Source organism: Durio zibethinus, chromosome 20, assembly GCF_047325235.1.
Source record: "Durio zibethinus cultivar Kanyao isolate XHJ-2024 chromosome 20, ASM4732523v1, whole genome shotgun sequence".
Classification (NCBI taxonomy): Eukaryota; Viridiplantae; Streptophyta; class Magnoliopsida; order Malvales; family Malvaceae; genus Durio; species Durio zibethinus.
The window spans coordinates 4,194,072-4,463,031 of record NC_143181.1 but is presented as its reverse complement, the minus strand read 5'-3'; the positions used below and the strand labels follow the sequence as shown (position 1 = coordinate 4,463,031).

The window sequence follows — 268,960 nt, the reverse complement described above, 5'->3', positions numbered from 1 at the left end:
GGTGACCATGTTTGCAAGATTGGGAACAGAGCAAGCTCATCAGCCTTCAGACAGGCTGGATGCTCTGCTCGAGCTCATCGGATGCTGCTGTTTGGAGGCATCCAAGGTGTCTAAGTGAGCTGCTAAACGGAATATAATACTACTCACTCACAGGTTTCTGCAAGGATTATAAATAAAAAAAAAAAATTGTCTTAGCGACAAAACCATAGACTGCTAATGAATATGCAATGCTGCGCTGGTGACCTTAAAATATCCATGAATTGCCACAGTTAGAGAATGCAAAGAGTATCAACTTACCAACACTGAATTAATTCCAAAATGTCGAGACGTGTTTACCCAAGTGCTCGCTCATTGTGCAGTCAGCCTATTGATCAATCTGGAAAAAAGAATCAGACTTGACATTATCATTTATCAGTGCAGGCTCTACTGCCGTACCCTTCCGAGAAGGTGTGACTATTGACTTTGGAACGTGTAAAAAAATGCTGGTCTCCAAAGTCTTAATTCTACAGCTAAATTCAGCTCATAAATATATGAAGGTGGCTGGGAAGAACGGGAGCATATATATGACACTCAGACCAACATTAATATTCTGTATCATCATCCTGAATGCTTAATTTGCATTACATGTATAGTATAATCTTAATTGTCGGCATTTTTTAATCTTCCATATACATAAACACCTAAGCAGCTGGATCATAATCATGATCTCTTACTCATCACGGACTCCTAATTAACAAATGCTTGAAATTATTAATTAACTACTATTTCTATTCATGATCTTGTTGAATTGCAGAAGACTTAGATTCTCAAAGGACCCGCGAGTACTCTTGCAAGTTGCAGCTAGAAACTTGAACAATATATTTGCAATATAAAAACGTAAATTATATTACTTTAAGTGTAAATATAAAAATGACATGTCTGCGAGTATGTAACAAGGCAGGCAATATATGAAAATCCCCATCAGACACGCTGCTGTACTGCTTTTATGTTTTGAGTATTTCGGGACTTTAGGGCATTGTAAGTAGACTCAAAGGCAACAAATTCAACACTATTAATTTAAAGATAATAGTTTTATATTATAACAATCATGTGATCTAAGTAATATACTTAACAAATTAGCAAGCCTCGTGATTGCCTCGCTAGGTTTTGGATAACGTTTGGTTAAGCTCGTGAATTTAGGCTTAGATAGGATGACTTTAATTACATTTGTTTAAAAATTTTAACTGTCCAATAGACATTATATTTTGAATTTGTTCTTGTTAGCTGCAAGTAATAGTAATTTTATAATATATATATATATATATCTGTGATCTTCAATTTTTGATTGAATAATATTTTATTCTTATACTTTTAAAAATTATGAGTTAGTCTCCATACTTGCAATATTATAACAAAATAGTCATTTTATCAATATTTTTCCTCATGTATGCTACTGATATTAGCTAGTGACATGTGATATATATATATATATATCTGAAAGCTAATATGTATATTATTTTTCTTGTTGATTTTTTTATTTAATTTAATGTTTAAAATCTATTATATATTTTTAAAAATTTATTACAAATAGAAAATATTAAACTTTATTTATTTTAATTTATATATACTTTGATATTAATTTTTTTTTAAATTGAGTATTTAGAAGTTTTTCTTTTTTATCTTCTTTTTCCTCTCTTTTTTTATCCCACCAAGGCTATAGTGATGTTGCTGATTAGGGATAAGAAAAACAATAAAAAAAAATTGAAAACTTATTCAAAACCATAACATTTGATTTAATTCATATCGATTTTTTTTATTTGGTTTGAATTAAATTTAAATATTAAATATATATATTAAGTTTAGATTTGATTTCGTATTTGAAAGTCAAAAATTAAAAAAAATTAAATTAAATCAAATTATATATTTTTATTATTTTTTATAAATTTTTAAAGTTTTATAAAGTAAAAATAATTATTTTATACTTAAATATATTAAAAATTATATTAAAATAATATATATAAAAAATTAAATTAGTTTGATTTAGATCATAGAAAAATTTTAAAAATTTAAAATTTTATATATTATTTAAAAATATTAAATCAAATTCAAATCATTATCATTTTATTAGTGACAACAAAAATTTCATTCATAATGTCGATTGAAGTTTGATCCACTCTTACCACCGATCACGCATTGGTCGATAGGGAGAGAGAGAAAAAGAAAAAAAAAATAAGGAGAAAAGGAAGAGAAAAAAAAAAACTGAAAAGCCAATGGGGTTGCCGCTCTCTCCATTTAATTTAAAGAAAAAATATTACTACAAAAGTTAAAATTTGCCTTTACTTGTGTGAAAATTATATTTTGTTTTTAATTAGAGAAAAGAGTCCAAAAAATTGGACAATGTTATTCTTAGCCGTTGGTCAATACCCTTGAATCTTGATCTGTTTATTGGATAGAAAATTATAAACAATTTAACCTTGAATTGCCACACTTAAAAATAAAATAAAATTTTCCATCGTAATCTACAATTTATTAAATTTCATTAAAAAAATTTATAAATGCTATCAAAGCTGTACTTACTATTTGAAAATTAATTAAAATTTATCCTATTAAATTAAGTTTATATGTCTGATTTAAATATTTTGAAAGGTTATAAAAAATAATTTTTTATGAATTTATTAGATATGATTTAAATAAATTTTATTATTAAAAATAATTAAATTCAGAATTCAACTAACATGCAATGTAAAAAAAATTCTTTATTTCTAGTTATATCCCATCAATTTCATGCGACTTCAATTTTAAGTGCCCTTTGAATTTTAGATGTTTTAAAACCAAAACCAACGTTCACCTGCACTTTGGCTTGCGAACAAAGTACACGGAGTAAGAAGTCTATTATTTTTTTAATTTTTGGAAAAGGGCGGAGAAGGGCTGGGACTGGCTGGCAATGGCAGGCCCTGGCGTACACTGTCAAGTCCATAGCTGTACCTTGGCTCCTGTTAGTTTGATCCAGCTAAGCCTATTAACTAGCCGCTTTTTCTTACTTCACCAGCCTTCACCTCCCAACTTTTCAGAGCCGCAAGCGCGTAATCTCACGTGCCCTTCATCTAGAATGCTCGTGGTTAACCTCTTTGCCCACTCACTGTCTGCCAGCTGGATCAATTCTCCCTTCGCAATAAAATTAACTCCAGCCTGTCTTTCATAACGTTTATCTGCTTCCGTTTTCCCGCATTTATCCTCCTCCCGTATTAAAAAGCTCGGTTATTTTGGTCAATAAAGAGTTAGGCTAACTGTTACCAAGTTGTAATGCCTTCTATTTTCAAGCGACGAAGAGAGCTGGCCCACTTCGTCAAGAAACTTCCATCCACGCGCTCTTTTGGCATTGATTTCCACGGCCATGTTTGATTGGTACGTGAAGTCAAATGACCCCGTTAGCAGACGAGGGAAAAGGTTTTAGGAGTGAACCGTGGGTCTCTTTTATACGTTACTGGCGAAGTCGCAACTCGTAAATGGGAAAAGCCCATCCCTCTACAATAAACTTTATTTGTCTGTTTCTGTGCAGATTCCCTTACTTCACATAACCCCAAAGACCCTTTTTTCAATTCAAAATATTATTTAAAGTTCAACAAAGAAACTCTTTTTTCAGGCCCGTATAAACCTTTTCCACTCTCTCAATCCCACGACTTAAACTCAAAACTCAAAAATGGCTTCTTTTGTTACTCAAAATGCCTTGAAAATTTTCCTTATATTGTCTTTGTTCCAAATCTCTTTGGCTGGACGGAAGCTGAGTGAAGTGGTGCAAGAACAGCCTCAGCTCTTGATATACCACAACGGTCCTCTCCTTTCGGGCAGAATTACAATCAATCTGATTTGGTATGGCAAGTTCAAGCCTACCGAGAGGGCTATTATCACTGATTTTATTACCTCCCTTTCATCTAGTACTACACCGTCTCAAAGCAACCAACCCTCCGTTGCCCAGTGGTGGAGGATCACCGAGAAATACTATCACCTCAGCTCTAAGAAATCCTCTACTTCCCTGTCTTTGGGAAAACATATTTTTTATCAGAATTATTCTCTTGGGAAGTCACTCGAGAACGAGCAAATTGTTGAATTGGCCTCAAAGGGTAAGCACAAGAATGCTATTAACGTTGTCTTAACAGCATCTGATGTTGCTGTTGAAGGGTTTTGCATGAGCCGGTGTGGAACTCATGGGTCTGCCTTGAGCTCCAGCAATATTGGTCACATCAACGCCGAGACGTACTCCAAATTCGCTTATATTTGGGTAGGTAACTCCCAGACCCAGTGCCCTGGTCAATGTGCTTGGCCATTCCACCAACCAATCTACGGACCGCAAAATCCACCTTTGATTGCACCAAACAACAATGTGGGCCTTGACGGCATGGTGATCAACTTGGCTAGCCTCATTGCCGGGACTGTCACGAACCCTTTTGGAAATGGTTACTTTCAGGGTCCAGCTGAGGCACCATTGGAAGCTTCATCAGCTTGTCCTGGAATTTATGGTAAAGGAGCTTATCCAGGCTATGCAGGAAACCTACTTGTAGACCCAACTACTGGTGCTAGCTACAATGCTCGTGGTGACAATGGAAGGAAGTACTTACTTCCTGCTTTGTATGATCCTGCTACATCATCCTGCTCAACTTTGGTCTAACAATTTGAAGCAGTGATTAGCAAATTAGTGTTCGCAGATGTACATGTTTATGGAAGGATGTAATTCTTTTATTTGTTAATGTATTTTGCTTATGCAGATAACTAATAATAGATCAGCAAACTACTTTGGTTTGCTATTTTCATAATTTGCAGTTCTTATTTACTGTCAAGTGTTAGATGGGAGTGTTGATTTTACACTGTTAATCTCTCCATCAGCTAATCAGCATTCCCAAAGTTTTTCTTATTAACTCTAATGCTTTATTTTCATATAATTGGTTCAAGATTTGGTCAAGAATCTAGGCATTACTTGGGAAACTTCCGTTTATGCTTTCCAGCTATCTTGGTCCAGCTTAGGAAGAGAGCAGGGATGCATGTTGGGAATGTTTAAGTGAAAAAAGTTAAAAAAAAAAAAAAAAAAAAACCCCAGTTGCCATTACATCAAGAATGGGAACCCTACCGGGAACAAAGATCATTTTCTAGCAATTATAGACATTTTTTGGGGCAAAATTATAGCAGACAATTATTCACACAAGTGTCTTTTTTTTTTTTTTTTTTCTTTTTTTGGCCTAGCACATGTCTTGTCCTAAGATTTTCAACTTTGTGCCTATCCTGGGAAAAGGAAAATGAAACCTTTGCTGCTTTATTCGTGATAAACTCCATTATTTGCTAAAAGAGTCTAAAGTTTAAACCTTAAAAAAGCTGAATAAAAAGGGAAATTTCCAGGAACATTGCAATTTGATCTGGCATTAAATTCAAAGTAGAAAGGATTAATTAGCCAAAACCTTTAGTAGAAGATGAAAGGATCTTAATTACGACTTAATTTCTTTGCCTACAAACATGTTTGTAGTAGTTCAATTGAATTTTATCAAACGCAAGAAAGCGTGCATGTTTTGTACCGAACAGAACCACCTCTTCAAATGGGAGGAATTCGTCTGCCATTTAGATTCAGATGAATATAGGAGAGTTACTTATGCTTAAGCTGCAATGACCCCAAATTTTCAACTCAGATCATGACAGAAAAACTGGTAAATTTCTAGCATCCAAGCCAGCAATTTCGCACAGGTCTATCCAGAAAGTTGCGACAAATACAACATCTAATTATCAATCAAGTTAAACATCACCAAAATTAATTAACATGTAATCACCAAATTAATATTTTAAAAAACAAACCAAGATGTGGAAAATTACAACCAAACAATAACCAGTACCTTATGTAGACCCAAAAAAAAAACAATAGTAGAAAGAAAACACCAAAACATTAAACATCATAAATTCTTCAAGGTGCTTATATTATGCGCAACATAAACATGACATGTTTTCTCTACTTTCGTTATTTTTGTTTGCAACTTGCACATTTGAATATGTAAAGCCATCCCCTCTTTGGCTGCACAGTTCGAAAGACACAAAAATGTCACGACATAAATCGATAACAATAAACATTTGAGCATTACTTTAGACTATTACGCGGTTTCCCCCTGCCTCAAATGTGCCCTGACCTGACTCAATAGCACTCAATTTTGTCCTTTTTTTCCTTCGGCACGTCTCCCTCTGTCTTAATCCACCCTTAGCTGGCTTTAAACTGTATTTTTAACACATTGATTCGGTTGAGAGCGAGACTACAGCTTAAAATCCAACTTGTCATTTGGCTGGCATGGCATCTCACTCCCCACTTGTTTACGTTTCTCTTTAATTTTCGGCTCTTTCCAAGCACTCTCAACCCTCAAAGAATCAACACTATAAATACATCCCCTCATTTCAGTTCTCTTCATCCCAAATCTCACAAAACATTTCATCTCAGCATCTTCTCTCTTTGTTCAGTTCTCTGATCAGTTTAATAGTTTCAACAATCAATTCATCATGTCTTCTTTTGCTACTTCTAATGTTGTTCTGTTTCTTGTTTTCTCGGTCTCTTTTATTCATTTCAATGCTGAAGCAAGGAGGCTTGCTGACCAAACCGAGCAGCCTTTGCTGTTTCAATACCATAACGGCCCTCTTCTAACTGGGAAAATCTCTGTTAATCTCATTTGGTATGGCAAGTTCAAGCCTTCTCAACGTGCAATTGTGTCCGATTTCATCAATTCCGTTACATCTTCCAAGCCTGCTGTAGCTCAACCCTCTGTTGCTACGTGGTGGAAAGCCACGGAAAAATACTATCAGCTCAGCAAGAACCCTTCTTCTCTTGTCCTCTCATTGGATTCACAAATCCTTGATGAGAACTACTCTTTGGGAAAGTCACTAACAAATCAACAAATCGTACAATTAGCATCAAAGGGTGCTCAGAAGAATGCCATTAATGTTGTCTTGACATCAGCCGATGTAGTTGTTGAAGGGTTCTGCTCGAGCAGGTGTGGAACCCATAGTTCAGCTTTGGGCTCAAGCAATGGTCACATTAAGGGTAAGAGCTCCAAGTTTGCTTACATTTGGGTTGGTAACTCTGAGACACAGTGCCCAGGTCAATGCGCTTGGCCATTCCACCAGCCCATCTACGGACCACAGAACCAACCTTTGGTTGCACCCAACAATGACGTTGGTCTTGATGGGATGGTGATTAATCTAGCTAGCCTCTTGGCCGGGACTGTGACGAACCCATTTGGAAATGGCTACTATCAGGGTCCAAAAGAAGCACCCCTGGAGGCTGCATCGGCTTGCCCTGGGATTTATGGTACAGGGGCTTATCCAGGCTATGCTGGGGACCTTCCAGTGGACGCTACAACTGGAGCTAGCTACAACGCACATGGTGTCAATGGGAGGAAGTACCTTCTTCCTGCTTTGTTTGACCCGTCAACCTCAACTTGTTCTACTCTGGCTTAAAACAATTTTTTTTACAAGACATGCTAACATGTCAGTGTATAATTTTGTGAAAGATTCTTTTATTGTATCATTCAATCATTCTTTTTCTATCACGATCGAATAAGAGATTCGCAGTTAAATTTCTCCTTCTCTTATATTCTAAGTGGTGCATTTCCTCTGATGCTCATTGTTTATTTTAATTAATAACTTTAAAGATGTTCTCGTTAGCAAAATCTTTAATATACTAATTAAAATTAGGAAAAGTTTGTAGACGAATTCATTTTTTGTTTATTTATTAAATTTAATAAATAATTATAAACAATATTTTAAATTTATTAATTAAATAAATATATTATAAATATAATAAAATTTTTTCTTATTCACTTTATTTACCCATAAGAACAATGTTGGATTTAAGAATTATATGGTATTAGGGCCAATTAAAGGGATGACTCAGGTAAAGATGCCATCTGCAGAGTCGGAAAAATTGCGTTTGCACTTGGCAGTCACCGCTTAATTAAGAAAAATTTATTGACTTTTGTGGTACCATTTTTCTCCATTCTCTTTGCAAGCTATTATTGACTTCAGCAGATATGTTTTGTCAGAGAAACTGAGAAAGAAGTCTCTTTCAAGGCCTATTCATTTCCGTCAGTTCCTTTTTTCTTTTCCATTTCCAAAACAAAAACAATCCTCTACCAGTGCAACATGTTTTATTTGTTTAGATTTAAGTTGAATTTCAGTAAAATATTTTGAATATTGACCAAAATGTCTTTATATGTGCTACCTGTTCAAGGAGTTCAATTTTGAATATTGTGGTAAAAAAAAATTAAAGGGGATGTGTTCATTGAAAACGAAAAAAAAAAAATAGCAACAAACCTAATTCAAGAATTACACTTAACTTCCTTTCTTCCTAATTTTAAAGGTTGAAGGAGTTGTATCCCTGTCAACATACTCAACGCTGTCGACGGACCATTGTACGCTGAAAATACACGCACCAATATCTTTACGCTATACGTTTAGCCACAACCCACATAGCAGCAGCATGCCGACCATCCCACTTCATAACTTTCACGACAAGTCCGCCGATGATCCGCCCTCTCTCACACCGTCAGATTTTGTCCAAATAATTAGTTATATTGTCTCAAAGAAAAAAAAAAACAATAGTGTATTTATATGCACCGACGGCCCCTTTAGCTTACCGACCTTTTCTTTGGCGTTTAGTTCCTTTGCTATCCACGGATACTTGCAATTTCAACTGTCGACTTGCTATAGTTTTGATTGGGGCAATGATTTACCTAATCTCATGTTGGTCCAAAGTCAAGAATTGATGTTTCATATTTTCATCAGTTTCGTTGTCAAATTCAACAACAAAATTATTGATCCGCTGAATTTGAAAAAAAAGAAGAAGATTTTTTACCCTTTTTTTTTTCCCAAAAAAATGATTGAACCACTTACAATCTTAAGGCTCTAAAAGCCTAACTACCCGTGTTTTTTTCTCAAAGTAAAAGTTATTTTTTAATTTTATTTCTTTAATAAGAATATTTTTAAATTTTATTTCAAAATTAAAGTATTTTGAGTCAATTAATATACGTGTCATCATTTTATTTCACCTCATTTTCTTTTTTATTTTTTTTTGTACGTCTGTAACTCAAATATTCATCTCTTTATTTTTTTTCAAAATCATTCTCTAAAGTTAATACGTTTGTTTTAGATCTCAATTATGGGACAAAAATATATTATTTTGAAAACAAAAAAAAAGGAGTAAGCTTTGATTTATATTCATTAGAGAATTTTTTTTATGGCAATTGTTCATCAGAAAATTTTCAAAAAAATCTATTGCAATTTAGAATCAAACCAAAACATAACAATAAGTTCATTGCTTAAGGGGAAGACATGCGTATCCATATGTTTTAATTTTTATGTTGAAGATAAGTTTGGCTGCAATAAGAATCTACTATGATGTTGTCCACTTTGTACGTTTCTTGTCTAAAGGAGAATCTATGCATCAAGAGAAGATGATTTCAAAATGATAATTCTTTTTTTTTTTGTAGGAATTTTAAATCCACAACTTCAAATTAGGGAGAGATGGAAGATTAAATAATTGAAACAAGAAATTGGGGATAAAAGAGGTTATATCATCAAAATTAATGAATTTTTTTTTTTTAGAGAGGCAAAAAGAATCAAAGTATGGTGATTTCATTTTTATTGCTATTTCGAGTTTGATGGTTTCTTATATTACTGTCATTTAAGCTATGCTTTTTCATGTAGATATACAATCATTTATATATATTTTGAGATTGATTTGGAGTAGGAAAAATAGAACGAGAAATAAAGATTATTATGACAAAGATTATGCTTCTTTATGTGAGTACGTAATCATTGAATTTAATTTTAGAATAAAAAAAATAAAATAAGATAGAGAGATATAGATTTTGAGATTGATTTTAAAGTAAAAAAATCGAATGAGATAAAGATTATTTTGACAAAGATAAGAATATGATTATAGTAAGTAAATAGACAAATATTATTTTTATTTAATTAATATGAGATATTGACATGAAAAAAGTATGTTGATGTGGATTCCAGGTAAGTTAGAGTACCTTGGTTTAGGAATTAAGTTTAAAAGTACTCTGGTCAGATAAATAAAGTTTCAAAGTGTAGTAATTTAGGAACAAACTCCTTAATACCTCTAATAAGTTTTCATGTATTAAACAAACCAAATTTATGGTAGATCATTTAACAAATAATGATTATCACTTTGATTAAAAACTCAATTAACCAAATAAAATCAATATAAAAATTTACCTTTATGAGGATATGTTGCATTTTACATTTTTAACAACACTAATAAATAACATAATAAAAAATATATAAATATTGCAAAAATAGTCTCAATAGCGATAGAGGATCGAGAAAATTACAAGCTTAATCAACAAAATAATCATTTAAAATTAGTCCATTACCCTTGTTTTAAGGGTATTTGGGTTTTAATAGTTAAAATTTTTATTTAAAATATTATTAATATATAAATATTATATGTTATTTTTAAAATAAAATATTATACAATTAATTAATCATATAATAGTATTTCATAAAAATAAAATTTGAAATTAATTATATTTACTTTTTAAAAACTTAATTTTTATAAAATATTTTTATTTAATTAACTGAAAATATATAATATTTATACATTATCAATTCATCAAATTAAAATTTTCTTTGGGACCGTCACATAGGCCACTCGTGGGCCATACTAGCTAATGAGTACAGCAAAATAATGTCAGACACATGGGCTTAGAAAGACGAATTAATAGATGGTGCTATAATCAGGCCGAGGTTTGCAGTTTGCAGTTCGCACAACACTCCCCACTGGCGCAATTCTCTGCCCAAAGAGGTCTGATTTCCACTGCTCTGGAACACTCGCAACGATAACTTTATCATTTGAAAATCACCGCTATGAAGGCCATCATCAATTGTCAATGCATTTAAAGAAGAGTTTTAAATCTTATATTTAATATAATAAGATGATCATTAAAATATATAAGAGTTCACACTATTTTTATCTTGTGAGATACTTTTTATAAGATAAAATCTTGAGATCAGAGAGTCAAAGCGAACAATACCTCACAAGAGTGTGAATCATGATAAGAAGGTTGATCTGAGATACCGAAAAAGTGAATGCTTGGATCCCAGAGTCACGCGGGTTCGAAGCTTAAGTCTCGACTCGTGACAAGTGGTATCAGAATCAGCCCTAAATCGTTCGATCCACGTCAAGCACCTCGAAAGAGATATAGGGTGGCCGTTGTGGTATCAGAATCAACCATAAACCATTCGATCCACGTCAAGCACCTCGAAAGAAGTACAGGGTGACCAGCCTCCGTAACGAGGGCGTCACGAGATTGGGTGTGGGAGAATGTCACGAACCTAAGGAAGAATCCTGAATCTCACATCGAACATAATTGGAGGGTCACTGGGATATATAAGGGTTCACACCACCTCCGTTTTGTGAGGCACTTTTTGTAGGACAAAACCGTGATGTCAGGGGACCAAAGCAGATAATACCTCACAAGGATGTGAACCATAACAGGAAGACTTGGGTGTGAGAGAATATCACGGACTTAAAGAAAAGTCCTGAATCCCACATATAACATAATAGGAAGGTTACTGGGATATATAAGGGTTTACACCACCTCTGAGGTACCTTTTGTAAGACAAAATCCTGAAATCAAAGTCAGGGAGGTCAAAGCGGATAATACCTCACAAGCATGTGAATCATGACAGAAAGACTGATCTGAGATGACAGGACCATGACAAGAAGACTGATATGAGATGACAGGAAGACTGATCTGAGATGTCGAAAAAGTGAATGCCCCAGTCCCGGAGCAGCGCGGGTTCGGAGGTACCTTTTGTAGGACAAAACCCTGATGTCAAGGTCAGGGTCGTCAAAGCGGATAATACCTTACAAGGGTGTGAATCATGACAGGAAGACTGATCTGAAATGTCGAAAAGATGAATGTCTCAGTCCCAGAATAACGCGGGTTCGGAGTTTAAGTCTCGATCCGCATAACACAATCACTTCCATTCACGGAAATGGAACACCACCACTGCGACCTCCACGAGAACAAGCCCCACATACCCATCCTCAACTCTCCACCGCCATCACTTCCACAGGAACTTGTTGCAAATGCGACGGCTCAACGACCTTCGAGCCACCACCCCAATCCGCAACTTCCTGGCCCGACAGCTCCTCTCCCCCTACATACCGACCCATTCGTGGCCCCGCCATAAACCTTCCCCCAAACAACAACTCCCAAGCCATAATCCTCGCTCCCGTCCCTCAATCCCAAAAAGTCCCCACCATCACTCCTCCTTTCCATTTCCAAACCCCGTCCAAAAAAATCACATCCCCCGACGACATCCACAAATTTCACGACTCACCAATTTCCAAAAACTTCCTCGGCTTCATCTTCGCCTTGTCTGAGTCCATCCGTGGCCATAAAATCTCTTATCCATGCCACGAATCCCCCACTGTCTCCAACATCGTCTCCGTCATCGAAACCCTAACTCTCTGGATCGATCAAATCCCACCCGTTCAACAATCCTGTCGTTTCCGCAACATCTCTTATCGAACCTGGCACGAACGCTTAACCGAAAACGTTGAAGCCCTTATGCTCTAGTTCCTCCCCGACGATCTCAAGCCCTCCACGATCGCAATCATCCGTTATTTCACTGAAAGCTTCGGCAACTCAAGCCGAATCGATTACGTAACCGGCCACGAAACCAATTTCGCAGCCTGGTTAGCCAGAATGGGAATCATTAAAGAAGAAGATTATCAAGCAGTGGTGGCTAGAGTTTTTGTCAAAAATTTAGACTTAATGAGGAATCTTCAGCTTGTTTATTGCTTGGAACCCGCGGGGTCCCACGGGGTTTGGGGTTTAGATGATTACCATTTCTTGCCCTTTATATTTGGGAGTTCGCAGTTGATTGATCATAAGTATATGAAGCCAAAATCGATTCATAATGAGGATATTTTGGATAACTTTTCGAGTGAGTATATGTATCTTTCTCGTATTGTGTTTATAAAGAAGGTGAAAAAGGGTCTGTTTGCAGAGCATTCTCCACTGTTGGATGATATAAGTGGAGTGCCTAATTGGAATAAGGTAAATAGTGGGTTGCTTAAGATGTATAAAGCTGAGGTGCTAGAAAAGGTTCCTCTCATGCAACATTTTCTCTTTGGATGGCTCATTGAATCTCATTGTTAATGGTCCTTTATAATCTATGTGAACAAATCATTTGGACCAAACTGATCATGTAGAACCCTGCAATTTTTCCGCTTGTGTTGTTTTCATTGGGGCACTGAAGGCCTGCTTGCTTAATTGTAGTAGTATTTTTATGTATATTTTCATGGGTTCAAAATACGTAATAGTGCCACTCACATTGCTTATAGTATGGTCAATGTTGCTCAGTTTCTGAGAACTTTCTGATGTTAAATTAAGCTAGTTTGCATGAATCTGTCGAGAAAAAGTGCGCCCTTATTTACAAATACTATGTAATTGAATTATTATTGCCGTTTGATCGTGAGGATGGTGCCATTACTCAGAAATGGCACCTCAGAATTACAATTCTTGCCCCCCCCCCCCCCCCCCCCTCTCTCCCAATTGTTTGAGATAACTTTTTTAATACCTAAGTTACTGTAATGAGGTCCATGCAGGACATGAAACGAGCATCTGTATAGCATTAGAGATTTTTTCTCTATCTTTTGGATAGATGGTTGTTTGGCCTCCTTAGAAGCAGACTTTGGTGACTATGAAAGATGGCAATACTGCTAGGTGCATGGTTACCAAATTCACGCCTTGCGATGGATCTGTACTATGTTGAATATTTCCACCACATGACAATCTGTACTAAACCTCATCACAGAATTCTCCACTGGTTAATGCCATTACTAACACGTATCGAACTATTTACCCGACAAATTGGTATTTTATCTTTAGTTGTCCTGGAGTAAGATGATGGAACCAAATTTTGAAACTGGCATGAGTCATTTGGATAATGATTACCAGTTACTTGTAACTGAATTATTTCCCTTGCCTTTGCTTGTTGTGAGTGATCATCCTTTACTGTATGTTTTACACTTTTAGTAAATATTTCTTGCTCCTTATCTAGGAATGTGAATTTATTTATCCATCCTTACTTTTGATTTCTGTATATACTGTATGTTTTACACTTTTACATATTGGGCCATATGGTTGAATTTGGTAATGTCATAATATTGTTACGCTATGTAGAAATCATATCTATTTATAGGTCCTGAAGGTCAATAATTTTACTGTATTCAGGAACACTAGCAATGGTTACCTGTAGTGAGAATCAGTGTTAGTCACCTAACATTCCTAGTAGAACTTTTTTGAGAGGCAAGAAAGCAATGTGCCATTTGTCGTGATTGTGATACAGCCAATTCACATTTTCACTCTTATAAAATTGTTCTATATCAGCATAATTTCTCATTATAATATGGAAACAACTTCTGAGCCATTGAGATGGGTGATGCAGATTTGGTCCTGGCCAATCTTTTTGCCAATTGAGATGCTTTCTTTTAAAGCCACTTAAGGTGATGAACTCATCTTAAGATTTCCATAGTAATATACAAAACAACCTTTTGAGCCAAATGAGATGGGTGATGGAGATTGGCTGAGGCCAATCTTTTGTCCAATTGTGTTGTCTTTTAAAGCCATTCAAGGTGGAGAACCCACCTTTCCTGGGCACTTTTCTGATGCTCTCTAGATTACGTTGAAGCACATGTGCATCAACTTCCAGTAGATGATTTGTATTCAAGATTAGGCTTAATTGGTGGACTTTGTTAAACTGATTCATCAAAGCTTTGGACCTTCATGTATGGTTGTGGTGTTTGCACTTTGCACCTTTTTCCATTGACCCTCGGGTAAAATTCTTGTTCACTAGTTCTATGACATAAATTCTGGCATGTTGTAGGCTATGAATCAGAAATTACAGGGTGCTTGCTTGTCTTTAAGCTAGGTTCTATTAGATTGGTTTTATCACGTCATTATGATGGTATTACAATATGGTTGGAATTAATAAATGCCTATATTTCATTAAGATTTCTTAAACTTTTAACTAATTCCTTTCCTTGAAATTTCACAGGGAATAATCTTGGTATTATCTTTGTGGATACACATACTGTGGAACCAAGAGAATTCCATTTCCTCTGAATTTCGTGGAGAGTTTTTGAAAATTATCCCATTCTTAATATAATATCTATGTTACAATGAATTCATTGAGTTGGTTCCCCCCCCCCCCCCCCCTCTTTTTTTTTTTTGTTTATGATATTTTTTCTTGATGAAAGGCCACAGGTTCCGTTAAAATGCTTAATGCATGGAACTTAATTATTTTGAATACCATAGCAGATACTGTAATTTTAGGAAGTCGCAATTTGTGACTATTGTGTGTACAAATTACAATCTATGAAACGTACTCGCGTATTTAGTGAAAAATTTGTGGTTAACATTGTTCATCAATTTTTTATTGGATGGCTTACTGTTTTCCATCAACGTTTATGTTTCCCATATTCCCTTCGAAGTCGTGCATTTTCCGATCTTCCAAGGCCAAACCCATTGTGAGTAATTCAATATTCCAATTTAGTACCTTTCGGGCTGTCAGGTTCCAAGATGGGACACTAAATTATGCAAGTGTAAACTGCTAGGATGAGGACTTATCAGATTGAACGTTCTGTTCTGTATAAAGACAAGCACCAAATTACCAGCTATCACATCTATCTCCGTAGGTTCCGTCTTTTGCTTCCATGCTTCCTATCTTTTATCTTTTCTAAATATGAAACCATGTGTTTCTATTCAAATAATATTTTATGTTTCAAGTTGAACTTAGAAGTTGTCTGGTTTGTATCTTAGATTTTCCTGATTATCTAAAGAATGCATTTGTATAGTGTAATATGCTTATAAAATCAATAACGGGAGAGTTCATGATCTGATCTAACTGCTACTGTTTGTTATTTAACTCTGGAAACAGAATGATAGGGTGAGACTTTCATGTAATAATCTTCCTCTTCTTTGTATGCTAAGGTGAAACAGGAGCCATGGCCAGATAGCCCACTTCGATTTTTATGTCTGATGAGCCAGTCTCCCTCCCCCTCTCTCCCAAAGATGCTACCTCTGCAAAAAGGCCAAAGGGCTTTAAACTTTTCATCTTCATGCTTTACTCCCTTCCTTTTTAGCCTCATTTCTGCAATCTGTACTCGAATTCCCCTTCTATGTTTTGCCTGATTGCATCCTCTTTACCTAATTCAGAATCATTACCTTTTTGAAGATTATGGCCTTTGCCTCGAGAGCCCACATTCAAGTACTACTAGTACTTGTATTATACAATATATAATTTGAAATATACGCAGGAGAACCAAGAATGTCCAAGCTAACATATTGGCAAGTGGCTAGGGATAAAGAAGCTTTTTACATTTTCATGGGCAGCTAACGTCCTGGCATTGGAAGTTGCAAAGAAACGTGAAATGAAGTCCTGCAAACAAGAAAAAGAAGAAGAAAAAAAAAAGACTAATACATAGCTAGTTAGGAAAAAAGCTGGTTTTTTTCGACATTGTTTCAACATAATTATTCATAGGATTTATTAAGACCTAAATTAGTGAAGCTCTGTGTTTAGCCACGATTATGCTATTCTTAGTTGCTTAATCAAATTATTAATCTATTTTGTTTTTTTAATGAAAATGATTAACATTTGTTTTGTATTTTGATGTTGTAATTAGAGGTATTTTTAAATCGGATTAGATTCAAATTTGATCTGTACATGATATTTATATTTTATATACTTGAGCTTAATTTAATCCAATAATTTGGGTTTCAAATTTTATTTAAATTAATTAAGATAATTAAAAAAAAATAAAACATAGTTTTTTATTTAATTTTTAATTTTTATTAAATTTCAAAACATAAAAAAATTTAATATATTTTTAATATTTATATAATAATTATATATATTTATCTTTTCTACAGTATAAATATAGTGTTAGATTTCCTGCAGCTTTAGGGAGCCAAAAATACCTGCCGATATTCCAAACATAGTGTTAGTTCCTGTGATGTTTGGATGGAATTAAATTTTAAAACGATTTTATCTTTTGGTTGGTTGGGACTTAGCAAAGAGAAATTATAATACATTGATAGTAAAATTTTTAATTTCACAAATAAAATTAATCAAGTAATACATGTTCTTTATATATTTTAAAAAATTAATTAAAAATATAGTATATATATTTTCATCTAAACCCTGTAGTCATGCGTCTAAAGCCTTCGATTAGCCGTCGTGACACCATTACTATTCATAACTTTCAGCGGCCCACTTATTTTTTTGGCCACTGCCCCTACTTTCATTCCTTTATTGTTTGTTCTTCGCTTGTTCCCCTTTGTAATTCGGCAATTGTAAAACGCAAAGCATGAATTAGTTCAAAATTTGGTCTGCCCATTGCAATTCAGCACATTGCGATGCTATCCACATTCAAAATTCATTAGACATACGCTGAAATATTTGGTTAAATTGATTAATACAGATACCTTATGTTCTAAAATCATTCCATCTACACCAAAATATTTGATTATACAGATATCTTTAGACATGCACTTGAATATTTTATAAAAATGATTGTTACAAATATTGTATGTTTAAAGAGTCGAATTTGATTTAAAAAAAAAAAAAAACTAACTTAAATGCCTTGAATTGGGCATCAAAATTAATCTACACATATGTTAAAAAAACCATAATTTAACTGCGAATCAGGGGTTTATTGACAAAAGCTTTCTTGTCGTGTCATTTAACTTGCTGCTGCTTTTTCTAACTTTGATAAGTGTAGAAGCTTATTATAGTTTTTCAGTGATAACCAACATCGGTTCCATTTTTTTCCCAATAGGAAGCTCCAAAGGATGTCATATCACTAGGTTAAAAAAAATATATATCATATTTCTCCTTGTTAGCTTGCGTGGACAATTTTACTTTATCAGCAACTCACTGAACCTTCGTTTCTTTCTTTCAGTACTCACATTTTGATTGAGTTTTTTTTTTTTACTGATTATAATCAAGTTAGCCGATACGATGCAAGTATTTAACATTTGAATGTAAAGCATTTAGATTTATTATATATATATATATATTCAAAATTTTAATAACTTTTTATTGATAAATGATTTATAAATTTGAGTTTTTTTTAATTAAAAAAATTCATAAATTTTCTTATAAATTGAAGATTTATTTTAATTTTAAAAATAAAATAATTTCTCTTATTTTAAAAATTTTTGACCAAAAAAAAAAAAGTGAAAACATTGTAACATGCAGAGAATCTAAGAACACACAATGTCTCCAAAAAAAATTTGATATCTTTAACTCGGTTTTCTTCTCAATTAATTCATTATTTCAATTTTTCACTCATGATTTTGTTAATTTTGTTATTTGATAATATAATTATCATCAATATTTTTGAAGTTGATCATGGGATGCAGTGATAGTTGACATCATGGAATCACAAACACCACCACGTGTCTTTGGGGGGTAGGAATCAGGAGAAGGGAAGGGTAGGTGAGGTTTCCCTTTGCTCTCCTCACCTTACTCTGAAAAAAGTGTAAATTTCTAAACCGCCAAATAAAAGGGAGGCAGTTCTATTTTTTTGAATTGGTGAGGGGTCTTTTTGTAATTGTACGAATTTATCATTCTCTCACTTTTATTTCAATTTTGAGAAAAGTATTCCTTCTTACTCCAGTTAGGTCATCCTTTCAAGTTTCAAGCTTTGGCTTGGCTGAGCGTTTGGGTAAATTTATTTTTTCTTTTAATTTGTTTGGTGTGGGGGTAATTTGGATTTTTCAAATATGTATAATACTTATACTTATTAATTATTGAAACATAAATTTTACATTAAAAATGAGATATTTTGAGTTGAAAATTAATAGCTATACTCTCAATCTCTCACTATATTTTTATTATAAATTTAAAATCTCAACTTATCAAAAGATGATTATATAATATATCTGAAATAAAATTTTAAAAAACACATAATTTTGTGCCCATCAGATAAAATATTAAATATTAAAAAAATGTTATATATACATTTAAAAGTGGTAATCAGGTAATTTTTTTAAAGTAAGGGGCGTCTTATTTATTTTCTTTCAATTCAAACCAGACTTATGTCTGTTTTTGTAACCACCATGTGTCCAATTTCGATGAATAAAGGATCTAACTCAATTTAATCAAATAAAGTTGTTTTCATGTAAACAATGTTTTAGGTTTACCTGAAAATAATGTAGATGTGGTGATTTGAAACATAGATATGGTAACACAATACAGAAATAATATAATTAAAAAATACGAATAATACGATTTAAAATTTTAAAAGAACTACAAATAGATTTAATGAAATAAAAAATTATATTTTATATTTTTATATTAATACGAATTGTGATAAGCGATTTTCATATAAAACACGATATAAATACAATATTTTTATATGACACGATGACACGAATTGTCAGATCAAAAAATGAATACAAAGAGTATTCAAATGTGAGGTAAGAAATATAATTTATAAATTTTAAGTATTTAATATTATTGTGCAAAATATTTTAACAAATTAAATATTAAAAATATTCATAAAGTAAAAAAAAAAATAGAGATATAACAATAACAAAATCATTTTACATACAAAAATTACGTTTGAACTCAAAAACACTTTTTAGAGCTTTTTTATTTAAGTTTGTAAACCAAAATTTTAAATAAAAAAATCATATTTTTATTATTTAATATTAGATTGGATCAAAAGTAATTTTTGAAAAAAAAATTAATTTCAATCTTAATGATAAACTAACCCTTAATCTAACATTTTAGACAGGATGGTGGATGAGTCCAATGTTCATAGATAATTTTTTACACCATTAAGATTCTCCGTGCAGCTTACATTAAGATTCCAATGAAAATTAAAGAAAATTATATGATTATTTTATTTTACACTTTTGCCAACACAAGCTTTTGTACCCAAGAATGAAACCCAAATTACATTTTTTTTTTCACATGCTCACTACTCATATATCTTTAACACAAATATTTTGTGCATTGCAGTTTTTTTTTCTTTTGGGTGAAAATCTACAAAATCAATTTTTTTTTAGGAAATCATTAATCTTTTTTGCTAAAAAATAGAAAAAAAAATAGATCTTAAATTCTTTTAGGAAAAAAATTTATGCAGAAAAAACCTTACCCGATCAATGTGCATTTACATGTCAAATGTAGCAAAAAGGCAAGGCTGACTTATTCAGCTCGGCTCGACTTCTACAGCCGCCTATAATTTTCATTACAACCCACGGTGTAAGTGGCGATTGGTCAGTGAGGAAAGGAAGGGATCCCGATCTTCCGTTTAGCAGTTTGTTTGGCGCCGTAACTGAACAATGACAGCAAAACTATTTATTTCACAAAATACCCCAACATGGAACAAATTCCCAAAACACCCCTAGTTCCCAACTACCACCAAAAGCCACGTCCCTACCAGACACCAGTCTCATGCCACCTTATTTTTTTCATCTTCGTCGTCCCTCGCGCGAAAAATGAACCCCAAAGAAATCACAACCAAAGTTCCTCCCCCCCTTTACTTATAAAAACCTTCCTTGATCATCGTCTTTATCTCCAGGTGCCTACCTGTCTCAAAAAAAAAAAAATTCGTTAACCAAAATGGCTCTTACCAACTCCTCTATTCTCCCTACAAAATCCCTCCTTCAATCTCAACCATCAACGCCTTTCTCTAAGACCAAACCATTGTCTGTTGTTCGAATCTCCGCCGTCCATTCAACTGACTCACCTAAGAACCCCATCGTCTCCGATAAGTCCGTCAAACAGCCAGCAAGTATTCCACTTGCCGCTACGCCCAAATCTGCTACTGTTGCTGCACCTGTCACTGCTTCACCGCAGAATGCGGTTCCCGGGAAATGGACTGTTGATAGCTGGAAGTCAAAGAAAGTTTTGCAGTTGCCGGAATATCCGGATCAAGTGGAGCTTGTGTCGGTGCTACGGACTCTCGATGCTTTCCCTCCAATTGTCTTTGCTGGTGAGGCTCGGAGTCTCGAGGAGAAGCTCGGGGAAGCCGCTACGGGAAACGCTTTCCTGTTGCAAGGCGGAGATTGTGCTGAGAGTTTCAAGGAGTTTAACGCTAATAACATTCGTGATACTTTCAGGATCATTCTTCAGATGGGTGCCGTTTTGATGTTCGGTGGTCAGATGCCCGTTATCAAGGTCAAAACTCAAAACTTTACCTAACGATTTAACATTTTTTTTAATTTTGTTTTTCTTACGGGTTTGCTTATGTTTCTGTTTTTCTTCTTCTTTTTTGTTTTTTAGGTGGGAAGGATGGCAGGGCAGTTTGCGAAGCCAAGGTCGGAGCCTTTCGAGGAAAAGAATGGAGTGAAGCTACCCAGTTACAGAGGAGATAATGTCAACGGGGATGCTTTTGATGAGAAGTCTAGGATTCCTGATCCTCAAAGAATGATTAGAGCTTACACTCAATCTGCAGCTACTTTGAATCTGTTGAGAGCTTTTGCTACGGGAGGTTATGCTGCTATGCAAAGGGTTACTCAATGGAATTTGGATTTCACCGAACACAACGAGCAGGGAGATAGGTAAAAAATTTCGATTTCTGCTTATTTGGTTTTACTTTTAAATTTTTGGTATGGTTTGATTCAATCTTAAATTTCTTGTTTGTTAATATTTTCGTGGAATTTTCTGATTGATAATAAGTTGGTTTAATAGGGAAGTGATGTTTGGTCGTTTTCGCTTGTTTTGTCACGTTTTTGTGCTTTAACTGTAGTTTGAATGCCAGCTTTGATGAGTAGATAATTGAAGTTTGTATTTTACATGTGCCGTTTTTGTCGAGGTGACAGTAAGTTTTATTGTTGTCAGAAGCTTTTTTTTTGGAAGTTGAAAATTTTATTTCAATGTTTTTTTGATTTGTTTATTTAAGAATCAAGAAGTTTTGAACTTGGATTTTTATTAGTTGTTTTATATTTGATCTATTTTTAGCATGTGCATAACTAATAGATTCTAAACTCTTAGTAACTCCGACATCGACACGTGGGTTTTCCTCTCGAAATTATGTTTTGCTTCATTTGTTTCTCTTTTTAGAGCCGGGTTGTTTTTGTCTACTGTTGTTCTATACTTTTTTTATGGTATGAAAAACAAATCATAACTTTCGAAGAGGTTAGGATTTTCAAATTTATTTACCCTTTCCGGTTTGTGGCAGGTACCGAGAACTAGCTCATCGTGTTGATGAGGCCCTTGGGTTCATGGCTTCAGCAGGACTTACAGCTGGCCATCCTATCATGACAACAACTGAGTTCTGGACATCCCATGAGTGCTTACTCTTGCCATACGAACAGTCACTCACCAGGCTAGATTCTACTTCAGGTCGCTATTATGATTGTTCTGCCCATTTCCTATGGGTTGGGGAACGTACTAGACAGTTGGATGGTGCTCATGTCGAGTTTCTGAGAGGAGTTGCTAATCCTCTTGGAATTAAGGTAATTACATCTAAGCCTACTCTTTTAAACACAAGGCGCATGAAAGTTTCGATCTAAATGGTCCGAATGTTGGAGCAGGTGTTATGTTGTCAAATTACATTTCTTATGTTTTCTTGTTAATTATGTTTCTTTAAATATCTAGTTACATAACTACATAATTCTTGTCTAAGAATGAATCGGGTATTGAAATATGGATCTTATACAACTAAATTTGGTAATAAGCTGAAATATTTGTAAGGCGAGCCCTATTTTGACAACCGTCCAGTTTTTTGGACTAATTATGAGTTTTGATCATAAACCGGTGAGAGCAAGATGACTAACAAAGAGGCTCATCTGCTGCAGGTGAGTGATAAGATGGATCCAAATGAGCTAGTTAAGCTGATCAAAATTCTGAATCCTCAGAACAAACCAGGAAGGATAACAGTGATCACAAGAATGGGTGCTGAGAACATGAGAGTGAAGCTTCCCCATCTAATTAGGGCAGTCCGCCGGGCTGGGCAAATTGTTACTTGGGTTAGTGATCCTATGCATGGAAACACCATAAAGGCTCCTTGTGGTCTCAAAACTCGTCCCTTCGATTCCATAAGGGTATGTTACTCATTACTTAACCTCTTACTGTGAAGGATTAGTTGCTGATAATTCATTGATGAGCATCAATTGTCATTTGGCGTATGACTCACTTACCATTTGGAATTAGGGAAACCCTGGAAATTGCAAAGTTCAAGTAAATAGTTTCTCATCATGTGAAATGGCAGACATCTTTGTGGAAAAAATGTTTCCTTGTTCTCAAAAAGAAGAGTCATAGTAATTGAGGACTTTAATTTGTATAAATGATGTTTCCTATTATGAACATGACAAGACAGACTAACTTGTGATGGTAGAAAAAAAATGGACTGCATTTTGTTTGTCTCTTGAATCTATGCATAGTTGAAGTTTTAGCTTAAGGACCAGTTTTCTTTTCATCTTACTATAGAATCCTGTTTTAAATGAGGTTCGGCTATTAATAAGTGCTTTATGTTTAATGCAATTACTAAAACTATGGCAATAAGCATGATTATAATATTGACGGTCCACTCTATACTCTTTAGAGCCTTTGTAGTACAAGGAAACCAAAACAACCCTTTTGGGTGGTTGCATTTTGTAGTTTCAAAGTAAAATTATTGCATTTTTCTAGGAAGAGAGTTTTAAGTCAAATATATTATGGTGGGTAATGCAATTGCCATAACTATGGCGGTTAGCATCATTTTAACATTGATGGTTCACTCTTTACAGCATTCATAATGTAAAGGAACCAAATCAATCCTTTTGGGTGGTCGCATTTTGTATCTCCAAAGTTAAATGGTTACATTTTCTAGGAGGAGAGTTTCGAAGTGAAATATATTATGGTGGGGTAGGTGGAAAGGGGCTATTTCTTAAAGTTGTTTTACCAAACTGTCAGATGAACTTACTTAAATATGATCATAATAATTTAGGTAAGAATTTGTCTTCGGTAGGTAGGTGTTCATATTTCCCTATCCTATGATTGATTCAAACACATGTTGTAATATAAAATCTCTTTAAAGGTTAGTCTACTTTTGCTTTGCCTTTATCGACTTTGGATAGCTTTTGGAAAGATTCTGTTGTTTTGTTCCTTCTTTTATATGGCTGCCAAATATTTTGATGGAAATTTAATAGTTTCACATAAAATGTAATGATGTTATAGTTATATGTTAATATCAATGTCAACATATTTATTTGTTTATTTTTCAATGTCTGATCAATTTACATTATTTTTGGCAGGCTGAAGTGAGAGCTTTCTTTGACGTGCACGAGCAAGAGGGAAGTCATCCTGGAGGAGTTCATCTGGAGATGACTGGCCAGAACGTGACAGAGTGCATTGGTGGATCCCGGACTGTTACATTTGATGACTTGAGTTCACGCTACCATACCCACTGTGACCCTCGGCTCAACGCTTCTCAATCTCTTGAGCTTGCCTTCATCATCGCAGAGCGCCTTAGAAAGAGGAGGATCAACTCACAGCAACCTCTGGTCACAAGGCTGTAGAGTGGCCCTCAAGGAATCCAGCCACCAGCCCACCAATATATTTGTTCTTTTTTTTTATTTATTTTTTCTCTTATGTTGTTAGTGGCACCTTATTAATGTTTTACTTTTGGGATTCTTGAACTAAATTATGTCGTTTGTATGTGAATACTTGGAGAAAAAGTGACGCTTTTGAGATGAATAAAAAATTAAGCTATGAATGAATTCTAAAATTGCTTGGAACACTCCATTTTAAGATTGTTGTGGTCATACAGATATAGATGACAAGAATTGAAGCTTTCAAGTGAAAGAAGAAAGGGTATATAGTAACATGCCTAGCCAAGCCTGATTCAAACACCATCTCTTGCTTTGGTGAAACCCAAATACCAACTTAGCACGTACAAACTTTCCAGAGAAAATACGCGGTTTGTGGGATGCCATTTTTAAGTAGTGAATTTTATATTTTCCTATTGCTTGTTTTCTTTATAATATTAATTTATTAATTTTAAAATATTTTTGAATTAAATACGAGCAACCCTCCTCTATAATAGACATTTTGAACTCCACGGACGAATATTAAATAATTTTCTAACTAAGATTATGTGTTTAGTGAGCAGATTTGAGCCTCTTTAAAAAGGACATTTGCTCCACTTATGCTCCAGGAAAGGACAAAACATGGGCGTGGCTTAGCATAAAGGTGAGTCTTAAATTATAAAAAATTTTAATGTTTGAATTAAATAATCCAGTAAATTCATCAGCAATGTTAAAGATTGGGGTTTTTTTTTTTTTTTTTTTTTTTTTTTTTTTTCTTTCAACTTGCTATCATCATCTGATTGTTAGTAAGGTGAGCTGACTTGAGCAGGAACCGAAGCTTAGAAGCAGCAGAAAGCCTGGATCTTTTCTTTGCTAAACTTTCACTACGTGGTTCTCTCTGTTCCTTCAATCTCTGTGCAAGGTGCTTCTGATGCTCAGCAAGCAGCATCTGCCTTTTGCCTTTGCAATTCTCTTCTTTTTCTCAGTAATTCTTGCTGTCTTCCTCTGCAAAGTTTATGGAGTAACCAATCTCTGAATCTTGGGAGCTTTACTGGCTTTCTTTCCTGCAATACAGAAAAACCGGTATTATAAAATATGTTATGTTGCATAAGTAATAAGGAGACTGCATCAATTCAAAAACCAAATTACAGTTTAGACTGTAATTTGATTAAAGTGGTATGTCTTGTTGAATGAAGAAAATAATAATAAAAGGCTTCAATTTTAATTTCAATTGATGGAGAGATAGCTGGCTTCATCAAACTAAAATCTACAGGGAACAAATAATACTGCATTTCAGTTCAGAACATAAGGTCCCTACCAAAAAGAATAGACTACGAAGTTGTATCAAAAGGTTCGCACTGAAAATAATAATGATTATGTTTTTTTCCTGATCAGTCAAAGAGGACACCAATGAACAGACATTTTTCAATTTAAAGGACAGCAAGAAATTAATTACCCTGAACTTCAAATGATTTTTGTTTTTATCAATCACAGAACGATCAAAGAGCATAACGATGGAACGAAAGGCCTAGGCAACCATCCTTAAGAGATAGTATCCAGTAAATCTTAAATAATCTCAGTATATGTCATCCTTTCTCTTATCTTTAATTACGGATTCTTTTGCTAAAACAAAAATGCATAAGGATGATCGGAAGAAAAAAAACAAGAGAGATCAATCATGGTGCTGCACTTTAATTAAAGATCAAGAAAGCTTGTTAACAGAAAAAACAAAAACTACATTTATTTTGTGAAGTATCTAGGCCGACTAAATCATGCTCTGAATGTCAACAATTGTAAGCTCTATACAATTATTGTGCTGATTCTAACCTCCACAGCTGTACAAATCCATGATAATATTGTAATAAGTTAATAATAAAGTAATTGAAAACGGTCTCCCATCCAATGAACCAAATGGCATGACAAAGATTGAACAGAAAATTCTTCAATCATTCATTAACAAAATTCTGAGGTTGATGATTGTATAAACAATAGGTCGTGACAATGAGGTCTATTTGTACAATTTTTGTTCACAGTGGGCACACAAAATCACCACTTGTCTCTACATCTTCAAGATCTACATCGTTATCTATATCATCAAGATCCATGCTTCCTCCCATGAAAAGCCCCCCTACCTTGGGGACCTCAGCTGTTTTCATGGCCTGCTGTATTATAGACTGTACTTCTTCCATGGTTTGGGAAGGGTTATTTACATCATGGCTCTGCCAGCTTCCCCCTTCCATCAGTTCGATAGGCAAGTTCTTTAAGAACCAAGGGTGGCTTCTAATTTCTGCCATAGTCATTCTCTGCACCACCAACAAGAGATAAGGATGAATATAAACATGATATAAACAATTCAAACAAAGATGGATGATTGCCAGCAATTAACTTTCAATGCATCCGATTAACCAAAGAAGCAAATTATACCTTTTCGGGATTTGCCACAAAAATCCAAGATAAAAGATGTTTGCACTCCACTGAAACTCGGACATAATCAGGAATTGAGTAGTGGACACCGAGTATTCTCTGTCATGACCAATAATCACAGTGAGTTAGGGAAACCTCAAATAATTGCACTAATTTCAAATTATTTCTACTTTTGTCGAGAAAGTGAAGCTGTAAGATTGTACAAGTACACACCCCAATTGTCTTTCTAAAGTTTTTTGGGTCATCAGGATCTTCAAAGGGATATGCCCCAACTAGCATGACATATAAGGTGACCCCACATGACCAAACATCTGCAATCTATAGTTTGGGAGGATTAGAAGTAGATAATTGGGGAATTTTAGTTGAAGCATAAATGAAAGTAATAGAAGGGGGAATAGAAAAGGGAAGGATATTACTTTCCCATCATATTCTTTCTTAGATAGAACCTCAGGGGCAATGTAAGCTGGTGTTCCTACAGTAGATTTTGGTTGAGAATGGAACACAGATGACTACAAAATTAGGGGAAAAAATATGGTTAGTAAATAAAAATGCAGTCAAAATCAATGGTGTTTGCAAACTTGTGGATTAGTTAATGTTATTACCTTTGAATATCCAAAATCGCAAATTTTGACGCGTGGTGCTGTGCTGCCATCCAGGAGAGTATTTTCAAGCTTAAGATCTCTGTGACATATTTGCTGCAAACCAGAATTTTCAATGAACAAAAGCAGCACTTCAAGCTTATTCGAGAAGAAATAAAATTTTCTTAGAGAGGAAACTAGAAGCCGAAGTTTCATACCATGGAATGACAGTAACTGACTCCCGATATCAATTGCTGAAAGAAAAACCTAGCCTGTTGAAAATCAACATCCAAAAGGAATGTTAATATTCCAATGGAAGATTTAGAAATGAGATACTGTGAGTAAAGCATACAATTTCACGTCCAACTGTTCTCCTTTTTACCTCATCCTCACTAAATCTACCAGCATTGCATATGCGCTCAAAGAGTTCTCCCCCTGCAGCATACTCCATGACTATGGCTAGATGAGTAGGTGTAAGAAGAACCTGCAAGGGCAATGCCTCAAAGTGAACATTTTTCCCTTCGTTTATTTTTCATTATGGAAAGTTAAGCCCAATAGACTAGTGCATGCTAAGTTGTTCACTGAAAAGGAACATGATAATAAAATCATTCGCAAAGTTGCATCATCCATCCTCTTGGTACCCTGCTTCAGGGGAAAAATAATTTGCTTTACTAATACTGAAAATGAAGTTTCATTTTCATTTTGCCAGTTGAACCAAACATTAGGATTTAGGCTGGGCAATTAATGACATAATTCTAAACTCTACACCTGGTTATCAAGAAATAAAGACAAGAAAAATGTTAAAACGAAATTACACTGACATTATTGTCTCTTGACAATTATCATTGGTTCTCCATAAATGGGAAAAGAAGGAAAAACATCAGAGCCCAAACCTATCTTTAACTAACATAACGGAGCATTGACCATTGACCATTGACCATAGCTTAGCCAGACAGGAAGAAGACAATCACATGACAATAAAGGAAGATGGAATATAGAGTACCCACCTCTTTGAATCTAACAATATTGGGATGCTTCAATGATCTATGGTTCATGATTTCCCTTTGCACATGTTCATCAATCTGCAACAAAACAAAAAGAACAAAAAAGGTAATAACCCCTTTAATCAACACACCCGTGTACTAAATGATAACGGGGAAATGACAGAGAATCCAATTAGAAACAAGAAAAAGAAGAAGAAGAAAGAACAGAAGTTTGAAAGATTTAAGAGGTTAAAGGTTATGAAGATGACCTTCTGCCCTCTCTCAATGAACTTAACAGCTAAGAGCTCGTTTGTAAATTTATCTCTGACCAGCTTGGCCACACCAAAATTCCCTGACCCGATATCTTTCACGATCTCATAACGCTCCATAGTTTCAATCTCTATCACAAGAAATAGTATCCAACTTCAATCTTTGATCTCTTCTCTCTGTCTGTCTCTGAAAAAAACAGTTTGTTTCAAGAGGTTTATTAGGCCAAAGTTAGTTGTGGCTTAAAAGTGACAACCATCATCGTCATCATCATCATAAAAAGTCACTGTAATTGACTGCAGTTGTAGTCAAAGATAGACAGACAGAGTGAACACGTGTATTTTGTATAGTTGGAACAGAAAAATTAGAAATGAAGTTCCCCAGTGTCGTCTGACGTATGGAAGGCACCGAATTCTTCTTCCAATAAAGGAAAAACGACTTTACTAGCGGCTACACGCCAAATATTAGGTTTTAAAATTGGCTACGCGCAAAGGTTGTTTGGTTAGACTTCATTTGGAGAGACTCGTTGCAGTGAGATTAAAAATAATAATAATTATTATTATAATTATAATTAAAAAAGTTATTACAATTATAATTAAAAAAAATTTAATGAAAATTTTATATTGAATGAGAAATTTCAATGGACACTTAAGTGGTATGAAAAAAAATATATATAATATTTGATTTAGTTTGAATTAATTGTTTTTATTCATTTAAATTAAGTTTAAATATTAAATATATATAAAATTTATATAAAATTTTAAATAAAAAATAAAAAATTAAATCAAATTAAATTATATATTTTTATTAGCTTTATGTATATTTTATTTTAATAAAATAAAAATAATTATTTTAAACCTTAATTTATTTAAATATATTAAAAATCATATTAAATAATATATAAAAAATTTAAATTTAAATTTAAAAAACTGAAAAAATAAATCAAACCAGTAAAATTTGATTCAAATAAAATCTAACCAAATAAAAATTTAAATTAAATTCGGATCAATTTTAAAAATTTATAATTTTATATATTATCTAAAAAAATTAAATCAAATCTAATCCGATTCAAACTGTTATCACTTACAAATCTTGGTACTTTGTTCCTTAAGGCCATTATGTTAACTGAATTCATTATCTATGCTAGTAAGTTTGTAATAATTTCATTATTTTACTGAATTCAGTAAAGACAGCTCTGAGTTTTACATTTCTGATAAAAACATCGAGATAATTAAAGGTGTGCTGTGGGCTGAAACTTGCTTTGTGGATTTTGAGTGCCATCAAGGAGCAATTGCGACGTGCAAAGCAATGCAGTGGTTTCAGCACACATTTTAGGTTAAGGCAGGTCAAAGCAAGGGAAACCAGCACATGATATTTAAGAAGTTCGCATTGTTACGGACAACTCACGACATCAGTTTGGCGTTTGGTGGATCAATAATCAGCCTTGTTTTGTTTCGTTGAGGTTAAGTCTCGCAGGTATTTTAAATGGCTTTTCTGATATGAGAAGAGTGAAGGAACCTCAATTAGATATGATAATGGATCGGTTCAAGATAAATTTTTATTTTTTTTTGAAATTTTTATATTTGATTTAATTCAACTTATATATAATAATAATTGAGTTGATTTGAAGTAAAATTAATAAAATATTTTTTTTAAAATATAAATATAAAATTAAGTAAATATAAAAAATATAATATTTATAAATATAAAATTAAATAAATAATTATATATATACATATCGAAACAAAACGAAAGAAAATTTATTTAAAACTTATCTCAGACTTTTTTCAAAAAAAAAAAATTGATATAACTTAAAACTTTATTTTTAAAAAATAAAAAATAATCTTATAAAATTAAATCGAATTAAAACTTTGGGTTGGATTAGCAATCCTAACTCCGATGTAAAGATTATCTTCAATATCACAGATATGTGTATTTGTGCGAGGAGTTTTTTCTTTAAAAAAAAAAATGAGGTTGTAGGATGGAGTGCAATCAATACGACGTCAATCACGACTGCAGACTTGGAAATTTGGGATATGTAGTTGGCAACTTGGCATGGATCAAGTCCAGCCAATGAGGCTATTGCCATTTCCCTATTGGCACCGGCACCGTCCAAATCCTATTCAAATTCGAGGGAATAAAACCCATGTTTGCTTGTACCGTTGCACGTTTTTTCCAACACTTTATTTCATAATCATTCAACTCTTTTCTGGTATTTCATAATTCATATACGGATAGAATAAAGTCATTTGGAATCCTAGGCATTGCCCTTTTAACTTGCCACATATTAACAGCATTAAAGGCAGATTTTAGTTTTCCTAACAACTATGGTCCTATCTATTTTATCTCTACTTTCGAAAGGAAAAAGTTAAAAAAATACACAAGAATTCATCATGTTGAAATTGAAATTTAAATCAATTGATTTATATAATTATTTTTAAAAAATAATATTTAATAAATTTAAAATTTTTATTCCTCTTATCCTTCTTTTTTGCTAATTTTTTTCCTTTTCTTTTTTTTTTTGTGGGGGGGGGGGGGGGTGCTTTGATGGAGTAGGATTTCGTTCTTAGACACTTTAGAGAAGAAGGTAACTACATTCATTTTCATTGATGGGATGGTGGGGTATAGATGTGGAAATTTTCATGTACATTTTCTAACCAGACCGCTGTACCAACGACCAAGTGTCTACCTTCTTTACAATACCAAATAAAAAGGCAGGAAAGTAAAAAGGCCTTCATTCTTTTGATAGGGATGTCTTCTAGCTCAAATTAGCAAAGATCTTCTGCAACATCAAGTGGAGGACCAAGGTAGGGTGCCCCATTAACAACTAAGTCATATGGTAGTTTTAGTTCTCTTTCCTCAAGCAGAGCATAACCTGGGCCAAGAAAAAAAAATACATCAACTGAAATGTGAAGCATGAATTTGGATTGATTTATACATAAAATTTTAAATCCGAAAGGGAAATATAGTAATTGAATTTATCATCAATTACCAGGAAGAGAAGGGATAAGGAAATCGAAGAAGTAAGTGCAAGGCCTTCCAAAGTCATCATTGTATGGCGGGGATAACACATCCAAGATAGCACAAGGAGTCAAGGCAGTGAAAGAATGGATGTTTCCACCACTCCTTGGGAAGAGGACGAATGGTTCACAAGGTGCATTGAAGATGCCATCTATTACAGTGCCTGCTAGTCCATCTGCATCTCTCACCATTTGCAGATTGTTTAGTGATCCAAATGATCAATACATCTTTTTAACTTATTTAAATCAATTAATTTCTCAGAGAAAGGTACAAACAGGATGAGAGTATGATCCAAAGAGATTCGAGTATTGATAAGTTATAAACAGATTAAGAAATTTACTGATAGTTTTGATATCATTAATTCATAGCATGTTATGATACAGTTAACTTCAATCTCAACACCGACAAATGTTAAAGATAAAAGCCTCACTTGTTCTGGGGCTAGAGTTCTCCTCCCACACCCAATCGTAGGCCTTGACATAAACTGAGCCATAAAGAAGTTTGCTTAGAACCGTCATCCCAGTGTGATCATGAAGAGGAAATGTCCTGCCAGCCGGGAAGCAAAAAATTCCTATCTGCACAAAAAATAGACTAACTAGTATAGTCATGGTGAAAACAAATTCATTTGATGATAAATCATGGCAGATATTAATCTATAACTGCATAAATATATGCTCGAATAAGCAAAATAAGACTTGCACGTACCGAGAAATTGTCACATTCATAAATGTGAATGTAAGTTATCTCAGAAACTCCTTGCCCAGGAATCAATCCATTGGTGATCTTCGGGCTTGAACTTGGAGATCCATCCACGTTAAATTCATCTATACCAACATCAACAGCTTCAAATATATCTGCATTTTGGAATGTTCCCTTTAGTCCTCTAATAAGAACAAGAACATAAAAACTGGCAGATTAAGAAAGTCTAGTACTTAAGATGTTTCTCAGCCGTTGAATTTGTTGGAAAGTTGGAAGCTCCTTCTGGGAAAAAATATAATTGCAGGCATCATGTAGCATTTGTATTTTGCTTTTCTCCATTGTATAGTCCATAAGGAAGTTTGTCATTCACAGTTATCATGACTATAAAGACGACCTAAACAAATAACTAACACTAATTAATTAAACCTGGGGGCTGATTTTGACTTTTTAACTCATACAGTGGGCTTCCTTTATTCTCATTGGAAGTTTTCAAGAAGCAAACAATTTGTACACACAACATTTTGCCCTATGGTTATGAATAAAAAATGGGCTGATAAGGACAACATAGAGAAAAAAGGAGCTTTGTGGCATAAGCAAATCATCACAAATTTTCTAGAATGGAGAAAACAAGGAAGTAAAGCCTTAACAATCGGCCCCCATAACCTTCCATTTTCATATGCTTTTGCATGGCAAAAATCATGATAGGCTGCCTGGTAATAATAAAACCATCAACCTGTCTCCGAACGCAGGAAGTTAAAATTAGGCTAGGGATAGGAAGGTTTGGTTGTAGCCCCATTGCAGTATGTTGCACCAGTGGTTTTGTATATACTCCTTGAACAGATTTTACAGCCTCTACCAGATAGCTCAAATATTGTCCCTCGGGTTTTAAGTTTGAAACCATGGCTTTTTTTCCTGTTTAGTGCAATGGCAACTTCATTTATAAAAGTTAATTTGGAGATAACTTTTGCCTTTCAACCTTAAAATCAATAAAGCTATCCGTTTCCACAATCCCGGTAGCTGATTAGTAAGAGCTTGAAAGTTATAAAAGAAAAAAGAAGAGAAAGAAAAAAAAACATCGCCCTGATTTCTGGATAAACCTTCGGAAAAAGTTCCCTCTGTTTAGACAGTTACACCATCCCTTGTGCCCAAAACTGCAGACCAAAAAAGAGACAAGCTTTTGTCTTAATTTGATAGTCGCTTAGTTTAAGTGAGATTACAAATAACGATAATGATAAAATTAATTATTATAATAGTAAAATTGAGTGTTAAGCGATAAAATTAAAATTAGTGATGAAATATATATTTGAATATAAATATAATAGTGATGGTAAAATTAAGTATAATAATAAAAAATAATTATTAAAGATATTAAATTTAAAATTATATATAATTAAATATAACCCTTTTTATATTTATAAATTTAAAAAATAATTAAATTATTTTTGTATAAATTAATAATTATGTCAAAAATTAATAATATATATGTATTAAATTTAAAAAAATATTTTTATTTAATTATTTAATATTTATTAAATAATTATATAAATGATAAGTTAAATAATTATAATAAATTAATTTAAAAATTATAAATTGATAAAAAAAGCAAAATTAAAATAAAGGAAAAGGTAGGTGGCAGATAGGGTTGGCATCAGGTCAGGTTCGGGGTAGGTTTTGCTCGCCTCGAACCCGATCTGATTTTATGCTTTATTAAACTCGAATCCGATTTTATTCGAAATTTTTTTTGTATTTTCATACCCGAACCTAACCTGATCATGATATTATATAAATCATACTTGATCTGATCCAACTCGAAATTAATAAAATATTATTTTTTTAAATATAAAATATTATTTTTTAAATATAAAAATTTAAAAATATTATTATATAAATATATATAAATAAAAAATAAAAAATAATTTTTTATATAATATCAAATCAAATCTGATCGAATTTTAAGTAAATTTAATCTTGATTATTTCTTAATTTTATTAGATTTAATTTGATTTAAAATTTAAAATTAAAAAAAATAATCTTATTGGATCGAGTCGAAATCGTCCGGCGACGAATTAGATTGCCGTCGCTAGTGGCAGAATACATCTGCTCATAAGCGCATGCATTCTAATAATAGGGACACAAAGAAGAGAAAAAAAAATGAGAGCAGGGATATTAATGAGAAAAATAGGTGCCATGGTAATTAAAATTTTTACTGGAGGAATGAAGTTCCAGTTAGAGTTGGCATCGGGGCGGGGCGGGGCGGCTTTTTGCTTTCCCCGCCTCCGACCCGATGCTTCAATATTTTACCCGATACCCGATCCGTACCCGCTCGGAGGTTGTTATTGAAAAACCCGACCCCGACCCGCTAGAATATTTTTTACCCGAATTTAACCCGACCCGACCCGAATTCAATATACTACCTATTTAAATTTACCAAAAATGTAATAAATTATAATCTAAATATATTACAAGCATTAACAAATTTAACATAATCACTCATAAATTCAAACTTAATACATACTATTTTTTTATCTAGTAAAAATCTCATAAATTCTCATCATAAATAATATAATTATAAAATACATAAAATATAGTAAATTTAAACTCACAAATTCTTACCATAGATGATGGAATTATGAAATATATAAAACTTAGTAAACTAAAATTCAAATATTAAACAAGCATAAGTTAATAACTAAATTTAAACATAATACATGATACAAGATGAACATCAAAAGCTTAAATCACCACAATAAAAAGCTAAATTGTTTGAACATCCTTTCATCCAACATGATAAAAATCTTTCAAGACCACAATAAATCATTCCATCATCACTAAGCTCCATATCATCATTCTCCTGTAACCACACTAGTCCTATAAAATAAAACAATAAGATGAATAAATAAATCTCATAAAATAATATATTTAAAAATAATAATATAAAAATGAATTAATTAAAAAAATAATATTATTTACCAAACTAGTTATATTTTCCTCAATCTCACTCTCATCAACATCTTCGTAAAAATACTTTTCTTCTAATAAAATTGACCCTACAAATAAAAAAATAAACTATTAACAAATAATATATAACAACAAAATATAATAACTAACAATATGCTAAAATAAAAAATAAAATTGCATAATATATATTATTGTACCTTCTTCTTCAGCCCATAACCAATTTTGACAACATGTTAAAGCTTCTATAGTTGATGGATGAAGTCTATTACGTTGCGCACTCACTAATCTCCCTCCGGTACTAAAAGTAGACTCTGAAGCAACAGTAGAAACTGGTATGGCATAAATATCTCTAACAATAAGTTGTAAGGTCGAAAATTGAGGTCTAGTTAGTTTCCACCAATTCAATATATCAAAATCTCCTTTTCTTGGTATGACTTCTTCATCCAAATAGCGATCTAACTCTGACTTTACTTTTGATTTTTTCTTTTTTTTCCTTGAAACAAAATCATCATAGTCTCCCAAATTTCCCAATTCAGTAGCATCAACACCATCTAAGAATGAAAAGCTTGAACTAGAAGGTCCTTCTTCCTTTTTCAAAGCCAATTTCTCCTCATACTCCTTAACCAAATCCCGACATATTTGTACAATCCTTTCAATTTCAAATTCAGCATTTTCTCTATAAATCTTTTCAAAGTAATACTCCAACAACTCTGTTTTGTATCTTGGATCTAAAATTGTGGCAACACCCATTATACCATGCACATCATTCCAATACTTTTCAAATTTGCCTAACATGCTCACAGCCATACATGAAATAATTCTATTGGTATGCATAATCCATTCATTCAATGCCAATCTGATTTTGCAAACATTAGGAAAATAAAGATTTGCAGTAGCATATTTTGTGCCAGAAAAACCTTCAGTGATATCATAAAACAATTTCAACTTCTCACAAATCTCAGTTGCAATGATCCAATCATTTTCAGTTGGCAAATATTTGTACAAAGGATCACCATGTAATTGCACACAACGAGGAAAGACATCTTTATAAAACAAAGCTGTTCGAAGCATTAAGTAAGTAGAGTTCCATCGTGTTTTGACATCAACACACAACTTTTTTAAAGTTGGAATGCGCAATTGACGCGCTGCCTCTTCAAATTTTTCCCATCTCTTTGGTGTAGCACTCCAAAAGAGGACACTATCACGAATTCTATCAATTCCATCTCCAATCACACTTAATCCATCTTTCACAATCAAATGCAAGATGTGTGCACAACAACGCATATGAAAAAAAGTCCCACTAAGCAAAAGTGCATCACAACCAATTCTATCAATTAACAACTCAATAACACCATCATTCACACTACAATTATCCACTGTAATAGATGAAAGTTTTCTATCAATATTCCAATCTAAGAAACATTTCATCAAACTTGAAGTAATGACCTCTTTCGTATGTGGAGTTGGCACATATTCAAACCTAATTAAACAATCAATTATTTACACTAATTTAATAATTAATTCAATAATAATAATTACTTAATAAAAAATGAACAATATCAAAATAAGACAATTTAATAAAATATACCTGATGATGCATTTTTGTAAGTTCCATTGATTATCAATGTAATGAGCAGTGACAGCCATGTATCCTCTTTTTTGGTGATCAGCAGTCCACATATCAGTTGTGATAGCAATTCTCCCTTCATTAACTTCCAACTTAGATATTGTCTTTGCCTTTTCCTCTCTGAAAATCTTTAAAATATCACTCTTTATAGTATTTCGAGAAGGCATAGCAAACAAAGGTTGGAGACTGTAAGAATACTTTCTGAATTGCACATGATCAACCATTGATAAGGGGTATTCATGCATGATTATCATCTTGGCAAGCTCCCTCCTTGTGACATTTTGATCAAAGGAAAAGTTTTTTAATGTTACTTTTCCATCTGCCTTCCTTTGATTTGCTAGCAACACTTGTTGACGAATATCCATTTGAAATCGTTTACTGCACCTCTCTGAATGATCACGCAAATGACTTGTCCCATTCTTAGAAGCACCACCAAGTTTTTTCTTACAATAATTGCATATTGCCTTCCATTCATTATTGATCTTCTCTTTTCTAAAATGTTTCCATACTTCTGATTTTAACTTACTTGAGTTATACCCACTATTATCAACTTCAGCACCCTCGTTAGTCACACTTAATGATAGAGTTGTATTTTCGTCAGATGTTGGAATAGGAGTTTGCTGAATTGGTGACTGATGTGAGGTAGAAGTAGGAGGTGTTGGGGAACACGAATTATCTCCCAAATTAGACATTTCACCTTCATTCATAAAAAAAAAAAAATTAGAGTTATTATTTTTGATATTAACAAATAAAGCAACTAAATAAATTAACTGTTACTAAAAGCATAAGGACAACTATTCTTTTTCACGTTTCTCAGCATCCATTTCTCAAGACTTTAATATTGTACTTAAGTTTCCTTAAATTTCTTTAAAACAAAACTGGAATTCCAACTTGCCATTGGAGATTTTAGGCCTATCATATATTAGAGAGCATGATTATTTTTACTCATTTTTTCTTGCAAAAAGAAAATAACAGTAAAAGTCTAGTGTAATAATTTTTTCCTTTGATAGTTCATATCATCCAATTCAAACAGTTACTCTAGCATTGACTCCAAGCAACAAAAGCATTTAATCACAAACTTGAAAATTATGATTTTATACAGACTTTTCTAGGTTGAGACCACAAGTAAAATAATATTACATATTCTCCTATTGTCACAACTACAAGCCTCAAAAGTAATACTACAAACCTAAAACAATGACACTGGTAACATTCAATTCAAGCATATTATATTGGGGTCTAGACATAGATTCACAAAGACATCATTCAAAAAATTTGAAACAAAATTTATCATTCACAAACACACAGTCGCCCACATGCCTGAGGTCGATCAGTCGGAAGGGACTATCCTCAGAATTGGATGCGCCCGAATCTGGTTCTAACCAGTCGCCCACCTGCTTGAAGTCGATTCGTCAGAAGGGACTACGTCCAGAACTGGATGCGCCCAAATCTGGTTCCAACAAGACCCCCAGTCTGGATGCGCCCGAATCTGGTTCCAACCAGTCGCCCACCTGCCTGAGGTCGATCCGTCGGAAGGGATTACGCCCAGAACTGGATGCGCCAAAATCTGGTTCCAACAAGACCCCCAGTCTGGATGCGCCCGAATCTGGTTCCAACCAGTCGCCCACCACTGCTTGAAGTTGACCCGTCAGAAGGGACTACGCCCAGAACTGGATGCGCCCAAATCTGGTTCCAACCAGTCGCCCACCACTGCCTGAAGTTGATCCGTCAGAAGGGACTACGCCCAGAACTGGATGCGCCCAAATCTGGTTCCAACCAGTCGCCCACCACTGCCTGAGGTCGATCCGTCGGAAGGGACTATGCCAGAACTGGATGCGCCCAAATCTGGTTCCAACAAGACCCTCAGTCTGGATGCGCCCGAATCTGGTTCCAACCAGTCGCCCACCACTGCCTGAGGTCGATCCGTCGGAAGGGACTACGCCCAGAACTGGATGCGCCTAAATCTGTTCCAACCAGTCGCCCACCACTGCTTGAGGTCGATCTGTCGGAAGGGACTACGCCCAGAACTGGATACGCCCAAATCTATTCCAACCAGTCGCCCACCACTGCCTGAGGTCCAGTCGCCCACCACTGCCTGAGGTCGATCCGTCGGAAGGGACTACGCCCAGTCGCCCACCTGCCTGAGGTCGATCCGCCGAAACGAAAGGGACTACGCCAGAATCGGATGCTCCCAAATCAATTAGTAAACAAACAAGATTTTCGGTAAAAGAAACAAAATTCAGAACCCTAAAAGAAATTACTTATATATATAGTAAGGATATTTTGGTAAATATCTCGGGTCGGGTCGGGTCGGGTTTCACATAAAATCGACCTCGACCCGAATCCGACATTTTTAAAAATCAAACCGACCCGAACCGACCCGAAACCCATTTTTTCAAAAAAAAAATTCGCCCCTAAATAATCGGGTCGGGTCGAAACCCGACGGTTTCGGGTTAATTTGCCGACCCTAGTTCCAGTTGTCAACATGGGTTCTGTTCACTTAAAAAGCATTTAATTAACACGGGATTGTGTGCCAAAAGAATCCACGATGAGATGAAGGCGCAATAGACGGTAAGGTTGAAAGTAATAATAAAAATTATTATATTTATGATTAAAAAATTTTTAATAAAAATTTTATATTAATTTAATTTTATTAAAATTAATATTTAAATTTAATTGTATCACGTTAAATATACGGTTAAATCCAAACGAGGACTAAAGCCTCTTTTGGAATGTATCAGACCAGCAGTGGTGGTGCAGTTGTTATAGAAAATTGTGCCAACGCCAGTTTTAATATCCAAACATTGTTGTTGTGGTACGTTGAAGTTTTCGTCGGTTGTTTACTGAAGTTGAAGATTACAATTACTTAAAACGCAGTTTTTTTTTTCTCATTTTTCTTTTTAAGTTAACAGTTTTTTACCTTCTAAAAAATATTTTTTATTTTTTACTTTTTCCTCAAATTTTAAGTTTTTTATTTAAAATTTATAAAGTAATTTTGTTACTTTAATATAAAAGTAAAATTTATTATTATATAATAAATTAATTAAAAAATTATTTAAATTTATTTATTAATAAAACTATTATTTTATCCTTTTGAAAACTCTAAAGCTAGGGTGTCGAGGCCTAACTTGGTAAGAATAACCATAGGATTACATTTCTAACCACGACATTGGTAAAAGGTTATGCAAAGTCGTAGCTTTTTCTTTTGGAAAGTATTTTTTGACCTCAGTTCAATTTATTATTATTATTATTTTTTTTTTTTTTTTAAGTTTAAAATCTTTTCATATAGTCTAAAAGAAGTTCTCACCTCAACCTGTGGATAATAGCAGTTATGCCCTCCACCATGCTTTTCTTGCCATGGGACATATTGAAAGTTGAAAAATATATGATTGCCCTTGTCGAAAAGCACAAAAAGAGTTCAGAGGCACTGGGTAATGTCATTTCAAGCCTCAGCACATCCCACAAGAAGGAGGCTAAGCTAAAAAAATGGTGGACAATCTGATAACGAAGTTAGAGGCTATCTCGGTTGACAAAGCCTCAGTTGAATCTATGAAAAGAATAGGCCAACCAAAAGCTTAATGATACTCAAGTCAAAATCGCAAGGCTGAGGTCTGAGCCAGAAACTTGGGATAAGAAGGAGGAAGAGCTAAAATTGAAAGATGTGAAAGAGTACAAGACCTTCGATGAATGTCTCTGGGTGAAGGTGAAATTTTTCAGAAAGAATGTACTTGGTGCTTTCTAGTTGGCCAAGATAAGGTACAATTAAAATTCTCCTATTTCAACCTCCACCTCTCCGATATTAACATCAACAATATTAAATCCAGGTCTTATTCAAATCAGCCAAATGAGGATTATGAAAAAGAAGAGAATGATGAAAATAAGGCCTTGGAGGACAAGCTGGAATCTACTTTGGGGACTGAGGATGGGTTGATGATAGGAGTAAGCTCGATTGAGGAGAAATGTTGTACATAGGCAAATCTCTTAAATTTGTTGCACCTTTTCATCAATTCGATCGTATCCCTCTTGATGGTGGGCTAGTACTAGTCTTGCCTTAGCATTTTATAAGCTAAAGGTTGAGGTCCGAGGTGACTTCTACATATTCCTTCATGAATTTCTCACAGGATGTACTTTACCTCTTTTTTATCAATACATCTTAAGTAGGGTCGGCTAAATGATCTTTTGTATAATTTTTCGTTGATCATTGTGTACCAAAAGGTTTTTCTTATCAATGCCTTAGCTCAGACTCTTTCGTCAGGTATGCTGTAATTAGTGTCAACCAAGTTTTTTTCTTTGTGACCTGTCCTACAAACTTGTCCTTGGTGCTTTTATATGCTAGATTGTTGTTCTTGAAGCCAACTTGGACAAGGAGTTTGCTATTGAATTTTTTAACTTTAGTATATTTTTCATCTCGGCTTTTTTAAAGCCAGCTACTAAGGTTAACGCTTTATTGAGATACTTTCAAATTTCATCTTTTAAAGCTTCAAATTCTTTATTTATCTAACTAACCATCAATTGAAAGTTGCTATAAATGGTTATGTGTTAAACATTCAGTTCAGTCACCAACCTTAGGCTGACTATCAACGCCTTATATTTCACTTTATTGTTAGATGCCCTGAACTTGAATTTCAAAATGAATAGGTACTATGGCCCTTCTGGGTTGATCAGGATAAGGCCAACTCCTTTGCCTAACTTGTAGTTAATCTGTCGACATAGAGCTTCCAATCATTCTTATCCAAGATTTTTTTTTCTTAAACAATTTTTTTTTATAGTATCAAGGTGCGCTCTACAATGAAATCTGTTAGCACCTATGATTTTAATATCGATTTAGATGAAATGTGTAAGTCAAATTCGTTTAGCTCAACTGCCTATTTTGTTAGCCTTCTTAACATTTCAAGCTTCTGTAAAACTTACCTTAATGGTTGATCGATCAAGATATGGATTGTGTGGGCTTAAAAGTATAGCTTGTGTTTTTTAGTCGAAGTGACAATGGTATAACCCAATTTTTCTATATCGTTGTAGTTAACCTTATGCCCTATCAATACTTTACTTACAAAATAGATCAATCATTGTTTCTCTTCTTTTTCTTAGACTAGGACTTAGCTAATAGCTTGATCTGTGCTGACTAAGTATAAGTACAATGTTTGACAAGTTTTCAGTTTATAAAGGATAGATGAAAAGGATAAGAACTTTTTGAGTTCATCAAAAGCTTTTTGACATTAAGGAGTCCACCTAAAGTCAGAGATATTTTTGAGAATTTTGAAGAATGATAGACATCATTTTGTCTATCTGAACATGAATTCGCTGAGCATGGCTATTTTGTTGATTAACCTCTGTATTTTTTTTACCAAGGTCAGCACTTTCATTTTTAGGATCGCTTGAACTTTTTTGGGGTTTACTTTTATGCTCTTTTGGCTGATCATATAATTGAAAAACTTGCTTGATATAATCTTAAAAGCACATTTGCTCAGGTTAAGTCTCATATTATACTTTCTTAAAGTGTTGAAAGTTTCTATGAGGTCCTCTAGATGCTTGGTCAAACTCTTACTTTTAACTATCATGTCATATATATATACCTTGATATTACAGTCGATCTGGTCTTTAAACACTTTGTTTCACTAATCTTTGATAGTTCAGCCCTCTATTCTTCAATTTGAAGGGCTTATCTTGTAACAGTAAAAGCTTTTTTTAGTAATAAAAGGTCATTTTATCCTTGTTATCTTTTAACATTTTGATCTAATTGTAGTCAAAATAGGCATCTTTGAAGTTAAAAAGGTCATGATTAGCACTATCATCTATTAGTTGATCTATGCTAGGAAGAAAAAAATTATCTTTTGAGTAAGCTTTATTCAGATCGATAAAATCTACACATATTGTCCATTTTTCATTGTGCTTTTTGATCATAACTACATTGACTATCCACTTAAGGTAGCAGACCTTTTTAATAAAGTTAGCTCACAATAATTTGTCAACTTATTCCTTAATAGCCTATTGTCTTTAAGGGGTATAAGTTCTTTTCTTTTACCAAACTGATTTTACCTTAAAATTAGTGTGTAGTTTGTGGACCATTACTTCAGTATCAATTTTGTACATATCAAACGGTGTCTAGGTAAACAGGCTGGCATTATCTTTTATGAATTGATCAGTTGGTCTTTATGTTTGAGCTTGGCTCCAATCTGTATGTATTTTTTAGGAATATTGTTTCAAAATAGGGATTGTCATGAGATCATCAGTCAGCTCAGGTCAATTTACGTCTGAGTCTGGTCTTTAATCAATTATCTCTTTTTGTTTTATTAGGTTGAGATCATTCCTGCAAAAATAGATCCCGACGTGATGATTAGTATATTGAAGAACTTGTTGAACATATTAGTAAAAGTGAAGTATATTCTTTATTTCATGTTGTGTTTTCACTAGTATATTAGCTCGATCCAAGTAACATCAAATTGTTTGCACCAGTTTAGGAGCTCAATTGTTTCTAATGTTATCTAAAAAAATTCAAGAAATGAAACAAAATTAAACATTTTTAGAGTTTAGAAGCTTAAAATGACTTAAGAGTGCACTTTTCCTAGGTCGATCTTATGTTCTATGATTTTATTAGTGATTTTTTTCTTTTTATCAGTTCTTTGTGTTGGCTCTTCAATGGTTTCAACCTCGATATCAATCGAGTTACCTATCTACTTTCTAGTCCTACCTTTCATTGTTGTAATGTAATATTATCATGCCATAGATTGGTCTTTTCAAACTTCTCCAACTCTTTTATGTGTTCATTTTCAAATAGGGAGCTAAACTTATAAGTTGCATAACAGATTGGCTAGGTTAGCTTAATATCATGTTATAGGCAGAAGGGACATCCACTACAATAAATTCTATGATCGAGGTAACTATCTTTGGTTTAGTCCCTAAAGAGATCGAGAGGTTAATAATTTTTTTATGGGCACTTACTTATTCTCAAACCCTACTAACATGGTAGTGATCAACTTCAACTGATATTCACCAATCTCTATTTTCTTCAAACAATCATTGTACATGACGTTGGTTAAACTCCTATTATCAAATAAGATTTTTTTTGACCACATAGTTATACACCAAGGTTGTGATCACTATGGTACCATTGTGTGGGTGTTGGATTCCCTCAAGATCTTTCAAGCTAAATGAGATCGACTCATCTCTTTAGTCTTTTTTTTAGTAAGGTGCCTATAGCCATTATCATGCCTGGGTTAAATTTTCTTTTTATCGAGGTGGAGCTACTTCTTATGATCATGTTAATCACTCCAACAATTAGCCTACTATTGTCAGCTCCTCTTTTTTCTTGATTCGATTATTTTTCTTTCATATCCTTTCTTTTCTGCTATACTCTTTCTTCTCTGCCTCGGATGGGTGTTTTACGATCTTATCTATAGTCTATGTTGGTCTTATTGTATTTATCCCATAAATGTCTTCAATTGATCTCGTCTTATCAGAGTTTTAATCTTGTTTTTTAGGCTGACATAATTTTTAGTATTATGGTCGATGTCCCTGTGAAAATTACTTTTTTATTATTAGATTCTTAATTGTGTTCTATCTTAGTGGCTTAAGCCATTTGAAGTAGAGATTTCTTTTAATTTACATAAGAATCCTCTCACAAAAAATATTTAGTGCATTGTAGCTTCTTTCTTCATTGGAGCTTCTAGCCCTATGTTGTCTCTCTTTTGAGGAAAGATCATAGAATTTTTTACTTTTTTTACGACCAAGGAGGAGGATGAGCCTTTCTCACCTTGGTCGCCAGTGAGAGAGGATGAACCTCTCTCACCTCGATTTATTTTTATTGTAGCTTCAGTATTAATGTATTTTTATGCTATTAGCAGGATGTCGGCTAGAGTTTTAGGCAATTCTAACAATAACGTCAGCCTTAGATGGTACTCCTTATCATGGAGTCCATTAATCAATGCGATAACAATGATCGTCTGTTTTAAGTCTTTAACTTGTAGAGCTTTCATGTTAAAACACGTGACACAGATTTTCAGAGTTTCATTCTGCCCTTTATGAATTGACATCAAGCTTATAGTCATTTTTTTTGCTCTTTGATTACTCATACATATGGATAGAAATGAGTGACTGAGCTCCTTAAATGTAGTGATTCACCTTGGCTCTAGTTTGTTGTACTAGGATCAAGTTGTGCCATTGAACGTAGTGGCTAGACCTTTGTATATTAAAGCGTCGTTTGCCCCTTGCATCATTATGTTAGTTTTATAAAGTTTCAAGTGATCAAAGAGGTCAAAAGTATCATCATATGTCTCAAATGTTGGCATTTTAAATCTTTTAGGAGGCATGGCTCTATCAATTTCCTTAGTAAAATGTGAGGTTTTTAGGAACTTGAGCTCATCCTTAAATGCCATTATTTTTATTTTCAGCTTTTTTTTTCCATAGCTTGCATCCGAGCATCCAACTCATTGTTCTGTTGAAATTGGCTAAATGCTCAAATTAGGATCAAACTTTTGGATAGTTACTCAATTTAGGATCAAACATTTTAATTAGTACAAATAAGGATAAAACATTATCTATTTGTATCAATGTAAAATTTATTTCAACAATAAAAAAGATGTGCATATTACATACTGTTATAACACGTAAAAAAATAGGAAACAATTGATTAGGCAAATTAATGTTGATTTGGATTTTTTTTTATTACTATTTTGAAAAAAAAAATGAAAAGTTTTTTAGCAAAAAAAAATTACGTTTAACCCAAATAAAAAAAAACTAAAAAGTTTTAAACCTAGAGCAGATCACCTTTAACCCTAATAACACAAACAAGTTATTTTAATCACTAATTCAATTTCATTTGTTAATTTCTATGGGGTAAGTGTTTTTTAAACCTTATTTTAGGCTAACTAATATTCGGTTTAGTCGATTACGTTTCAAGAATTGATTTTTTTTAGGGTTCAATCGTTTGAGCTCTAAAATTTGGATGGTTAGTTATTTTTTTGTTGAATTTGTCTAAGGTCAATAATATGGTGAATAATATGCACGTATATTTTGAGTTTTGTTGTTTTTCATAATTAGCCATTTTGTGATTGAGGGTTTTTTGTTGTTCTTCAAAGTTAGGCATATTCTGGTTTAAGGTTTTCTATAGTTTTTCATTCTTAGGCATATTATGATTTATGGTTTTCTGTTGTTGTTTTTAATTGCTCAAATTTAAAGTTAAGATTTTCTGCTATTATTCTTAGTCAATCAAATTTATATTTGAGGTTTTTTACTGTTGTTCTTAATTGTTTCAAATAATAGTTAGGGTCTTCTACTGTTGTTCTTAATTACTTGAATTTGTAATTAGAGTTTTTTACTGTTTAGATATATTCTATTTAGACATAATTATTTATATAGCCTTTTGATTCTTGCCCATCACTTAGGCCTCTATTAGTGCTAGTATAAGTAATCACCCATCACTGTTATCTTAATTTATAGCATAAGTGAAGAAATTAATCAGTATAAAAAGATAAATGTTATTTCATACAAAAAAAAAAACTAATAATTCATGGCAATTAGGATTATAAAGAAGGATAATATGAAAGGTAACCAATCTTAAGTATAAGTATGATCATAACTTCACCAGAACCAACAATAAAACCAGCCATAAAATCACCAGAAAGATAACTAAGTTTAATTATAAGTATGATCATAACCTCAAGTCCACTTTATAAATTATTTTGCTAAAAATATTACCAAATAATAGCATCAAGTTAATCATGTGAATTCTAATTCTAAGAACAAAATAACACAGAAAAAATATGCTAAACTTTGGAGCCAAAATGTGCACATAAAAGACCTACTATTAAAGAAAATTGTATTTAAAAAAAAAACCCCTTGGTTATAACAAAGTAAAAACTTATAACAAAAATTTTATAAAAAAGTAAAAGATTATAAAAGAAATTAAATAACAATGTAAGGGACATGTACACTTAAGCTAATTGCAATTTTCATTGTCAAGAATTTAAGGTTTCTTATAACATTTATAACATAATTTTTTACTAAAAATAATTCTTATAACACATATCAACTATTGTTGCTAGAATTTAGGGTTTATTGTGACAAAATTTAATTTTTTTAGTTTTACAGTATGAGTTTTGATTATTGTTAGATTTCACTATGTTAAAGCTTTTGTTGGTAATAGTTAAAATCTAATGTATACAAATGTGATAGTAGAGGAATTGATAGTTGACCCTGATAAGATATCTTACTTTGAGTAGTTAAACAATTGTAATGAAGCTGGGTATATGAATATTAGTAAGATATTATATTTAAAACCTAAAAAAATACTAGCTAATGGCCTGGTGGTAGTAAAAGATAAAAAAAGCAGTCTTGATATGATTGGTTTGTGGTAGATCTAGGTGTTGTTGATGTGTATATAGTACATGGTATAGAGGAAACTATTTTAGTTTCTTAGTTGTTAACAGAACTTGAAGTAGAAGATGTAGCTACGGTAGTAAGGAATGAAATGGTAAAAAATCAACATGTAATTGATGTAGTAGGGAATGAAAGGGTAGAAAATCAACATGTAAGTGAGGCAGTAGAGAATGAAAGGATAGGAACTGAAGAAATGGTTGAGGAAGAAAAGGTAGAGAATGAATATGTAGTTAAGGTAGTAAGGGTACAAATTGAAGACGATGTTGAGGCAGAGGTAGGAAATGAAGATGTGGTCATGGCAGGAAGGGCAGCAAGGGTAGAAAATGAAAATGTAGTTAGGTAGAAGTTGAAAATGCTATTGATAGAAATAGCAGTAAAGAGGATGACCCTAAGATGGAATCAAATTCAACCTTACCAATCAATGAAAATATTGATGACGGATATTAGAGTGAGTCTTATGACTCTGATAAGTATGGTGAGCCTATCAGTGATAAGGATGAAATGGTTGATGATGTTACTAGGATGAGAAGTAAGTTCCCAGTGTATGGTCCCAATGCAAAAATCCCTTATATTGAGTTAGGTATGTTGTTTGAAACTTCAAAACAATTTAAATATGTTGTGTCTTTACTATCTATTATGACAAATAAAGGTATCATTTGGGCAAAGAATCATAAGAATTTTGTTCGAGGTAAGTGTGTTGCAAAATAATATCCTTGGGTAATTTATGCTGCATATGATAAAAAATTACAATCATTTCAAGTGAAGATTTACAATAACAATCATGAATGCAACAAGGTTTTCAAAAACCTGAGAATAAGTCAAGTTGTTTTGGCTAAGTTGTACATAAACAGATTTATGAATGATCTTTTTATTAAGAGAAGTGCAGGAATTAGCTAGGAAAGAGTTTGATATAAAGATGAATATTAGCATGATAAGAAGGGCTAAAAATGATGTGGTTGAAAAAGTCATTACTAATTATAAGGATGAGTTTGAACTTTTATGGGATTATGTTAATGTGATAAAAGAAACCAATAAAGGTAGCACAGTGAAAATGTAAGTTCATAGGCCTTTTTTTGGAGTGGTTTAGAGAATGGTTGTAGGTTTTTTTTGGGACTAAATGGTTGTTGGCTTAAAAGTTTGACAAAGGTTTAATTGCTATATGCTATTGGTAAAGATGAAAACAATCAAATGTTTCTAGTAACTTGGGCGTGGGTGAAAATGGAATACATAACTTTATAGAAATGGTTTATTAATTTATTAAAATAAAACTCGATATCTTTGGAAAATGGTATAAGGTGAATAATCATGACAGATTAATAAAAGATATATATTTATATGCTGATTTAAATTAAATTATGTGTTGAATACTTTAACTCATTATTAATTATTTTTAGATGTATTGAATTGTTGAAATCAAGTTAAATTATGTACTGAATATTTTAACTAATTAAATGGTGTAGGGACTTGATAATGCAATTGTAGAATTACTTTTAAATGCTAAACATAGATTTTATGCTAGGCATGTATATATTAATTGGGCTAAGAGGGGACATAGGGGTGAAGAGATGAAAAGAGATTTTTGGACAATTGCCAAGTCTTCAATAGTCAAACAATTTGAAAAAAAATATGAGAAAATTATAAGAAAAAAATGAGACCCATATGGGTGTAGATAAGTTAATTGTCTAGCATGATGGGCCAAACTAATGACAGAAGATAATGTGTTGCCCTTAGAGTTCAAAAAGATGCCAGGTAGGCCTAAAACTAGTAAAAAAAAATGATCATGATTAGCCCACGAAAAAGAAACCTAACAATTTAATAAATCTATCCAGGAAAGGCATAATAATGACATGTAAACTACGTCATCAACCAGACCATAACAAAAGATGCTGTCCTGTTGTAGGCAATTAGGTAATTTCATTCTATTTTATTTGTATTTATTATTATAAACAGTGTACTATCATGAAACCTCTTTTGTTAAAATGCCCTAACTCATCAATTCAACTTTATTATTTTGTCCATGACAGTAAGATTATCATGTGTTTAGATTTAAATATTAGAACATGGACCAAAGTGCATTAAATATTGTAGATTATATTGAAGTTGCATACGATCCAAGCAAATATGCTACTACTTCAGCTACTGTTTCTGGTGCTTTCACATCAACTTTTGCTTTTGTATCCAGATTTAGCTGCATATCTGCATCTACTCTAGCTAATATCAATGGTTTTCATCTATATAGACCCTAAATCCTATTTCAAATCTAGCTTCAACAAATCCACTTTCAATTTTGGTTTCAATAGAAGTTTCAAATCCAGTCAATGTCGTTGCTTTTGTTGCCATTGAAAATACAAAACTGAAGTCTAAAATGCCAACAAGATCTACTATAATATATTTTACAGATGAAGATGAGAGATTTTATAGGATAATTGGTGAAAAAATAAACCCCTTATCAAAGTCTAATTCTTCTATAACCACTGAGAATAAAGCAATTTCAGCAAATTGCATTAAAAGTTACAATGATAAACATACTGTTAGAGTTGCCACCAGAAGCAAAACAAAATCTTACAAGGTTACAGATTATATACAAACTTAAAAACAAAAAGAAAAATCTTAAATGTGAGTGATTCTTTACCAAATGTGTATATTTTTTATTTTATTTCTTAAAATATTACTTATTATAATTTGATAAATACTATTCAATAGCTTGGATTGAGAAGTGAAAGAGTGATAGTAGTTGGGACCAGCATAGGTAAGAGAAAGGTTGTTAAGGATGTAATTGGTACTTAAGAAAGTCAAATTCTTTCTTCTAAAAGAAATAAAGAAAAACAAAAAATCTGAGAAGTTGATATTTTGTTCTATTGATTGTTGCTGCTAGCTGTTGTTGTTAAGTATTTTGTTTCTTGTTAATGTTGTAAGAACACTTTCTATTTAGTCTTCTGTTGGCTAAATGTTTTTTGTACTAAATGTTGTGTAAAAACACTTTTTGTTGATATTCATCATATTGCTTTGTTATTAGATTACCTCTATTATTTTCTTTAGATTACTTTCTAGTTGCATATTGTAAGTTTAATATATTACACTAAACCATATTTTCACAGCCAATAACATAAAACAATAGAATTCATAGCTAAAAATATTAATCAATTGCCATTAATATAATAAGAGATTTAACAAACATTTACAGACCATCATAACAATCTTAACCCACTGTTAAGTATATAAGTTAAGTTTTCAGAATTTTTTTGGACATTGAAAAAGATTACACAAAATACAAGTATAAAAAAGAATGAGATAAGCCAAATTATTTTTCAATTGCTTTCTTTACCATGTCCACCACTAGTAATTTTATTGCTTTTTTTAAATTTTAACTTCAAAAAAGTAACTTCTCTCCTCAATTGCATATTCTCTGTGATAATATCAACTTCACCAACATTTTTCTTCTACTTTAAAACTTCATATTTCAAACTTTGAACATGACTGTATAAAAATTTTTCTCTTTTTTTTAGCTCCAAAATAATCTTTTTTGTTCTTTCAAAAATTTTAAAATCATGTCATAAATGAAATCCATAAACAGTGCCCTACAATTACACTAAAAAAAATCAGCAAATAAATTTTAGTAAAAACATCAAAGAAATACCAGTAAATTTATCAACCCACAATCACACCAAAAAATATCAAGAAATAAATATTAGCAAAAACACTAACGAAATACCTACAAAAGTATCAAAAAAATACCAATAAATTTATCAGATAATGTGAGCATCCATAAAATCTTATACCAAAATTGCTATTTGTTCATGAAGTCCACCTAGCTACCTTCATATTGTAGTAATAGAAAATGAGTTCTCCTTCAAAGTCCCATTCTATTGGGTAACTAGTTGAAATTAACTTATGCGTGTTTATATCATAAGACATTTTTTTAAAAATCCTACAATTTTAATATTTTAAAAAATAATTTTAAAGAAAATTAGAGCATGAGAAAAACCTTAAATTTATATCAATATTGAATTTACACTGCTAGATAAACTGATATTTGAAAAAGACATTGTGTTTAGATGTTATTTCAACAAAAAAATTTTCTCACTTTATAGTGAAAAATGAGAAAAAACGAAGAGAAAACCCTAAGCTGAAGCTAGCTTACATTATTACAAATAGAAAAGATAAAGAAAAGCACTAAAAAAAAAATAGAATAAGCTTATAAAAAATCAAAATCTTAGCTAGGCTGTCATTACACATGGATAAGTTAATTCCACATCATATTCCATGTTATGTTTATTTGTGATGGCTTTTACACATGGGCAATTTAACGAGTGTATCATGCACATCACTTTTACCATTGAAATAAATCTTACATTATTATAAATTGATAACGTTTTATCCTTATTTATATGAATTAAAACATTTGGTCCTAAATTGAGCAACCATCCAAACATTTGATCATGATTTAAGCATTTAGCCATTGAAATTCATAGTCTGTTTGTTTGAATTTTTAGGTTGTGGCATGTGTGAAATTATGGCTAAGGTAGTGATGAGTTAGGTTTGTGTGTTCTTCTTCTCTGGAGGTAGAAGAAGCCTTTGCCTTTTTATAGTTCAATTACTTGACAATGGTTTCCTAACCAAGTGTGATTAAGTCAGGCTCTTTTGAAACTTGTGGTGGGGTTATAGTTTATGGCATCTGCTTGAGAGCTTGTATTTGTTCTGTCAGGGCTTGAAATTATTTCATAGTCAGTCTTGCTTAGAGTTGAGCTAGGCAAACAGAATGCTGGCTAAAATGAGTTTCTGTTCCAGCCAGACGGTTGCCTTTCATTTTTTTAAGGTTTTTTTTTCTTGGTGGCATTATTTTATGGTCTGCTAATATGATATGTCCCTTGCTTACGAGCCAAACATTGGTGTCAAGCTCTGACTTGAGGGTATTCTTGTAAATGCAGAAGAAAATGATGATTAGAGGCAAAGGCAGAGGATTTTTTTATGTTTGTACTTTGATGCACAAGTCAATAAAGATCATATCAGCAAAAAAGTAAGAACGAGAAAAGAAATGAATGGGATAAACTAGCTCTATGATGCCTAAGTCTTCATATTTATAGGTAGCTGAGGGGGAATATAAGGGTATAATTAGGATGAGGCCGAGTTGAAATGGCACTGATCATGTTAGGTCGACCTGACATATTAGGTCTGTACAAATGATAAAGATCTCCTAATTGTTTACTAAAGGTTTTGAGAGAGAAAAAGATTATTGTATCCTTTTAACCGTCAAATGCCCCTATACAAATAGTGTAGATTATTTTAACTATGGTTATTTTGAGTTAGGTTTGAAGTAGAAATGTTGGGGTCTCAAATGCTTGACATACACTTCTCTGATAAATCGTAGAAAGGATATAGCCTCAGCATGGATTATGTGCGACTGTCTTTGTGCTTGGACAAGTTAGCTTTTGCATTTACCTAACTCTATTTGTTAGATATTGAACGTAAATCTTAAATTGATTGTTAGTTTCGTCAAAGTTCTTTGGATTGTGAAATAGTTATGATATGTATCATACAATAACTGACAATACTATGAAGTATTTGACTTTAGTTCATTGGATAGGACTAGGGGTTTAATCGATCGAGTTCGAGCCAGTACAGTATTGAGCTCGAGCTTGAGCTCGATTCGAAATTTGAGGCTCGAACTCGATCAAGTTTTATTTTTTTAGCTCGAGCTTAATTAAAGATAGAAATCAAGCTACTCAAACTTGAGCATGAGTTCGAGATATTTTATAAATTAAAATAATAAGAATGTATTTAAATATAAAAACGTGATTAGACTCGCAAGCTACTCGAGCTGGATATAAAAATGCTCAAACTCGGCTTAATCAATAAGTCAAGTTATTCGAGCTCAAGCTCGACTCGATAATAATCAAGTCGAATTCGAGTTTTATTCGAATCGAACCTGAATAACTTGCAGGTACTAATATATCATTTACACTCATAGATGGGACAACAAACATGTTTAAAGTATAGGCTTGGTGGTCAGAGTGGGGGAGATGAGCGGTTTATGCGATGGTCTTGGTCACCGGTAGGTTTGGTTAGGTTTTTGAAAGCCTAAGTTCATCCCATCATGCTTCAGGTTGGGATAAATGGGTCTTATTTTAAGATAAAAGTTACGCAGCGATATTAATTTTATTCAAATTTAAGATAAATTTGATTTTTTATTTTAATGGGATGAAGATTATTGGTAGTAAATTTTAAAGATAAAGATAAAAATAGATATATAGGTAGTATCTCTTGCTTTGTTGCCATTCAATAATAAAAGCAATTATAAACATTAAAGCATATTTGTACATATCTATTTTATTAATTTGAAAGAATTAAAATGAGTTGAGAATTTTGTAGCACAAATCAACAAATTCATAATCAAATTCTTTCAATACCTTTCAAATTTATAAGCTAGGTCTTTTAACTAATGGGTTGTGACAAAAGAAATTGTAAATTAAGGAGTATATTTATCAATAAATCATAAGAATTTAAATAAAATGATAAAAAAAATACTTACAAATCGATGAATTTTTTTTAGAAAAGCAAATCTAGATGAAAACTGAAGAACAAAAAAATGGGTAATTTTTTTTTTTAAGGTTTTCTTATGAAAACTTTGAAAGATCAACAACATTAAATAGATTGATAGAAAAATGATTAGATAAAGAAGAGGAAGAGATTTCATCATTTTTGGATTTAATGAATTAAACTTTTTAATTCCTTTTCATTCAATGAATGGATTAATTATGATAATGGGGTGAAGAAACCGATTATTACTAGAATTAAATATTTGCTGTTTTGAATATTCTCTTGGATAATTGTAGAGTTTTAATTTGCAAGTTGAAAGGTCAAACTGGTTTGTAGAGTTATACGGTTAAATAAATAGTAAGATTTGTATATATATTTAATAATATATATACCATATATATATTTATCTCGTACTCATATCATATATATTTTTATATATTTAATAAATTATTTTTTATGTAATAATATAAATTTTATTTTAGATTAATTATAACTAATATATTTGTATTTAAAATTATATATTTATAAAAAAAATTACATAAATATATAAGATAAAAATAAAAAATAAAAAAAAATAATTTTATTTTTTTAATTTTTAAAAAATTTATAAACATAAAAATTATTTATACTTATTAAATATTTACGAGAATAAAGATAAAAATAAATTTAAAATATCCATTAAATAAATATACATGTATATATATATATATACAATATAAAAAAAAACAAAAATAAAAATATAAAATACTCTACCATTCTATATCCTAGCCATTTACATTCCTATTTAGTCTCGGCAGCCCAAACTTATAGCAATCGTTGCTTAAACCTTTAATAAATTTTTTAAATAGGATCCTGAACTGGTAGTGCACATAATTATCTAGGGTTTCGTTAATCATTTTTTTGGATAAATGTTATTTTCAATCTATAATTTATGTGAAAACAAAATGCGCTAGCTTATAACACCTCCAAAAGTTCCGATGATAATTTTTTATATTTTGAATATTTAGAATTGAAAAATATTAAGCGGCACCAAATTTATAACCACTCAATGATTTAAATAAATGAAGAGCAATCAACTTAAAAAAAAAAATTAATCATCGATTTTAATATATTTAAGAGACGAGATTAAATCTTTTTTTTTTTTCATTTGTCTCTTTTATATTTGAGATTTATTGAAATAAATTATTTTAAAAATATAAATTTTTTTAATTTTATACTAATTAATATAATTTCATCATCTCTTAAATTTAAAATATAATTAAATTAAATTAATTCATTCAGCATTTCCTTACAAATCTCTAAACAACATTATTCTTTATATTAAAAAATAGCATGTTGAAATGGATTTAGTAAAATCTATTTATAGGTCGAGTTAGGTTGGATGCAGTCGTGATTGATCATCCCAAAGTTTTATTCAAAACTTAATTTGGAATATTGAGATCATAGGACTCGCAATATTTTAAAAATATACTAAGATTTTTAAAATATAAATTTTTATTATTTTTAAATATATTTTAAAATTAAAATTGAACAAAAAAAATAAATTTTATTAATAAAATAAATTTTGGGCAGCCTCCAAACTCCAATACTCAAGTTTAGGATTCAACTTGAGTCAAATTAAATTCATGAGTAGACGGATAACTTGATTCCTGAATAGGTCTATATTTATTTATTTTATCTATTTAATGTTATCGGTAGTTGTATTAAAAAATATTTTCAACATAAATTAATATTAAAATTAAAAGTTTTACTTTTCAAATAAAAAATGAAAATATTTATTTTTTATAATTTTCCAAACATATAAAAATATTACTAGTCTTCTATTTTGAGATTAAATATAGCCTTTTAATTTCTCCCAATAATATATATACTTTTTTTATAAAAAATAGAACTCCTAATTGGAGACCATTGGCTACTAATTACACCATAATTCTTCTCCCAAGCGGCCTTTGGCATGTTTTCCTGGTCCGTCTTTTATGAGTACTACAAGTACGATTAGGAGAGAGAGTTTTCGCTTTTTATATAAATATCACTTGCATGAGGCTGTTCCTTCCAGCTTATTCGTTTCTCTTTTCAGAAATTTGAATGGCTACCTCGCTTCCTTCCCAACTTCCCGTCCTCATTACCTTCCTCTTTCTTCTTCTTCTTTCACCTTCATGCTTTGCCGGTATTCTCCGGACTTGCCAGTTTGATGCCATCTATCAGCTCGGGGATTCCATTTCGGACACTGGAAATTTGATCCGAGAGGACCCTTTATCTCCGTTTGCTAGACCTCCCTACAGTGAAACCTTCTTCGGGAATGCAACAGGGAGATGCTCCAATGGCTTACTAATGATCGATTATCTAGGTAATTTCTTTTTTTTTTTTCCTTCTTCTTTTCGGCTCTGATTTGATATAAAACACTACATCCATCGTAATTGGTTTCTACATATGACATAAAAATTATAAACGTTTTGAAATAAGGTAAAGAATCAACAACGTGATCAACTGACAATGTTATTTAGAAAAGTAGATTTCCAGCTCAATGTGATTCTTCCCTTTTTTTAACTTTATTTGATTCTTCACTATGTTACTTTGTGAGGGGCACTGTCACATACAAACGTTACTTTCATGAAATTCAATTGCTCTTTACGTAGTTCCAGTTTTGCCAGTCTTTAGTTAGTGGAATGTGAAAAGAACATACTTCTATTTCTTGGTTGATCAGCTACTTGAGTAGCATAATTAAAAGCGTTTAACTTTCAAAAAAGTGACCCAAAAGGTTATGATATTTGCTTAATTTCCAGGACAATCACCTTAATAATTATGGTTGTCTATATGTCTCTAGCTATCTTTTTGCTAAAGATTGGAGCTCGAATGGAGGGCTCCCACCATACCGAAAAATGCGTTTTATGGTTGGACCCTAATCGACTCTCAAATTGACTGTAAAACTAGGATTTGTTGTTTATGTAATAAACGTAATTGCCTAGTATTTTGACAGCTCTATCTTCTGGAATCCGCTTCCTTGAGCCCTACCTAAACACGGATGCACTATTTACTCGTGGTCGTGGGGTGAATTTCGCGGTTGCTGGCTCTACTGCTTTGCCTGTGGAAATTCTAGCTGAGAATAAAGTTCTAGCTCCTGTTACTAACACTTCTCTTAGTAGGCAGCTTGACTGGATGTTTACCTATTTCAATGGTATATGCCACGATGATGAAGGTTAGCACCACTTTCACAATAATATGCAAATAATTGTCCTGATAAAAATATACATGTTTGGAACTAGTTGATTATTAATACTAACAATGATGCATTATACTTTTGTTCGATAGATTGTTTCAAGAAACTTAAAACAGCTCTTTTCATGGTTGGGGAGATCGGAGGGAATGATTATAATTATGCCTTGTTTCAAGGCAAATCTTTCGGGGAAGTTAGATCCATGACACCTATGGTTATTCAAGCCATAAAAGATGCTGTGACAGTAATTTTTTTTTTTTTGGAAAAGACAATGATCATCTATATATCTTTTCTCTCATCAACTTGTCTAATTATTTCAATACCAATCACACTTTCTTTTTGTCATAGAGAGTGGTTGGTTATGGCGCTACACGAGTGGTTGTCCCCGGAAATTTTCCTGTAGGTTGTTTGCCAATCTACCTCACAGGATTCCAATCCAATGATTCCAATGCTTATGACAAATATCATTGTCTCAAGGGCTTGAACAATCTGGCAATCCATCATAATAACCTTCTCAAACAAGCCATTGAAGAGTTGAGAAAAGAACTCAATGTGATCATTGTTTATGGTGACTACTACAATGCTTACCTGAAGCTTTTGAGCAGAGTTAAATTACTTGGTAGGTTTTTTTCAACCATTAATTAAATACATGAGAATTGATTCTACTAGAATTATCCTGATTTAGTAACGTATACTTCTGTTCTAATTGAGAACAGGTTTTGACACCAAATCAACACAAAAAGCATGCTGTGGGATTGGAGGTGATTACATCTTCAAACTTGACACAATGTGTGGAGCCCCTGGTGTGCAAGTATGTCCAAATCCTGATCAATATATAAGCTGGGATGGAGTTAATTTGACACAGAGAGCTTACAAGTTTATGACAGGATGGCTCATTCGTCACATCTATTCGAAACTTCAATGTGGAGCTTGAGTTAGCTTCTTTTGTTTTAGTATTAGTTAATATGTATGGTACATATTCAACCCAATTTCCAAATTTCTCAAGTGAGCTAAGATACCCAGAAGTCATATTGTCATTGCTTTTCCTTTCCTTTTTTTATTTAAAACATTTATAGAATTCAATATAATTAATAGTAATAGGACAAATCGTGTTGGATTGAACCATAAAAGTGATCATCAATTTTCTTTTTATTCTCAGACACTTAATTGATATAAAAAAAAAAAAAGGAAACCCAAATTAGTTACAAATCTTAAAATTTAGTACGTAAAAAAAATGAATAAAATAAATTTAACTTAACAAAGTAATAAATGGATAAAAATAATTAGTTACAAAAATTTTTAGTTGAAAATGATTATTAGAGTTTTATTTATTATAATACTTATTTTATTAAAATAAGTTATAATTATAAAATATATATTTATAAAAATAATTTTTAAGACAGAATATTATATGGTTCACATGTAAATTACACACTAAATAATTAAAATCATGTATAAGGCCTAAGTTTAGTCCATCAACCTTCAGGTTTTAGATTTATGCGCCTCACTCGAGCGCACACATGCAAAAAATGAGACTATAAGTCCCAACTTCACATTGTTCTGGGTTCAAACCCAGCTCATAAATGAAACAAAATCTTCTGCTACCATTGAATTTCTTGTATAATTTTTTTTAATAATATGGACATAACTATCTCTAAGTTTTGTTTAGATCTAATTTTCACCTTTACATTCCTATAAGTGCATTCTCACATATCTACGTGATGTGTTAGGGGTATTTTTTTTATCTAAAAGATAAACTTATGGTATTTTTTATATTTAAATTAATCTGATATATATAATATCACGTTAATTAGATTATTTCACTGTCTTATCTCTCAAATTCTTCACTTTTTGTTTATAAATAGAACCACCTAGATATTATCTATCTCATTTAATTTTTTTTATATTTTTTTATTTTATTCTCTTTTCGACTTCTGACTTGAACGTCGGATTACAAGGCAGTAAATACTCATTTCTTTTACTAATAACTACTCTCTTTTTTTTTTTTGTAATTTTACGATTTTAGCTCGAAACTAGATACAAACATGATGCATTCAAAATTTTATTCTTTGAGTGATTTTTTATATAGTTTAGCTTATCTATTTATATACACTAAGTGTTAAAACAAAACAAAATAAATTCTGTAACCTTGATAAACTCTAATGCAAATTTTTTTAATGATGAATTTTTTTAATTGATCAGCAAATTTTCCAAAATTTTCAACTGAGATGAATGCCCTGAAAAGTTAGGTGAATTGAGCAGGGCTTGATTTGCCTATATTTCATTTTGTTAAACTTTTTCCTTTTGATTTGTTTTTACAATTACTAGTCGTAATGAAAAGAAGAGCGCCAACTTTACTAGTGAACTGTAATATCCATGTCGTTATTCATTTATAACTGATAAAACAGTATAGGAAACCGAAATTATTAATCCATCCATATAATACAACGGAGGCTTTTTCCTTCAAGCAGTAATTCAAAAGCTTTGTTAATATCCTTGAAACTCACTTCATGCGATATGAATCCATCTAGATTAAGCTCCTGTGAAATAGAAAGAAAATTAACAGCAATTTGTCAACTTATTTATAAACACAGCAAGAAATTTAGAGGCTAAAGCATGAATTTTAACCTTGTGTAGATATTTTTCAGCGAGGAGGGGAACGTCAGATTTGGGTTTAAATCCTCCAAAGAAAGAGCCAGTAACACTTCTGCCTCTTAAAAGAAAATATGTGTTCAGAGCTAATGGTGTGCCATGCATCTCCACTCCCAATATCACTGTCTTGCCCCAGCCCTTATTTTCACCAAACCAACCAAGAAAATTAGCTCTTTGAAGAGAAAAGAATATTTAACAGGGTTGACTTTAACGTTAAGATTTACCAGTACCTGTCTGTTACTATTGAAAGCATCTTCCATCACTGAAGCCAATCCAATGCACTCAAAGCAATAGTCAGCTCCCCCATCCGTTATTTCCTTGATCACCTGGACATTTATAACAATTCAGGTTTTCTTGTAAACAACTTTTTTTAATTGAATTTAAGTGTTTGGTAATTGGAAACCATCAGGATTTGGTTGTTGAATAAAAGGAATTCTTGTTCAAGTGTTTGGTATGACACATAGTACTAATAGTTTGGCCACTAACCTCGCTGACATTTTTCTCTCCACAGGTTGAGGGGTTGATAAAATCAGTGACTCCAAATTTTTTCCCTGTGACAGAAAAAAGACACTTTCAACAGAAAATGTTGATGCATTTATACTACTTTTGGAACATCATTAAGAAGAATTGTATGATCGATAGATAGCTCTGCTTACCTATTTCAAATTTTTCCGGATTCAAATCTACACCTATGATCTTCGAAGCTCCGCGTAATCTTGCTCCCTCTGCAACCTGATTTGAAAAAAATTTCTGAGTGATTTAGTGTTGCACATTGACATAAATCAAAGAAATACATTGTCCTGGAGGCATTTTCTCGAGGAAATTTGCTAGCATAGAAATAAGCAGATCATGGTTTGGGCAAGGATTGAACAGGAAGAGTGGCACGCAGCCTATAGTCTAATTGGATTTGTACGAGTACCGCAAGTCCAACAGTTCCTAGCCCAAAAATGGCGACTGTGGAGCCCTCTTCAATATCTGCCACCTTCCATGCTGCTCCTATCCCTGCAAACCACAGTATTAAACGAGAAAAAGAAATCAGACGTTTGCGCCAATGTCAGTCAGTATTAATTACTGTTCTTGAAGATGAAGAGACCCAAACAACGATTATAAGTCTTTTTTGGCAGATATTTGTCCTTTTTCATTCTACTTGTGAAGGGATTGGACTATCATTGGCCACTGGCCACTGGCCACCTATATCAACCTGGTGGATCTCTTTGTCGAAAAGAAAAGAAAAAATAGGGGCTAGCTCTTTAGGCTTTTCCTTCTTCACTCTAGAGAGAGAAAAAAAATTTCATATTTGAGTTTGGTATATTGAAAATTGACAGGTTGCGTCTAATATAGGGCAGGCACTAAGAGGAAAAGGGCCAGAAAATTCAGTATTGAAGTAGCATTCAGAATTCTAATGATCAAGGTCGTTGAAATTTTTATTTTTCAATGAAAACAGAAACTTTTACTGAATGTTAAATTGATAGATATACGGGCATACCAATATACAAATAATACAATACAATCCTGACGCCCTTAATTAAACAAAGAAGCCTTATTATTGTTTGTTTTCATATCATTGACTTTTTTTGCCCGTGTTAACTTACCAGTTGATACTCCACAGCTAAGCAGGCAGGCTTTATCAACTGCAATTTTCGATGAGATCTTGACAACATGAGCCACATCCACCACTGTATACTCAGAGAAGCTGGACACAGACAAGAAATGGTGCAAAACCTCCCCATTCATCCCCTTGAATCTACTTGTCGCATCCCTTGGCATGTCAGGGTTCAATCTATTACCAAATACTGAGCAACCATTGCCCTTTTGGGACTTGCAGTCCCTGCATTCTCTGCAATTTGGATGAAACACTGGCAGCACCAAATCTCCTTCCTGCACTTCTTCCACATGCTCCCCTACACTCTCAACAACACTTGAACGCCACCAAAAAAAAGGAGAATTACAATCACATCCTTAATATTAAAAAAAATGGCAATGATTTAACTCAGACAAGAGCAGGTAGGATGTGGTTGAATTACCCGACAGCTTCATGCCCAAAAATTGTGGGAAAAATCGCAAATGGTCCCTAGAGGAAAACATTGTATTAATCTTTTTTTGTCTAACATACAGAGAAAAGTGAAAGATTTAGAATGAAAAATAGAGTGGAATTACATTGGACTTTTTCCAGAAGGTGATATCGGAATGGCAAAGAGAAGTGCAGAGAATCTTGATCCGGACCTCCCAAGCTTTAGGTGGCTCAACTTGAATTTCCTCTATAGCGAGTGGTTCTCCTGGATTTCTGCTGACAGCAGCTGTTCATATCATGAAAGCATGAAAAATATGAGACAAGGCAAAGAAAAAACAGAGAATCCAGTGATAAAAGACCAATAAACGAAAGAATCTAAAATGATGACCATTATTTAAAGAAGAATAGCAAAAGAACCTTTGCATCTTATAGCTTTCCCAGCAGTCACCAACCTGTTTTGGTTTTGTTGCATATCTTCTTTTTTGAACTATGATCAAGAGAGAGGGGGGAGTTTTCTTGGCTTATTTATCTGCTCTTCTGATCCTTTGCTTCAATTTTTTGGGGTTAGTGCTCAAATATTAATAGTAATAGTACATGAGAAACTAGCCATTTTTGGTGGTTAAAATTTTGTTCCATTTCTTCTGCAAATTCCACTGAGAAATGAGAAAACTTTTGACAAATAATAATAATTGATAGGTTCTCTGTTGGTCCATCCTTGTCTGATTCCTACTTTTAACATCCACCAACTATCCACTTGAAGGGTCAAACAACAATAAATGTACTAAAATTATTGCTCCAGATTTTTTCCTTGTTCTCATATAGCTGATAGCGGTGATGCTTATACATATTTCTATAATAGGCATGATTTCAATGGCACATGACTCAACTGTTCACGAGAGCTGGTGCTAGGCGTGGAAAAAGTCTTGCCTTGTCGTCAGCTACATCTGAAACATTGCAAGTGGAGCACCAAATCTCTTACATGGAAAGAGAAGCTCATGATGCACTGACTCTCGGCATTTTGAGCAAATCACAGGCTTTAATTACCAATAACTTGTCGAATATAAATTATAAACAAGACTTTACAACTCCCCTTCTAAAACGTCTTCTTTGATGTAAACTTTCCCAAAGAAAAATATAATTGGAAGAAGCTGACCGGGGTGAAGATGTTATATTTCCTATGAATTTGGTTGGGAAGCCAAGCTGCACCAATCATCTTCCGAAGAATCTGAAAATATACAAATCAGTCTAACTATATCAACAATTTCTTACTTTCTTCATGTACAAATAAAACTAATATCTTCAAATTTGAAAGATGATGTCCTTAAATCACATTCATTGACATTTGTTAGTAAAAGCAGGTTGTCTATCTTTTTCATACCTTAGGAGCAGTGGCAAAGCTCTTGATTGATTAACTGATACAAGTGAACTAAGAAGCATATTATTTATAATTTTTTTATTATAATATTATAATTATTAAATTATAACAAAAATTATGTTCAAATTTATCATTTATAAATATAAATTATATATAAAATTTTGATAAATCTCACAAATTTTAAATTATAATTAATTAATCATGTTACAATTGTTTCAAGTAGAATATTCCCAATGAACTATGCTCAGATGCTTCATAAAACCGCACTGACAAACCCAAGTGAACCAAAAAAGGGCGGAAATTGCGTTGGGTGGAAGAGGATCCAAAAAGGGAGGGCTTGCTCAATTATTAAAATTATATACATTGGTCGACTGAACTTGGGATTTATTGATATGATATTAAAGATGACATTTGAAGATTGTAGATTCAATAAAATTTATTGGTATAATATTTTTTTAATTAAATAAATATAAGATAAATATAAGGATAAAATATTTAAAGGGAGATTAAAAATTAAAATAAATTATTGCTAATTAATATAGAATTACATATCCAAAATAACTAATATTATTTATTTTATATGAATACGAAATGCATATGCGGATTTACATGCATACACATTTACTCAAGTGAGATCCACACGTAAAAGTTTTGTATAAATATATTTTTTTTTCTAATTTCATTTTTGTTTAGAAAGAAAGAAAGAAAGTAGTAAAAGAACAAAAAATTAACGATTAAGTACAAAATAACAGAGAATGATACATAACATCATATCTTTACGTTAGCAGCAAAGCAGTGGGATTTTTCTTAATCTTGAGTCTTAATCATATTGTAAAAAATATATCCATTAAATATTTTAATAAATCATCATTTTGGACTAATTCAACATCTTCCAACCAACAAAAAAAATGCAAAAATCATGTATATAAGATATAAAAAAGAAAAACAAATATGTCAAAACATGTGAAGAAATGGTCTTAAATTAGGATAATCATATGATATGTTGTCATTTGAACAGTTCATCAATCTGTTTTGTTGCTTTGTTTTTCAAACATTGATATAAATTTCGTTAACATGGGATTTTCGTATATTATTTTTATCATAAATGGTTTTTGGAGATCTCAACTCAATTCTCACCCTACATAAAATAATAATTATTGTAACTTGTAAGATTTAAGAAGCGTGACGAGTAGGGGTGTAATCGAGTCAAATCGAGTCAATACAGTGAGAAGTTCGAACTCGAAGTCGACTCCCAACTCGTGACTTGATACTTGATTCGAACTCGATCGAGTTTTATTTTCTTAGCTCGAGTTCGATTCGTGATCGAATTCGAGTTATTTGAACTCGTTCGATTAAGCTCGAAAATATGTAAAAATAAGTTCGATTCTTATACTTCGACAAGAACTTAATTATTTGTACTCGAGTTCGAGCTCGAGTTTGAATTCAATATATTTTATTAATTAAAATAATAAAAAAATTTAAATATAAAAGTTCGATTAGACTTACGAATTATTCGAGCTAAGTCTAAGAATATTCGAACTCGATTCGATCGATGAGTTCAGCTATTTGAGCTCGAGTTCGACTCGATAATAATCGAACCGAATTTGAGTTTTATTCAAATCGAACCTGAATAACTTATAAATACTAATGTATCATTTACAAATCTAATGATGGGTGGCTTGAGTGCTTACACTTTTCTTTTCACACTTCCTCTGTCGTTTAGGAGCCCACATGGCCCAACAGTGGCCGGTGAAGAGATTAGTCTAGCTTCATCCCTTCTAAGTAAGTAGAAAAAATACATCATCCGGTGTCCATGAAAATTTTAAATATATATTATTAATATTTTTAAATTTTAGTTATAAAATATAAATAAATAAAATTTTCATTAATAAATAATTTATTAATAGAATTGTATATCCTTTAATACTATGAAAAATAAGTAAGTTATTATAAAATATAAATAAGTTAAAGAGTTGACATATTGCTCTTTAAAGCATAATTAAAAAATAAAAATTAATATGATAAAACACACATAATAAACTTTAAATATTTGTAAAATTTATAAAATTTATTATATATCAATAATAATACAAATACATATATCTATAGATAAAATAGAAAACGACTGTTCAACGTTGAAGAGAAATGGACTAACGAGTGACAAGTTAAAAAATTGGTTAGAAATGATAATGCAGCATATATTTATTATTTTTTAGATATTTGTATACAAATTTATTTAATTTTTTTATTATTCAAATTCATTCAATTATTCATTTAAATTTAATATTATTATCAAAATTAGTATCCAATTAAATAAATATTATCCGTTAAATATTTAAATTTGTTAAATATTTATTTGCTTAAATTTTTAGTCAAAATATAAATAAATTAGCTTTTTTAACTCGTGCAACGCATGAGATTTTTTTTATAATTTTAAATTTATTTTTTAATTATTGATCTACTTTATAATTATATATTTATAAATGTTAAGTTACAATTAAATAATAATTTATATATAATATATTATAAATGATACTATTCATCTAAAATAAGTCTAAATTTTTATCAATTTTCAAGAATTATAAAAATCCTTTATTTTTCATAAAAAATATATTTTTTAATTTATTTGCTAAATACTAAAAATTTTGCTACAGCTTTTTTCTTGTTTGATAAAAAATCAAAAATCAATATTTAAATAGTTAAAATTAATAATTATTTTTATCATAATGTTGATTAGGTGTATATATATATATATTTGATTGAACAATAAATCACAATTATTAATTTGATCATAACCATTTTTTTTATTAGTTTTTATTTTTTACACGTAGTTATTACACAAATATATTAGGCTAATAATTATTTTATATATGTCAACAAAATAAAGTTATTTTTTAGATAAAATGAAAACAATGATTCTTTATGTTATATTTAAAAACTTTTTTTCAATATTTTTTTTATTTTTAATCATTTTTAATATAATTGATAGTATTTTTTGTGGGTTAGATATGATAGGGATCATCATTCTTCTCATACCATCCATTCTAGACAAATAAATTCAATAATAAAAGGTATAGCAAAAGGAAATAGAGAATATAAATTTACATATTAATTTGTCAAGATTAAAGATATACAATAATAAGAGCAAATATGTTAATAAATTAATAGAGAATAAAAACATTGAAGGAATGTATAAAACAAAAATATATATAATACAAAAAGTTAATTATAATCAATCTAAGCAAAATTTTTAAAAAAAAGTTATAGACTGAGGAAAAACAAATAAATTAACCAAATATATAATATAAAAATATTTGAATTAAAATATTAATAAAACATTATATTTGTTTTCAAAGTAAAAAAATATTTTTATCTAACTTTTTTTTCAACACTCAAATATTTCATATTTTTATATAAAAATGTCAGCTCGTATTACTTTAAAAGTACATGCTTTATAGTCAATAATTTATTAACTTATCTAAAATTATTAAATTTAAATAATCTATTAAATAATTTTCAATCTTTTATAGATTTTGATTTTAATTTAAATAATTATCTAAAAATATTAAATTTAAATAATTTATTAAATAAAATTATTTGACAAAAAATAATATTTTATTAAGTATATATATTTTGAATTGTCATTAAATTAAAAATAGATAAATTATGATTCAATATATTTGAATTCAAATTTTATGTAAAAATTTAAATCTCAAATAGATTTTGATTTCAATTTAAAAAATTATCCAAAATATTCAATTTAAATAATTTGTTAAAAAAATTTATTTGATAAATAAAATAATATAAGTATTATCATGTGTCATTAAAAGAGATTATTCACCTAGGCATTCACATAAGTAATTTTTATCATATAATATTGTATATTGTAATATAATATATATTAGATAATAATTAAATTTAAAATTTAAGTTTTATTTTTAATTAATAACAAATAAAAATTATTTGTTAAATTTTGAACCTTCACATAAGTATAAAAATTTTATATATTTTGTACATATAAACAGATAATTGATTCTGATATCTAATATTATCCAATATAAAGTTTCAATGATCAAATATCGGATAAATAAAAAATACTATCAATAATCTATTTGAATTCATCACAAAAAATAAATTTACTATCTAATAAATCTAATATAATCAAATCCGATAATACCAAATATTTATTTATTTCCTATATATTGACATCCTTACAACTAGTCAAAGACTTCAAGCAAGGATAAGAGTACATGACATGTAAATTTTATACTACTGATTTTATTAAAAGAATTTTAGGTTTAATTTTCTCAGTCTTTATGGTGGTAGGCCCACATCACTTGTCCAACAACCGCCCACATCACTTGTCCAACAATCAGATAGAACGTTTTGTTGCTATCTGGCTGAGAAGTCAAGGCATTCAATTTGATAATAACATGATTAAGCCATTAATTATTATTCTAATAGTAGGCATTAACTCGGTTTAATAGTTTTAGTTTTTTTTTTTTTTTACTTTTTTTTTTCAAAAGCTACTCGTATTAGAAAACGATAAAAAAAATAAATTCCAATAAGTTTAATTACCAATCTTTCTAAGTGGAAACTCTAGGGAATTTTCTTACTAATCAGTCTTTTTTTTTTTCTTTTAAGTAACAGAATCATGGAGGGAATTTTCCTCCCTCACTGGTAAAATATTTTTGACAATTTGTAGACTATTCTTATTCTTACATTATTAACATTTTTTTTTAGTTTGGAGGTGAAAAAGCTTTTTATTGCATTTTTATTAGTTCATCATTAAAATATTATTAAAATAGTATTATTTTATATATGTTAATTTTTTAATATATTATAATTTTATATTCTAATTGAATTTATTCATTTATAATCAATTAATTTTAGATTAGATGTTTAACGTAATATTAAAATCCAAATTCTGTTATCTGATTTTTGATTTAATATCTCTCGTGAGTTTATCATATGATGTGGTGCTATCCATATTTGTTAAATTTGAGATTTATTGTGATATTATATTTAAGTTGAGTCATTTCATTTATAATCAATTAGATTTAAATAGCACCATAGTATTCAACAATATATTTTGATTAATATTTAAACATTTGATTTAATAATTAATACTGAAATTTTAATTTAAAAGAGTAAAGTATGATTTTTTTTTTTGGAATAAAAAACAAAAGTTTGCGGTATTGTAAAATTCAGTTTGCATCCGAATTTGAAAAGTAAATCGGGTAGCATTTCTTACGAAAGAAGCTTAGTGAAAAATGCCCTTGAAGCTTTTGAAGAAAGGCTGCTTAGTGCTTTGCTTACTCCCCCGGGACTTGAAACAGCAGCCTGCATCCTTTAATAATCAACACAAATTAATGTAAAACAGAGAAAATGTTACCTGAGTATGGACTTATGCCCTGCCTTTGCATCTCAAAAGTGTCCCGCATGATAATTGTTTCACAGATACTTGTCTCCCTTTTTTGTCAGGTTGCTAGCCATATGAAATAAGCGATGCTAACGGGCAAAGGGACTTCTGGTTGAGATTTTAGTGGCTTCCCTTTTTTTTTTTTTGACTGAAATAGTTACTTCCCCTCTTTGAACTTACAGGATTCTTCCAAGTACCATCCATGCAAAAGTTCAATCAAATTCATTGATTCAAATTTACCAATACCATTCAAGTTTGGTCATTTTCTCCTTGAACTGTTCCAAAACTAGCTAGGTTTTTTAGGACGAGTTCTGAGTTCAGCACAACCATTCAAAAATTTTCTCATCTCTTCAAAGAGGAGCTCCCAAACACAAATTTTAAGGCTGGCCTGGTTACTTTGAATCAGGGAAAAGAGGTAAAGAAAATATCACAGAATAATGAGAAAGATTGAGCTGGTGTGGAGTGCGGGGCCGAGAAAAAAATGGGAGAATGGGAGGGTGAGGACAGAGGACGTAAAAAAAAAAAAAAACCTTTTTGCAGCCTTGTTTTTGTGTCTGAAGAAGAATAGGTACGACAGGGAACAAGGGCCACCTTGGATTGAAAATTTGCTGTCCGTTTCACATTCTCTCAACGGAACTTTGACCAGATTCCAAAGTTCCAACAGCAAAAAAGAGGAGCAATTACTTTCCTGGTGGAAAAAACCATAACCCATTAATCACACAATTAAAGAGCTTTCCAAAACCCAATAAAATTCAATTACTGCTTTCTTTTATGCCTCCAAGTTAAGTAAGCATATTTTTTCGTTAGTGTAGTAAATTAGTTGTCAAAAAACAAACGTTTGCGTTAATCAGGTCACATCAGAACCGTTACCAAAGCGCAACAGAGGCGCTGATGGGAGAACTTCCGCAAAGATTTACAAGGAAATGACACTGAAAGTAGTTTATACTGCCATTTTGACTGCGTGCATGGGTTTAAAAATTCAGCCTCCAGGAACACGACGATGAACAGTATTGTCGACGCCTGCCATCACAATCTACTCAAACAGTAACCCAGCTAAGAAGCTAAGTATAGATAGGGGTATGTGTGGCTTCTTTTACGGTTCATGCCCTTTTTTTTTTTCTCCTCTCTTTTTAAAGCCTCGAAAAAACTGGAAGGGAAGAGAGATTAGACAGCTCCACAAAGGCAAAGACCAAGGAGACACAGACAGATTCGTTCTTTTGCAACCTTATTTTAGTCATCTTTTGGTCTGAAAAATAATGTTCAACTACCATTAAAGAAAACCCATCTCCATCTCTTTCACTTTCTGTGGCTTTGTCCTACTCGCCTAATCCCCTTAAGTCTGCCAGTAAGAGGAAGATTTGCCCACCATAAAAACCCAAAGCAATAGCTGCTGTACCACTAAGATTTAGTTTTTGGCTTACATAAACGAATAGATTATTTACATATCTAGAGATAGCTAGAGAAAAGGATTAGTAGTGGGAGGAGGTTCGGGTCCTTTTTTTTGGTTAAAAATGGATAAAAGCTGTCACTCTTCTGGTGACTCTAGCACCAACACGACCAGTAGCTCCAACGCCAACAGCATTAACAATCGAGATCATTACCTTAAACACCTCAACAAGCTTTCGCACAGGATTTCCAAACCCTCCTCCACCCCTAACACCAACGCCCTTCCTTTCATAAAAAAACCTTCCTTTGATCATACCCAGAACCTTACCCAGGCGCTGCCACCTCAGCCATCTAAACCCTCCCAGCCTTGGCCTCAGCATCAGCCTCAGAATTCTAACCAAAGCAATCTACAGGCTCAACAACACCAGCCACCCGTTTACAACATCAACAGAAACGACTTCAGGGATGTCGTACAGAAGCTAACCGGTTCACCCGCACACGAACGGTTCTCTACTCCTCCACCAATCCACCAACCCCGACCACAAAGCTCTCGACTTCAGAGGATCAGACCTCCTCCATTGGCGCACGTTAGCAACCGACCTCCCATGATTAATTGTGCCGTCCCTAATATGAACCCTCCCGGTCGCACTCAACCTAACCCTCCTATCGGTGGTGCCACTGGTAATAGCTTCATTCAAAGGGCACCTGCTGCGGCACCTCTTTCGCCACTCCCGCCATTTCCAGTTGTAGACGCTGCTGCAGAATCGCCGATCTCCGCCTATATGCGATACATCCAAAACTCCATGTCCACCACTGTTGACTCCAATCCAAAGCAATTCTCAGGATTTTCACCATTGGCCCCACTCGTTTCATCCCGTTGGAACAACTTAGCCGCCCCACAACAGCAACCACTGCCGCTACCGCCTTCGCAACAACAGCCACAGCAACAACAACAACAACATCAACTGCCACAGGTATCATCAACGGGGATGATCCAGTCGCACTTACCGTCATCACCACTATCATTCGGGTGCCTGAATTCTCCACAGTCACCGTACGCTTTACTGTCCCCAAGTTTTCTATTTTCTCCAAATTCGGGTCAATTAGGATTCCCGCTTTCACCAACGGTGCCCGTTCCGAGCCCAAAATGGCGAGGTCTTTGATAAGTTTTAATTTCGGGGAAGCCTTCAAAATGGGAAAATATCTGGTGTTAGGGTTTTTATAAATGGTTACGGTTGGTGGAGAATTTTATTCAATTACCAGTGGTTGGATAAAGAAAAAAGTGTCTCACCCTGGTCTGTTAGAATTTAGAAGCTTGTTTCTTTTTTCATTTTTCCTTTTTGTTATGTAAAAACAGAAACTTTAAATTATGTTCTTTTGTTTTTGTTGAAAATTGGGTTGAGAAAAATTTTAAATAGCCAGTTATTTATTAGACATTAGTAGTATTATTAGTATCTTGTGTTTATGACTTTATGTTTTATCTGCTAATCTTAGTTTAACCATTTATGGGTATGAAATATTCAGTTTTCTGGACAATAATTGGATAAGCTGTTGTTTCTGTTGCTGATTATCAGACATGAATTTATCATAGATTTTAAGTAGGTTGATCAGTTTTTCTTATGAATTGTAAGGGCTCATGATCCCAGTATTTCAAATCCTGAGTGGTTTATTGGATCACTAGGATTTATAACATCTACCTTGTGTTGGTACTGCTTTCTAAGAAAAGAAACATGTTTCCTAACTAATTAGATCTGTAGCAGGAGTTTGATGTTGTAACCAAAGTTTGCAATGTCTGCCAGCCTCCTTAGAATTCTGCTGAATAGATGTCTAATAGCTAAAGAAATTATACCGTGTAGGAGCTAGCTTTAGATTTAAAGCATTTCCTGCTTTTTTGACCAGATTGTCCAACTACTCCTGTAGTGGGGGACAGTTGACTTGACCTCTTCTACAATAGATAGGGGTCAAAATCATCCATGGGAGAGGAATTAATACAAGTTTTGTTGGTTTAATCTGCTTGCCTCGAGTCGTAAGAATCTTCAAAAGAAGTTTGAGCATTTTTCCTATTCAAAGTTGCTAGTGACTTTTTGGCATGGTAACCAGGAAGTAATTATCAGTCGTTGTACTTGTAGTTTTCTCTGCCCTAAAGTTTGACTAAATAATTTGCTCACTTGGCTTTTGCATGGGTTTACATATATAATGCTTCACATCTATCCATCCATCCACAGGTTAGTGATGCAGGTTTTCTACCCCAACTTCGGTATCACGCATTTAATTTGGACTGATTTATCAAAGTGGAAGGAAACAGAACCTGCTGAACTTTGACTATGTCTGTCAATATATATATATATATATATATATATTGACTTTGTTTGTGAACGAGAGTGGATTTGGACCAATTGGTGCTTCTTACCGTAGAGTTGATAACAATATCCGAATTTGGTCGGATTTTAATTCGACTCAATTCTATAGAATTAGTTTTTTTTTTTTTTTTTAAATTAAATTTTGAATCAAGTTGGATTAAAATTTTTTGAAATAAAATTTGGATCAAGTTTTAGATAAACTTATTTTGATTTGATTTGGTATATATATATATATAATATTTTAATTTTTTATTTAATTATATATATTATATTAATAAAATTATTATATAATATTTTAATTTAAAATATTAATTTAATAAAATATTATATTTATATATAATTAAGATATAATTAATATTATAAATAATATATTATAAATATTATATTAAATTAAAATTATTAAATTAATTTTAAATGAATTCGATTATGATTTTATACAGATTGGATTGAATTGAATATCAAAAAATAATATTTATTTTATAAAATGGAATCGACTCTGGCTATCACTATTCCTACCAGGCTGAGGACTTTTCTTGGAGTTGAGGCTGCTCTGAGGCTAAGCCTTCTTTACTGTGGGTTCTGTGCTGACCTTCAAAAAGTGGTTTTGGTCTTGGATATGGTTTTTAACAATTCTCTTTCAGGGAGTGGTGAATTTTGAGGCCAGCAAGAACTTAGTATTAACTAATTCTTGCTTGCATTCATTTCTTTGACAAGCTTAGTGGTTCTTTAGCATATGAACAGTGACTTCATTTACTGCTATAATTCATAAAGTAATACATTTGAATAGTTTCAAAGGGTAGAACCCTAGAAGGAAGTTCGTGCTGCAACGATTTCAAAGGGTAAAAAGAATGATGCTTTTCATGTGCCAGCCAAAACATTTTTACGAAGGAAATGAAAAACAGTCGTTCGTGGAGTTTTGGTTCGGATGGCCGAAGTAGATCCTTCGGATGTAGAGAATTTTTAAAGGTTTGTTTGAAGGTAGCTGAACTTTCTAGCCTATAAATAAAAAAAAAAGTCAGCCCAAAATAGAGGCCCATATCTAGCCACCTTATAGCCCAGTAGCCCACTTAGTCCCCCCCCCCCCCGCCCACAATAAAAGCGGGCCGAGCAGCTTCTGAATTTTTTTATCCCCGACAGCTCTCATAAACCTGGCTTAGCCCGCGTGGGGTCAATATCTTTGCTCCTTTTTACCGCAGCAGTAAAACAGTTAAAACCGCGCAAATTCTAACCTTACTAATATCTCCCTGTCCGTCTCGCCATATTATGAAGTATCCCTGGTTTGGCCGCCCCTATAGAACTCGCCGCCAGCAGCTCTTGGAAAAAAAACAAGGAAAGAAAGAAACTGCCGATCGCCTTCTCTTCCGGTAATGGCGGAAGTTCAAACCGAAAAACCCCCTTCCCTATCTGAGGTGCCTTTTTTACTCTCTCTGATTTATAATTTATTTTCAAATATCGGAAAACAATAATTGTAGTTTATTTTAATCCTTGTAGAAATGGCGAAGTTCGATCTACGTTGCTTTTTTTTTTTTTTTTTACAATTTCTGGACTTTTTTGGATCTTCAATTTTGATATTTAGAAGTTTAATTGGATTGAAATTAAACGATCTGACCCCGTAATGCTGGATATTACTGCTGAAATTAGACATTTCTGAAGAGTTTATTTAATGGCTTCAGCATATCAGCTTTTTGAAATGGTGCTTTTGATTAAAATTTTTTATTTTCTATGCTCGTTACCAAATATAATTAACGTCCAATTTCCTTGAGTTTCATCATGAACATGATTAACGTAATCTGTTGCAGCTTTTTTTTTTTTTTTTTCTAAATTAACTCAATGAAGTTTCTCTATGATTTGCCTTAAGATTCTACCAATCTGAGTTTGCTATATGCAATGTTGACATGTGGAGGGTCTTCATTTTTTACGGTTAACAAAATGTAACATTTTGAGCAGAAGTTTTTTGTGTTTTTCTCTACTTGTGTTACTTAATCGAACAACTAATCCTAAAATATGGATCAAATGAAATTTCGGAGCAAACTTTTCGGTTGCTTAAGCACCTGAGCTTTTCACTTAAGAGCAGTTTTTTATTGTCACTGGTCTTGCGGTCATGTCAATTCATACAGTAGTGTATGTGTGAAAATTGCCGTTTAGGAACAAAAAGCAAATTTATTTATAAGTATATTGTATGAACAATAATGCTAATCAATATTTCAGATTGATGAATTGGGCTTTCTATCATCGTCTTTCAATGCTTGTTGTTCCTTATTGAACATACCGTTCATGCTTAAATTTATCTAAGATGCCACCTTGTTTGAAAAGTTTTGTTATTGATAACTTTCAATGAAATTCCTAAATCTCATGCTTGTAAAACCTTTTGTGTAGCTGAGCTGGTACTAAGTTCTCTGACACTGTATCTGTGTGGACTGTAGGGGTAGTTATTTGACCTGATTATGCTGGAAACTTATTTATTATTTTCTTGAATATTTGGACATGTAGCAATATGCTCTGAAGGAGAAAGAGGAGAAATCAGATGTGGCTACAAAACCAGCGGAAGCAAAAGTGGTTGAAAATCCAGTCAATGCTGCTTCTGGGCAAGTTGTCACTGAGAAAGTGGAGGAGACTCCTGCTGCTCCAGTTGAGGAAATCACTGAGGCCCCTCCTGCTGCTGCTGAAGAAAGCAATGAAGCCAAGCCTGCCGCTGAGAACAGTGGTGAAGATGCTCCAGCTGCTACTGAGGAAGGTAGTGAAACTACTACAGAGGAGAACTCGGGTGATGCAGAAGAAACACCAGAGATAAAGGTTGCCCTGCTGAACATGTTTATCAAGAACTTCATCTCTGCAACCCCCAGATTTCTTTCTGTGTATATGAAACTCATCTTTTTGTGTTAGATTGCTTTACTAACATGCTGTGGTGCATGTTTGATTTGATATTCAGCTGGAGACTGCACCAGCAGATTTTCGCTTTCCAACTACAAACCAAACAAGGCATTGCTTCACACGATACATTGAGTACCATCGGTGAGTTAAACTTTGTTTATGGATTATTTTGTATCTTACAAAGGCATTAAGGATTTTTTCTACTAGCAATGTTTCTTGACATGTCCTTGTCCTTTTGTCTTATATAGTTGTGTAGCTGCAAAAGGAGAAGATGCTCCAGAGTGCGATAAGTTTGCCAAGTATTATCGTGCCCTATGTCCTGGAGAATGGGTGTGTATTTTCTCCTAAGAACCATAATATGCTTCACTTCATCTTAATCACTTGCATAAGGGTCTTAACTGTTACTAGATAGTTGCTGTTTGTTGCTCTTATTACATTTGTAAATCAGGTAGTGACTTATGACCCCGTATTTTTTTGAGGTGTTGCTAAGTTAAATCTAAAATCTTAATACTAGTTACAGATGATCTGACATTGAAGGGCTGTCAAATTGGAGTTTGAGTGAATTAGTTTAATTTTTTTTTGTATGTTTTGATGGATTCAAGTGCCAGAAAGTCCATATGGATGGCGTAAAGAGATACCACTGCTGTTAAAACCAATATGAAATCTGCCCACTTGTCTTCTGGTAGTGGGCTTAGGCTCGAGAAAGATTTCTTTTAGGGTTTGTATTTGGAGGAAAGAGAATAGCTTAGGCTTTTTCACTTGGATACAAGAATGAAAGCATGAAAGGTGCAGGCATAGACCCATTTGGGCTGCCAGCAGTGAAGAACATGTTGAAGGGCATTACTTTTATCAAGAATTTTAGGGTTTATTGGGCAAAATAAGCTAACAATTACTCTTTTGTTTTTCAGATAGACAGATGGAATGAACAAAGGGAGAATGGTACTTTTCCGGGTCCTCTGTAGATGGTACCTATCGGAAAACCTTGTGGTTTTCATTTGCTATATCACCAGTTTGACTACTGGTAAATTCTTGAATGAAAAAGGAGAATTTTCAGGATAAGATAATAAGAAATTTTGGCATGTATGGTAGACTAGATCAAGGATGATACAATGTGTTGCTCATAAGGGGGAGCTATTGCTCATCAGTTCCATGATGAAGCCCATTTTTTTTTCCTTTTTAATTTTTTTCGCTGCAACTCTCAATTAGTTGCAGGATATTGCGGTAAACCATACTTTAATAAAAAGAACATGCAACTTTGTGATAATCTCTTAACTCAGTAACTCAGCCTTACAGTGCGTGCGTGCGTGTTTGTTAGTTGTATGTCATCGTCGCAACTATAACGATGATACAGAAACCAAAAGTTTCCAGTGATGCGTCACTATAACCATGCGACTGACAAGGGATTTGACCGTCAAAGTTTTTATTTTTAAAGTTTCCTCTAGCGATATCAAGGACAGATGAAACCGATGTGACCACGAGAAGGCAGAATTTATCAAACAAAAACTATATTTAGCTTGAACGTTTTACAGCATCCAGCTACGACTAAAGCCTAAATGAATACGAATCAAAGTCTAATTATGAGAGTATTACAGCATCTGATTTCGATGAATCCATACTTGAAAGAAGGAAAATCATAAAAATGCAAATACCCTAAGAACAACAAATCAGCCGACTACTACATTCAAAAGCAACAATCAGGGTTTCGAGAAAGTGAATTTAAGCCCTTTCACCACGAATCCTCCTGGCAAGTTGAATGTCTTTGGGCATGATTGTAACACGTTTAGCATGGATGGCGCAGAGGTTGGTATCTTCAAATAATCCAACGAGGTATGCCTCTGCTGCCTCCTGCAACGCCAGCACTGCATGACTCTGGAACCGAAGATCAGTCTGCAAACCACAAAAGACCAAAGTCAAAAAACACCCATAAATCAAAAAAATATATATAATTTCCAATTTTGATTCAAAAATTAGTAGTGGTAGCATTACCTTAAAGTCCTGGGCAATTTCACGCACAAGCCTTTGGAAAGGCAGTTTCCTGATGAGAAGTTCGGTACTTTTCTGGTACTTGCGGATTTCACTACATCCAGTGGGGGATCTCAAATCAAATTCGTGTAAAAGAAATAGAAAATTTACAAAAAAGAAAGGAACGTGATTGGATGACTAACCGAAGAGCAACAGTTCCAGGCCGATATCTGTGAGGCTTCTTCACACCTCCAGTTGTAGGTGCCGACTTGCGAGCAGCCTGAGAAAACAAAATAGAAAAAGATAAAAAAAAAAAAAGAAAGGATTTTTAAACCAAAAGAACAGACGAATTACAAAACCGGATAATTGAAGACAAAAGAAAACCTTAGTGGCAAGCTGTTTCCTTGGAGCCTTGCCGCCGGTAGACTTACGGGCAGTTTGCTTCGTACGGGCCATCTATACTGACCACATCAAATCAAATACAATTAAATTCCCAAACGAAAAAGAAAAGAACAGAAATTCTCCAAATTTTACAAAATTTCTTCACAAAACTTAAAAAATCGACTGAGAACTAGAAAGAACTCTTAAAACCTGGAAACTTAAAGGCTTACCTCAAATTTCTATTCTTTAGAAAATGAAAGGGAAAGACTAAAAGGAGCTTTGGAGAAGCGAGAAAGGTCTTTGATACAACTCGCAAACTTCAAGGCAAGAATCTGTTACAAAGGGTAACGAATGAAAAGTCCTACACTTATTGATAGGCGACGAACGCGGACAAGAAAACGTGACTGATACACTTTTGGTTTGTTATATCGTTCGTAATCGGACGGTTAAAAGTTCCGTCTGCTGTGTTTCTTTGAGCCTCGGTGAACGGCCTAGATGCCCATTTTAAGGATTTCTCCTGGATTAACGCGGAGATATACTCGCTTCCTATTGGTCCACAAAGATGACCCTGACGGCTTTTGCCCAACAACTTCGCCTCGCCGCGCCGACATCCTCCTACGACGCCGTTCTACACCTCTAACTGGAATAGCAAAAATGGCGGCCGAAACGACGCCGTTGATCCCTTTCTTATAGAATAGAATCCATTTCCGCTGGAAAGTTTAACACGTGTTTGGACATTATTGGTCAAATTAACTTAAATGTTAAAATTACATCCGTTTTTTTTTCTTAAAAACAAAAAAGCTAACTTTAGTCACACTAAGGCGAATGGCATGGCGTTACAGTTTTGTTTAAGCGGGACGACAATCCAATCCGTAACGACGGCGAATATTTCAATCTAATCTTCTTCGTCACTCCTCATTTTTCGACCGCTTCCCAAAACCCTAAACCTCGCTTTATTTTCCCGACGCAGCCCTCCAAAAGCCCCTCCCTTTACTCTTTTCATTAGAGACCTTTCAGCCCCGGCTTTGACTGCCGCTCTAGCCACAGAAATCTTCGATAATAAAGGTAATTACATTAAATTATTGATCTTTTTTTTTTTTTAAATTGCTATTGCTGATAGTTTAAATTTTCTTTATAGTTGTAAACCCGCAATGGAAGGCGGCGATAGATTTCAAGTGGATAAGGGATAATAAAGAAGCGGTTGCTGTTAATATTAAGAATAGGAATTCGAATGCAAATTTGGAGCTTGTTCTTGAACTTTACGACAAAATGTTGAATTTTCGAAAGGTTAATTTTTTTCGTTTTCTGCTTTTTTGATCTTTAAAATAAATGCAATAATCTGAAATTTTTCTTAAAAAATACAATACTTAGCTAATTGTTGCTGGCAGATTGCAGGAAGTTGAGCGGCTTCGAGGGGAAAGGAATACAGTTGCAAACAAGATGAACGGCAAATTGGAAACTTCTGAGCGTCAAAGGCTCATAGAAGAAGGTATTGCTCGAGTGTTTTGCTGTCGTTTTTGGGGTCTAATCGTTTTGGTTTTGAGAATGTGTATTTTCGCCCTTTTTTGATTCAGGAAAGAAGCACGTATGCTTTTGGAAGAAGAACTTATCAAATTAAGAGATGAACTTCAGCTTGACGCACAATGTATCCCAAATATGACTCATCCGGATGTTCCAATTGGAGGGGAAGAGAGTTCAAAGTTAAGGAATACGGTATCATCATATATTGCTTTGATTAGTTTCTTGTGTTCTTAATCATTATATGTCATTCTTCTGGTGTTTTCATAGAGGTTTGATGTTCAATTTGTATTATTGTATAGGTTGTTAGTCGCCGTAAATTTGACTTCCTTGTGAAAGATCAACTTCAAATTGGAAAGGAGCTAGATCTCTTTGATTTTGATGCTGCTGCAGAAGTATTCCTTCTGTTTGCTCTAGGGAATTAAAGAATCTCTAATTTGTTGATGTGTTGCATTAAATTTTGTTGTTGTTTAACCATGATTTTAGTTGTTTAGTTGCTTTCATTACCCAAGACCAATTTAGTCAGCTTGATCTTCTGTAGTTTATGACTGCACTATATTCAATTAGATAATCAAAATACTGAACTGAGATGCCCCTTGAAACTCACGTCTCGCATTGTAATATGAAATTTGTAGGTGTATAATGTTGCACTGGAGTTTCTAAACTCTGCAACTTTTACAGAACCTTGTTATATTAAGAAAAAAATTCTTTACTTCTTATCAATGTTAGATTGTATACCAAATTTCAGCCTTGAAGCATATATTGACTTTCAAATGACAAGGTTGCTAAGGTTTATTTATACCGGTTTTTGTTCAGGTAAGTGGTTCAAATTTTACTTCCTGGAGAATGAAGCAGTGATGCTGGAAATTAGCCTCATCAACTGGACAATGACAGAAGTTATGAAAAGGGGCTTTACACGATTGACAACACCAGAAATTGTGAGGTCATCTGTTGTTGAAAAATGTGGCTTCCAACCTCATGGAAAAAATACGCAGGTTTGCATATATTTTGGTTGTAGTCCCCTTTCTGCAAAATAAGCGGTACTTGGTGTATCAAATATCAAGTTCCTCTAACACCTTCAGATAAGAAGAAGGGTGTTATTTTGGCACAAATCACCATTCAAAGCTGATGACAAACTCAGTGAACCACTTTGATTATGAACTGAATCACTAGCTTGGTCATTGCAACCATTTGCTCAAATTGAGTGCTTCTCGCTTTTTCATTCTTTTTGAATCTTCACATGCTTAATGTTTCTGATATCAGAATACTTAGGTAGTGTTTGGTTTCAGAAAACAAAGCCATTTTCTATTTTCATTTTCTTGAAAAATGAAAAACATAAGTAAAAACATATTTGATAATTGAAAATGAAAACAAAAATAAAAATGGGTTGAAATATGAAAACGAAAAAAAAAAAAAGATGTTTTCAATTGTGAAAACAAGGGATGCACATTACTTTTTCCTTATGTTTTGCAAGTTACCATATTTGAACACTTTTTAATATCATTGGTTAATAAATATATATTATATTTATAATTAGATGCCATTAATGGTAATATCATTGAATATTTTTTTTCTTTCCTTATTTTTGCATTTTTAGAAAATAATTTTTATTTTCATTTACCAAATACATTTTTTAAAAAAATAAATAAAAACTTTTTTTTAAAAATGAAAATAAAAAATATTTTTTCAATCCAAACAGAGTCTTAATTTCTCCAAAGAGACTCTTTCAAAGTTAGGAATGTCATGTTAATTTAATTAGGATTTCTGTGGTTTCTTGATATTATTTTAAATGCTAAACAGGTTTATTCCATTGAGAACAGTGACCAGTGTCTCATTGGCACTGCAGAAATTCCTGTCGGGGGAATCCATATGGATTCTATTGTTGCTGAGTCGTCTTTACCCCTAAAATGTGTGGCATTTTCCCATTGTTTTCATATTGAGGCTGGTGCTGCTGGCACAGCAACAAGGTGATTAGCTACCTTATGTTTCATTTTTATTTTACCCATGTCCCCCTATATTTCCTGTATTTGGGGTAATTATGAAGAATGTTCTTAAGACACTGAAAAATCTAATGTTCGTAATGAACTTTACTGGTGTCAATTTTTCCCAGGGGTCTTTATAGAGCACATCAATTCAGCAAAGTGGAAATGTTTATTTTATGCAGACCAGAGAAGAGTGATTTGTACCATTAGAAGCTTATTAAAATTGACGAAGACCTCTTTCAATCTCTAGGATTGCATTTTAAGTATGGACTCTCTTTATCCTTTAATAACCTACTGGTTTTGTTCTGTTATTTGTTAAAATCTTTGCTTTCTTGGCAGAACTTTAGATATGGCTACAGGGGACCTGGGTGCACCTGCTTATCATAAATTCGATGTGGAGGCTTGGATGCCCGGTTTAGAACGCTATGGTGAGGTATTGAAATAACCATTTCTGCTTCCATATGGCAAGTTCACTTTCTATCAATTTTACAGGCTAGTATTTTTTTGCTTTTGCCTTATATTATGAAATAGCATTGAACCTTAGGTATAGCACATTTTTGTGACCAGATATCAAGTGCATCAAACTGCACTGACTATCAAAGCTGCCGACTGGGAATTCGGTATCGTCCATCAGAACCATCCTTAACAACTTTCAATAAGGGTAAAGCCAGCCTTGCTACAACCAAATTTGTTCATACATTAAATGCAACAGCATGTGCAGTTCTAAGGATGCTTGTATGTTTGCTGGAGAATTTTCAACAAGAAGATGGCTCTGTAATTATTCCATACCCATTAAGGCCATTCATGGGTGGCATTGAACTTATATCTCCAAAATGTAGATAAAAAGGGGTTCGTGGTAAACTCGTACTCTCATCAGGATATTTTCCAAGAGTCTAGACATGTAGTCTCTGAAAATAGAGCGACTTGACACTTTAGAAGAAGTTTTGTTCAAAGAAAAGATATGGAAAGTAAATCTAGGTGGAAAAACAGAAGAGTTTATTTTTCCAAGAATTTGAGATGGATTGATACTTCAGAGGTTTTGTTCATTTTGATTAGTTATTGATGGTTGAGGTTTGAACGTTAGCACCGTGAGACATGAGTTGCTCTAATCAAATTGTTGAAACAGCTTGTTGAGGTTGCACAGTCAACAAGCTGGCTGACGTGTGAGCTAATTTTGAGTTTGATTTAGCAATTGTATCTTTTAAATTTCCATGGTTTAGTGTGTAATCTTGAGTAAGATACAGTTTTCTTCATTTACTGCTAATATTTAATAAAATGAGAAAAAGTATACATAAAGGTCAAAGATAAATGGTAATGATATAAAGAACAGAAGAATAATGGAATTCGTGAAATCTCACTCTCTTGGTTGAATCGCTTTGGATTAGGCCTTCCTTGATCTTGATGAGTTAAAAACCATGTGTGAGATATGGCAAACTGCTGTTCCAGCAAGTGAAAGCCAAAAGGTTATTGAACTGACAAATTACAACAAACATGTTTCGGCTATTCTACCTGTTACCTGATGGATAAGGGTTGAAAAGGATATTACAAGTTGGAAAATTTGTGGTCGGAGTGACAACCAGGCAGGTCCATACACTTCTCCTGATAACTTCTTGTTGCTTCAGCCTATAATTTGAGTTTGCTCAATTCAATCTTTTGGACTGGATATGTGTATACCCCATAATTAATTTGCTGGCCCAAGCAACCTATCTTTGTGAGTGTAGTTATCGGATCAACCTGGAATAGAATCAATTTTTAACCAAGATCCGGAATTAATTTATAATAATATAAAGGAAAAATGTTATTGTATTCTCATAAACTTAACCTCGGTGAACCCCCTGCTTAATGTTAACAGGAAGTAATCCTAATTTTCCATTTCAAGGATTTCTTCCAACTTTGCAATAGAAAAGGAGAAATAATGAACTAACCTAATAATCTGTCTGAGACACTGTTTCTCGGCTATGTTGGTATTTTTTAACCCAGGGAGAAACATCAGGATCAGTGACCAATAAGGCCTCTGTTGCATTCTGATCAGGACCCATGAATGCAGACATCATGACTAGCTAACCAACCAAGAGGAGAATAAATGACTGAGATTAGGGTGCACGCATGATTGTGGAAAAAAAAAAAAAAGAATGTCTATGCATATAGTTCAATTTATTTCTCTACTTCTTTATTTATATTCTCATCTGAAAAGTTTGAATTGCATGGAATCACAAGCTTATTGGGGAAAGATTAAAGCACTCTAGAAGGACCCGTCTAGCATGGACAATTGGACATAGCCACATAGGTAATGTAGAATAATGAGTCTAGTCGAAGATGAAATGTGAAAAAACCAGCAAAAAAAATAACCTATGACTTGGTGCTAAAACTTAAAAGACAAAGGCTGTTGCACTCTCAAGTGAGGCAGTATAGTCAGGAAAACAATGCATACGAAAACGTAAAAAATGTCAAAATCACCATTCCTCTTTCACATTCACTTGTGTTACTCATATGACTACAATCATGCCTTTCTGGGTGCTTTGTTCAGTTTTTAAGCTAGAACCTGGGTGCACCAACATAGGGTGTTCCGAAGATTAAAAACTTGAGAAAGTGACTGATGAAAACATAATTGAGGAACTACCTGACGGAGGCCAAAGCCGCTTGCTTTGAACTCATCTTTCATTTCCCGCACGCTTGCTTGTTCCCACAGAGGCACTCTTCCCCCTGGATCTGGCTCTTCAGTATCACTTCGTCCAAACTGCCTATCAAACAAACCCCATTGGTGCACAATATAACAGTATCAGAATCATAGTGAAGCGCCAACTTGAATCACATTCAGTTTTTAAAACTACAAACTCGAGGAGGAAACAACAGTAAGGATTAAGATGCTAAACACCATGGTACCGCTTTAGAGCACGCTTCTTTTTTTTTTTTGTGCATTGAAAGGTCTTCAACAAAATTTTGGCTTAAAGAAATAAAATAACTGTACAACATAACATAGTAAGAAAAAAAACCTGCCCATTTGAACCATATCCTGAGTATAATATACTTCCTTTATCTTCTTTCCCATCACATTGGCGAATAGTAGCTGCTAGAAAAGTAGCCTTGACGGCCTTGACGGCACCTTGGGCTATACATATTAAATAAATGCTGTGTCAGGTGAATTAGCATTATCTGTTTCACACAATCGAAAACTCATGCTAGCTAGCCATTACACAGGGCATAAGTTTAACTTGTAATATCAAACATTTATGACATATAACCTGCATATTGGATGAGATCTGCGTATGAGATAGGTCCACCCTTGGAATATGAATCAATTTCCATTTTGGCTTCATCTAATAAACTCATAGCAGCAGAGAGCCCCTTATTTTCGGGTCTGCTTAACTCTGAGCTTTAGGCTAGAAAAACGAAAAGAACAAACCAAGTTAATTCTTGAATAAAAAGCCAAAGCAATGATTCTTCTGAGTTGCATTAAAGGGAAGATTTAACTGCTAGTAACTGAAAACAAAACATGTTCATTGGCAGTAAATTCGATAACTCGGCAACAATAATCTCTAAATTTCTTTCTGTCCAAATTTTACATCTTAAAGTAAAGCAATCCTTTTTTTATCTACTTATCATGTTAGAAGCTAGAAACAGGTCAAGAGTAAACATTATAAATCAAAGTGTCAGTATACTAAAAGGCTGCCTTAAGAAAAGCACTCATCAGTTGCCTTTCAGTGGGATATTCTTCAACCCTCATCTGTAGGCTGTTTGTGTAATTAACCCCTCATATTTCACTTTATATATTTATAAAGCAGAAAAAATTACATAGTTTACATATTTGAGACAATGCTGCATGTAGATACATATTTGAGACAATGCTGCATGTAGAAATACATAGTTCCTAAGCACAAACTTATATTTGAGACAATGCTGCATGTAGAAACATGATACCTAAAACGTATAGATCCATTTGGGCCACCAGATTTTGTAGCCTGCAAACTTAAGCAGCAGAAAGTTAGTATATATGTTTCCATTTTTTTTTTCCATCTTATATAACGAGGTAAAGAAGACACATCATAACATTTAAACATGTATTGTTTATCTGACCTTGTAATAAATTTGAGCATCATTCAGTGCCAGAGTTAGCATGGAGGGAATAAGATCTGGATTTCCTTGGAATTCATAATTGAAAGATAACATTAAGACGAATACACTCAATAGTAATCAATTTCTTAAGTTGGCAAACACAAGTCTCAGACTTTACTTTTGAGGGCTGAGGCTTTACATTTTGCAGAAATGTGGACAGGGAGAGGGATAGAGAAATATACCATTACAGCTTTAGACAGGATTTCCTTAATATTTGCTGCAGGAGGAAAGTGTTAAATACAATTTAGAATATTGTACTTGGTTTAAAGTTGAAACAGTACTAGTTTATAGAGAACATAGAGAGAAATTCAGAAAGCTGTCTTCGCTGTATCAAATCAGCAACAATTGCCATTTGCACCCATGATCCCGAGCTCGCTAGTAATTCCTAGAAGATAAATCAAAACTCGCAGAAACTTATCCCCGCGTCATTCTAATTCATGAAAGTACACATTCATTTGATGGCAAGGTTGATGGAGAATTTATCGTTATATATCCCACTTACGTGGCTTTAATGGTTTAAAGCCAAAGATTTACAGTATGAACTAGTCAACAATTTCCAATTAGCAAAAGGTAGTTCTCGTATATTAATTGGATGAATAATAGTTACAGAAGTCTCAATGGCCAAAAAAGGGCATTTAAAAAAAAAAAAAAAAAAAAAAAACCACTATAAATTGTAAACTACATTGATTTTACAATCTATTGTGTTCTTTGAAAACTTCATGGTCTGAGTATCAATTTCTTCCTGCTTTTTAGTTTCTTAATGAATAATAATTAAAGAAAATTCGTGATAGGATTACATATATAGAAAGAATTTGCTCTTACCATGCCAACGATTGCCCCAATGCTTTGAGAACATCTCTACGATGGAAACCATATTCACCATAAACATGATTAGTTTGTGTTTTACTACAACGAATAGCACCCTGATAATTAAAGCACATAAAAACAAGAAGGAAAAAGAAAACATGAAACGATGAGTAGCAGCAGCCATTGGCTCAGACAATCAAATTCGAATAACCTAGTCCATGAGTAAGCATTTGCAAAGAAAATGTAAAAATAGTTACAGCCCGAGTGAAGTATCTATTAGCACGGAGAGAGTTAGAGTTGGGAGAAGGGACATAGACTGGGACAAGAGAAACCAAAGAAGGTGTAGTTGAAAGGAAAGAGACCCTCATTGCCTCCATCTTCCCAAATTTTCAACCAATAACAGATTTCCATTTTTTTTTTCGTTTCTTTTTTGGGATTGAGTTTGACAAATGAAAAGAGAGAGAGGTACGTGTTTGAGTATGCATGACTGTCGTCCCAAGCACCGCGCTTCAACACACGAAATTTGATGAAACCACATGATGCAAATTTTATAGCTCTAAACCGGTTACTTGATAATGCAAGTTGCATATCTTCACGTGAGAACAAGATAAAAAATTGAGAAGAAAAATAATTTCACATTAGAAAAAAAAAATTGATAAAACAATCATTTAAGTTAAAAAGAATAAAAGTTCATTATAGTTGGATTTAAATGACTAATGCACCATGGCCTTGGTTTTTTTGTATTAATTAAATAATTAATATATATTAATATTTAATTAATGACACTTGGCACTTGATACTTGATACTTGATTGATTCAAGTTTGGCCAAAACAGATAGAAAAGTAAGAATAAAAATAAGTTTGTTCAAAATAAATGTTTTAATTATTCAAAAACAAACTTTTTTTATTCAAAATAAACATTTATTTGTTTATAAAAAATTATTCTTATTTTTTGAAAAAAAATATAAAAATAATTTTTGAAACTCTTCTTTTTTTTTTTTTAAACTCCAAATCTCTTTTATAAGAATTTTGCTGCATAAACTTTTATAAAATTTCAATAATCTTATGATATACTAATAATTTTGACAATTTAAACCGTAATTAATCATTACATTTTATTTTATCCTCAAAATTTATCACTTACAATTCTTTTACACACTTATTAAGTAAATAAAATTTTTAAAAAATAATATTATTACATATCTTGGAACCTTTCCTCAAAATTTTAGATTTATCAAAAAGAGGAATTCTAAATTTTTAATATTTACACTAATAAAAAGTGTTAAATTTAAAACATTCCAAACAAAATTTATGATGTTATACTTTAAAAAAACTAATATAGATATTGAGTATTTTAATCTTCACAAGCTCCAAGTATCAGAACAAAAAATAATTGATTACCTCAAAAAGCAAGTGACGAGTTTTAAATTATAAAAGTTACATGACGTGTCTTCATCCAATGTCTAATGTTGGAACGTATTAATAAATGAATAGTTATTAAAAATTATTAGATTTAAATTTTATTGATAATTATTTATTAAGATCATTTTAAATATATAATTTATAATTATTTATTTTAAATTTTTAAATATAATATATTTTATTTTAATTTAAAAAATTAAATAATCTAACTATCTAAAATTTTACTTTAAAAAAAAAAAAAAAAAAAGGTTGAAGGCGGTGTTTGAGACGACTGTCTGTAGCATTTCTTTTTAATTTTAGTACTTAAATCATAAGTAACTAAAACTCAACCAGCTCGAAAAATTATGCAATGATTTTCAACCTCAAAAGCAAATATAGAGGTTGACTCTTTGGAAAGGAAAGGGTTAGGGATGGAACGTATTTTTGTGGGGCATACAATTTTACGTTAGTGGACACTTTTGTGTATTTATATAATATAAAATATTAAAATTTATATATTTATATTATATTTTATATAAAAATTATGCATTATAATTTATATTAATATGAAAATATAAAATATAAAATATAATTTTTTTATTTTATTAAATTTATATATAATTATTTTATAATTTTAAATTATATCATTTCATATTTTATTTTTATATTATATTTATATTTTATTATGTTAAATTATGGAATCCACTCGAAATGAAAAGTAAGAGTGTGTGTTAATATCATTTTCAGGGAAACTTCAACTGCTGCAATTGCTTGTTTGATTTGAAGCAATTTAGTTATAGGTATAGCCAACTGTAAGCAGTCCACTCAATGGCGGATCATAATGGAAACCAGAGGGGCCTTTCCCCACTAAATGTTTGAAATCTCCTTTAATATGCATATATATACTTCTATTAAATATATTTAAATTGTCCTAATTTTTAAATTATTCTTCTAATAAAAAATGTTAATTTTATTATTTTATGTTTTATAAATTAAATTTATAAATTATAATTTAAGAGATATTCAAATAATATTTATATTTATTTATTTATTATATTCAATAATTATTACTTGTAAATTCTTATAATTGTTAATAACTTTTTTTTGAATATTTTTTATAGTTATTTTCACTTTAGATCTCACATGTTATAATTTTTTTCAACAAAAATATCATATTTGAATTACTTTATAAAAGGAAAAAAAATATTAAATATCTAATCTCAATTTTTCATTTTTATTCTTTTAGAAATATATTTAATTTTTTTATTTTGATAAAATATTTAATGATTGATTTATTTATATTTTTTATTTCACTTTTAAATTGTCAAAAAAATAAAAAATTCTATATAATTACTAATTCAATAATTAATTATAAATCATGTTATTATTAAAAGTACAATGTTATCATAATAACATTTTTGTCTTATAATTTTATATTCTTATTATGTTTTCATTAGTATATTATTTATCTATATATATTAATAAATATGATAAAATATGCTTTAAAAAATAAAATATATTATATAATATTAATTGACTCCCATGTTAAGAGCCTTACTGAATCCATCGGTATTTGTGTTTTCATTTGTTGGTGGCAAAAGTTTTTTAGGCTTTAAGATCATATTGTAGCTAGCTAGACTGTAGTAATGGATTGTTGTGCGAATTGGCTTGCCTCTTCATGGAGTTCAGCCAAGGAAAGCAAAATTGGGTAGAGAAGTGAAGGTCCACTCGGCTGAGATCCTGCCCAAGGAGTCCTACTTAGCTTGGGCAGTGGTCTCGGGGCTAGCAGGGCTCAGAATTTTCAACCCAAATTTACTTTCTCTTCTTGGTTTACGACGGCCCATTCTAAATTCGGAATTGTATGCGCGATGGTCAGATAAATTACGCAACTTAATTCATTTCATTCATATAATTATTCTTTAAAAAATATTTAATAAATTTAAAATTCAATTTTTAAAATCTATAATTTATTAATCTCACGCTACAATCTCCTTTAGACTAAAAAAAGCCTGCAACGACATTACCACAAGATCTAAATTCGTGCTTAAAAAATTGGCTTATGTCGTCATTAGCTAGAATAAAAACTTAAACCATTCGCTTCCTATATGACATTCATTTTTATTCCCACCAAATCCATGTCTGATTCGGAGTATATGAACTAGTTCGGACTACAGAAAGAAAACAAGAAAAAACAACTAAACAAAAACCAGACAGAACCAAGGAAGACGGTGATTGGCGATGACCAAGTATTGAGTCAAATCTAATGTTGTGTCACCTCTGATGACCACATGAAATGAATAATATCTTAGCAGATATTACCAACGTAGTATACTAGCAGTCTGCCAGCATTTTGCAAGTTTATAAATTGATGATGTAGAATTTGGTACGTTGAAAGAATATAAGTTTGATTCCAACCTCTTATTTTAAGCTTTTAAAATTAATGATTAGTTATGATGGAATTAGCTAATCTATCAACATATAAAATTTGGACTATCTTATCATATTAATCTTTTGAGCCTAATGATTGGCAACAACTATTGATCAAATGCTCATATACATATTCAAGTAATAATCTGTAAGATGATTGAGTTAGAATTTAGTTTTAAAAGATTATTATCATGAATAAAAAAAACTACTAGTGAGAAAAAAATCAATTAGTTTTAAAAGATTATTATCATGAATAAAAAAAACTACTAGTGAGAAAAAAATCAATTAGATTTAGTCATGAATGAAACCTGCAATAATTTTGAATTAAAGCAAAATAATTACTAGTCAAGTAGATTAGTAAAATGACATTTTTTAAGGGTATATAAAAATTTTATTTTAATTCCTTTAATAAAATTAAAAACCTTCACTAACAATATAATTTTCATATATTAGGAGTGTAATTTTTAACTTCACATATGAAGTTAAATTACAACATATCTCACTTTTATTTTTTATTTTTTATTTTTTTACTATACTTTAAGTATGTGTCACATTGTTAATTCTATTTGTAAAATCTAAAAACTTTATTGTATTAATTTATTTTTAATTAATCAGCATATGGAAACATTGACTTATGACTTATGAGTTCTGATCTCTTAGTCGGTCGTTAACGGAAATTTCAAGTTTCATTAAAATGGAACCAAACCCGTCCCTTTCTTGGTAGTTGAGATCTGTCCACTTCTGTGCCAAAGAAATAAGGTAAAGATGTTTATGTATAGCGTATGTTTAGGCCCAAAGACCAGGAGGCAAAGTATATTCTTAATTCCTGTAACTGAAGAAGACTGAGTCAAAATGTTTGAACTTAAGCGGTCCCCTGATCAAAATTGTTAACTTAAATGTCATCATAAACGAGTTTGAACATAGAATTTACGGAAATTGCCAAGAATTTGATCTGGGTTTGTCTTGCCAGCTGTCCATACTTTCTTGCAAAAGTTTTGTGCCAGCTTAAATAGGTTGAACTGGCTCATATAGGAGGAAGTTGCTGAGAACTTGAGACCTGTTGTATTTGACCAGCTGTCAAATCAATCTTTCCTCTTTTTTATTTGATTATTAGCCGTAGGTCCTAAAACATACGGCCACATCTATATATAGTTGAATCAGCTTGAATCTTTGAATTCTCAACGCAACCGAAGAAATTTCTTGGATGGAGAGATCGCGCACGACAGAGCCATGAGCCCACAGCTTGTGCCAGAATGTTTTTGCTGTAATATACGGAACTTCTGTCCTTTATTTTTTACACTAGACAAAATTAAACAACTTTTTTTTTCTTCATAAGCTGCAATCGCATGACAACAAAGCTTTGATTCTCCGATCTTTTCCTTCATATTCCACCGGAAGGAACAAAAGAATAAAATAATTTCGTACAATAGCAGTGTCTGAAAGTACAATACCTTATATTTTATCAGCAAGTACAGACAGAAACAAGGAACTGATCAATCAAAATACAAAGATGTATGCACAATACGTTTATCAACATGTAATTCTGCTTAATGTTTTCTTCTTCTGTATTTTTACAAATTTGAAAGTGTTGATGCCTGGAACAACCATGATGGGATTCTCGGACTGGATTTGCTTAAGATCAACAAAAAAGCTAGCCAGTTGAACTCTAATCTATCAAGGAAACTGATGCATGAAAAATAATGAAACAAATAAAAATCCAACAAACACCACCATTAATGAACCCTGGTGGAACTCAAAATCTCTCTCACAGTCCTTGAGTGTTCTAACCCCGTAGCTTCCTCCTTCCTCATAGTGTTTTTTGGATGAAGCAACTTTGACAAGAACCCACATTTCTTGTTTTTATCTTCACCTTCTTTGCTTCTCATTCTCGAAAAAAAAGCTACTGATCTGCTCTTAGTGAGTATATTCTTGCGACTAAACAATAACAGAGAAAAAGAAGTACCCTTTCCTTCTGTAGTAAAACGGTAACAATGCATGGGAGAGGAATAAGAAGAAGATGAAGATGAAGAATAATAAGATGACAAAGAAGATGAAGAAGAACAAGAATAGGCAACTTTAGTCGCAGTCGTACAACGTGAGCTGGAATTGGCTGATAACTGAGAAAGTTTCTCCGTTAAACAAAGTGAACAAACCCCTGGTGATTGCCTGTGCTTTGGGTGTCTTTTGCATCCTTCATTTGGCTTAGATCGTCCACCTGCAACATCCTTTGATGATCTTCTCAAGTAATTTGCCATTAGATATTTGCTTCTCATCTCTGGGAGTCTTGGTCTTGGCTGCAGCGCCTTCGGGCTCTAAAACCTACATATAAAAGCAAAGTGGGTGCGTTTCCAAGAGAGTTCATGGGAGGTTTCCCTCGTGTTTTCAGTCAACTTTCGCTTTTGACTGTTACATGTTGTGTAGTGTTGGAAAAGTTGGATATGGAATAAGTAACGGCTCTCATTGATAGGAATTTGGATGGGGTCCACTTGATTGTAGAGTCGGTGGTTGAGATGGTTTGTGTAAAAACAGTGAAGTGTGGAAAGGGTCAAGGGCGTAGAAAATCAGGGAAGTCTTGGTAATATAATAATAGTGATATTGGCCCGGTCATTGGTGGAGGCAGAAGGGAGTGGACGTGATCAAAACAGTAGAAAATTTGAACCAAATTTAGGTGAAGAATGCTCAAAATTGTAAACTAAATATAAGTAAACGTCCACGTTAACATTCCAAGATAGTCCATTATTCCCCACCCCATCAATTTATTTACTACACATATTTTTTATCCAAAAAGTTATTTATTCACTGTTTATTTTTTAATTTGATAGATTAAATTTTTTTGGGTGACAAATACTAAAAGGAATTTGACCTTGTATGATTTATTAGTTAAAATTTTTTAATTGGTTACAATTTTAGGTAAAAATTTTAATTATAATAAGTATACATAAAAAATTACATGTCTAAAAAAATTAATAAACAAATAAATTAAAATTAAAACCTGGAGACTTAAATTTAAAATTTGAAGACTTAAAACATCTTTTTTGATGTTTTCTTTGATGTAGAATAGTTTTCATATATTTTATGAAAACCTGTTTATTATGAAGAGCCGAGAAAGAAGAATAAAAGTCAATAGTACTTGAGAGCAATGACTGAGAATTGAGCCACCCCCCCCCCACCCCCCCCCCCAAAAAAAAAGGCATTTTAGTCTAAAAACATGTGTTGACTTAATTTGAGGTAGGGGAGGTCCATCAGAAAATTTGCTCCGGGGTCCGTACATAAATATTATAATGGTTTAGTGACATGTAAAAGTCATGCTTAAATGGTTGTTAAATTGTTAAAAGAGTCATTGCCATCAGGTCTTTTCAGTTCTCTTCATCAATTTCACATTTAACTCCAGTTTAAAACAGACTTTAACCAGATTGAAGGAAATTATGATTTCACCATTTTTCTTGCAGCTTCCGAACAGGTTCATAATTCCAGGTGGAACTGTGGGCCAGAAAGAAGCTTTTCTTTGTGTAGCGGAAACAAAGTAACTAACAAGGTGAAAGGAGTCGGTTGAGATTATATCATATCGAGGAACTAATAAGGACAGTAGTAATAACATGTCGAAAGCAGAATCCTCAAGCGATGTTGGTCTGCTGATATGGGACAAAGATTTTATTAGGACGCGGAAAGCCTGGTAGGAAGGTGATTCAAAGCGGGAGTCGGATGCTTTCCAGCCATTAAAGGTCCATACTACACCTGTAATGTTGTAATAAAGGCTTTACACTCTTCTTTACCTAAATTTCCATCTCTTTCAAAGTTTCCTGCAGTTGGGCCCGAAGAACATGCTTTCCCATTTCCTTCGCCAACCTGTTTAGTTTGATTTTAACATGACACATTGACTCTGTAATTAGAATAGTAAACCTACATATGTCGACCGTGTGTTCTAAAAGCGTAAACAACCCCTATGGCGTGTCATGTGTACCAAAGATTTTGTATGTCGGCCGCGTATACATAAAGTACATTCAGGAAGAACATACCTAAAACGAAAGGCATAAAAGCTCAAGTAGAACGAAATAAGAACTCTGATTATCTTGACTTTCTCTAAGCTTGACGCTAGCTGCATGCTAATTGCTAAACTATGAAATCATTGGATAGCCACCATAAACTAGAGAATCTGATGTAAGGCCACCTTGCAACTAATTCAGAAGAAACATATCTTTCGTCTTGTCGATCAAGGAAAAGAATCAAATTCACAACATGCCATCTCAAAAGGAGGAATTGAGAATTTTAGACTTTGGTGAGATCAAATGTTCAAGACAGTTATCTTATTGCTTATATGTCGAGATTTCCCTATCAGTAGGTATCAGCAATAACATGTTATATATTCATCTAAATGCTCTCCGATAGATTATGTTGAAATGTTGTACATTTATCTTAATAAAACAGATCTCCATATTACAGGCAGCGATTAACAGTTTCGAAACTATGCAGTTAGATGATGAAACGCAAGATTAAACAACTCGATCTTCTCACTTCATCTGATTATTTAGCTAATTCAGCGGCCTCGGATGTTTAGATTTCTCTCGGGCATTGAGATGTTAGGCAAAAAGCCTCAAATCAATTAAGCCAGCGAAAGTAAAATCAAACAATCAATCAATCACATAAGATACAGTAATTTAACTTTGTTCGATTCAATCGACCTACATTCATAGATGATAAAAAAGATACATTAGTTGTAGATAATTACAAACATACATCAAATCAAATTAACCACTCAACAATCAATATGCATTTATCCTCTTAACCTCCCTAGTCATATGAAGTATTCTTAACTTAAACAAACATATACTTATGTATAACAATGCACCATATCTATGTAGACCTTCTCACTTTCTTTTAGTCCACTAATAAATATTTAAACATATACATTCATAAGATATAAATCTCCAGTACTCCTATGGGGTGTCTATCTCATAAAATCTTATATCTTTCTTACATCTTTTTCTCACACTTAACTCTATAAAGACTCTATCTATTTATAAGCATACTAACTTGCTTATTAATAATTCATTTCCTCTTAAAATTCTTCTTTTGTAAGTTTTCTTGTATATCAAGCAGTATCTAATTAATCTCAAACAAATCATATATGGGATTTGAGTCACTATTCTTAACAATCTTCATCTTGACTCAAATTCTATCAAATATCTATTTTTATGCTAGACATGCTTAGCTTCATCTGCAATGGAAGTCTTACAATCTTTTTTTGTGTCTTCACACTTTATGCAAATCAATCTTCAAAACACGAACTTGAACTTCTTTCTTGAGTCGAGCTCTTCTAGATTTGCTTCTTTTTATGCCTCAATCTTTCAACTATTTCCACATCTTGAACCTTCAGCCATGATATCACTTGTTAGGCTAAAAGCCCTAATTTAATCATACCAATGGAAGCATAATCAAATAATCAATCAATTACACAAAAAATAATAATTTAATATGGTTCGATCCAATCAACCTACATTCATGGATAATAAAAAAAATCCATTAGTTGTATAGAATTATAAATATACATCAAATCAAATCAATCACTCAACAATCAATACCCTTAGACCCTCTCAATTTTTTGTAATCCTATAAAGTATTCTCAACCTAAATAAACATATATCTATATGTATCCATGTACCATATCTATTTGGACCATTTCACTCTCTTTTAGTCCACTTACAAATATTTAAATATATACCTATAAGATGTAAATCTCTATTTTCATGCTAGACATGCTTGGCTCCATCTGTAATGAAAGTCTCACAATCTTTTTTTGTGTGTCTTCACGCTTTATGCAAATCAATCTTCAAAACACGAACTTAAACTTCTTTCTTGATTCGAGCTCTTCTAGATTTGCCTCTTTTCATGCCTCAAACCTTCAACTATTCCCACGTCTTGAACCTTCAACTCTGATATCATTTGTTAGGCTAAAAGCCCTAATTTAATCATACCAATGGAAGCATAATCAAATAATCAATCAATTACACAAAAAACATCAATTTAATATGGTTCGATCTAATCAACCTATATTCATGGATAATAAAAAAGATCCATTAGTTGTATACAATTACAAATATATATCAAATTAAATCAATCACTTAACAATCAATACCCATAGACCTTATCAATTTTTTGTAGTCCTACAAAGTATTTTCAACCTAAGCAAACATATATCTATCTGTATCCATGTACCATATCTATTTGGATCATCTTGCACTCTTTTAGTCCACTTATAAATATTTAAATATATACCTATAATATGTAAATCTCTAGTACTCCTATGGGATATCTATCCATAAAATCCTACAACTGTCTTACATCTTTTTTGCATACCTAATTCTATAGAGACTTTATTTATTTATAAGTATACAAACTTGCCTATTAAAATTTTTTTTTCTTACAATTTTTTTCTGTAAGTTTTCTTGTCCATCAAGTAATATCTGATCAATCTTAAATAAATCACATATGATATTTGAGTCACTATTCTCAACATGAGATACATACAGTTTGAGCTGCAAAAACAAAAAGAACAACCTAGATCAACAATAAATGAAAAACGTTTTATCACATATGAGATTTGAGTCACTATTTTCCACATAAGATACATACGGTTTAAGCTACAAGAACAAAAATGACAACCTAGATCAACAATAAATGTAGAGCTCCAACTATTTGTAAACAAAATAAGGACATCAAGCCTAAGGTCTGATGTATGCAACTCTTCTTTCGGGACCTAAGAGTATGTCGTATCAATGGAGAATCCTAAGAATCCATTTTTTTTTTTTTCGGATTAGTCAAAAAATGACTCATTGGGATAGATGTAGTTAAATAATACTCCCTAGAATCGTATAAAAAGTTTTCTCATCATATGACTTTAGAAAAAAAATGATTAAAAGTTATGTCTATGAATGAAATTATAATATATGTTGTTAGAATGTAGTCATTTGTGGATCATTTTAATAAATGCAAGAATTCGTGGAATGGGGGTATTTTATTCAAATTCTAGATTTTTGACACCGATTAAACTAATCACACAATATTCACAATTTTTTTTTTATCTTTTTTTGTTCAATTCAAGATATAGTAACTGATTCCATAGATCTAGGTAGTTTCAGTTTATGACTCAAGTGTAGAGATCACCAAAAAATGCCTACTCAATGATTAAAAAAAACATGATTATTCAAAATAAGGCTCGTCTATGTAGTTATAGTTTATCACTCAAGTGTAGAGATCACCAAAAAAATGTCTATTCAGTGGTTAAAAAAAAACATGATTATTCAAAATAAGGCTCAGTATTGGACAAAATACATCCCTCTTTTAGGCACAATTAATGTGATACATAGGCTTCATTAAAAACCAAGATCCGAACTCCAAAATAATCAAATCAAAACCCCTAAAAGTGTAATTCTTTTATTGATATATATATATATATTACATCTGATAATTTTTATATTTATGTAGTATAAAATATTAAAATTTATTTATTGATTGCATATTACAATTCACGTCAATATGAAAATTTAAAATACATTTTTTTATTTTATTAAATTTATATATAATTATTGTTAAAATTTTAAATTGTGTTATTTTCGTATTTTATTTATGTTGTGCCACGTGTTTTAAATTATTAGATCTAATATATATATATATATATATATATGTGTGTGTGTGTATAAGGTTTGGTTCGGCAATTCATAACTATATTTATGCTTTTTAAAAGTGAATCCAAACTTACAATTCAAGAATCTACAGTTTTAAATTAAAACCACTATAGTAGAAAAGGAAAATAAGCAATTTCATTGGGCTGGCAATCTATCCACAATTATAGCAGTGACTTGCACATCGTATAGAATGCTCTATCCACAAATGGATACTGGATATAAAAAAAATGTAAGAAAGGAATAAAATTACCTTGAAGTCAGTCAAATCAGAAACTACATAGTCTGCCAACTTCTCGTGCATCAGAACAAATCCACCCGCAGTATACATTTCAGCTATACTCCAAACAGAAAGTAGAAGGAAGTTCACTGGTTCAAGGGTTTAGCAGATCAAAGAAGCAGAAACGAGCAGGGAAGGTTTTTCAGAGACTGATCCAGTAGGCCCAGGAAAATTTGGGCTGAAAGTTTTTGAGCTTAAAGAAAGCTAGGCTTTGAACCTAAGAAGCCCAAATTCTCTAGACTCATTATTAATTTCTAATTTTCAAAATAAAAGAAATGGTAGGATTCTATTTCTACCCCATTTTTTAGTACCCAAAACCACTTCCTTTTATATTTCAAACATTTACTAATTTAGTATTTATTATAAATTAAATTTTCATTTATTTTTAAAATTTTTTTAAATTAAAAATTATTAAAATATTACTATTTTAAAAAAATTTAAATTTTAATATATAATAAACTATTTTTCATTTTTTGTCAATGTAAATATATAAAACTAAAAAAAAGAAAGTTTTAACCAGTATGAGTACAATATTGATTAAGATGATAATTAAAAAATTGTACTTAATATATTATTTTTTAATTTTAAAAAATATACAGTAAATACAAAAAATTTTGTTAAAATAATTTTTTTACAAATAAAATTAATAAAAAATAATTTTAAAATTTAAATTTTATATCTAAATAATTTTTTAATAATAATTATATAAATCTACCGAAGTCAAACTAAAAATACCATCACGCTTAAAAACAAAAAGAAAACAGTGGTAGCACGCTATGCCGACAACGTCAACCATGCTACAGCCTGGTCTATCAAGGCTTTAATAATTTTTTTTTGATCAAATGATGTGGTAATCAACAAAGCAAGAGTCACATCATTTAATTGTTAAAAGAAAAGCATGCTTTTAAAGTACAAAAAATATCTATTTAAAATCCTACCACTACAAATTTTTTAAAGTGATGGGACACACGTGTACTCAAGATCAATTCGAAGCAGAAACCAACTATAAAATAACACTGCATATTTAACATACATTTTGCACCAAAAGCTTGAAGGAATTATATGAGTTTGTTTTGATTTGTCTAATATTAATTTTTAATTATAATTAAATTGTATTTAATTAGTTAGTAAATACTCGCATGTATGGTTGATTAATTTATGGTTAACTGTATTTAATTAGGGTTGTACTTTTTTGTATTCAAATCAAAATAAATAGTAAATAACTTTTTTTTATGTAGTAAATTTAATTTTATCATCTTAAATTTAGAATTTCGAATTAATTGCTAAGAAAGTGTTTACGTGAGACCATTTTGTAAATATTACAATAAACAAGAAAAATATTGCAGATTTGGACAATAATGCACTAGTACTAGTATTTAACTCTGTCGCTATCTCTCTTCTGTTCATCTCGTGTCAAATCGATTCTATCTGTCCTCCAACTCAAAGCATGAGGTATGAACAACAGTAGAACAAAACACAATCTGGTCAACAATGTACCAATGGTAGTTTGCTCAGATTAAAAGCGGACAGAACAGACAACACATTTCCTATCAAACTTTTCATTATCAATTTTACTTTTTTGGTATTTAAAAAATATAAAATTTTAATTTTGATCCTTCAAATTAAAATTTCAATACTATACTAATAAATCACACTGTTATTAATTTTATAATCATTTTTACCTATCAAAGAGAAAAAGCTCAAAGAATCTCACTAGACAGAAGATTTTTAGTTGTGGGGATGGCCAAAATGATGGCGAAGGAACCCTCAAATAAAAATTAAGCTACAGGCATTGCATATAGATAATTGATATTCCTCATAAACCGTACAGGCATTTGTTTGCCCATATCTTCTTCTACGATTTTCTTACTCCTAGAAAGAATATACTGAATGTATGTTATTTGTAGAGTAGAAGTAAAGTTTTTGATTTGAAATACTGTCATTGTACTCTTAACAAAAAGGCGTTTCATGCCATTTAACAAATATAAATGTAAAAAATGGAGTAATAATTAAGCTACAAGGTATATATAGGCTTATAATCAGGAACACTAAGTGCCGATCATAGTACCATTGGCTTGGGATTTGGGGGGGGGGGGGGGGTGAAGGAGTTGGTTGGTTCGAGGGATTGGCGCAAACGTCATGGAGCTAGATTCCATAGGGCATTTACAGTCATGACATTTGGGACCCATTTCTGACATGAGAGAGACCTGGAGGAGCCAAGAGTCACAGCAGCTTTTTGGTCTGTGTCTTTACCACCCTGAACTAGAAAAGAGGAAAGGGACGAGCGTTATCTCCTCCTCCACATGTTATAGTCTCCAGGGCTAAGCATGCCAGAGAGGTTCCACTCAACTGCAGCGTGAAAACTGCTTAGGCTTTTTAATAAGTTGATAATCATCAATTGCAGTGATGACTGCTTTCATATTTTGGTATTTTGTAGTTGAAACTCGAGAGAATTGCCATTCAATTTTGTTAGCTACAGGTCAGGATCTACCTTTTTTTTGCCAACCACATGGGCTAATGGGCGGTCATCAGAAAGAGGAAAAAGAAAAGTGAAAGGAAAGAGAAAAAAGATTGGACCAAAGACAAAGAGGTTTTTTGGTTGGCAGGGCATGCTTTCTTAAATGGAAAACTGCTTTGGCCAGTCATTTTGCATTTTACATTCAATCGCCTCCGGTTTTGAATTCAAACCGGTGATTGTCCAAATAGGATTGACAAGGGAGTGGATTAGCCATTAATTTTTTTAGATATTCGAAATTCGTTTAATATTTATAATATTTAAATTTATTTTAATATTTATTTAAATTTGATATCATTATTCAAATTTTAATTCATTTAAATAAATACTATTCCTTTGAATATCTAAATGCGTTAAAATATATATTTATTTTAATTTTTTATCAAAATATAAAATAAATAAAATTTAAATTTACTCTTAATTAATAATAAATAAATAAATAATTTTTAAGGTCCAAAATCTTCTATAAGCTTAAAATTATATATATTTTATATATAAAAACAGATAACAGATTTAAATATTTATTACTATTTATTAAATTTTAAATAAATTTAGATATCAAATATTTAAAATATGCTATCCTTGTTTGTTTTGAACTCATGGATAATAAATTTTTTATCTAAATCTATTAATTATTCATTTATAATTATCCAAATTTAACATAAACAAATCAAATAATGATGGATAACTACTTATTAATTATCCATTATCATCTTTAGTCAAAAAATGAAAAGAAAGGAACTGTGTGGTAGGACTCGGAGGGATGTATCCAGCATCCAATATGGACATTGGGCAAGCCAGCCTTGTGCTGCTGCTCTTTGAATTTTCTAACAGGGTCGTGCTGCTGCTCTTTGAATTTTCTAACAGGGTCCTCACTTCTCACCACAACCAATTCCCTGGATTAAACAGGCACTCTAAAGCACATGCATTTGAGAAAAGACTTCTGCTTGATATGAAATCCTCCACTTACATTCTAGTAGATTAACCACTTGGAACAATAATTTTTTCTATATATAAATAAATTTTACAGCAGTCATTTGCTGATTGCCACTGTTGAAGCATATACTGATTACCATTTTTTTTTCTTCTAAAACAGTAGAAGAACAAAAGTTTTAACGCTGTTTTATTCATTCTCCAAGAATTTTGAAAGCTTTATGGTTTTAGGGACTTCATTGTTTTTACTGTCCAGTAAAGTACCATTGAAGAGTTGGAGCTTGATCAACTGAGAAGAAATTGCAAGATTCCTCTGCAGTAAACATACATTGCTCTTCCACTTTCACTGACTGGGGGTGATACATATTACCCAGAATCATTCTTGAGTCAAATGGTTGAAACCATTGATGATTTGATGAATCTGAAGATGAAGAAGATCCATTAAACTGAAAAGAAGAAGAAGAAGAGGGTGATATCAATAACTGAGCATTGACATTGATTTCTTCTTTAACGATTCCATTGGAATTATCAGCATCGTCACAGAAATCATGGCCTTTGGTCTGCTGTGAAAATTTTGGAGAATCTTCTTTAACAGAGTGGCTGCTTTCTGAATTCTCTTCCTTGAGCTTAGCTTTTAGCTCTCTCAACTGCAATTCAGCATCCAAAATCACATTAACCTTCAAGAATTTTAACTTTTAATTACTGCAATCAAATGGGATTTTAACCGATAAACCATACCTCTGCTGTTAAAGTTTCGTTTTCTTGTTCAAGATTATTATAGTCGAGCTTAAGAGCATCATAACTGGCTTTAAGGATTGCATAGTCTTTTTCCAACTGCTTAGTTTTCCAACGGGCACGGCGATTTTGGTACCAAACAGCAACTTGCCTTGGCTGCAGGCCTAATTCTCCTGCTAATTTCACCTTTCTCTCAGGTTCTAGCTTGTTTTCCACCTCGAAATACTTTTCCAAGGCCTTAACCTGTTCTATAGACAATCGCCTTTTCTTCTCTGTAGCTTGACCAGCTTCTTCTAAGCTGTCTTCCTTCTCTAAACCATCCAACATAGCCTGGAATTCCCTGCTGTAAAATTGCTTGTTCTTTGAATTCTTCTCCTCTATATAATCAACAAATTTAACTCATTAACATGATCAGCTGCAGAAATATATACTGCAGAATTTTCTTTACTAAATTATTTGGTTACTGGGAAAATCAAGGTATACTAAGAAAAGGAAAATAAATATAGAATTTTTAAGTCTAACCCAACAAAAATGGGTTCTGAAGTAAAAAGAAGAAACGGATGTTTCTAAATTATGATGTAGACTGTAGAGTAATAATTGAATTTCCTGTACCTTTGGGTGGAGAGATGGAAATCAAAGCATCCTGATCCAGGGAACCTGAGGAACTGAGCCGCTTCATGATTTAACCAAAAGCAAGAACCTCAGCCGATCCTTTTTTCATATACTGTTTTCTGCTGCTGAAGGAGGGTTCAAACTTTCAAGCAGGTTTGCTGTTTTGCTCTCTCAGTTTGGAAAGGCCATCAATCCAAAGAATACTATATATCGTGCCATTAAAAGATGATAAGAATTGAAAAAGTGTTAATTTGTACAAAAGAAAGAGAGGTTTCTTTCTTTTAATGCTCCTCACTCCTTAGCTTCAAGTACTTGGAAGAAATTAAGAATGAAGCAAAGTCATTGGTCTGCCAAGAATTAGAGAATTAAAGGCAACAAGTTTCAAAATAAAAAGAAAACCCCTTTCTTATGAAAGTTCACTACAGCATTAAAAGACGGGGAAAGATCTCTGAAAGGATCCTGCTTCACTGGGAGCTGTTATATAAAGACTTTAAGCCTTTAACTGATGTGAACTGGTGAAGTTATTTGAAATTTGACATCTAGCTGTAATTTTTCAACTTTTTTTTCTAATAAAAATTGTCAAATTCACTTTTGTTATGGTCCGTTTTATCTATAATTGGCTATAAACTTATTTGATGAGCAATTATAATAAGATAATATAATAATTAATGAACTGAACTTGGTGAGTTTATTCATTTTCATATAGTTTTTCTTTTTGCTTTTTTTAACTATTTCTTGGCAAAAATAAGTTCAAGCACACTAATGAGATTAATCTTGTGCTCTTATTAGGGTTGTTGATATTTGCTATAAACAAAGGAAAATCTAAATTCAGTTGTTTGGTCTGATTTATTTTATTTAAATTAAAAAAAAATCGTTTTGGTTTGAAAATCAAGCCGAATTATTAAGTTTGGCTTCAATTTGATCTTCATTTTTGTAAAACAACAGCAAGTCAAACTAAAACCTTGAGCTCTCCTTGTCTTTACAATTTTTAAGAGCTTACCATTGTGACCAAGCCATATATCTATAGAAAATGTTGTCATTTGGCCACATCCAAAAAATGAATTAAATCATTGTGAGTATTTCTATTTTATCATATGATCCTTCTCGAGAAAAAAAAAATACAGTTTGATACAAAACTGCCTAACCCAAAATATGGAGGCAACACAGCTTTTTCCATCATTTCTATTTTGGATAATGATCTCAATATTGGTTTCAATATGCACTTGTCTCGTGTTAATCTTATAATAATCTCATTTTTTTTAAGCATGTGACATAATAATCATATAAACATCAACAATAAGGGATGGACCAATGGTGATAGGATCTATAGAAACACATCTACTTCAAGAAAAGAAGAGGATAAGGAAAATATATACTTTTAAGCTCTGTTTATTTTGCAGAAAATAATTTTTAAAAACTAATTTTTGAAAAATATTTATATTTTTTTAATTGAAAGAGATTTTTTATTGTTTGAATGAGTTAATGAAAAATATTTTCCTTTATTTGCTTTTTTTTGGAAAATATGTTTTTTAAATAATATTAATATAACTATTAAAATATTAAAAATTATTTATTATTAAAATATATTAAATGAATAATTATATTTTAATAATAATATTTAATATTAAAATATTATGTTAATATAAAAAATACTTAAAATAAAATTATTTATTATTCTTTATATTATTTGTTAACATATTATAATATTGTTTATTAATAACATTTATTAATATATTATATTAATAGTATATTATTTATGAATAATATATTATTTTATAAATATATTATTATAATATTTATTAATTAAATTAATAATATTTATTATATTATTTATTAATAATATATTATTTATTAATATATTGCAATATTATTTATTAATGCTAATATATTATTATAATATTTATTTATAAAAATATTTATGAATATAATATTATTTATTAATATATTATATTAATAGTATATTATTTATTCATATAATATTATTTATAAGTAAAATTATGTTAAAAATATTGATAAATAATTATATTCATAAATATTTTCTTTTTTTAAATTAGTATGATAATTTCTAAAAAGATAACCTCATTTTTTATTTATCAATAAATCATTTTTCATTGATTAATTAATTTTTTACGAAATAAATAATTAAAAATACAAAAATTATTTTTCACGCGAACGTTATTTATTAGTAATAATTTGGCTGATGACTTCTAATCTGAATTAATTTCCTTATTAATTGATTCTAAAGAGATTAGAGTCCTTAAGTTGGGCTCCCACCCTGAAACGTGTCAATGTCCCATTAGATATAGTTTCGGGAGTTTCCGCTGATATGCTGTACGGATGATACACCAATTTGCATGGCTTCTTTTTCTTTCTTTCCATAAAAAGAGTCCTGACCTTGGTGGCTTGTTCAAACATTGCGGCCTCATTTCATTGCTTTTGCTTGAACGTGTATTTGCACCTCCCTGGCCTACACCATGTTTGCACGATTGTTGTCTTTCTTGATTTGAGAAAACTGTTCTTCTTTTAATTTGTGAAAGATTTACTTTAATTGGAAGGTCATGATTTTTCATTTAGCTTGTAAGAAAAAACTTTCCATTGGGAAACTGTCGTGTTCTAACACAACTCCTCATAATTCCTAACAACTGCGTCGGATACTGTACTATTTTCCAACTTTTTTTCTATAAGTTAAAGGGTGTTAATCTTCTTTATTGATGAATGATGATCCATATCTCTTTAATTATGTGAGTCGATTTCAACATAAAAAACAAATTTCTGGAAATGCAGAACAGTGACATGGCACCAATGCAAGTTCTTTAGTCTTTATCCCTGCAACACTGATATTAGCCAATAACACCTAGCCAAAGCTCCCAAAAAATAAAAAGATGCATTATCACTTTATCAGTTGCTTGACCTGATCAAATTCAGTTCAAAAAAACACATAACAAAGCACTTTAGAATGGGAAAAGAAGATAACAAAAAAAGCTAATATAGTACTAAGATGCTATAGAAACTAATTTAAAGATGAGCAAAAGAAAATGATAATGGCAAAGCAATGCACTTTTAGCATCGGCTTCTCGACACTAGTCAATAACAGCTAATTGAGATTTTGATATCTGACAACTCTAAAAGACAAACACATTGATAATCCAACCTACAATTCATCTCACCGGTGCATCTCCACCACTCTTATCGGTCTTTTTACGCCTGATCATCAAGTCAATAAAAGTTGATCATTATACTCGTTAAGTCAGTACATACTTGATTATCATGTCAATCACTTAAAGAGATCGACACCCAGACCCCTTATTGCCACAAGTATGTCTCTATTCGAGTTGCTCGCCTGTTTGGAGCTCATTCCTTACATGAGTCGCTCGCCCTATTATCTCCATTAACGTCTCATTAGTTAATTATTTTACGATAAGTCAACTAGTTCGGGATCGTTGAAAGCCACTAACTCATAATTTAAGTGGATTTTCTCCAATTTCAAATGAACTTTCTATCAAATGTCAATTGTTGACATTTATTCACCAATTATGTCTCATATGTAAAATAAATGAGATCTAAGTACACTATTATGAACTTTCTTCCCTAAGCTTCCTCCATTGTTCTATGCAACTCTCCTTCCTTTTCTTAATCCTAACCTCCTACATCTTGGTGACTTCAACGTCGAAACGCACTCCAAAAATAAAATTTCCACTCCCTTTAACCGTACTTTTTTTTAAAATTACAAATTCACTTCACTTTCATCTCATCATCCAAGTGAGCTCCAGTTCACAATCCAAAATACCATCAACAAATCTATAAAGATTAAAGCTGAACAATTTAGTTAAAGACAGGACGTGGTGAATATATTTCTTAGGATCTAATTGATTCTTGGGATATCCAATTATAAGCCAAAAAAATAACTATAGGATAAAAAACTTTTTGTGAGTACATGTCACTTTATTTTAGCTTCAAGGGGATCATTGCAATGCCAAGATCTACGCAGTTGCAGTCCAAATCTCAATTGAAGATCACTCCACACCAATGTAGGAAGTATTTTCACATGGCTTTTGTAGGAACTTGTGATATCAGTACGTTTTGAAAGGGAGCTTGTTGAGTATTGGGTGGGATGTCAAGTCAAAAATGATGGCTAACAAACATCCTTGCATGTAACATCTATGATTTCTAATTCTAGAAGGAAAGTGATGAATGTTTCAGTTTCGTGTAGGTCACAAACCCCTTTAAAAAAAGGGCATTTTTGAGTCTAATGTAAAAAAGGGTAAGAAAGGATAAGCATAAGAATGAAGTAGAAATAAAAGAGTTAATAGGGATAAGGATTTGAAAAAAAGGGTTCTGGTCGGTAGGGTTACTGGCTTACTGCATTAGTTGGGTAGTGCAATTGTACGTAGGCAAGTAGAAAAAGAGAGAAGTAGGTTTAGGACGAGATTTCGGAACCCTCGAGTAGGGTTGATAATCTACCATGTATTTAATGGGTTTCCACTTGACTTGATAAAGTTTTTTTTAATCAAATTTTAAGTCAAATCAAATTAAATATTTTTAAAAAAAAATTATGGTTGGAATTTATACAAACGCATCTCAATCTTATATATATATATATTATTTATTTAATTTTATATTTATATATTTTTTATATTTATAAAATAATATTTTATATTAAATATAATATAAATAATATTTTAAATTAAAAACATTTATATCAAAAATTAATATTAAAATTTTTTAATATTTTATATTAAAAATTAATATTTTTATTATATATTAAATTAAAATTATTAATATTAAATAATATTTTAAATTTAAAAATTATTTTAAATATATATAAATCAAATCAAATTTAAATATAAAAAATAATATTTTTATATCAAATGGAGTCAAAATTTGAAACGAGCAAAAGCCCATCTCATTGCCGTCTATTCCCCGGAGGAAGAGGGAGAGCAACTTGACTTCGTGCTCTCCAAACTAATCATATGATATAATAATAGTATAGGGAGGTGTTTTTGGGGATTGAGACCTAAATTTGCTTTTGAAGTATTTTCAAAAACATGTGTATAATTACGTGGGAAAGTGTTGTGGACATCGCAGAGTTCACGCCTTTCCAAATGCAGATTTTACAAAGGTCTGAATAAAATGACATTTTCTTCTTTTCTCAAGTACTCTGCGTTACAACTGGAAAAGTTTCCTTATGGTATTTTTCTGTTGTATCTAAACTCTGAAATGCCATATTCTAGATCCCTTTTTTCACCCTGCTGTCTTATCATCAATGTGCATTTCAAAAAAGGATGGTGAAAGCTCACCTCAGCAGATCTTGCTCAATTTGTCCCAGTGAAACGTCAGAGAGCAACACAGGGTTACAGTTTTTGTAAAATCCTACAATTTCATTGTATATATAACTAAAACAATATTAGATTCGTTTTATATTTTTATATTTCACGACATCTTTTTCTGGTAGAAACAACTGCTACATTTTTTGAAGAAAGCTAACATTAAGATATAAATGATATATTAATACTTATAAATTATTTAAATTTTATTAAAATAAAATTTAAATTTCATTCGATTATTATCAAGTTAAATTTAAATTCGAACTTAAGTAATTCAATCATCGATTGAATCGAATTTAAATATTCTTATACTTAATTCAAATTATTCATTGAGCCTAATCAAATTTTTATATTTAAATATATTTTTATTATTTTAATAATAAATTTTTTTAAACTTGAATTCAAATTCGAATACAAATAATCAAACTTATTTTTATATGTTAATTAAACCTAATCAAGCAAACTTAAATAACTTGATTTTTATTTTGAGTCGATCTAAGTTAAAAAAATAAAATTCGATGAACTCAAACTTAAACTATATTGATTCAAATTCGATCGATTATACTCTTAACTGACACAAGTGATAAGAGATAAATATTTTGATGCATAAACATCGGATTTAAATCCTTTCATAATTTATCGTAGTAAATAATTTATAAATTCAAAAAATTTATAGACAAATACTTAATAAATTCATAAATTTTAATTTAATTAACTGTTTATTTTGATCATGAAAATAGAATAACCACTCTTGCTCCTAAATTATTATTTATTCAAAAAACAAAAAACCACAACTGCTACATTTTGGCAAGCAAACCATCCGTTGGATAGGTGAGGGTGAGAAAAGTGGAAAGAGTAAATTGAGCTCCACCATTTCATGGGTTTAATTGATAACTCTTGGTAACCTTATCTAACTTCAGATTAACATATGATTGTCTACCACATCAAGACAACCGAGCTGCATTATTGGGCAAAAATATAGTTAACATCAACTGCAAATGCCTAACAGGATAATCGGCCAAATCACCGCAATTTTCAACTCTAATTCGTTCGGTTATTGCAAAAATGTGAGATGAGAAACTCACTCACGCCACTCCATCTAGAGGTCGTATGGCTAAAGTAGTAGGCATGGTGCAAGGACGCAACCATGCGGAGTTATGAGCCCTGAAAAGAAACAGCGTAAGTTTCGGTCCCAGAAAAAGGAAAAGAGAGTATAAAAGCGACAACCACCAATCAGGGTAGGGGGCCACTAGCCAATGAACATTTTCGTCGGCTTTGTTTCTCCTCTAATAGGCCTGCACATCAATTCTTTTCATGCTTGACAATTAACTCGGGACACATTGCAGGGGAGGGAACATATTACCTCAATTTCCTCTCTGGATTCACCCTTTTCTCCCTCTCTTCTCACCTTTTTCTATCAATCAACAAACAAATCACTTTCCAGTTTCCACCGCTCTTTCCTTTTAATTCTAATAAAGAATAATTTCATTAATAAAAATAGTATAGATCATATTCAGTAGCCAGTTAACAAAATTTACTTTGAATGGTATAGCAAGTCGATTGACAAAAAGAAGGAAAGAGTAGAAAGGTACATAAAAAGGTGAAAATCCCCAGAGGGGTGAAATTCCTTGTGAGGCAGCATTTCGATCAGCTACAAAATTTATACTGCTCTACGTGTTACCTGTAAATTAGATTTCTTTGATCTCAATCTCAGAAGCCGATGCAAGTAAAAGGACACCTCATTAAAATACAATCTTCTATATTTAATTGTAACACTAATCTTGTGCTGAAGGAAAAGGAGCACAGCAGGAGGAGATATCAATTCCAGCAACCTCCATGGCATTGCAGACCCATTCAGGGATGTCTCCTTTAGGAAACTACAGGATGACAAATTATCATAAGGTCCAAGAGCCATTTAGTACTTCGTAAATATTTGTATAAATGACCACCTAATAGAATATCAAATTAATCTAATAAATAACCATTTAATGGAATATCAAATTAATCTAGTCTTCCTGCTTTTCTCTGTAAATATATGTTGGAAAGCTTCACATAGCAAGGGTGCTAGCAGTTTATAACGGAGAACCATAAAATTCTTGTCAATCAAGCAGCTAGGAGAAATCGAGACAACAAATGAATGATAAAAATTGCACAATCACCATCGAAGTGTCAAAACATGAACACAAGTACCTGCCTGGATACCAGCTATTTCCCTTGGAAACTGAAGTCCCAAGGCTTGAAACTACAATTTTTAAACTAGCAAAGCATACCATGTTAAAGAGAAATAAAATGACACCATGATAAAGGGGAAAAAGTTAATAAATATGATACTAAGCATTGAAATTTGAATAGTATAATGGTAAAAAAGATTGAAAACAAATTCGTTTTTCCTGCTGCTGTGTTATAGTGGACTAGCAAGATGGTAATTGCTATCAAGTCAAAAGAAGTTGGTGACATGCCAATTTATGTCTTGTACACTGGGTTATAATTTATAGATGCCATCATACTCAGATCAGCAATGAAGACAAGATATTATTTCATCACTTATAACTTTCAGAGGAACAAAAACCTCAAAATAATTTTAAATTTGATCCAACAGCTAACAAAAGAAGTAAGCACTAATGTTTTGGAAGAATGAAAGATTGAAGTAGATTAAACAACTAGACAAAATTAAAAGATGGAGGATGTGAAGCATAACTGGAAAACTCTTAACATTTTAGTAAAATCAATGGCAGGAGGAGAGAGAGAGAGAGATGCAAACCATTTTCTGCAAAAAGTTGCAGACAAACCTGCAAAAGAACATTAAGAACATTATATTAGCTTCTACCACATGAGAAATAAAATATGAAAGCCGGACAAAGCAAGAGGCAAACATACTCAGGAAACCTCCCCTGGACTATGGATGAGTGTAGATTTCTGCTAAGCTGCAATTGTAAAAGATTTACTCTCAATTACTTAAAAAAAAGAGTAAAAATGAAAGCAGAAAAGCTTAGAACATAGAAGCTTTAGTTGTACCTGCATCATGTAATATAAATTATGATATGACAAAAGCTGAGAACCCATAGCATCCTTCGTAACAAGAGAATGGATGTAGGCCCTCGTATAGTTCTTGCATACCTATACTTCGGTAAATAGAGTAATGCCAAGATATACCAAAAATGAAATTTATATATTAACAATGTTAAGCAAATGCGTCATTAAATGCATACCATACAAGCACATGCAGGATCAATAGGGCGAGTATCGTCAGACATTGCCCTGTTCTTGAGTTTCAGCAATCCCTGCAAAAAGTAATTGAATAATATCAGAACGCTAAATTTACAATTTAAATAAAAAAAATGGAGTGTAATTAACACCCTTTAGGATCACAATTCCTTTAGAACATGTGCCAGTAACTTGTTAACATTCATAATAGAAAGATCAATTCATAGGCAGGTAAACTTATAAGACCAAACTTTTAGCATGGCTATAGATGCAAATACAATGATGAATAGAACACATCAAGCACAATTCATATTAACACCTTCAACGAGAACAAACAAGTTATGCTAGAAGGCAAAGAGAAAGGATAGCCAACTTCTAGCTTAGTGCATGAACATCATTCATGTGTAAACCAAAGTACATGATACTACATGGTGAACAAGATTGAAAACATTAACTCTCAAAAACTTTCTAAACATATCACCTCTGGAACAAGGGCGGTGCCAAAACGAGCAGTTCGAGTAGGATAAACACAGTCATACATGTCAGCACCTAAGGCACTACAAACTACAATATCCAGTGGATACCCAACACCCTGAAATGTAGCAAGTACAAATATAATGATTTAGAGTAATCTAAATGGAGAAAAAAGGATATGTTCATCAGCATCTAAAGATGTAGATTACAATAATAAAACTCATTTGTACCATGACATATCGCGGTTTATCTTCAGGCAGTGCTGCAGTACACTGAGCAACAACACGCCAAAATGAATCTTTATCTTCGCCGCCTGCAAGACCACCAATAGCATAGCTGTCACACAAGTAAACTTAGTTAATTCAGCTTGTTGTTTACTGAATCTTTACACTGTTTAGCAAAAGGCTGGTTGTAAAGAAGATCTAATATTTATGAATGTTAACAACGGAAAGAGAGTTCAAAAAGAAACTGGCAGGTAAGTTGAGTGATTATAGGTGACTAAAAGCAATTAACCAGCAAAAATAAATCACAAAGAAACAACAAAGTACTGGCAGTCAAAATGGCAAGCAACTATTCTTTTATTACTTGCTTTGCAAATATACCATACAGGCTATCACAATAACAGGCAACTAGGTTATCCTATCTTTAACAGCATCTCTCTCAAGAATAATAATGCTAAGAACCAGAAAGATTTGGATATTGGAATTATAGGTCATGTTTAGTGCATAGGATGATGGATAGGATGGTATGATAATCATTCTATATTATGTTTGGTTTGTATCTAATTGAAAGGGATAAGATTATAAGAAGGATTATCATCCTTTTGGTATAAGACGATTCAATTCTTCCAAAGCGGAGAAGATTATTTTTAATCCATTCGATTAAACTTACATGTCTTATTATACCCTTAAAAATTACATCAATAATTTAAATTGTATAAACTTTGAGGAAGGATAATTTGACCAATAAATAAATTACCTTATCTTAATCCTTGCAACCATCAAACATAAGATATGATGACATTATTTAATTTAATCATATTCATAATACATCTTATCCTATCCTATCATAATCTTATGTAACAAGCATGACCATATTTTCTTAAATAATCAGTCATTTTAAGTGCTAATAGTAAAATCAACCTTTTATTTTCTAGTCCCAGAAATTGACTTAGATATTGAAATGCAATGAGGAAAATTCTATGGCAACTTGCTAAAGTCTGAAATGTCAAGATCTAATCATCTACCATTAAAGATCTTCATAGGAAACATAACATGATTAGGACACTATTCATTGATATAGAATGCACGTACCCAGGTAAATTTCGATCCACCAACCCTCTAACACATATATCCCTGATAAAAACAAGTATCAGAAAAGGGAAAAAAGTTATTAGAAGTACTATTAGTAATTGAAAGGGGAGTTAAACACCATAAAATAGCAAGGTTGCAAGATGAAGATCAGAAATTCACCTTAGTACTGGATCTAAACCACCTTGTACAATACCAAACAAGTTCTGTTCATGTGGTCTTTTGTGAGCTGTCCATAAGATCAAGGCAGCAAAAAAAGACCTAACTCAATCAGAAATGCCAAAATCAGGAGAATGACAATATGACTTAATAAAAAACCACTACTGAAGGACAGAATCTAATTAAGAAAAAGGGAACACCAGAAAAAGAGCTATAGTTAGGCTCCATTTGTTTGACAGAAAATAATTTCTGGAAAATGATTTCTGAAAAATATTTACATTTTTTTAATTGAAATAGATTTTCTGTTGTTTGGAAGAATTAATGAAAAATATTTTCCATTGTTGGTTATTTTCTAAAAAAATTGTTATTTTTTAAAATAATATTAATAATAACTATTAAATTATTGAAAATTATTAATATTAAAAAATAATTATATTTTAATAATAATATTTAATATTAAAATATTATATTAATATAAAAATACTTAAAATAAAACTATTTATTATTTTTATATTATTTATTAATAATATATTATTTATTAATAATATTTATTATATTATTTATTAAAATAATATTATTTATTAATATATTATAATATTATTTATTAATATATTATAATATAATATTATTTATAAGAAAAATTATGCTCAAAAGTATTGATAAATAATTTTACTCATAGACAGCTCTTTTCTGAAAAATGTCTTATATTTTTCAAATTTGTAAGAGAATTTCCAAAAAAAAGACCTCATTTTCCATTGACCAATAAGTTATTTTTCGTTTATTAGCTAGTTTTCTACCAAACAAACACTTGAAAATGTGAAAATCATTTTCTGCGAAACAAACGGAACCTAAATGAGTGATGGAAAACTGAGGGATCTCAAGTGCATAAGGTAAAAGCCGATATTTAATAAATTAAAGGACATTCAACAATAACACTATGTTACCATCGTATGATTATAATATGTTGTCCAAGCACCTTCAAAAAAGCTTTTAAAGTGCAAGTACCCAAGCCTGACATAAGATAATTGACTCCAAGAAGCTTGGGGACAATCATACAAGGCAAAATGCATTTTAAAACTTAAAACATGGATCAATTGAACGTTTTTCTACCAAATGGTCAATCTATCCATGCAAGAACCATGAGTGACATTCAGTCTTAAGCACATTTACCAGCTATGCATCTGTCTATCCAACGAAGGGTACGATACATGGCCTCCTCAATTCGTGGACCAGTAATAATAGTTCTTACCACATCATCAAGAGCCATTATGATATCTGCTCCAATTCTATTCTGTATAATTGTTGAGAGAATATAAAGTTAAAATGGAATATTCAAAATATATGAAGACAATAAGCAAGAAAATTTCAGAAATTTATCCTACGTCTCCTGGTAAAAAGAGCAGGAGATCAGGATAAAAAAGTTAAATAGGTTTTGCTAGATCTTTATGCTGCTGACCATCACAAACTAGTAAACATAGAAGTAAAACTGTCATAGACATCATTGACTAACAGTAAGAAATCTGAGTAAATTACACTATCAAGCATTTAGGGGGAAGAGAAAAATTTTTACCACAATAAATAATGTTACAAATATAACACAAGTAAGCTAAAGAAAAGCACCTACTTGGATTTGAATAGATTCCTCTGGTGTTAGGAGCATTGGCTTCCCATCGACTGGAGACTGAGTTAGAAACATGAGACTTGGTTACAAGTAAAACAGCACAAAAGCAAGAAAAGGATTAACAAGAACGAAGTATGCTTGCAGTTAATAGTTGAGCAGATTATTATACAACAACTCTTTCATTACACAGACTTCAGAAATTTCATGAACACCAAAGAAAAAATAAGAATAACGATAACATTTACCTGAAATGTTACACCCTTTTCAGTGATGTCAGCTAAATGCAGCAGTGATACCTATAAAGTGATCAGCAAGAAAGATTGTCAAATTCAATAGCATATATATATATATATATATTATATCACTAAAACCTAAGATTATTGCGGATGAAAATCTTTAAAGAATGTGATGAGCCAAAATGATACACAGTTGAGATCATGACTTAATAGCGCGTAGTAACAATATTATCATGACTTAGAGAAACGAAAACTAGCAAACATCATAGTTTCTAAGCTTCTTATTCATTTTTTAAGATGCAAGTGCACAGAAGCCACAGAAACTGTACATATGCATGCACATAACGACAAGTACATGAAAATTTTAACAAAGGATAAACAATACAATGAACCAAAAATTTACAGAAAGACAGCACTGTGTTAAATCATAAGAAGACCATTTGAAAGCCTCCGGAATCAGTCAGCATTGCTCTAGGCCAGTTCATAAATTTGTGAAGACCACCCAATTCATCAATAAGCTCAGATGTAGGGCGAAGTGCCAGGTGATATGTATTCCCAAGAATTATTTGACAACCAATCTCCTCAAGCTGGTTAGTTGTCAAACCTTTTATTGTACCTGCAACAAAGAGGACCAACTATGTCTTCCAGTCATAAAATTTAATACATCAAAGGCACACAATTCAGTGAGTTGATGCATGCTTGAAAGTGTGTGAACATACACTTGCAACTACTGTAACGCCAAATTATTTGTAGCAAACACATGAATGCCAGTCAAAGTTGTTTTAGACTTTTAAGAAAGCAGTAAATGCAATAGAGAGGTAAAGAATAGAGTGCAGAGCAATCGTATTCAAGGAATACTTTTCTCATCTATACTGAAAGGTAAAAACACAACCTTGTAATTGAACTATCCATGCTCAATGTACCTTATATGGAAAGCAATACTGGATACTAATAATCACAACTAATCATCAGTAGATTCAAGTAGTAACAGATTCATTGACATCTTACTGTTTAAGAGTAAGACATATGAATCTTCTTGGTTTTAAAGATTATAAGAATTTATAAGCTGACAACAATAACAAAGAATTATTAAGGACATTGACCTGAGAACTCCCAATTAATATGTTCTGAATATCCTAAATATGCTAAGGATGTGTATAATATTAAAACCTCCGACCTTGCGTTCCCACAGGCATAAACAGAGGGGTCTCGCATACAAAGTGAGGGAGTGTTAGATGAGCCGCCCGAGCACGATTAAACCTCCCTAGAACCTATCAAACCGAAAACCAAATTTCCACATTAACAAACATCCAAAGCTTGCATTGACGAAATCAGCAAACAAGTTTAAAATTAGAACCATCAAGATTTAGCATAATAAAATTATCACGTCCACTAATTAAAATATCCACATAATCCAAGAACACAAGCAATAACCAGTAAGAACAATCCATTACCGAAAAAAGAAACATAACATAGTCAGAAAATTACAACCTCGTACAGTGGAAAAAACTTCCATTAAAAGTAAAAACAGTTACTATAAATCAGCATTTTCGACCAGTACTCTTCCTTTAATCTTTTACCATTATTTGACGAACGGAAGACAAAATAATATAAAATCTAACACTGAGAGGAGCCAGCGTAAACTCCATTTGTTAATTTAAGATAATTTTGGCTAAAAAAAATTATATATAAAAAAGAAATAAAAAATGCAACACACAAATTTAAAGTCCAACCTCAAAACGAAGCGCCATCCAATAATTTTCTCCTCTATTCCTTTAGCTGTATATGGATGAGCCTGAAACTTGCATATTAATAAAAAAATATTAAAAAAGTTAATTCCAAATATAAAGGGAATATGTATTTGTACGTATGTATGTATGTATGTACGTGTATATATATTCACCGTGGCTATTAACTGTTACTCTTCAGTTTTGCGATCTCAAAAGAGAAAGATTAAAAAAAGATTACCGTGCTATGCCGCGTAAGAATACTGTAAAAAGAAAGAATTAAAACTTACGAGATGGAGGACGAAAAGAAGGACGCTAATCGAACATAGGCGAGAAAAATGCGATTGGCGGCGGATAAAATGCCCTAGTATGGGAAGAAATGAATTTCTCTTAAGTGGCGGTGGCAAGCGGTCTTTTCCTTTGTTTTTCTTTTTATTGACTTTGACTCCTGACTCCGATTTACACGGCACATCATGCGGAAGAATGAACTTACAACTCCAAGTTACAAGGGCCCTTTTTTGATGGACACGTGACACGTCAATAGATTGGTCATTTTCAATTGGGCTCAATATTTGTCATTTGGGCCTTGTAAGGTCCACAGAAGTAAACAGGCCGGTCAGAACTCAATGTTGTGAACTTGGCAGCTTGAGAATGCCGATTGGGTTTGTAGTTCAAAAAGTCCTTCAAATTATGTTTCCGCCCTTCATTCAAGTAAGGTACTATAGCAAAAAGAAAAGGCGGATAATATTTTATTTTGGACATTATAATATATTTTTTTTATTTGAGATTGTTAGTATTCTATAGTTATTTAAATTTTGATTCATTCAAAATTTAATCGGACTGAATCTTATAAAAAAATCAAACTCTTTCAAACTCATTTTTTTATTTATAAAATTTAAAATTAAAACTTTACTTAAAAAAAGTCAAATTTTTTGTCACTCAAATTAATATGCATTGATGAATATTATAATAATTGAATTTGAATTTATGACTATTCAAATTAAAATAAAAAAAATTTGAAGAAAATTTTGGTATAATATATGGAGGAATATTATCTCCTCAAATTTCTTTAAGTTGTTTATTACCCTTTTTAATAAAATTTAATTGTTTTTGATATAATATAAAAATATAATTTTTTTGGTATTTAAATTTATTAAATTCTAATTATTAAAATAAAAAATATAATATTTTATTAACAAATCATACATTAAATCAATTTTGCATATAAAATTATCAACAATTATTTAAATTCACTTTAAAATAAAATTATTTAATTTCCTATAAACATATTTAATTTGTTCCAACAACATGTTTGTTTTCACTTAGTTCAACATTATTTTCGCTTCACAAATTAATCATTAACTATACACACTTTGCTTTACATATCAATTATCATAAATCACAGTTACATTTTTTGTGAGTTAAGGTCCAAATTTTTATTTTCACCTAAAAATATATCGAGTCATTGGAAAGTGACATGTGGCAAAAGGTAACTTGGCAGGAGGAAGTGACATGGAATTCGATAAATCGATGCATCTTATTAAACGACAGAATAGTGATATATCAGCCACTAAATTTTCGTTTATAAATAAATTCATTTAAGTGACGTGGCATTTTCACGAAGAGATAAATGATGCGGTAATCATGTCAGCCGAGAAAAGAGAATAAATCTAATTAATCGAAGTAGGCAACATAGTTTTTTTTTTTAATATTTAAAACTAGCTTTTTTAATCCGCACAATATATGAAATTTTTATTAAAATTTTCATAATTTTAAATTTATTATAAATTATTTATTTGACATATAATTATATAGTTATAAATGTTAAGTTATAATTAAATAATAATTTATACATAATATATTATAAATGATATTATTCATCTAAAAAAAAGTATAAATTTTATAAATTTTCAATAATTATAAAATTTTTTTCTTTAATTAAAAAAATATTTTCTTCAATTTATTTGTTAAATACTAAAAATTTTGCTACCATTTTTTTCTTGTTTGATAAAAAGTCAAAAATTAATATTTAAATAATTAAAATTAATAATTATTTTTATCATAATGTCGATTTGGTGGTATATATATATATATATATATTTGATTGAATAATAAATCACAATTATTAATTTTGTTATAATCATTTACTTTTTATTAATTCTTATTTTTGACATACTTCAAATAATTATTACACAAATATATTAGGCTAATAATTATTTTTATATATATCAATAAAATAAAGTTATTTTTTAGATAAAAGGAAAACAATAATTCTTTATGTTATGCTTAAAATTTTATTTTAAATATTTTAAATTATTTTTAACATAATTAATAGTATTTTTTGTGAGTTAGATATACAGTGATCATCGTTCTTCTTATATCATCCATTGTAAATAAAAAAATTCAATAATAAAAAATATAATAAAATAAAATAAAGAATATAAATTTATATATTAATTTGTCAATATTAAATATATACAATAATAAAAGTAAACATGTTAATAACTTAGTAGAGAATAAAAACATTGAAGAAATTAATAAAACAAAAAAATATATAATATAAAAAAATTAATTATAATTAATCTAAGTAAAATTAAAAAATTTTATGGACTAAAGAAAAACAATTAAATTAACCAAATATATAATATAAAAATATTTGAATTAAAACATAAATAAACATTATATTTGTTTTCAAAGCAAAAATATATTTTTATTTAATTTTTTTATTAACATTCAAATGTCTTATATTTTCATGTAAAGATGTAAATTTTTATTACTTTAAAAATACGTGCTTTCTTGTCAATAATTTATTAATTTATCTAAAAATATTAAATTTAAATAATCTACTAATTTTCAATTTTTGATATATTATGATTTGAATTTAAATAATTTTCTAAAAATTATTAAATTTAAATAATTTATTAAATATAATTATTTGACGAAAAATAAATTTTATTAATTATATATATTTGAAACTGTTGTTAAAATAAAAAATTATATTTTAATATATTTAAATTTAAATTTTATATAAAAATTTAAATATTATATAAATTTTGATTTCAATTTAAATAATTATTTAAAAATTCAACTTAAATGATTCATTAAAAATTTTTATTTGATAAATAAAATAATATAAATATTATCTAATATGTTATTAAAAGGGATTATTTATCTAAATATTTATATAAATAATTTTAATCATGTAATTTTGTGTGTTGTATATATTAGATGTATCAAATAAAATCATGTCAAAATCATTAGCAAAATAGAAAGATGAGATCACGGTCAGAAAATTTTTACTGCTTACCATTTCCATTTCAACTCTCAGTTATTTTGGACATTTACCGTGGCTTCGGTAAATTCAAGTCCATGCAAAGGGGCCACCCTCACCCTCTCATGATACAGGCATGCAAGTAAAAAGTTATGATTTCTGAATGAAAGTTTCGTTCTTTAGATTCGATAGATATCCCTTCAGAGCGATTTATTAAACCCTAGCTTGATTCGCAATCGCCACCGCCACCGCCACCGCAATCAAAGCTCCCTTTTTATCCTCTCTGTTTCAGGTTCGATCCACCTAATGCCTTTTTATCGACGGATAGTTCTTCTGTCAACGATTTATTACTTTGGCTGATTGATTGATTTATGTACAGAGGGGGAAGAGATTGAGTGATCTATAAAAATGCAGCACATTCCGACGACGGTCGAGGAACAGTTGTTTTTGAAAGCGATTAGGCAGGAATGCCCGTGGGAGAGTTTGCCCAAACGGCTTCAAGCCACTCTTAATTCTAAAGAAGAATGGCACAGAAGGTTAGTTTGGATTCTCTTCTGCTTACCTTTGTTTTACTTTTTAACTTAAGTTTGAAGGATCATTTAGCTTATAGCTTTGAAAAACTTAATTATTTAGGATCGGTTTGCCAAATGGAGCACATTGTAGATGTTAATTTTCTTCTTTGAATATAAATACTTACTTCATGCTTAATATATGATGGACGGATTAATTAATGTTATCACAAGGGAGTTCTGTGAAACAGTTTGATGAAATTAATTGGAAATTTGAACTGGCATTGCTCTTTTATAGCCATTGCAAGAAAGAACTTTGTGACTGATTGGACATCTATAGATGCTTCTATTAGGTATCGAGGTTTGTCTTTGTCAAATAAGAATTTGGGCACGTATGATTTGGTTAAATGATTTGATAGATCATCCAGCATTCAGGTGTTACAGAATTTTTTTCCTAATGGTCATCTGTAATTGAGCATACTTCTTTTGTTTAGCCCTCTATTGTGAACGATATATGCTTCTTAGGTTTTGGGAAATGTTTCTGTCTGGTATTTCTTAGAATAAAGATAAATTGGTTTGGGATGCTAACATTTTTGAAACTATTTCATGATGTTAGCTTTGCAGACTATTGAATACAATGTTGTTTTCTGTATTCACTTGCTACTGCAAATTACATTTGATTTTCTCTGTTAAGCATGTTTATAATGGTTTTAAATTGTTTCTAAAAACATTCTTAGTTTTGGACCCAGGTTGAAACTGAAGTGCATTCTTATTTCTCTGGATTAGTCATTAGAATTAAATGCTCATCTCTTTGTTAGCTCCTGTGATTAGTTTTCTATTGCTTGATCTTACCCCTTCTTTTCTTTTTCTTTTTCTTTTTCTTGTTATAACTTCATTTAGGATTATTGACCATTGTATCAAGAAAAGGCTCCAATGGAACACTTGTTTCGCTCACAAAGTATGCAAAGAAAGTGAATACTATGAGGAGATGATGCGTTATTTGCGAAAGAATCTAGCGGTGTGTGTTAAAGAAAGTTTTGGAGCTCTCCTTGTATTACCTTAGTATGATTTGTTCTATAATATGTTTTTAGACAAAAATTTGTTCTTATATGATCAAAGCTCTTGTTTCACAATGATAAACGAATATCTTTTCAACTCTATGTTTGGAACTTGAATAAAAATATATATATTTTTTTCCTTTTGAAGTAGAAGCAGAACTATCATGGTAAGAAACTGCATTTAAGTGCATTGGTGGAATACCATCTACATGTAGAATGGCTTTCATAGCTTGACTGCTTGAATACATTCTCCGGTAAAAAGTATTTCCATCAGTTGCAGTTTGCGTACAAGATGTTGAGTGATTCTTCCCTTCCCTTGTCCCCCCCTGATACATTTCTAGTGGTTCTTTGCAGTTCACTTTTTGAATTTCTTAATTGCAGTTGTTCCCTTATCACCTTGCGGAGTATGTTTGCCGTGTGATGAGGGTGTCTCCTTTCCGATATTACTGTGATATGATATTTGAGGTTATGAAAAATGGTAATTGCTTCCTCCTTTTTGGTTTTAACATGTAACATTCTTTTTATGTAATGATATGATTGATGATGGAAAAAAGTTTTGGCCGATAAATCTGGCTGATTGATCTGCTGAGAAATCTCATATATTGCATTTGACATCTTGCTAGAGCTATACATATATGTATTTTACTTAAAAGATTTGCATTCATATTAAGTATATCATTGAATTATTGATTGAATTATTGAATCCCATTACGGAATTGCTAATTCTTAAATTATTCGAGATTGTTCTCGTTTAAAGTTGAATAAATATCTTTTTATCCTAAATAAATATATATACTACTACTGATTGGCAGGGGCTGGTATGTGATTAAGTGTTTCTGGGTGTATATAAGGGCTTAAATGCATCTATTTTTTCAGAATAGAAGTGTGAATTATGTGCACAAAGATTAATTGCCTGGGTGCTAAGGGGGCAAGATACAAGAAGATGTAACAATAAAACCATTATATATGAAGTAGATGAAAATTAAGAGATAGCGTGAACTGTTTGGTACAGATTTCTTGGTTGGTTGAAACTTAAAACTGTATGCTGATTGAAACAGTAGTGACCGAAATCTAGACATGAATCAGTTGCTAAACAAAAAATGGACACATCATGGAATTTAGCAAATGTAGTTTTCTCTTTCCTGCCCTTTTTTGCCTCTAATTCTTTTCCTGGTAGTAGTGGCTTTACGTTTGAGCGCATGGTTTGAGGGCTCTTTAAAGATTCCTGGTAGTCTCAGAGAAGGTTCTTCAACATTGTTGTTGGGTTCGACCGAGAATTTCACGTATCCAGTAAACATGCCTTCTTATTCTCATATCCCTTGTTCAACCAGTAATCCAGTTCCTTTCTGACTTAAGATGTTTCTTCTGTTGCTTCTAGTACCATATGTTCATTGCCTTATCAACATTTTAATATATGACAGTTCACATGTACACTTTTGCAATCTTTCTATAGTTTCTTTTTAAATTATATTCTATGTTATATTATTTGTCTCTAACTTCTCAATCTTGATTTCTCTAGTGTTTGGATTTACAATTACAATATACATTCAACTTGCTCTTATTGAGGTTTTATTGGATTAGTTGATCCATCTTATAGTATTGAATATTTACATTTAGTTTTGTACACAAATAAGCTTGTATTTATGCAGTTTAATGCAGCAGTGACCTTTCACCAATCGTTACTGCTTTATGAATCAGTGTTGGTTTCATATGTTGATAGGTACTGACCATTCCCAGGCATTTCTTGTTGTTGACAGAGCAACCTTATGACAGCATCCCAAATTTCAGTGCTGCTGATGCCTTGAGACTTACGGGAATTGGAAGAAATGAATTTATTGATATCATGAATAAGTGCAGGTCTAAGGTACTCGATCAGAATTTTGCTTACAGATTAATGTGTCCAACTATGTGCTGGTGAGCAACATAGTGGTTGCTTGTGCTTGTCCTTGCTCCTTTATCATATGCCTGCACAAGTGATCCAAGCCATATGCATGCACTCATACACTGATTAGCACTCATCATCATGCTTGGTAACACGGCAGTTGTAACTTGAATTGTTCTTTTATCCTTCTGTTTGTTGCCCAATTGGCAAATTTGCAAAATAAATGTTTTTTTGTGCTGCATTGTTTCATTACCTTGATGGTAAAAGCAATACTAGACTGGAGGACAGAATTTGAACTTCTTACTTGGACAATTATATGTTCATTACTCTTTATTTGAGAACTACAGAGGCAATAATAATATTATTTTAAGCATTGACTTTCTGCCTGATGTAGTACAGATTAGGGTTATTTTGCAAACTGGCTAAGCTCTAATAGTTCACCTTAGAACCATTGGGTGCAGATATGTTTGCTAAAGTTTTCATTATATTGGTCATGTTCAGTGAAACGAGTCTAATTGGGTAAATAATTTAAGTTGCTTGTGTTTACCCTGTAAACTTCTGATGGCATCATTTGTCCTGCATCATGCAAACTTGATTATATTTATAAATCCAATATAACACTGTTGTTATCATCTTACCTATTGTTTACTTATCTGGAGCTATCCAGAAAATTATGTGGAAGCTGAACAAGTCGATTGCAAAAGAGTTGTTACCTACCCAACCTGTGGACTTTCCCATTGAACCTTGGTGGGGAGTCTGCCTTGTTAACTTTACCCTAGAAGAGTTTAAGGTGAGGTTTATGATGGTCCTTTGTCTTATTATCTAAAGAGTGTCATCAGATTATCTTGATATCATGCCCTGTTCAGATACCTGTACTTGTCTTTGTTGGTCGAATCTGCATCTTCACATTTCTTTGTTGCTTTTATAGAAACTTTCAGAAGAAGAAATGGCAACAATAGATAAAATCTGCAAGGAAGAAGCTAATGCATTTATCCTGTTTGATCCTGACGTTATAAAAGGTCTTTATCAACGAGGATTGGTCTATTTTGAAGTCCCTGTCTATCCAGTTGACAGGTTTAAAGGTTAGCTGTTTGCTTTCAGAATTTCTGCCAAAGTAGAATCTCTGCATTTATCCATCTTCACCTCTTCATTAAAATAATTAATTTTCAAGTGCTTTAGGTTGCAAGGGCAAAAAGTAGACTTACTCTTTTGCTAATTACCTTTTGCAATTCGAAGAATTTTCTTCCTCTGTCCCAAAAAAGCATCTTCTCTTCTTTGAAACTGCACTTGGTTTTGGAAGATGGGCTTAATGCTGTTGCTTCTTGCCTTTATAGTTTATGATTAATGCTTTGACTACTCCATTTTCCAATTTTGTTCCACAAATTTACCTTTGACATTAAAATCCTCTGGTATCTTTGCGAGTGTTAGCTGATGGCAATTTAAAAACTAAAATATACTCAGCACTCTGACTTTTGTTGATTGATTAACCTTATTGAAAAGTAAAATCCTAGTTAGCTTTCATATGAAAAAATTCTGCAGTTGTCCCTTCTGTTTGTGTTTTTTAGCGTTACTTCACCAGAGACCTTGCTTGTGAAGTAAATAATTGCAACGACAGTCCAACCATTTGGGAGAGGAATAGTGAATCAACAGATTCCTATCCGGGAGTGAGTAATCTCTCCTGAATGCAGCATATAACTCTCAATTGTGCTTGGCTTTCCAAGTGTGCTTGTCCCCATTCCTCCATAATTCTGTCCATGGCAAGTCTTTGTGAAAAAAGAAATAACTCCTATTGGAATAAAAAGAAGGAAGAAAATGGTGTTAAGAGACCCTTTTGGCCAACCCTAAACACTCGAAAATCCTTTCGAAATCTGCTTCCATTTTGAGTCAAGAGATAGATAAAAAGACATATCCCATTGCATTGATCAGGGGTATTTGTAGGGACTGATGGGTTTGAAGGCCTATAAGTGGATTGTTTATCAGCCAAGCATTCGTCTTAGGGACCTACATGTTTTTTTCCCAAAAATTTTATGACATTGAAAAGATACTAATTAGTGATTACCCATGCTTTTTTTAATCTCTTTTTTCTTTAGGATGCTCTTTTTTAACTGTTTACTTGACTGCATGTTCTCTATTGTTCACTCTTATGGATTTCATGGTTGAATTATATTAGAATTTTGATTCTGCTTCCTTCTGCCTAAATTTGTTTTGAATTTGGTGATGGAACGGCAAGATACCTGACCGCCTCTGCTTGAGTCTTCTTTGGATTTCTGAATGGAGTTATTAATACTATTGTAGTTCAGTTTCTAGGCTTGAAGGGTTCATTTCTAACAAGGAGCAGTCTTATGAGGATCCTATTGAGGAGTAAGTTATTCTTTAATCTTTTGGTCATTTCAACATTGTGTAGTAGCAAAGTGTAACTTGGAATTGTAATGCTAGTAACTGCACTATTCAGGTTGTTATATGCAGTTTTTGTTGTTTCAAGTGAGAATGCAACTGTTGCTGAGCTGGCATCAACCTTACAAGCAGATCTTAATCAACTGCAGGCTGCTGCATCTTTTGTTTGTCGCTTGGGATGGGCAGTAAAAGTAATTGACCCTGCATCTGTGCTTCAAGAAAACAGAAGCATACCTCCTCATGGTGTCAGTCTTACAGATGAAGAAGATGCCTCTCACCGTAGTTCAACCTCAGCAAATATGTCCACTGATGGTGAGCCTGCTCAACAAGGAGATTTTTGGGTGACAGAAAACTATGGGCCTCGTTCTAGTGATGCTCGGGTTGCTTTTGTTGTTGATGCTAATATAACATCTTATCTCATGATGGGCTCTGTTTCACCAGGTTAGTTACCTTTTCTCCTTATCCTTTTGAATGTCTATTTTATGTGTCCTAGATATTGTTTTTCTGTTGGGCATCATAACCATTAATGCAAAATAAGAATGCACAAAATAAATTCATTTTAAACTTTTATTGAAAGTCAAAAGGTGTTTTTTACAAAAATTGTTCAGCCCAACTTCAGCTTTCTAGAGTAGAGAAGTTGCTCCAAGCTAGGCCAAGAGGATCTAACTTGTTATTCTATGGTGTTGGTATTATAAGGGAGGAACATAGACATATTCCAGTCATTGTAGTTTGCATGTGATGATGATTAGACAGGTTCCAGTATTGTGGATAATAATTTGTTATGGTTTTTTATTCATATCATCTGCATGTAGATGTACTTACTGTTTCCTCTTCTCTGACATAGTTTGTCTGTCCTCTTACTCGGTTTTTTGCAGGATTGAAATCTCATGCTGTGACATTATATGAAGCAGGGAAATTAGGTCATGCTAGCATTTCAGACCTTTGCAAAGACCTGAGCACATTAGAGGGAACAAAATTTGAGGGAGAGTTGCAGGAATTTGCAAATCATGCATTTAGTCTTCGCTGTGTCTTGGAGTGTCTTCTATCAGGTGGAGTTGCCACTGATACCAGAGCTGTGGAAATTGCTGATAGAATGGGAGGTTCAGCTTTAGGGTATGATGAGTCTATTCTGATAGCTGAGACCTCATTAACTGATGTATCCGAACAATCTGCTACTAATGAAACTGAAGAAAACATTAATGACACCAATAATTTAGAAATATTACAGGAAGATTCTATTGTGGATGGTGATAACAGATCTGCTGCCTTGTCAAAAGATGGTAATCTCTTAAGTGAGGTTTCCAAGTCAGATCTGAATGTCCAGAATGATGAGAAACTGATACAGATGGTAGGGCTTGACGTAGGAAAAGGAACTTCAAGGAGGAAAAAGAAATATCGAGTGGATATCCTCCGCTGTGAAAGCTTGGCTGCTCTGCCAAAGGCAACCTTAGATCGGTTGTTTCTTCGTGACTATGATATTATTGTGTCTATGGTTCCTCTTCCACATTCATCCGTTCTTCCTGGACCAACAGGTCCCATTCATTTTGGTCCTCCATCTCACTCATCAATGACACCTTGGATGAAATTGGTGCTATATTCAACAGTTGCTAGTGGCCCTTTATCGGTTGTTCTGATGAAAGGACAAAGTCTACGCATTTTGCCTGCACCATTAGCTGGTTGTGAGAAAGCCCTTATATGGTCTTGGGATGGTTCAACAGTTGGAGGCTTAGGTGGAAAGTTTGAGGGAAACTTAGTTAAGGGAAGTGTACTTTTACACTGTTTAAATTCGCTTCTTAAGTACTCTGCTGTTATAGTGCAGCCATTAAGCAGATATGACCTAGATGGTTCTGGAAAAGTTGTTACACTGGACATACCCTTACCCCTTAAGAACTCTGATGGCTCAGTTGCTCATGTAGGGAATGAGCTAGGACTATGTGCAGAGGAATGTTCGAAATTGAATGATCTATTAACTGATTTGGCTCACAAGATAGAGTTATGGACTGTTGGTTACATTCGCTTGTTGAAACTTTTTAAAGAAAGAGAATCAGATCATTTTGGCCCTGATGAGGAAAAGTATGAATGGGTTCCACTGAGTGTTGAATTTGGGATGCCACTTTTCCACCCTAAATTATGTGATAATATATGTGAAAGGATTGTCTCTTCGCAGTTACTTCAAGCAGATTCACTCACTGAGCATCATGATTCAATGCAAAGCATACGTAAAAGGTTGCGTGATGTTTGTGCAGAGTATCAAGCAACAGGTCCTGCAGCAAAACTTCTTTACCAAAAGGAGCAGCAAAAGGATCATTCAAAGGAGTCAAAGCAATCAAAGCTACTCATGAACTTTGCTAGTGGAAAGTGGAATCCACTGCTAGACCCTTCTTCTCCCATTTCTGGAGTATCTAGTGAGCATCAAAGATTAAAACTTGCCTGTCGACAGCGTTGTCGGACTGAAGTTTTGAGCTTTGATGGTAGCATTCTTAGGTCTGTAAATCAGTCTACTTAAAACATTTTTCTGCCTCTTAACATTGTCTTCTCATTGCAGTGTTTGGTTGTGTATTATTCATTCGAAGTGTTGAATGATATTTGCAGATCATATGCCCTTACTCCTGTATATGAAGCTGCCACAAGGCCTGTTGAAGATTCCACCCCAGTAACCACAACAAAAGTTGATCCTGATGAAACTGACAGCAAAGAAATAATCCTTCCTGGTGTTAACCTTCTTTTTGATGGTGCTGAGTTGCATCCCTTCGATATAGCTGCTTGTCTGCAGGCACGCCAACCAGTTTCCTTAATAGCAGAGGCAGCATCAGCCTCTACAGCTTTTGCAATTAATTAGGTCTTATAAATATGAGAAGTGCAGATAGAATATTTGTCCGGATACTGACAAAAGGAAGCTATTGTGTCCTGCATACTAAATTATTCTGCTACCTGGTTCATCTGCTTCATCTTTGAAGTCGTTCTATGGATGTGAGCTAGCAGTTACATCAAAGGTAAAATACCAAGTGTTTTTCTGATAATATTACACTTATTTGTTTCATGGGTTTCATAAATTTAGGAATCTTTCCAATTATTTTGTATCATCAGTTACCATGAGAAGCCACTTACCTCCCTTGGGACTACCATTTGTGCCAAATGCAAAGAAGCTAATCAAGGGGTTAACTGTTACCTTGTTTTATCAATTGGATCCGGTGCTTATCATCTTTACTGGCATAAGTGCAGATGCTCTATATCTGTTGAAGGCTGGTTCTTCATTGCTGCGGGTTAGTACGTGTTCCGAAAGAAAAGGGAATACTTTTTGTGATTAGTAGGTTGAATACTGAAATGTTACCCTTTTCTTGTTGCTTATTAGTTGCGAGAAAATGTAGAAAGTCAATTTTGCACATGATACATATATAGGAAAGGGAAAGTTTTTTTTTTTTTTTGGCAAAATATAAACAGTTGTATCTTTCTGCTTAAGTTGCATAGAATTTCTATTCAAAAATTTTTGTGCTAAATTCTTGCATATGGAAGAGATGAATTTCACATCCAACATATTCAGAGGAAGTTGGTATGCATTTTTATGCTAGTCTCTCTCTCTGGTCATTTCATATTGATATGAAATTATGAATGCTTTCATGAGCTCTTAGGACTGCGGGTGAAAATGAAAGTTGGGTTATAGGGGATAAGCCATTTATGTATATATAAACTGTAATCAAGAGATGCTATGGGGTAAAACCATTACTTCAAATGTAAGCCACTTTTATCTTCAAAAATTAAAATTTCTGAATCTTTCCTTCTATATATATATAATATGAGAAATTATATAAAGATAGCTTTTATATGAGCATACCGATATTACAATTGATTAATCACAATTTACAAATCAGAATAGTGTAATTCATCAAAATTTTATATAAAGTTTACATTTATAAATATTAGGTTTTTTTTATTGTGATTGTACAATCATAACATTGTAATAAAAAGAATCATAGATAAAATGTAAAAAAAAAAAAAGCACAGTTTTCCATAAGTATATATTAATGAACCATTAAGATCCAAATTCTTTGTTTTTGGTCTTTCTTTATCGTCTCAAAATGAAAGTAAAATTTAAAGCAAAAAAAGTTAAAACGCTTGGGACTTGGGGTATGCGTACAGGGTCCAAATCCCATGCGCATGGTTCAGTCACTATGATTAGAAAGATACTTTGAAGTCTCAACCAAGAATATAGCTCCAATCCACATGAATAGTGAATTCAATGAATGATATTTTAAGAAGCTTGCGAAAAAAGAAAGATACAGTCGCATGAATAATTCCCTACCTCTACCTCCGTAGCCTCGCTCTTCCTTTGACGTGCCTTTGACGTGGGAGACCAGAAAGGGAGCAGTCCGCTTCCCCACAGCCTGACTCTTCGTTCACGTGGCAGACTAGAAAGAGGAGCATTCCCGCTTCCATGCCGTTCCCGAAACGGTAATCACTAATCACTAATCACTAATCGCTCCCAAAGATTTTCTTATTATTATTAGGTAAAAACTAAATGAATAGTCATCTGATTTTCATCGACTTTTTATTTTGATCGTTCAACTTCAGTTGCTTGAGTAAGTGTTTTTTTATCCAACTGTTACTCTGGATTGCTGAAGGAACCTCTAACATCTATTTTGCTTTGCTCTTTCTCTGTTTTTGATATGTGAATATTCATTCGAATCTTTTTTTTTTCCTCCTATTTTGGAGTTTGGGTCAACATTCCCTGCTTTATCTTTTCGTTACCAAAAAAATAAAAAGAATAGAATAGAATATGGGAGGCAAACATGCTACAATCATCGTTTTTATCCAAATCAAATTGTTCCAAGTTTCCTTTGTTCGCTTCTGCGTTTCCCACAAATGCAAGCCCTATCGGATGTTCTTCTCTTCTTCAAATGGGGTATGCTCTTTTTTTTTTTCCCCTTTTTTAAATATATGCATTGGTGTATTATTATTATTATTATTTTAAATTTTGGGTTAAACAGGAAAAACTTAAATCCACGTTTTTGAAAAGGTGGGTTGAATATTATATATTGTTAAGCTCTTGTAAGATCAATGATAAAAAAAAAAAAAAAGACACGTTGATGGGTCAGGTCTCAATTGGGAGAAATTCATTTATGTTTTGGTAACTTATCAAGGGTGCCCGGTGAAAATGGTATATGTTGAAACGGGATGTCTTATTTATGCCTTTTGTAGCCTTTAACTTTTGGGTAATTTATTGACCTCCGATGGTAACACTTTAGTTTGAAGTGGAGTAGAAAAGCATTGAGTAGCAGCAGCAGGCAACGACTTTCAAGTAAGGCATGTCTACGCTTATAATGATGTGATAATCATGGACTTTCCAATCTAACTTTTTGCATTAAAAAGAAAAACAAATATTACTGAGTTTTTGGCCATGTTGCAAGGCAAGGAGCCATGTCAAGCATAGGACAACTAATGTCTACGGGCGTCAAACACAAGAATGTGTACTTGAGGTATAATCTACTAAAGTTGTTAGTCTTCATTATGCTTGTCTGCAATAACAATATGTATGAGTTATTTGAGAGGTGCATGAATTGTCCTTACTCTTTTGTTTCTCTTGTTCATGCATAAGAAGTAAACTTTTATGAATGGTACATGGTATTTGTCCAAATGCCATCTTTTATTAAATTGCAAAAATCTTTTCTATCTCTATGCAATTGTATTAGTACTGCATCTTTTGTTATGCTCACTTCACACATATGCTACTAGTTTTGACTAAGATGCAGTATATCTATCCTAATGATATGTGATTGATCCATGCCATTGTATTCATTCTTTGCAATTTCAGGAAGAAGCCCCTTTAATGGCAGAAATCACCCCATAATTAAAAATTTTCCCTGGTCAGGCATTGCCATTAGGCCTATCAGAAGTTGATAACAGGATCAATTTCACCATATTTTCACAGCATGCAACTGCAGTTCCACTTTGCTTATCACTTCCCCAGAGGTGACAATGCATGCTCTTTCACTTTATAAGTTATATTCTTTGTGTACTTAATTCTTTTGGGATAAGTTAACTAATTCATTGTTTTCATTTTGTCTCTTCTTAATTAATTTACATTGTGAAATTATGTAAATTCGTTATCCTCTAATGTGTATTTCTTTACGGGGTTTATTCTTCATTATACAGGTGCTTTTGATTTGTTATGACTGGCCTTTCTTGTTTATCAAAATAGTAAAAAATAGAAAAAAATGTTCGGATTAGTCAAACAACTTCTTTCTGGCCTATAGCAGGCAATGATATAAAAAATCCTATTCCTATATATTTATAGCATTTATCAAAGTAGAGAAACAAAGTTTTAGATTATTGTTAATATTTTTGCTGATGATTGTTGGTATAATGTGTCTTAGGGGAGAACTTGACACGCTGGCTGGTGGAATGATTGAATATTCCTTGGACCCTCATATTAACAAAACTGGAGACATTTGGCATTGATGGTCCTGAAGTAGTGTCCTCTATGTCTATGGTTATTGCATTGATGGTCCCAAAGATTGGAATAAAGGGCACCGATTTGACAGTAACAATGTGCTTATAGATCCTTATGCAAAGCTAGTAGAAGGTCACCGAAATTTTGGAGATCCAAAGCATGAACCATCCAAATTTCTTGGAACTTATGATTTTGACAGCTTGCCTTTTGACGGGGGAGACAACTACACTCTCCTAAACATACCTGAGGTATGGGCAAGATAGCTTGTTTTTATGCCAAATGCCGATTCTTCTATTGGGTTGATCAGTCACTCATTTATTCTTTCTTCTCACGTTTGGAAACTTTTGTTTGATGCATATCTGAATTAAATTTATCTCTTATTTCTTATACATGCATCCCATGCACTAATGCCCGATTTTAACTAATCCTCAAATCCTATGACTTTGTTTACAATCAAAGTCATTTTGTATTTCATCTTTCATTGAATATTTCTGCAGCTCAACGTTTGTGATACTTGCCACTTTGCTTGCAGAGTGATCTTGTTATTTATGAAATGAATGTTCGTGCCTTTACAGCTGATCAATCTAGTTGCTTGGATACAAAGGTCTGTGGCTCCTATGCTGGTCTGATTCAGAAGGTAATGATTTATTACATTATGCTCAATCACATTCTAAGAAATTGCCTTCTGAATAATGTATCAATTACTAAACTTGAGAATGCTTTTAGTTTGAATTTTATCACATCTAGGGCATGCAAATGTAGGTGATTCAATCTTAATCTCTTGTGAGTTATAACCAACATTTGAACGACATTGACATAGATACTTAACATTGACACAAACATAGGTTTTGGTATAAGACATGGGCATTAGGGTCAGTCCATCCTTAAAGGATGGATTTGCAATGCCTGTTACATCTTATGCTTTCTTTCTCAAATGAAGTGCAACTTTTCGTGCAAAGAAATTAAGTTGTCCCAGCAATCTTAACAAAGATGATCTATGCACAAAGATGCATAGGAATGATTGAGGAGAATGAACCTCAGTGGCTAAATTTGTTGTTGACAATCTTGTGTGAACAAGATTTTCTCCATTTTCCTTTCATTTCAATTTTTTCGTGGCTTGAGTCTCCATTTTAAGAGAATATGTTCAAAGATGTATCATTTTATTAAAATTTTGTTCCATTTCTAAACTTTCGTGGCTGATATTGAAGCCATCTGCATTAGGCAAACGAAAAACTTTCATTTGGCACTGATGATATCACGGGTAAAGATATTAGAAAGCCATTTTGTGCATCATATAACTGGTGGAATCTTTTTTTTTTTTTTTTCTTTTTTTGGCTTGTTAAGAGCTCAATGAGCTTCAACCTTTTTTCTGTTTTCTATGAAAGTAGGTCAAATTCTTCTAAACCTATGACATTACAGATTTTGCAGAAGTTTCAGTTTCCTTTTCTAGTTCTTTTGTTTATTCTAGCTAATTATGGTATGTGTCTTCCTGAAGGCTGATAGTCAATAAGAGGTCTGGAGATGTCCCTGACCTGCCCCCTTCAACTCCACCACTCTCTGTTTTATCACTGTATGTTGATTTTTTTTATTAGATTTCAGTTTTTTGCTTTATACTGCCATTGTAAGCAGGGAACTCAAATGATGCTAATGAGAGATGAATACAGGCATCCAAGATATGGGAATAACAACAGTTATGGGCATGATACTGCTATTAATAGTTTCCAGTGGCAGCAGGTAAATTTTTATCAGTTTTCTAACAACTTTAATCCATATAGAAAAGCTTGTCTATTGAATTATACAAACACCATAGGTTTAAATGCAGCTAACTAAAGGGTAAATTAGGAAACTAAATATTCCTAAATCTGATCCCTATAATTAAGGGATTGTCTATCCTGATATTCTATCCTTAATTCTAGAAATACAAATTCTCAATTTTAGGGATACAAATGTATACAGATTACAACCAGCTGTAACTAAATGTTTTCCCACACTCCCTCTCAAGCTGGTGAATAGGTGTTTTCCATTCCCAGCTTGGAAATAATTTCTTGAAATGTTGCACTGCTGAGACGTTTAGTCAATACATCTGCAAGTTGACCCTTGGTTGATACATATGGTGTGCCAATCAACCCATTATCTAGTTTCTCCTTTATGAAGTGCCGGTCTACTTCAATGTGTTTTGTTCTATCATGTTGTATAGGATTGTGTGCAATGTTTATTGCAGACTTGTTATCACAGTAAAGTCTCATATGTCCATCCCATTTGATCTTCAAGTCTTCTGGGATAATCTTTAACTATAATACTTCACAAATTTCTTGAGTCATTGCTCTAAACTCTGCTTTAGCACTTGATCTTGCCACCACATTTTGTTTTTTACTTTTCCAAGTTACAAGATTACCACCTAGAAAAGTGTAGTAGCCTGAGGTAGACCTTCTATCAGTTACTGAAACTGCATAATCAACATCTGTATATGCCTCTAATGCTAGCCCTGAATTTTTTTTGAATAAAATACTTCTCCCAAGATTAGCATTCAAATAGTGTAGTACATGGTAGACAGCCTGTAGGTGCACTTCTTTAGGACTATGTATAAATTGACTTATCACACTCACAGCATATGCTATATCAGGTCTAATATGTGAGAGATCAATAAGTCTTTCAACTAATCTCCAATACATTTCCCTATTTGCAGTAGCATCTTCATTAGCTTCTCCAAGTTTATGATTAGAATCTATAAGGGTACTTGTAGGTTTACATGCGAGCTTCCCACTTTCCTTCAAAAGATCCATCACATATATTTGTTGTGAGATAAAAATACCATGCCATGAGTTAGCTACTTCAATTCCTAGGAAGTACTTCAATCTTCCTAGCTCTTTTATCTCAATTCTCTGGCCAAACATTGTTTTAGAGATTCTCTCTCTTTTTCATCATCTTTGGTTAAATTATATCATCATCATATACTAACAGAATTGTAACTTTCCCTAAATCCGAGTGCTTGATAAACAGTGTGTGATCCCTTTGACTCTGCTTATATCCCATTGCTAGCATTACTTTGGCAAATCTCCTGAACCAAGCCCTAAGAGACTGTTTAAGGCCATATAATGCCTTTTTTAGCTTGCATATTATGTTTGGTTTTAGATGACCTCTAAATCTCGGTGGAACTTTCATATATATTTCTTATTCCAAATCACCATGTAAAAAGGCATTCTTTACATCAAATTGTTAAAGCTGCCAATTGTAATTTGCAGCCAAGGATAATAAAATCTTAACTGTATTCATCTTGATAACTGGAACAAAAGTTTCCTGATAATCCACTCCATAAGTTTGAGTGTAGCCCTTAGTCATCAACTTGGCCTTATATCTTTCAACAGTACCATCTGCCTTGTATTTTATAGTAAAAACCCACTTACACCCAACTGGATTTTTTCTTATAGACAACTCTACCAGTTCCGTGTCTTATTTTTCTGTAAAGCCTCCATTTCTCATTAAATAATGCCTCAGATAATGTAGTTAGAATAAAAATAGTGTTTAGGCTCACAAGAAAATTTGTGGGATGGTGAGAATTTTTCAAATGACACAAAATTAGAGATTGGGTATAGTGGATGTTTAGTACATTCTTTGGTTCCTTTCTTAATGGCAATAGGTAGATCATAATCACTAGCTTTAGGAGATTCATGCTCATTTTGAGAAATAAAATTAGATACTGTAATTACCTCATTTCCAAAGTTAGGATCAAGTTCTTTGACCTGCACCAGTGCAGGAGCTGGAACTTTCTTTCTTGAGTAAACTTGTAATTCCTTCATAGAATCAAGAATAGTATTATCCTTAGTCACAGCTTCTATGTTTGGAATGAGTTCAGACTTAGAATTAGTGTTTGACTTGGACTCAGAAGAAATGGGTTTAGACTTAGAAGAATTAATGGGTGAAACTGTTTTGGAAGAGGAGGACAAGTCAAGCAAAAAAAAGTCTTTATTCTTATCTTCCATAAATGATGTCTCTCCCTGAAGATAAAGTTAAGTAAAAAAATAGTTTACTTTCTTCAAAAGTGACATCTGCAGACACATAGAATTTTTTGGTAGGAAGATGATAGTACTTATAATCTTTCTGAGTTGATGAATACCCCACAAAGATGCACTTAATTGCTCTTGGATCCAACTTTCCTCTATTATGACTATGAACATGAACAAATGATATACAACCAAATATTCTAGGTGTGAGGTTGTTTGTGGTATTAAAGTTGGGATAGAATTATGAGAGTAGTTCCATAAGAGTTTTAAATCCCAAAACCCTTGAAGGTAACCTATTTATAATGTCTGTGGTAGCGAGAACAGCTTCCTCCCAATAGGATTTGGGCATGTTTGTTGAAAAAGGAAGGCTCGGGTTGTGACTAGTAAATGGTTGTTTTTTCTCTTTACTGCTCTATTCTGCTATGGAGTATTAACACAAGATGACTCATGGATAATCTTCTCTTTTTGAAAATTGGTAGATAGACTCTGATTGAAATAGTCTATTGCATTATCAGACCTAAATCTCTTGATTCTCACTCCAAATTGATTTTAGATCATTTTTTGGAAGCTTAAAAACACACTATTCACATTTGATTTGGATTTAAGTAAAAAAACTAAGAGATCCTGGTACAATCATCTATGAATGAAACAAACCATCTTGCACTAAAAATATTAAGAATTGTAAAGGGACCCCAAATGTCACTATGAATCGAGTAAAAAGGAGTAGAATTTCTTTTATTACTAATTGGAAAAGACACACGTCTATGCTTTGCAAGTTCGCAAACATCACAATGAAAATTTTCGACATTTAATCCTTTAAACAAAGAAAGAAACATGTTTCTCAAAGCTCCAAAAGAAGGATGCCCAAGACGAAAATGATAAAGTTAGATTTTGTCTTTATTGAGAGATTTTTCAAAAAAAAATGACAAAGGTAAACTATTTTTGATATTACTTGCGTTGTTGGATGTCTCAAAATAGTATAGTCCATCCTTCTCTTTAGCCAGTCCAATCCTTTTCCCCAACCTTGGTCCTGAAATTCATAAATAAAAAGTCACATTGCAATTTATGTCTTTAGTAAGTCTTTGTATAAATATCAAATTAGTAGACAATCTAAAAACATGAACATTTTTAAGAACAAATGATGGATTAATTTGAACATCTCCTAATCCTACCACTGTAGTAAGTGAATCATCTGCAACAAATTTCTTATTACTAAAACGTAAGGTATTTGTATTAAACATCGGTGAAGAATGTGTTATGCGATCTGTGGCTCTTAAATCAATGACCCAAGAACTCTTAATAGACTTATGTGAGATTTAATTCATAAGAATTAGAGACTTTACTTGAACTAGAGACCTTACCTGAGTGTGCCAAAGAACATATACCAATAGTTTTTTCAAGAGTTTCCAATAGGCTTCATAGTTTCTTAATCTTTTTTATGTCTAACTCTCATTGTTCCTGAGACTTCTCTTGATTTAACTCCATTGCAGTCATGTGAGCTTGTCCTTGATTTCTTGGCTGTCTTTTGTAACCTCATTCTTTGCTTGAAGTTTAAGGTTTTTCATTTAGTTTCCAACAGCGATCTCTGATGTGCCTTGGCTTCTTGCTATAGGTGCATCAAAGATTGTCACGATTTGAGGTTTTAGGCAAATCACCTTTCCCGTTCTCACTGACCGGTAATTGTTCTAAGTTTTGGTTCTTCCTACCATTAGAGACCATAGCATATCCTTCTACATGCAGACTGTCAAGCATCACTCCTCTTTTGCTCTTTTTTGTTCTAACCATGGAGATCACCTCATTTAAAGAAGGCAAATCCTCTTTTCCCAAAATTTGGACTCTGACTTGATCAAACTCAACATTAAGTCTAGCAAGAAAATATAAACTCGATCTTTTTCAATAAATTTCTTCAAAGTTGCTGCATCTTCACAGCACTTCATTTCTATGCATCGGTAGTGGTCCATCTCTTGCCAAAGATTTTTTAGAAGAATAGTATACTCTGTGACTGACTTATTCCCTTGTTTGAGAGCTGTAATCTTGATCTTTATCTCATAGACTTGAGCAGCATCCTTAACTTTGGAGTAGGTTTGCCGAATTGATTCCCAAATGTCTTTGGTCGTGGACAAAAACATGCAAGTGTCACTAATATCTGGTGTCATAGAATTCCACAGCCATGACATAACCATGGAGTCCTCTTCATCCCAAGCTTTAAATTTTGGATCTCCTCTCTCAAGAGTAGTACCAAGAATATGGCTAAAATTTCCTTTTCCTTTTAGAAAGGTTTGAACCAATTGGACCACTTTAAGTAGTTCTTTCCATTCAATCTGTATGTAGCTTGGATATTTTGTAGTTCTCCTGTGATTTGACCAGTTGTCACTTTCTTAAATCGGGTAATAGTGGCAGATTGTACTATTTTTGACATAGTTATCTTTCTCAAGACTGAAATGAGTCTAGGCAATGAAGGCCAAAAAGGAAAAATAAGAGTATGAAAGACTTAACAAAATTTGGCTATGAAGGCCTGAAATAGAATTTAGCAATGAAGGCTAAAAAAAAGTTTTCTTCCCAATAATAGCCTAAAGCTCTAATACCATATGGAAAAACTGAGAGTATATAGAAAAGCTTGTCAATTGAATTATACAAACACCATAGGTTTAAATACAGCTAATTAGAAGGTAAATTAAGAAACTAAATATTGCTATATCTGATCCCTATAATTAAGGGATTGTCTAATCTAATATTCTGTCCTTAATTCTAAAGATACAAATTCTCAATTTTAGGGATACAAATATATACAGATTACAATCAGCTGTAACTAAATGTCTTCCCACATGATGATATTCTTTATGTTAGAACAATTAGATGCAAGGAAAAGTGGTCACTTCAGGTTTTTGTCAGAGGTGATAAAATATAGGCGAACACATCAAGTATTTTGTCGTGAAATTTTTCTTAGTGTGGAAATCTAATCTTCATTATTACTTGTTTAGTTAACTTTAGCTATTTTAGTTAAGTCTTTTATTTTTAGAATAAGAAATGATTTGGGTAATTACACCAAATTCAGTAGATATTTTCCTATTATGTGTAGGGAGTAAATTCCTCTTTTGATTAGCTGTTTTAATGCATGAAAATCTTAGGTTTTTAAGGCTAAGAATATTCAGTCTTTAGCCTATATATTTTCATGCAATTCTAGCATTGTAATAAGAAAAATATGGAAGAATAAAATAGTTTTATTCTAAAGATGTTTTCATGGTATTAGAGCACGATTTGAACCTTTAAAAATTGTCACTCAAAGTCCAACATAGCCAGCGAAAAGGAGAACCTGGCGTCAGAGGTTACTTTTAACCTTGAAGCTAGTTTTTCTCAATCACTGTAGAACATTACCACTCCCATTCAAATAGGTTTTTTAGTACAAAAAGATAATTTTCTAAGTGCTTTGAGTGTAAACTAGAGAAATCAAATTCATCGAATGTGAATTCAAGAGCTTCAGACCATATGACTATGGATGCATCTATATTTAATAAATACATTCTATGTCATGAAAACTTCACAGTTCAAATTGCTGATGGTTCACTTTCAAAAGTAACAAGTATAGGTTCTGTTATTATTTCCAAAAAGATAACACTTGATTCTATTATGTTTGTCTCAAATCTAAGTTGCAATCTGCTGTCTATAATCTAACATACAAAAGACCTTAAGTATGTTACTAAATTTCTTCCAAACATGTGTGAATTTCATGATTTGGATTCGGGAAAGATGATTGGTAATGCTAAGATGTGTGCAAGACTCTATATCTTAAGAGCTAATGATTTTGAAAGGCAATATTAAAAGACCTCTTGTGTGGCTTCATCCTCCTATAATAATAATGATGGTACTATCATGTTGTGGCACTATCAGTTAGGTCATCCAAATTTTTTTGTACCTCAAAAGGTTGTTTCCCTCATTATTTAATCAAAATCCTAACAACTTTCAATGTGAAGTCTGCCAACTACCAAACGTACTCGTACCACATATCCTAATTAGTCTTACAAACTATCCCATCCTTTTTCAATGATACACAGTGACATTTGGGGTCCTTCCAGAATAAATAACATTACTGGCTTTAGATGGTTTGTCACATTTATTGATGATCACACCAAGGTTACTTCGATATTCTTTATGAAGGAAAAATTAGACGTGGGCTATCTATTCCAAAACTTCAACAATATGATCCAAACTCAATTTAAAACCAAAATCCAAGTGTTGAGAACCGACGATGTGAGAGAATACTACAATTCAATTCTTGGATCATATCTAATGAAGCATGGTATAATTCATCAAAGCTCATGTGTCGACTCTCCTCAACAGAATGGCATTGTTGCAAGAAAGAATCGACATTTGTTTAAAGTTGCAAGATCCTTTATGATGGTTGCCCATGTACCTAAGCATTTTCGGGCTATTCTTATTGCTACATAACTTATAAACATAATGCCTTCTCAAGTCCTAAAATTTCAAAGCCCTTGCCAATCCCTTTTCAGTTCTTATTCTCACCTTCGAATCATCTTGTTTATTCCCGTTACAGTGTTTGGATGCACTGCATTTGTTCTTACTAGCAAATAAAACCAAAGCAAATTAGATCTTAAATCCATCAAATGCATATTTCTCAGATATTCCCTAAATGAAAAAGGATACAAGTGTTACTTACTAGTAACAATGAAATTTTACCATTCCATGAATGTTACCTTTTTTGAAAATCAACCTTACTTTTCCAAAACTGCCATTTAGGGGGAGACTCCAATCACACGAGAATATCAACTTTGGGAAGATCCTATTATCAAACCACCAAACACTTCTCAAACTCTCTTTCACATCCAAAACATCAAACTAGATCCTTCAACTCTCTTTCAAGTTCAAAACATCTAACTAGATCCTCTAACATGAAGTCCACATAAGGGAAAACAAATAAAGAATTGATTATCTATTCAAGAAGACAAAGAACTTAGAAGGATATAGGAGAATGTACACCTTCAAAGTAAAACCAAGAATCTAAACTGATTCTAGGGATATTTAAAACCAACACAGGTAACACTCTTACTAAATTTGATTCAATTGAATCTTTTGATGATCTTGATCAACCAATTGCTCTAAGAAAAGGTGTGAGATCATGTGCTCAACACCCAATCTATAATGTGGTTTCTTATGAAAGTTTATCACCTAGTTATCGGGCTTTTGTTACCACGGTAAACAATGTGCAAATTTCCAATAATATTCATGAAGTGTTTATGCAACCAAAATGGAATATGGCTGTTTTGGAAGAAATCAAGGCCCTAGATAAGAACAAAACATGGGAGATTTCAGAACTACCCAAAGGGAAAAATGCAGTTGGGTGCAAATGGATTTTTACTATCCAACACAATGCAGATGGAAGTATTAACAGATTCAAAGCTTGCCTTGTTGCAAAAAGATTTACTCAATCTTATGTTGTTGAATATGAGGAGACATTTGTTCCGGTTGCTAAACTTAATTCATTCCGGGTGTTATTATTATTGATAGCAAATCTAGATTGGCCACTCTACCAACTAGATGTCAAAAATGCATTTCTTAATGGGGACCTAGAAGAAAAAATTTACATGGAAATCCCTCCAGGATTCAAAAATCAAGACAATTCTGGTAAGGCATGTAAGCTTCAAAAGTCTTTATATGGTCTTAAACAATCCTCATGTGCATGGTTTGATAAACTAACAGAAGTGGTAAAGAAGTATGGTTTTTCACAATGCCAGACCGATCACACCATGTTTGTTAAACATTCACCTGAAGGAAAAATAGCCATTCTTATTGTCTATGTGGATGACATTATTTTTACTAGAGACAATGTGGAAGAAATTAACAACTTAAAAAACCTTCTAGCTAAAGAATTTGAAATCAAAGATTTGGGACACTTCAAATATTTTCTTGGCATGGAGGTAGCTTGCTCAAGGAATGAGATCTCTGTTTCACAGCGTAAGTATGTCCTAGACTTACTAAAGGAAACTGGAATGCTTGGATGCAAACCTATTGACACCCATATGGACACAATGAATAAGGTAGTAATGGAAGAAGGAAGTCCACCAACAGATAAGGGCAGATATCAAAGACTTGTTAGGAAACTCATCTACCTCTCTCATGCAATATCAGATATCGGTTTTTCAGTTAGCATGGTAAACAGATTCATGAACAAGCCAACCGAGGAACATTTGAGGGTTGTGTATCAAATCTTACGGTACCTAAAGAAGAGTCATGGCAAAGGGTTATTTTTTAGAAGACATCATGCCGAAATATTGAAATTTACACTGATGCTGATTGGGCTAGATCCATTATTAATCGAAGATCAATTACTGATTATTGTACCTATGTGTGGGGAAATTTGGTTACTTGGCGAGGCAAGAAGCAATTTGTGGTTGCTAGAAGTAGGGTGGAAGCTGGGTTTAGAGCTATGTCTCATGGCATATGTGAGGGAATTTGGTTGAAAAGGTTGCTAAGGGAGTTAAAGGTCTTTGCAGAAGAATCCATGAAGATATTCTGCGACAACAAAGCTGCCATAAGTATAGCAAAGAATCCTGTTCATCATGAGAGGAGTAAACATGTGGAGATTCATCATCACTTCATCAAAGAAAAGATTGAGGAAGGAATTATTAGATTAGTTTATACTCCCACATGCCTCAAAACTGTAGACATATTCACTAAGGCTCTCTCTCGAAACAACTTCGAGAATCTGAAGTCCAACTTGGGCATGATTGACATCTACCACCTAGCTTAAGGGGGAGTATGAAAATCTAATCTTCATTATTACTTGATTAGTTGACTATCTATTTTAGTTAAGTCTTTTATTTTTAGAATAAGAAGTGAGTTGGGTAATTACACCAAATCTATAGATATTTTCCTATTATGTGTAGAAAATAAATTACTCTTTTGATTAGTTGTTTTAATGCATGAAAATCTTGAGTTTTAAAGCTGAGAATATTCAGTCTTTAGCTTATATATTTTCATGCAATTCAGGCATTGTAATAAGAAAAATATAGAAGAATAAAATAGTTTTATCTGGAGATTTCTTCACTCAGCAAAGTACATCTCTTTACACCTGTCTTGATGAAACTACCTTTTGCTTTCACATTCTTTGGAACTCAATAGGTGCTTTGGGTGCAGGGTGATGTGACTTGGCATGAGGATAACTGGGAAAATCCTGACAGCAAATTCCTTGCATTTACGTAAGAAATTTCATGCCTCTTAATAGGTTGTTGATATTCCATTTTGCTTAGTGTGATTGCGTTGCTATATGCCATTTTCCTTGTTATATCCACATTTGGCTTTTTTTAATTGGTTATAGTGTTGGGAAAGAACAATTTTGGTTGCTTTATCATGTGCATCATGAGTCCCATATTTGAAAACTCTTGGAGGCTGACTGATGTTGTTTTAAGTTACATAAGGGCTTGCCCAATGTGCCTGTTTTGTTTTTATGTGTGTGCATATATTTATTTTTAGTTTTTAAACATCATAGCAGTGCATTTCCCATTCACTTCTGCAAAATTAGTTTTTGCAGGCTTCATGACAACAGTTGTGGAGATATCTATCTGGCATTCAATGCTCATGACTATTTTGTTAAAGTTTCTATACCTCCACCACCATCGAAGAGGCGTTGGTCCCATGTGGTTAGTTTTATGTTTTACTTTTTCTAACCCTGTTTGGTGTTCAACTGCTGATGTTTCTGCTATTTCGGTTCACTAACGATAACTCATACTTGGGAGTTTGGGAGTGAATGTCGGATACCAGTATGTGTCCAAGTATGTTTAATTTTTTCTAAATTTGTTTCATATATTTAAAAGGCCAGATTTCATACTCATCTCCGTCGGCTACAGTTGCTTCATAGAAAATGAAAAGTCACATTAACATATAGCTATTCACCTTGGCACTCTTTAGATATTTCATTGGAAATGAAGATTTTATTAGAATTATTATCGCAATAATGGACTTTATTATGAACTGCAATTTTACTCTATAAAGCTACACATTGCTTGGATTAATGGTTTGGTTGGTGTTAATGTTGATTTTGCATCTGTCTTTCTGTTACTCATAGTTGATAACTTAAATCTGAATCTGAGGTTACGAATCCTTGTTGAAATTGCAGGTTGACACGAATCTTCCATCTCCTGATGATTTTGTCCGTGAAGGAGTCCCTGGAATTGGGAGCGCCTAGAATGTGGCTCCCTACTCTTCCATTCTTCTTGAAGCTAAATTATGAGCTAATCATCCTAGTTTGAACCAGAGATGGATTTATAATGGAAAGGGACGCTCCGGTTTGTTGATATTTGCAGCAAAGCTTGCTAATCTTTTAGTTCTCAGAAAATGTGAAACGAAATAATTATGCAATGCTCAAGAAATAAAATATAGTTAATTTTCTGCTATCTAAACTCTATTTTTTTGAGTAAGAAATGCATACCTTTACCATTTGAGTTGAATTAAAAGCTTGGATGCATGAAATATATATATATATATATTTATATATATATATATATATATATATATATATATATTGATTTTGTGAGTAAAAGCAGTTTGGAATTTGATTTGATAAATGAGATACAAACTTTTCCTTATCCCATTTATCAAATTAGATGCATAAACACGTTGAAATTAAAAACCAAGATTGAAAAAACTATTCTCCTTCCAATTGAAAATTTTAAGCAATAATAAAGTTGTTAATTTATTAACGTACAGCTGTATTTTTGTGGCAGCGGTTCAATTAAGTAGCTGAGCAGTGGGGTAATATTCTTATTCCCCGGCCCCATCGCCATGATTGATGCTAATTTCTTCTCTTGCTTATCAGTTTATCTTATAATCTTACCTTAACTGAAGGGTGGACCGCTGGCATTGGCAAAATCCTTCTCTTTTGCAACTTACTACTACTAAAGTATGTTTTTCGTATTTGCTTTTACACTAACAAACTGTCATCATTTTCCCCCAAAAATACCAATATTTGCTAGCATCCCATTTAATACTAAAAAGAATCCTCGTCATGTGCTTAAGCTGTCATAAGTTACAACAACCTCAGTTTTTAAGAATGTTGTTGTTTTCTAGTTTAAAGTACCTTAATCAGTTACAAATTATTGATTGATTGGATATATATTTGAAATGAAAAGAAAAAAAAAAGGAATATGATTTATATTTGAGTAAAATTAACCAATAAATAAGCTGGATTTTAGTAGAAAAAGTTTAAAAGAAACCAATAGAAAGGGTTGGTGGGTTTACGGTTGAGTGTTTCAGGGACCTTATCATGTGTTGGTGGAGAACTTTTGATCAATGACAGATAGATGGAGACCCGCGTTTGGAACGAATATTCAGCAGCTGGTTATGATTGTGCCTCCTTGAAAGCTATTTCACGTACATTTATGTTGACCACACTGTTATCGTCTTCATCTCCAATTTGGATCTCCAGGTTTTCATCTTCTCATCAACAAAAAATAATGGAAAAGAAAACCTTGACAAATTTAATTTTACATTTTTTCCTTTAATGAATTTGGATAAATACATTGTTCGATTTTTAAAATGACCTTATTAATAAATTCAAATAGATAAATTATTCAATTTTTAAATTAATGATAAATCATGATGAGATGTAATGTATTGTGTTAAAATTAATGTTATTATGAAATTATTAGTCAATTTTCAATTTAATATAACTTAAATTGAAATCAAAGAATTTATTAAATTGAATTAATCCAAATTGTAAAATAAAAAATCATAATATGAAGATAAAAAAATTATAAATGTTAAAATTTGAACATTAAAATTATAAAATGTTATTTTTTAAAAATAATTGTATAAAATTTAATTAAAAACAACTTAAATAAAAAGCATTTAACTGTTTGTAATTAATATAAAATGAATCTATATAATTGCTTAATGCTTGGTGACAACAAAGTGTACATTGGCGTGGACCACTTGGTTAGTTGTCTACATGTTACCACAAAGAACCCAATTTGTTTTTTTTTTTTTAATTAAATGCTCAATATTATAAATATAAAAAACTAAATATTTTAATTTACACATGTTCTTTGTTTTTTTTTTTTTTTTTCTCTTAATTACGTTTGCATTGCTTCGAAAATTTAACCATTAATGATGACATGCAATTTTTTGAACCATATAATAAAATTCAGTTACAAATGATTTAGCATTTAAATCACTAATTTGTTAGATTCCAAATTCAATAATTATAGCTTTCAAATGCATTATTAATTAAAAGATATATTGTAAAGTTAATTTTTCTTATGCTTTATCCATAAAAATGGATAAAAATCTATAATTTCATTTTTTTTAACAGAAATAATTTATATATGCATATAAATCTCCAAGTGAAAATTGTTACATATTGGTATCTAAGTTAGTAAAATAGTACAATAAATTTTGTTTTATTAGAAAAAAAAAACTCCAAAGCTTTTTTTTTTTTTTAAATCTTAACATATTACAAACTAAAAGGAGACAACATTAATTAATAAAATAATAATCAAAGAAAATAATTTATTTCCTTTTTAAAAATTTTTATACACATTAAGGTATGATTTGCGTACTATTTCTTTTGCCTACATTTTGAAAACGATAGTCCCCGTCAATGAAAAATTGGACCAACAACGTGCCAATCATAACGGTTAGCAGAATTTTTGCTCATAATTAAATTACGAATTGCTTTGATCTAGGAGACTTTTTTTTTTTTTTCTTAATTTCAGAAATCAAGAAATTTTGAGGGAAAGTTTTCACCAACGATCAGTGGCCGTTCATCTAGAATGCTTAAAATAAACGCGTTTTTGAGTTGTCAAAAGGAATACTTACACGTGTAAGTCAATTATGCGTTGGGCTTGGACCTTTTATAAAGAACAAACACGTCTCTGTTCCTGGAGATCGATTCACTTGTTTCCCCTACACTTTCTATAAATTGTGAAATGCCCCTTGTAATTTTTTTTGGTGTTAAATTTCTTTAATAATATTTTTTTTTGTTGCAATGTCAACTATAGGGAGTTTTTAGATTTAGTTCAAATTTTCAAATTGGTTAAAAATTTTAATTAAAGCAAGATGTTATTAATAAAAAATTATCTTCTTATAGTTTTTCAATAAATTTAAACTTGAATTAATCAAAAAATAAATAATTTTGTTATCACTTTAAGTCCATATCTGTTGATAATTAAGAACACTATGCAATGGCTTTTGAGACACAATGATGCCAATATTTATTTCAAAGAAAAATACTAGTTTGTAGGCATATAATTAATGTACAATTAATAGAGTAGCTTAACTTTTCTATTAAATTTTTAAGAGAATAACTTAAGTTCTTAAACTTTTTGTCCATATTAATTTTCTTCTAAATCATGTATGAGGAGTTTGAACTCTCATAAGTGAAATGAGGAAACATAGATTTAACATTGTTCATCTACTAAATTCCAACTTATAGAAATAGTAAACAAGAACCTAACTAACAACTAATTATTCTATTCCTTCACAATGCTATACCCTACAATATATGTTTTTCATTTTTTAAAAAAAAGAAAAAAGAAAATTTTAAACATATTTTTATCCTTTTATGATCTTACTTTCTGAGTAATGTAAATAATTCAAAACTTTGAAGTTTGAATGTCTAGAGTATGGACTAAATTGAACTAAGCATGAACTATTGGGCCTTTAAAAGGAAATCAGAAAACTCCAAAGTTTAAGAAGGCATACAAGGAATGAAAAAATATGTCGGTCAAAATCTCCCAAGGGCCAAGGGCCAAGGCCCAATGCCCAAGGCCTAAACCTTCTCTATATATTTCCCTTCCTCCCTCCTCTTGCTTTGCTCTAGTGCTGCTTCTTTTGCTGTTAATATATTCGCTCTTCTTTTTTACAAAATTACAATGGCCAAATCTATCGCTTGCTTTGTTCTCTTAGCTCTCATAGCCAGCTGCGCTCTCGGTCAAGCGCCCAGCTCTGCCCCAACTAAGTCACCGCCGTCCTCTCCAACTACAGCTCCCAAGGCCTCTCCAACCAAGGCTCCCGCCGCTTCTCCACCGTCAACCACCACACAATCCCCGTCTTCAACTCCTAAATCTTCTCCAACTTCCTCTCCTACCAGTTCTCCTCCCGCTCCTCCCATGTCTCCTGCTGGTGCTCCCACGGGCGCTGTTCCTCCTACGTCCTCCATCAGCCAGCCACCAGGCCCGTCACCCACTTCTCCTCCAAGCGCCGCCGCTTTAAACAGAGTCACTGTCGCTGGATCTGCTGTTACAGTGGTTTTGGCGGCTGCTGCTTTGTTGATGTAGATCTGACTTCGTGGAGGACTTCGATTGTTGATTTGCATTGTAGGCCATTGCTAAATTCTTATTTTTAGTAGGACTTTTAGTAGAGCATTTGTTTTCTTTTATTTTTTGTTAATTTTTAGTTATATTTGACGGTTGAGATTTGATTCCTCTCGGTTGCTATTATTTATATTATTATATTTATATTTACATTTATGTGTTATCTCAGTTGATTTTAATTAATGTTAAAAGAAATTTAAAAGATGATCAGTGGGAGCGAGAAAGACGGAAAGTAAGTGTAGGTAACGTGGAGACTGGAGAGGGTGTCCTGTCTTTACGTGATTGGTCATGTCGAGGGACAGCTGGAAAGACTGAGATTAGTGTTTGTAGTTCTTTTTCTTCTTTCTTTTTGTTTGGTGGGGGGCGGGGGATGCTGGGGGATAAACAAGTGTTACGTGGTCACAGCTTTTATTAATGGACAACATGTTACAAATACACGTGCATTTGTCACCTTTAAATACATCGTACACTCGCCAGCTAGACCACACGAATCATGTTCCATGTTTTGTCCTAAAACGTAGCTTAAAAAAAACTTACATTTGCATTAATCATTCGGAATTGGACTGCCAAAATCATGATGTACACAACTCAAAATATAGAAAATAAGAAGTTGAGGTGTAGAAGTTTAATCTAGCTAGTGATCAGTTGAAATTAATTGGAGAATTGTGTTATGTAAACTGGTGACCATAATTGAGGGCATAGTTGAAATTAATTTGTACGAATCACAATTAGGGAATATGAGCTCAATATTTGCGCTGCTTCCTACAAACGCTGCTTCCTTTTGCTCTAATTTGCTGGTATTCCCAAGAGGATTATCAACGGGGTTATTTGGATTTTCAATGATGTATGGGAGACAACCTTCTCTTATTCATAAAGATGAGCGATATTCCCCAAAACAAACTGAAAACGAGGTAACTTGTGTCTCCATTGGTCTGTCTATCCCTTGACCAGGGTGGGGACTAGGCACCTTTGCCAAAGCTTGTGAAATAGCCAACACAAATAAACAAATTAGGCAACATATCGAAATCAGAGATCCCCTCAAGAGGAGAATTCAGGTACGTTATATGCTTCCCTCAATTACTAGCAGGCGGGGAGGAAGCAGTGATGGAGCCAGGAGATGGTGTCCGGCCAGATAGCATTGGGGTTGATTCAGCCATGTCTTGATAATATAGGTATTCAACATTGACAGCAAGCTTCATGCCTTGATAATAGAAAAATTACAAAATTACAAAATTACTTCAAGTTCTATCCTAATCTACATCTTAATTCTTATCCAATTGCTTTATCTCTTTAATTTCTCCTCATTAATTTTTTTTTTTTTTGTATTTTTTATCACAATTCCTTCTATTTGATAAATTAGATATTTTTTAGAAAAGTTTAAATTTAATAGTTTAAAAAGTATCTATGAAAAGTTAAAATTTAATATTTTAAAAAACATTTATTTTAGTATAATTTTTATAAGAAACAAATAATAACTTTTATTTGTGTGGCACATCATATATATATTTTTACATGTTGAATATCATATCATATGTTTATTTTATTCAAAATTAATTTTAAGTAATATTTACATTTCATTAATTACGGTCCAAAAATCATAAAAATAAAAATAGCATTGGCAAAATTTCCATCATTCCCATAGTATGAAGATAGATTTGTCCTTTAAACTTCCAAAAAAAAAAAACTAAAATAAATTGGGCCAAGAAGGAAATTAAGAATGGCCTTATTAGACTAACAGTTCAAACGAAGCCCAAAGTTTCTTAAACAGTAAAACTTTTAGAGCTAGATTGTTCAAAAGGATCATTTCAAAACAAAGCCCAGAGAATGACCATATCAATCCGAAGAGTCCGTATATACAAACACTGTAACCTGCAATGCAAGTGTTGACGCTACATCATTCCCCTAAATCTTTTCATGGACAAAATCAAAGATAACACTCCTATGCAAAGTAACATGGTACGAACTCTCGCTCCCATGCATTCGTCAGGCCGAAAGCTCAAAGCGAATGTTCTTATTTGCACTCCCTTCCCTTTCTTTCACTGTTTCAGCTTCTTGTTAGTTGGAAGTCCTCCGAGGACGTATCCAGTCTTCCTTTCGCACGCAATTTAAAAATACCCCTTTTGGGGTTGTTGGATGTGAGATTTGTGTTTCAAAGAGGGTTAGTCTCCTTGATATCGATCACATTTTTCTTTGAGTAGGCTTCAAGCATGTTATTACCTGTTCCATCCTGTTACATAACATCTCTCCTTATCCATTATGATGATTATGACCTTCTTCATCCGTTTGACAAGAGCCTCTCACAAAACTCAATGATGGCAACACCACACGATGACAACAGACTAACCTGTTTACTAAGATTCAGAAGAAAACAAGATTTTTTTTCTTCATGTTTTTCTTCATTCACAATCCATCATTACAAGAGGTAAAAAGATCACTTAAAATAAATTAAATATATATCAATTGAGTTCCTTTATATTGAATGCATAATTGATGTCCTTTGAACTGGCTTTGTAGCAACAATATCATAACCACTATGAGGGTAACCTTACTTAACAGCCATTATTTATGTGAAGGGCAAAAGAGAGAAAGACAGGATTAGGGACCCACGTTCCTTTGCATTAGGTATAGGATCTGCCCCCCAAGTCATCCTTTTGGAATGAATTCCTTTTTCACAAATATTGGTTTGTATGGAAGTAAGTGGACTGGACCAAACTTTACTCCTTCCATCGCACCTTTCATGGCTTATATAAGGAACTCCATTTCAGAAAATTGTTATCACAAAAGCTCCTCCCTTTCTTTTGTCTGTCTGTTTTACAGTGTTACTCCGTCCAGTTTTCCACAAAAAAAATGGCAAGCTCAAGTATGGGGATGGCCTGTCTTTCGCTAGTCTTGTGCATGGCGGTGCCAAGCTTGGCCACAGTTTACACTGTTGGTGACACCTCTGGCTGGACAATTGGTGTTGATTATAGCACATGGACTAAAGGCAAGACCTTCCAAGTTGGCGATAGCCTGGGTGTGTTCTTAAACCCCGCTCTCACAGAAAAAAAAAAATGCCGATCCTCACACAATCATCAATTTAAATAATTATATTTCATTTTTGATCAACATATTTGTACACATAAACCTACTCATCTATCTAGATCTTTCATATTCATGTACTTAATTATTAGTCAAATACTGTTTGATCCATCCACTAACATTTCGAATTTTGGTGCCTTAGTCTTCAACTACCCAACTAGCCATACAGTGGATGAAGTAAGTTCCAGTGACTACAGTACATGCACTGTGGGCAATGCAATCACAACAGATAACAGTGGAGCTACCACGGTTGCTCTCAAGACTGCTGGAACTCATTACTTCATTTGTGGTGTAATTAGCCATTGTGGGAATGGCATGAAGCTTGCTGTCAAAGTGGAGTCAGGCTCATCCATAGCACCATCCATATCACCGTCCAAATCACCATCCAAATCACCATCTTCTTCTTCTTCTTCCTTGCCGCCATCCAGTGATAAACCATCAACTACCACTCCATCTACTACAACTACAACAACCAACGTCCCGGATTCCTCATCTTCATGGAGTCTCTCTCCATTTGTGGCTTTTGTCACAACTTGGGTTGCGTTATTTGTGATGTTTATTTCATAAGCATGCCGCAGTGTCCGCCTTGGTCAGAATAGAGGCAGTGCTTATCTCCTTTTTGTCTAGTTTGTATCGAGGATTATTGCTTATCTTTATGAATAAGCAGGTTACTTTTCATGGCGATAGGTAGGTACATCGTATATTATAAGTTATTTTTCATTGTTGTAACTTGCATCATGTTCTATGTGGACATGGATTGAAAATTTTCAATAATCCCGTTACCCTTTGACAACACCAGCAAATCGGAGCAAAAGAATTTATGATTAATGGAAATTTTTTTGCTTTTCCTGGAATGAAAGATTAATGGTAACTTAAAAGTCGCCAAAGGAAAACAGAGAATAACACAGGACAATGTCATGGCATTATTCTCGATTTCAAATTAAATTGGTACGTACTTGAACATTTGATTCAGTCGATTAATGCATGATCTCCTACTGAGTAAAATTCAAATCCCTTTATCACACCCACCCCCCACTCCCAAAAAAAAAAAAAAAATGGTATCCCTTGTATAATTTTGCCAATGGCATGTATAACCCTTCCACCAAACCCGAGACTAAGTCTTCGGGGGCATGATTTAACTCAAGTGACGAGGAAAGATCGTTTTCCTGTACATCCAAAGTAAAAAGCTAAAATCACCCAAAAACAAATAATTTGTTGGTCGAATTGTATGAATAGTTCCTGTATTCATGTGAAAATACGGAATTAATTGATGTTGGATGGCGGATTTCCAATGCCAAAATCTTAGTCAAATGATGGATTTTTTGCATCAGAAATCAATTCATTTGGCCACTCCTTCAATGGCCCGATTGGTTTTCCATTGAATGACAAGAACTCTAAAATGGTGTTGCGGAGATTACAAACGCAAAAAGTGAAGGCCAAAGCGCATGGAGAAATTCTACGATCAGCAACACATTAACTAAAAACACCTTCCTTGAAGCTAATTAAGTCTGGCCATTATGGGCCATTTACAGCGGCTTGGGTTCCCTCGACTCGATTTGTTGCTAATCAAGTTGGTTTTTCAACCCCAATAAGATGGTGGGTTCGGTTAATGGGTTTGGTTAATTGAGTCTTTGGGGTCCAGTTGGTTTAAGGCCAACTGCCTTTAGGATCCGACATTAGCTAGCCTGGTCATGGTTCTGTGAATTATCACACCCTACAACACCAACCGAACCCTGTTTGTGGATCCCCCGTTACCAACTTTTTTCACCAGATAACATTCCTTTGCTCTTCACCTGGATGCAATCTTCTTGTCTTCCTCCTTTTAGCCTATTGGGACCTCTGCCTCACCAAGGCGGCCAGCCACTGCCAGAAAAGAAGAAAAAACCTAGTAATAAATTTTCAGGAGAAATGGAAAAAAAAAAAAAAGTGAGGTTCTACCTTATAATTTGGTGGACTTTCAAAACCAATTGGATCTCTTTTTCTATATTTCTCTTGTTCACAGTTTTGAGATCTCAGTGCTTTCAGCTCTCATTCTCGACTGATGTGATAAAGCTAATCTAGTTCATATCATGTAAATTCATAAATCATGAAACAACCGAATAGGCAATAGCTAGCTGCCTCAGCTGATATTTCCATCTTCCCATCCGTTGCAGTAAACATTTTCTCTACACAAATAAACAATGCTGTAATTGTTTGGAATCGAAAATTTTCATCTCCCCAAATAGTTTTGCTTACTCTCAATTTACCAAACTCCAAAATTTTACTGGCTTGTAAACTATTGTGCTACAGCAACTTAAGGGATTAATTTAAAGCTCTTTTGTTCGGAATATTGGGATTGGCTTCACGGTGGGAAAAAAAAAAAAGATCCCAAATGCAAAATTGAAATTTGCATTTGCATAAGAGATGTGTGATAATTCATGGCAAGAACTATTTCAATTTTTAATTGCAAATGCAAAGCAGAGGAACATATTTGTTTTCCTCTTCTTTAAGCGATGCGTAACAGAGGGCAGAGAGGAATGGACAAATGAAAAAAACTAGAAAGCCCGAAGACAGAGACATTCCATGGCACATGCATCACATATTAATCAAACCTGAGCGTGGATATCTGAAAGACCAAGCATATTTTCTTTCCTTCCCCTACCATCTTTTCATACTCAAGCATGCACGATACACGCCAGAGCTGAATTCCATCTCCCACTCCCACTGCCACTCCCCAAGATTTTTACATTCTCTTCTCGGTTGAGGAAACAAAAAGGCAGACAAAGACCTCAGCAATACTTTGCTGGCTGCCCGGTTCTTGGGAGATAGGAATGATTTCCAACTTAAACATCTATAGAGTTTGCAGATACCTTTGAATCAATGTTGCTGATAATGCAGAACAAATGATATACCTTTGAAATTTGTTAGGGCTGATACAAGCCTTGACAGGCTGTGATTCCTTTGCAATAAGAACACAACAGTGGAGCAGCTTCCAGCACTCGATTCACCCAAAGGCATGCTAATGGAAAGGTCTATTAAAAGGCTAGGACAGTCCTTGCACTTTCACTGCATTTTTGGGGTCCATTGTTAAATCAAAGAGCAGTCATTGTGAATCTAAGTAACAACAGTTGTTATATATGGGTATAGAAAGGATTAGAATTAAGCCTATAAAAGAGCTAATCACCCAACTAGTACTTGTTTCGATAGAACAACAGCATTTATAAATTCCAAAGAATACTCAATTTAGTGATAGGAACACCAAAATAACACAGAGCTTAAATGACTGAAACATTCATGTACTAATGCACAGTTATATACTTTTGTCATCACTGAATTTAAGAACCTTACTTATGATTCGAGATTTTTGAGAGCCGCAAGAGCCTTCGCTGGCGAAGCCATAGAAACAAAAGCCAATCCCCTATTTATGGTATTTTGTGCATAGAAAGCTAAACCAAACCAAACAAAATAAAACAAAAAACACATTCACATCAATCTATCAGCCATAAACCAAAACCCAAATTTAACCTAAAAAAAAAATAAATTCTTAAAACAAAGAGAATCCCAAGAGAAAATTGTTGACAAAAATCTCAACATCTAAGACTGTGCCGTGTTTCACGAACAAAGAACGAATGTCTTCAGTGGTTCAAGTCCAAGGCACGTTCTGGGCAATCAATCTAGTTTTTGAAAAAATTCTCCTTCTTGTTCTTCAACTTTTAGAACTGGGTCTTGTGTAGTGGCAGAAAAATGGAGGACGAAATTGCTAAATCTTGTAGCTTTCAAGGGAAAGGTATTAGTCAGAGGAGAGAATGGAGGGAGAAAACAAGTTGAAGAGACGTTTTTGATGGAGTTCAAAGTTAGACTGAATTTGAGGTTTATGTTGGAGGGAGAAGACAGAAGATTGGTGGGGAAGGCGAAGCAGAGCCATTAGAAGAAAGAATAGTACATCAGTTTAAGAGTTTGGAGGTTTGAAAGAGTTTCTTTGAGGTTTTCTGAGAGTGAGAGGTGGATAAGGAGACAAGACAAATCGATATTTTGGGAAGCAAAACAATCTGAGTAACTATCACAAACGAAACTATCTACGACTACGCATAGGAACAGAACGAGGTGGTCGAAGGGTGGAATATAGACAACCAAACCGCGCACTTCAAATTCAATGAGTGACAGTCTCCAATTGAGAGTCCGACCGAAAGATCCCACTCCATACATTTTATGGCTGGACCTGGACCTTTATAAATTTAGATGTTTAACCCTTTACAAATTTAGTAGTCTCCAGTTAGGACCATGCTAAGAAAAGCAAAATATGAAAATTACTTTTTAAAAAATGATTTTCCTTCTGGTGCTTGAAAGTAAGTTATTAGTGACAAAACTACACACACCGTAGCTTCAGGAAAGCTATCTGTAAATCCACTTCTAACACCATCATTGATACAAAGAATAACCAATGGACTAGAAGTTAGATCCTATCATGTATGAGATCATATCTTCACTTGTGCATTCTTAAGACAGGGCAGTTACATAGCAAGGGTGACAGAGGCTTCCTTGCTGAATCTGGATCAGTAAAGTCAATCTTCTTCTCAATTGGGCTGCATATCTTGGGACTTGATTTTCGCTTGTTTGTCTGTGAGAGAGACAAACAAATAATAGCATTAGATCAATGAAGTTGTAACTGCAGACCAGACACAAGCAGGAAGTGCAATTGTTTTTACATGTGAAAACAAGCACTCATGTGTAGACCAAAAAAAACAGAGAACCCGACATGTTCCTTCCTCACCTTTGCAGATGCATTACCAGTATGCTTTCCGCCAGAACCATGGAGGTTCTTTTCTTTGTGGTATTGCCTCAACAGTCTTTTGTTCTCCTCATCCAATATGTTGTTTTCTTCAAAGATAACTTTGACCTACATAGATAAAATATCTTGTTAAATACTGACAAGGGAAGTAAAAATTTAAACAAAGCACCCAGTGTTCCAATTCCTTGGTTCTCACCTCTTCTTCAGCTTTACTAAGGTTCATCCTGAGATGTTCCTTGTCTTTCTCATGGGTCTTTAGTTCAGCAGCCAGTGACAAAACTTTTTGAGTTGAAGGCCTCAACCTGCAAAGCACAACAAACCATAAGAATTGATTCAGAAATACGAGAGTAGACCTTAGCAGTGAAGAAATGTTAATGCCTCTTTAATTGCATGCACCAAATATAGAGACCAACAAAGATGCAGATTCGACATAGAAATAAGAGAAGAAAACCCTCACGTATTCCAAAATTTAAGCAACCTTTGACACGATTCAAGTGAATTATATGCCTCCAAGAATGCACGTCAAGGCATAACTTCATCTTTACAAATCAATGTTACTAGAACAGACTCAAGCAAATTCTCTTTCAAAGTTGTGCCCTCATAAGATGAATCAATCTTCAAGAAAGGTATATGAGTATTAGTCAGTAGATATAATACTACAAGACAAAACTATGTATCATGGCAGGTTTTCTGATCAATCATAGACAATTAAAAATAGAAATTAATCTCCTTCAAGTAGTTTCATGGTGTTCAACTCATATCATCACTAGCAGCAACAAAGAAGAATAGTTTAGATGTTTAACCCGTCCCTTTCAAAGCTAAGTTTCCACAAGTCAGCAATTAAATCCAACAAAATCGCATTATTTACTACAAGATACGAAAATATAATTAAAGCTGCCCTAAAAAAGTCAACAATTCAAAACAAAGTAACAAAAAATTGAAGAAAAAAATTTAATTTACCCCTTGGCTCTCGTAACCATGTTTGTAGAACTTTAATTCTTCACTTAACTTCCCCAGCTCCTCTTCCAACTCATGAACCCTAATCTCAGCTTCCTTTGCCCTCTCATCAGCCTCATTCCCATAATCCATCAACGCCTCCCATTTGTTACATCATAAAGCGAACTCTCTCTTTCCCATATGTTACAGTGAGTCAATAAATTCACACACTCCGCTGCAAGCTTCTGATTCTCCTCCACGAATCTCTTCAATGCCACCGCATTCATATTCGCTCCCGCCTTCAAAAAATCAATAAAAATGTCAATACCTTCACATTCTGAATATAAAAACATTCAAATATTACTTTTTTTTTTTTTTAATTTTCGAGTTGCCCGACCTTTGATCGCTCAATAATTTGATCTTTCTCTTTCAGTTTTCAGAGAAGAAACAGGCACTGGTCACGGAGACGACGCTGGGCTTCTACGGAGGAACGGAGTTTCAATTGCAAAGACTGGGTGGAGATTTGAAGACCTAAGGAATCTTCTATTGTTTCTTTTATGTAATCGTCGATTTCTCGAGTAATATCCATGTTTTCGATCCCTCAAAAATTTGATTCTTGAAGAATCCTACATCTTTACTTAATTTTAAAAACAAAAGATTTTTTTAAGAAAACGGTAGAGTGAAAAGGGAAAAAAAAAGTGGGAAATTAGAAATAATTAGGAATTGGAGTTAGGGTTTTTGGAAGGGAAGACAAAAGGAGAGGAATTTTGGGGTTTGGATTGGAAGAAAAGAGACTAGCCGTTAGAGAAGAATTTAAAAGCTTCACATAAATATGGTCTCCACTGCTGACCTGGCAATATATTTTTCATTTGTCTCTTTTTAATTTTGTCATGAGTTTTATTAGCCCAAATAAAAACCGGCCTAATTAAATTAATAACAACATATTTCGAAGTTCGAATATTTACTTTTGGCTTTTTAATTTTGGGGTGTTTGGGCCGGTTTTATGGTCTTTGGGTTTTTTTTTTTTTTCACATGCAGTTTTATTTTTTTATTCCACAATTTCGTTTTTTTTTAAATTATATTTATAATAAATATTATATTCATATAATTAATTCATTACTAAATAATTAATTAATAAATTATAACCTAACTAAACAACTAAATTCACATACGATGAAATTTGATCCTAAGACTTTAAAATTCTAAAACTTCTTTCTTACAATTAAGTTAAAGTTTTATTCAATTGAGCATTTAGTCGGTTCAGATTATTCAATTATACAAAATTAAAAATTAACTAAATTGATTTAATTTATAAAAAAAAGGAACCGATTGCTTAATGAAATGAAAATGAAAATTAACCAAACCAATTTAAGTAGATTGGTTTAGTCGTTATTTTAGATTTTTTTATTTTTTTTTATTCTTAGCAAACTATACTAAAGAATACTTTCAATTTAAGAACTATATGATAGCCATAACTTGACTTCTGCTATATAATTAACTCACGTGACTACACATAGACCACTCATTATAAAATAATTCTAAAAAAAAAATTATAATAATAATAAGAAAGTTCCAATAAAACAAATAGAATACTACACTTTTCTCATGTTTTTTGGACTTACTTTTGTGATTGGTCCACCGTTCATGTACAGAGGAGCTAAACATTGAATTCAACTTGTTAGGACCACAAATTCTTTGGCTTAAATATCACCATCATCATCAAATACACAAAGGAAACAAAAACTTATTTTTTGTTGTAGACACTTAATTTTGTCTAGAATAATTCGAGTGTATTTGCTTTTATACTTGATTCGAATGTTTCGATTTAGGCCGATTAAGATGTTTAATTAAATTGAACTGGATTGGGTTTTATTTCAAATTAATCATTTTGTTATTTTTTTTCATATGCCTAAGTCGAATTTAATTTTATTATTGAGTCAATTTTGAAATAAGATTTGAAAGTCCAATTTGAAATAATTTTATAGCCCATGTCCATTTGATTAGATTTTAAATTAATTAAACAAATAAAAAGACAAAGCAAAAAATCAAAAACACAAAAAATGCAAAGTGAGAATGGAGGGGTGAATTTTGATTGCTAGAGTTTTCCCTTTTGCTTTATCTTTATCCTAAAATTAGCTATGCTAAATTCCATCTTTAGCTATCCCCTATCTTTCCCCATATTTTACCCATATTCATTTTCAACATGAATTCATAAAAGACACTTAGCCCCAAATGCAACAAGCATTACCCCTAAAATGCAGCAATAGTTGTTGCAACAACACCCAAAAAAATGCTAGACCTTTTATCCCACATTATTACCCCCATCATTCCAACAAAAAAGGGAATAAAAATGGGCAACAACAACCATCACTAAAACTCTAAATCCCTAATAGCCAAAGCCTTTCCATTATCCAAAAAAATAAAAAAAAAAATACATGGAACAAGATAGCTTCAAACCCTCAATTTGACCTTTCTCATCGTCACCAATTCAACACACAGCCCTTATTCGGCCAACCTCATTGACCCTAACCATCCCACCACTGAACCATTCCCCATCAGCCACCTTACTAGCCTTAGAGCCATTATAGTCGAAACCACCATTTTGGCAGTACTTGAAATTACAAGGAGACCTGTTGAAAAAAAAAAAAAAACCTATCTCTCACTATATAGCCCTTCACGACCTCTCTGAAAAGCAAAGCAAAATCAACCCATCACAACCCTTTAGCCTCTCATAGTGACCTAAAACCACCCTCTAACTCAATCAAACCATCATTTCTTTTATTAGAATCGTGCATCATTGATCTAAAAACACCTTTTTTAACCCTAGCTAAAACCCATTTATCATAAAAAACCCACCACTCCTCAAAGGGCTATTTTTGTTCTTCAAAACTAAAAATCATACAAAAAAAATACAACAATCAGATAAATCACAATCCTCACTAAATTGGTGAGGAACCCAGTAGAAATGAATTAAAAATAATCAAAGAGAGTTTAGGTTAAAAATGTTTTTTTTAGACAAGGTTTTGGATTTTTGTTAGAGAGAGAGAATCGAGAAGAGAAGAACCCAAGAGGAAGGAGAGGCAATCGCTCTGGCTGGAATAAAAACTCATCAAAGCCAGCATTTTGTACGTCCAGTTCAACCACAGACGAGATTGACTATGGAACAATTTTAGGCTTTGAAAAAATAAGTACAAGCTTTCAAGTAGATGCCATAAACAGACAATGATAAACAATTTAAAAATTTGAGGTTCAAGGAATGGTGCTTGAATTTTCACATCGATCTCAGGTTCACATTAGTTGCCTACCCTCAGTATAACAAACAGGCCAAAATTACAAATAATACAATATTAAAAAAATTTAAAAAAAGAGACTAGATGCAGCAAAAGAGAAGTGGGTCGATAAACTACCAAGAGTTTTGTAAGCCTTGAGGATAATCACGAAGGTACCTATTAGTGAAACCCCCTTTCACTTGGCATTTGGAATAGAAGTCGTAGTGTTGGTTGAGATCAGACTATCAAGCTTAAAAGTTGAATTAGCATCAAAAGAAAAAAATGAAGAGGCACTTAAGGTCAACTTTAACCTCATCGAAGAATAAAGAAATATAGACTTAACACAGATCATAACCTATCAGCAAAAGATAGCCAACTATTATAATAAGAAGGTCTGATGTAAGCATATAAGGAAGGGTGATCTAGTACTTAAAAAAGTTAAAGTTTCAAGGTTAGATGATTGAGGTGACAAATTAGCCCCAACGTGGGAAGGATCATATATTGTTAAGAAGATCGTTCACAATACAACCTATAAATTATAGAATCTAAATGGCAACGTCATTTCAAAAATGTCAAACGTAGACAACTTAAAGGTTTATTATTAGTAACTCAGTATAAATCGAGCTCGCACTTGTACTATTTTATAAATGGCACTGCCATCCTAAGTATATAAAATACAAATAAAGTCTATTACCAGTAGATCGATACAAATCGAGCTTAGATTTACATTTTGTACGTGAACACATGAATTAAAACTATCTTTGATAAGCTTGGGTTTAAGTGATTTGAAAAAAATTTAACCTATATGTTCATTGATCTAAACAATTATGTAAGTTTTCAATTTAATTATATGCCTTTAGATTGGATAACCGTTCTCAAACTTATGCAAGTAAGAAAAAAATGATGGTACAACCAAGCTGAAACTTGAAAAAAAATTTCTTTCTATTTCATTTAACCAAATACATCGACTGAAGTGTGAGAGGTATTTACCAAAAGCTGACCTCAAAGTCAAAAAATTTACAAAGTTAAAAATAAAAAATTACAAAATTTATTCATCAGTAGCAGCAATGACGAAAGGAGAACTTTCATTAATAAGAATAGGAGGGATAACGTCAACTTCGATGATCTTCACATCTTTCTCTTCTGTCTTCATGGTAGCTTTTAGCTTATCCTCTAAGGCTTCATCTTTATCCTCGTCTTTTTTTTTTCTCATCTTTCTCGGGTTGATTCTGCTAAGAACTTGATTTGATATTGATGATGTCAATATCAGATAGTGAGGTTAAGAGAAAAAAATTTAAATTGTACCTTATATTTAGCCAGCTAAAAGGCATCAAATACATTTTTCTTTAAAAATTTTACCTTTACTTGGAGACACTTCTCAAAGGTCTTATACTCTTTCACAGCCTTCATTTGTAGTTCTTTCTCTTTTTTATCTCGAACCTCTAACCCGAACTTTAATCTCGTAATTTTGACTTGAGCATCATTAAGTTTCAATTTGACCTATTCTTTTATCAATTTTGTTGAGGCTTTATCCACTGAGATGACCTTCAGCTTCGCTGTCAACTTGTTTACCTTTCTTCTCAGCTCATCCTTCTTCTTATGAAATACGATGAGATTTGATCTAACATTATCTAATGCTTTTGAGCTTTTCTTATGCTTATTGAAAAGGGTAGCCATATCTTTCTTAGCCTATAGCATATATCTCATAATAAGATAAGTATGATGGAGGGTTTGACTGTTGTTCTCCATAAACTAAGAATGAAACTTTTTTTGGATTGCATGAAAAGATCTTAGACTTAGAAAAATAAAAACAAAAACAATCACATGAAATCAAGTTAAGGTCAGGAAAAACTCATCAAGAGGAAGAATCACGACCTTACAAAAGCTCTTGGCAACGTCGATGTTGGAGACGAGGTCATCCATTGAAGCAAACTCCAATCTCACATATATTCTCTTCAAGCTAAACCTTAGCATTATAGCTTTAGGGTTCTTAGAAACAAAGGACAAGATCTCTGCTCATGGTTTTTTAGTTAGAGGGGGTGGTGTTGGCATCAATATGGAGGACAGGTTTTGACCTGCCTTAGTTATTGACTTTCGATCTGAAAGAGTACAGGGTATAACTATACTAATAACCTTGTCTCCCACACATGACAAGGCTTCGAGCTAAATTTTTTTCCTTTTTGGGCCTTGAAACTTGTTGGTACAATGAGATGTTGAAGTTCTACTCGACTTTAATTATATCTATGAAATTTAGCTAACAGTTAGATGGAAAATTAATTTAAAATAAAACCATATGAGGTTACCTCAAACCTACCCCAATACTTTATTCTATTCATTACTTTCGAGGAGGTCAGTTCATGAGCATCGATAACGAGTTCCCCCTATGTGTAAAATCTAAAATTTTATCTCAATTTGATAGATGAAACATAGAGAGGGCCATCGATGTGTCCACAAAAAAGCCATGTGTACTATTTATTTTTCAAGCCTTAATATCAGGCCCACCATCTTTATTAGCCTTCTATTTCTCAAGGTATAGGAAAAGTAACTTTCAATTCTTTATTAAACTCGGACAATCAGTGAGAATTTTTTTATTTAGTCGAGCTATTATATAAAATCACCTATGACCACTAAAAAGTTTTTTAAGAAAGAAGAACTCCCTGAGTAGAGGGAAAGATAGAAGAATGTTTAGTCATCATAAAGAATAATAAAAATAACTATGTACCAAATAGAATTTAGGTGAGTTGAGTAATAGTTAAATTGTAATAATTAAAAATTGAAATGAATAAAGAATGAAGTAGAAATCTCAAGTCGGTTATGAAAAATCCCAATATACGTAGAGCAGATGTGGCCCTAGTCTATCAGTGACCTAGTCTGAAGAGTTTGGTATTATTATATCATACTCTTTTTTGAAAAAAAGGAAAGTGGTAGCTAAAGCTCAAACGTGATGAGTTAAGCATATGTTAGGACAATTTTTTGGATTTGCTCTATCTTTTAACTCATTCATCATGTCTTTAGGGATCGTATTGAGGTCACATAGAGTATATATAGGGACCTCGACAAGTTCATCCTACTTTATAATACTTTTCCCCTCATTGTCATTTTTTTTTATTAAGGTGCTCATTTTCTCTTGTTTCTCATTGGAACTCCCTTCATTATAAGAATCTGACTCTTAGGTGAGAGATAGATCTCATGAAAGAATAGTGGATGAAAGCAGCTCGATCCAAAAAAAAAAAGGATAAAATGAAAACCCTTCAAAAGAAAATAAGATGTTAAAAAAAACTAATTGAGAAGGAAGAGTAGAAGTGGCAAGAGGTGAAAGAGATTGAACCCAAAAAAAAAAAAATAACCAAAGAAAAAAAAATTGACCATAGAAGACGGACCAACCTGAAAGATAGGGAAAGTAAGTGGATTTTGAAGTTTGAAGTTGATCTGAGCACATAACTCTTTAGTGCTAAAAAATCGTTCATTTTTTGTTTAAGCATTCTTTTTATTACGTTATTGTCCTTCTTCAAACATTGGATTAAACCAGTAGATTATCTTTGTATAGTTATGGCCTTCAATAATAAGAGGGATCGGGTTGTCATCCTGCTGCTCTTACTGACCCCTTTCAGCTCTACCTTATAGCTCTCAGCCCCTTTAAAACTCATACTAGAAGATGTGGTTAGAAATACATACCGAAGTAGGTGTAGAAAAAACTTTAAAGGCAAAAAAGTTATTGAGATAAAAAATTTTAGGTCAGATTGAAAGTAAAAGAAAGTAAAAGTTAGAAAGTTGAAGCCTTATCAGCCTCTTTATATAGACATGCTACAGGCTAAAGAGATGGCATGATCTGCACTACACGTTGATCCATAAATACGTAGACATCTTATCGTCTTTTAACTTTAAATTTTCCTACTAAAACTGTTTCTTTTTTTATTTAATGCTATCAGATCGACCTAATTGGACGAACTCCAGATTAGACCAATCGAACCAAACAATTATCAGGGATAAACTAAGAGCCTAATTCATTTTTAGGGTTCAAAAGAAAGGCTTAAGTCTAAATTTTCAAAAGAAAATACAAGTGTCACCATGGTTAAATGAATTCTAGCAATAATCTTGAATCACCCAAGACAATTATCACCTCAATAACCTTTAAATTGATTATACTTTTATTCTAAAACATAAGCATGAGATCGGATAACCACCAAATCAGATCATAGCTCAAAGCTAGTCATCATTCAAAACTGACCTCCTCTTACAACGTTAACCTTTGACAAATTATGTAACCAATTTGCCCCACACCGGGATGTCGATAATAAATTTGACGATCTGATAATCAGACCACTTGATGAGGGATATAATATTAAGGGCACATAATGGTCAAAAGGGTATAATAATTTTTTTTTACCTTCAGCAGATAACCAGGGGTATTTTGGTCATTTATGCCGACGTGACATGTCATATCGATCTACTATGGTCAATGCTACCTTAACTCAACCCTATTTTAATTGTCTTTTTTTTTGTCTCCTTCAGCTTACCTATAAATATGAAGATTCAGGCACTATAAAGACTCAGGTCCCTTTTTTTTTTCTCTTTCAGCTTACTTATAAATATAAAGACTTAGGCACCATGAAGTCAGGTTTATCTTATTTATCTCTTTCTTTCTCCTTTTTACTTTTTTACTTTCTTCCTGACTTGATCTTTATTAACTTGTACGTTAAAGTACAAACCCAAGGAACACCCCTTACTTTTGTCTCTAACCGTCCTTCTATTATGTATTTATAGAAATACTCTCAAGTTAGAGCTTGGCACTAATAAAAAATTACGAAAATCAAACTTGCTTTGAAAATTTACCTAAATGTTAGAGATAATTAAAAAAATTCAGGTTATTAATAATTCCCATTTTTCTTATAAGAAAAAAATTTCAAAACCTTAAAAACTCAAAATGATAAATCTCAAAACCTTGAAACTTCAAAACCATAAACATTCAAAACCTTAAAATCTTGAAACCCTAAAACCTAAAACCTCAAAATCCTAAAACTCCAAACCCCTAAACCCCAAAATGAGATTTAAAAAAATCATGACCTAAGCTCATACTCCAAAACCATCCTAAAATTTAAAAGATTTGAATAAAAGTCTCTCATAAAGTAAGCTATTCCTGAATGCTGCCTCAAGAATGGGATATTTAGGAAAATTTATTTGATAAATTTTTTTTTTTCGTATAATCCCTTAACCTAAAAATAATAATAAGATTAAACGAAAGAGTTAAGAAATATCACTAAAAATGGGATCTTAAATATAAATAGTCGCACTTAAACTCTATCTAGATGTTGGAGAGTTCGGGTGATCTCTTTATATTTAAGGATCCAATCATAAAATGGCATTTCATTATCTTGCATGACATTTATTTGCATATATTTATTTTTTTATTATAATTTGCATTTATCCCATATGTTCCTTTTTAATTGTTACTATTATTTTTAGGTTAATTGTAGCATTATCGATTTTTTTGCATAAAATGCTATGAAAAATTTTACTCGAAAGTATGATTTTGAAATAAAACTAAAATAGCATTATAAGAGAAATAATTTTTGATACTTTACCTAGATAATACAGAGAAACCAACCGTTATCATCTGCAAATAATGTTATTTTCATTTTTAAGGAATGTCGTGGAGAATCTTAGGTAAAAAAAATTATCTTTAAAGTTTTTATCTTTAAAGTTTTGCCTAGATGTTGGAGAATTTTTTTGTAAATCTTTAAATTAAAGATTTTCAAAATATTCTTAAACAAATTCTTATAATAAAATTGATTTTTTTTTAAAAAAGAATTATTATTAAATTTTAAATTAAAACAATTTTATCCAACCCCAAAGATAAGGCATGATTAATTGGTATCAATTTTCATAGGCATCGTGGGGATGCTAATTCTTTCTCATGCATAATTGACTCCCAAACCTAATTTTTTTTCATAGACCAAAATTATCTTTTTGATAAACTTTAAACTCGTTTTACTGCTTTATTAAAAGATAAACTTTTAGGTGGCTACTCCTCTTGTTTTACTTGATTAAAAATTTTTTTATCCAATGGTCCCAAAACCGTTATAACACTTATTCTGTCGTTCACAAGAAACATAAAGGCAAAAGCAATAGACCTTTGATAAATTTTTAAGTCTTTAAGGTTTGGTGGAACAGTGGAGCTGTCGATCATCATGCCAGACTTAAGGAGATGGGGTGCACCAAGGGCAAGTGAAGTATGGGATGAAGCATTGGAGAGACTAAGAGATAGAGTGTGAGGAAAGCTTGAGCTTGAAAGGTCGAGAGCCAACTGATGAGAGGCACATTGGTATTTGGCAAAAAACCAAAGAGGGGCTGAATGAGGGGGTCAACAACCAAGGGTGTGAGGACTGAAGAAATGTCTTGAATTGTTGAAGACTTACAGAGAATGGCTAGGGTTGTTTCATTTTAGTTTTATTAATTTGATAAAATAAGATAAAAAGTAAAAATGTTAAAGGTAAAAAAGATCGATTTTTTCAGACAATTCAGGTCTTTAAAACTAATATCGAGAACTGACCATATAAATCGTCTAAACCGAAGCCCTAATCGAAATACCCATTAAAACTGATGAATCCTTCCCAATTAAACAAATAACATTGGTTTTGATTAGTTTTGTTGGTTGAAACCGACAATTGCTCAGCCCTAGCCTTATTGACTTTTTTCTTTTTAATTATCAAGAGTTAGTAAATTCCAATTAAATTTTTTTGCCATTTTGTTTTGATAGTTACGTTGGTTTAATTTTTTTGTTGGTTGGATTTTCATATTTTGGGAATTTTGAGTCAATTTCAACTAAATATCAACATAGAAATATATTTTTAATTTTTTAATAATATTTTAAATTATAACAGAATTCAAATAAATTTTTATGGATAAGCCTTAAACAAGTTTTTAAACATGCTAATGGAGCTTGATCCAATTTGATTTGACCCATAAACATCATCTCTATCCTAAGTTTTATTGGGTTTCTCATTGCTTTTAGCGTCGACTGATTCCATGAACGACTCCAGCTTGTCTTCCATTTCTTGCACCTGCATTTAGATGAAAATATATGTAAACATCAATCCTCTGGTACTGTAATAAACCATTTAAGACAAAAAATTAAAATATATGTACACATCCTTCATCTCAAGATATATATATTTTTTATGATCTAAGGAATGATGTCATGCCAAAATATTATATGCTAACCTAATTAATTTTTAAAATTGCAAGTTGAATTTGTGAACATGGATCAAGTTAAATTAATTTATTAATTGGCTAGGAATGATCATCTGATCTACTTGGATTTCATTCTTATCTTTTGCATGTTACTATACTAGTAAGTTAGTTTTGTTGCTTAATAGAAGATCTATTTTCACTATCCTACAGCTTAGCCAGGTTAATTTTTGTATGGAAAGGAAAGATTTTTAATTTGGTAAAAAACTGACCTTGTCAATGAGATCGCCGGCAAGTCGTGCGTTCTTAGCTGTTTCTTCGGCTAAATCTTCAACCACTTCAAGAGTAGCTTGGAGTTTTCCACCATCCGGCAGCTGATCACCAACCTCATCTGCTATCTTCTCCACTTTCTCTGCCACTTCTTCTACTACATCCGAAATTTGTTCAGCTACCTCTAGAATGTTGTCAGCCTGATCTACATATATAGAATATTTGCACCCAAAAAAGATATATATATTAATCAAATGCCTAATTACTTTAAGAAGAAGAAGCAGCTGAAGAAGAAGAAGATTATGATGATGATCCTCACTTTTCAGTTTTAATAAAGGCCCCCATTTGCTCGTCGTAAAGGGTAGGATTACTGATAGTACCGTTCCCAGAACCCAGGGTTGCCTACAGATAATATAATTGTGAACACCTTGATTATTGCAACTTTGCAATACTAATGTAATAACAGAAACATATAGTGTTACTGATCCAATAGATTTCTATATTTGACTAACCAGTTGTTGGAACCAGGAAAAAAATTAAACGGAAATGGTGGAGGTCTTGATTCCAACCTGCAGCAGACGACCATATTGTTCCTGCAGCATTCATTCATTATCTATTAGGAAAAAACAGCAAAATATATAGCTAACATATATCTATGGAGATTCAGAGTTCAAAAAGAAGAAGAAAAATTTTTGGGAAGTAAACATAAGATTACAGCTTCCTATTTCTATTAGTCTGCAACCCAAGGCCGCCAGCGCTGATCAGTGATGGCAAACAGGTTTGATTTCTCTGAAAAAGCTGCTCATTCTTTTTCTTTGAGATATTGGCCAAAAAAAGGCCAGTTTTGAGTATGGCAGCCGGTTGAAATCTGCACAAGGACTCCTCATGAAGGCACTTAACTTTACAAGGAAGAACCGTTGCTCCGGTCGTTAACATTTTCCTGTTATGAAATCTTGATTCAACTAATTTATGCGAATGTAAAAGCTAGCATAAACTTGAATCCAAGAAGAAGCTTTTTTGATGGGTTGATTGAATGCTTTCCTTTAATATATATTTAACAGCTGCCCCGAACAATTGTTTTCAAGGTTGCAGATATGGATGAAATGGATTACGTATATCTTATTTCATAGCCATTCAATCAGTAAAATTCGTGCTTGTAATTGAAAATCGATGGATTTGTGCATATCTAAAATATAAACTTGAAAGAAATAATGGGAAATTTTCTATCTTTGGGGTTAATACAAAGTTTCATTTTCTAAAGGAAAATTAGAAAGTTGAAAAAGGAAAAAAAGTTTGGATATATATGATCAAATTTGGATGTAAAAATTAAAATGAAACAATTTATAAATTGGAAGAAAGAAAGTCAGTTTATTTGGTGGAAAATAAAGCACCGACGATTGGAAATTAACTTGGAAAAGGGAAAGTGCATATTTGTACAGTGAGTTGAAAATGATTGGTTTTACTTTTAGTTTACCAAGTTAAAACAGTTGAAAAGAGGGGGGGTGGGGGAGGGGTTAGGTTTATGGCTTTATCACCTGTATGTATCATTTCCGCTGGCCCACTGCTGCCATGAAAATCACTACACAGCGTTATAAACATACATTACATGTGCATGCTTGTATTTTTCCTCTTTTTTTTTTTGGAAATATTCTAACTGACAAGGCAAGACAAGGCAATTTTGTTGCATGTCAGTGTTTCTTTAGTATACGTTTCTATTTTTCTCCTTTTTCTTTTAGAAATATTGTAAACTGACAAGCACACAATTAATATAATTTGGCCTAAAAGACTTTTCTTTTTAGAATAAAAAGGTTATGTTTCACGTGCATGTTTCCAAGTTGAAGACTGTTTTGTTTTGTTTTTTTTAGTAACCAAGTTGAAGACTTTTATTATTGAGAGTTTCGAAAATAAATAATGGAGTCAAGCTTATAAAACATTAATTATTATCTTGGGCGGCTCGCTGATTTGTCTTTGTATATATATAAATATATAAATATATATATATAAATCACTTATATTACTGTAAGAGTTATATTTTTTATTATTGAATTAAAATTAAATTCAAAATACTTACATTTAATAATTTTGATTTAAAAATAAAAAATATAGTTTTTATATTAATATAAGTAAATATTTCTCTCTCTCTCTCTCTCTCTCTATATATATATATATATGTATATTTATTAGTGCTGCAAGTTTTTCATATCATTTATTAGTCCTATTAAACATGCATAAAAAATACTATTTATAATTTATAAATTTATATTATAAATATTATGTTCAAATAAGTATTATAACCAAAAAAATTTATGTAATTATATAGTTCAATAAAAAATGGTAGTATAAATAGTACTGCCTTCAATAATTAAACTGAAGTTTGTTATAAAAAAATCCTTTTAGTTAGTTTGATATCCAAGCCTGCTATTGTAAGATAGATTATGGTTACACATATTTAATCTTTCATATTTGTCAAACTGCAATTCAAAGAAGAAAAATTAGTATTCGTAAAGTTAGGTTACATCTAAAAAAGTTTGTATTATATTTTTCGTTTGTAGATTGTGTGTTCAAGAACAAAATGTGGATTATAGTACCTTTCATTCCAAGCTAAATTGATCGTAAGTTCTTTCCTTGCTCTGTATGTGATAAAAAAATTAATGCGATGATTATGTGTATTTATATTATTTAATAAATATGTTAAACTTAAATTATATTAAACAATAAATACATTTATTTACAATTAATTGGATTTATAAATATCATAGATTCATAAATGATTAAATTCATTTGAATTTGATTAGTAACTAATAAATAGTAAATATGAATTTAGACTCATAATTTAAATGACACAAAACACGAAATACATTTATTCATAATTAATTAAGTTTATGAATATTATAAATTCTTGAACGTCTAAGTTCATGAATACAAAATATATTTATTCATAATTAATTAGGCTTATTGATATTATAAATTTATGAATGATAAAATTCATGAATATTGAAATGTAATAAATATGAATTTAGACTTGAATTTTAAATGATATGAACTATATACATTCACAATTAATTAAATTCATAAATATTATAGATTAATGAATGTCTAATGAAACTGACATGACAAATGACTTGTGCTTAAATAGCAATGTTCAAATGGCACAAAATAAAAAACGGAGAATGAAAATATTCCTAAGTAAAAAATATATATATCCTTATTATCCTTTTACATTTATTTTTTATTGATATTTTTGAATCAAAAAAACAAAATATTGATCATTATTTTTAATAAAGTTATAAAATTAAAAATAAAATTTGTAAAATTTGAATTTCAAAATTTTAAAAATATATTTTATAAAATTTTAATTTAATATAATTTTAAAAATAATGATTCAATTAGTTGAATTTTTTTGATAAAATCAAATATATATAAAGATACAAAATGGGAGGGAGTAGTATAAAATAGAGATGCAGCATCAATTTTCAAGATAAGAAAAAAAATAGGATTAATTACATTTGGTTTTAGGGATCTATATAAATAAGCTAATTGCATTGAAGAAAGACAAATATTATAAATTATAAATTTTCCTGAAGTGAATTAACCCTAATCCTTGTTTTTTCATATGTTGAATTTAATTATATACTAGATTGGATGCCCACCCTATATTGCGGGCTTGATTAAAATTAACAAAATGCTAATAGTATAATTTATAGTTTAATTATAAAGAAGATATTGTTTAAGTTCTGAACATAAGATAAGAACTAAATTAAAGTTTATAGTCTAATGCATAGTAATGAAAAAGATTGTTCACATACAATACAATAATAAAAAAGATTATTCATAATTAGGATAGATGATGACTTTAAAAGTGTTGGTTCTAATCATGCTAAAGAGGCATAATCACCAACTTTCAAGTAATTATCAGTGACGAATTTGCTTCATCATTCTGTAAATGATTTATTTTAAGCATTGAATGGATACTCTAGGACTTGTTCTCTTCATAAATCAGTAGGGTAATTAAAGTATGTTGATCTATAAAGTACTTATGGAAAGAAGCAGTAATATTGTGCATATATAACATGATAAAAAATTGTTAATAGGTAATTTGAATGCATTGTTTATTCAATTTTATTTATTAGCAAAATGATATAGTAATTCATGGTAGTAGTGTGTAAGTAATTCTTTACCATAGTAGGATTTATTCTAATGTGTATGTTGGTTATCAAATAGTGAAATACAGGATCATCACAATAAGCATCATCTTCATTTTTTGTATCACAATCAAAAGTAAAATTTGTTTAGGCTTTTTTATTTTCTTTAATTGAAACAGTAGAAAAAATAATAAACATAATTTAAGTATATAAGAAATAAATGTAATAAGTGTTAAATGAAGATATCACCTTATACTTCTTGCAAGTCAGTTGATTCAACAGGTGGAAAAGCTTTAAAATTCATATTGTAATTGTATTTGAAAGTTAAAATGTTACTGTTTTTAAAATTATGTGCTTTAACAAATTTCTTCCACCCATTTTGTAAGCATAGTCTACTGTTAGTTTTTTTCAATTCCATTTTTAATGAATTTAGGAGAAAATTGTTAGTTTGCATAGGTGTTGGAGTTGAAATAGCTGCTATTGAGCAAAACTTTCTGAAAGTACTTGTAATAATAAAGCATAATATAGATAGTTAGTTTATGATTGTGTTAAAGATGTGTTTATTATAATAAAGTAAAAATAGATAAAACAAAATTGAATCAAATGATTAAAACTATTTACAATGATAATTCTAAATACTTTTATTACATTTACAATTTAGACAAAGTGAAATACATGAAAATATAGAAATATATGGGAAATAATTCTGTGTAGATGTGATAAATTATGAATATTCATCTAGTGGTGGCAGTAAAAGCAATAGCAAGAAGTAAACAACAGTGAAAATCAAGACAGATAACATTAGAAGATATTGAATTTTTTTTTTTTATGCCAAACATCTCATTACATAAACAAAATGAAAAAAATTATTAATTCAATTGGAAAATCATAGAAACATTTGTAATAAAGACAACCAAACCATTAGCAAGTTAAAATAGTAATAAGAAAACAACAAAAAATGAATTTGAATTTAGGGTTTATAAGTTTTTTGTTAAAATACAAAAACCATTTATCACAAAAACTTGCTATTTTTATTCTAATAGTTATTCATTTAAATTATATTTTGTCAATAATTAATATCATTTAGAATTATTTAGGGTTAGCATTCTTTATGAGATATAGTTTACCTAAGCAGTCAATTTTTTTTATCTTTATTTTGATTGTTTAATAACATAATTGAAAATAGTATATAATTTATATAATATGATTGAATTCTATACAAAGAAGAGATAGAATAACCTTAATAAAAGTTAATTTTTTTGAGCTTAAATGCAATCTAGATAGTAAAGTTAGAAAAATCATAGTTTTAGATGAATGAAAACATAGTAAGAAGAGATAAAACAAATTAAATAAATGTTAAATTGCACATATTTTAAAGATAGAAAATAAAGTTTTATAGGTTAAAACTTGAACCGTGCTGTAAAAATTTTAAACAAATATGAGTAGATCTGAACAGATCCAAGTAACATTGTATATGAGAATTTTTTTTTAGATACAAAAATAAGAAAAAACCCTAACTTTAGTTGATTAAAGTTTTAGTTATATGGAATATGAAAGAGGAAAAACAAAAAAACCATACATAAATTACTGCTATGTTTATCATGTAGAAATTGTGCATATATTTTGAAGGAATTAGATGAATAAAAAAGAAATCAAGTTGGGTTTGAAAGATTTTCATCATAAGATCTTCAATGATATCTTGATGTTTTAAAACGATGGTGAATCAGGGAGCTTTATCCAGGATTGCGCTGTTTTGACTCTCAGAATAGTTGTTGTCAGCCATTTTTTCTTCTGTGTATAATGGGTGTTTGATAGAAATTAGGTTTGGCGTTTTGATTTTGAAAGAGTTTTAATAGGGTGTTGGGAAAGTTTAAAATAGGACTTTGAAATTATTGTTCTTTTTGGGTTAAAAGTGATGATATTTTGTGTTTGCTGAATAATCAAATGATGGTAATTTTTAGTAGAGGTTTGGGTTTGCATTTATTATAATTTGATTTTGGGTTTGTAGGTATAAGTTTGGGTTTGTAGGTATACTGGTGTTTAGAATTATAGTTTTGGATTTGTAAGTATAGTTTTTATTTTGCAAGTCTAATTTTAGGTTTGAAAGATTGATTGGATATGGGTTTTAAGAAGTTTGTAAAAATTTTTGTTAAGTTTTCTTATATAGAATTTAAATGATGATTAAAATGTGTATTCTTGGTATTTTGAAATTTTATTATTTTAAACTTTTTTAATATTATATTTTATATTTAGAATTATGGATATATGGAATGATGTATGCAGTTAGATTTATGGGAAATTTTGTTGATTTAGATTTTTTTTAATTTTATAGTTTTAAAGTTAAGTGAAAGATATTAGTTAGGACTTAAGAGTGTGCAGAGTTAAAAATGTTAACAATTTTTTGTACATAAGATCAAAATAAAATTTATACATTTAGAATTTCTAAGATTAAAAATGTGTTGAAAAGATACAGAAAGTTGATGTGAAATGTTTCATAAATTTGAACAAAAATTATCAAAAAGTATATGCTAAAACAAAATTATTTTTTAAGTCAAAGATATGGTTATTTTAAGGATAAAGCAAGGATTGTTATATTGAAAAAGAGCAATGAACTAAAAAACGTTAGTTTATGTGGAATGATGTTGTATCTTGATAACTTTAACAAAGTGAATTGAAGTTGAAAACAATAGTTAGAATGAGTGTTTTAGAAAAGTTTTAGTTTTGTGTCTAATAATGTAACAATTTGAAGAGTTTAGTAGAGGGAATTCAAGGTATGAAACAATGTTTAACATGGGTGTTTTGCAAAAATTTTATGTTGGTGTCAACCATGATTGATGTTGAAGGTGAAAACAATAATAACAGGTAATATTTCAAGTTTCAATTAGTATATGCCTAAAAGATAAAGTACTGGATAAATAATCTTTATACAATATGATCAATCTGCTATGTTTTCAATAGTATTATTGGTTTTCTTATTTTGGAAGAAGTAAATGAATATTGGTTTAGTCGAAAGTTAAAAAATTATAACAATAATTAATAACATAGTTAAAGCTCTAAAAGTAATCTATATATAGAGAAATGATAAGTACAATGTCTTTTAACAAAATAAGGACAACAACAGCTATTTGACAAAAGGAAGACAAAAGATGTTATGCATACAGGGATTAACATTAAAATATATTTTAGCAAAATACATATATTAGTAGTTTGACAAAATGGCATTGATAACATTGATATAGTTGTCTACTTATACAGTACGATAGATGAAAACATCAAATTTGTTTGGTGTAGTTATGTGAAAAAACACATAATCATAACGTATAAATCTGTAGACCTATAGCTAGATACAACAAGAGAAGTCATCACCAATCTTTTTATTAAGGTATGATTGGTCACCTAAATGAATCAATCCATTTAAAAAGCTCTTAAACTTGACTAAAGGTCCCTAAATAACAGGTTCTAACATTCTGAACAGAACTAAATTCGAGAGTTTAGTTACATGTAGGGAAGGGTATAGTACCCCTATAATGCTTATCTAAAGGACGGTATCATTTAATTTTAAATTATTCTAAAGATTTATAGTTCTAATAGTCTTAAATTTAATATTAAAAATAACTTTTAAGATTCTCCATCAATCTAACAGAATTCTGAAAATTGCTTCCTTATTTCAAGAATATTCAAGAATATCATTTGTTTTCTTAAATAAGTTTTGTTGTCGAAAAAACTTAATCATTTCTTTTTTGTTAAATTTTTCTTTGTAAAAAATATAACTAATTCTTCCATTATTTTGATCAAAATTAGAAATATTTTTTCACCTAAAAATCTCGTAAATTATTATTCATTTGCGATTACTAAGAATTTCATCCTTGGAATTTACTTTTTAATTTACAAGTTTCATTTTTAAATTTTTCACCAGTTGGGTCTAATTTAAAAATATTTTTTATAAAATTTGATCTCTATTTATTCATCACTTTTTAAAAAAAATATTAAGTTAAACTTTTAATTTTTTAATTTATAATTTTTGTATTTAGGAAATAATATAATTACTTTTATTAAAATTTTCATCTAAATTAATCCATCGTTTGTGTCAAATTTAGAAAAAAAAAATTCTCTCATAGAGATTTCTTAAAAAATTTATCATTTGAAATTTATAAGAATTTCATCATTGTGTAATTTTTAATTAATTCTCAAATTTTTATTAAACTTGTTTGTGTACTTTTTTATTATTATTTTATAATTATTTTATAAAATTTTTAAATTTTCCTAAAAATTTAAACATGTCAAACATTTTAAAAATAAATAGATGATAAAAATAATTAAATAAAAAAATAAACTAAACTAAAAAAATTTAGTCTCTTTTATTCATCCCTTTTAAAAAAGAAAATATATTAAGTTATATTTTTAATTTTTTTTTTAATTTTTAGGTTTTTTTAATTTTCAATTTTTAATTTGGGAAAAATAAAGTTTCTTTTATTAGTTTTAAAAAATTAAAAAAATTAATTATTATTATTGAAAGTTTATCTAAAATTTTTTTCTACTTAGGTCAAATTTTAAAAAAAAAATTTCTTAGCTTGAAATTTCTTAGAAATGAACTAATTATAATTTTTTAAAATTTTATTATTAGATAATTATTATTCATTCTCAAAATTTTATTAGAGTTTTTATTTTATACTTTTTTTTTTAACTTGTTTCTTCTAAATAGGTTCCTCTAAATTTTTTTAAAATTTAATTATGCAAAAATATTTCAAAATAAACTAAAAATAAGTAAATAAAATAAATAAATAAATAAGAAAAGAAAATACCAAAAACAAATGGCGACTCAGCTTGATTGGTACTACGACTCAGCTGCAGACACAAAATTAGCTGGACCTGGAGAGGTTCTTGGCTCGGCTCAACTACAGTACAAAAACGACGAGTCGTAGGTCCCAGTTGCGTTGCGGGTTAGGTCAGGTCAATGCAAAAACGCGCAGATTCTTCTTGAGTTAAATTTTGTAAAACAACGCCGTTTAATGCAATCTATATAGTGCCTAAATCTGTTTCTTTTTTTCTTTTTCAAAATGTTTCTTTACATTCTCTCTCTAATTTTTCCTCTGCTTCTCTCTTTTTTCTAGAATTTTCAGATTTTGATCACCGATCGTCACTGCAGATCTTTACTCCGCTGTCAACCGTGGAGCTCTGCTGCCAGTCGACCATCGTTAAAGCCCAAAATTTCATCGTCACTTCCTCTTAGCCTCCTAGTCTTAAATCTGAAGTTGCTTTCTTGAAAATCGTCCTTAATCACTCCAGATCTGAAGCGAAAAACTACGATCTTCCTCTACTGTTTCCGTTCTTTTACATCATCTGATCACTCTGGCTTTTCAGTATATTATTTTCCTCACTAATCTCCACACTTCCACCATTCCAGATCTTCTAAAACTCAATAGCTGCCGTGAACCGCTTACATTACTGTGGTTGAAGGTGCTCCAATTTTTTTCTCTTTTCTTGCTCTTTGATTGATTCCTTGTTTCTGATTTTGTTTCATTTTTTCCTTGGATTTGTGTTAGCTGTATATAGGTTTTTCGTGGAGTAAGGATTTGGTTGCAGCGCAGTTTCGGCAACAGCGTAGACAGCGATTTAGAGATGATGAGATTGTTATTTGTTTCTTAGGGACTAAATTTATTTTTTATTTGTAGGGTTCATGGCTTCAGGCAATGGCTATTTGGTTGAATTTATGATAGGTGTGAGTTGTACTAGGTGAATATGAGTTTCGAATTTTAGATTATGTTGCCACTTTCGATTGCCAAATTGTGATGGTTCTATTATGAGATTTGGTTAAAGCTGGGTTCTTTTGGTTTTGCTACTTCTAGGTTTTTTATATTGATGAATGTATATACTCTGTAAGTGCCGGAGATGTTGGGTTAGCAATGGGAATGAAGGCAAACTCGTGCTAGTTTAAGGATGTTGGCAAACTTAGGACTTGGTCTCTAGTTGTTGAATCTTGCTCGCTTCTGCTCTGTTTCTTGCTACTGTGTTTCTACTCCTCTGAATTGAAGTGTGTATCTGTGTGATTCTCTATTTTGCTCTCAATACTGCCGTATCATTCTTTGTGTGTACTGCCTATCTTTTTATAATATAGTTCCCACACTTGAATAAAGTTTCACCTGTGATTAAAATCTTCAAATCATGTTTATCTTTTCACCAGATTGAAACTAAAAAAAAAAAAAATCTTTTCCATTCAAATTGAATTATCATTTGAAGATAGTAGTTCAACTCAACCTCATCACTGGTTAATCTTCTAGCCAATTGGGTTTTTTTTATTTTTTTTATTTTACTAAACAGATAAATACAATGAATTTTAAACTTCGGACAAAATAGGATGTCTACACACATTAATACACACATTAATCTCTAAGGTTGAGCCCATTGTCGGTTACAAAACGTCACCAACCACTTGAGAAACATTTTTTTTTTCATTGCAAATATAATGAATAGGCCATTTTTTTCCTCAATGATTCATATTTGAGCTAGTATTTTAAATAGAGAAATGTGTTTGTTATTTTTGGATTAAAAGGGTTACATTTGTTAAGTGAGCTGAAAAAAACTGTTTAGTAAATGTTGCATGAACATGCTACATAAATAATACAAATTATATTAATCATGAGAACAATTAATGTCATTCAAATTATAAACTAAGGTGAAAATAAGGTAGTAATGTTACTTTGTTTAAACATGAATATTAATACAGTAATAATGAAGTTGATGTGAGTTTTGGTGTAATATGAATATGAATATAGTGATAATAAAGTTAGTGTAATATGAATATCAATATAGTAATATTGTCAAGTTTAAGACAACAAATTGATTGTTTAATTAATTGTATTAAACATCATTTTATTTATAAAACAAGTATATTCGATTAGTATATCCATGACAACTAATGTGTATAAACAAATTAAACAAAATGATAAAATCAATGCTAACAACATAGCTATGTTGTTTTAAGTAAGTGGACAAAAGTCTGTTATATAATTAAAGTGGCATAAAATATAGTTCTTTTGTACTAGATGTATGGTGTTTGAACATTTGTTGTGCTTATAATGCATTGAAAGAGAGAGAACTCATTTTCTGAATCTGTATCTGAACTAGAATCTTTTATTTCAATAACATTAGAAGGATGTTGCTACTGACTTTTTGCTTGTTCGTTCGTTGAAAAAACCTATATCAAGTTAATTTATTGTTTTTAACATAGTTTAGCATTTGAAAATAATTTGTTACTTTTTCTTTTTTGGAGAACAGTATTTATTGTTAAAGTAGTGTTTTTGGCATAAGGGTAAACATCAAATGTGACATTATGGTTATATTTGAACATTAAAAAATCCCGGAATTTTATGTTATGAGTAACCATGAAATTTCTCTAGTCATTTCAAAGATAGAATTGTTGTTCACTCGTACCAAATCCATTTTGAAGATCTTTGGCAGTAAACCTCAACGATATATAACTCTTGGTATTTGAACATCTGTCATATAACTGTAAACAAATGCTTTTAGTATGCATTGAAAATTTTGTTCAATTTTATCATATTAGTAATGAAAGTATAGTAAAAGTTTACAACTTATTTTTTGATGGTCATAATAGTATGTTATACTAAAAACAGATAGCCATTAATAAATTTATGAATTTTATTAAAAGTAGTTTCTTGCTTTCATATAATAGACAATATAATTAATTGTTATTTTCTCAGTAAATAAATGAAAAGCATCAATTAGAAAGTTTTGCGTAAATATTTCTTTTGTTGTTAAACAAAGTGGAAGATTGGTATTCAAGGTTGTTTTACACAGTTAATATTCTATTATATGTTAATTGAGAAAAGTACAACAATCCTTAAAAAAAAGAAAGAGTGTATGTGAACATATGTATATATAAGTTAAAATTGAACATGCATGTATTAAATGATAGGTAAAACAATGAAATTAATTTTTATTATTGGCAGAGAATTTTCAAAACAAATAATTATAGATTTTTGCTGATTTATGAATTTTTCACACCGTTTGTGATACCTAATTCTAAAAAATTTTGTATCCAAAAGAAAATATGTTAAAATTATTGAAATTCTCTTATTTTTCTATGTAATTACATATTTTTATTCATATCATAACTGTGTTTATGCGTAGATTCTCTATATATTTTTCAATCATTAAACATGTTTTGAAGATAAAGTTTAGCAATTAATAGTTTTTGTATTTGCATGTTTGATTTTTATTGTGTAAATTTTTTTAAAGAATAAATTGTGAGAAATCTTTAAAATGTTCTGGAAATTACATTTTTAGATTTTGAATAACATCTAAATATAAGAATTTATACATGCATTAACTTTTTTTGAAAGAATTTTTAAATTCACTAAAAGCTTACTAAATGATCTTTAGAGGTAGAGCCTTGAATGATGACTTTGAAGAACTCTTGCTTGTCCGTTCGTTTGGGGAAAGCTGAAAAATCTTATTCTTGTTTGTCAGCAATTCCATGTTTCAAGAGTTTCAGAGAGATTTTTGTTTTTATTTTTTTTTAAGAGAAATTGAAAAGTTCAAAGGATTCTTTCATAGTTTTTAATGTATTAAAAGTTTGTAGGCTTTTTCTTAATTGGTTAACCAAAGCTGAGTCAATGAATGGGCTTAGTTTGTGTGTGAGTTTAGGCATGGGTTTGCTAGAAATGGTTTTAAATTGTTAAAGGGTGGGTTGGTGATGTATAGAATTTTAGTTTGTTTATTTTGTTTTGTAAAGGTTAAAATTACTTTAAATGCTTTTTGTTTTGAATGTGGAATGCAATTTTCTTTTTTAGACTAAACATCTGTTTTGTTTTGTAAAGGTTAAAACAAATTTAAATACTTATATTTTTTACAAATGAAAATTTAATTATCGTAAACAATTTACATATAATATGGTATTCAAATGTTTAAATGAGTAATTGTATTTTATACAAAGTTGATAAATATATACATATTAGTATTAGGATTGTCAGAATGCTTGTCATTGTAGCTATAATTAAATAATGCAATATGTACTTTGTCATATCAATGTTTTACAATATATATCTAAATTGAATTATGTTGTTGTAGATATTTGTTAATACATTTTATTTGTTGGTATTTTCATTTGTTTAATAATGATTTAATAGAATAATTCAATACTATAATTGAATTTTATGTATTGATGATGTCATGATAAGTACATATATATTAAATATGTGATAAAGTAGAGTCATTTGTTTGTACAATCATAACTTTAATGAAAGACAATAATATATGTTTTTTTTGTGTTGCCATATATATGCAAAAAAAGAGTTTTTCTATTTTGTATAATAGGGATATAATTGCAAACTAAATTTCAAAAGTTAGTTTATTTTCCATCACTGTTAAATATCTATAAAAGAAATAAAATTTTTTAATGTTTACAAAAAAATGAATTGCTTCAGAATATATATAAGTTCACTTTATAGTAACTTCCTTTTGTATAGCAATATTGTCTTTGAATTTAAAAAAGTTATATCCACCCGTTCAAAAAAGTGGCAACTAATGATATAATTTGAAGTAAATAAAATGACTAATAAATTCAACATCTATACGTAAAAGAAAAAAATTCAATAATATAATTAAATCAATGATTTAATATAGAGAAGATGAGTAAAAATAGTTATTTACTATTTTGTAGGAAGTGTAGCAAAAACAAAGCAAGTTGCAAAAAAAATTTTGATACTATGTATCAGACTTTTTTTCAAGCTTTCTCATTTTGTATAAAGCAATTAAAAATAGTAGTATTTTTTTTTATTAAAAAGTTTATATATATAGAAATTTAATAAGACATACCTTGATTTTTTTGCAAGTAAGACTTTAGAAAGGGTACAGTGTTGTACTTTTTTTTGTAGAAGATTTTTTAGGGAAAAAATTTTGTGGGATTTGAATTCCCAATAGTGAGCTTGGATATTCTAATTCTATTGCAATGGTTGGTTGGTCTACCCTTGGAATTAGTGGAAGAGATATGGAAATTGATTGTTTTTATTCTTGAATTGATTGAATTGATGATGTAGCTTCTTCATTTCTTCCAGTTATGGGAGTAGCTACATTATCTCTTGTGTTGGTAGAGTCAAATAATTTATAATCTAGTTTATCTTGTGTAATACCTCTTTGAGTCAATCCAATTTCAAGTGTCTTTTTCTTTATCAAGCAATTCAATGATAAGTGTTGAACGATTAAACTTGTCAACTTTCTCCTTTGAAGTTATTTTCTGAATTGTTGAATCAATGAGCTTTTCAACTAGTTTCCCAAATGGCAAAAGATTCATTTGCCTAGTGAAATATTTTATAACCATGTTAAGTTTAATTCTGCAAGAAAAAACTTAAAATAAGCAAAATTCTCAATATGAACATTATGTAATAAATATAAATATGAAAAAACTTACGTAAGCATTGAAATTTTTTCTCCATGTTCATTATAATATAGTGAACCATGATCTGATCTCAAAGTTTTTAAGTACTAATTGCATGCATAATAAAACCATCTATTAGATGGATCAACATCTATACTTTTTTCTATGCATAAGAATGTTTCATTCTATAAAAAAAGTAAGAAAACAAATATAAGAATGAAATAAGTGTCGCAACGGTTTTGTGTCTGCCTGACAAATTTAGAAGTGAAATAAAAACATAACGGAGTTGCCACAAATATTTTTTGGCTAAGTGCGATTAACCACCTATTAAAACATATTCTTTTAATGAAATCTTAAGATTAATTAAAATTTATTAAAAGAACAATTTTAAGGTCTGCATAACAGTCTGGATTCAGGAGTCGATTATGTGTGGGGAAAGATTAGCACCCCCACAATGCCTGTTTAAAACGGTAACAATTAACTACATGTTATCCTTTGATTTTGATAAAAAACAGTCTCATTTTCGGTGTTTGAAAAATAATTCTCTTGATTTTTTATTTTTTATTTATTGTTTCATTTTTATTCAAGAAAAATAAATTAGAACATTTTTGTTGAAATAATTCTTAAAATATTATAGTATGTTGGTAACATTATAATAACTTTTTCTCACATAGAGATTTCTTACGCATCGCTTCTCGGAATACCTTAGAATTTTATCCTCGGAGATTCGAATTTATTTTCGTAAAAAAAAAAAATCACGTAGTGCATGTAATGCAAAAAAAAAATGCTAATTTGTTAATGCACACATTTTATTATTGATTTTTATTATTTTATTTTATTTAAAACTTTGAATAAAAGAAAAATTTTTATTATATTGAAGATTTTCTATAAATATTTTAATATACTGGTAATATTTTTTAAAAATCTTCTCATCTAAGAATTTTCTTAAAGCATCTCTACTCAGAATACTTTTAAAATCCCATCATTCGATAAAATTTCTTTTTTTTTATCACTTTATTTCTTTACTAATTTTTTTTATAAATTAGTTAATTTTATTTTTATTAATAAAAAAGAAAATCTTTATTATATTGAAAACTTTTTATAAATACTCTAATACACATGTAGTATTAAAAAAATCTTCTCACATAGAGATTTCGTAAGTATCACTATTCGAAATACCTTTGAATCTCATCATTGGATAAAATTTTTTTTTTTTTACATTTTTATTAATTTTGTGTTATTTTATAAGATTTATTTAAAAATAATAAAATTATCCCAAATTTTTACTATATATTTCATTATTTATTTTTAAAAAATTATTCTAGCAAATTTAAACATTTTAACAAGCATAAATATTAATAATAAAATTTAAAATAACAAAAATAATATTTTTAAAAAATAAAAAAAAAACCACCTAAATTGGACCGGTCAACGCAGGTCCGACTGGTTGGACGGTCTGATCGGGTCCAACGGTTTGGATCGGTCTGGTTCGGTCTGAAGGCTGGTATGGTTCAGTTTGGGGGCAGGTCAGGTTTAGTTAAATTAGTCAGGTTGGGCACGCAGACCCTGGGTTGGGTTGTGGCTGACGCACGAATCCTCTGGGTCAAAACAACGTCGTTTGGTCCTTTAATAAAACGACATCGTTTTGGCTTTCAGACTTCTATAAAATCTAAAATTTTTTTTCTCTTTTTATTTTTCCTTCTTCTTTCTCTCTCTACCCTTCTCCCTCTCAGAGAGCTTCTTTCTCTAGATCGATCGATCGATCGTCGGTTGCCTGTTATCGATCGTCGGCTACCGTCGTCGGTGCCAAAAAATCCTAAAATATACCAGAATGTTTTCCTCGATGCGTTTTATTTGGATTCGATCTCTTTTTTACTGGGAACAGCCTCGATCGACGTAGATCGTGGCTTAAAGTTTTGATTTTTTCTCTTTTTTAAAAAAAAAAAAAACTGACTTTTTTGGTTTTTTTTGTTGCAAGAGCTTAACGCTGATGGTTCCTCCTTACGGGGAGGGCTGTGTGTGTTTTTGTTTTGATTTTTTTTTTCTTTGGCAAAATTTTTTTTTTTTAATTTTGAAAACATTTTTTTAGGGTCTCCTCTTTTTTTTTTATTTTTGCAAGGTTTCTGGGCTTTTCTTTTCCCTTCATTTTTATCACCAGTTTCATTGCTCTATTTATAGAGCAAAAAGAAAACCAAAATCTCAGATTTTTAAGATTTTGGTGGCCTAGGATTAGGGTAGCCATCGGTTGTCAGAACGGTTGTAGGTAGTTATTAGGGTTGCTGGTAGCACAACTGTAGGCAACTGTTAGAGCCGTTGTTAGAAAAAAAAAGAGAAAAATAATAATAATAAAAACAAATAAAATAGTGTCTACAATATGTATAGACAATAAAATTTAAATATGAAAAAATAGTTGATAAAAAAATTAAAAAAAAAATAGTATAGCTTGCCTATACCAACATGTTTAAAATAAAGTAATTATATATATATATAGCTTCTTCACATATGAATCAGTGTTCGGGTAATCTTGTACAACATATTAAATATGAAGTAATATAAACATTAGTTTTTTTATTAATCAGCAAATGGTCATATGTTAGGGTAATGTATATTATTATGCTTAGAATAACTTTTTTAGAAACAGCCATTGGTTGAGTAACGACTAAATTATTAGGGTTTAACTAATGGTTTTTTTTTTTTAATCATTTTTTATGAGATGTTAAACAAACTTCAAATTCATATAGTTCATTTTATTGAATTTTATGTATGTGAAAACAGATTAAAACATAGTTTATACACTGAACAAATAAACATTGAGTTTTAGGTACGTGAAAACAGATTAAAATAGACTTTGTACACTAAGTATTCTAATCAATGTTCATATATTATATTATTCTACAAACAATGGAAAAAGAATACAGATCAAAACCTAGTTAAATCTTATCTTTTATATTGATATTAAAATTTTGAAGCTATTATTTAGTTGGCGAGCTAAAAATACAAATATAAATCTAGTTAAAGTTGTTGTCTGGTAGGCTAATTAAGACTATAATTGATATTATTATTAACAAATCCAGAAGTAGCTAAACTTAGTAATGGTTTTGTGAATATATTAACTATGCATGACTTTGTCTATGTCTTTTTAAAACACTTTAGAGTCATTCTCATTTACAATTTATTTCTTTTATCTTGTCTTCTAGTTTATAAAATCTTTAACTTTTTTTTTTTGCTTTTTTATATAATGTAATTATAATGTGCAATTAATTAAATTTTTTGCATTAAATCATTTAAAACTATATGAATCCTTCTTTTTCAATCTTTCTCTCAAAATAAATGTCATATATATCATTGTCATTCATCATCTTGTACCAAATTAGTCTAATGCTTATATTACTAATTTGTCAAGCTAGAAAAAAAATTGAAAAGGTTCTAATCTTCTAAAGTTTATCACATATTGAAAACCATTGTAACAAAGTTTTTAACTTATTCTTAGTATCTTTCATATACTTGATGTAGGTCATTTGTTTCACTTATGAAAATTTTGACCATTTTTTTTCTTTGCAACTACAAATATATATATATATATATATAGAAATAAAGATCTTTCTTTGTTGTTATAATATTAATGCAAGTACTGTTATCTTTTTTTTTGTTTTGTATGACTTATTGTCACAATAGATGAAAAAAAAAGGTATAATTGAAAAGTGCAAACCATGGCAGGATAAATTAAAGTCAAATTGTAAAATAAATTTCACTCAACTGTTATTATAAGTAAACAAAAGAACAATTATTATTATTATTTTTAGTTCAAACTTAAGTAATAAAAAAACATACGAGTAAGAAACAAACAATCATATGTTTAAAGAAAAGTTGGAAGCTATATTTACACAATGTTACCTTAATTTTAGTTGGATTAAAATTGAGAATATTTGCGACAAAAACTTGTTTCATTTCTATTTTACGTATGATTTAATGCTCAATAGGATTTTCTTATGTGAACAAATCAACTTTTTGCTTTTTGATTTTGAAACCTTTATTTATTGAGGTAGTAAACATTAGAAAGAAGTTATGATCAAATTGTATTAAAATTATATATAAATCATTGAAAAAAGTAAACAACATATTTTTCTTTAAGTTCTTTAGTTTTTAGAATATCAATATCCACATAAAGTTTTGTTGTAGAACATGAAGATATGTATCATTCACTTGTTATAACAATTTTGTTCGTTGTTATAATAATATGAGTATAATAGAATTATTCAAGTTAAACTACATCTGTAAGTTTGAAGGAAAATTTTTTTTTTACAACTTACCTTTATAACGTCTTACAGTTGCTCTGCAACTATGATGATAGAGTTTTCAATATCTTTATAAAGTTAGTTTTCATCAATCAATGAGAGTTTATCTTCCCAAATTGTTACTCTTAAAGTTTTTCCATTGTATGATGAAAATCAAATCAATGTTTGTAACACAAAATGAAACATAAGAGAAAAAATATTGATTTAAATTCATTAATATAAAACTTTTCTTAACTTGAGCTCTTGAATGATTAAATCTCGTTTGTCAATAACTCATTTATGTGACTTTATCTCAATACATTGAATAGGACCTATTGATCTCAATAGTCCAATGACATTTGTGTTTGGTTGGTTTAAGAGGTATTCAAATTAGTAAAAACAAAATATAGATAGTGATGTAATAAGTATTGTTATCTTTTTAGGTGAGAGTGATCCAAGAGGGGGGTGAATTAGATTTCTCCAAGTTCTTCCCAAACAATGATTTCAAAATAATTAAATGAAAAATTAAAATCAATATCAAAATATGATGCAAATGACAACATTGATAATATCTAGAAGTAAATATAATCAATAATGAAAAAAAAAGATAGGGATAGAGAAATCAAACACAAAGATTTATAGAGGTTCAGTCCTTCTCTACAAGACACCTGCGTTCTCTCTTCTAGGTTGTTCACACCAAGACTTCAATATATTAATCTTGAATTGAAAATGTAACCCTATCTTTTTCTCTTTAAGACTTAAGATAGAAACATCTATCATTTGTAGTATTTTACCTAATCTCACTATAAAACTCTCAAAATGATACCTCACCTTTTGTTCTCTTTCACCTTTGTATATCAAAGGTAATTTTACAAACAATAAAACAACCCTTCTAAGGCTAGGTGTTTGCTTAGTTTAAGTACAAAAAAATGATAAATGAATAACAAATATGATTTGGATACAATAAATACAAAAATATAGACCTTAAGAGAATAAATATATGGCTTGTTTGATCTTACTATCTTAATTCATCAACCTTCTTAATGTGTTGAAATTCTCAATATATAGAGAAAATGAGGAACTAGCTGTTTGGGGATGATTTGGAGTTGAAAATACCCTTGAAGCTTGAAAAACTAGTCGTTGGAGCTTTTTTGGGCATAGAGGATTAATCCCCTCATATGGGGGGATCGATTAGGTTAGTTAAAATTTGAACAAATTCATGCGTGAAAAGCCACAACCAATTGATCCATACATGCTACCAATTGATCCATTTTTTAGGTGATCGATCTTCTAGTTTGGGTTATTAATCACTTTTTAAAGTATAGAACTAAATTTTCATTTCGTGTAAAAAACCAATCAATCTCTCCATGGAGGGATTGATCCTATTTTTAAAAACCTTGAACTAATCAATCCATACAATTGGGATCGATTGGTTTAGCCAGGGAATCAATCCGGTGAACCTGAGTGGTTGTCTCTTATTTTGTATGTCACTCACTAATTTGATCATACATTGAGTTATATAACTCCAAATTAAGAACTGTTTGAAGATTTATAAACTATACTGAAAGGGCTTTCTATCCATATAAAATTTATTATTTAATTCAATGTATAAAAATTATAGTGAATTTTTAAAACTATCCTTTATGTAGTTTTTAGACAATTGCATAGTATCTAGCAAAAATTCAAAATCTTTTCTTAAAAACTTTGGATTTTGATTTTGTTTCATCCATTAGAAAGTAGACTTAAATAGCTTTCCAACCATATAAAATTCAAATATTAAAACTTTGTGAATTAATATAGAAAAATAAAACAAATTCAATGTTGGAAAACTTTGTTCTTGTAAAACAACTTTCTCAAAATCAATATTAGCAAAATTTTATAAGTCCAAAATGAATAAGTTCACTTTAAAAACAAAAATTGGACTTTCATTTAAGCTCAAATAAATAATGTTTAAAAATAATTTTGATTTGAGAAATAAGAAAACATAAAGAAAAATTTGTTTAAACTTTGAAAATCGTATTATTTATTTAATACAAAATAATAAAACTTAAAAACATGTACTAAATAAATCTTTTTTAAAATCTTGTTAAGCTTATTTAGCTTAATATTTTGTCATTTCAAAATAAAGATTAATTCAAAGCTAACAATACTTTCAGGACCTCAAGTGCTACTAACTCTTTCAAAAATAATTGATGTTAGGAAGGCACATATCTTAACCTTATAGTGCATTCAACACAAATAAACACACACGACTTTCGAGCATATGGAGTTGATAGACATAGCCAACCTTTGATCTGCCAACAATCTCTCCCCAGTAATACCACTGGGATTCAAACCCATGACCTTGGCTCTAAAACCACTTTTAGGACCTTAAATGTTACCAACTCTCCCAAAAATAATTGATGTTGGAAGGTACATACTCTAGCCTTATAGTGCATTTAGGATACACAAGTGCTTACAGTATTCGAGCACATGAAATTGATGGACGCGACCAACGTCTGATCCGTCAACAAGTATAATACATAAATATTGAAACTAAGCAGAGATTAAACAATTGTGATAAATGTAATAGTTCAATGTTAAAAAAAGTGAATATCAAATAACTTATCATATATCTATCTTCATTTATTCTTGCATCAAGTGTATCATATGCTTGAAATGAGAAAAAATATTGAGGATACACACTTGAATTAACTTTTATTTGTTCAATCTGTGAATTTTTTATTAGCATGATGGTATTCTGTGCACGAATAAAATTAAAAGAGGTTTTCGGCTTGCTTATCATGAATCTTGAAAGTTCATACACACCTCTTTCTTTTAGCATGGATTTAAATTTTTTGGCTTTTGAACTTTTAATAATACCATACATGGCATTATTTTGAAAAAAAAAAAAGCATATTAAAATATTATATAAAAAAAATTATGTAAAACTATTTAGTTATTTAAATTTTATTCATACCTTAATATTTACAGCAATAAAATCCAAAGTCATAAACTGATTTATTTTAGGACTTATAGAATCCCAAATACGTGTTATCCTCACTTTCATAATTGGGTTATCACTAATTTATGATAGTTGAGACAAAAGGCAATAACTCATAACTCATCAACTACAACAAAAGTAACATTTTGTGAATACAAAATAGTAATATATAGTGTAATACATGATATAAGCAATCAAACAAACATGAGTATAAAAAAGGCCTTATAAACATAAAAAGTTAACAACAGATTATAATCAATTTAAACACATGAAAAAAATAGAAGAAATAGAACTGTCCATTATTACAAACATACTGAAACTTAGGTTATAGATATGTTACTACAGATAAATATTTTTAAATGCAGATATAACAAAGATCAAAAAATAAATAATATAATTATAATCATTATAACAATCATGGTTCCAATTGTAAAAACATTTCTAACAAAGAACCAAAAAGAAAAAATTATGTACAAAACATAAAATAATAATGAAATTTAGTGTGTAACAACTTGGATCCAAGTTGTCAAATATTTCTCTATATATTATGTTTTTTGTTTTAGAATTATTTATGCCATGTTCATTTTGAATCAAAAATTTTAAATCACGTCGAGATGTCACTTTTGAAAGAGCAACATATAATTAACTATGTATAAATATAGGTTTGGGTCAAGTATAAACTAATTATATCTAATGTGTGCTATTGATTTTTATTTATTGTCATAGCATAACATACTCACATAGGAAATTGGTTTTTATTAAAGACAAGAGGCAATTTTTGATCTTTAATTGTCATGATAATTCTAGGTGTAAAGACTTTTTCACTACTATGAGCACCGGTTATAATTCTAGCTTCAATAACGAGAGAAGCTAATTGAGTAACTAAAAATTTTATTCCATTGCATAAACCAGAAGTTTGATTTAAGTTTCTCAAAAACATTATAAGATGGCCAACTTTTAAATTTAACTCATGGTTTGCAATGCCTACAAATTTAAACAAATTTAAAAATTCAAGAGGGTATAACAACTTTGTATTTGATAAAGAATTAAATATTTTTGAAATTGTGTCAGAACTATAATAATATTTCCTAAACCTTGGAACTAACTCAAGCATATGTGCATTAACAAAATCAACAGTGTCATTGTATGGTGTAACGATTACTTTTTAACTTAAATAAGATGAATCTGTAAAACCTGATTGAAAATCAGTGTAAACTACTAAACATATAACATTAACAAGATCATCCAAATCAAAATTACTAAGTCACCTGGTATCTTAATCATGTTGCTTCTTTTTCATCTCTATATGAAACAGTTTTAATCTTTCTATCACCAATGTCTAATAACCAATTTGCAAAACTTTCAAGTTTAACTATAAATTTTTCATCAAGATCATTTCTGAATAATCTCATTTTTTTTTCAAGCTTATAAACCTTGCAGTATTGCCATAAAGAAGATCGATTTATTGCAGCATTCACAATATCAATACTTGTTTCAAATTTGATCATAGATAATATTTGTTTAAAATCACCTTCTAACACTACAGTTAGTCCTCAAGGTTAGTGATTTAACACTTAAAACATCTCTTAAAGATTTATCCAAAGCTTCAAAATAATTTTTATGCATCATAAGAGCTTTATCCCAAACAATAAAACTTGTATCCAAAACAATAAACTTGTATCCTTTTATAATTTCATATATTAATTAATCAATAATATCAAGAGGAATTTTGAACCTTGGATGCGTTATTCTACCTCTAGGTAAAAGCAAATATGCTATACAAGATGAAGCTATAGCAAGCATAATTTTTTCCAATGACCTTATATTAGATATAATTGTGTTCCACAAATATCTTATCAGTTCCTCCATGGCCATAAACAAAAACATTTGGCCTTCATTATTGTGAATGGACAGCTTGACAACTTTGTAAACTCACATTTGTTCTTCATTTAAATTCAATAACACTTATAGATGTTGTTGATTAAGATTTGCCAAATTATAGTCTAATTCTTCATGTAAGAGTTTGTCAAACTTTAAATGCATGTTTTTGTTGAAGGCATAGGCAGTTTATGTTCTGCTAGAGAATTAAAATGCTCATTGAAAGGTTGTTCTAATGTTACAAGAATATAATTCTTCAATTCAGAGTCTAGAATGATATATTGTGTAACACCAATAGCTTGCTTCAACTTATACTCAATATCTTCTACCAAATGCATTTAGATCTACTACTTGACAAAATAATAGAATGGTGACAAATAGTGTTTTGAGTTAATGACTTGTAGTCTATTCTGATGCTTGAAACAAAGCTTCATCCCATTCTTTATCATTTTCCAAAAGAGCAAGGACTTGAGATGCTTGTCAAAAAAATGGATACAAAACTCCATCAACAGTCTTCAACTCTTCATAATTTCTAAGACCCTTAATGATATTCAACAATATACACATATAAAAAAACTCACATGCTGTAAAATGAACATACACTATTCTTCCTACAGATTTTTCACTTTGTCTTCTTTCTTACTTTATTTCTATTTTATACCATACTTATTAAGTAAGAAAATCTACGTAAGCAATGTTCTAGCACTTTCATACTTTTTGTTAGTAGCCATTCATTCATTGAACATAGTCCTATGAACATCAGGTCTTTAAACCACTCCAGACAATGTTTCATTATCAACAAAGTAAACATTGTGTTTTTCTAACAAGTAAATGACTAGTCTTTGAATTGGTGGTTCTTTATAATAAATTAAAAATTCAAACAATTTCCAATATGCCTCATAAGCAAAAAGATATCAACAATCTAAATACATTTTGACCTCATCAATGTCTAGCACTTTTTGTTCTTCATTATATTGTTGTCCATTATTGCTCATGTTCTATTTGCACATTTATTGATATACTTAAATAAGTATTTAATAGTTTTTGTTCGACTTCAAATCTCTACAGTGATATGAGCTCGGTACTTGATAATAAAATCAATATTATGAGGAACAACAAAGCGATTATCTAGCTCAACACCATTTTTAACAATAACAGAACCATGATCTCTTATTCGATAAATTGAAGAAATCAACAACCACCCAACATTTGCCTAGTTGAGATGATGAACAACACTATAATCACTTAAATTTACATTAATGGATAAAGGCATAGCAGAATCATAACTACCTATTTCTCTATTGACAAGACCTAAACTACTTTCACCTACATTAGTCTATAATTGAAAGAATTAGTAAAATAATTATAATTTTATGATCTACTAACAAAAGAATAAAAAAATGCATCACCTATTAAACACTCAAATGACACAGTGTTTAAATCACTATTATTTCCTACAACTGAATACAACCTAACGTGGTTTATATTCTAATTAACCATATAAGAATTCACCACAAAATCATGGTCAAAAGACTAAACCACAGTAGAATTAAGTAAATTATTAGTATTATTCACTTGATTAGAAACAACACTGGTAGCTTGAGAAACAACATTATTAGCCTAACCAAACATAGCATCATTTGCATAAGAAGTAATTAAATTTCTTTGTCATTTCATTTTATTAGAACGAAATATATTTAACCTTGTAAGCCTATTCATGTGGCCTGACTCTTAGGATCAACAAAAATAGGAACTTCAAAAAGATTAGACTTATCAACTTACATCTTATTAATTTTGCAAGTTTATTTTCTCTAAACCTATTGTAACTTACCATTTAACATAATTACATAAAAGTCAATGAAAATACAAACCATAAATAAATATTTTTTAATGATCAAACACAACATTCATTCAATAATTACAACAACATCAACAACAGATTGTACAACTTTGTTTTATATCTACTCAATAGATAAAAACAAAAACAAAACCAGACAAACTCAACAAAAACAAAATGAAAATAACATAAACTGAAAAACTAAAAAAAAAAAAAAATCAAACCTTAACTCCAATCATGCTAGTAATAACTCCTAAATCACTTAAAGATTAATAGAATTCTAGAAGTAAAAAAAACATAAAAAATAAAAAAATTAACAAGTATAACAATTATACAAAAGAATAAATCATTAACAATAAAAATGAATGGCATACTTTAATACAAGCAATAACCAAATATGCATTACAACAGACAAATGACCTGTCATTAATCTTTTCTAATTTACAAACATCTCTATGAAGTTTTAATATGTTCATCTATGCTATAATGAAAAAACCTTAGATTTAGTTGAAGTTCAAATCAAAGTAAGTTTACCAATATCAAACCTTTAACACCACCAAAAACATTAAAACATATAGTTTTCAATATTGTTCTACATGATCAAAATCATTATAAATAACCAATACCCTTAAATCATGCACAAAAAAGATCCAAATCAATAACAAAACAAATCATGCAAAACATCATGGAACACCAAAACTACAAATTGATCAAATAGAATGAATCACTTATAAACAAAACTATCACAGAATTACAAATCAAAGATCTTATTAAGAAACAAACATTCATAATAGTTTATACAACTATGTTACATTTTTTTATCATAAATACATATTATTTTTAACATAATCACCAGTAATACACCTAACATCTACCACCATCAGTAAATGTAACATCCACAACCACTATGACAATAGTTTAACATCCAAAAAACATGTATAAAAACAAAATTATTCACCAAAAACAAAAACACAACTTTACAAAAAAAAATCCATGTAAAGAAAACCAGTCTAATGTAAAGAAAATCAATCCAAAAACAAAACGAAAACCTAAAACCTAAAAATCGCTAAATTTTTTTTTGTACAGCACATACAAAACACAAATAATATGTGATATGAAATCATCAAGAAAAATTATGCTTGCTATAACTTTATCTGGTGTGAAATCATGTTTCTATTCATGAAAAGTATTCAAATAGTTAAATTACATTATAATAGTTGAATTTATTCAATCAAATAAAGACAAATTTTTAAAATTGAAGAAACCAAACATAGAAACAAAAGGAAAAACTAACATTTTAAAACACTTGTCTCAGTTTGCTAACTCTATGCTAATACTAACCTTATATTAGTAGATAAATTATGTATTACTTTAATCCACATACAATTCAAACTTAAAAATAATAAGAAAACATGCAAACACATTGATTAAATATGATTAACATTATAATGTGATAGCATGATTTTCTCATCATTATGTGTTTACCAACATAATTAACATCATTATGTAATAGCATGATTAACATAATTAACATTATTATGTGATTAACACAAATAATAAGTGATATGAAATAATTAAGAAACAATATGTGATAGAAAAAAATGTATAAACATACCAAAAACAATTACTAAAAGATTGAATCATAATAAAATCAAGTAAATTAACATCATTAACTTGGTCAAGCACAACATTATCCATATAAAAACTAATTAAACTTATTTGTCATGCTATTTTTTTAATACAACTCTATTTTACATGAAGTTATCACAGCAAAATGAAAAAAATTAATACTATCATTATAATGCTATTCTATTAATTAAATAATATACAATAACATACATAAAAATCAACAAACACAACAATATTAAGAATCATCAATTAGCTTTTGAAGGAAAAAAACATCTATTTGCCTTCAACTTTTACCAACATCTATAAAACAATTAACAACACCAATAAGATTTTCAACAATAAACCCAATAGATAACTTTGTCCCAAAGATAGCTTCTATATTCAATTCTTTACCAACCACACCCTTCTATATTCAATTCTTTACCAACCACACCCAAAATTCTTTTCCTAAGCTAAATAAATAAATACAATAACAAAACAATTCAGTTCTTAACATGTTTAATGTTTTCTCTAAAAAATGTCAATGTTTTCCTGAAAACTATATTGATTGTGGTGGAACCCAATCCAAAACAAAAAACAAAACATAACATAACAAAAAAGGACCTCTATACATTAAAAAAAAAAAAAAAAAACTCAATCCAAACATCAAACCAAAAGCTACAAAATACAAAAGTAATAATATGCACAATGTATGAAACAATAAAACAAACAACACGCATGCATAAATAAATAATGTCAAAACAACTTAAATTAATAGTTAAAACATCAAAAAAAATTTCATCAATAAAAACTCACAAAAATGAAGAAAAAAACACGAAACCAAAAGGAAAAACTAACCTTCTAACAAAAAATCACCTTCAAATATTAATCCAAAATAAATAAAAGAATCACGTAACAGAATAAACCAACATTCACAAAAAAATATATATATACAAAACATAGAAATAACAATAAGAATAATGCATAATTTTTTTTTTAAATAACTTAAACTACCACTTCAACAATCTAATATTCACTATCAACCCAAAAAAGAACCCAAAAAGTGAAAAATAGAAATATTTAATTTAGTTGCTCACATATCTAATATTTTCTCTAAAAAAATGTCAATGTTTTCCTAAAAACTATTTTGATTATGCTGAAAATCCAATTCAAAACAAAGCAAAACAAAATAAAACTTAACCAAAAAAAAATTCCAAGCATGAAAAAATCAAATACAAACATATAACTAAAGCCTATAAACCATAAAAGTAAGAATCTGTACAATGTATGAAATAATAAAATAAACAATACATAACAAACAATATCAAAACAATTCAAATTCATCATCAACCCAAAACAAAATAAAAACATGAGAAAAAAAGAACAAATAGACCCAAGAAAATGAAGAAGAAAAATGACCGAAAAATAGGGAAAAAATATACCTGTAGAACAAAAAAAAAAGCAAAGAAAGACTGAACAAAAGAAAGAGAAAGAGAAAAAGAAAAAAGCAGAGAAAGGGGACTATAAAACGTTAAACAGCAAATAGTCATTTTTCCAAATTAACCCACCAATCAATTTTATTCGAATTGCTAATTTGTCAATGTTAAACCTATAAAGGGGACAAACATTATATATAGTTACAGATATTCTTCAAATTTCTTAGATATTTTCTTGTAAAATTAGTTTGTTTATTGTTTACTTCCATAATCGTCTAATTCCATGAGCAACTGTTTTTCATCAATTCCTTTGAAATGAGCTGCGAAATCTTGTAACCAAACAAATAAAAAAGCTGAAATGGGTTTATTTTTGGATCGAACTTGCAATTGCATAATTGCATTTGTTTCTTGGAACACATGACAGAAATTAAAAGCTGCTTTCATAAGTTGAAGCCAAATATTTAACGTCTAGTCTAGATATTGAATTAATATTTCACAGAGAAGATTTCTTAATCTTGTATAAATGTACTTTATTTATATGGCTAGAGGATGAGTCAAAAGACTATGATACTAAGCTTTCCCAACAAAGTAAAAAAAAACCTTGATGTATCTGAAAAACATTTTGAAAGAAAAATAGCAATAATAAGGCAATAGTTGAGGTTCTGATCAGAAATCATGAGCAAAACACAGAATAAAATGATGAAAAAAATTTATTTAAACTTTAGAGGATGAACTAAGTGGCTATGGAATCTGTGCAAAGACTTACTGAGGCATAAATTATTCTTGTCGTAATACCAACTGATAAATACAACCAAACACATACTACATAAACATTAGTCTTTTACTCTTTACTGAACCCTGAAACAGACATGTTCCTTAATTTTCTTCCTTTCTTCTCGTCCAATTCGAACAAAACTTTCTTTCATCTTTTCTTCAATTCTCTCTTGAGTTTGTTCTTCAACCAGTACATTTAATTTGCTAAAACACACCACGCTAGAGGAGCAAGAACTAGGAGTCGGACACAGTTCAGTGTAATTAAGGCCTAGCTAGTTGAATCTGTTTGAGGCTCAGTGTCACCAACCAACATCCCTGGGACCAAAGGGAACAGCCTGGCCCAGTCTGACAATTTTTTAGTTTTTAAAGGCCCAATGTACGAAATCTAAGTTCGACCTTCCTCGAACAAAGCCCGTCTGATCCCACTCTAGGTCCTTGGTTCATCAGTAGACAATTTCTCTCCCCCGTGAATTAGTAGAAAAGTTTCTAGCTCCTACAACTTTAAGCACATAAAAACATCCTTTAGTCCACTGAAAACTGCCATTTTCTAGTGCTTACCAGATCTCTGTAAAGTCTGGACAACGCATAAAATTAGCCTAACTTTATGTATTTCGACAGAAAATGCCATTAATAAAACAAATGCCGATGGAGAGAGAAAATCGTGGTCAAACCTTACAAGTGTAACACAAAGGACAACACTTGTGTTTATTAATGAAACTCGATAAACAAATCGGCTCGCGATTCATGGTATTCTTATTGCCTTTTAACTTCAACGTTTGTACCTGCATTCCTGTTTGTTGGCAAAATTATAAATATATATACTTGGTAACAACCATGCATGCAGTACATTGTTTGTTCCAGAGCTATTTTAAAACTAAAATCTCTTCCCATGACTGAAAGATCTCGTCAGATCATCTTTTAACTTAATTATTTGTACACCTCAAAGAAAATTAGTTTTAAAAGGAGTGATTGATTTCAATATCCACCTCCAATAAGCACGGAGACAATGCATGATTTAATTTTCAAATGCAAGCGCATTAATTCGTATGTTCACGAGGCCAACTCAAGTCCATTTGACTCACCGACACAATCCAGTGCCCCTTATTTTTTATGGGATCATGAAAAATAAACATACCGTGCGGTGGCTGGTGGAGACCAGGTAGGGCTCCCAACTGCACCGTCTTAAAGGTTCATTTCATTCTTTAAAACATTCTGCGATGAGAAGCCTTCTTATTGCATTTAAGCTTTGGTTGGGAGTCAAATTTTCAATAACGCTTTGTACTGATATACTCAAGATTAATTACACTTTTTCATTATTTGTCATTCAATTAGCAATATATATATATATATATATATATCTATCTATCTGTGTGTGTGTGTGTCTTTGGTTTGCATGAAGCCAAAAATCATGTTATTATTATTATTATTATGATGATGATGTGAATAAACAAAAGTCATGGGTAGGTTTGATTGCGTGCGGACCTTTCCCTGTATTGGAGAAGTTACTGTAATTGCCATCTTTAGGTCAAATAAATAGGTTGATGTTAATGATCATGCTAGCTGCTAGAATTTTAGTATAGAAATGAAAAGATTTATGCGGTTATTTCGATTTAATAATCATTTCTTTCAAGAAACTTCTTCGATCCTACCTGAAACTCTCTTTTGTACAGATGAAAGAATCTCCTGTCATTCCAAAATTTGACATACCCTTTGTCCATGAATCTGCCTGCCTTTGTCTACTTCTTAATTTCAACTAAAGGAATTGGAAAGGACCCTTCAATATATTAATATCAATGAATAACAAAGTCCATAAATATTGCCATTAGAAGGACATGGACTGTCTTTTCCAGTTAATATTTTTTCAGTTGAAAGAAAAAAAATGGGGAATTGCTGGTTACCATCTTTATTTGGCATGGTTAACTGGGGGAAAGTTCTTGAAATGTCTTCCAATTACTGTGATTGTAGAGCTCTTATCATCACTTTTAACACATAAAAGTTAAAGATCTATAAAAAAAAAAGGGCCAAACCATATTTCAAATCTGAAAATTTATCATCAATAAAATGATAGTTATAATTAAACTTGGCTCATTCTAAAGTAGTTGTTCATGGCTACCTATATCTAAGCCCCTTCTTTCTCCTTCCCTAACTGTTTCTGCTAGTTTTCCTTTTTCCTTAAAGTGACAACAAAAATCTAATGGATCATTATAGTAGGACTGTTATTTTTTTTTTTTAATTTATGAATATCACTTTTTTTTCATCATGCAAGTTTTAGAGACCATTTTCTACATTCTGTTGATTAGGGACGGCAATCAAGCCCGTCCCTGACGGATTTTGGTCCGACCCGACCTTATAAGGTCGGAGTTTTTTTTTTTTTAATTTCGGGTTTCAAGTCGGGGTCGGGTCGGGTTCGGGTATGCCTAAAACCCGATACTACCCAACCCGACATTATTAAAAAATTATTTTTTAATTAATTAATTAATTATTTATATATATATTTATATAATAATATTTTTAAATATTTATATTTAAAAAATAATATTTTATTAATTTCGGATCGGGTCGGGTACGATTATATATTGTCGGGTCGGATCGGATTCGGGTATTAAAAAAATTCGAGTCAGATCGAGGTTGGGTTTGATATAGCATAAAATCGGATCGGGTTCGGGGTGAGCAAAACCCGATCCGATGCCATCCCTACTGATGATTGTATGATACTTTAAGCACGGTTTTCAAGATCATTATTTACAAGGATTAAAATCATTTTTGAGTGTTATTATCAGAAAAACAGAAGAATTCCATTATTATACTTTTAAAAAGGCACCATTTGCAGCATTGTATATATGGACAGCAACAGCAATCCCTTTACTTATTTCCCACTCCACCAACAATGCATAATTTTTTACAATATGCAATTACAAATTTACAATGGCAAAGAAAAAGGGATTAGAAGCAACAATTTTATAATCAATATGCTAGAACATGATGGGGGAAGATAATCATCAAAAACTCTAAAGATTCAAAACAGTAAGACCATCAAATCTGGGGTTCCATGTCTGACAAAGAATGTGTGGCACCCACAAACAATTAAAAGTTTGCAAAGCTAGTTTAAATTCAGAAAGTGTATTGAAGGGCAGGGTGAGGGTCTCATATATGTAAAATTGGAATTGCAATTTGCTTCAATGGAAACAACAAGATATTGTTGGAAAGAGAAAGCATTTATTCCATCTGTTCTTTCCTGGAAGGAGCAGGGCAATGTTAACAGTGATCACCCTGGAATACTGAAGGAGCAGTACCAAATATATACACATACAAACATAAATTGATTATAGCATACACAGACAATAATTTGAAGAAGGCTTTACCTTCTAAAAATGATATTCAAAGTTTTCAAGTCTTTCTTCTTCCAGTTTAGCTATATCAATTAGAAAAGATCAACTTACATAGCTGTAAAAGAAGTAAAAATTTGCCTTTACGAGACAGAGAAAGCACACCCATATCTCAGACAATTTAAAGGCGTAGAGCAATTTGTCCAAAGAAGGATAACCACTCTTCATATGGTACTTGAACTACAAAATAAGTTTTCTTGTCAAAAGAAGTCGATCAGAAGATTTGGGCATCCCTGTCTTTAAGTGTCTTATTTGATCATAACAATTTAAGAAAGACAAAATTGTCACAGGATTCTGTCTATTTTCTGCACTTTAGCTGTGGGGAAAATATATAGTTTTATGGCAATTTCTTTTTTCTGATTTGTCCATGTCTCCATTGCCAGGCAAGGAAAATTACCATGCTCAACATTAGTAAAACATTGAAAACACTACATTATATATCTCCAAATTACATGAAAGGAAAAAAGAGTTGGAACTTGGAAGAAATTAGATATCAGGACAAAAAACTTAATCAGGGCTTTTCATGTCTTAGCTAAAAAGCAGCTTCTTCTTGGATTCTGTGCAGCATTTGATTAACAGCGGTTGCAATTTCATCCACAGTGCTCAGATGGCATCCTTCCTCAACCTGTCAAAATTTACAACCAAAACAGGCAACCATTAATTTCAAATGATATTTCGATTGAAAGATGAAAAGGGTATTGAAATTAGAGAAAGAATTGTTACAATAATTGGCTCATTTTTTTCTAACCTTGACACTAATTGAATACAAAGCCATTCCATCGACACCTGTGACATTGAGGTGGAGAATGGTGAGCCTTAGGCTTTGCAATCGAGCAACCAGTTTCAAAAGCTGTCTGGGTTGTTTCTTTGTGAGTATCTTGAGGTTGGCATGAGTCTCCACCATAGTCACTTCTATGTCCGCCACGCTATTGGAGGCGGCCATGGGCTCAGTTGCCATGAACTGTGAATTGTTGCACTGAGTTGCACGAGTTGAGAATTGTGGAAAGGTGAAAAACTCAGCAAACGGTGAGGAGTAGCCATTATGTTCTGGTTGTTGAGTAGTCCTCTTATGAGCGTCCAAGGACTGCAAGAGCTGCTCTAATTCCTTAACAAAATTAATCGCTCCGCCAATTATCGATGCTTGATCACCCTGAAAAGGTTTATGCATATAGTACAATTCATTTGTCAGATAAAGAATTTTAACATGTAAAGAAAAAGTTACGTAGATAGCTGACCGTGTAAGTCTAAAATAGTTTTCATGAAAGTGAGGAATCTCTGAACTTTTTCAGGCCAATGCCTTTAACGATTCTTCAACCATTTGAAAATAAAAAAAATAGAAAGTTATAATAGACAAAGGGGTGAATTAGGGTTGTAGAAAAACTTAATTATCGAGGCCAGTAAACTTGTTCTAAAGGTCAATTATTACTTTATTAGTCCTAAGAGAGATAGAAAAGGACCCTTTGAACATAAGAAGGTGGCATCAAGGATCTGAGCACAGCGAGGTACTCATTCATTTGTTTCCGGCGATTGCGTTCAACAGTAATATGCGTTATTCTCTGGTTCTCTAGCTCTTCTTTATTCTTGCTGCTCCTGGTTCGTCGACGTTTTCGTCTACTGTTCGTCGTCGTCGTCGTCGTTGTTGCTGCTGCTGTTGCAGCTACACCTGGAGGTTTCATTAATGGAGGGAATCCATTTGCAGGGAGAGAGTGATCAACAGTGCGATTAGCTTCAGGTGAAGAATAAGGATCCCATTCGTTTGCATGTTGCATGACTGAAGTAGATGAGGAGTCCCAATTTGCATGGAGATGATGTTTCCCTTGTTCTATGTTGTTGTCAAATTTTCCAAGTAGAGCTTTACCTTCTTTTTGGAAGCAGAAGTCATAGCCCCAAGCCCCTCCTCCCACAGGGTAGAAGTCCTCGCAAGAATAAGTAAAAGGGTCTTGAGGGTAAACTACTGCCTCTAGTGCCATGTTTATCAGAATAATTCAGATCCTTCTTACTCTCTCTTTTGCAGTTGTCCTTGTTTCTCACACGAGGAGACACACACGTTTGTGTTGTCTATTCTCTCTTTTTCTAAAGGGAAAGACAAAGATGTAGAGATAAATTACATAAAAGCGTGTGGAGAGGTTTAGTGTTTGCCTGACCCACTAGAGTAAAAGGGATTCAGTAGAAGAGATCGAACTGGAAGCTAAGAGTTAAGAGAGAACTGTTTCCTACAAAGAAACCCAAATCAAAGTAAAAGGAAATTGGAATAAACCCAAGTCGGTACACATCCAAAAGACCAAACAAGACCCCCCCTTTTATCATCCCTCCATGAAAGAAAGTTGATCGACTTTTAAAGATGCTTAATCCTAAAAAAAAACACAAAAGCTACAGCATGCTGCACGTGAGATTACATTGAAGACCAGTCGGAGGAGCAGCGAGAGATTCTCTATGGCACTTGGAAAGAGAGAAAGAGAGAGACCAATACTGTTTCAGGATATTCCTCAAAAATAGAATAACATAGAAAAATTAAAAGGGAAAATCAAATCAGTAGGTCCAAACTCCAAATTCCAAATTCAGGCATATCTAATTTCGTGAAACGGGTACCATTTTTTTTATTTGAAGGAACAGTCATATCCCAAACAAAACCAGAGGTGCCTAATTAAGATGTGAGTAAGGTTTCATTAGGTAATAATGTGGTCAGACACTTGACGTTCAATTCAGAAAGATGACAGAAAAGCTGATAATAACCCCAGATATTCTGATGAAGATCTATTAAGAAAGTTTGAAGAAAGAAAAGGAAAAAGTAAAGAAGAGAAAAGCCTGAGATGAACAGGAAAAACATCTTTTTTCGGGTGCCTGGAAAAGTGTCCAAAGGTATCCATGTGACTCCAAAGAGGCCACTCTGTAATCATCCACAACGATGACTATGTGTCTCTCAACCCCCCTTTCTCTTTCCCAATTATTACACTTTTTTCATTTTTTTATGTTTCATGTAATTAAAAGTTTAAATTATATTAATAGATTATAAGATTGTTATTTTTTATTTTTTATTTTTTTTCTTTATCCATAAAATATTTTTTAATTTTATCTAGTATATTTTTTTTATTGATCCAAACAAACTTATTTACGTAAAATCTAATAAATTTATGAAAAATTATTCTCTCATAGCCTCCTAACATATTCACGATCATGTAACAAAAAGAAGAATATTCTCTCTTTATCTCTTAGCTAACCATACGATATTTACTTTATATTTTTATTTACAAAAATATCAAAACATTACTTTGAAACTTTTAATTATTCACAATGTGAAGCTAGCAAAGCCCATCCATTTCAACAAGACATTAATTCTCTAGGGGGTTTCCTTCATCTCTCCTTTCTTTGGGTTGTCCTTCCATGGAATATTGTAAACACCATAGAAATATTCTATTGTTCTAATGCCGGAATTTAAGTCATTTTTTTATACTTCTTTCACGTATTTCCAACGAAATTTGCATTTTAAAAAATTGGAAAATACTAAATAAACAAACCCAACTGGCATTCTTTTGAATGTATCACAAAAAAAAAAAAAACTGTTATTTATGAGATTTCTTGATAATATGGTAAGGCATAATAATAAAATAAGCCCTCGAAATACAATTTGACTAATTGTTATTTATTCAATGATTTTCTAGCTTTCGAATCTCTCTTTGAAAACAATAAACCAAGTTACCAAGAACTCTTAATAATTTAATTGCAAATTGTTATTTAGAAAAAACATAATGTTTCTATCAGTTAACTAATTTTGAGCTTCGTAATACACAAGCAAGCACCATTTCACAGACAATTTTGGTATCATATGTTTTGTAAATTTTAAAGTTGTAGTCTCGTAGAAATTGATAGTAATATAATTTAATAGTTTCTTTTTATATACTATTAATAAAATTTTTTAATTTCATAAATGGGGTTAAGAAACGGACATGTATTTTATTTTTTAATTAACTTCTTTTTTTTTATATATATATCTAACAGGAAATAAAATAATTAAATTGACAAAACCAGGATTCATCTTAACGGTAATTTTTTAAAGTGTATTATCTCAATTTTTAATATATGCTAAAATTTGATTTTATGCGAGAAAAAAAAAAAACTATTTTAGAAAAGATGAAGGAAAACGCGCGCGTTTGTGGAAAAATGGTAATAATAATTTGTTACCTAAAAAAAGGGTAGGGGTGTTGAATGTGTTTAAGTCATCTTAATTTATGGGAATATATAAACTTTAGTTTGAATTATTAGCCAAAAAAAAATCTTTGGATTATTTAAAAACCAACAAGAGACAAAAAAAAAAAAAGGTTGAACGAAAAGGATTTTCTTTTTAAAAAAAGTTTGAGGTGGGTAGGAAGGGAAAAACATAAAAACACATCTAGAATAAGATATGATAATTATGATAGTGATATATATGCAAAATATAAAATATAAATAAAAAATCAATAATTATATGATCTGTTGATAAAATATTTGATGATCAATATTCAATTTTGCTTGAAATACCAAAAAAAAAAAAATACTAGTGAAAATTGTTATAAATTGTTGTTATATATGCACAATTAATCTATTAAAAAATCAATAAAATCAATGGTAGTGTTTTTATTAACAATTATCTGAAATATTATATTCTTTGTTGTACCACTAGTAATTGCATTTGAACCTAAAAGAAACAAAAAATGAAAAGAAAAAACAAAGGTCGTAATTTATCGATAAACACAAATATAAAGTATAGCTCATGAAAAACCATTAGTTATCAAATTAAGGTAAATTTAATAGTTCACATTTAGAATTTTTACTGAAATCTCATCACATTTTTACCACTTGAACTAAGTTTAGAAAACTTTTCATTGATACTAACTGGTTAATGAGACTCACATAAGGTAACTTAAAAATAAGTAACACATAAAATATTTTCTGAAAAAAATGTATAATAACTTACTTTTTAACCAAAAAAAAAAAAAGAATTGTAGTTTAAGACAAGAGAATGGATTGATTATAGATATTAAGATTTAATTTCTAAATCTATAAATATTACCATTTAAAAATTAATTAATTAATTAGTTAAATTAAATCTCAAATTCATATAATAACATTGGACATAACTTTATTTATTGATTTCTAATATATCACAAGTTAGTCCTTTATTTGTTTGTTGATTAGTGGTAGGATCCACCATCTTTTTTTTTTTTTTTAATAAGATCATTGTTTTGGCTGTGCCTGTGAGTCCCAATGAGGAAGAAATGTGAGGTGAAGATTTGATCGTACACCATCAACACCAAACATATCATATTTCTTTCTTAATTTAGTTACTTTGTACGCAACAAACAATGAAATTTAAAACAAATGAAAAAAAAAAAAAAAAACATGTTTCAAGATCTAAACTATAGGGATATTACCTACTTCCCATGAGCAAAACTAGCACCAGACAATGGCGCCCTTAATTTTTTTTTTTTCAGCAGCAGACCAATCAAATCGTACAAGTATCATCATTATTACAACTCATTACCTAAGAAAACACCAAAATTGACATAGATTTAGCTTCTTTGTTTAACTTCTGTTTCTTTCCTTTCTTGTTTTTCATCATATGCATGTGTTTCAAGCGCAAAGCCCGGTTCCAAAAATTCTAATCATGCACGCATGTGAGCATTATATAGTGGCCCCAGCTTCTAACATTAATCCAATTTAAGCTTGATCAGAAACTCAATTTATTTTAATTACATTTGTTAAAAACTGTAATTAGAGAACTAATTAATGTTACTGGGTTTTTTAACTTGTTCAAGGAACCATGACCTCAAATTGTGGGAAACTGATTATTGTCGTTTTTTGTTGCCCAGGGCAATTCCAGATTCTCCCCTGCTACTGAGTTTTGCTCCTATGGCAACCAGCCTATAATTAGACCTGCTGTCACCAATTTTTTTTCTCCATGTTCTTGGGAATATTAGCCTCAGAGGCTGTGTCATATTCGAATGTTTCAGCCCATTGTAGCTGTGAGCAAAGGAAGAAGATACATTTCAGGCTCGGTCCAAACTCCAAAATGAAGGTTCCTCAGCTGTCCTATAATGTTTGCCAAGATTCAAGATTGCTTATTTTCTGTGGAAAATATGCACATTGATGCATTTAAGAACAAAGGTAAATGAGGCAACAGTCATATGGTAGCTGTTTGACTTTTAAATTTATTGATAATGTTTCATTGTTTGAAAGCTTCAAATACAAAAAGTAAAAGTAAATTCTTATCTCTAATAACTATAGACATTTTAAAATTATGAAGGAAAAACTAAAAGTTTAAATTTAAACTCTTGATTTCATGTTTCATAACCTTGATGAACATGATTAAAGTGAAGAAAAGGACAATTAAGCTATACTTGTTTTTCTTTAATTAGAGAAAATATAAAAGACAACTGTCCGTCATCATATTCCTCTGGAAAATGCAAATAGGAAAAACATCATATTTGCACTGCATGATTCAATTGATGTTACATATCGCCATGAAAGGCAATGAACCAGAAAACACACAGATCAATTATTAAGACAGAACAAAGATACCGCAATGAAATATGTGGTTGGCACATGCTTTTAACAAATCTTTTACACGCATGAAGTAAATAATTACTACGTAACTTAATTCCCATATCAAGTATAAGATAGCGCAGAAACATTAAAATTCCTCTTTTATGTATTTTTTTTGCTTTAAGATTTCTTGTAATGGAACGCATATTGTCGTCCAAAAGCTTAAAAATTTTATGCACTTCATTCCAAAACTCTTCTACTTTAAATTGCGTGTTTGAGCTGAAAATTTTGTTAGAAATCCTTAAATTCAGTATTCCCATGTCATATCGTAACAAAATTATTAAATTGATACGTCCCCATCTTAATGATCTATATTTGTCCCCTTAGTTTGTCAATTGAGAACAATTTGTTAAAGCAACTTGTTAGCATTGATTAGGTATAATTTGTTCGTTGCTGCATTATAATTAAGAGCTTCCAATAATTGAAAATGTATTTTGAGGATTTTAGCCCTATTTATATATATATATATAATTATTGTTACACTTGACCGATCATGTCATCAACACTTACACGTGGCTTACACATTGTCTCAAGATAGATACACCACGTGTACAAATATCCATGTAATTTCCATTGAAGTACAAAAGAAAGTTTATCTACTGCTCTACTTAATTTTCTCTCCCTTTAATTACTTTCTTCCTTCTTTTGGATACTTCACTAATTTCAATGTCGGAGCATACTCTGAAATTCTAACTCCGATATCCTCTTGACTTTTTTTTTTTTAATAAATTTAACAAACTCATCCGTTCAACCTACAATAAATTAAATTCTGCTCTTATCAAACCCAAAAATACCTCAATAATTATATGATATAATTAACCATTACATTATGTAAAAACCAATAGAGAAACCAAATAAATTAAGAGACCTACGAATCAACATATAATTGAAGAAATTTCATATAAAATTACTGCAATTTCATGTATAGGGGATTCTACCTATGATCTAATAATTTTAAGGTCTCATGGATCCTTAACAGTGAAACGAGGCTTTCATCGGCTTAGCCTCCCTCATTAAAATCATGCTTAATGCATACACACACACATATAACTCTAGTTGCTAATTTTCTTTTATCCAATCGAGTTCCTTTTCACATATCAAAATAAGTTTGTTCGTACAATAATGAAAAGCAAGAAAGAAAGGACAATTAATAATGCAAGTGGACGTTCACATGCATTATGTAACCATACAAATATTTATGTCGGCGGCCTTGTTATTGAGACACGAACCTTTCAGGCCGAAACAAATCCAAACAGAGACAATATTATTGACAGGGAGTATAATTTCATTGAAAATCACTCAAAATTTTGTCTGTCTATGAGTCTAATTATAATTAAATTAAAATTATCAAAATGTAAAGGATTGTTTTACTCAAATTAATCGAGTCTACATTATTTTTTTGCTAGGTTTATTAGTATATAAGTGCTTTAGCATTGCAACTAAATTAATATATGATTTGCAAGAGATCAGTTAGGGATAATAGAATATTTTTAAACCTACAATTTGAACTATACATTTTGTTATGATTAGGTTGATTGAAAATTCTCTCTTTAGTTTTAATTTGTTTGCAATTGTCTCAATTAAGTGACCCCCTAATCTTTTAATTAGAGAATTGTTTTTGAAGGATAGTAGGATTTTAGACTTCGGCGCTCTTCAAGTTAAAAAAAGGGAAAGATTTAAAATAAATTTTAAATTTAATTCAAATAATTCGTTTGTCTCTTCTAAAAAATAAATTCTTGCAAAACTAGAATTTAATCTTTAACATTTATAATTTTTTTAATCATGTAGACTGTTGCCTCCCTTATAAAAAAATCAAACATAAACTATAAATAAAGAAATAAATCTTTATAAAAAACAAAGAGGGTTACCTGGCAATGCTGTTCAGTTTTGTACTACTACAAAATAGAAAAGGGATAATGTCTTCTTAAATTATAATATAATATTTAATATAATATTTAAATTATAAATTTATTAATTAATATAATACTTAATGTTGAAATATTATTTATTTGATATATGTAATCATTTGAAACGAATTACAATAGAGATAAGATTTAAATTAATTAATAAATTAATAATTTAGATATTACATTAAAATTTTTTAAATTTAAATATTATATTAAATATTTATAATAATTTTAAAATAATTTATGACATTAAAAAAATAAAATGAGGATGATGAAATCCTGAATCGTCGATCGGAACAGGGAACAAGTTGGTTTAATGGCAGTCACAGGCGTTTGTCCAAAGCCCAACAACGTGATTCTTATTCAGGGCCGTTGCAGCGCAGGGAAACCGCGACCCCGACCGAAAACCGAGGGCTTCAGCCGCAGTCCTCACCTTCTTACGTAACCCATGCCTAAGAATCCCATAAATTTGTTTTTTTTTTTTCCTTAATTTTGTTTTTTAATGTTGTCAATATTTGGGCCAAACCGCCAAGGCAATCACAGATAAATACGATGTCACGTTCTAGGTTACATGTACGATATTTATAAAAGAGGAAACATAAAGAAGTACTACTAGATTCTAAGAGCTTATTATCACTCTGACTTAACTTCTTTTCAAAATAATTTTTAATAAAATATTTCGTAATTTAATTTAATTTATTTATACAATTATTTTTAAATTTTAGAATTTCTATTTTTTTATCTTTATATTATAATTTCATTTGTACCAAAAAAGAAAATTTTTTATTTTTTAAATTTTTACTATTTAATTTTATAATTTTTTGTTTTTTTTGGAGAAATTTAAGATTTTATTTAAATAAATAATAAGATTGGTTTCAGTAAAATTAAAAATAGTAATAAAAGTTATTGTAGTTATGATTAAAAAAAATTATTGTAATTGTGATTGAAAAAATTTTAATAAAAAATTTATATTGAATGAACATTACTAAAATTAATATTTAAATTTAACTGATAGTTGTAGACACCTGTTTTCATCCAGATTTGTGATTGATTCGTCATTTTCAATCTTATCGGGATTGTTGGGCCTTGTAGGTGTTCATGTTTAAGGGCTTTTATAGTTTTTTTTTTTTTTTTTTGGGACTTTAAGCTTAATAATTGTTAATTGGATACGGGTTCAGCCCAGCAATTATTATTATTATTATTATTATTATTATTATTATTATTATTATTTTGTGTGTTGTTCTGTTATTAAATAAAAAAAAAGAAAATCAAATTAAATTTGTCGAGAATCGTGAATGTGAATCGGGCAAAAATGAATTTGGAAATTTCACTTATGTAAAATTGGAAATTAATTGGAATATTGATCACAATCATATTAAGGCCTAAAATCAAGCCATGGTTAAGATTAAATCTGTAGATTCAATCTTAAATAAGGATTCTTAAAAATTATGTTTAAAAATCCTATAAATCAAGCACAACTTCACAGGCACAAGGGAAATGATACATGGAAGAAATATACAAAAAGGAAAAGGATTCTTGGCATTTTCTTTTTTTTTTTTTTTAGGGAAGTTGATTTGGTTTCTAGGCGTTTGTTTTTGAATTTTTTTTCTGGGCTTGGGTTCTTTGGTTGGTGTTTTAGGATTATTCTGAGAATTTTTAAGCTTTTGTTTGTAAATTTGTTTTTTCTAGAATTTGGTTCTTTGTTTGGGGTTTCTAGGTTTTCTTGGGTTTTAGGAATTTTTTAGTTGAAGTTTCCAGTAAAGGGTTGAAGTTTCTGACAAAAAGTTGAAGATTTAGACGACCAAAATCTAGAATTTTAGCCTATTTCTAGATTTTCTCGCCAGTGTCGATTGAAGCTGTAAAGAAATATCAAAGAATTTAGGCTAGAGAGTGTGGGAACTTGGAATATGAAAAAAAAAAGAAAGAAAAAGTTTTTTTTAAAGGACCGTCAAAATGCACTATTTAACTTGCCCAAGGGATTCGCGTGTTTTTCAACGAGTGACCAATCCTCGTGTGACCCATTGTGGCCCAAAGTTCCTTCCACCTTGAGCCAAGTTGCCTTTTCAAAGAAGTTCCAAGCCGTCTGCACTGATTTGTGCTTGTAACCACACCCCTAAGCAAGCCAAGTTGAGTTGACTGTTGGTAATTTTGTTTAGTATGTCATTTTATTAATTTATTTTATTTATTTAGTCATTTATTTATTTATCTATTATTTTTATATACATTTTTATAAAAGCATTTATATATGTGTGTGTGTGTATATATATATATATATATATATAAATATAAACCTTACGAATAGATTAGAAGGCAATCTTTTTTTTTTTTTTAAATAGGGTTTTACCAATATATTAGAAAACTTTATAACCTTTTTATTTCAAAAAATAAAAATAAAAAACCTTACTAACAGATTGCAAGGTCAATATTTTATTTCCAAACTAAGATTTTACTAATATATTGAAAAGTCTTATAATTTTAAAAAAATAATTTTTTTAAAAAATAAAATAATAAAATAAGATTTTTTTTTTATTTTACATAAAAACCTACCAACAGATTGAAGGATAATTTTTAACAAAAAGTCTTACCAACAGACTAAAAATTATTTTTACTATAAACCTGATTTATAGATGTTTATTTCTAAAAGCAAAATTAAATGAATCTGATAACAAAGTATCTTTAAAACGTGACAAATAATCTTATTGAATACTCTTGAGATAAAAATATTTTTTTTAAATTATTACCAACATATTAGAGTAATTTAAGGAATTTTTTCAATATTAAATTAGTTGGTAAATTTTGAATATATTCTAAGGCTTGGATAACTTAAAATCAAATTAGTACTATTATTTGGATGGGTACTGTGAGGGAACTATAACCTTTCTCATGCATAATCATAATTTCAGACCTAAATTTAGTTTCGTGGATTAAAATCTACTATTTAAATATACCTAAGTTAATCTTGAAACTCCTTTTAAAATGTGATAGATTCTATGAGGTGACCAATCACACTTTAACAAAAAGATTGGAGGTAACTCTTTTAGTCTATGTTTAGTGACATATTCATGGATCTATACATTATGACAGTTTGGTGACTCTGCTAAGGACATCGAGAGTCAGGCCAATAAATGATTTTTTATTATTCAAGCCTAAGCTAATAAATTTAAGACTTTTTTCTTATTTTTATTTTATTTATTTATTCATTTTATATACATCTGTCATTTATTTTCATATGCATAACATGAGCTCTATACCTGAGTTTTATCCTTTAAGAGAGAGTAAAATACCTATGCTTTCATAAAATTTCATGTCTCCACATAGGCTAGCGAAAAACTCTCACTCAAATTGAACTCTTTCTACTTGTAACCTATAATAGGTGAGGATGTGTGTGCCTTACTAATCTATAATGGATAATAATGTAAGAAATAATTCGAGGACCTTTAGATTGTCAAATTTTTGAACCTAGCATGTAAATAAACCCTAAGGGTCTGAACCTAGGTTAGAGCCACGCCTTCTCTTATGTTAAAAAACCTAAATATGACATATGATGGAAGATTTATTCTGCTTGTAAATTTATATATTTTTCTTTGTATATATTATTTACATACTAACCCTTTATGCTGTTTTTTGTATATATTGTTCTTTGTATATATCATGTTTACTAACCCTTTTCTTTTACTATATATGCATGCATTCACATCATTAAATTCTCTTTATTGCATTCATTCACATGCATAATCTAATGGTTTCATAAACATTATTCTAAATTTGCATCCTAATTGTGAAAAATCAAGGTTCAAGGATAATTCAACACCAGTATTACACTCAAGCCCAAGCTAGAAGCATGGAACCAGATAATGCAAGCGATGTTGAGAAATTAAAAAAGGCCCAAGAGGAGATTAAGGGAGATCTAAACAAAATCTTTGAGGTATTAGGTAAGTTGAATAAAGGAAAGGTGATAGAAGAAGATGTTTCACATAACATTGCTGATCCTTGATATCTTTTGGATTATGGTCCATATTAGGCCCAATCCAATCTAAGTTTTCCATCATAATAGTTTGCATTTTCAATAGGCTATATTTATTCAAAAATGCCGCTTACACCTAATAAAGGGAATATTCAAAGCTACAACAACACTACCCTTACTGAATAGGTAGTTGAACTGGTCTAAGTTCCTAATTTGAATGTCCCAAAAGAGAAATTAAAAATGGTTGAGGCTTTGGAAGATTTGAAAATTGATTACAAGATGAACAGCTCGATGAAAAAGTTACAAGCTGTTAAAAGGATAGATTTTTATGGCTTCATAAATTGATCTTTGTTTGGTCTCAAATGTTGTGATTCCTCCAAAATTTAAAGTTTTAAATTTGATAAGTGTAATGGTACTCAGTGTTTAATAACACATGTCACTATGTATTATCAAAAAAATGATTGCCTACATCAGTAATAAAAAGCTATTGATGCATATGTTAAAAAAGAACCTTATTGGCTCAACTATAAAGTAATATGTTCAACTAGATCAAACTCGTATACACTTTTGAAATATGATTGCTTGGGCATTTATTAATCAGTACAGCCACATTATAGACTTGACCTTTGATTGCCTTTCTTTACAAAGCATGAAAAAAAAAAGTAATAGAGTCATTCAAAGAGTACACCCAATGGTGAAAAGATATGACTTTTCAAGTTCAACCTCTTTTGACTGAGAAAGAGATGATAGTATTGTTTGTTAATACTTTGAAAGTGCTCTATTATGAGAAGATGATAGGAAATGTAACAAAGAACTTTGTTGGTATGGTGATCGCATGAGAGATTATTAAAAATTTCATTAATAGTGGCAAGCTTAATGAAGAAGAGGCTAACAATGCCAACAAAGGTGAGATGCATAAGAAAAAAAATTGAGGCCTAAACGGTGAGTTTTGAGAGGCAACAATTTAGAAGTTATGCTTTATATCCACCATATCTTAATCCTACTTACTACCAACAGTTAATAATATTGCACAAGTCTCTTACCAGGTTCATTACTCAACCACAAATAATATTTACCCAAACGCTTATCAACTAGCCTTTCATTCAGAAGTTATGCTCCATATCTACCATATGTTCATCCAACTTATTACCCAACAATCAATAATATCGTACAAGTCCCTTACCAGCCTCATAACCTAACCACGAATAACGTCTACCCAAGCCTTTATTAATTAACCTTTTAAGCACCTGCATATGAGTCTAATCCTCTCAGTATATCAGTTTTAAAACCTAACAATCAAGTGAGTAGTTTGAAAAGATCCAAGGGCAATCAAGAGATAGCTCACTTTAATCCTATCCCTATAACCTATATTGAGTTATTCTTAGAATTGTTCAAAAATGACCTAGTATCCCAAGTTCTTTTAAAACTATTGAAGCCACTTTATCTCAAATGATACAATGTTAATGCCACATGTGATTATCATAATGAAAATTTAGGTCACTTTATAAAAAATTGCCATGCTTTCAAGCATAAGATGCAAAGTTTGATCTGAGTAAGCTTGATGAGCTTCAGCTAATCAAGAGAGCTGAATGTACATAAAGGCCTTATGCCTAATCACCCAAGGGAGAATTTTGGAAAAGATTTGAAAAGACTAATTGAAACTACTTGTCATTTTAAGATTTTTTTATAATCATAGACTTATTTTATTGTACTTGAATTTCATCTTATTCTTTATCATTTTAATAAAAGTAGTAGATTTGATATATTTTCATGACATTTACTCTTTTGTGTGAATCATCGTTATATATTTTTACCTTTTCATATCTTTTCACATATCCATTATTTATAATGAATGTTTAAATAGTCATGATAATAATTCAAGATTCGATTTTGAAAATATTATTCATGTTGATATAATTAATAGTTTAACATTATTAATTGGGATTCCAAAATAAAATAAGACATATTTGACAAAAAATTTTGCTCGTTGAAATATGAAATTGATGTAGTATGTGATTTTTGTAGTAGTTCATTCACAAGTCTATTTTTAGTCAATCAATGTTCTTCATTGAGAGTATTCATGTTCGAAATGATAAATGTTCAATTTTCTTTTACCTTTTACAAAAGAAGTAAAATTATCTTTTACTACCCTATTTAAGTATGTTGAAATTTTCTATTAAGGAATCCTAATTAAGTATCACCCCTACATTGGAGGTAAAATTTTGAGAAACTTAAGAAAGTGAAGATTTGAAAGGCAAAGCCCTTTCATGCTCAAATATTCCTTGAAAAGTGAAAAAATAAAAAGAAAAGAAAAGAAAAAAAAATTAATGTGGCAAAATGTCAAGGTACCTTACATAAAAAAATGATCTTTGGTTTGATTACCTTTCAAATATAATGTGAGCCTATTTTGTCTATTTCTTTTATAACCAGTTACCATAACCTACGTTATGTCACTTAAAGGTCCATTTTAATCGAATATGAATACTCGAATTGGAGAATCATAAATTGAACCAAGGCAAGTTTATCATTGGATTGTTTGAGATTTTGATCAAAATATCATGATAGATTAAAAGGAAAAGAGAAATGAAAAGAAAAGATGAGAAAAATGTGCCAAAAAATTGAAAAAACAAAAAAAAAGTTAAAATAAAGAAAAAAAACTTAAACTGAAAGCCTGAAATGATGGTTTAAGTAAAGATGAAAACTTGAACAAATAGCTTCATATGAGGATCCAAAGAATATGGATGACGAATGGTTCAAAGGTTAAGGATATTGATATAATATGTTTTTGAAAAAGAATTTTGAATTAGAGTTCAAGATTGTCTGAACAATCATTATTCTAGATGTTGATATTCTATTTCAACAGTTACAGCATTTTACTTTCATTTATCTTTGATTTGTTCTTGATCATTTTTTTAATGAAGATATATTTTTCTTGTTCTTTACCAAATGTATATCTCTTGAATAAATTTCAGAAATGTATCATGTTTGTCATGAATTAAAATTGTGATAAATAAGTGAATGATAATATTCATAAAAGTGAATGATAAATAAGTAATTTATTTTTGACCTCAATTTATTTTAGGTCATTTATTTTTCTGACTTGCAGTTTAGTCCTAGTCACTTATTTTCTATCTCAGCTCAATCCAAGTCATTTATTTTTTTGACTTGCGATTCAGTCCCAGTTACTTATTTTCAATCTCGGTTCAGTCTAGGTTATTTATTTTTCTAACTTGTGATTCAGTCTTAGTCACTTATTTTCGACATTGGCTCAGTCCAAGTCATTTATTTTTCTGACTTGCAATTCAATTCTGGTTATTCATTTTCAGTTTTTCTTCAGTCTAGATAATTTATTTTTCTAATCTGCGATTTAATCTCAGTCACTCATTTTCGACCTTAGCTCAATCCATGTCATTTTATTTTTTTAACATGTGGTTAAATCTTGGTTATTCATTTTCGATCTTGGTTCAGTCCAGATCATTTATTTTTTAGATTTACAATTCAATCCCGGTCACTCATTTTTTATTTTGACTCGGTCCAGGTTGTTTTATTTTTTTGACTTGTAGTTTAATCTAGGTCATTCATCTTCGGTCTTGGTTAAGTCTAAATCATTTATTTTTTTGATCTGCGATTCAATCCTGGTCATTCATCTTAGGTCTTGGTTTAGTCTGGATTATTTAATTTTTTGACTCACAGCATCCCAATCATCTTCATTTCTTAATTTTGGCATACCTCAATCACTTTTGACTTTGATTAAGTTTAGTCATTGTCACATTCAAATTTGACTTCGTTCATATCATTTTAACTTTGAATTTTAACTTGATTTTTGAATCCAGACATAATGACTGTTTATATCTTTTGCATCATTTCTGTTTCACAAGAATGCGTAAAAAAGGGCAATTGTAAACGCTTTTTTTTTGTCCAGGCTTGCTTTTGATTTCTCATTTTTTTATCTTATCGGGATTGTTGGGCCTTAGTGGTGTTCATGTTTGGGGGTTTTTATAGTTTTTTGTTTTGTTTGGGCTTTGAGCCTAATAATTGTCAATTAGATACAGGTCTTAGCCCAACAATTATTATTATTATTATTATTATTATTATTATTATTATTTGTGTGTTGTTCTTTAGTTAAATAAAAAAAAATCAAATCAAATCAAATTTGTTAGGAACGCCATATGTGAATTGGGCAAAAAAGAGTTTGAAAATTTCATCTACATAAATTTGGAAATTAATTGGAACATTGACCACAATCGTATTAAGGCCTAAAATCAAGCCATGATTAAGATTAAATTTGCAGATTCAATCTTAAATGAGGATCACTAAAAATTTTGTTAAAAAGCCCTATAAATCAAGTACAAAATCACAAGCAAAAGGGATAGGATGCATGGAAGAAATATACATAAAGGATAAAGAATTCTTTGTATTTTATTTTTTTGGGAAGTTGATTTGGTTTCTGGGCTTTTGATTTTGAATCTTTTTTTTTTTTTTGGGATTGGGTTCTTTGTTTGGTGTTCTAGGATTATTCTGGGAGTTTTCTAGGCTTTTGTTTGTGAATTTGTTTTTTTCTAGGATTTGGTTCTTTGTTTGGGGTTTCTAGGTTTTCTTAGGTTTTTTCTAGGTTTTAGGAATTTTTCAATTGAAGTTTCAAGTAAGGGGTTGAAGTTTTCAATGAAAAGTTAAAGATTTCGGTCACCGAAATCTAAACTTTTATCTAGCTTTTAGATTTTCTCGTTGGCATCGGTTGAACCTGTAAAGAGAGATAAGAAAATTTAGGCTAGAGAGAGTGTGGGAACTTGGAATTTGAAAGAAGAAAAGAAAAGGTTTGCTTTTAAAGGAAAATGCACAGTTTAACTTACCTAGGGTATTCGCGTGTTTTTAAACGAGTGACCCAATATCTGCATGACCTATTGGTGACTCAGAGCTCTTTTCACCTTGAGCTAAGTCACTTTTTTTGACTCGGAGCTCCTTCCACCTTGAGCCAAGTCACCTTTTCAGCCAAGTTCCAAGCCGCCTGCGTTGATTTGTGCTTGTAACTACACCCATAAGCAAGCTAAGCCAAGTTGACTGCTGGTAATTTTGTTTTATATGTTATTTTATTAATTTATTTTATTTGTTTAGTCATTTATTTCTTTATCTATTATTTTTAAATACATTTTTATAAAAAGCATATGTATATGTATATATATATATATATATATATATAAACCTTACCAACATATTTGAAGGCAATCATTTTTTTAAAATAGGATTTTACCAACATATTAGAAAATCTTATAAACTTTTTTATTTTAAAAATAAAAAATAAAAAGTTTACTAATAGATTGAAAGCCCAATATTTTATTTTCAAACTAAGGTTTTACCAACATATTGAAAACCTTTATAATTTTTTTTAAATAAAATAATAAAATAAGATTTGCTGTTTTATTTTGCATAAAATCCTAACAATTGATTGGAAAATAATTTTCAACAAAAAGTCTTACCAACAAATTGAAAGATATTTTTACTATAAATCTGGTTTATAGATGTTTATTTTCAAAAGCAAAATTAAATAAATTCAATGACGAAACTTCTTCAAAACATGAAAAATAGTCTCTTTAAATGCTCATAAGGTGAGAAAATATTCTTAAACTATTACTAACATATTAGAGTAATTTAAGAAAAAAATTTTAATATTGAATTATTTGATAAATTTTAAATATGTTCTAGGGCTTAGATAACTTAAAATCATATTGGTACCATATTTTGAATGGGTGTTGTAAGAGTATTATAATCTTTCTCACTCATAACCATACTTTCAAACTTAAATTTTGGTTTCGTAAATTAAAACTTACTATTTAAAAATACTTAAATTAATTTTAAATTTTTTATTTAAATGAGATAAATTTTGTCAAATAATCGATCACACCTTAACAAAAAAATTAATAACGATTCTTTTAATTTATATTTAATGGTAAGTTTATAGAAGTATATATTATGATAAGAGTATAATAAGACCAATTGTATCGTACGAAAATTGTGATAGATTCAAGCGGGGACTAATTCCCAAACACTATTAGAAATAAAACCTAGGTCGCTTGTTGCTGCTTCTTGCAATCATTTTTTTAGGGTACAAGTTCTTGTTCTTGCAATCATTATTGTCTTTTCTCTTTGTTTTTACTATCCCTTACCTATTCTCCAATACATCAACCAAAAGTTGGAGAATTCACCTAACCGAAAGCTAAAGCCAAGAGTTGTCAATTTTTTCAGCTTTGGTAAAAGGGGTTACCGACGTACAACATGACAAGGATAAAAGAGCGATTCAAAATTGGGTGAGCCATGTGGTAATCTCACAACTTTTTTTTCTCTTATTGAAGAGGGGTTTGTTGAGTACTTACTCATGGATTTTTTTTTTCGAAGGACATACATCAATAATATCATTAAATACTTTTCAATGAATTAGAAAGACTCAGTAATTTTTGGAATGATTGTGAATCATGTATACTTTGATACCATTATATATATATATATATTTTTAATCATTGATTTGTTAGATTTATGAAAAATATTAATAAATTTTCTAACATGTTGATATGCTAAAAGAATGATTTTGTCTATTGAAAAAAAGGAACAAAATGGTTGGAAGGAAGATAAAATATATAGTTTATTGTTTAGTCAAGTTTACCTTGTTATTGATAAAAGATAATGTTTAAATAATTTATAGTAAATCAAATATAAATCTTAGATATATATATATATATAAGATTTATATTTGATGCATTATTAGTGTATAAATTTTATATATTGTTAATGAATAAGATGATATCACTCATTAATTAAGTGAATCAGATGACGTTACTTCATTAATGACTAAATTTTTAAAAAAATATTAATTTTTGTATATTTATTTTAAAAGTTGATATTTACTTATTAATAAAGTTGTATTATTTGATTTACTGATAATGTATAAAATTTACACATTGACAATAGATTAAATATAAACTATATATATATATATGTGAGAAGAGATTAAATTATATTGTTATAAAATTTGTTAGTTTTTTATTATTTTATAACTTTTTAGATGAATAATATTTTAAGAAAACAAACATTAGATTTAATAATAATAATTTAAGTACTAGTTTTATACTTATTTTGCACGTAAATTTTTAAGTCATTATGATATTTATATCATATAGATTGAAACTATTCTATTTTATAACATATATTTAATGATTGAATTTTTTATATTACAAAAAATATATATTTAATGAATTTAAAATTTATCATGTTAATCTACATGAATTGAATATGGGAATCCAACAATTAGACTGACAAAACATAAATTGTATCAATATATATATATATATATAATTGTGTAAAATTTAATTAATTTTATACTGATATAAGTAAATTCTTATCATATACTGTAAATAAATAAATATATATTTATATATATGAAGTATATTTGCATTCTTGTGATTACAAAAGGAAAAGAAATTCAGTCCATCACCTTCATCTCCAAAATATCCATCCATTGCTCGTTTCGCATTTTCATGAGTAAATAATGAATTTAGTTTATCAGTTTCAGTAATTTGATAGAGTGGAAGTTTGGTCCAACAAGAAGAGGCCCGAACCGCCACCAAAATCATTGAAGTTCAATTAGATAGATGGGCCTAACTGGGTGTTCCTTACATTCTTCTGGGCTAACATGCTTTAAGCCGTTAGATTTGGGCTGGAAAGTGGGTTGAACCGTTCAAAATCCTTTCATTTCGGATGATTCATTAAAAATTCTTTATCACGTTATCACGTTATTTCATTTTTAAATTATTTTTTATCTATCATTTAAAATAAAGTATTAAATAATTAAGTAATCTTCATGACTGGATTTCATTCCTTGCTTCCCAAGAATTAAAATTAATATACACTTTGACTAGATATGAGATTACTCAGTCAATTTCAACTCGGCCAAGTAGCTAGAGAATGACAAATGGCAGAACCAGAAGAGGAGAATTTTTTTTATACGTAAACAACAATTTCACGCATCTACGAAAAGAATTATTTGATCAAATTAAGTCTCATCATCAGTACAACTTGTAACAAGGAGATGAGGATGCACGTTAAGCCTAAGGTCTTTATTTTCAAAGTTTCCACATTTGTTTTAGTCTATCACGGTTCTTGTAATGTATTGTCTTATGATTTTATTTTGTAAAAAAATATTTAATAAATTAAAGATAATATAAATATTTATATCTTAAATGGAATTTTAATACATAATTAATATGAAATTCATAATTATTTTCTTAAACCGTGACATTAAGGCTCTTTCAAGCCAATAAAAACTCGCCATGGGGCAAATGAATTGGTCGATGATTTCCGTATTAAGATGATGTACAATCAACTGCGAAGTCTTTATCAAATTATTTAGTACTAACATTTTTCTATTGCTACTTTTGTTATGTGTAAACGAATAGATTAATTTTGAAAAATCTTCTATACTGATTTTTTTTTTAGTAGTCATCCGTCTTAATCATATATATCCCCTTGGACAGGCCAAAAATAATAGTTCTTTTAATGATGCAAAGGATATATTAATACAAGACAAACTCATTATTTATTCATTTACATATATAATAATGGAAAAGGTTATGTACACATAATTATTTTTTTTCTCACATTAATTTTTTTAACTTTAAGAAAAGGCATTTATTCTTTTATTTTTAAAAAATATCACCCCAAAGCAGTTATATGTACATATACGTTTATGTTTCTATGTCTATATAATATTGTCTTATAGTAAATCAATAGTCTAAACTTTAAAATCCGAATTTCAATTTGAAGATATTATATTCAACCAAAAGGAGAGAAATTTAGGAGATAAAAAAAAAAAAAAAAGGTTGAAATATATTATATTCTATAGTCCAATGTTCAATGGACTTCTATATTTATTTGAAAAGAAAAGTTAAAGAAAATCTTAAAGTTTATGCATAAGTAACTGTTCTAGAAAGCTATTATAATTTGATAGGGAAGACGAACAGGTAGGATGGAAAATTTTAAATTTAACTGTTGTTATTCATAATAACAACCATGTGTTATTTTTTAGTTTAATTTTATAATTTTTTTTTCTTACCAAAAAGAGTCTTGATGTTCATATCAATCCAAAAAGTTAAGCCTTGTTAATTAAATTATTGATAGACGAATTAGTCAGTTAACCAGTTTCATGGTTTGTTGTAGCATTGGAGGATTTAGTATAAAATACGTAAGGGTTATCATCATCTAGAAATAATTCTTGCTTATGATCAAGTTGACACCTAGGTGGTCTTTACAGTGTTTTCCTCATTGCTTTTAATTATTTTTTTTATGCTTGAAGTCGTAAAAAATTTAATTTTTAATACTAAAATTAAGACTTCAACGTTTATCAATAAATCACAAAATTTATTAGTAATAGTATCTCATATTAAAAATTATTGATTAATTTATCTTGATCATAATTTACATCCATCTTCAATTCCTCCTTTTGATCATTCATTGCTAATCAGTTTGCCTTGAAATCCAACTCAAAAACAAGTTTTAATTATGCAAATTAAAAAGCTTGGATTGGTGGGATAGAGGTTAAAGCTGCATGGATAAACCTCAGAGAGGATTAGATGCTAGGGAATTTTGTCAGATAAGGCATATGGTGATCGAGCCAATTAAATTCTTCAATAGATGAAAGCCTGCTTAATTTTTAAATACATAGATGGATATATATATATATATAATATAACCTAAAAATATGAGAGATTTTTTTGTTATATTTATATAGACATATATACAGCGATAGTGCCTCAATTAATTTCGTAAATTAGAGTATGTGATCTCTTAAAATTTTTAAAAATAAATAAAAATATAAAAATATCATAAAATATGAAAAATGTTGAAATATAATAATAATTTTTGTCTTGATGTAGACTAGATATGTGGATAATTATTGATCTAAGATTATCAAGTGATGGACTGAGAAAATAATTAATCATCATTTAATACATAATTTAACAAGTCAAAAAAAAATTGAATAAATCTAAAATTTAATTTAATTAATTTATATAATTATAATTAAAAAATGAATATTTAATTCAATAATAAATATATGTAGTTTGGTTGAAAGAGTAAATTCAATAAAAAATAAATAAAAAGAAATGCTTCTATGCTAATAATGATCAAATATGGATCAGTGATTCGCCATCCATTCGATGATGGAAGAGACTGATATCAATAAATAATTGTTAGTAAACTCTTGAGAAAGTAATTATTAAATCCGGTGTTACATATATCAGGAACAATTAAAATAACAATTGCCTTTGATTATTAGTTTTTGCGATAATTTCTTCAATCCCTTTTTAAACAAATTGCTTTAAAATCACTTGTACTATCCGCCATTATTCTTTCAGTTACAACTTTTTGAGGCAAAACTTAATTTCGTGCTGTGATCTACTTTCATGGGCGCTTCCAGGAAGGTCACATACTTTCCTTAGTTTGACCGGAATAGAATTTGAATTTGCTTGGAAGGGATAAGAGACTGAAAGTGACTGCCTCGTTACGGGGATCCAGTTTTTCTCGAGGTGGGGGCTAGACTTCGCTGGCTTGAAATTAAGATTAGGTTTGAATTTTATCATATTTTTAATATAGTGATGATTGAATATAATATAGTGTTGATTGAATTTAAATATTAATTTTAATAAAATTAATTTAATATAAATTTTTTATTAAATTTTTTTAGTTATATTTATAATAATTTTTATTTTTTTTAATTTCATTAAAATTAATCTTATGTACAATCAAATTTAACCTAAATTTTTTTGGCCATCTTTGATCACCTTATTTTCTTTTATTTTTATTATTAAATCTTCTGCTTAATTCAACAAGTGTAAAAAATATGAATTATATCACCAATAATTATTATATTATAATTAATTAATTATAATTTAAAATTATATAAAATATATTAATATTTTATATGAAATTTATAATATAATTTTTTATTATAATTAAAATAATTATAAAATTATAATAAAAAATTGTAATTGAAATATATACAAGTTTAAAGAAATGGTAAATTTTCCCAATTGCCAAATTCCACTAAACAAATTAAGCTAAACCTTCTAGAAAATTGGATTTATACAAATTTACAGGTGAAATCGCAGCAGCGAAGCTTGAAATTCCTGATAGAGTCACACTCGGTACAATTAGACAAATTTGGTAAATTTCCACGTTCCTACCAATCAGCCATCCCTTTCCTTCAACTTACGTGTCAAGGTTTACATTTTTTCACCGGCCCTCTCCATCTGCGCTGAAATTATGTTCCCTCGCGGGCCTCTCTTTTCTTCCTTAAAGTCAAAATCCAAAACCCCCGATTAAACAACAAATCTCACTTTAGTTTTAGCTTAAGGCCCAGGAATCCTTTTAGTTTTAACCCCACGCGCAGACCATGGCGCTTGGACAACAAGTTTCTTCTTCTCTTTATATTCCCAGACATCTGCCACATAAGATACCGTACTTTTTTCCCTTCATTTCTTCCCTTTGCTGTATAAGCGCGAACCATTTATTTTGGCTTTATACTTTGCTTTGCTTTTGAGCAACAAGAAAATCATTAAAAACACAGCTAAATGTCATTACTGTTTCATAACTCATGAGCATCATCAACAGTAGCAAAAACAACACTCCACCAGCTGATGTCTTCTTCAATTCAACACCTGATGAATCAAAAAGATCGTAGCCGTTCATTTCTTCGACTTTTCAGGCGGAACCATGGACTACTTTGCATGGGAAAGGCAAAGGCAAACTCACTTCTTTTCTCTTTCTGTTTCGTCGTTTCGTTGTCAACCGCGCAAAGCCAAACGATCGCAGCTCCACCGCCACCGTCCAATCCCTACGGATCGGCTGGACCCAAATTCAACCCATCAATGGCGATTGTCATGGTGGTTTTGGTCACAGCGTTTTTCTTCATGGGATTTTTTTCCGTTTACATCAGGCAGTGCGCGGAAAGGAGGATGCGCCGCGGGAACTGGGATGCCTCCGTAAATTTTGGGAGGCGATCAAGGAGGTTGACGCGCGGACTGGACGCGTCGGTGATCGAGTCTTTCCCGACGTTTCTTTACTCGACGGTCAAAGGACTCAAGATCGGACAAGGCACGCTCGAGTGCGCCGTTTGCTTAAACGAGTTTGAAGACGACGAAACGCTGCGTTTGATTCCTAAATGTAGCCACGTCTTTCATCCTGATTGCATCGACGCTTGGCTCTCTTGTCATTCCACCTGTCCCGTTTGCCGCGCCAATTTGGCTCCAAAGCCCGGTGAGACAATCACCTGCGCTACAGTCCAAGTGTGCGATTCGGACCTTGAGCCCGAAAACCGACCCGAAAACAATAATTTAAGCAATGAAACGAGTCGTATTGAGGTTGTTAATCAGACAAGGGATATAGAAACGCCGGATGTGAATATGACAAATTCAAACACGGCAAATAATCAGTACAGTCTTCCTACGTCACGGTCGACGGGGTGGAGGTTGACCCGGTTGTTTCCGCGGTCTCACTCGACGGGTCACTCGCTGGTACAGCCGGGAGAGAATTATGAGCGGTTCACGCTAAGGTTGCCGGAGGATGTACGAAGCCAGTTGATGAACTCGAGTTTGAGCCGTACTAAGAGTTTTGTGGCGTTCCCCAGAGCGAGGAGTTCGAGGAGGGGTTATAGGAGTAGGAGTTTAGGGAGGAATTATTTTAACTACGAGAGGTTCGATCGGTCAGATCGGTGGGGGTTCACTATGACTCCTCCGTTTTTCTCTAGGACCGGATCGGTTAGGTCTCCAAAACCGGTGGTTGGTGGTGGTGATGAGGGGTTGGCTACGCCGCCGCCGAAGGGTCTGTTTAAATCGATTAAATCGCCATTTGATCGTTTGTTTATTGGAGCAGAGGATAACGTAGGTGAACAATCATCGGACAGGCTGCGGCCTGAAAGTCAAGTCTAGACTGTCTAGTAGTTGGTGGTTCACTGAATTTTTAGGTTTTTGGTTTTGAGGTTTGACCAACTGAATATATGTGTACATTGGGCTCTTTTTTTTTTTAATCTTTTCATTTTTACCTATCTTCAGTTTTCATCCGTTTGTTTTAATTTATTTTTTTTCTGATTTTTCTTGGGTTGTAGCTTAAATGACCAAAATATAAGTTTATGTTATCAAAGGAAAAAAAAATACTAAATACCTACACTTAGTCAGAATTTTCAAAATGATTTATCTATATAAATATTTTTATTGCATCCAAATATTTTGTTCAGTGCATAATTGTCTTATTCAAATTTTATTTGTTGAATTTATTTGATGTTTTCATTTTTAAAAATTGATATTTGATGAATTTTGATTTTAAATTTAAATATGTTATTTTTGGATTGCGATTTTTTTTTTAAAGTTTGAACGGTCCATATCTAACTAAAAATTTTCTTTGTTATTGTTACATTCCTTGCAAAGTGATTTTGACCTAATATTGTTACGTACCAATATGTTTAATAGTAACACCAATATTCAACAAATGCAGCTTGTCGGCTGTAACTTGTAAGGGACAAAAGGGTTTTGATAATTGATTTCTTTTTTCTTTTGAATAGATTAAGTGAATGATGAAGGTCAAAGATTATACACTTAAAGCGGATATGGAATTTGAGACAAAATCATTTTCTAGTACATGCATTCACAATTAATTAGTTTCATAAATATCATGAATTCTTAAATAATTAAGTTCATGAATAATTGATTTATAAATAATTAGATTCATGTAACTTAAAATAAAAGAATAAGAACATAAGTTAATTAATAGTATCTATGAATTCAATTAATTACAAATCATATGATCTCTTATAATTTACTCAACTCAACCGAATCAAAATATTACGTATTATTCAATTAAATACCTTAATTGACCAAATGTCGTCACATTCCTCTTTAACCCCAAAATAATAGTAGGATATAGATTTGATTTTTAAATAAACACAAAACAATAATTTTTATTTTTTAATTTTTAAAATAATTATTAACCAATTAAATCATTTTTGTTCCTAAATTATCATGTAATTCAAATTTAATCCAAATAATTATAATATTATACATAATTTAACCCTCGAATTGTAATTTAAGACAAATATGAATTGTCCATGAATTTAGTTTTAATTTTAAGCGGGGATAACTTTAAAGTTTAATCTATTTGTATAGATATGCTTTTTCCATTGCTCCTATGTTTTGGTCGAAACTATACTATATATAACTAAAGAACTTTTGTAATGCATGCAAAGAGAAAAAAAATAGACTTATTAGCTTGAGATCTTATTTTTGGACTTTGCATGTTAGGTTTATAAAATAAGATAATATTATTAGTGTTTTATAATTTAATTTTTAAAATATATTTAGGCTTTTTACAACATTAATTTTTTATTTTATTAAAACAGCATATTCTTTATTTTCAAATTATCTACTTTTTTATAAAAAAAAATTCAAAAATAAATAAAAAATTATAAGTATTAAAATTTAAATTTATTAAATTTTACTATTTAAGAGTGACTGTTAATCAACTTGATAAACTTTTATCTAAACCTTTTTACGAATAAATAAATAGAGTAAAATATATATTGCATGGGGAGTAAATGATTTGTTGAAACTCGATTGAAACGTTCAAGTACATATTTAAGCCTAAGCCCAACTAGTTTGATCGAACTTATGAGTTCTAATACTAGTATATTCTCAATATATATGTGCTGCACCTTGTAACATAAATTAGCTTTTATTAAGACTTGGAAGTTTGGAAGGCAATCATTGAAGGCATTGAACCTTTGCCTGACCTCTCAAACATACATTCACCAACCATTTCGGTTCACGAAAGAAAAAACATGTCTTCTTACTTGGAATTTAGTTTGAGTATGGTAAGACTTAGGTGGGATATAGATAAAGATTTTAGGTTCCAACCATAGTTATATAAAAAGAACATGCATTCTTTAAATGAGATTATTATGATTTTTAGAACTTTCAAAAATTCGATAAATATATAAAGTATCCTTTTTATATGGCGTGGGTTGATATATATGATTCCATCGACAGCTTTTTTTTTCTTACATATAACTCGATATTTTTTCTGGCTCCATCACTGCTAATTATATCAATATTGTCAATAAAATTAGGTTAAGCTAAGGAGCAAGCTTTTAATTGTCTCCTATTGCATTGCATGCAACTTTTTCTTTTTAACTTTGTCAACGAATTATAGGTGAACCTTTTTGGGGCCAAGATTAATAGGTTAATAAATGATCATTAACTTATATATAAAGTCAGGTTATAGCTAGGTTCGTTCAAAAACCTTTTTTTTTTTTTTTTCTTTCAAGGTTAGTTAAGAATAGGAAGAGTACTAATTAATCTAAAACGACATAATTCAAAGTTAAAATCATTAGGAAATGATATCAATATGACTTGTTATTCCGCCACATAACTTAATTAATTGCACAAATGTAACAGATTATATTCGAATTACTTGTTGATAAAGTGTTAAACTCTACTTTTATCAGCAAAAATTTAAAAAAAAAAATGCTGGATTTTTTATTTTAATGATCGAATTTAACATCTGATAACCTTAAACTGCCTTTAGAATTAACTTTTGAGCCTTAATAATTAACTTCATGTACCATTATTAGTTGCAACTTTAGACCTTATTTTATACTTGATTTACCAATGAAATAGCAGTGAAATTATAATGCTTAATTTTATTAAATATACTTGATTGATAGTGCCAATTTTATTTTAGACAAATTTGAATCGTTATGAATGATAAATAATTTATACTTGGGTTGCTGGTATTTTGAACTCTTGAGACTTGGATTATTCTGGTCTTGAGTTTTGACGATTTATCAGTATAATATATATTTTTTTATCACGAAGAGAGATACAACAATACACGGTATCGATATCTGACATTTAAATTTTTTTTCTGGATGTGTTTTTGTTAGAATAATGCATTTTAGTGCTTAATGTGTTTTTGTGGTGGGGCTGATTTAAAATCTTCATCACGAGTTCTAATTTGATTTGTGTAATTAAGTGCGAAGAAATTTAGTCATTAGTATAATTAAATGCAACCCACTGATTACCATAAATTTATGTTAATATATACAAAATGTTGCATTTAGGGATTTAAATAGCAGTTGTAGTTATATTTTCGGTCATATTACGTTTATCGCGTTTTTGGATATGACAAAGATTATTATGGTTATCAAAATCATTGCGGTCATTAATTTTTTTTATTTTATATAATTTGTTATAAAATGTAATAATTATAATAATAATAATAATAACTCTTATTTAATGATTTTTAAAATAGTTTATGATACTATATTTTTTATTTTCTAAAAAAATTATTTACAATTTTAGTTAGATTATAATTAAACATTCATATTTGGTTTAACAACAAATTTTTTGCTTGAGTTAAGTTCATATTTAATATTAATTCTAGATAAATCAAGATATTAACAAAACATAATATGTTAAATACCAAGCATCTATATTTAATAAAATTACAAACTTAAAAATATAATAGTTTCAAATTCTATCAACCACATGGTAGAATGACGAGAATGATCAAATTATCTATTTTTACTTTAAGAGTCAAGTTAACTCCATCTCCATCCCTATAGCCTTTGTTCTTGATGCATTTAAGGTGGAGGATATACTTGACGATGATACATTTGTGGTGGGAGATACATTTATGTTAAATGATATATTTGAGGTGGATGATACATTTATGTAGATAACAACCATATAAAGTTGGATAACCATGAAAAGGTTGAAAATTAGGTTGTTCCGATCGATAATAACGTTTTTAGTACTAGCAGATGATTCATTATACTCAAAAATACTAGAATTTGATCTCCTACTTGAAGATGAAGAACCTCTAAAAATATCATAGTAGTGCTTCTTGGCTTTTCCTTTTGATCGAGCTATATGTGCACTTTGACTCCTATTAGATTCAGCAGATGAATTTACTCCATATTCTGTCATGTTAATGAAAAGTTCATTAGTAGCAACAAGCCCAAGTTCTCTTCCAAGTGGGCTATAAGGTCAATTTGCATCCATATTACCATCAAGATTTGCAGCATCACCATTATTTAGACTTAAATCCCTACCATCATCACTCTAACTTGATGTTGGACTTGAACTGAATAAGATATATTCTTTTCTTGAGATTAGTGTGATTGTTCAACAATAATTTCATTATCAGAATTATTTGTACATAACTAATTAAAGTTTTGATTATCTAATAGAGGATTTTCTTTCTCTTATAGCCATTCTATTAGTAGATCATCATCTTCAAAAACATGATCAAAACTAATAGGATTAAAATAATTATTTATCTCATCAGTGTTCATTCCTTTTTTATGTCTCATCCTCGAGCTTATATTGTAATGGTATATACAAGTTTTTAAAATTTTTCAAACTTCAATCTATTTCTTACTTTGGTGTGAATATAGCTAAATGTGTTCAGTTACGTTCACAATTTATTGTAGATGCTATTTGACTAAGCACTTTGATTATTAGTTTTTGTAATTCAGGAACACAAGTGCCATATATCATTTACCACTCAACTGTATAAAATTATTTAAATTAAATTTAAATGTACTATTCAATTAAATAATATAAATAAATTATAATTATTTAATTTACTAATTACCTGGATTCATTTGCTTCCAAGCACTTTGTGCCTATAGAGTACCAAAAATTTTATACTTGTCTCGAAATAATAGTAACTACATCGATTAAAAATATAATAATAAATGAATAAATAAAAAATAATTCTATTTTTAATATATAAAATAAATGTCAAAGTTATAAAATAATATTAAATACTAACCTGATTAATCATTCTAATTTGAGTATCTATACAAGTTTTAATCTTTCAATAACTGCTCTATACCGTTTAATGTTTCTTTAAGTACATTTGCAAAATGCTTCACTCCAAATTGAAATTGTGAATTAAGATAGTAAACTAAACATAATTCATAACAATATTATATTAAAGTAATAAAAAATAAATATAAAAGCGATTTAAGCATAAAAAATAAACATATTTTTTTAAATACAATCTATATTCTTGGTTTATTTACCAACTAAATGTAAGTCAACTTCATCTATTATCAATAATCTTTTCATATTCAGCAGAATAACAACAATTTTGCTAAATTACTTTTTTAGCTCTATCTATAACCTCGTAAATAAATTCCATTGTTAGTTTTTCATCACCATCCAAAAGGCGCAACACTTTTACCAATGGGTCATAAACTTTTATTATATCACTTGTTTTTTTTCAAAAAAATTTTCTCAAAATGATTTTTTTGGCTTCATAAGCAAACCCTAATTGTTGTTATCCCCATTTTGATTATTTAAATTCTTATATATTCATCACTAAATTTTTAGAGTAATATTTTTAAATTAATATTTTAAACAATGATATCATAAAAAGATGCTAGATTTAAATAGTTGTACTATTTACTAAGTACTAACCTTTGAATTGAACATCTCTCTCAAACCTTGCTTCTGTTTTATTATTTTTTCTAATTGTATGAAATGAGTGGCAAATCATATAAGAGCATGATAAAGTATTTGCTTCCCTTGTGTATTTTTTTTCATCAAATTAACAATTCAAATGTGATTGTATATAAAATAAGTCACTTTTTTTTACATCATCCAAAACCTTTGCCACATTTTTTTTCTTGTCAATATCTTCAAGGCACAAGTCCAAACAATGAACTGAATATGCTGTTCAATACAAATATTGTCTATTCTCCATTAGTCTTTTTCTTGTAGCCTTAAGTGTTGTCTCATTATCAGTGATTATTTGAACAATATAATTTTTCTTAATTTCTTCTATAGCTTTATCTAATAATCTGTAGTAAAAGTTTATATCTCTACTATAAACACTTAAGACATTTATAGATGCCCAAAAAATGATCTTTTTATTACAGTAAATAGGGAAATTAAATATATACATTTAATTCAAACTATTGGTCCAACCATCACACATCAAAGTAACATCCAATTCATTCCAATGAGCTTATAATCCATTAACCTATTCATAAATTTATTGATACTTAGATTCTAAATATACATTTGAGACCTCATAAGGTGTTGAAAGTTTCACATATTGGCCAATTTCTACTGCCATAAAAATCAAATTATGTAATCATAGAAAGTTTGCTAACTCAAAAATAAATCGATCATATATAAAAAAATTTTGATACTGATTCACCTATCTTTCTTCTTAATATTTTTAAAAATGAATCACTTATTTTTGTTGCTTTGAACTCTTACTTCTAACTAAGTCAGGTATAGCTCCTCTTAATAAAAATTTAGACTCATTTAGAGTTGATTCCTTTTTTTTTTTCTCAAAATATTCAGCAATTGAGCTATGGAACTTCGACCCTTTTCATGTATGTTACTTCAACTACTAGTTTTTTGTCTGAATTCTTATATTTTGTGCCACTTATATTGTGATTAGATACTAGCTCGCATGACTTATCTAATAGCGATGTCTTCATCAATAAAATCTTCATAATCATAGTCTTTTGATCCCCTTTTAATTGTGATCAGAATTCATCATTTTTCTTTTTGTTCTCAACTTTCTTTGATTTATTTTCATGAAGAAGTTTAATTATATTTTCTCTTACTATACCCATTAATAATATAGTTAAGAAAAAGAGAAAAATTAGTTGCACATGCTTATGTAGATTTATAATTTTTATTGAGCAATTATCAATAATATTTTCAAAAGAATTATAAAAACATAACATACAAGTGACGTTGAGGCATAGTGTAATATTGCTAGTTTTATGAGCAATGTGTTTCTTGAAATATGTTATTCCTCATTTTACAACTTTATCACAAAATTTGCATAAAACATTTCCTTTATATTTGACACAAGTGTTCCAAAATGTCAACCTATATCATCACTTGGCGCGCCTTCTACTTTTTTGGTTGAAAATTCTTCACGTGGTGGCTTGCTTGCTATTTTGTATAAAAAATAAAATAAACTTATATTTAGAAATATTAATGTTATTTATTTCATCATTAAAAATTAAATCTACATTAAATATTTTAATTTTTAGTTTTTAATCTTCAAAGTAATAGATCGTAAAATGTTAAATTCATTAAGTAACTTAATCTTTTTTATGCACTAATTAATGTAAAAAATTTTTTTATCACAAATTACTTTCAATATATTATATAATAAATAAAATCTCCAATAATTACACAAAAATAAAAATAAAAAAATAATAATTAATTTAACAGCAAAAGAATTGACAGCAATATAAAGACCAAAACAATAAAAAATTATTAAATTTTAAATATAAAATTAAAAATTAAAAATTAAAAAATAAGAAAATTAAAATAAACATTTAATTTTAATTATTTTTATCTAACTTATACAAAAAAATTTTATTAAAACTTTTCATCTAAAATCCCCATATATATCATATTAAATTATTAATTTCTTAATTTTTTCAATTATAAATTCACAATCCCTCTAACTAAATTTTATCTTAAAAAATTTTTAAAATTACAAATTTTTAAATTTATATTTTAATAAAATTAATTGCAAAATTAAATAACATGATGGCATGCTTGCTATTTTGTATAAAAATAAAATAACTTATATTTAGAAATATTAATATTACTTATTCTATCATTAAAAATTAAATCTACATTAAATTTTGTAATTTTGTAATTTTTAATCTTAAGAGTAATAAATCGTAAAATGTTAAATTTATTAAGTAATTTAATCTTTTTGATACATTAATTGATGTAAAAAATTTTTATCACAAATTACTTTCAATATATTATATAATAAATAGAATATTTAATAATTACACAAAAATTAAAATAAATTAATAAGAATTAATTTAATAGCAAAAGAATTGACAACAATATAAATACCAAAATAACAAAAATATTATTAAACTTCAAATATAAAATTATAAATTAATAAATAACAAAATCAAAATATAATATTTAATTTTAATTGTTTTTCATCTAACTTATATAAAAAAAATTTATTAAAATTTTTCATCTAGAATCCATACATATATCATATTAAATTATTTATCTCTTAATTTTTTTCAATTATAAAATCTTAATCCTTCTAACTAAATTTTATCTAAAAATATTTAAAAATTACAAATTTTTAAATTTATATTTTAATAAAATTAATTATAAAATTAAATAAAAACTACCCACATACCCACTCTACCCCCCAATGCACCCCACCCCACCCCACCCCACTATGAGATGAGACTCAGCAGCCTCCCTTACCTATTCCATGATTCATTCTCAAACACCCCCTAATTTCCCCCAAAATTTTCCCAAGTTCTTCATGGCGTTGCCTCAACCCTTCCTCAAATCAACTCAACCAACTTTATTCAAGTCTTCTTCTTCTTTCATTTTTTTTTTGCATCTCTCTCTCTCTTTCTCTCACATGTCCTTGTCTTTCTCACTCAGATTCTCACAAACACAAAGATCAACATCATTCTACAAAAATTTTACAAAAAAAAATAGGTAATTTAATTTTTTCTTACCTTTTTTTTATTATTAATTGAGAATTTGAAGCTAATTTGAATTTGGGTAGCTATCTACTGATTAAATTGTTGATATTATTTTCTTAGTTTTTTAAAATTGATTTTGAAAGTTGAAATTGAGAATATGACTATACAACTGAGTAATCTTTTCTTTTGGCTTTTATTTTTACTTTTGTTTTTATAATCTGATTTTTGAGAATCTTGACAAATTGTGTTGAAAGTTTGTTTTTTATTTTTAATTTGTATTGATGATGGAAAAGCCAAATAATGGCAATAACGGACCGGCATTGTCATTATTCCTCTTTACACCATTTTTTAATGACTGTTATACACCACTTTGAGTGTAATTAAATTTTTTAACTGTATTTTCTTTGATAACGATAGCAAGTGGTGGCACCATCATAATTTCATGATTACTATTTTACTATAGCACTGCTATTTGAATCACTGATTGCATCTTCTTTTGGTCTTTTCTCATATATACAAAATAAGCATTGCTTTTATTTTACTTATTTTTCTTTTGACATTTTATTTTACTTATTTTCTTCTCCAATGATCCAGTTTGTGAAATGCGAACGTGGTATGAAGAAAGGAACTACAAGTCTTAAGCATGAAGCAAATTCAAAGCCTTTAAAATTTTGCGATATATAGATACAATTCTTATTAGCTATTTTTCATACACTACTGGTCTTTTTTTTTTACAAGACCTATCAAGTCATAACTTTCAATCTTCAATTCAGTTTTTTTTTTTTTATTATTAATAATTTTTTTTTAAGTTTCAGAATTTTTCCTAAAAAGTTTCACTTAAGTTTATTAAAATGTACATCTTTATAGTATATTTTTTCAAATTATTGATCAAATATACAAAATCTACAAAATTATATGTTTTAGCTTTTGATTTTGTTTTCATTTAATAATGTTTAATAGAAATTTCACAAAATTTAATTAATATAAATTAGTTTTAGTTTTTAATTTTTTTAAAATTCATTTATCCTCAATTATCATATACCTTTGTCTTTATAAATTTAATTAGGCTCCGCTTTGTTGTTTTTATCGCTTTTTTGTTTTTTAAAAAATTTGCTATTTATATCATTTTGTTCTTAAATATAAAAGGTAAATAGCAGAAACAACGAGATATAATCTTAACTATGCGTGAAACATGTGGAATAACAAAAGTTTACATGTAGCAACGAAATTCGTTGCTTAAATAATGTAGCCACGATATCACTGTTCTTTTGCAAGATACAAGATATATAATGGATCAATCAAATCCTCATACCACTTCTCCCAGTTCCCACCCTTCTCTCCTCTGCCCAATGCCTGACAACTAATTCCTCTATATAAACTAAAGAGGTCAGTGGCTAGCATGGAGAGTAAGCAACTCAAATGAACTAAACTTCTGTGGCTTCTACATTAACTTTTAGAATCTCAAAGATATATGTTTTCTGTCAAAAAACTAGTTGAATCAGGACGTCGCTTCCCTTCTGACATCTGTTGATACTTATCAGCATTCCAAAGTCATTAGTGAACTCGATCGGTAATGCATGCCTGGAAAGGGGATTCTTCACGGTAAACTGATCAGTTTAGTTAATAAGTATAATTTATTATAATATTTATATATCTTTTTTCTTCTTAGTATGGTTATCTAATCATATATTAGTTTCCAGGTAATAAATCATGGAGTGCCAGAGACATTGAGAGATGAAATGATAACGGAAACTGAAAGCTTCTTCGATTTAACGAGGGAGGAAAAGCAACAGTTCACAGGAAAGAAGTTGTTTGATCCCATAAGGTGTGGAACGTGCTTCAACTGAAGGTTCTAATTGGAGGGATTATCTCAACGTTCACGTTCATCTCCATTTCAATGCTCCTAACAAGCCTTATGGCTTCAGGTACAGACCAACAAGTCTGGATCATGCTTATTTTCTATTTCCCAATTCATGGATCATGGATGACAACAACTCTTTAAATAAGTACCCATGGTATTGCGCTAAATAGACACACTACAATGTTCCTATATACAGTATATAAGATTTTCCAAAGTATAAACGATAATTCTTGCATTTGGGTTGTATTTATTTTGTGTTAATTAAATATGTATAAAATATAAAAATTATGGTATTATAATTCGTGTTCTATATATACTTGATTTTTAAGTGTGTCCAAAGTAATTACATTGTGTTGTAAGTCGTAACTCTTGATAAACAGATGTTTTTACTTGCGTTTAACAGAAAGGTTCTACAAGAATTCTAAAAACAAAAAAACTCGAGAAATGGCGAGTGAACTGCTTAAAGTGATCTCTAAAAGCCTAAAATTGGAAGAAAACTACATAAATGAGAAAATGGCAGTCGAGTCTATAGACTCTATCTCCTCAGTTGCTTGTTGCAAATATGTAAGCATCCGCTTTGTCCACAGCTAGAGCTTTCAATGGGTCTACCTCCATCCTTATGCAAATGAGCTTGGAGGGCCTGCAAGTAATGCACAATGGCAAATGGGTTCCTATCAATGTTCCCCTTCCCAACTCTTTTCTTGTCAATACCGGAGATCATATAGTACATTGATTTCATGAATTGCTAACGTTATACTTTTCCAATTTGAATAAGTATTCAAAACTTTGGGGAAACCTTTTATCTTGGGGTTGTTTAATATTTAATGGAGTATTTGGCTGTCAATTTTTGATACTGACCAACGGGAACCATAAAAGTGTGATCCATAGGGCTGTGGTGGATGACAAAGCAAGTAGGATATCCATAGGGACAGCACATGGACCTCCTCTTGACACAATTGCAAGCCTCGCACCGGAGCTGGTGTCGGATTGCGCCGGCCAAGCATATCTTGGAATAAAAAATATAGCGATTAGGAAGTACTTGGAGCTTCAACAAAGTAAAAGTTTCAGTGGAAATCCTGCTTAGACCACCTGCGTCTCCCAACATGATCTCATACTTGATGATATATTGATCATTTCCTCATTTATGTTTCATTTGAATGATCCCGGAATAGATTGTGGATTAGATTCTCATCGTCATTACATCATTTTAAGATTGGATTTTTTTCTCATCATCATCCAATTGAAATTTTAATTTCAAGTGCCTTGTTGCTGTCCATTAAAACAATGTTAAGTACCATAATATTGCTCAAGTTATAAAATCATGATAATTGTTCCAGATTAGTTGTGGAAAATAATTTGACAAATAATTTCCGAACAAATGTCAAATAGTTTAGTAGCAAAAGCGTGGGAGGTTGACGATATAAACGCATGTGAATTTTTTATTTAATTAATCATACTTTTGCCTTGTCTATTTAAGAATTTATGGTTTGTAATCAACTAACGTCTCTTTTTAAGAAACTATCTGTTATTTTCCCTTCTCTTTCTCTTTCCACCAAATTTTTAGTGTGTTGTCATTGATCTTTTTCTGATTTCAATGGGGTATCGGAAAAAGCTAAGAATTGTGTTAGGGATTCTGAAAGACAAGGGGACATTGATCAAAACAACCTTATCACCGAAGCGCCAGAAATCATCTATTCGTCGCGTAATTCTACGGGCTACCACCCACGGCTCCACCGCCCCACCGTCTGGTCACCGAATCGCCGCTGTTATCAGCCTTGGCCATGGATCACGCGCCACTGCATGCGCTTGTATCCAGGCTCTCATGGACCGACTGCATCACACGAGTAGTGCATCGGTTGCCCTGAAATGCCTCTACATAATCCATAATATTATAGGGAAAGGATCCTTTATCTTGAAAGATCAGCTCTCTATTTATCCTTGTTTTGGGGGTCGAAATTTTCTTAATTTATCGATGTTTCCAGATGATTCGGATTCGGAAACATGGGAAATATCAACATGGGTTCGATGGTACGCAGGAATCTTGGAACAAAATTTGATGGTTTCCAGGATCTTAGGTTATCACCTTTATTCTTCACGTGCCAAGAATGACAGCAGTAAAAAAGACAAGATTCTGGCTTTTTCGAACTCGGATTTACTTAAAGAGATAGATTTTCTTGTTGATTTCGCGGATCAGGTCGGTAACGCACCCAATTCGCTTTATCTTCAACGAAAAATTTTGGTGCACGAGGTTGTAAGATTGGTTAGCGAAGATTATAGATTAGTCCAACGTGAAATGTCTCTCCGAGTAGCGGAACTAGGACTGAGAATGATGAGTTTGAGTTTTAGTGACTGCACTCAGTTTCTAAATTCGTTAAACAGGTTCGAGGATTGCAAGGAAAGAACATGTTCGCTGTTGGTGAACCGAAATAGGAACGATGATTTGTGGGACTCGATGAAGGAGACCAAGGCAAAGGTTTCGGTAATGATGATGGAGAAGAAAGAGGGGAAAATGTTTCCGTTGTTGACCGAGTTCAGCCAGTTGTTTCCGTTGGTGGGGTTTTGACCGCGTCCCTGCCCCTGTTTTGTGCCGTTGGTTTCCTTCTTGCAGTGTTTTTTTTTTTTTTTTTCTTTTGCTTGAACCTGAAACATCTCCTTTTAAAACGGTCTAAATAATGATTTGACTGTAATAGATTCGAATCGATTAGTCATTTTCTTGCAAAGAAATTTCATTTTCATTCTTGAATATGGTTAGTTTTATTCTTAGCAGGCTGAAGGCCTATGTGAATGAAATAGTAATTTACTTTTGAGTCTAATGGGTATTAGGAAAGGTTTTATTTTTGGTATGAACAATCGGACAAAAAGAATTTGTAAATATGGGAGATTGAATCTTAACCTTGCACGAATTTATCTTAAAAATAGGTTAATGGATAATTTGAACTTAGCTTTCAGGGCTTTAAAAATGAAGTTTAGTTTCTCTTTTTTATTTTTATGCATGGCTCATTCCCATTATTGTTCTCACGTTCAGGAAAGTGCTGTTTGTTTTGGTGCCTAACGGATTGTATCCCACTTTTTTTTCCATGGTGAGATCAATATTTCTTCTTGTTTCAGACTTTCAGTACTGAACCAATCCCTGTAAAATCATAACCCTCAAATCGAATGCGAGCCCATGCACTTGCGCTTGTTGCTCCATGTAAGGCAGAAAACCCATTTCTAAATTGCCATTTTAAGCCTTAGGCCCAATTAGAGTCCAGAAAGAATTCCAATGCCTTAACAGACCACAGTCGGGCTGGACGGTACGTTTGACTTGGATTCGGGGATACTTTCTCCTTTTGATTATGATCATGGGGACTAAATCTGGGATTAGTTCCCAATTATATCGAGTCTGGGTGGTTGACTTTTGAAGTTACTAATAGGTTTGCCTGTCTAACTGACAAAACTAGAAAAATAAATGCCAAAAGCAACTAATAATGATCAATGATGGAAGATATTGAACAGTATTTTCCACCAATTAAGAGATTTCTTTGTCGACCATATCTCGCCACTGCCGGACAAGCTGGTTAGTTCTCTTCAATGTTGGTCCTGTGATTGATCATCCCCCCCCCCCCCCCCCCACTTCTGTACTCTCTGCTTAGCTTTTTCAGCCTGTAAAAATCAATTCCAACAATGTGATAAAAGAGACTATATATCAGTCTTTAAATCAATGAAATAAATAAATGATCAACAATGTTGAATAAGTGAAGTTCTTACCTCCTTTTCCCAGTCGCTTCGCATTGTGATTATAGCCAAAATCACTGTCTGAACAGCAGTCCCTCCAAAGATCATCCCACCCCAAATACCCTGGTTTTACCATAAGACATTTCACCAGGAGCAGATACTTTCAAAAGATGAAAAATGAAATTCAAGTCCAATGGTCATTGAATGAAGGAAGGGCTAGGCCTTACCGTAACACCCAAGTGGAAAACCCATCCCATAAAAAATCCAAGTGGGAGCCCAATAATGTAATAGCAACCAAAGTTTATGTATGCAACAGTCGCTTGCCATCCCGATCCAATTGCCACTCCTGAAACAGTGAAGAGATGAAAACAGCATCCAAAATTTGCCATCGATGAATCACTTGAATGCCTAATTGGCCAGTTTTAGGTTGAAAATTTACCTGATAGAACTGGCTGAACACTGTTGAGGAGAATTGTGATGCCTAACAGGTATGAAAGCTTATCGACTTCTTTAAGGACATCAGAACTCGAAGTGAATATCAATGCCACCTTGTCACGAAGTATGAAGATAAGTACGCAGAAGAAAAGTCCAATTATTGTTGATTGCACCACGGAAACCTCGTTGCAAAATTTGCTTTTTCGCCATTGCCTGCTCCGAGCTCATTTGCTACCCTTACTCTGCCATTTGCAATCAGAATTAATATATTTTCAGGTTATTGGCATCCTTTATTGATCACCGTTTTATTACATAATTCAAAATGTGACAACACGTAATGGAAATTTTCAAGTTCAAAGTTTTATTTTGTTATTACTACTATTTGTTAAGATCAAAGATTAGTGTGGCAGAGGCGAAATTGGTTTTGGCTTATATATATTCTACTATAGATGTTAATGAATTAATATTGATTTTCAGTCATAAAGACATATGATGATGTCGAAGAATTATGCACTGGTTAGTTATATAAAGATTCTACGATTGTTAAAATCAATTAGTCTCAGGTGAAATTGTTTATTTCGCTGATAAAATTGAAGGTTATGGGATTGAGAATTGTTCGTACCCAGTAGCAGCCAGGAAAGCAAGTGGAATCATCAGCTCCCATCCATTGATACTCAAGCTGCCAAATAGTATTACCAACCAAACTAAATGATGAGGGGACAAGTGGTCCAATTTATAAAAAGAATTAATGTGTTAACGAGTGTTTATAAACTCGATTTAAAGAGGAAGAAATGGGTAATGACATACCAAACGGACAAGGCATCCACAGCCAAAGTGGCATTCTGCAAGTATCCAGTCATCAATATCAGAATCCTGTAGTACCAATTTTCAAGGCTGCAATGGATTTAACCAAAAGAAAGAAAGAAAGAAAATGACTGATTGGTCATCAAAAGAAATTACTAACATCATTAATTATTAGAAGAGGAGAAATTAAGGATTGAATTTTAATGAAATGCTTCTGTTGATATACCATAGCATCAGTCCAGAAGCAGCAGAGAGTTTAAAAAACTCCCAGAGGCCATTATATGCTTGCATTGAGTAACCAGTCCATGACAATGGGCACCATCCGAGGACTGTGTACCCATAAAGCCCCAGAACCCCAACCCACCACGAAATGTCTAGCGCAACTGAGGCACCGATAACACCCCAATCCAAGACGTTTACGAATAGCCAACTTGTCAACACATTCACCCCTAAGGCAGCGAAAGAGACGTAGGCTAACACCCGAGTCTTCAGCTGGCTCTGCAAGAATCTTTGCAACGGGAACTGAAACGCAAAGCTAAAGTGCAAAGGTATCATCCAAACTGCCACGGTTCCTGACATCTCCGCCACGTCGTCTGGCTGTCCTAGGAGCTTTAGAATCGGAGTGGCGAATACGTAAAAGGGCAATAGCAAGAAACAGCAGAGAAATAGAACAATCCATGATCTTTGCATGTAAACGCCTAACATGTGGTACTGCTTGGCACCAAAAGCTTGACCACAAAGCGTTTCTAAAGCACTCGCCATTCCCAGCTAAAAAAAAGTAACGTTAGAGATAAATATTATAAAGTGAAAGAAAAAAAGAATATTTTCTTGGTTTGAGAGAGAGGAAGAGATTGATTAAATTACTAAGAGGCCAAAATTGAAGCCAACAATGACGGTATTGGCTATAGAAATAGCAGCGAGCTCAACATCACCAAGGTGGCCAGCGAAGGCTTGGGTGACAACGTTCATGGAGTAGGAAGCAAGGCGGCTGATGATGGAGGGTCCTAGGATGATCCATAGCTTCTGTGTTTCAATCCATATCCTTGCAGTCAAGTCCTGTCCTTCCTCATCTTTGATCCGTAGTACTTCTTTTGAATCATCCTCTGATCTTAAATCTGTTAACAAAGGTTGATGCAACTCGTCCCCATTCCTATGGATACTTCCCATCAGAGAAAATCTTTGGCTTGGCTTGTCTTACTCTGATAATGGGAGAATAATTAGCCCATTGAATAAATTAATTGTTAAAGTTTGAGACTTGAGAGAAAGGCACGTATGAAAATATAATGAATGGTGGCAGTGGTAAACACATACACTGTGCCTTGTCCTCATATAGAAGGATATGTGCTTGGATTTTATTTTTTCATTGCTAATTCAATTAGGGATTGTCCTTGACTCCATTGTACTATATAATTAAGGAAGTTATATATATATATATATATATATATAAAATTTAGGTGAGGGAAAGTTACTTTATTTTACAATCAAAGCATATAGTAAATTTTAGTAAAGATTACATTAAATTTACATATCGTTAAAAATTATTGACAACAATGATCAAACTTAAATTTTACAAGTAAAATATTTGGTGCTCATCAACTCAATTAAAACCATTTGTATAATTAAGGAAGCTTTGGTCAGGTGGATACATGGAAATTTTATATGAGAAAAAAATTACTTTTATGAATGCAATCTTGTTTTGGTTTTTCTAACAATTGAAAAAAAATTATATGAAAGTTTTTAAATGAAATTATAAAGTTTTTTATTAAAATTTTCGACATATATATATATGTATGCACATAAATTATATATATATATATATATACAAATTAATAAATGAATTTTTTTTTATTAAAATTGAATGAAACTGTAAGTACAAAATATTATTTGTCTGAATTTAAACATTCCCTTCAAGAATGTTATTGATGTTTAACTGATTGACGCCAAATGATTTTTGAGTACCAACCGAATCTAACACATTGCATCTATATTCATACAAAAAAATCACACATACATATATATACATGTGTGTGTGTGTGTGTGTGTGTGTGTGTGTGTGAAAGAAGGAAGTGACTAGAGGCTGTGACAAAGAGATGGAGATGGAAATGGATCATGGCAAAGCGGGGAAGAAATAGTTGAGGGAGGTGTTCGGCTTAGGTTTTAGCTAGCAAGGTTAGGTTGGTTAAGGAGACGGTCCATATTTTACGACGAACTTAAAATTTAATTTAATTAATTTATATAATTATTTTAAAAATAATATTTAATAAATTTAATATTTAAATTTTAATATTTGTAATATTTTATTTCATAATCAATTTTAGAGGAATAAAAGAAAAAAAAAAATCCACCTTCTGCTCTTCACTATTTGATGGAAGCTGCTTTCATGTTTCAGGTAGTTGACAAAGTTGGAGCTCTGGTTTGGACCACTGCCGTCTGAAGTATGTTTCGACATCAATGTGAAAGAATACTTTAGACTTATGCATTAAATGTCTCCACCTTCTGCGCTTCACTATTTGATGGAAGCTGCTTTCATGTTTTAATTAGTTGACGAAGTTGGAGCTCTGGTTTGGACCACTGCCGTCTAAAGTAGGTTTCGACATCAATGTGAAAGAATACTTTAGACTTATGCATTAAATGTCTTTATCAATTATAGTTCAAGTTTGTTTTTACTGACCATATATATCTTGCTCCAACATTCAATTTCGGGTTCAAGACCCACTTTTACTACGTGAAAAGGAAGAAAAATGCGTGCGTATATAGAAACAAGAAGCGAAAAGCAAAACGCAACTGAAGTTCCAAGTCCTTGACCAGCTGGTATCAATCAATTAATATTCAACCAAGCGGTCTAAAAGGTCCCAACAGAGACAATCACCAAATTCCAAATTCCTCATATCTAATCAAACTCTCAATTAAATCACCTGACCAAGATTTGGCCAAAAAAATTAAAAAAAAAAAAAAAACGCCAATCAAGCTGCACCTGCATTTCACCTCTCGCTGGCTTTAAATTTAATTGAATGGTTTTTATTCGACGTGGATATGGAGTTCTCAAACGTAGGCGGTCTGGTGTTTATTTCCATCATAGTTGGAAAATTGTGGAAACTTACGTAACTATCATTTCATCATCAATATTAATTCACACGTACCTATAACGCGTAAACTTCTTGGGCTTATTTGCAAAATCAATGGGTTGGAACCGGAATGTTAGTTACATTACATGTCAATGACCTTGTTGAAAACTGGAATGGTAGTTGCTTTACATGTCCATGAGTCATGACCTTCCTTCATGTGACGCATCAGGTAGCTTTTCAGCTCTCTAATTGACAACTCAAATTGCGTTCCTACTCTTCGCTGCTGGACGCAAGCCGTAGATTAGTCAAGTGGAAAGTGATGGTAAGAATCTCGATCGTCAGCCTCGCATGCTCAGATAAGCTTAGCATGTTTAATTATTCATACCCATTCACTTGATGATCAAATAAAAAAAAGACATTGAATTTTGTTGTAAGAGAATTCTTGTGCCTTGGCCTGATGATTTCAGAGGCTTTGGATGTCTCTTGCATGTACTTCGTATTTTAAATATGTTTATTAGAGTGGGTAAGTACATAAGAAGCAATAATTCAATTTGCATTAGGCTTTCGAATTTTCTTTAATATTCAAAATGGTCCCCAATTATCATCTAGAACTAGAAGTCCTGTGGCAGGAATTTTATGTAACTATTTTTTCTTTATTAGCTTTCGAAACAGCTAACAAGAAATTTATGAAAATCAAGAGCCAACCGCTTTGAGCTTAGCACAAGTGGCTTAGTGCGGGAAAGTTCAAATAAAGATCTTAAGTTCATCCACACTTGCAGTTTGCACCAACTAGCATTTCCCTGCTAAGTTTCAACTATGGAAACAATCCAAAGAAACTAAAAAGATATAGATGCGGGTAGCCAGACAGCTTTTCACCGCCTTTTAATTCATCACTCATTATTTGTTTCTTTTTCCCTCTACTCCCCTCTTTTGTTCTTGGTGCTAAACTTGAGTAGCAGTAAACAGCAAATACAAATGGATTACCGTTACAAGTGACCAATGAAGTATAGTAAAATATTTAATTTTGTATGTGAATATTAAAATCTCTAATGTGATATCTGAACTATGAATTTGTTAACTAATTTGGCATAAAAGTTGTTTGTGCGTCATATGTCAGCATTTAAAGTTAATCACATTTCATATTAGTTAACAAATTCATAGTTCAAATATCACATTAAACATTTTTAAAGTTCAAGCATCATATTAAATATTTTACTATAGTTTATGAACCATTCATAACATTAACCCAAGAGAAAAAGGAAGGAAAATAACTGTTTCCCCATATTCTTCAAACCAACAGGTCCCAGACATAACACTGATTCACAATAAGCACTGTAATATAACTCACATAATAGGCACACTCAAACTGATGTTATTAGTTGGATATATGAATTCGAGCCTTTTGTGCCTGTCAATGAGATTTTAGACAGAAGAAACTTAATAACTTTATTTAGAAAAGAAAAACAACAAAGGGTACTTAAGATATCACAACCTACCTCTATTTCCCATTTGCATTTCAAAGTGATGATAGTTAGTATCAATGTCTGAACCACAGTTCCACAGATCATTCCAGCCCAGATACCCTGGTTATACAAACTTAAATGCTTCAGTTTTAAATTCTAGAGTCCTGAAGATAAATAGAGAAAATTCAGCCATGTTTTCATGTTCCAGTTAAAGGGTACTGTCATTTTTTATAATTTTGAAATAAGAAGACTCTTTTACCAAAAACTTGTGACACAATAACTGTACTTACAGTGATACCAAATTGAAGCCATCCGAAGAAGATGCCAAGAGGAACTCCAACTATATAGTAGCTACCTATGTTTACAAATGCCACTACACATTGCCAACCAGATCCGACTGCCACACCTGAAAACAAAGCACAATGATCAAATAATATGACAAACTATTGATCATGATTCCAAATAGCAATTTCTGATTGAGCTTATGACCTGAAAGAACTGGTTGAATGCAGTTGAGAAGAATGGTGAATGCCAGTAAGGCTGAGAACTTATTAACCATTGTAATAATAGAAGAACTTGAGGTGAAGATCATTGCAAGCATCTCATGAAAGGCCATAATAATTGACCAAAAGAAAAATCCAACAGCTAGAGAGGTAATCACAGACACCGTGGTTGCAAATTTGGCACCTTTTGCGTTGCCTGCACCAAGATCATTTGCTACACGCACACTGTATTAAGAAACACAACGAGTCAAAAGAGTAAACAGGGACAGATGAAACAGTAAGCAGGGGTGAGAGATGAAAACAATAAAGCCAATAAAAAATTCAAAATCAGTTGTATAACAATACAAATGCTCCAAAGAGAAAATCTTTGTTACTTTATATGTATACTTGAATTCATTCTATTTCTGATTAAAAGAGCAACACTAACTACGTGGGGATCCAATGCATTTTGTATGATCCAATGGCAGACATATGAAAGGTGATGATTCAATATTTTGATAGCATCTATCATATAAATGTGCTATAGCAATTCACCATTATACCGGAGACACTACAATGAATAGGATCATCATCAAAACCTAAATATCAGGGTAACCTACTTCAGAACATGTATGCCAGAAAACCACAAAAAAGGGAATGACACAATTAGTCATCAATAAGACCAATGCAGTGTTTATGAAGAGAGAAATGTTCTATTAAAATTTAAGTTTAAAACAATAGAAATTATTTACTTTTCTGTGATGTCTAATCTCTTATGTGCCACCATTTCTGCACAGGCACTCTTTTCAGCTGTAAATCTATTGCAATGCATACTCAAGGTGAGCAACTTAAAGCATTTTTCAGTTAATAGGCTGTAGATAGAGATTCAACTTATATCTTCCTGTTCTCCTTTTAATTTTTTTAAATTCCTATTTCAATTGATTACACTTGTATAATGACATGAGGATGGGGACTTAGAACCAGTAACATACCCAGTTCCGGCCAAAAATCCCAGCGGAATCATGGATTCCCAGACAAAGATTGATATGCTGCCAAACAAGGAATTGAAAATTTATCAGAAAGATGAAACAAGGTAAGAAACAACAACCAAGTAGTAGAATTTAAAAAAAAAAAAATAGAATGAAAGGAAGTAGAACCAACCAAATTGAAAGAGCATCAATTGCAATTTCAGTATTGTGCAAATACCCAGACACTATAATTAATATTCTGTAATAGAAATTCTCCAACCTGAAACATCAAAAACCCACAAACTTTGATTAAATACTTCAACATTATAAGAGATTCGATTATCAATAAATCAAGGATAGATAAAAGAGACCATTAACATACAAAAGCATGATACCAGAGGCCAGAGAGAGTTTGAAGAAATCCCAAAGCCCAAGGAAAGCCTGTGCAGAAAAACCAGTCCAAGAAAGTGGACAACCACCGCAAACAGCATAAACAAAAAGTCCCAAAACAGACAACCACCAGGAAAAATCAAGAGTGATAGCTGTCCCAACAATCCCAACCCTCAACTTATAAACAAAAACCCAACTGACTAACACATGAACCGCAAGAGCAACCCCAGAAACCCAAACAATCACTGCAGTCTTCAGTTGGCTCTGTAAGAACCTCTGCAATGTAAACTGAAATGGGAAGCTCAAATGAAATGGTATTAGCCAAACTGCAAATAAACCTGTTTGGTCCGCCACGTTGGCTGGTTGTCCAATGAGCTTTAAGATTGGAGCAGCAAAAATGAATAGAGGTAGTAAAACAATGGAACAAAAGAAGAGAATAATCCATGAACGCTGCATGTATATACCCAACTTATGATATTGCTTTGCTCCATAAGCTTGTCCACATAGTGTCTCTAATGCACTGGCCATTCCTAACTATAAGAAAACAAGCTTCAATAAAGTTGGGTCTTTTAATCAAAATACAAGGAGATAATTTGACATGAGAAAAACAAGGAATATTTCGATATGGGTTATCAGTTGTTACCAAGAATCCAAAAGTAATGGAAATAATGACAGTGGTGACAATGGAAATGGCAGCCAGATTGAGGTCACCAAGATGGCCAGCGAATGCTTGAGTTATGACAGTCATGGAGAACATGGCAACGCGGCTGAAGATGGAGGGACCCGCAACTAACCATAGCTTCTTTGATTCAACCCAGGTTTTGCTTATCAGATTTGACTCTTCAGGCTGTTGTTGTTCACGGTTCAAGTGTAGAGTTTGATCTGAGCTTGAAGGAATCAAGGGGTGGTCTTCTTCTTGGTGTATCGTGCCCATATCTTGTGCAACTGGCCGTGAGCCTTCTCAGCCTCTGCCAGACTGCCACCACGCAACGATGCGAGGCTGTGGCTGGGGCCTCGGTGGCTCTTGTACAAGTCTTAAAGAAAGGCCAGCAATTACTGATCCCTGAAAATGGGCCGTCCTGCCTACAACTTTCGGGTCACATAACTTCAATTTTAGTTAACTCTTATCCCTGAAAATGGACCGAATCTTGAAGATGAGTTTTAGAGTTCATACCTGGCTCGACCCCTCTAAATCATTATTTAATAAATAAATTTTTTATTTTAATAGAATTTTGCATAAAAAAATATAATTTAAAAATATACAAATATTAACATAGAAATGATTTTTTAATATATTTAACAATAATCAACCTAAACTTTGATCAAAAAATTTCAAAAATCAATTGAATTTAATCCAATCAAAATTGTAAACAAATCTAGTTGTACTTGTTGGACCATGCAAATAAAACTAATAAACACCAGTGGCTTGATTTTTAATCAATTGAAAAATGAGAAACTAATTAAGAAAATCAGTATTATTTGATTTTATATAGATATATATGTATATGTATATGTAAATATATGATTAAACTCGGTATGCTTAAATTAATTGACTATTTTGGTGCCGGCCTGCCTTCAATAGTTATTGGTCGCCTGATGAACTGGGGTGCTGCTTATCTCACCTTAAAATTAATTAATGGCATAACTTGGAAACCTAACAATTAACTGCAAATGGTTCCTAAATCAGTTTGCTTACTACACATGTCAAATTGGTTGGTAATTTACATAATATAAAATATTTTTTCTAAAGTTTATGCTCTTCTGGTTATTCTGTATAATTCGTTCAAAACATTCCTTCCAAGCAGAATGGACGGTGTATTCTATAGTTTTCTGGTCTTTTTTATGACACCATAACAATTATTATTAATTGGTTTACTAAGGGATGGATTCATCTATATTGTTTATGGACAATTTTAAATCATTTGTTGGATTTAAATTGTTATATTTGATATATTATCAGAATATAAATTTTATATATTATCAATAAATTATATAATATCATAAAAAAATATTTTTAAATTAAATTTTTATGTATTTATTTATTTTAAAAGTTTATAAAAATTTATATTTAGTCATCGATAAAATAACATTATATGATTTATTGATAATATATAAAATTTATATACTATCAATGCAATAAATATAAAATTATTTTTAATTTATCAGGTTAACATGATGAAAAAAATCTATAAAATAATCTTGCTGATTAGAGCCCAAAATTAAAGTTTAATTCTAGTAGTTTCATCTCGATTAGGTTTATATACTCATATTATATAGATCAACCAACCAAGAGTAATGGATTTATAATTAGAGCTCAATCGGAACTTAATAAAAATATTATAATTAATTCTATAAACTTAATTTGGCCTAAAAAGCATAAGTCATCCAATTTTCAATTCAAGGACAGCTAAAAAATTCTGCAATAAGAAGGACAGCTAAAAACACGTGCATTTAAAAACTTAATACCTCCAAAGCCCTACAACCCTGCAAGTACTATGAATGCGGGCCAGCCACAGCTGAAGTATCCATCCCTTTCCATTGGAGTAATTTTAAATAGTACTGCGTACGGAGATTGGAACATCTCATTTCCTCAAAAAAAAAAAAAAAAAGGCCTACCCTTACCATTCTCCCCCTCCACCACCACCACCAACACCACCTTCACTATCACCTTCACCATCTCCTCCTCTTCCATGCAACCATGTCATGACACCACCTCCACCAAAACACCACCATCGTCACCACAAAGCATCTGCACCACATCATCATCATGGTCACCATAAGCCTCCGCCGCCCCCACCACCACCGCCACCATCTTATCCCGTGTCTCCACCAACCCCAACAAATGTCCCATTATCACCACCAAAATCAACTCCAAATGCACCATCACCATCGGCATCACATTGCTTAGCACCTCCAAAGCCAACTCCAAGTACCCCTTCTAGTCCAGTTCCAGTGCCCTCGCCACATCCTGCAAAGGCAACTCCTCCAAGTAAGGCATCACGCCCTAAACCCTCATATCCGCCACGCCCTGGCAAAGGTCCAACTCCACCTCCAAAATCACCACCAGCGGCTGCACCTGGCCCATACATTGGTAAAACACCTCCTACTCCCTGCAATGGATCACCACCTCACTCTGCACCTGCACCTCCAAAGCCAACTCCAAGTACCCCTTCTAGTCCACCTACAGTGCCCCCGCCACATCCTGCATCCCCAACTCCTCCAAGTAAGGCATCACCCCCTAAACCTTCATATCCACCAAGCCCTGGTAAAGGTCCAACTCCACCTCCAAAATCACCAACAGCGGCTGAACCGGGCCCATACATCGGTAAAACACCTCCTACTCCCTGCAATGGATCACCACCTCACTCTGCACCTGCACCTCCAAAGCCAACTCCAAGTACACCTTCTAGTCCACCTACAGTGCCCCCTCCACATCCTGCATCCCCAACTCCTCCAAGTAAGGCATCACCCCCTAAACCTTCATATCCACCAAGCCCTGGTAAAGGTCCAACTCCACCTCCAAAATCACCACCAGCAGCTGCACCTGGCCCATACATCGGTAAAACACCTCCTACTCCCTGCAATGGATCACCACCTCACTCTGCACCTGCGCCTCCCAAGGCAACTCCAAGTACCCCCCTAGTCCACCTCCAGTGCCCCCTCCACATCCTGCATCCCCAACTCCTCCAAGTAAGGCATCACCCCCTAAACCCTCATATCCACCAAGCCCTGGTAAAGGTCCAACTCCACCTCCAAAATCACCACCAGCAGCTGCACCTGGCCCATACATTGGTAAAGCACCTCCTACTCCCTACAAGGGATCACCACCTCACTCTGCACCACCAGCAAAACCACCCAAATCTTCATCACCTTCATACTCTCCACCATCCCATTACGTGCCACCACCAAAACTAACACCCGGTAGTTTATCTCCCGCACCAGCACCTACTCCTTATGGGGCAACCCCACATTTCAGTTCTGTGCCACCCCCATCAGAAGTACTAACAGCAGCACCACCACCACCAGCAGGAGGCAACCGCACAACTATTATCGCCGTGTGCGTTTCTCTCGGTGGTGTATTTTTCCTCGCAATCCTTTTGGTTGGTCTCATTTGTCTAGCAAAGAGGAAAAAGAAGCCAATAATGGTTCCTGCAGCAGTGCCTTGCTCTGATGAAGAACGTGAACAAGCCTGCGAGACACCCCCAACAAACCCATATGCGGAACCATCTGTGCATGACGCTCATATTCACCAGCAAGCTATAGGAGCCGGCGCTGTTGGTTCACATGTTGGGGCCTCAGATAGCCCTCATTGTGAACCAGGGTACGGCGGTGGGTCTTCTCATTACTAAGACTACCAATTAAATTCATCAGTTGTACCGGGGTGTAATAATTAAATTGCTACTGGCATGTAGTAGCTCTACTTTGTCTTTGTGCCAGTTCAGTTCATTTAACTATTACTGTTTGTTAGTTTCACGCATTTTAATAATAATTTAATTATTGTTTGAAACATGCTCGTTGGCCTGCTGCTGGCCATAACTGACCAACAGTGAAGCTGGGAAGCACCTGGACGCAGAAAACAAGTACATATAAGAGGATCCACTTAAATACATTAATATTGCACATTTTCCATTATTAGATCAAAAAGGTTAAATATAAGTTTCATGCATTTAATTTTGATACAAAGATTAAAAAAATATGTAATTCTTATACTATTGTAAGTGGTGATTAAATTGAAATAAGGGGTAAGAATATAGAGAATTTATTATGGTTGTTAATTGTTGAGTCTGGTGTAGCGAGAAGGAAAACGGGCCGTGCAAATTATGGTGGGCCATAACCTCGATTGACTTGCTTAGTGCCAAGTTTAGTGCTTGCTTCCAGAAGGTACAAAGAGAGGCAAATGGATTGGCAGATGTATTAGCGAGGGCAGGGGTGGACTGAGTGACGAACCTCATGGTCTGGTGGTAAAGCGTTCCAAGTTTATTTGCCTTACATATTTCTGTTTCACTTAAGATCTGTTGCTACCTCTTTGTTATGCTCTCCAGGCTTTTTTCATTCTTTCTTAGTTTAACATGTAAGGCGATTGCTTCCAGCGGGTGGTGCAATTGGACATGGCCTGGTTTTGCTATCCGCAAACTTTTTCCATTAATAAAAGCTTCACTTAAAAAAAATAGAGAATTTATTAAAATGAAAACTATTAAACTTTGTAGAATTTATTTATTAATTCCAAACACTCATGCATTAATCTTTAAAGTAACGGTTTTAATTGGATTTCAAACAAAACAAAATAAAACAAATAGACTTTTTGTAGTTTTTAGTATGTCCTCCCAATCCCTATATATTTGATTGGTATTAAAAACATACCTTAATGGCTGCTTGTTTGCTTTCACATCGTTGACCATCGATTGTATTACATCAGTTTTTTTTTTTTTTAATTAAGCCATAGTTTTATTAATAAACGGTAATGTGCTTACAGAATTATACCTGATATTGTTCACATCAATATGCTTACAGTAATACACCAGATCTTACACTCCCTAAACTTGGTTGGAGACCACACCTGGACACTAGACATACTCCAGGAGTGTACAAACAATCCACCCTCTTACCCACCAAACAAACCATGCCGATACTGATCACCACCATGCCAAAAAATAATGATCTCTTTCGACCCCTTCCTTTGCTAATGCATCGGCCATGCCATTCACTTCTCTAAATACTTTCACCAACTTTACTTTCTCAATACTAGACATTAGATGTTCAATTTGCAAAAATATACATATATTATGAAACTCCCAGAGCCTTTTTTCTCCATTTGTTACCCATCTAAGAGCAACCATTGAATCAGTTTCAATAATTATGAAAAGCTCACGAATTGTAGTAAAAATACTCAATGTAATATTTAAATTTTAAAAATTTTTAATATAATATATGAATTATGAATATGTTATTTAATGTGATATTCATTTTTAATATAATCAGTTTCAAATATGTGATGATCAAACGACTTTTAAGTATTATATTAATTAATAAATTTATAATTCAAACATTACATTAAAAATTTTTTAAATTTAAATACCAAATTAAATATTTAACTATAATTTTAAAAACTATTCATAATATCTATCCATAAAAAAGAATTATATGCTAAAAGAAATATACCAATGTAGAGGCAGTTGGAAGCTGACCCAACTTGCAGGCCCAATGTACTTACAAAAGAATGGGTTTCAACATTCAAGCAATGTATGTCAAATTCTCAAATCTTATGATGTTAAACGAAAAGTTATCTATTATTAACACTGGCATCTTCTAAAAAAAAAGGATTTCTATTGTTAAAAAAACCAAGTCGAAATTATTAACACGTAAGATAGTAATTGTTAGAGCATGTTTTGTTGTACAACCTCTCTTAATTGTGACCAATAATTCAACATCATCAATTCAGAAACACAAATATTTACGAATTAAAATTTAATAAGGGTTGAATGGAATCATTTAATAATTGTCGTATCTGAAAATTACTCTTACCAATATATTCTACCATATAAATTAAATATTATTAAATAAATTAAATTTTAATAATTAAAATTAAAATTTAATAATATTTTATCAATTTATATGACAACATAAATTAAATTTCGTAATTATATCATTTTTTTTAAATATCATTCTAAAAATAGAAAAAATTACTATTGATGTTAAAATTCGAATTTTAAATTTATTGAATATTATTTCTTAAAAATAATTATATAAACTAATTAAATCAAGCTTCATATTCTAATTATATAATTAAATGTTAAGACTTTTCCAAAACCATGAATTTTCTCACAAAAGAAAATCACATATGGCTTCGCATCATCTTGATTGGATAGACAACATTGGGTAGCGTTTGGTATATATCTTCACTTCATCTTGATTGGATATACAACATCATAATAATGTAATTATCGGAGTGATTTTATTATCAAAGTGATCTTAATGCTCATAATTTGAAATCACTTTATTTGATTAAAAATAATTAATTCTTAGGAATTAAAAATTATTGTGTTTGATATTACTAAAAATCAAATATTATTTTGTTTAAAAGTATGAAAATAATCATGCACATTATAATGTTACGAAAATTAATAATTTTAAGATTGTTTAAAGATAACAATTTGTAAAATATTAATAATATTTATTTATTTTATAATAAAATATAATTAAATTATTAAATATATTTATTGACAGGTAAATTGATTTTTATAATATAAATTATGTAAAAAATATTTGAATTAGAAAATAAAATCAATATTTTAAATTCATAATAAAAAAATAAAAAAATTATATTATATATAAAATATTAAAAAAATACGTAAATTATTGTAAACTTATTACAATAAATATTAGTTTGAAAATATAAAATTATATAATATAAAATAATTATAATTTTAAGATACAATAAATTTTAGTTCATACAATAAATAAGTAAATTAACTATTATTAATTTTACATATTATTTCATTTTTATGATAAACGTTTTTCATATTTTTATATGAGACTTGGATCATTCTTTAAGATATTGATTTGATCATTCTAGATGATCCAAAATCATCAAATACTTATTAGACACAATAATCTAATTATTATATATAAATCATAATAACTTTTAAAATAATTATTTTATACCGAACTCTACTTTTTAACATTGAAGAACGCATGGCAGGCTTAAAGTGGGCAAAATCGATAATGACGAGTGCTGCTGGACCCTTCAAAACATTTGGCTCTTAGTTTTGGAGGAAAGTGTTTGTCCGCATTGCAATCTTGGATGCTGCTGCCTGTATATAGCAAATATATGTTAGTATTTGTATTTGTCCACATGAAGTGAACATATAGTATAGGACAAGTTTTCTTTTTTTTTTTTTTTCCTTATATAGTTTACGCTAACTGCCATGGTATTTTATTTTATATGATTGCAAATATTAAAAAAATTTGCTTCTATTATTTAAACTTTTCTATTAAAAAATTTAGACACTTGATCCATTTTCTCAACTACTTGATGGGTACAAAAATTATCTTTAAGACAATAACGACAGGATTGCCTGATCAGATTGCTGGATTTTTTTTAATTATATTTTGGTAACATGGATTTGAAACTGATATATATTAGATTTTATAAACAAAATAATAAATATTAGCAGGTCCAGTCCATCAGTGGGTCATTATTATGAAGAAATTAACTCTCGTTAATTTTGTCTTTTAATTTTGAAAGTAGCTAGCTTGTTATATTTTTTAATTAATCTTTAAAAAAAAATGATTGGCTTTGCGACAATTATATTTTGTGCAAACTAAAGTCAGAGTAATGAGTTGACCATCATCCCTCAGGCAAGACAAATCATACCATCCAATATTGAAGATATTTATATTCATGTGATCAACCATATATATTGTCACTATTTAATCATATAATTTGTTGACAAAATATTAAATTTTTAATATATATTATACACAAGTGGTTATATGGCCAACAAATCAAGCAGGTTGATTAGATATTTATGCCTTGAATAACTATGATTAGTTTAAATGTCTCAATTTCATCAGCTCCCAATGCTACAGAGAGAGCATTAATTATATTAAGGATATGGTTTGCGGGCGTTTATAAATATTAATTAAGTAAAATTATAAATTTAATTCAGTTCATACAATTATTTTTAAAAAATAATATTTAAATGTGAAATTTAAGTTTTAATATCTACGATCTTTTTTTATATCTTCAAATTATGGTATTCTTTGTATAAAAAATAAATATTAATTAAATATAATTAAAATAATGTTTAAATTTTTTATTTTAATTAGGGATGATACTGGGTAATGTATAAGATGGATAGAGTATTTTTTGTACACATTTTCAGTTTTTCATATAATACTCACCCCATACTCATGTACATTTCAAATGTATTTGCATTCCTATAGAGATTTAATAAATATGAGTTAAATAAGTGCTATATTATCCATTCATATTTTTGTATCCGATAAAAAATTTAAAACCATACTCATTTCCGTTCTTATCCCAAATCTATACTAAAAATTTCATACTCATTTACATCCTCATTTAAATAAAAAAATTTATATTCTCATTTAGGTAAGATTGACATCATTAATTTTTATCACTAAATTCAAGTTTTTAAATTAATGATGTATATATTTTTAAAAATATTATTTTAAAGTTTCTTATGTATTAAAACCAAATAAAAGTTCAATAATTGAGACCAAATAAATTTTCTCGCTCCAACTATACAGACAGCCAGTAGCATCAAAACCACAAACGGCGGCAATTTTACGTGGTTTTGAGTTGGAGCAAGGCAAGACTACTAATTTGTGAATGTTTGTTAGCCGTTACATCAAAAAAATATGCCCACTTATTAATTATATACACCCCACCTTTCAATTTTTCTGAGCAGTTATAAAATCATTATAATTAAGCCAATTACGTCATAATTATTGAATTTTTTATTTTAACAATCAAAATTAATTTTCATAACTTCAAATATTAAAAAAATAATAATATCAGAATTAAATTGATGGAAGAATTGCATAAAACAAGGGGAACTTTCCAGAATTAATTTTCTAATGGAAAAGGCCGATGAAACCTTATACTAGAAAAGACATTTTCCGGCCTCTAAGAGTAATGCATGGATGTTGAAAAAAAAAAAAAACACTATTTTCCTTCTTTAATAAGTCGCTGGAGAAAAGACAGTTTGGTTGTCGCATAAGTTTTCCTTTACAATAGAAATGGTTTAATAGATAAATTGAATACAAGAATTAGTTTTGTGGATTTAATATATATTTTGATTGATATATCAAATGCAAATCATTGAAAATTTAAAATAATATATCTTACAAGTTATAATCTAAATATGAATATTTTAAACTTAAATTTTAATCTAATTGATTCATGTAATAATTTTAAAAAATGACACTTAATAATAAGTTTAGAATTCAAATTTTAGTATATACAATTATTTTTTTTATGAACTTCTTTATAAAAAAAATATATTTAAAATGAACGGTAAAAGAAATTTGAGGTTACATTTTTCTAAAATTAAACACCAGGCAATTGCTTTTCTTGAGATTTTGGTCAAGAATTGCTAATATGATTTTCTCATTCTCACCCTCACTTTTGGCTCTTGCCATGTTTTAATGCATATAATTGACGTGTGCTTTTTCCTGCTTTCATATTACTATATATTAGCAGATCCACAAGACAGTTTTGCTCTTAGTAAATGTTAACACTCCCCATACAAATAAAAGAGACACTCCATTTTTCTCTGTAATTAATCATGGAGGTTGTCAAGGAACATAAACCAGGCACCACCATGAGAAAATCTCTCCTAGTAATAAACTGTATCATTCTTTCTATAGGCAACTGCGGTGGTCCTCTTCTGATGCGCCTCTACTTCATCCATGGAGGAAAACGAGTCTGGTTTTCGAGCTGGCTAGAGACTGGTGGTTGGCCCATCATCCTTTTTCCTATCGCCTGTGCTTACATGCACCGTTCCAGGACCCAACCTACTTCGAAAAACAAGCTTTTCTTCATAAAACCTCCCTTGTTCATTGCCGCCGCGGTAATTGGAACCCTGACTGGCCTTGATGACTACCTCTACGCCTATGGCGTCGCCCGTCTTCCAGTTTCAACTTCTTCTTTAATCATTGCCTCACAGTTGGCTTTCACTGCAGGGTTTGCTTTCCTTTTAGTGAAGCAAAAGTTCACTTCATATTCCATAAACGCTGTGTTTTTGTTAACTATCGGAGCAGGTGTCTTAGCTTTGCATACGAGCGGTGACCGGCCTGCAAATGAATCAAACAGGGAATATGTTTTAGGGTTTCTAATGACCCTGGCTGCATCTGCTTTGTATGGGTTTATCTTGCCTTTGGTGGAGTTAATGTACAAGAAGGCAAATCAAGAAATCAGCTACGCCCTTGTGATGGAGATTCAGATGGTGATGTGTTTGTCTGCTACTGGTTTCTGCACCGTTGGTATGCTGGTTAACAAGGATTTCAAGGTTTCTTTTCTTTCTCTTTCTATCTTAATTATTACTACCAAAGTATACTCCATTCAATGATGAATGAGATCTACTGCAGTTTAATTGATTTCTAATTCTTGAGATAAAAAAGTAAAGTACAACCCAAGACCACATTTTTAAGGTTGCTATAAATGTTTTTTCTAAGATTTAGATGAACCTTTTTGAATGGTAAATCTTGATCATGACAAGGGTTTTTTAAAGACGATTACAGGTGATCTATTAGTAGAATATAAATTTTTAATTCTAGCAATCAAAATTAAATTATAATAATTTTAAATATAAAAAAATAATATAATAGAATGAAAAGTCCTATGCTGAAATCGAAAAGCATTTTTTTTATTGTTGGTTCTATATTTTTGGTACAATTAACACATTTATAAATTTATTTCTAGCTATGAACAATATTGAATTGTTACATTTTGCAGGTAATTCCAAGGGAAGCAAGGGAATTTGAGCTTGGAGAAACAAAGTATTATGTTGTTGCGATTTGGAGTGCAATAATATGGCAGTGTTTCTTCTTGGGAGCAATAGGAGTAATCTTTTGTGCTTCATCTTTGCTATCAGGTATCATAATTGCAGTTCTATTACCCGTAACAGAGATTCTGGCAGTAATTTTCTACAAAGAAAAGTTTCAAGCAGAGAAGGGTGTGGCTCTTGCACTCTCTCTTTGGGGCTTCATTTCATACTTCTACGGTGAGATCAAGCAAATCAAGAAAAAGAAGCCAGCTCCTGAAACAGAGATGCCATCAGTTCCCAATAGTGTGGAAAGTGTTTAAATATTTGTGATCCGACCAATTCCAGGTTCCAACTTCGCTTGGCTAATGGTTTCTTGGTATATTGCTCGACTCTAGCTAGTTAGTTAGATAAGAAATTACCTTTGCATGTTCTTGTAAGGATTCGATTTTCCAATAATTTCAGGTTTAAAACACCGGCAACTATGAATACATTAAATTCCCAAGTATCTTTCCCATTTTCGAATTTAACATCAGAATATATACACATCATGCAAGTCTTATGTTTTCTTAAGTATGTACATACATGTATATTATTATTCTTAATTTTTCCATTTCTTTATCAATGTTTAAATTAACATTTAACTTTCAAATATCCATAAGATATTGGCTAAGTAATAAAGAGAATTTACTTATCTTTTGATTACTTCAGTTAGAATCTGTTAAAAAAATTTATAAAAAGATAAATTTTTATAAATTTATTGAATTTGATATAAATAAATTAATTTAGACTAATCCAAAAAAATGTATCCAACAAAATTTAAAAATCTTTTACCGTTAAAAAAAAAATACAAATAGATACTAAAAGAGTTTTTGAGAAACTATTAAAATAATAACGTAATAATAGGAAAAAACAAAATAATGATGCGAAAATAGAAATGAATGAACCTTTTCGTTTATTGGATGGTCGAAAAGCAAATGCTGTTACAGCAAGTCAACAATTCTACGAGCAGACATCTAGACCACTATGAGTCTATCATAGCACCACAAGTGATAAAGAAGGATGCCCTCTTTTAATGCCTCAATAATGGCTAACCAGATGAATCATGAAACTACTGTTAAGAGAATTGAACCCTCTATAAACAGAAGAAGCCACAAAAAAAGGGGCCCATTTCTTATATCCTCCATGTGCATGCATATCTTGTTCATTGCCTCGAGTCAAGTTTGGCCCATTGTCTTTTTGAGGAAGAGTAGGATTCGCACGAGTAGAGAAAACTCAATCATAAACTTAGGAGCCGTCACATGCTCAGGAACTGTCTCCCACATGTAACTTCAACCAGTAGATAGCTGCTGATAAAGCCTGTTGTCCATTTCAGGGTTTCATCATAATCAAAATAATTAGTAAAGGACTCAATGTTACCCAACAAATGTTCAGGCAACTGATGTATGCTAGAAAATTCCAAATCTGTAAATTCAACCAACTGCTCTGAAATTTTTTTTTTTTTAGGTTTTCAAGATTGAACCTGATTATTAGAATTATAAGTCCGTATTCTATTAACAAATCACACAATCTATTCGAAAGATAAGATAAACCATATTCTATAAAATGCAAATGAGGAACATGACAACATCCACAATGATAAGGTCAGTTTCGTTTTTGGTTCATGTTGATGCCAAACAGCTATTTAATGAACATTTAAGATCATGTAAATAATAGTATTATGCCTAGAACAAATGTGTCAAAATCTGAACCATCAAATTAATGATGTAAATGAGTTTTTGAGAACTGGATTATCAGATAAACATTATTGAGATGTAAACTTACCAATTGCCTTCAACAGTGATGTCATTTTCATTATTAATTTCCTCCTTTGCATGTTCTTGTTGCCGGCCATTTATTGAACTGCGAAGAGGGCGTACGGAAGGAGAAGAAAAATGACAGAATAAAAATTAGGAAATGTGTTTTTTCAAAGAATCTACATTCCACTGAACTCAGGCTTCAAAAGTAATAATCATATTAAATCATTCCAATATTTTCACATTAGTACAATATTTGACTAAGATACATAAAAAAAACCCCAGTTCTGGCAAACAGGTGACAGTGTCAAAGAAAGTTTTCATACCATATCAACAACAAGCTCATATGATGAACACTGACATTTTAAAACAGCAATGGTAACGGTAACAACTCATATAATAGAATGCTCTGAAAACTTTGGACTGACAAGACATAAATGATAGCAGTTACCAAAATTATCAACCACAATTCACATTGGGGGTTAGAACAGAGGCTGTAATTTACAAGTAAAAATGACCCAGATGGAGCAAAGGGCTGGCTATATTCGAACTTCAATTCTTCCAGCTCATAAAGTCTGATACTTAGCTATAGTAAGCACTCATGTTTCTACACCATTTCAGATTTTATTGAAAAAACTTGCTAGCCATGACACTTGTAAGTTGACAGTAAAAACATCTTCTGGTCACTAAACTAACTGGTGATATCGAAAATGAATAACTATGCTTGACAACTATAATGAAAGTTCCATTTCCACGAGGCAGAAATGCCCAACATCGGCAGAGTTGAAAATCAATAAGATCGAGCATTTTCAAGGCAAATGATTCCCACAATTCCACTTTGACTACTATAGGATGCTTAGCTTTCAGTTTATCTTTTGATGAACTAGTATATTGAATTAAAAAGATCTTAGCAGATTATCCAACTTCACTCTGCTTTAAAGGAGAGAAAAAAAAATAGTAAACTTTGTAAGTAGTGTCACTAGGGCAAAGTTTTGAGGCAGAAGTCATCTTAGGAAGCATCACCATAATTTCCTAATGACAGAAGCATAATATACTCACTAAGCCTCACTTCAAACAGGAAGACAACTAGGCATGCTCAAACAAATGAAATATCTTAGGTGCAATGCTCTCCAAACTGATCTATGTATCTTCAAATCATCGGTCAAATGTAGAGATAACCAAACCAATAATATAAACTGGAATAAGCTGAAAGAAGCTTACCTAGGCAAATTAACACGGAAACGGACATATTGATCTCCATGGTGTACTAGAAAACCATGCTTTGGTGGTCCTACAGGAACTCACAAAGAAAGCATGCACATTTATGGCAGGAAATCAGACACGGGAGTAAATTCAAGCAGCATCAAGAAATAGGGAGAGGAGGTGGGGCAATAGGAGGGAATGATTAAACATACCTTTATCTCTTAAAGCAAGAAGTTCTTCATGTTGACATCCTTTTGGTATCTGGGGACACCGTAATTTTAAAACACAAAAAAGGTTAATATTGAATACATTGATTCATGTGAATTGTTAAAATTAATAAAAATAATAGGGCTCCAGACAATGGGCCAAAAAACAAAAAGGACAAGGTACCTATATCAACATGAGAAATTCATGTCAGTTTTCATACATTAACAGGCCAGAAACATGATCAAACTGAGACTTATGTCCAATAATCTTTAAAGATTCAGTACTTAGTTTTGCTTAACCAGACTATCTCCTCTAATACCAGAAAATTTACACATTTTTTTATGACTTTCAGTAACTGTCACTGTAATGCACCAACAAATAAAAGAGTAGAATAAAATCAAGAGTATTACTTTCACTTGAATCTTCGCCTGTTTGCAAATCTATAAAGTTGTTCGACAAGGTATGATAGTCAACAAAAAGTTTAGTTTAAAAAGAGAGCAAGTATGCACACATTTAGAAATCAACTGAGATGTCTTCGCGAATAATAACAGATAATATAGTATAAGCCTCTAAAAAGATCAAGGTGAGATTGGAACATCTCACTTCCTCAAAAAAAAAAAAAAAATGGTCTAACCTTGCCATTCTCTTCCTCCACCATCACCAACACCTTCACCATCTCCTCCTCTTCCATGCAACCATGTCATGACAACACCTCCACCAAAACACAACCACCGTCACCACAAGCCATCTGCACCACATCATCATGATGTTCACCATAAGCCTCCTCCACCGCCACCACTACCATCTTATCCAGCATGTCTCCGCCAACCCCGACAAATGTCCCAGTATCACCACCAGAAATAAACTCCAAATGCACCATCACCAGCAGCATCACATTAATCTGCACCTCCAAAGCCAACTCCGAGTACCCCTTCTAGTCCAGTTCCAATGCCCTCGCCACATCCTGCAAACGCAACTCCTCCAAGTAAGGCATCACCCCCTAAACCCTCATATATATCCACCAAGCCCTGGTAAAGGTCCAACTCCACCTCCAAAATTACCACCAACAGCTGCAACTGGCCCATACATTGGTAAAGCACCTCCTACTCCCTACAAGGGATTACCACCTCTCTCTACACCTGCACCTCCAAAGCCAACTCCAAGTACCCCTTCTAGTCCAGCTTCACTGCCCCTGTCGTGTTCCAACTCCTTCAAGTAAGGTGTTGTTATTTTTGAAGCAAAGAAAACTTCCACACTTTCTTAGCACCAAAAACATTGCAATTTAAAGCTTAATTAATAAAAACCCACTAAAATCATGGTCCTAAGATTACACCATGACCACAAACATGAATAACAAAAAATAACCAACACCAAAAAAACATGAATAATTTTAAACATTCAACTAAGCAATATTTATGAATCCACATCAGCAGTCCTAAACATGTCTTCTAACACTCCTCCTTGCTTTAGGAGCTGCAAACACCAAGTTTTGTCCTCAGAAATTCAAACTTGCTAACCGGTAGTGGCTTGGTGAAAAAATTTGCAACCTAATCTTCTATTTTGTAGTAGACAAGAACAACAACTTCATCTTTCTGTACTTCCCTTAAGGAGAATAATTTAATATTGAAACGCTTAGTTTTCCCATGAAACACAGGATTTTGAGATATAATAAAAGTAGTTTGGTTGTCAACAAGAATCTCCATGCTTTCCTCCTACTCCAAGTTAAGATCGATTAAAATCTTTCTTAGCCATAAAGCTTGATTAACAGCAGCTGTTGCAGCAATAAACTCTGTTTCAGCTGTAGATTGAGCTATAGTTTCTTGTTTTTTTGAGCTCCATGAGAAAATACCAAAACCAAGTGTGAAACAATAACCTGAAATGCTCTTCATATCATCAATGAAACCTTCTCAATCACTATCTAAGAAACCAACTAGCTTGAACTCTTTTCTCCTTGTGTATTCAATGCAAAAATCACATGTGCTTTTCACATATCTAAGCACCCTCTTTGTAGCCTTGAGATGCCATTCGCTTGCACAATGCATAAACCGAGACAAAATGCTTACAGCATTCAAAATGTCAGGCTGAGTTGCTAGGAGATACATCAAGTAACCAATTAGGCTTCTGAAATATGCCCGATCAATCTTCTATGTTCCATCTTATTTATCGAGCTTTTCCTTTGAATTCATCGGTGTGCTCATTTCTTTACATTATTCGAGTTTAAAATTCTTCAGAATCTTCTTAGCATATTTCTTTTGACAGATAAAGACTTCATGTTCATTCTGTTTGATTTTCATTCCAAGAGAAAATGTCATCAATCCAAGATCTGTCATCTCAGAAAACTTCATCATCTCTTGCTTAAACTTCTTCACAATACTTGTGTTGTTTCCTATCACAAGCAGGTCATCCGCATATAATGAGATGATAAATGTCAGCTCCATTGTGCTTGACATATAATGTTGATTCAGATAAGCTTTTAACAAATCTCAAGTTCTACCAATGTTCATCAATCCTATTGTACCGAGCTTTTGGAGCTTGCTTCAATCCGTAAAGTGTCTTTTTAAGAAAATAGACCTTGTTTTCTTCTCTTTCCTGTACATAGCCTTTCGATTGCTCTACATAAATATCCTATTGTAGAAAACCATTCAATAATGCTGACTTAACTTCTAATTGGTACTCCTTCTAATTTTTTTGCATTGTAATGATGAGTAAGAGCCTGATGGTATCGAGTCTAACAACTGGTGTGAAAACATCTGAGTAATCCACACCGAGTATTTGAGCATATCCTTTGACCACGAGTCTAGCTTTATACTTGTTGATTGAGCTATCAGCATTAAGCTTGGTTCTATACACCCACTTGACTCCAATTACTTTTTTGTTTTGGGGTCGATCAACCGACTCTTATGTTTCATTCCTTTCAATCATAAACAACTCCTCATTCATTGCAGCAATTCAATTTTGATCCATCTTGGCTTCTTCATAATTTGTAAGTTTACACACAGCAATAATGCATCTTTAATAAACATCATAAAATAGTTTTGTGCCTCTAATAAGACTGTCATCCACCATTTCATTCTCTCAATCTCTAATGTTTTTGTTCTGCTGTGTCCAAAATAAAAAACTTGAGCTTGGGCTCTTTTGAGGTTGGATCCATCTTCTTTGCATCATCCCAGTTCCATTCTTCATCTTCCATAAAGTGTATATCCTTGCTTATAATAATTTTTCTAGTTTGTGGTTGAAAAATTTTATAAGCTTTTATAACCAAGCTGTAGCCAATGAAGATGCCTGGAAATGCTCTTTTATCTAGTTTATCTTTTTTGATCTATGGAACATGAGTGAAGCACAAACATCTAAGTATTTTAAAGAAATTCAGAGATGGTTTATAACCATACCATGCCTCAAAGGGTGTTTGATCCTTCATTGCTCTTGTGGGAAGCCTGTTTTGTAAAAAAATAACAGTTTTTGCTGCTTCAACCCAAAATTGCTTTGACAGGTTCTTCTCATGTAGCATATATCGTGTCATCTCTAATATGAATCTATTCTATCTCTCATTTACTCTATTTTGTTGTGGAATGTATGGAACGATTAATTGATGTTAGATGCTTGCCTCATCACAAAAATGATTGAATGTTTTAGAGGTGTACTCTTTGCCATTGTCTGATATAAGAGTTTGAATTTTACAGCCATTCTCGTTCTCAACTCTGGCTTTAAATGTATACTTTAATTCATTCTATTTCTGATTAAAAGAGTAACACTAACTACGTGGGGATCCAATGCATTTTGTATGATCCAATGGCCGACATATGAAAGGTGACGATTCAATATTTTGATAGCATCTATCATATAAATGTGCTATAGCAATTCACCATTATACCGGAGACACTACAATGAATAAGATCATCATCAAAACCTAAATATCAGGGTAACCTACTTCAGAACATGTAAGCCAGAAAACCACAAAAAAGGGAATGACACAATTAGTCATCAATAAGACCAATGCAGTGTTTATGAAGAGAGAAATGTTCTATTAAGATTTAAGTTTAAAACAATAGAAATTATTTACTTTTCTGTGATGTCTAATCTCTTATGTGCCACCATTTCTGCACAGGCACTCTTTTCAGCTGTAAATCTATTGCAATGCATACTCAAGGTGAGCAACTTAAAGCTTTTTTCAGTTAATAGGCTGTAGATTGAGATTCAACTTATATCTTCCTGTTCTTCTTTTAATTTTTTTAAATTCCTATTTCAATTGATTACACTTGTATAATGACATGAGGATGGGGACTTACAACCAGTAACATACCCAGTTCCGGCCAAAAATCCCAGCGGAATCATGGATTCCCAGACAAAGATTGATATGCTGCCAAACAAGGAATTGAAAATTTATCAGAAAGATGAAACAAGGTAAGAAACAACAACCAAGTAGTAGAATTTAAAAAAAAAAAAATAGAATGAAAGGAAGTGGAACCAACCAAATTGAAAGAGCATCAATTGCAATTTCAGTATTGTGCAAATACCCAGACACTATAATTAATATTCTGTAATAGAAATTCTCCAACCTGAAACATCAAAAACCCACAAACTTTGATTAAATACTTCAACATTATAAGAGATTCGATTATCAATAAATCAAGGATAGATAAAAGAGACCATTCACATACAAAAGCATGATACCAGAGGCCAGAGAGAGTTTGAAGAAATCCCAAAGCCCAAGGAAAGCCTGTGCAGAAAAACCAGTCCAAGAAAGTGGACAACCACCGCAAACAGCATAAACAAAAAGTCCCAAAACAGACAACCACCAGGAAAAATCAAGAGTGATAGCTGTCCCAACAATCCCAACCCTCAACTTATAAACAAAAACCCAACTGACTAACACATGAACCGCAAGAGCAACCCCAGAAACCCAAACAATCACTGCAGTCTTCAGTTGGCTCTGTAAGAACCTCTGCAATGTAAACTGAAATGGGAAGCTCAAGTGAAATGGTATTAGCCAAACTGCAACTAAACCTGTTTGGTCCGCCACGTTGGCTGGTTGTCCAATGAGCTTTAAGATTGGAGCAGCAAAAATGAATAAAGGTAGTAAAACAATGGAACAAAAGAAGAGAATAATCCATGAACGCTGCATGTATATACCCAACTTATGATATTGCTTTGCTCCATAAGCTTGTCCACATAGTGTCTCTAATGCACTGGCCATTCCTAACTATAAGAAAACAAGCTTCAACAAAGTTGGGTCTTTTAATCAAAATACAAGGAGATAATTTGAGATGAGAAAAACAAGGAATATTTCGATATGGGTTATCAGTTGTTACCAAGAATCCAAAAGTAATGGAAATAATGACAGTGGTGACAATGGAAATGGCAGCAAGATTGAGGTCACCAAGATGGCCAGCGAATGCTTGAGTTATGACAGTCATGGAGAACATGGCAACGCGGCTGAAGATGGAGGGACCCGCAACTAACCATAGCTTCTTTGATTCAACCCAGGTTTTGCTTATCAGATTTGACTCTTCAGGCTGTTGTTGTTCGCGGTTCAAGTGTAGAGTTTGATCTGAGCTTGAAGGAATCAAGGGGTGGTCTTCTTCTTGGTGTATCGTGCCCATATCTTGTGCAACTGGCCGTGAGCCTCCTCAGCCTCTGCCAGACTGCCACCACGCAACGATGCGAGGCTGTGGCTGGGGCCTCGGAGGCTCTTGTACAAGTCTTAAAGAAAGGCCAGCAATTACTGATCCCTTAAAATGGGCCGGCCTGCCTACAACTTTCGGGTCACATAACTTCAATTTTAGTTAACTCTTATCCCTAAAAATGGGCCGGATTATCCGTTTGATCCGTGGACCGAATCTTGAAGATGAGTTTTAGAGTTCATACCTGGCTCGACCCGTCTAAATCATTATTTAATAAATAAATCTTTTATTTTAATAGAATTTTGCATAAAAAATATAATTTAAAAATATACAAATAATAATATAGGAATTATTTTTTAATATTTTTAACAATAATCAACCTAAACTTTGATAACAAAATTTCAAAAATCAATTGAATTTAATCCAATCTAAATTATAAACAAATCTAGTTGTACTTGTTGGACCATGCAAATAAAACTAATAAACACCAGTGGCTTGATTTTTAATCAATTGAAAAATGAGAAACTAATTAAGAAAATCAGTATTATTTGATTTTATATAGATATATATATGTATATGTAAATATATGATTAAACTCGGT

The 268,960-nt window shown here is 31.5% G+C and overlaps 25 protein-coding genes, 1 long non-coding RNA gene and 7 pseudogenes across 49 annotated transcripts; 19 read left to right on the top strand and 14 right to left on the bottom strand.

Annotated features, from left to right (window-relative positions):
* The first annotated feature begins 3,583 nt into the window (after positions 1–3,583).
* Positions 3,584–4,790, top strand: LOC111314941 (protein PHOSPHATE-INDUCED 1-like). Its single transcript, XM_022916561.2, has one exon. The coding sequence runs from the start codon at positions 3,680–3,682 to the stop codon at positions 4,643–4,645; it is 966 nt and encodes a 321-aa protein (XP_022772296.2). The 5' UTR covers positions 3,584–3,679; the 3' UTR covers positions 4,646–4,790.
* Positions 4,791–6,396: 1,606 nt separating this feature from the next.
* LOC111315569 (protein PHOSPHATE-INDUCED 1-like) lies at positions 6,397–7,589 on the top strand. Its single transcript, XM_022917398.2, has one exon. It carries the CDS (start codon positions 6,502–6,504, stop codon positions 7,453–7,455), a length of 954 nt encoding a protein of 317 aa, XP_022773133.1. The 5' UTR covers positions 6,397–6,501; the 3' UTR covers positions 7,456–7,589.
* A 4,269-nt stretch (positions 7,590–11,858) lies between these two features.
* On the top strand, positions 11,859–12,611 carry LOC111315127 (uncharacterized). The gene has a single exon (XM_089749662.1). It carries the CDS (start codon positions 11,859–11,861, stop codon positions 12,609–12,611), a length of 753 nt encoding a protein of 250 aa, XP_089605788.1.
* A 129-nt stretch (positions 12,612–12,740) lies between these two features.
* Positions 12,741–13,331, top strand: LOC149513065 (serine/threonine-protein phosphatase 2A activator 2-like). Its single transcript, XM_089749661.1, has one exon. The coding sequence runs from the start codon at positions 12,741–12,743 to the stop codon at positions 13,194–13,196; it is 456 nt and encodes a 151-aa protein (XP_089605787.1). The 3' UTR covers positions 13,197–13,331.
* A 7,179-nt stretch (positions 13,332–20,510) lies between these two features.
* Positions 20,511–24,763, top strand: LOC111314940 (phospho-2-dehydro-3-deoxyheptonate aldolase 1, chloroplastic-like). Its single transcript, XM_022916560.2, has 5 exons — positions 20,511–21,231; positions 21,337–21,614; positions 22,235–22,511; positions 22,854–23,099; positions 24,291–24,763. The coding sequence occupies exons 1-5, from the start codon at positions 20,674–20,676 to the stop codon at positions 24,552–24,554; spliced, it is 1,623 nt and encodes a 540-aa protein (XP_022772295.2). The 5' UTR covers positions 20,511–20,673; the 3' UTR covers positions 24,555–24,763.
* A 1,726-nt stretch (positions 24,764–26,489) lies between these two features.
* LOC111315567 (serine/threonine-protein kinase SAPK2-like) lies at positions 26,490–29,066 on the bottom strand. The gene is made up of 9 exons (XM_022917396.2): positions 28,818–29,066; positions 28,573–28,647; positions 27,948–28,049; positions 27,784–27,837; positions 27,590–27,682; positions 27,404–27,496; positions 27,201–27,305; positions 26,988–27,086; positions 26,490–26,866 (listed from the first exon to the last, which is right to left on the bottom strand). Exons 1-9 carry the CDS (start codon positions 28,935–28,937, stop codon positions 26,591–26,593), a joined length of 1,017 nt encoding a protein of 338 aa, XP_022773131.1. The 5' UTR covers positions 28,938–29,066; the 3' UTR covers positions 26,490–26,590.
* A 2,388-nt stretch (positions 29,067–31,454) lies between these two features.
* LOC111315568 (plant cysteine oxidase 1-like) lies at positions 31,455–32,960 on the bottom strand. Its single transcript, XM_022917397.2, has 5 exons — positions 32,769–32,960; positions 32,542–32,690; positions 32,267–32,411; positions 31,808–32,011; positions 31,455–31,690 (listed from the first exon to the last, which is right to left on the bottom strand). Exons 1-5 carry the CDS (start codon positions 32,899–32,901, stop codon positions 31,584–31,586), a joined length of 738 nt encoding a protein of 245 aa, XP_022773132.1. The 5' UTR covers positions 32,902–32,960; the 3' UTR covers positions 31,455–31,583.
* Positions 32,961–56,083: 23,123 nt separating this feature from the next.
* On the top strand, positions 56,084–58,343 carry LOC111315126 (GDSL esterase/lipase At5g03980-like). The gene is made up of 5 exons (XM_022916722.2): positions 56,084–56,378; positions 57,009–57,227; positions 57,341–57,489; positions 57,594–57,864; positions 57,962–58,343. Exons 1-5 carry the CDS (start codon positions 56,117–56,119, stop codon positions 58,177–58,179), a joined length of 1,119 nt encoding a protein of 372 aa, XP_022772457.2. The 5' UTR covers positions 56,084–56,116; the 3' UTR covers positions 58,180–58,343.
* Positions 58,344–59,501: 1,158 nt separating this feature from the next.
* LOC111314939 (alcohol dehydrogenase-like 2) lies at positions 59,502–62,509 on the bottom strand. Its single transcript, XM_022916559.2, has 10 exons — positions 62,326–62,509; positions 62,055–62,194; positions 61,922–61,968; positions 61,490–61,815; positions 60,817–60,899; positions 60,554–60,629; positions 60,384–60,448; positions 60,128–60,223; positions 59,874–60,035; positions 59,502–59,785 (listed from the first exon to the last, which is right to left on the bottom strand). The coding sequence occupies exons 1-10, from the start codon at positions 62,378–62,380 to the stop codon at positions 59,672–59,674; spliced, it is 1,164 nt and encodes a 387-aa protein (XP_022772294.2). The 5' UTR covers positions 62,381–62,509; the 3' UTR covers positions 59,502–59,671.
* Positions 62,510–70,071: 7,562 nt separating this feature from the next.
* LOC111314938 (VQ motif-containing protein 9 pseudogene) lies at positions 70,072–71,404 on the top strand (annotated as a pseudogene).
* A 2,269-nt stretch (positions 71,405–73,673) lies between these two features.
* On the top strand, positions 73,674–76,586 carry LOC111315564 (uncharacterized). The gene is made up of 5 exons (XM_022917393.2): positions 73,674–73,860; positions 74,942–75,244; positions 75,381–75,463; positions 75,571–75,652; positions 76,231–76,586. The coding sequence occupies exons 1-5, from the start codon at positions 73,819–73,821 to the stop codon at positions 76,282–76,284; spliced, it is 564 nt and encodes a 187-aa protein (XP_022773128.2). The 5' UTR covers positions 73,674–73,818; the 3' UTR covers positions 76,285–76,586.
* Positions 76,587–76,810: 224 nt separating this feature from the next.
* LOC111315565 (histone H3.3) lies at positions 76,811–78,139 on the bottom strand. 2 transcript variants are annotated; one of them, XM_022917395.2, is made up of 5 exons: positions 77,896–78,139; positions 77,669–77,745; positions 77,488–77,564; positions 77,309–77,399; positions 76,811–77,209 (listed from the first exon to the last, which is right to left on the bottom strand). In XM_022917395.2, exons 2-5 carry the CDS (start codon positions 77,738–77,740, stop codon positions 77,039–77,041), a joined length of 411 nt encoding a protein of 136 aa, XP_022773130.1. In that variant the 5' UTR covers positions 77,741–77,745; positions 77,896–78,139; the 3' UTR covers positions 76,811–77,038. The 2 variants fall into 2 exon arrangements, with proteins under 2 accessions (XP_022773130.1, XP_022773129.1); XM_022917394.2 differs by having other exon boundaries at positions 77,669–77,740; positions 77,896–78,137.
* A 150-nt stretch (positions 78,140–78,289) lies between these two features.
* Positions 78,290–82,422, top strand: LOC111315563 (serine--tRNA ligase, chloroplastic/mitochondrial-like; annotated as a pseudogene). Its single transcript, XR_016330712.1, has 10 exons — positions 78,290–78,730; positions 78,804–78,952; positions 79,061–79,167; positions 79,240–79,378; positions 79,486–79,578; positions 80,005–80,178; positions 80,984–81,150; positions 81,294–81,428; positions 81,505–81,598; positions 81,733–82,422. The product of XR_016330712.1 is annotated as a serine--tRNA ligase, chloroplastic/mitochondrial-like (transcript).
* A 127-nt stretch (positions 82,423–82,549) lies between these two features.
* On the bottom strand, positions 82,550–86,526 carry LOC111314937 (thylakoid lumenal 29 kDa protein, chloroplastic-like; annotated as a pseudogene).
* A 4,820-nt stretch (positions 86,527–91,346) lies between these two features.
* On the bottom strand, positions 91,347–92,286 carry LOC111314936 (uncharacterized). The gene has a single exon (XM_022916557.2). The coding sequence runs from the start codon at positions 92,184–92,186 to the stop codon at positions 91,647–91,649; it is 540 nt and encodes a 179-aa protein (XP_022772292.2). The 5' UTR covers positions 92,187–92,286; the 3' UTR covers positions 91,347–91,646.
* A 9,029-nt stretch (positions 92,287–101,315) lies between these two features.
* LOC111314934 (homeobox-leucine zipper protein ATHB-16-like) lies at positions 101,316–103,117 on the bottom strand. Its single transcript, XM_022916556.2, has 3 exons — positions 102,668–103,117; positions 102,059–102,432; positions 101,316–101,967 (listed from the first exon to the last, which is right to left on the bottom strand). Exons 1-3 carry the CDS (start codon positions 102,732–102,734, stop codon positions 101,566–101,568), a joined length of 843 nt encoding a protein of 280 aa, XP_022772291.1. The 5' UTR covers positions 102,735–103,117; the 3' UTR covers positions 101,316–101,565.
* Positions 103,118–109,474: 6,357 nt separating this feature from the next.
* LOC111315562 (uncharacterized) lies at positions 109,475–117,168 on the bottom strand. Of its 4 annotated transcripts, none has more exons than XM_089749487.1 (16): positions 117,013–117,168; positions 116,729–116,796; positions 116,173–116,266; positions 115,433–115,611; positions 115,005–115,055; positions 114,763–114,819; positions 114,309–114,429; positions 113,142–113,208; positions 112,983–113,024; positions 111,900–112,005; positions 111,677–111,787; positions 111,201–111,272; positions 111,007–111,108; positions 110,869–110,915; positions 110,690–110,780; positions 109,475–109,868 (listed from the first exon to the last, which is right to left on the bottom strand). In XM_089749487.1, exons 2-15 carry the CDS (start codon positions 116,744–116,746, stop codon positions 110,717–110,719), a joined length of 1,131 nt encoding a protein of 376 aa, XP_089605613.1. In that variant the 5' UTR covers positions 116,747–116,796; positions 117,013–117,168; the 3' UTR covers positions 109,475–109,868; positions 110,690–110,716. The 4 variants fall into 4 exon arrangements, with proteins under 4 accessions (XP_089605613.1, XP_022773124.1, XP_022773125.1 ...); XM_022917389.2 differs by having other exon boundaries at positions 110,753–110,780; positions 117,013–117,166; XM_022917390.2 differs by having other exon boundaries at positions 110,753–110,780; positions 116,729–116,790; positions 117,013–117,165.
* Positions 117,169–119,981: 2,813 nt separating this feature from the next.
* Positions 119,982–129,382, top strand: LOC111315560 (uncharacterized). Of its 8 annotated transcripts, none has more exons than XR_002693319.2 (12): positions 119,982–120,285; positions 120,373–120,529; positions 121,403–121,520; positions 121,942–122,038; positions 123,318–123,424; positions 124,110–124,232; positions 124,371–124,524; positions 125,743–125,803; positions 125,895–126,277; positions 126,712–128,320; positions 128,429–128,829; positions 128,924–129,382. XR_002693319.2 is itself a non-coding variant. In XM_089749361.1 (11 exons), the coding sequence occupies exons 2-11, from the start codon at positions 120,402–120,404 to the stop codon at positions 128,673–128,675; spliced, it is 3,027 nt and encodes a 1,008-aa protein (XP_089605487.1). In that variant the 5' UTR covers positions 119,982–120,285; positions 120,373–120,401; the 3' UTR covers positions 128,676–129,382. The 8 variants fall into 8 exon arrangements, 3 of the variants coding, with proteins under 3 accessions (XP_089605487.1, XP_089605489.1, XP_089605488.1); XR_016330710.1 differs by having other exon boundaries at positions 119,983–120,285; positions 124,102–124,232; XR_016330709.1 differs by having other exon boundaries at positions 119,983–120,285; positions 123,298–123,424.
* On the top strand, positions 128,929–144,697 carry LOC111315125 (uncharacterized). The gene is made up of 9 exons (XM_089749319.1): positions 128,929–129,099; positions 131,703–131,803; positions 132,304–132,532; positions 132,860–132,888; positions 133,780–133,854; positions 133,949–134,018; positions 143,423–143,499; positions 143,823–143,940; positions 144,417–144,697. Exons 1-9 carry the CDS (start codon positions 128,929–128,931, stop codon positions 144,483–144,485), a joined length of 939 nt encoding a protein of 312 aa, XP_089605445.1. The 3' UTR covers positions 144,486–144,697.
* Positions 144,698–148,098: 3,401 nt separating this feature from the next.
* On the top strand, positions 148,099–148,761 carry LOC111315559 (uncharacterized). Its single transcript, XM_022917386.2, has one exon. The coding sequence runs from the start codon at positions 148,171–148,173 to the stop codon at positions 148,573–148,575; it is 405 nt and encodes a 134-aa protein (XP_022773121.1). The 5' UTR covers positions 148,099–148,170; the 3' UTR covers positions 148,576–148,761.
* A 140-nt stretch (positions 148,762–148,901) lies between these two features.
* On the top strand, positions 148,902–152,548 carry LOC111315558 (blue copper protein-like). 3 transcript variants are annotated; one of them, XM_022917385.2, is made up of 3 exons: positions 148,902–149,783; positions 151,429–151,624; positions 151,832–152,548. In XM_022917385.2, the coding sequence occupies exons 2-3, from the start codon at positions 151,459–151,461 to the stop codon at positions 152,254–152,256; spliced, it is 591 nt and encodes a 196-aa protein (XP_022773120.1). In that variant the 5' UTR covers positions 148,902–149,783; positions 151,429–151,458; the 3' UTR covers positions 152,257–152,548. The 3 variants fall into 3 exon arrangements, with proteins under 3 accessions (XP_022773120.1, XP_089605604.1, XP_089605603.1); XM_089749478.1 differs by lacking the exon at positions 151,429–151,624; XM_089749477.1 differs by lacking the exon at positions 148,902–149,783 and having other exon boundaries at positions 151,244–151,624.
* Positions 152,549–153,137: 589 nt separating this feature from the next.
* Positions 153,138–158,446, bottom strand: LOC111314933 (uncharacterized; annotated as a pseudogene). Its single transcript, XR_016330839.1, has 9 exons — positions 157,791–158,446; positions 157,418–157,692; positions 156,915–157,072; positions 156,654–156,759; positions 156,440–156,565; positions 155,017–156,286; positions 154,581–154,734; positions 153,628–153,854; positions 153,138–153,552 (listed from the first exon to the last, which is right to left on the bottom strand). The product of XR_016330839.1 is annotated as an uncharacterized LOC111314933 (transcript).
* A 9,099-nt stretch (positions 158,447–167,545) lies between these two features.
* LOC111314932 (uncharacterized) lies at positions 167,546–169,178 on the bottom strand. The gene is made up of 5 exons (XM_022916552.2): positions 168,836–169,178; positions 168,633–168,713; positions 168,440–168,522; positions 168,123–168,325; positions 167,546–167,723 (listed from the first exon to the last, which is right to left on the bottom strand). Exons 1-5 carry the CDS (start codon positions 169,054–169,056, stop codon positions 167,643–167,645), a joined length of 669 nt encoding a protein of 222 aa, XP_022772287.1. The 5' UTR covers positions 169,057–169,178; the 3' UTR covers positions 167,546–167,642.
* A 7,938-nt stretch (positions 169,179–177,116) lies between these two features.
* Positions 177,117–178,328, top strand: LOC149513064 (uncharacterized). Its single transcript, XR_016330863.1, has 2 exons — positions 177,117–177,719; positions 177,806–178,328. It is a non-coding gene; the product is annotated as an uncharacterized LOC149513064 (long non-coding RNA).
* A 22,906-nt stretch (positions 178,329–201,234) lies between these two features.
* LOC111314931 (transcription factor bHLH94-like) lies at positions 201,235–203,673 on the bottom strand. The gene is made up of 3 exons (XM_022916551.2): positions 202,292–203,673; positions 201,583–201,984; positions 201,235–201,459 (listed from the first exon to the last, which is right to left on the bottom strand). The coding sequence occupies exons 1-3, from the start codon at positions 202,802–202,804 to the stop codon at positions 201,367–201,369; spliced, it is 1,008 nt and encodes a 335-aa protein (XP_022772286.2). The 5' UTR covers positions 202,805–203,673; the 3' UTR covers positions 201,235–201,366.
* A 20,688-nt stretch (positions 203,674–224,361) lies between these two features.
* On the top strand, positions 224,362–226,371 carry LOC111314930 (RING-H2 finger protein ATL11-like). The gene has a single exon (XM_022916550.2). The coding sequence runs from the start codon at positions 224,966–224,968 to the stop codon at positions 226,253–226,255; it is 1,290 nt and encodes a 429-aa protein (XP_022772285.2). The 5' UTR covers positions 224,362–224,965; the 3' UTR covers positions 226,256–226,371.
* Positions 226,372–236,021: 9,650 nt separating this feature from the next.
* On the top strand, positions 236,022–237,808 carry LOC111315124 (2-oxoglutarate-dependent dioxygenase 19-like; annotated as a pseudogene).
* Positions 237,809–238,016: 208 nt separating this feature from the next.
* On the top strand, positions 238,017–239,446 carry LOC111314929 (putative clathrin assembly protein At4g40080 pseudogene; annotated as a pseudogene).
* A 449-nt stretch (positions 239,447–239,895) lies between these two features.
* On the bottom strand, positions 239,896–243,014 carry LOC111315123 (protein DETOXIFICATION 27-like; annotated as a pseudogene). The gene is made up of 8 exons (XR_016330781.1): positions 242,519–243,014; positions 241,881–242,422; positions 241,658–241,744; positions 241,473–241,529; positions 240,855–241,092; positions 240,643–240,761; positions 240,449–240,538; positions 239,896–240,343 (listed from the first exon to the last, which is right to left on the bottom strand). The product of XR_016330781.1 is annotated as a protein DETOXIFICATION 27-like (transcript).
* Positions 243,015–245,978: 2,964 nt separating this feature from the next.
* LOC111315557 (protein DETOXIFICATION 27-like) lies at positions 245,979–249,212 on the bottom strand. The gene is made up of 8 exons (XM_022917383.2): positions 248,666–249,212; positions 248,015–248,556; positions 247,826–247,912; positions 247,657–247,713; positions 246,672–246,910; positions 246,473–246,588; positions 246,216–246,302; positions 245,979–246,127 (listed from the first exon to the last, which is right to left on the bottom strand). Exons 1-8 carry the CDS (start codon positions 248,954–248,956, stop codon positions 246,095–246,097), a joined length of 1,452 nt encoding a protein of 483 aa, XP_022773118.2. The 5' UTR covers positions 248,957–249,212; the 3' UTR covers positions 245,979–246,094.
* Positions 249,213–250,588: 1,376 nt separating this feature from the next.
* Positions 250,589–252,076, top strand: LOC111315122 (uncharacterized). Its single transcript, XM_089749359.1, has one exon. It carries the CDS (start codon positions 250,726–250,728, stop codon positions 251,935–251,937), a length of 1,212 nt encoding a protein of 403 aa, XP_089605485.1. The 5' UTR covers positions 250,589–250,725; the 3' UTR covers positions 251,938–252,076.
* Positions 252,077–258,251: 6,175 nt separating this feature from the next.
* On the top strand, positions 258,252–260,105 carry LOC111314928 (purine permease 1-like). Its single transcript, XM_022916547.2, has 2 exons — positions 258,252–259,058; positions 259,505–260,105. The coding sequence occupies exons 1-2, from the start codon at positions 258,336–258,338 to the stop codon at positions 259,853–259,855; spliced, it is 1,074 nt and encodes a 357-aa protein (XP_022772282.1). The 5' UTR covers positions 258,252–258,335; the 3' UTR covers positions 259,856–260,105.
* Positions 260,106–260,470: 365 nt separating this feature from the next.
* On the bottom strand, positions 260,471–268,478 carry LOC111315556 (protein DETOXIFICATION 27-like). 8 transcript variants are annotated; one of them, XM_089749356.1, is made up of 9 exons: positions 268,048–268,478; positions 267,397–267,938; positions 267,208–267,294; positions 267,025–267,095; positions 263,373–263,930; positions 262,744–262,792; positions 262,550–262,619; positions 261,357–261,434; positions 260,471–260,891 (listed from the first exon to the last, which is right to left on the bottom strand). In XM_089749356.1, the coding sequence occupies exons 1-5, from the start codon at positions 268,336–268,338 to the stop codon at positions 263,911–263,913; spliced, it is 1,011 nt and encodes a 336-aa protein (XP_089605482.1). In that variant the 5' UTR covers positions 268,339–268,478; the 3' UTR covers positions 260,471–260,891; positions 261,357–261,434; positions 262,550–262,619; positions 262,744–262,792; positions 263,373–263,910. The 8 variants fall into 8 exon arrangements, with proteins under 8 accessions (XP_089605482.1, XP_089605478.1, XP_089605481.1 ...); XM_089749352.1 differs by having other exon boundaries at positions 263,373–263,993; positions 267,039–267,095; XM_089749355.1 differs by having other exon boundaries at positions 263,373–263,947; positions 267,039–267,095.
* Positions 268,479–268,960: the final 482 nt, after the last annotated feature.

Coding starts and splice junctions, on each gene's coding strand:
- LOC111314941 (XM_022916561.2), top strand. CDS start 3,680: ATGGCTTCTTTTGTTACTCAAAATGCCTTGAAAATTTTCCTTATATTG.
- LOC111315125 (XM_089749319.1), top strand. CDS start 128,929: ATGAGAAGCCACTTACCTCCCTTGGGACTACCATTTGTGCCAAATGCA. Junction 129,100..131,702: donor CTGGTTCTTCATTGCTGCGG/GTTAGTACGTGT, acceptor TTCCCTGGTCAG/GCATTGCCATTAGGCCTATC. Junction 132,889..133,779: donor CTAGTTGCTTGGATACAAAG/GTCTGTGGCTCC, acceptor GTCTTCCTGAAG/GCTGATAGTCAATAAGAGGT.
- LOC111315556 (XM_089749352.1), bottom strand. CDS start 268,338: ATGGGCACGATACACCAAGAAGAAGACCACCCCTTGATTCCTTCAAGC. Junction 267,939..268,047: donor CCATTACTTTTGGATTCTTG/GTAACAACTGAT, acceptor GTTTTCTTATAG/TTAGGAATGGCCAGTGCATT. Junction 263,994..267,038: donor GGATTTTTGGCCGGAACTGG/GTATGTTACTGG, acceptor GTGCTAAGAAAG/TGTGGAAGTTTTCTTTGCTT.
- LOC111314931 (XM_022916551.2), bottom strand. CDS start 202,804: ATGGCACTAGAGGCAGTAGTTTACCCTCAAGACCCTTTTACTTATTCT. Junction 201,985..202,291: donor CACCTTCTTATGTTCAAAGG/GTCCTTTTCTAT, acceptor AAACCTTTTCAG/GGTGATCAAGCATCGATAAT. Junction 201,460..201,582: donor TGTATTCAATTAGTGTCAAG/GTTAGAAAAAAA, acceptor AAATTTTGACAG/GTTGAGGAAGGATGCCATCT.
- LOC149513065 (XM_089749661.1), top strand. CDS start 12,741: ATGGGAATCATTAAAGAAGAAGATTATCAAGCAGTGGTGGCTAGAGTT.
- LOC111315126 (XM_022916722.2), top strand. CDS start 56,117: ATGGCTACCTCGCTTCCTTCCCAACTTCCCGTCCTCATTACCTTCCTC. Junction 57,490..57,593: donor CCATAAAAGATGCTGTGACA/GTAATTTTTTTT, acceptor TTTTTGTCATAG/AGAGTGGTTGGTTATGGCGC. Junction 57,865..57,961: donor GAGCAGAGTTAAATTACTTG/GTAGGTTTTTTT, acceptor AATTGAGAACAG/GTTTTGACACCAAATCAACA.
- LOC111315562 (XM_022917389.2), bottom strand. Junction 111,788..111,899: donor ATAAACCGCGATATGTCATG/GTACAAATGAGT, acceptor GCTACATTTCAG/GGTGTTGGGTATCCACTGGA. Junction 109,869..110,752: donor GCAACTTTTTGCAGAAAATG/GTTTGCATCTCT, acceptor GTCATCCTGTAG/TTTCCTAAAGGAGACATCCC.
- LOC111314928 (XM_022916547.2), top strand. CDS start 258,336: ATGGAGGTTGTCAAGGAACATAAACCAGGCACCACCATGAGAAAATCT. Junction 259,059..259,504: donor TGGTTAACAAGGATTTCAAG/GTTTCTTTTCTT, acceptor TACATTTTGCAG/GTAATTCCAAGGGAAGCAAG.
- LOC111315560 (XM_089749361.1), top strand. CDS start 120,402: ATGCAGCACATTCCGACGACGGTCGAGGAACAGTTGTTTTTGAAAGCG. Junction 123,425..124,109: donor TGAATAAGTGCAGGTCTAAG/GTACTCGATCAG, acceptor GGAGCTATCCAG/AAAATTATGTGGAAGCTGAA. Junction 124,525..125,742: donor TCCAGTTGACAGGTTTAAAG/GTTAGCTGTTTG, acceptor ATTGTAGTTCAG/TTTCTAGGCTTGAAGGGTTC.
- LOC111315565 (XM_022917395.2), bottom strand. CDS start 77,740: ATGGCCCGTACGAAGCAAACTGCCCGTAAGTCTACCGGCGGCAAGGCT. Junction 77,565..77,668: donor GGAAACAGCTTGCCACTAAG/GTTTTCTTTTGT, acceptor TTGTTTTCTCAG/GCTGCTCGCAAGTCGGCACC. Junction 77,400..77,487: donor CCTGGAACTGTTGCTCTTCG/GTTAGTCATCCA, acceptor CACTGGATGTAG/TGAAATCCGCAAGTACCAGA.
- LOC111315564 (XM_022917393.2), top strand. CDS start 73,819: ATGGCGGAAGTTCAAACCGAAAAACCCCCTTCCCTATCTGAG. Junction 75,245..75,380: donor AAGAAACACCAGAGATAAAG/GTTGCCCTGCTG, acceptor TTTGATATTCAG/CTGGAGACTGCACCAGCAGA. Junction 75,653..76,230: donor CCCTATGTCCTGGAGAATGG/GTGTGTATTTTC, acceptor TTTGTTTTTCAG/ATAGACAGATGGAATGAACA.
- LOC111315567 (XM_022917396.2), bottom strand. CDS start 28,937: ATGGAGCGTTATGAGATCGTGAAAGATATCGGGTCAGGGAATTTTGGT. Junction 28,050..28,572: donor ATATTGTTAGATTCAAAGAG/GTGGGTACTCTA, acceptor TTGCCCTTGCAG/GTTCTTCTTACACCTACTCA. Junction 27,838..27,947: donor GTAGATTTAGTGAGGATGAG/GTAAAAAGGAGA, acceptor GATTTTCAACAG/GCTAGGTTTTTCTTTCAGCA.
- LOC111315127 (XM_089749662.1), top strand. CDS start 11,859: ATGTCAAGGTCAGGGTCGTCAAAGCGGATAATACCTTACAAGGGTGTG.
- LOC111315558 (XM_022917385.2), top strand. CDS start 151,459: ATGGCAAGCTCAAGTATGGGGATGGCCTGTCTTTCGCTAGTCTTGTGC. Junction 151,625..151,831: donor CCAAGTTGGCGATAGCCTGG/GTGTGTTCTTAA, acceptor TTGGTGCCTTAG/TCTTCAACTACCCAACTAGC.
- LOC111315557 (XM_022917383.2), bottom strand. CDS start 248,956: ATGGGCACGATACACCAAGAAGAAGACCACCCCTTGATTCCTTCAAGC. Junction 248,557..248,665: donor CCATTACTTTTGGATTCTTG/GTAACAACTGAT, acceptor GTTTTCTTATAG/TTAGGAATGGCCAGTGCATT. Junction 247,913..248,014: donor GCCTCTGGTATCATGCTTTT/GTATGTTAATGG, acceptor TTGATGTTTCAG/GTTGGAGAATTTCTATTACA.
- LOC111315569 (XM_022917398.2), top strand. CDS start 6,502: ATGTCTTCTTTTGCTACTTCTAATGTTGTTCTGTTTCTTGTTTTCTCG.
- LOC111314930 (XM_022916550.2), top strand. CDS start 224,966: ATGTCTTCTTCAATTCAACACCTGATGAATCAAAAAGATCGTAGCCGT.
- LOC111315559 (XM_022917386.2), top strand. CDS start 148,171: ATGGCCAAATCTATCGCTTGCTTTGTTCTCTTAGCTCTCATAGCCAGC.
- LOC111314936 (XM_022916557.2), bottom strand. CDS start 92,186: ATGAGAAGCAAATATCTAATGGCAAATTACTTGAGAAGATCATCAAAG.
- LOC111314940 (XM_022916560.2), top strand. CDS start 20,674: ATGGCTCTTACCAACTCCTCTATTCTCCCTACAAAATCCCTCCTTCAA. Junction 21,232..21,336: donor GTCAGATGCCCGTTATCAAG/GTCAAAACTCAA, acceptor TTTGTTTTTTAG/GTGGGAAGGATGGCAGGGCA. Junction 21,615..22,234: donor CACAACGAGCAGGGAGATAG/GTAAAAAATTTC, acceptor GGTTTGTGGCAG/GTACCGAGAACTAGCTCATC.
- LOC111314939 (XM_022916559.2), bottom strand. CDS start 62,380: ATGCAACAAAACCAAAACAGGTTGGTGACTGCTGGGAAAGCTATAAGA. Junction 61,816..61,921: donor TTTGGGCATGAAGCTGTCGG/GTAATTCAACCA, acceptor GTGGCGTTCAAG/TGTTGTTGAGAGTGTAGGGG. Junction 60,224..60,383: donor GAGAGAAAAATGTCAGCGAG/GTTAGTGGCCAA, acceptor ATAAATGTCCAG/GTGATCAAGGAAATAACGGA.
- LOC111315568 (XM_022917397.2), bottom strand. CDS start 32,901: ATGACAAACTTCCTTATGGACTATACAATGGAGAAAAGCAAAATACAA. Junction 32,412..32,541: donor ATGAATGTGACAATTTCTCG/GTACGTGCAAGT, acceptor TTTTTTGTGCAG/ATAGGAATTTTTTGCTTCCC. Junction 31,691..31,807: donor CCTTATCCCTTCTCTTCCTG/GTAATTGATGAT, acceptor TTCTTGGCCCAG/GTTATGCTCTGCTTGAGGAA.
- LOC111315122 (XM_089749359.1), top strand. CDS start 250,726: ATGACACCACCTCCACCAAAACACCACCATCGTCACCACAAAGCATCT.
- LOC111314932 (XM_022916552.2), bottom strand. CDS start 169,056: ATGTTAACGACCGGAGCAACGGTTCTTCCTTGTAAAGTTAAGTGCCTT. Junction 168,523..168,632: donor TTTCCTGGTTCCAACAACTG/GTTAGTCAAATA, acceptor TATTATCTGTAG/GCAACCCTGGGTTCTGGGAA. Junction 168,326..168,439: donor GCCTTTATTAAAACTGAAAA/GTGAGGATCATC, acceptor CTATATATGTAG/ATCAGGCTGACAACATTCTA.
- LOC111314934 (XM_022916556.2), bottom strand. CDS start 102,734: ATGAAGCGGCTCAGTTCCTCAGGTTCCCTGGATCAGGATGCTTTGATT. Junction 102,433..102,667: donor TTCCATCTCTCCACCCAAAG/GTACAGGAAATT, acceptor TTGATTATATAG/AGGAGAAGAATTCAAAGAAC. Junction 101,968..102,058: donor ACGAAACTTTAACAGCAGAG/GTATGGTTTATC, acceptor GCTGAATTGCAG/TTGAGAGAGCTAAAAGCTAA.